The sequence below is a fragment of the Pezoporus wallicus genome, unplaced genomic scaffold, assembly GCF_028554395.1.
Source record: "Pezoporus wallicus isolate ANWC-B61680 ecotype Strahan unplaced genomic scaffold, APGP_CSIRO_Pwel_v1 contig_5958, whole genome shotgun sequence".
In the NCBI taxonomy this organism is placed as follows: domain Eukaryota; kingdom Metazoa; phylum Chordata; class Aves; order Psittaciformes; family Psittacidae; genus Pezoporus; species Pezoporus wallicus.
The window spans coordinates 2177977-2466334 of NW_026638491.1; the positions used below are offsets into that span (position 1 = coordinate 2177977).

General features: G+C 40.3%; 4 protein-coding genes across 12 annotated transcripts in view; 2 read left to right on the forward strand and 2 right to left on the reverse strand.

Annotated features, from left to right (window-relative positions):
- The first annotated feature begins 37507 nt into the window (after positions 1–37507).
- Positions 37508–39020, forward strand: CUNH11orf91 (chromosome unknown C11orf91 homolog). The gene is made up of 2 exons (XM_057411020.1): positions 37508–37896; positions 38878–39020. Exons 1-2 carry the CDS (start codon positions 37533–37535, stop codon positions 38946–38948), a joined length of 435 nt encoding a protein of 144 aa, XP_057267003.1. The 5' UTR covers positions 37508–37532; the 3' UTR covers positions 38949–39020.
- Positions 39021–53484: 14464 nt separating this feature from the next.
- KIAA1549L (KIAA1549 like) lies at positions 53485–178190 on the reverse strand. 4 transcript variants are annotated; one of them, XM_057410954.1, is made up of 21 exons: positions 177792–178190; positions 120609–120956; positions 117174–117782; positions 115663–115775; positions 113983–114202; positions 112845–112978; positions 111431–111593; positions 107892–107951; positions 106137–106288; positions 104483–104654; positions 102299–102462; positions 96469–96659; positions 92791–92918; positions 81978–82156; positions 80114–80331; positions 74283–74412; positions 68629–68976; positions 63778–63875; positions 61828–61973; positions 59310–59461; positions 53485–54529 (listed from the first exon to the last, which is right to left on the reverse strand). In XM_057410954.1, exons 1-21 carry the CDS (start codon positions 177970–177972, stop codon positions 54248–54250), a joined length of 4188 nt encoding a protein of 1395 aa, XP_057266937.1. In that variant the 5' UTR covers positions 177973–178190; the 3' UTR covers positions 53485–54247. The 4 variants fall into 4 exon arrangements, with proteins under 4 accessions (XP_057266937.1, XP_057266938.1, XP_057266940.1 ...); XM_057410955.1 differs by having other exon boundaries at positions 120624–120956; positions 177792–178189; XM_057410957.1 differs by having other exon boundaries at positions 117174–117317; positions 120624–120956; positions 177792–178186.
- A 5051-nt stretch (positions 178191–183241) lies between these two features.
- Positions 183242–284916, reverse strand: HIPK3 (homeodomain interacting protein kinase 3). Of its 4 annotated transcripts, none has more exons than XM_057410960.1 (16): positions 284256–284916; positions 232356–233436; positions 205117–205240; positions 201525–201644; positions 200386–200472; positions 199356–199540; positions 198429–198588; positions 197935–198058; positions 195175–195296; positions 194890–195014; positions 194620–194781; positions 193661–193957; positions 192626–192766; positions 189342–189577; positions 188934–189061; positions 183242–187288 (listed from the first exon to the last, which is right to left on the reverse strand). In XM_057410960.1, exons 2-16 carry the CDS (start codon positions 233432–233434, stop codon positions 186812–186814), a joined length of 3567 nt encoding a protein of 1188 aa, XP_057266943.1. In that variant the 5' UTR covers positions 233435–233436; positions 284256–284916; the 3' UTR covers positions 183242–186811. The 4 variants fall into 4 exon arrangements, with proteins under 4 accessions (XP_057266943.1, XP_057266945.1, XP_057266942.1 ...); XM_057410962.1 differs by lacking the exon at positions 284256–284916 and adding an exon at positions 248456–248722 and having other exon boundaries at positions 192626–192697; XM_057410959.1 differs by lacking the exon at positions 284256–284916 and adding an exon at positions 248456–248721.
- Positions 284917–285106: 190 nt separating this feature from the next.
- The window catches only part of CSTF3 (cleavage stimulation factor subunit 3), a 49756-nt gene continuing 46504 nt past the window's right edge, over positions 285107–288358 (forward strand). Inside the window, exons 1-2 of one of the 3 annotated variants that reach the window (XM_057410963.1) lie at positions 285725–285752; positions 287294–287372. In XM_057410963.1, coding sequence (XP_057266946.1) covers positions 287334–287372 — 39 coding nt within the window. In that variant the 5' untranslated portion in view covers positions 285725–285752; positions 287294–287333. Of the gene's footprint in view, positions 285324–285724; positions 285753–287293; positions 287373–288358 lie in introns of those variants that run through there. The other 2 variants (XM_057410964.1, XM_057410965.1) reach the window with 2 other exon arrangements.

The following is a 288358-nucleotide window of genomic DNA, read 5'->3' on the forward strand; positions in this document are numbered from 1 at the left end:
GAGGTTTGGTACTACCCAGATGATACCACTAGTCAATAATTAATCTGAGTGAAATAAACCATATTTTTCCACAATCTTGAGATGGAAGAAATATCGTAGGATAAAAGTCTTATCTGTGGGGATTCTTTATACTCTTGCACTGAGCAGTCACTATATGTTTTACTTCATATAAAAGAGATTTTATCCACCCCCTCTGCTCTGCTTTTATTTCCAACTTTACTCATGCAATTGCTCCCTGACCTCCTATGATTGCAATCGGTGCCATAAAACAGTATACTAAAGAACTTCTACAAGGAATCTACTGCCAAGGGCAACAACAACAGATAACTATCAACACTACAAGTGAAACTAATCACATTAACCCTCATAATTACTACTGACACTGTGTACAGCTGTGAGCCAAACCAATCACGGGGGCACCTGCAATGGCATTGTCACAGCAGGCCAGAGCTGGGGAGGCAAGGAGGAGCAAGTAGGAAGTCACTTCACTGGAAAGTCACTTCACATAAAATACTGTCTCATGAGTGATGTTCATATAAACTGAAGGAAAAGCAAATTCTCAGCATAAGTCCCAAGACCTCTAGACCCAGTCAATAAGGGAAGAGTCAGCCCAGCCTGGCTACGCAGGGTCAATAAACAGCACTAAGCTCTTTTTCTATATCATCAATATGAATCTTGCCCAAAAATGTTGTGTCTGACATGGAAGCCTACATTTCATCACTTCCAGCAGAAGCTGAGAGATACCCTGTCTAGATGTGCACCATCTTGAGCCTAGACACAACTGAATAAAGCACATTTCCAGAGCAGTTATTCTTTTCTGCAATCAAGATACTGATTTGTGAAATATCATTGTGTCTTGCAGAACATATTTTCCATGGGCTAAAGCTTCTCAGGAAGATTAGCATGGCATAAAGTAGAATTACAGGGTAGATCTGCATCAGCATTTAATTTGGATGAAGAACAGACATTTGAAACAAGCCTCCTGATGGACTCCACTCACAGCACTCCAGCTTGCTTAAGTGAGCCACTTCAGAGCACAAACTCCTGTCAGTGAAAATAAATTGGGAAATGCACCCCAGCATGAATCAGCACTCAGACCAGAGCCAGCTTGAAGTAAAGCCACCAAAAAAAGGTATAGTGCAGCGGCTGTATCCTTAGTACAGTTTTATTCTACATCTGGGTCCACACAAGTATCTACACACCTGACTACTTTTAATTAAATACGGGATCAGACTCAGCTTTGAGACAGAGGTTTCAGCCTTCCTAAGTAACAGCACCCACAGGATGTTTGCAAGTGAACAGTACTAGCCTTCAATAGCACAGCAGTGACAATTATCTCCTTAAAGACAAAAGTGACTCCTGAAGGTCAGAGAGCCCTTTGTTAATTAGTATGAAAAGGAATGCTGTTGTGCAGTCTCTGTTACATTTACAATGAGACCAAATGAAGATTTTCACCATCACAAATCTCAGCATGGCAACTCTCACAAGAACAACTTTCACAGGACATACACGAACACAGAATCAGAGCAGTAACATAGGTTTCAAGCCTTCCATACTAAGGATTGCGGTATAGTCTTGTTGCTATTGCCTTCTGCAGGTTTTCATTTAGGTAAACTCAGAAATTCTAAAAATCACCTGTGAAGAAACCATGTAAGACATTCACTTGAACAAAAGGTCCCCTTCAGGTCAGTATTCCAATGAATTTTATGTCATTTTAGAACTTCTTTATAATGTCATGAAAAGTGCACCAGTGGGTAGAAGAATGAACAAGGAAGGAATGGATTCTGCAGAATTAATCCTTTTATAATCTTGGCATAGTGGTCATAATAATATCTTAAGCTTATTATAATGCATATTCTTGTTATACATTTAAAATGCTCATTTACTGAAGAAAGCAGCTATTTCAGTTGAGATTTTGTAGAAATCATAATTTTATGCATACATTAGAATGAAGAGTTCCTACAAAAGACCATTCCGTGGGTTATTATTTTCAGCATTCAAATCATCCCTACAGGAGATGGCTGGGACTGGAGGACACAAACCTATCTGGAAGACGATGGTAAGAAGAGACACCCAAACATGCAGTCAGAACAGAGGCGAATTATCAGTAGCAAGCTGTAAAGGCAGAGGGTGCAACTCAGGAACTGACAAAGATGAGATAAAACATTAGATGTTTTGAACAAGGATGGAAGAATGCAAACATACTTTGGCAGGGCAGCAAAGGGTCTATTTTCAGCCTGCTTTTGCCATGCTGGAAGTTTCCATGATGGAGAAGAAAATAGCACTGTAGCAGAAAGTGTCTGTGACCTCCTCGACAAACCTGACCTCTGCTAGAGAATGCGCCAGTGTGATGAGGGAAATGAAGAATCTTAATGAGGTAAGATGAAAGCTGGCCATCTTCACGCAGCAGACTCCTCTCAAGAGATCAGCTAGAAAGCAGCATTCGCTGTATTTTGCAACTATATTTTAATTCATCCTGGTTTATCTTTTAAAGACAAAGCAAGAATATTCAGATAGTAACAATCTATTCATAAGCTTCTTTCTTCCCCTCTGAAGACTTAAAATGGACAAACGGACAAATCCTGGTACAGTTCTGGGGCAGAGGGGTCTGCAGAGCCTGTGCAAAGGACTGGGGACAGGGGGATGGTCACCAGTTCTGGCTTGCAGGAGGAAGACAGATTAACAGATGGCTCAGAAAAGCACCTTGACAATCTGAGACACAATCATGTCCCTCAGACCCATTTTTGCGCTACAGAGAGCTCCTGGCAATCTTGTGACTCCATTTCTACATAACCTGGAGAACTGGGTTACACTGTGCTATTGCAAGATCCCCCACCTTTCCCACTCGTCTCACAACACAGATCCAAATGTAAAGCTTATGTCTATAGTACTATATTAAACAGGCCTGCTCTCTGCCCCTCAAGGCATATGGCTCAGCGTCATCTGCATTCATCCATGTGTGTTGGTTTTATCCACAAAACAGGTCTCATCCATCCAGCTATGGGCAGCTGCCCCTCAGCATTCACACAATTCTCCAGATCATCTGTTCACACTGAGTGGGAGTTGCAAAGAGCTTACAAGATTGAGCCAAAGAGCATATAAGCATTTAAACATTGTAGCTGATCATGTGCCAGTTCTCAAATCTGTTCTCTAGCCCTGTTTAATTAATTGATATAGACGGGGTGATAGAAACCACATGGCATGGACGTAAGTCTCCTCTCAAAAAAAATAACCAAAAAATTCCCACATGACAGATTGTCCCACATGGCTTGAGGGTGAACACAGACAGACATATTGTTAACATTATCATCTCTTTCTCTTTTACATATTGTTTCCTTTTTCTATGTCTCTTTCATAGACAGGGAAGCAAATCTAAAAATAAAGCCCTTTTTTCCTTGAAGAAAGTTACTTGCTGGTAGCCCTTTTTCATCTACTTCCTTTGTTCCCAGTCAGCTGCTCTTCTAACACAACCAGATACGATAAAAGAAAGCTAAAGACGGAGGATAAAACTTTGGTTTTTTGAGAAAGCATCTTCCATAGAAAAGCTACAAAAATTATTAGATTTCAGATGTCCCCTGCAGCTGAAAGTTGGAGATGCTTGTTCTGAGCAATTGCTGCTTTTTAGGTCATAGAATCATAGAATCATAGAATAGTTAGGGCTGGAAAGGACCTTAAGATCATCCAGTTCCAACCCTCCTGCCATGGGCAGGGACACCTCACGCTAAATCATATCACCCTCGTCCAACCTGGTCTTGAACACTGCCAGGGATGGAGCATTCACAACCTCCCTGGGCAACCTATTCCAGTGCCTCACCACCCTAACAGGAAAGAATTTCCTCCTGATATCCAATCTAAACTTCTCCTGATATCCAATCTAAACTTCCCCTGTTTAAGTTTTAACCCGTTACCCCTTGTCCTGTCACTACAGTCCCTAATGAAGAGTCCCTCCCCAGCATCCCTATAGGCCCCCTTCACATACTGGAAGGCTGCTATGAGGTCTCCAAGCAGCCTTCTCTTCTCCAGGCTGAACAGTCTTTGAATAGAACATTTTAACAGCAGAAAGGAATTTGTACTTTGAAATAATACAGGTTTTCTGAAAACCCTCTGACATAATTTTTTTGAATTTCTGTTTTTCATTTTATAGCTTTTCTGTGTTTCCTTCCTCTATGGCACACCACCTGCAAATAAATCAGTGAAATTGCCCAAGCTTCATTTAATCATATACTACTAGGAGAATCTAATTCAGTCATGCTTCTGGAAGAAACAAAGTTCTTTTCAGTGTAATAGTAATACATAATGTCATTCGTAGCATCATTTGGCAACAACATTTTTACTTTTATAAAAGATATGAAAAAGCTCATGGCCAATTATTCTTTACTGAATATATGTTATTATAATATAATGCAATACAGTAACAATATGATGTTACAGTGTAGTAAAAAGTTCTTGGCATGAATCTGTATTATTTGAGTTTATTGCATAATTAGCTCAATCCTACTGACAATGACACTGATGAATGCCTTGGCATTGGTTTCACTGGAAACCTCAACATACCTGATAGTTGACTAATAAACACAAGTATTTTCATACACAGACCATTTCTGATCAGTGACAGTAAAATTATTATAACGTGTCTTTTGTTTATGCTACCTACATATGTAATCAAAAAATATTTTCAAAATGCTGGGATTTATGTCTCAGAAATTTGAGGATTGCCGTGGTTTAAACCCAGTCAGGTAATTCGTTCGCTCACTTCCCCCCTTTCTTGCCCTCCCCCTGCTCCCAGAGGGACAGAGAGGAGAATCGAAAAGAATGCAACTCCCACGGGTTGAGATAAGAACAGTTTAGTAACTAAGGTATAACACAAAACACTACTGCTACCACCAATGATAATAATGATAAAGGAAATAACAAGGGAAGAGAATACAACACCTCAGCACCAGCCGACCGATAACTTGCCCCCCTCAGCCCGACCAAGCACCGACCAGTACCTCCTCCAACCCTGCAGTCTCCCAGCCCTTCCGGCTCACTCCCAGTTACATCCTGGCCATGACGTGCTTTGGTATGGAATACCTCTTTGGTCAGTTTGGGTCTGGTGTCCTGTCTCTGCTTCCTCCCGGCTTCCCCTCCTCCCTGGCATAGCATGAGGCTCACAAAGTCCTTGGCCAAACCAAAACATCGCTATCAGCTCTGTTCCCAGGCCGAAAGTCAAAACACTGCACTGCACCAGCTACCAAGAAGGATAAACATGACTGCTACTGCTGAACCCAGGACAGGATGCTTTAAATAGATTTATAGAAATAGTATGTTGACCATCTCAAAGCTTTTCCATTGAAGAATGTTGCAAATGGATATAGATATGCAGAGAGAAGTCTTAAAAGATGGTACTCAGAAAGTGAGGTAAATACATCTAACATGAAACTGGTTAAAAAGCAAATACAAAGGAATTACACTAAGCAGCAAAACAGATTTAAATGTTCACATTTTTATAAATCATCTAAGGATTGCTCTTTATTTTATTTATGATGAAAGTGTTTAACGGACAGAATAAACACAGACGGATGTGGGGCACACTCTCAACCCTGGCCCAGTGCCATTGGCTCTGGAGGTGAGGTTAACAGCAGCCCCCTGAACCTGTTGGTTTGTTTGGGTTTTTTTTTTTCAGTAGAGTGAGGATTTTCATGTAATTTCCAACTTGACCATGTGAAAAATACTAAGCATCACTTCCCCTTCCTAAGCGTCATTTACTGGCTTACGCATTTCTGGTTTAGGCTCCTGTGTGATCATTTTCTTATTAATAAGAGTCTTTTTATAGAATCACAGAATCATTTAGGTTGGAAAAGACCTTTAGGACCATCAAGTTCAACCATTTTTGCTCCTTGTTATTCTATCAAAGAAACAGATGATTTAAAAAATACCCAAATCATATTGGTTTAGCTGAAAGCACAAAAGACTGATAATTCAGCAGCACTAAATTGATACTATTGAGCCCAGAAGCTGACATAACATGTCCTGTAGTGCAGGGGTAACAAACCAGCAGAAGATAGCTCTGCTTACAGCATTATTCCACCCCCGAGCAATCTTCTGGCTCTGGCGCTCAGGGAGTTGAGTGAGTTTGATCAAACAGTGATGATTCTCCCATGCCATCATATTCTGTAGGACACCTTTGTAAGAGAAGCTACCTAGTTTTGGAGCATTTCTTTTTCCTTCTTCACTTTTTGCACATTGAACCTACTCTGAAGTACAGCAAATAGCACATGAACCTTAACTTCATCTCTGTTATATCAGAAAGATATTTTTATACAGCACAAGAATGGCAAAAGCAAGAGTGCTGTAGCCAGGCATGAACTGGAGTAGTCCTGATTCCCTTCCAAATTGCACAGAGGTTAGTAAGCCCAGTACTTCAATAGGAGAGACACACTTGATCCTCCTAGCTACCTCTTACAGGCTCACCAGAGGTACAAGGAGCAATTCAACCTTTATATTTAACACTTGAACTTCTTCTTCAGCAAATTTAGTAGTATGCTCTGGTGCTAGATATTTTCATTTCAAGAAATGACTGTTAATAAAATGCCATATCTTACCCTTTTATAAAACGTGGTTCAAAGCTGGAAACTTACAGTGTAAGCCAGCAGTGAAGTTCCCAGTCCTCTCTACTTTTGAAAACTAATCACTTTGCTGCTTCTTTATAAGCCAAAATTTGCTTATGTACATGTTCATAAAGAATACCAAATATTAAATGTTGAAATCTTAGAATTTACCACCAAAACCATTCTGCCTAACAGGGTGCCAAAACATTTCACTTTGATGCTTCTAAATTTTGTTGAAGACTTACCAGGCATAGACAGCATTGTAACACTCAGCGGGATGAATCCAGAGCCTTGAAACATGCTTAAGATCAAAAAAAAAAGAAAAAGTTCTGTACCTTCTGGATTCTCCCAGTTAGATGCCAGCAGAATCCCTACTACAGGCAACAAGTAGATGCCATACAACATAATACAGTCCCACAATACAAAGACACAATGACTACAATACATTTGCAGGAGATGGCCAGAGCATCCTGGACAATCAGAAGTTTTAGGCAGATACTTAGCTTCTCAGGATCTCAGGGCCAGTGACACCACCTCCTGCCAACAAAAGGAGGAAAATTCTTCACTCTGTGAGCTACTCCTCATCCACTGTCCCAGCAGGTTCCCAGTAATGAAAACATTTTTCACAAATTTTATTGTCCTCAGCTCTGTAGAGTCACAGACAGCTCTAGGAAACAGTAGAGGTGCTCTCTACTGCATGAACTGGATTTATTACTGAGTTCCAATTACAGGACCAAAACCCTACCCACTTACCTGTAGCTGTCATCGCATGAAATCTGAGGATAATTGAATTGAACAGATGTGTACATCAAGGCAGAATCTGACCTGCCAAATCTCTATTATTAATGATGTTATCCCCTGCATAAAACTCAAATTGACTTTCAGACTCTGGCTGAAATCTGTATGTCTGCCCATTAAAGAAATAAAATCTTTTTCATTTAATGCTGTCCAAATTTTGAATTGGAATAAATAAGGAAAAAATATATAGCCACCAAATTCTTATTTTGTGTCACCAAACACAAGGACACACCTAGCAAATCTGGGAAGAGAGGAGAAATATCAACTAGGCCTGGGCACACAATGTGAGCAAGCACTGTTAAGGAAAAGATTTTCAGCAGTCTTTGTAGGAGCCGTTATTCAAAGACAGCATTAGCACACAAAAATCAGAAGTGGGTATTTTGAATATTCTGTTTTTTTTCACAATTAAAGATGTTTTCTTATCTAGACAGTTGTCGTGGTTTAAACCCAGTCAGGTAACTCGTTCACTCACACACCCCCCCCTTCTTTCCCTCCCCCTACTCCCGGAGGGACAGAGAGGTGAATCGAAAAGAATGCAACTCCCATGGGTTGAGATAAGAACAGTTTAGTAACTAAGGTATAACACAGATCACTACTGCTACCACCAATGATAATAATGATAAAGGAAATAACAAAGGAAGAGATTACAACACCTCAGCACCAGCCGACCGATAACTCGCCCCCCAAGCCCGAGCAAGCTCCGACCGATACCTCCTCCAACCCTGCAGTCTCCCAGCCCTTCCGGCTCACTCCCAGTTACATCCTGGCCATGACGTGCTGTGGTATGGAATACCTCTTTGGTCAGTTTGGGTCAGGTGTCCTGTCTCTGCTTCCTCCTGGCTTCCCCTCCTCCCTGGCAGAGCATGAGGCTCACAAAGTCCTTGGCCAAACCAAAACATCGCTATCAGCTCTGTTCCCAAGCCGAAAGTCAAAACACTGCACTGCACCAGCTACTGAGGAGGGGAAACATGACTGCTACTGCTGAACCCAGGACAACAGTAAATGTTTAAATCACATTTTCAGTGCTAGAAATAAAACACTGATTATTCTTCTCAGAACTAGCAATTTAAACAATTTCTAGCAGAAATGTTACTCTATCATAAAGCGCATGCCTCTCAAATCATGCTTTGCTCAACACTTGTGAAACAATTACTGATGAACAGTTACAGGACCCAGGGCCATGCTTGCTCCAGATATTCCTTGCTGCAGCAGGACAACATGCCAAAGACTACCATGCTCCCAAGGTGACCCACTACAACCAAGTAGGCACCAGAGACCTGGAGGAGAGGAGATGGTGCAGGCCATGCTGCATGGTCCTGTGCACCAGTTATCCCGAGTAGCCACAGGTAGAAACAAACTCAGGTACCCATGCAACCCAAAACCCTAAAAAGCAGTTAACAGAAAGAGTCCAAAGAATCTTTCTTCAACTTAGGGGGCCTATAAGGATGGTGGGGAGGGACTCTTCATTAGGGACTGTAGTGATAGGACAAGGGGTAATGGGTTAAAACTTAAACAGGGGAAGTTTAGATTGGATATAAGGAGGAAGTTCTTTACTGTTAGGGTGGTGAGGCACTGGAATGGGTTGCCCAAGGAAGTTGTGAATGCTCCATCCCTGGCGGTGTTCAAGGCCAGGTTGGACAGAGCCTTGGGTGACATGGTTTAGTGTGAGGTGTCCCTGCCCATGGCAGGAGGGTTGGAACTGGATGATCTTAATGTCCAACCCCAACTATTCTATGATTCTATAACATGGCAGTGGGGTGTTCTCAGTATCTCTCATTCATTACAAATTTGTCAGTCTCCTGCAATTGCCACTAATGACAATCACTGTTACATCTGTTGTCTGCATAATTGAAAGTACACCAGGGATTCAAATCCCAAAAGAGACATGATCTGTGTCTCCCATCTATATACTGAAAATTACACCCTTCTATTTTAACTCCATGTTTCATATTCTCACAATTTGAAGACCTAGGAAGCAGCTGGTAAAGAACTGCATACTACAAAATTTGAAGAAAATCTGCACAAGGAAAATTTGCAAATATTAAATCCATCTCATCCTTTTTGATTCCCAACAATCTCAAAGATTGTTGACAACAGACAAACAGGAAAATAAAAAAAAAAATAACCATAGAAAAGATTTGCTCAGTACAGAGGTCTTTCATTTGGTTGAATGATTGAATTTCATCTGAAAAGCCCTTACACAAAATATTTCTCTATGATTAATAAGTAATTACCATGCATTGTTATCAACCTAGAATGTGTTATTGTGCAGGGTACAGATCTACTAAGCACACAGATAATGGACTGAAGTCCTTCTTTACACTGATTTTACATGAATTATTAGTCCAAGTTCCCTTAAATTAAATTTGTCATTCCTAGCATTGTGTTTCTTTTCTTCCTTTAAATGTCTTAACTGGAGAAAATAGAGAGAAAAGAAACCATCTTAAAGACTAAAAATCAAATTCAGATGAATTTTTTTTTGGTTGTTTTGTTCTAACAAATTAGTCACAGTGGAACTACAGTGTCAGGGACATTTGAATAGGAAAAAAGAGCTTCTAGCCTAGCTAGTATAACCTCCAATTCCTTAATTGTTAAGAAACATTTAGTTGCATTAAAATATACTATCCTTACCTGTTGCTTTATTTTTCTCAATAATGCTCCTTCTTATACTGCGCATTTTCATGAAAAAAAACATCTTCTTGGAGACCTTCAAATGTGGGGTTTTATAGTGCTGAAGTGGAACACCAAGATCTGGGGTCTACAGTTCACCTCCTGCAGTCCAGAAACTGCATTCTGCTGGCAAAATGCTTACTTCTAATTTTTCACTTTTAAGCAACAACTATTTAAATTGTTAATGGTATTTTTCTCTGGTGCTTAAACTTAACTTATTTTTATTCTCTTGTGCCTAAACGGAACTACTTTTATTCTTGAGAAAGGTGGAATTAGAAATGGTTGGATTTACTTTGTAAAAACCTTGCCTTTTAGTGTCAAATCATTAGTAAATCCAGAGCCAAATTACAAATTATCATTTTAATAGACGTCTTCCATAGTTCATCTTAGACCGAATGATTGCGGCAGCCAAAGCAACTAAGACCAGAAAATCAGTCCTTCAGTCATCTGTAAGGGAATTAAAAATGCTTTACTTGAGCTGCTCACCTTTCTGAGTTTGACTGGCTAGCATTTCCTTACATTTTGTTTTCTTTCAATAATTTATGTATTCCTGAGAACACCAAAAATATCAGGGCCTGTGATCAAGTCAAATCATGTCACACTCAATAAATCATGATTCAGAATTCTTGCCAATTCCTGAAATATCTTTAGTGTTTAATTTGCAATTTAAAGTTAACATCCAAAGAGAAACAATTGAAAAGGAGTGCTACTAAGAAAAGTATCAACCCCCTGAAGACAGAGATTTATTAATGTAACTTACAACAATTCTAAAACAAATCTTCAAAGTTAGATATGTAAATAATACACAGAAATGTGGGTTTCTGGAAAAGGAGAAAAATAACTTTCAAAGCAAAGCAGAGATAAAGGAGCGTTGATGTAGAGCAGACATCTGCCTGTGCAACAGTGGTATATAACTTTTAAGTAATATATATAAACTGTGTAAATGCACTTTAATTATGAGCATTTTAGAGGAGACTTTTCCCATAGTTGAATCAGCTGTCATTATGTGTTAGCATAATATTTTACAGAATTTTTAAATGGATGCTTAAATGTGGACACACAATGTGTTTTGTCACACTCAAATACATAAAATAAACCACAGAAAAATACAATTGTTTTTATGATGTTCTAAGTAAGTAAAGCAGCATGTTCTTTCTTGAATTTACCCAAAACCTGCTGTGACCATATCTACCTCAGTTATATAAATGCAATTCGCTTCCTCTTTGAAGGGCAATATAAGAAAAGAAAAATCTATCAAATTTTAAAATTCAGGAACAAATCGTACCCCACTTGCTCACACAGTATGTTAGTTTACTATTTTGTTTCTTTCTCTGGAAGAAATTTATTCCTTGGCACCACATAACACAGTTAGGCCCTCGACCTATTTTGAGAACACTCAAACAGTCACGGTCTCAGTTCACTTTAGGTAGTGCTCTGTTGAGCTCCATTGCTAATTAGAAATGCTTCTAGTTAAAACAATGCAACTGCAGAGGCATAAGGATGGACTAAGTGAAATCAGATGGAGCCACCCTCTCCAAATCTCTCCGTCCTGCTAAACTGGAATAGAAATCATATAAAAATTAGATTCTTTTGTGAGATATTTGCTCCTTTCTGCTCGCCACAGTCATTGCTTTTAGGAGACCATTTTTCTGTCATTTCAATAGTTCTTCAAAGCACAAATGTAAATGCTGAGCTGAGGGAGTTAAACATGCCATTCAGATCATACAAAACCTCATCAACCTGGTTTGTCACAGACCATATACACTGGACTGTTATTTCCACATTATTATATGTACCACTCCACACACTTTGCCCAAGGCTGGCTAAAAGAGTTATGCCTTCTTCAGAAGGCACTAGCTGGTGTCGCCAGTGCGAGGCAGAGGATGAGAGTTTTGCACACAGCCACCAGTTTCAGCAAATAGCCACAACATTATTCCACATACAGCTATTGAGAAATTCCAGCATCCCTTATCTCACATGCATATTAGCTTACTGCAGCCCCCCACCTTACAGGATACACCTCCGGAGGAAGATTCCCATGACTAACCTCTTCCCTGAGTAAAACTACACATTGGGATGAGACCTTGTTTGAACAGTGCTCAAATTAGAATATTTTTCCTGAACAGCAGAATGGAGAAAACTTATTGCTCACCGCCCCTGCATACACCAACTTGAACACACAGTGTACCCATAGCACAACTGACACCTAGGGCAAACCATCAACCCAGTGCTATAGTCACTGCCAAAAAGACAAGTAGCAGGAAAAATAATTCCTTGGCCAGAAGTAGGAACATTTCCTGTCTTTGACAAGGTGGGAGAGTAGTGATCAGCTCGCTGGCAGGCAGTATATATATGGTGTAAATGATTCAAATAGAAAAGAGGGGGAGAAAAAAGAAAAGTCATCTGTAAACAATTTTAATGCATCTGTGGCTAAGTCTCAAGTAAATGGGATGTTCTGCTTTCTGATGGTACTTAATTAGTATGCTCTGTTCAGTACATAGCGAACAGAGTCCCCAGTCAGCAATGCCTCCAAAACAAATTAAAAGGAGCATAATAAATCTTGCTTTTCTCCAGACATACAAATCTCTCTCTAGACCTGTGTACAAATATATATATATATATATATATATGCACATGTAGGGAGAGAGAGAAAATAATAAAGTTACAGGAGGAAAACATAGCAACTGCCTTCATGTTCATTTCTCATCTTTCTGAAAAATTAGCTTTGTAGGGCTGTAGAGCTGATGACAGCCTACATGAGGACAGAGCTTGATGAATAATTTAGTCCCAGTAAATTTTAGATATAGCTCACAACTTCAGCATCTTGCAGATCAGTTAACTGTACTTGTATGCCTGAGAAAAAAGCAGCAAACCATATCCCAAGTCACAAAAAAGATTGAACACACATCCATGAAAAATATAAATGTGTTAATATATCTATTTTCTCATGTTAATAATTTGATAACAATAACAATTCATTTCACCATTAAAGATAAACATTCTACCTACTAGTGTCTGGGGGAGCGGGGATTGTATTTGACTCTAGTGAGAGCAGGCTGTAACCCCGGAGTGTTTTCTCACAAGTCACCAATGCAATCACCAGAGGTTTAGGCTCCTCAGTGTTGGTACCCTTGTGCTTTTCAAAATGGCCACATTGTAAAGGATGGTGCACACCCAGTAAGGGAGAAAAAAATAATGCTGTATTAAGGCAGATTAATTTAAAAAAGCAATGGGAGACTTAAAGTGATAAACAGCCTATGCTGATAAAAATTCATATGCATTTCAAGAGCACTCCTAAAGGAACTGAGTAGGTGCTGCAACAAATTATTATCTAATATAATTAAACACAAACCCCAGCAATAGTAAAATAGCATTAAGGAGCAGGTTTTCATTGCAGTTGCAGTGGCAAATTGCAAGCAAAGATCCCATTAGAGGTAATGGGAGCTGAAATTATAATCCACTGTGCAGTGTCAAAACTAATGTCTCTGTGGTTGTGGCTTAAACTGGCAGAGTTAAGGCAGCAACCTTATTTATAATTCTCCCCATCATGTGCAGACAGCAGACCTCACAATGCCCCTCTTCCCTTTCTCCCTCCCAAACATGTTTTTAAGAAATCCACATTTGAACAGGAGGGAAGGAGGATCAGGCGTGCTATGTATAATTGTACATTTCCTTTGCTTTTGTTGCTTTAAATCAAGCCTTTACTTTTTTTAGCATGATTAATGGTTAGAGCAAAGGGCTACCACTGAGAGCTCTGATGCTTTTCACTTTGTAACCATGGGTAAATCACCTTTGGACTGCCGTAGCCAGGCTGTTAGCAAGGTGAAGAAAGCTGCTCTTCCTGTCTAAAATCACCCTTCAGCTCTTACAAGAACAAATTGCACCAGCCTGTGGCAAGTGCAAATCACTGGGATGGCCGGTAGTAGTATTTGTTAAATGAAATACTCCCTGGGAAGGCATTTCATACCCCCCAGGCTCTTGTCACCTGCTGATAACAGGTTTTACTTGGTCATTTAAGCTCTTTCAGAGAATGGTCAGCTTTAAACAGACTAGATGCCCACATACAAATGCTGCAGCCAAGTTCCAACCTAAACCTGTGGGCTTGGGCTGTCTCCCATCTTTGAAATAGACCTGATGATTCTAAAGTGCTGGAATGAAAACAATTCAAGTATGGAATCTGTACAAATGTGTGTAGGGGTTTTATTCATTTTCATAACCTGTGTGTTGGGATAACATGTTTACATTACTCCTGGAAAAGAACGTTACCTATGCTGAGAGTGGAGATGGGCTTTCACACCAACATGTGGTTGATGGGATGGACTATGCTCTCTACAAGCCTGTGAATGACACCAAAGTGAGGGGAGTTGGAGGGCAGGGCTACCCTTCAGAGGGAACTCAACAAGCTGGAAGCAAGACCATCAAAAAGTTCATTAAGTCCCCAAAAGACAGATGTAAAGCCCGAACGTGGAATGGACTAACCCTGTGAATCTCTAGACTAGCTGGGCAGCAGCTCTGCAGAAAATAACCTTGGAGTCCTGATGGATGGGTCACTGAACCCCAGGATTAATTTTTGTATCATTCTGCCTTCCAGCAAGCTCACAGCAGAGCCATTTTATACACATCATGCCCTATTTGCCCTTCACCATCCAAATGTGGCAGGGAATTAATCCCAGTTTATGTCAAGAAAAACACACAGACATCTGCAAACTGGAGTCTGGTTCACTGGCACCAACCACCCAGTGAATCAGTGGTAAAAGCAGAATTAAAACGCAAGAATTACTGGCTCCCAGTTCCACCAATTATCTATTCAACCATAAGGATTTTACATGAAAACCTCGTCTTGCCTTGGCCCACTTTCATGATGTGTTTTAACAGCACTGAGCACAACAGCTTTCTGTCCTACGACTGATAATTCTGGGCATTACTGAAATGCAGATTACGGTAATTATTAATAATGTTCTAGGGTATGATAAATTGTGTGGAATATACAAAATTATACTGGTGCAGAGCAGTGAGCTGTAAGACTCATGAAAGAGTATGTGTAATAAAGTAATAATTGTCACACAAGTGATAACCAGCAGGACAAAGTTTTTTGGACTGGCTTTTCCATGTATGTTTGTACAGTACTGGGCACTATCCATAATCAGGCCTGCTACATACTATTATGGTAGAAAAAAATTAAAATAACAAAGAAAGAAGACAGTAATACAAACTTTGAGACATACAGAGATCTTGTCTTCCATACAGAGAAGGAAAAAAGGTGGTGAAAAATAGGGGGAAAGGTTAATTCAGTAAGGGAGAAGTTTTGTTACACCTACACCTCTTCCTCCTTTCTGGCCATCATACTGAAAAATTTAATAACTGAGTAATCAGAATGAAAATCCCTGAATCAATATTCAATATAACATTGGTTTTCAATGCAAGGCATTTCTGGATTTGGCACACTGTTCAAACCACTTTTATACTCCCCCTATCACAAACTAACTGTAAACACAAGTATCAATGTGACTAAGACAATGAAAGGTTTTGAAGGTATTGCCCTGGCCTCAGCCATTCTGTCATTTCTAAAATTTCACAGACTGACCTTCTTGTCCTGCAGATTCAAACTCAAAAAACAGACACATGGAACCTGGCTCATTTCCAGAGAGAATACTAGGAATCCACCAAACCTGTTAAACCCCTGTACTGAAAGGGTCAAGTACAAAGTCATGTTTTAATTGAGGTTTGAACCCTCCTGGAAAGAAAGATTTTCAGATTAATTGAAAAACCCCGACGTTTCACGTGTACTAAGTCAAAGTCTATAAATACCACCCTCAAAAGGTGAGAGAATTCACTGATCTTTTCCAAGACACCGGGGGCACTTATTCCACTTTCTGCATTGCCTCTGCCACTGCCTGTTAATTGTTTGATTGTTCTCTGCTCTTTCCTTTTGAAACACCTGTTGTTACATTCTATTTTTAGCATTATAACACACAAATATGAATTACAAATGCAATAGTACAAAGAAAATCTGATGGCATGAGATGAAGAAAAAAACACAGTTTAATAGATAATATTTAATATCTTTCACAAAATGCAAGGTTCAAATCACAAAGTCATAGAACCATAGAATAGTTAGGGTTGGAAAGGACCTGAAGATCATCTAGTTCCAACCCCCCTGCCATGGGCAGGGACACCTCACACTAAACCATGAGACTCAAGGCTCTGTCCAACTTGGCTTTGAATATCTCCAGGGATGGAGCATTCACAACTTCCTTGGGCAACCCATTCCAGTGCCTCACCACCCCCCCAGTAAAGAACTTCCTTATGTCTAATCTAAACTTCCCCTTTTTAAGTTTGAACCTGTTACCCCTTGTCCTATCACTACAGTCCTTAATGAAGAGTCCTTCTGCTTTGAGGTCTCCATGCAGCCTTCTCATCTCCATGCTGAACAGCCCCAACTTTCTCAGCCTGTCCTGCTGCCAGTAAAGTAAACGGCAGAACGAGGCATTTCATCCCACTTTCTGGTATAGCTACACCCACCACTGTACTTCTGAAATGAGTGAGAAATCCAGGTAATAAAACAGTATAAATCATCTGATCCTTTGGTTTTCTAGATGGCACCTGCTAGAGCAGGTATAATAATTACTGATTACAGGGGCCTAAGTGTCTATGATTGCATGACAGCAAGAATAACTCTCAATTCATAGAGACAACTGAAAAGAAAATGTATTTCAGCTCTTGACTCTACTTTTAGCATTTCTAAAGTATTATTCACCATAGTATCAGTGAAAACATTAGATTATAAAACTGAGATTCTTCCTAGACAACCATTAATCCCCTGGGTCATTTATACACAGGATATTTATCTTACATCCTTTAGGGTATGCAAACAATATGGGCTCCAATTTCCATATTCAGATATAGCTTTTAATAAGTAGGAGAGCAGTATATGCTCAGAAAAACCATTAATCACTTGGGTCTTTAAAATGAAGAGCACTTTAATAGCAATGACTTCGAACAGCTAATATCATGGAAACATGATAATAATTGACTTAAATAACTAATTTTGGCACCAAATAAAATTGTTTCATCTTTTAATTCAGCAGATATTTGCTTCAGAATTAATAATTTAATATTTCTATTTAAAAGAAACAACCCATATAAATTGTACATCATTGGTATTGCAACAGGCCACTCTACTAAATTTATTTTTCAACAAATACTTATTTCATTATTTTTTTTTTAAGAATTCACTTATTTTTAGATAGCTCTACAGTCATTAAGTGGGTGATGGTAATTCTGTGCTCTGGAATTTTAGTAACACATAATATTAAATGCCTTGAAATGTTTGCATATCTGAGAGGAAATAAAGCAGGATCTTTAAATACAAGTTAAAAATTTATTTGATTCTTACACATTATATTCTTGAACATGGTATTATAGTTAGCAATAACAACACAGTGGTCCTACTCTGACATCAAAGTTAAGGCATGCTCGGCTCTGCACAAACACATGGACCACAAGAACTGCCAACGTGAACAGACAAATTAGCAAATGGAGAAGGAAATATCTTCTATAACCTTAACAAAGCCTGAAGCAGACTTGAGCCTGTTAAAGATGACCAGGCACCATTGCACGTTAGATTTTTACCACTGCAATCCAATTAAACTGCACACCAGCACTAGTCCATCAGGCAAATACAAACCACATTAGTAGTTCTATGCCCTAAAATTGCAAGCACTTCCATGCAGTAATTATCTGTTATAGCAGCTACTGTGAACTCTGTATGAAAAAATGCACGCTTGGTAAACCTCCACCAAGAAGGGATCGCACTTACAATTTATCAGCATTTCCACTATCTAGAACAAAAAATTTCTGAGGGTATGTGCCCTTCTTCACCCTACATCACTCATGCTTAGTCTAATGAAAATAAACCTGACAGCAGCAACCAACACATCTCTAACACAGCTCAGTGTCCACCTTCCATATTTTATTATTTTAAAAGCATCGAGAAGCAGAGAGAAAAACAAGAACACCAGTAAAACTCACTGTTCTTAGCATCACCAAAGCAAAGACAGACAAGCAGTCAGACAATAAATATTAAACACTCAAAAGAGTTCCTTCTAAAAATGAAACTGTCAGCATTGACTATAAGTGTTTGTTTATTATTGATCTCTTGGGACCTGCAGTTGTCAAGAGGTACTAGAGATTGCAAACTCTTTTGTTTTAGAAATCAGGCACTGAGAATTTTGATAGCAAAAGACAGGGGAAACAATTTATCTCTTAAAAAAAATAACCTCAATTTTATAGCTCTCCTTTCATCAGAGCTTCATTTGAAGTTTTCAGTCTCTCCTATATTAAAAGAAGAGTTCTAATCCATCAAGAAACAATCACAGTGGGAGGTATCTTATAAATTAATACATAAACTTGAGGCCACCTCTTACAGTGTAAGAGTATAATCTAGAAATAATTTATGGAAACCCTGATTAAAAAAGACCAGGGAAAAACCCCAGTAAGTTCTCACAAGCGGAGAATAACTTAAACATCAGAACAAGAAATGCTGGTTAAAAAGACTGTAATCATGAAAAATCTAGTTACAGTCTCAAGCCTAGACAGAAGATACTCAAGTTGGCTTGCAAATCTTTCACTCAAGTATCTTCATTAGTGTTCACAAAATCAGATCTTCCAAATTATTTTTTTCAAGTTTTTGCTGTAGAATTTCAACCAATTGCATTAAATAAATCATAGGATTAAGTTTTCAGGCTATGTCTCATCAGTTGGGAAGAGAAGCAATTCCACCACCTTGGATGCATCTACACTGCAAACTGGGCCATGACAGTTTGGCCCAGTCACTGGACCTCCCAGCTGAGAGCCAGTTTGTCTACTGAGCGTTTCAAACCCCACGCAGGACTTTCAAAAGCCAGTGACGCACTATTCTGACGTTATTATCGTGCATCATACATGGAAAACTGGAACGGAAAATTCGGTAGCAGTGTAACCTCATGATTCCAGCACAGCTCATAAACCTTACTGTGCTGAGACAGAGTCAGGTTTTTTAAGAGCTTCCTTGGCACCCAAAAGCTCTCCAGGGAAAGATAAACTTTGCCAAAGAGACCAGGACTGCACTGCTGGACAGAAACAAAAACTGCAGGGAGATGTGCTGGGTTAAGCTCTGTGCTTACCAAAGCCTTCCACTATGAATCACAGACACTCCCTGTGCAAGGGGTGAATCATGCTGTAAAGCAGGCTGGAAAAGGAAAATGGGTCCCCCCCTCACAACAACAGACTAGCAGCCCCCTTCTGAATATGAGCTGGTAAATAAAGGCATGCATCCGCCTTAAATCCAAGGAGATCTTCACAAAATGCAAATGGAGTGGACTCAGATGCCAGTGAGTCTGTAGAAATGCTGTTTGGGAAGACAGTCGGGCTAAGAAAGGTTGCAGATCATTCCCAACCCTTGGCCAGCAGTTCAGCCCCCAGTGCTACAGATGGACCCACTACCAGACGTGCAGGAACTCTGTAACCCTGGAGGTCACAGACTAGGAAAGCACACAAAAGGCATCTGTGGTCCATAGCACAGTGGATATAATACTCTTCAGGATGTCAATTGCAGCTCAGTTCTCCACAGAAGGAAATGAGGCCTGCTTGAAGGAAAGGAGGATCTTCGATGACAATGGCTGTATTCTGTATTTTGACGTACATGATTTCCATTCAGCTGGAACAACAGTGTGTGCAAAGGCTGCAGTAGAGTAAAAAGGAGAATATGCAGCAGAGGGAAGGAATTTAGTCTCAGATTTTTTCATCTTTTTCTGCAGATTCACAGACAAGTGTTTTTCAGACAGGAAGCAGTAGTTGATGTCATCCCATCCTTTGCTTTTGATTCCTTTAAGTTCCTATTAGGTTAAATTCTGATTTAGCAATTTGATGTACTGTGAAATGACTACAGATTCCAGCTGTAGCCAGGCAAGCAGCCAAGGTAACCTCATGGTGAGAGGAATGGGTCTTGGCTCTGCTCTTGAACATGTAACACATTTTAACAATTGATTTTCAATGAAATATGCTTATGTCACATCAAACCAGAGGAGTATCATGCTTCCTCCATACTTTGTGCTGCTGAATTCAATTGCCTCATTTGATCCTAATTACAGTAAAAAACATACAAACAGCTCCTCACATGAATAATACTCAAAAAAAGGTAACTGCTTAAATTTCATCTAGGAAAAACCTGGGAGTTAGCGCAAACCCTATAAACTGACTGCAATGCATATGAAGCAACAAAGAGACAGAAACTTGAATTGGTTATAACTGAAGATTTACAGTCATCTCTAAGCACAGTATACCCAAGCACAACAGAAGTAAAGTTTTGTTGTGAAAAAAAAAACACATAAGTGCAGTAAAACTGGTCCAAGAAGCCCAAAACAGCCGAAGAGTGCGTATGAGAAAACAGAGTCCCTGCTCAACTCTAAATGTTCAGGAGCATCTCATAATAAAGCAGAAAAATAAACTCCCTATCTGAATCAAAATTCCCATATTGCAAGGCAATTCCTATCATACCTTACTGCTGTTTTGAAACATCAAGATTACTTCTTTCTTATCCTGGACAGCAATTTCTCATCAAGCCTCTGCCTGAAGGAACAGATCAAGAAAATGGACAGGGCCATCTCCCCATCCACATACCTTCAAAACACAAAGCTCTTACTGCTTCTTCAGCTTTCCTTTAATGTTTTCAAACATGTATGTGACTTCCTGTGGACTGGACATTTCCAGAAAGGAAAACACAACATTAACTACATAATTTCTTTTTTTCCTGGGAAACTTCATTATAACTGCTAAATTCTGTCACAGGAGAAGCAACAAGCTTAAAATACCTTTCCCTGTAAAATATCTAATTATAACTACAAAAATAACCAACTTGTTTGCTTTGATCTCCATAATAACTGTAAATTCTAAGTATTGCATTAATCATATATTCAAGCACCATAAGCAATTGTGTTTATCATTTTTCAATTGCCAAATCAATTGTCATAGTCACTTTAACAAAATATTTCTAACAAGAAGCTTTGGGTATTTTAGCCTAAAATGACACAGAAAGTTCAGATGAGTAATTATGAACCAGGATAAATTGTGACTGCACTACATATTTATTAAATTTTGCAGAAGTATTAAGGCAATAGTTACTGGAATACAGTATCACATGAAGTTCATATATACTGACAAAACACATTAAAATAATTTATTAGCCATAGAACACAGAACAATGAAGGTCAAAGAAATAATGTTCACTTTGATTCATCTTAATATGAATAAAACCTTGAATAATGACACCCTTTGTTTGGAATTTCTTGCCTCCTGCTTTGTATCATGCTTCTAGTATCACTTAGGAATCATACTATCGAATAATTCAAAGGTAAATTTTAGATGCTACATAAGAGATTTGATAAAACATCACAAAATATATTTCTTTCTAATGACACCATTTATATAAATAATATTACAAGTTTTTTTAAATTAGGCATATTTTTCTGCAATGCTGAAACCAAAAAATACATTGTCTTAAAAATAATAAGAAAGTATCTATCCCCAGCTGCATATCTACCTTAACTTCATCAATGAAGTATAAAATGAAAACAAATGTCACATGGTGAAAGACACACTGACTTCTAATACCAATCATTACTAACTTAAAATATGTTAAGTAGCTTTTAAAACTGATTTTATTAGACATTTCATATAAAATGTGGGTTTTATAGCATTTTCGAGCAAGTTTTTTCCCCCTAGAAAAAAGCTATTCTAGAAAAGTATTTCTTTTTAAAGAGTCCAAATACATAACGATTCAGAAAATTTCACCATGTTCACACTAAGTGAAAATCTATGCATAAAAAGTCTGACCTAACCCTAATTACTGCCAATAAAAATATTATCCTTCAAAAGATCCATTAACAGAACATTTGGACTATCTAAGTTGTTTTTCAATTCTATTTTTTAACAAAGTGGCAAAGGACTACCGATATTGCCTAACTTGTTTGCACAGCTGTCATCACTAGAAATGATAAAGTTGTTTCTTGTCACAGAATGTACTCACAGAACTGAGTGGGAAGAAACCACCAGCGGCTACCTAGTCCAACTGCCTGTTCAGAGCAGGGTGCACAGAGGAATGAGTGTATGGGTCAGATCAAACCTTTCCTCCATCCAATACTTAATACAGAAGATTAAACAACAGACTTATGTGCACTACATGTTGTGTAGCACTGTATGAAAGCAAAAAAATTCTATTTGCCAATTAGATGCATCCAGCAGAGATTCTGAGCATTATTTGATTAATGTTTTCTCCATTCTTACAAACTGCAGTGCTGGTAACAACCATGAACTAATTGACTATCCGTCTTTTGAAGCCCAGACATCCCTTCCCACACTCCACAGCAGTAATGAACATGTGTTGATCTGTATTACTTCTATTCAGAAAGGGAAAAACAACATGAGACTGGGGCAAGGCTGACACAACAGGGATGTTATGACTGAAGTATCATTATTCTCTTGCCCTAATTCAGGAGACAGATTACTACTTAAGGTCAAATGACTTGGATTTCCACAGTAACTGTTGAAAGCAAGAAGTTTCTCTCTGCAGCACTTTCCTATCCTTTCCCAGTAAAGCATGGTAATTCAGTACATCAATGTTAATGTCATGATCAGCAATTTAACCAAATTTCTTATCAACAATTACCTATTCTCTCCTATTAGCAAAACCCACAGTCAATATTTTGTGCAATATTCAGCATATATATATATATATACACACACACACAAGTGGAGTTAGGTCTGGCCAGGTGTGCAGAAATACAGCTTCCAACAAATTAATTTGAGTTAATCTAGACAGAGATGTTTCACTATTTCCTGGAGCACTCATAGCAGCTGCAGGATGCAGCAGCACAGCAGCCCTAAGCAGCCTATATTAAACGTTAAATAGCTGATATTTGCAAAGCCAGCTAGGAAAATGGAAACTCATTTTGCATTTATGTTAAAGGTGTTTTGCATCCAGGTATTTTTCTTCCTTCTGCACATTTTGCATTCATAAAGTTGCTGCTTACAGGCTTCAAGTAAGACTCTCCCCTCTTCTTTGTTGCAAAGTTATCAAGGGCCTCTTTGTTCTCACATTGTGTGGTTCATTAAAAAGGGAGAACTTTCATTTTCCTTGTAATGGAAGTTGTGCCCTCAGAAAACACACATATTCCTGAAACAACCCCATGTGGAATCTGTTGATATCAGATACATATTCCCCTCAGATACATTCTCACACTGAAAGAGAAATAGCTTTTCATAAAAGAAACTAAAAGGACTTGAAGAGTAATGCAAAACACAATAAAATAATTTATTCTAGCTGTGCATTTTTAAAGTATCTATCTATCTAAAATATCTATCCTAGTTTCCTAAAATGTTTATGTTAAAAAACACTTTAAAAATACACAGCAGATTTCTTTAGGGATTTTATCAGATTTCATTTTTAACTGATTTGCCAGAAGTGTATATTTTAATAGAAAAAATCCTGCTTCACTAAACATTAATATCAGGTAGCAGACAAGATCCTCCACTCTAGTACTCCTGTTGCACCTGAAAAGTATTCACTGGGGAAAACTACTTGGCTCAGCTGTTAGACAAATTAATCTCTGCCCTCACAGCCCCATCATCTCGATCTTTATTGAGTGAGCTGTGTGTAAAATGCATTTGCATTTCAGTGACATGCATTTTTAAGTGCATGCTGATGCTGCACATGCTTGCCTGGACACACCACCTACATTTACCTTCAGCATGTTAAAATTGGAACCTATCCATTATCCAATTCTCAGTACTCAATAACTCCCATTTCTGAAGTTTCTTACCCGTCTGTGAACCTTTATCTAAGAAGCAGGCTGAAGTGCCAGGCTATGCTAATAAGGAGGGAGTTCCTAGTGAATCCTTGCCTGGTTTAATCCTTATTTTCAGATGACTTCTTCTGCAACATATACTAATTAATTCATTTCCACATTTACTTCCCAAACTCTATTCCATTAATGAGTGAACCTCCACTGGGACTTCTCTCTCTGTCTCTGTGGGCTTCTTTATTATGTACCCACTCCTTTTCAGGACGCCAAAATTCCTGCCACCCAACACAGCAGCTGGATTTTCAGACACATTACAACTTTTAACCTGTTCTGCTACTGACAACAAGACAACATAAGCTTCACTTTCACCTTTTCAACATCTCATCAACATTTAGTATCCTGCCCCCAAATTTCCACCAGCTTGCTCTTTACAGCAGCAGTTGCCCCCTGTAAGGCTTTCCCATACTGTACACTGAACTCACTCAAATTCCACCTTGCTCAAGCTTCTCTTCAAATTCCACCTTCTCATTCAAAATCTTACTTTGGTATTAGTAATGGTAAAATATGAAATGTTATTTTACCTACTTGCAACCCCTACTTAGAATACTTTCTTATTTCAGCTCAAATATAAATTGGGGAATAGGATCTAAAATGGCACTTGAGTAATTTCATGATTATATCAAATATGTTTTCTCTAAGCTTTAGGTCAGGGTTTTTTTCTGCTAGGTTATTCATGCCTTGTCTGATCCCTCACTTTTTTGGTAATATTCTTCACCAGCAAAATCAAGCAAGATATTTCTCAATCGTCTTTCCTGTAGTGCATTATTATTATTATTCCATTATTATTTTTTCATGGAACTAAAGCACACGTGGATGACATTTGTGCATATTAATTCTTGGATACCATTAACTCAATGTATTTCTGGATACCTGTGTTCAAAGCCACGTTGCTGCACAGAGCAGAAGAGAATTTCAGTTAATTGGGAACCAGCTAGAATGAGATACTTAACAGCTGCACGACCTAAGCAGGAACCTTAAATCAGAGCTAGGATTATCGACTGTCACTGTTGTAATATTCAAGAGAGACATCTGCTGGCAATAAAAGAAAAGAACACCCATCATGAACTATATGAAAGCATTACACATTTAATTATGCAGATACATACTTATCCATGAAAATTAACTATTCAGGGGTAATTAGAAATACCCAATCTGCTGAAATCATATATTTACTTTCATTACACCATTTTCCAGATGCACTGTTTCATTTATGATGCATTTTATCTGCTTATGTTGGATATGATTTCCTACATTACACTGCTCCACTAATGCCATACCATTGATGCAGCTTAATACAAGAGGTATTTATTTACTAAAAGAATCATACAGCTGGTGTAAAGTTTGAATATGTGCTCTGAGTGCAAGGTATTTTATAGTTAGGAGGCCTGTAATCTTAACAAATCAATGACAGGATGCCAGGAACTAATTAATATGTATCCATTACCAGCAAATGGTCAAGCTTTGATGCTACATTAACTAATGTCATCCCCAGCAATGACATGAAAACCAGAGGAGTATGACCATCATCAGCACAGCACTGGTGAAATGGGACTCCAGCCCACCTTCCAGCAATGAAGCTAGTTCACTGTCATTGGGCCACAGGTTATTTTCAGACAACTCTCATGTGGGCTATAAAGGAAAAATCCTCCTGAGCCAGTCTTTAAAAGACACTTAGCCACAGCCTTAGTTTGGCTTAGCCTGTGTTTCAGTATTCATATTCTGAACTTTGTCAAGAGCCAAGGAGGAAAATTTACCACAGGTGTCAAAACATTTACAACCATCCAGCAGAGGATATTTCAAAGGAAAAGTGAGGTGCAGAGCTAGCCATTGCTAACGCAGTACTGCCGATGCAGCTGCTTCGTATTTTATTCCACCTACTTTTTACATTTTCCAGCCTTCTCTTCCCAGCTATGAAACTACTTCTTTCAGCTCTGCTAAAGGAAGCAGCCCATTGTTTCACCACCCCGCAGCACAATAGGAAAATGTATCTGTTAGCATCAGTCATGCTGTTCCCTCTCCAGAATTTATCCTTGGTCTTAAGAAGACACTTGTGACCAGACTTTCCATTTTCTTTTGGAATACACCAGATTGCATATAAATACCTTATTAAGCAAAACAAAACCACCACACCCAGGAGGGGTACGTATGCTCCTAACACTACACCTATTCACATGGTCCTCCTCCTTGTGCCCTTTCCCCTTGTATTTCTTCATCTTGGTCATTTTCACAGGCAATTGCCTCCTTTGTTATTTTTGTGACTGTCTTCACTGTATTTGCCCTCCCACTACCCTCAAACATGTCTTTTTCTGCATTCTTGCTAAAATTTACATCTTAAAGTCAGAAAACAGCAGCAGTGCCCCAGGATTAATTTCAAGCCCATCTTTCATTGCATTAGGACATTGAACTATTGTTCCAATAAGTCAGTTGAAGATATGGGAAAAGAGTTTTCCAAGAGGCAGGGAAAATGGACAGTAACAGACCTGCCTAAACAGTAAGTCCTAGAAAGAATACTAATGCTTCAGGGAAAATATATTTTAACCAAATTTAAAATAAGGGGGAAAAGGGGGGAGGGGAAAAGGGGGGAGGAGAAAAGGGAGGGAAATCCCCGACCATTTCCCTTTAGGAGATTTAAACTGTTTTCTAATTTTTTTAGCAATTTCAGCTACATAATAAAAAAAATACTTCTATGTATATAACTGCAAGATAACTGCAGGATTCCCTCTAGGCTCCCTTTCTAATTCATTCTTCTTATCCTAAACAGAACAGTTATACTTCTTGTCATCTCTCTCCCAGGTGAGGAGAAGCTTTAACTCCTAATTGGCTCCACACTTAATTTCCATAGCTTTACTCCAGTTCTTTCAATCCATCATGATCCACATCATCATCATAGCTACAGGAACCAGGCTTATATAAAAGTTGTTTGTTGGAAGTGACCTATTTGTCCTGGGTTCAGCAGTAGCAGTCATTTTTCTCCTTCTTGGTAGCTGGAGCAGTGCAGTGTTTTGACTTTCAGCCTGGGAACAGAGCTGATAACACCGATGTTTTGGTTTGACCAAGGACTTTGTGAGCCTCATGCTTTGCCAGGGAGGAGGGGAAGCCGGGAGGGGGCGGAGACAGAACACCTGACCCAACCTGACCAAAGAGGTATTCCATACCACAGCACGTCGTGCCCAGGATGTAAGAGAGAGTTACCCGGAAGGGCTGGTAGACAATGGGGTTGGAGGAGGTATGGGTTGGTACTTGGTCAGGCTGGGGGGACGAGTTATTGGTTGGCTGGTGCTGAGGTGTTGTATTCTCTTCCCTTGTTATTTCCTTTATCATTATTATTATTGGTGGTAGCAGTAGTGATTTGTGTTATACCTTAGTTACTAAACTGTTCTTATCTCAACCTGTGGGGGTTGCATTCTTTTCGATTCTCCTCTCTGTCCCTCCAGGAGTAGGAGGAGGGCAAGAAGGGGGGAAGCGAGTGAATGAGTTGTCTGGCTGGGTTTAAACCATGACACTATTTTACATTACAACACGGTATCCACCAGAATTAGTATTTCTGAGAGAAATGCTTGTCACTTCACATAATTTGTATTTTTGAGTATGTCAATGCCCAGAGGCACAGGTATTGTCTGAAACACCCTAACCTCAAACATGGATTACAATCTGCCCACTACTGAGGGACTGAAGCTTCAATCAAACATGTAGGTGGTTCTCCGGGAGCTAATGATTAAGGTTGTCTTGCATCTGCTCTTATGAACAGCGGTACTTGGCAATCTCTTCAAATTCTCATGCTTATCTATCAGAATTGCTTTGACATGATGATGGATGGGCACTCCTTTAAAAACAAAACCAAACCAACTTAGTTATTGATTTAGCATACTCTGCTTTCTCCTCCAGATTCATGATACACAGGGTTACGTTCTCTGCTGAATAATTTGTTTTTTTCAGCATGAACTATAGAAAGAATTACACAGAAGGAACTGCCAAAAGCACTGCTGCAGCAACAAGCTAGCCATAAAGTTATCTTCCAGTAGAAGGAATGAGGTCACAGCAGCTGAAGATGGAACTGCACAGAATCCATTTAAACTATGAGATATTATCAGCATAGTCCATAAGTCTTCCAAATACTTAAACTGATGGATCTTGAAAAGAAAAAAAAAGCAAAAAAAAAAACAAAGAAGTTCAACAACAAACCATGGTCATCCCGAAAGCCTAAGACGCAGCTAAACCATACAGTCATGATTTTTCCTGAGAAAAGTAATGGCCTAACCATAAGTGTACTTAAGATTTGATCTGTTTAAAGCAAAAGAGGAAAGTTAAATAATCAATTAACATACACCAGAAACAGATTTATTGTATGCACACACAAAAAAGAAATCAGCCTTAAGCAGCTTCAAAGAAAACACTCCCTGGATCACAATTTCTGTCCAACAATGCATGGCGCTAGTAATCGGGAGCAAAGGCATATTCGGCTGAAATACTTGAATGACATCTTTGCTCTGAATCAGCTATGCTGTATGATGAAAATGCCTCTTAATGAAACCCAATGTACCATTATAATACAGTTTCACCGCAATAGTATTTTTATGTTTGGTATGAGCCAGTCTCCATTATTCTAAGTAGTTAACGTAAGTAGTGCAGATTGTATTCGCTGATATGATTTCACATTTCTTGACAGGATGGGCTGCAGCTCTGAAGAATATTATTAGCAAGTTGGAGACAACTCACATTCCAATGCTGCTACAATTAGAAACCATCTACATCTCCCAACTACTGCAATTCTAATTCTGAGGATAACTGGAGCCTCTCTTTTACAGTAACTATTGGCAAGTATGAATGAAAGCTCACTTTACATGCCAATAATATTTACACAGTTCTGAAAAAATAATCTCACTCAATGGTAACCCTTAAAGACATAACAGGCTTACAGCACAGTGCTTAGCACCTAAGTGTAGTGTATACTAATAAAGAACAAATCTTACAGATACATAAAAAAGCTTTCTCTGTTAATACCTGTTTAACTTAGGAGCATATGCAAATTCACAGTAAAATCTGTCTGAATTTTAAAGGCTTTGCATAAAATTGTAAGCGGCGAGGAGAAGCAGACAGGCCAACCCAATATGGGTGATAAGCAACTTCTACTTTATTTGTGACGCAGTTCACACATATATAGGAGTGGTATTCAGCCACTCCTTCTTGGCACAACAGCATTGGTTAGCCCCTCACAGCTTCCTCCACATTCTCCTCCCAGGTCCGGTCTCCGGCCACCTGTGGGGGCCACCCCCCACCTTGCTTGCACAGTCCTCCAGAACTCTATGGTTCTGCTCTTAGAGTCATTCTGCAACATAAAATCTCCAAATAAATTTTGAGATCTATAGACATCATCATCATCTGAAAATGCAGAGATTTATGACAGTGTTGACTCCCAACATACAAAGAAAAACATTTGAGTGACGTGTAGATTCTCTTCCAACTTTCTGCATTTCACAACAGGAAAAAAATGAAATATGCAACCCATTGAAGTACTATTAAATGAACCTTATTATTGTCAAGCCTATTAGAGTTTATTAAGCTGAGATGAAATGGTTCTGCAATAGGAATTTTAGAAGTGTTTGGAGTATGGCATATGAACAGCCAGGAACAAGGTACAAGACTGCCTTCAGGACTAGTCACGAGTTCTAGTATTTTAAAGCTGGCATGGATCAGGCTCTCTTTAATTTTTATGTGGTGAACTGTGCCTTTTCTGTGTAACCTTATCTGCTGTGATGACAATTTTATGTATGTGTGAGGTAGCACCAAATCCATATTTCTTATCTAATGCTCAGTAGAATTCATCTTTCCCACTCCACAGGAGGTCTCATTACTTCTTTTACATTGACATGTACAATCCTAAAACAATATGATTTCCAGAAAAGAGCCAGACTATATATTCCAAACATTTTTAAAATGAGGTCATCCTAGATATATACTTGGTATCAAGAAGTAGGGTTTGACAAAGATTCATGTTTAAAGAAAAAGCACCCATCATTATCTCAGACACAAACACAGCTAATCAAAGCTGAATTAGCAAGCAGACATTACTCTGCTCTCTTAAAATTATCTCATTCCTTCTCCATCACCCTACACATACTCATACACAAGATACAAAGCATAAAACCAGGCAACTTTGAATGACCCCTTCAGAGAGCCTGCAGTTTCACGATGGTTTTATTACACTTATGCACCCTTCACCAACTTGTCTTGTCAAAATGTATCATCTAAACCACTTCTGCAGCCACTGGATCCCCATTCCTGACACTGCATAGAAGAACACGACAAAACGGCAAAGAGGAGAAAACCCTCAAAATATACAAGGCTCTCTCAGTTACCAGACTTGAACGCCTTTAGCCAAGCAACCTTTAACCAAGTCTTTGAGACAACTTCTGTCGTCTTGTTTCTTACTTCTTTTTGTGTTCTTAGAATAAGGCAGGTGTTTTGAACTCAGTAGCACAGAAATCATCAGAGATGCAGACAGTCATGGTCTCTCTGTCAAAATCTACAACTTCTGCGATCGAACACACCGTAAATATGTGGGAAACAAACATCAACAAACACCAACACTGAAAAATAGTTTTAAAAATATTATAAAATAAAAAAAATATTTTACAGCAAAACAGCATATCTTCTTCTGATCCTAAAGACTGGCAGAGACTTACTCAAAAAGAAAACTTAAAGTTCATTTCTTACACAGCTAGTGTTTTTTGCATTTCTGCTAATCAGTCCCAATTTCTATTTCAGGCACTAAGTCTCTGGCTAATTTTGTATTTCAATTGTAACTCATCTCTTCCAAACTTTTTAATTAGCACTTCTTTCAAGTTTTATAATTGTTAATTAGTTGCTCAGTGCTAATTTCAAGTTTACTGGCATAGTGCTTTGAGACTTTATAAATAGCTTTCTGCATACTGGTTTGTATTGTTGTGAAGTGACAAATCTAGCAGACTAGACATATGCATCAGGGAAGGGAGTGGAACACTTCTGAAATCAATTTCATTAATAAATCCTACAGATTATAAACTGAAACTAGTATGAACTCCGTAAAAAGAACTATATTCATAGCAAATAATATAGATTAATTTATAGTGGTGGGTTGACCTTGGCTGACTGCCTGGTGACCACCAAGCTGCTCTATCACTTCCCATCCTCAGCTGGACAGGGGAGAAAAAATATGACAAAAGGCTTATGGGCTGAGATAAGACGTGGAGAGATCACTTGCCAATTACCATGAGGGGCAAAACAGCCTTGACTTGAGAAAAAGAATTTAATTTATTGCCAATCTAAGTCAGAGTAGGATAACAAGAAATAAAACCAACTCTTGAAACATTTCCCCCCAACCCTCCCTTCTTCCCTGGCTCTTCTTCACTCCCAGTTTCTCTACCTCCTCCTCCCAGAGGCGCACAGTGGGAGGAACAGGGGCTGTGGTCAGTCCATCATGCATTGTCTCTGCCAATCCTTCCTCCTCGTACTCTTCACCTGCTCCAGCATGGGGTACCACCCACAGCAGACAGTCCTCCACAAACGTCTCCAGCATGGGTCCTTCCTGCAGGCTGTGGCTCTTCATGAACTGCTCTAACATGGGTTCCTTCTTCCATGGGGTGCAGTCCTTCAGGAACAGACTGCTCCAGCGTGGGTCCTCTGCAGAGTCACAAGTACTGCCAGCAAACCTGCTCCAGCATGGGCTCCTCTTTCCACAGGTCCTGCCAGGAGCCTGCTCAGCACAGGCTTCTTGGGGGCAGGGGGGGGGGGGGGGGGGTCACAGCCTCCTCCCCCTGCTCCACCACGGACCTCCCCAAGCTGCAGGTGGAGATCCACTTTACTATGGGCCTCCATGGGCTGCAGGCAGAGATCTGCTCCACTGTGGACTTCCATGGGGTGTAGGGGCAGAGCCTGCCTCATACCGTCTGCACCACGGGCTGCAGGGGAATCTGTGCTCTGCTGCCTGGAGCACCTCCTCCTTCACTGACCTTGGGGTCTGCAGAGCTGTTTCTCTTGCATATTCTCATTCCTTAACTCCCAGATGCTGTTGAGCTGCAGTTTTTAACCTTTCTTAAATACGGTACCATGGAGGCAATGCCACTGTCAGTGCCACTGTTAGGCTCAGCCTTGTCTAGCGGTCAGTCCAACTTGGAGCCATCTTGCCTTGGCTCTATCAGACACAGGGGAAGCTTCTAGCAGTTTCTCTCAGAAGCCACCCCTGTAGCTCCCCTGCTACCAAAACCTTGCCATGCAAACCCAATACATTTATTCAAATTATTACAGTTTATATCAATACGCTGTGGTAGTAGCCACACATCTAAATCAGGATTGGGCTGAACCCCACGAACATCCTTTCAAATAAGAGAAAAGAGACCTTATTGAAGGAACTCCAAACATAAAGAAATAGAAGTGACAAATATAGAAAATAGTTCACAAATATATTATGAACTCATAAATCTTCTACTTACCATTAAGAAAGAGCACAATAAACAGCACAAATGCGAGAAACAACATGTGTAAGAAGCAGAAGCAAACAAGAGGAACAGAAGAGTCACAGCTCACTGCCTGCAAAGCCATGTATCTGAAGTACAGCCTGGCAGCTCCTGTATAGATTTTTAGAAGCTCTTCCCCTGGACAGGAGAAAATTTTTCATGGAGAATCTAAGTGATGGGCAATAAAGGCTACTGGATACTGAAAGTGGGAAGCTGATACATTATTGGACAAGTCAGGAAAACCAAGATAATGAAATCAACTAGAAAGGGCAGGAAAAAGACTACTAAACTAAAAAGAGATGGCAGAATATCCATTTTGGAAGACCAACAGAACTCTCAACTGAATGCACAAAATGTGATTTATTACTATCAGATTTGAAATAACCCATTACATGGTAAACCCAACTTTCTGACATAATTTTTCAGGGTGTCTCAGGGATGAAAATCTGTTTGTTTGGGTCTTCTTTTTTAAATGCCATACAAAAGTCATTGTAGGAGTGGAAGAGCTGTAGCTTTGCTGACTTTTACAGATTCTTAAAGCAGTCTATGTGAAAACAAGAATTCACACACATGCATACTCAAGACTCACAAGTACCAATATTTAAACCACGTGCATTGCCAGCAGCTGTAACTTTTCAAACTGAATATCAAGCCAATGGAAGACACTCTCCTGGGTATCTTTGAATATAAGTATGGATGAATATGCATACAAAGCGCAAAATTCAAGTCTATATAGGTTAGATGGTAACAGAAGCATTCAACAGCAGAGTTCACCATTCATGACATTTGAAATGCTAATACTGACGCTGACACTGCAGACTGCATTGCCTGCTGGCGCTCACATAAGGACGTGTTAGCTGCCCTCAGATTTCACAACTTCTGACTATCCACAACTTCCCGCAACAGAAAAGCCTTTCCAAAAGATTTTAAATACTGTAGAGGAGTGATGGCTGGAATACTGCAAGTCCAGTCTTTGTTGGAAGACTTTCTTCTCCAAAATTAACATTTTCATAAGCACTTCAAGTCTCAACACTTAAATACACATAGATGAATGTGCTAAATGTACCAAGTTACAACACGCTATCAATTGCATGTATATTACTCCCTCTATTGGGTCAAACCTGTAATTGCTGGCCTACAAAGCACATCATGAATGTTTTTTGTCTCAGATCTCTGATATTATGGTCAGTTCAGCTACACAAAATTTCTGCCTATACGATGTATTCATTTGCATAACCCAGGACTAAAGGATCCCAACTTTGGAAATAAATTTTGAATGTCAAAGATGAAGGCACATGTCTGACCAGTGTATATCACTGTATAGATGTGGCAAATGAACATGTCTTTCTTAGAAGCAGAGTTTTTCTCACGTCTCACAGCATGACATCTTTTCTCCAACTTGCCCAACTAGCTTTCCTACCTGGCAGACAGAATTAGTTTCTTTCCCTTCTCTGTCTCTTCCCATATGTCTCACCTGCCCGCAGGAGGCAGCACCAAAATGCAATCCTGCTTTATCATGTACTAGCTTGTGCTTTAAGTAGGACCTGCATGGACATGTGAAAAGGACCTTATTCCTGCAGCCAAAGTAGAAAATAATATACTTGTAAGATCTTTAGTCAAGCAAAATGACAGTACTTCCTCCCACGAGACAAGTCCTATTGTAACTCATATAACCAACTCTTAAGCCCTGAAGATGTCTAACAACAAGAACATAGCTACTATTCTACTACAAAATTTATACAAACCCTTTCACTACTTAATATGATCTTTGGGATTATTTTAATAGTAACTCATCATCTCAAGATGCCTGTAAAATTAAAAAAATAAGCCCTAAAATAGTTTGACCGCACTCCCCTCAAGAAAGGTTAGACTGTAGCTCTGGAATGTCATAATCTTAATTTAAAAATACCACTACCAAGAGCTTTATCCGCTTCACATTAAAGAGGCTATCACTAATTATACATTAAGTGAAGGAGAAAATTTTCACAGTTCTGAGAACTGGAAATCTCTGAAACCTACAGGTATAACCTAGGTATGTAGGTTATAGATCTCTGAAACCTACAGGTATGTAGATTGGTCAGATTATAATGTAGGTATAAAGACCTACATTATAATCTGACCAACTCTGTTGCTGCAGCCTCTTTGCAGTGCCAGTCATCTTTATATAATCTCTGTATCTCTAACTTGTGATTCTTGCAGCAACCTTTTCTGTGCTCAGCACGTATGTACCTGCATGACTAATGCAAGCAGAAAGACAAGGCAGCACTTGGAACATGATGCACGAACTCCACCAGATGGCACTTAAAGACAACATGACCAGCTTCTTCTGCATTAAAAATTTACATTCTGCATTACTATTTACATTAAAAAATGCATTCTGCATTAAAAAGTGCATCTGGTTCTAAGACAAAGAAACCTTCAGGTTCATTATTTTACCACCTAGCATATAAACCCATGCATTGCTGTGATTCACTAGTCCACACAGAAATGTTTATAAACTGTGTATTTGACTGATATCAAATGATGAAAGACAAATGCTAGAAAAATGTTATAAGTACCTGTGAAATGACAACACTTATATTATGCTCTCTCCTTCAAAAAATTTCCTCTCTGGTGACTTTTTTTTCTTGTTTAGCCTTTTTCAGCTGAAAACCTCAATTATCTCTGTTCAGAACAAGTTACCTTTCTCTTTTCACTAAGATTGATATCGAGAAACTGAGAACTGCTGCAGTGGATCAGGGCCAAGACCAAACTTGCTATCTCTCAGCATCCTATCCCTGCTAGTTGTCATACATGACCAAAACTTCACAATATACATACATGTGCTAATGAATAACCACATTTCATCTCTCCCAATGAAAGTACCTATACTGGCTTTAACTCTGAAAAATGGCATTAATAGCCTCATCAAAATGCTTATCAATAGGCTATCATTCTTTTCCATGCAAACATCCTTAAACTTGTAAGTTATAGAAATCCTCGTGCATTGCACCATGTACCAAAACATTATTGTGAGTTATCTGTAGGCCACTTTAGGACAGTATGAAACATGCCACCACCAAAGAACAAATAACAGCTAAGACTGTTAATGCTACTTCACTAAAAATATATTTATCAGTCTTAAGTTCTACTTCATAAACCAAACACTTTTACTAAAGATCTAATCTCTATTTATCAGTTCTTTTGAAATAATTATTTTTAATTCTTTTTTCTCAGTTCTTTTGAAAGCAGGTGCTTTTCCTTATCACTCTCTACATAAGGAATACACTACACAAATTTCAGATTGGGCTTTAAAGTAATGAGAACCTTACTGGTTTCCTAATACCTCTTCTCTTCCATGTGCACATATAATTACACACACCTTGATATACTTACATTTTGTTTTTTCTCTACTAAATACTAAATAACAATACTTTACCTAATCTTCTTTAATAGTTAAGAGGTGAGCAACCAAGGGTGTGCTTGACAGTGCAACAGCAAGATAGTACTTACTCTACTGTGGTGACAAAAAAGATGAAGAGAAAAAAGTCCAAATTCAGTTATTCAAAATATTGTTAATTTAAAAGTATGCCAATATTACCCAAATGGCAAAGTGAAACATACAATAAAAGGGAAGCTAACTTAGAACGTAATAAAATAACACATCCCTGGCAGTGTTCAAGGTTATGTTGGATGGTGCTTGGAGCAACCTAGTCTAATGGAAGTTGTCGCTGCCCATGGCAGAGGATTGGGACTGGATGAGCTTTAAGGTCCCTCCCAGTCCAAACCATTCCGTGATTCTATGGAAGACTGACTGAATCTGATTCAAATAAAACTGTGATATGTCTATTTCTTTTGTATGTTCACAGATAAATAGAAACTTATTTTAGTAAAGATAAGCAGAAGCACTTGGCGTTCTGCTGGTTTCAAAAGTAAAGTTCCCTGCAAATTTTGCATGAACACTGTTTTGCTTTCAAAAGTGAGCCACAAAGACCTAGTTAAGGAAGGGTTATTGACTCGTACTATACATTCCCAAATTATCATGGAAACAAAAGAACACTGTGCTGTGTCCACCTAATGCTTGGATTCTCTCCTCTCACTGTCACGTAGAATCAACTGTAGTCGGTTCTACATGGTTCTGGTCTAATCTAATATAAACTGGGGGGAAAATAATAAATGTTATTAGCAGACTTCCCATCTGATCACTCCTTATTTGAAATATACCTGCTCTATTCACAAAATATGCAACCTGTACCATACCGGTACTGGAATTTCAATAATGTAAGCACACAGCACAAAACACAGCTGGTTTTGACTCTTAAGTCAGAGCACACTCCCTCAATGGTGCACATGAAAATAAAATACCAAATGACTCCTGACACTATCTTTCTGCTCCTACCACTTTTGCAGGGCATGGACTGTCACTCTTGTGACTACTAGTGTCTGTAGACCTGCTAAATTTCAAAACATTCATATTAGTATTGGCTCACAACACAGCACACCATACCCAAAATCCACAAAGTCCACTTCTAGAAAAAGGTAATACCAAAAGTCTCATTATAGTCAAGGGAAAGCTTTAAAAACTGAATTTAATCCAGACCACATAGTCCCCTAGGGGCTGTGTTTTGTTGAAGACGGCTCATGCCTGCATTAGTAGCGGAGTAGGCTCCTCACCTTCTTCTAAGTGATTTTACCTCCACAGCCCCTGCTGATGCAAGGAATAGTAACGGACTAAGGAAAGAGTTAAGAGTTTTCTTCAGACTATGCATTGTCTTAACTTAGAATAGGGAACAGGTATGTTCCTGTTCTTGACAGTTAAAACTGTAACTCATAATAGAATAGCTATCCAAAACACACTGTTTAATATCAGGGACCCTTTTCCCTCAAGAAGACGAATGTCTGACAAGAACCTGTTTTAGCTAGTCTCTATGAGGCTTGAGGCTGCCAGCTGGGGAAACTGGGCAGCCGCCGGGCGAGATCGAAGAGCCGCGGCAAGGAACGGGTACCCTCTGTCATGGAGGGGCCCGCGCCCAACGCCGCCGACTCGCGGCCGGCGGGTCTCCAGGACAACCGCCGTTGGATGCCGGAGACTGGCGGCCGGCGCCATGACCAAGCAGCGGCCGCGGGGCCCACTCTATTTCCCGCAGTTCCACGACCACACAGAGCCCATCCGACCCCCAGCCGACGGCGGCTGCATGCAGACTTATTTCGCGGCCATGGGCGGGCAGCGACAGCCCCCGCCGGCCGCAACTGGGACGCCCCGCTGGGCTGCGGCACTGGCGCCTATCGCCTACGAGCCGCTGCGGTTCTTCTGCCCGGCGCCGGCTGCGGAGGAGGGCAGGGGCGGGTCCGCGACGCGGCGCCCCGGAGAGCAGGAGCGGCTGGAGGACGAGGTCACCGAGCTGGGCATCCGCCTCAAGGAGCTGGATCTGCTGGCTATCGTCGGCGAGGGCTTCGACGCCCAGCAGTGTGCGTGTCCCCGGGCCATGGCTCCCTTTGCTCCTTTACAGAAGGGCTCCAACGGGCCGAACACCGCCCGGCCCCCGAGGCGGCAGGTTCCTCCAACAGTAACCGAAGGGCAGGGGCAGTCCCAGATGCCTCTGCACCCACAGCGAAGTGCCTGTAGGGTTAGTGTGAGGAGATCCAGACTTGGGGGCCCTGCACCTACCTGGGTCACGGCCACAACGGTCTGGGGTAGCACGTCGGGTGCAGGAGGCAAAACTGGCGTCATCTACTGTGGTCGCTGGTCATGGACAACTGGCTGAGGGCACAAATTAAAGGAGGGACAAGAACTACGGATGTGGTTACTTATGCACAATGGACAAACCCCCTAGTGTCATTAAAAAAAACGTTAAGTCGTTAAGTGTTAACAAAACAATTCAGATGCCACTCAAATCAGAGGGAGTATATACATGCACTAATGAGATGCTGTGGTTGTAAATCAACATTGATGTAAAGGCCACTGGTAAGCACAGATAGTTTTTCCTGAAGGAAATACAGGAAATAACACAGTTCAGCAGGTTCTGATTACTGAGGGTTTCCAATAGGGAACTGTAAAGATATGGTGCTTATCATTTCCTTCAAGGCTGTAAGCCAGGAAGCTTTTGGGAGCGCAAAGGTTACAAGAACACACAAGAAATGTCCATCAGATATTTACATTCAAAGCAATATCTCAAAGGAATTCTGATAGGTAGTTTGTATATATTTACTTTTCAGAACAGGAAATCAATATTTTCCTTTGTTATACAGCAATACATACCTCCCTGCCCCCCTCCCCCCATTTTAATACCTATTATTTTCAATACATGTGAGAAACTTCAGTTTTCAGATATTTGCTAGCCAAGAAATTGTAAGGAATACTGCTAGTTTGCTTAACCCATTATTTGATTTTCTGAAAAGTAAAGTATTAATGACAGAATTAATGACAAATTATGTTTTGTTCCTGTTTAGATAAACTTCTGAAGGCACAGAGAGAAGAAAAGATAGAACTCATAAAAGCAAAGCAGAAGCTGAAGAAATAGCCTCCACCGCGATGATTATTTCAGCTGGATATTCTAGCACTGTATCACCACAGAGTATTTTACTGGATCTTCAATATTATTTTTCTATTTATTATATGCTGTTCTCCTACAAAATTAAAAAATACAGTATATTTTCCTACTGAGCTTTTTTGTGTATTATTTGTCTGGTACTAGCTACTGACAACATTACTACGTATCTCAACATTTTTTCTCCAGTTACTGTAGACAAATTGGATGGATAGTATTTTCTTCAAAAACACTCAGAAATTAACACTTGTGATGTCAAGATTTGTAGCAGTGCATTGATGATATGCAAGATAAATGTAGCAGGGAAACACAGTAATTCCCATACAAAATACAGGTTGGTAGTATTTTAATTCTAAGTACATATCCTAGTTTCATCTATTATTATTACTGTTATTTCAATTGCTCAACTGTTCTTATCTCAACCCAGAAGTTTTCTGATTCTCCTCCCCATCCCTCCAGGGGGTTGAGGGGCCAGCAGCTGCATGGTATTTAATTGCTGGCTGGGGTTAAACCATGACAGTCCTTTTTGGAGCCCAATGTGAGGCACAAAGGTTAAACAGCTATTTAAGAGTACCATGCAGAGATCTGCCCCAAGGCTGGATAGTTATGAATGGCAGGGTTTCAGGGGTATATGGGCAAGTATTTAGAGCAGTGGGCACTTCCAGTGCTTTGGAATTCTTCCCCTGACAAGTGCAGAATCTGGAAAAACTAGTAAAATGTTTGGAAGAAGTATCCTGTCACCCTGGCAATTACAGAGAGGCACGAGTCACTGCAACATGCTGGGACCTGGACCATGCCTACCGAGCCCTGCTCAACGCTATGCAGTGCCCTCAAGGGGAAAAGAAGGTATCTGGATCTGATGGCAAAGCAACACTTGAAGCCCAGTGACAGGCACCACAGCTGAACCAGAAAACCAACCCGTACCTGTATCAGCCACCCCTATACACAAGAAGAAATGGACAAGCAAGACATCTTGTTTGGTGAAGGAGGATGAAGCAAGGCCATTACAAGAACAGAAGGAAGAGGCAGAACCAGAACAAGATGTAACCACTTGATCCCTGTCCCTGACTGAGCTTTGGCAATATCACACAGACTGAGACTCCCTGATTCACATCCAGAAGCTGATTTATCAACCAGAGACGCAAGGACTGATCAGCAGGACCCCCTCAACCTTTAATGGTCTCATATGGCCAGTGCAAAAGTCAGCTGGAGAATGGAGACTATGATGGCCTGAATAAGGTCACACCACCACTGGGTGCTGCTGTACCAGACATGCTAGAACTTCAGTACTAACTGGAGTCAAAGGCAGCCAAGCGGTATGCCACAATTGACATTGCTAATGCACTTTTCTAAGTACCTTTGGCAGTAGAGTGCAGGCCACATTTCGCTTTCACTTCCAGAGGCATTCACTTGGAATCAGTTGCTCCAGGGGTGGAAACACAGCCCTACCATCTGCCATGGACTTATCCAGACTGCACTGGAATAGGGTGAAGTCTGCAACACCTGCAATACATTGATGACATCACGGTGTGGGGTGTTACAGCAGAAGAAGTTTTTGAGAAAGGAAGGAAAATAATCCAAATCTTTCTGAGGGCCATAAAACAGAGTAGAGTCAAGGGACCTGAACAGGAGATTCAGTACTTAGTTGCTGGTTGGGGTTAAACCATGACCGTACATTAAATAAGTGCAACTGAGAATAAATATGTGTGATTAAAACTTCTATGCCTCTAAGCAAGCTTTAGAAAACTACTTTGATGTTATCATAACAGCATACCACAAAATTATAGAAGTTAAGGCTTTAGTTAGTTTTTAACAGAATAGTTGCGTACCACCAACTTTCAACTAACATTTTACAGTTATTTTAGAACAAATAGTGCTTAGGCTAAAGCCTGTGTCTGTTTTTAGAGTGACAACATCTTTATGTTTGGAAGACACATCCTTTCCTGAGAAAATATGGACAGGCACAGCAATGACAGACTGAAGATCTGGAGAACAACTGCCATTAAAAAAAAATAACACCATATATATATATATGGCATCACGAATAACCTAACAAAGTAGTAAACAGGCTCATCAGACTGATAGAAAACCCACAAAAAAAATTACTTTTGCCTGTTTTGTTTCAAGAGCAGTAGATGGCAGCATGAAATAATAATTACCAGCCCTGAAGCTTTCATATTTTGTCAAGCAGGGCTTTTTTTTTCTAGAAGAGCAATATTTTAATCTGTTGGGTTTTTTGTTGTTTTCCTTTTTTTTTTTTAAAAAAAAAAAAGCAAAAAACCAAACCATTCAAGTTGCTCGACTGTGACGCATTTTAGCAATATGATATCAAAATTTTATTTTGCATTACTGCGTATTACAGCATTCACTCTTTTGCTATCTTAATCTTTCCAGACAGATTTTGATCTACCCTACACAGAGTTTATATTAAAAAAATATCTAGCCTATTGTCAATCAACTAACTATAATAATCACATTTTATCCAAGCAGCTAGGAGATCTTAAACAGAATCTTACTGTCTGCAATTGCCCCTGTCAGGCAGGTGTCTCTGCCAATATGGCGAGTCTCGGTTTCACCTGCTAGTCAATATGCTCTTTAATGACACAGAACCTGAGCAGAGATGGGGCAGTGTGGTAAGGCCAGGTTTTGTCCACATCCCAGTATGCCTCAGGTAGGGCAAGGTGAGGGACCGTGCAGGAAGAGACAGGACCACCTGTACAACAGGCCCATGGAGGGTCTCACCAAGGCAGCCCTCAAACCAGGAAGTCCCCTCACAGGCACTCCTGAAGCACAGACCAGGCCTGGGTGGAAGCTGGGGCCTGAGGTGAGGTGCGTCTCCTGGGCCTGTGGGGCAGACAGTCCATGTGGTAGAGCCTGGTCCAGCTGGCCCAGGGCCCTGTCAGCTGCCTGCCAGTTGAAAGTACGCAGGTCAACAGTGAGCTTTCCCTTTTGCACTCCAAATCCATCATATGCTACAATACAAACACCCTCCCTCTTCAGCTTGCTTAAGTCTTCAAGCCCACCTTGGCACCATTTAATTGCTGCTTAGTTCTTTAAAGCCTAATTAATGATACTGTGCTTCTGGCACAACAGTTCATTTTTCAGTCCTTGGCATCCTTATAAGCTGTTTTACTACAGACAGCACAGTACAAGTGTGCCAGCTTCTGAAGTGGGCTTCTTAAATGAAATATTTTTACACCTGATCATCAGATTTCTCTCTCTCTTTTCAAACATAACGTGGAGACCAAGGCAGGGAATATACAAAAGGTAAATCTAGGTGACTAAAGAACCAAATTATTACCCAAATAACTTGGAAATTTGGGCCTCAGTGGTTTACAGCTCCCTCTGCAGAATGAAGATAAGAAGTCATTCAAACAGTTTTGAGGCTAAACCTGTGGAACTGATACTGAAACGGTTAATTACTATGAAAATAGGATCTGTAGTAGTACCTAAATACACAAGACAAACTCAGACATGAAATAAAATGGCCAATATACAGCAGCCTTTAAAGGCCTCACACAGAAGAGCTTTTAGACCACGTTAGATAACAGGGCAGCGATTCATTTTCCGAAATCTCCAGAATAATTTCACTCCTAAACCCCTCCAAGTTTTCCATGGTTATTGCAAAGGCCTACAAGGATTCCCCATTACCTATGAACACTGCTTTCTGTCTGTTACTTTACCTCACCTTTTATCCACTCTTTCTCTTTGCATCCATGTGGGGAAGTGAAGGCAATAAGATTTGCATGAAAAAGAGTTCAGGAATGAGCTCTGAGGACTTGGTGCTTTGACAAGCCCTGAGGCAATGAGCTGGGGCCTTGAAGGCCAGACAATGTGGGGGCTGTGAGAGGGTCTGCAACACTGTGATTGGACTATTTACCTGGAGAGCTTCACAGTGGCCAATGAGATTGAACGTTGTATGTATGTGCAGGTTGGGAAAGTACCAAAAAGGGGATAAAAAGGGTTTGGTGATAATAAAGGAGGATTTGAGTCTGCATCACCTTGAGTCCCTGTCGTGATATGCCACACATCCAGCTCTCTCATTAGCCATTATTCACTGCGGATTTCTTGGCTTGAGCAGAGCTACTTTTCCCAACATACAGTTTAAGGGTTTTTCTCCATCTGTTCTTCAGTTTGTCATATGCCCTTTATCTTAAAGCAACACTTCATGTTTAATTACTGGGTGGTAATGTAAGTAATAACACCTGGAAAAAAATCACTGTTTGTCCTTTCAATCGGAAAATACTAAATATTTCAATGGAAAATACTAACACATGAATTTGGCTAGAGAGTAATAAGCTTATATTAATAATTTGGACATACAACCAGTTAATAGTACATATGTCAATTCTAATTGTCCATAAACATTTTATTTACCTTTAATTTTCTCCTCTGTTTCCACCTGATCTTGTTACATCCAGTAGTTTGCTCTCATCTCTGTAGGCTTATGGGTTAATCTCAAAACTGATCTATTTGCGTCCTTTGTAAAAATTAAACATATATTAAACAAAATAGAATGAACATTACCGCCTTTTTTTTTAATTCAGTTTTTTTTGGTTGTTTTTTTTTTTTTTTACTTTTTTCTGTTCTTTTAGACTGGTTAGGGAAGCTAAACCTGACATTTAGATGCTGGCATAGCTCAGATCTCTTTCATATAGCTGCCTTGTGACTCAACTAATCTACCCATATTGCATTAGAGAAAGAAACATTATGCTATGATTTTGATTCTTGGGCAGAGATCTCAAAACATTAGTAGGTTGCTCCCATTTCCAATTCTTAACAAAGAAGCCTTCTCAAAAAGCAGAGTGCCACATCTCAGCCAACCTGAGGCCTGAGAATGAGCTGTCTTGCTGAAAGAGCCAAGTCTACACCTACAGTGATATTTGTGCTCCCCAAGGAGTGCCAACAGGTCTTTCACTTCTGAAACTTGAAGCGGTCTTGGCTGCTTTGTGATGGGGAAAATTAGATACAAAGCCATTTTAAAACACATTTTAAAGCATTTAAGTTTTGGAGTATTTTATATCAAACGTGGCTCCATCAAATTGCAGACTGCTTTATTTTAGAGTTTGCCACATTAAAACTTTCCAAAAAGATACTCATCCTTATTACAATGGATTATTTGAATGTAAATTAATCTTCGAGTAAAGCTGCCTTAATTAGCTCAGTGACCTTTTTCAGAGGAAACCCAAAAATGCCAGGCTATCATAAAATGATTTTTCTGTTTTCAGCAGCAAATGCTGCATGATAGATCCACCTGTCCTGGAAATTCAGAGCTAATATCTCAACATAAATTAGGGAAATCAGGAGCAGCACTCAGCTCTAGGAAATTTGTCCTCGTTTGTTTGGGAGGTGGTGTTTCTTAAGATCACCAACATCTAGATACTGAATCAAAGAGGTGCTAATCAGGAAGCAGTCAATAAGTGGTGCATTTGGCCTTTCTAAGGAAATGTATAATTAGTAATAACACTAGTCAGTTGTTCAATGTTACAAGCTGAAAACATACATTTTGCAAAATAGGCTGAGATTTTGATAAATCTTGAGAAAAGTGAGAACAACCCCATGAGGCAATTTAAGCACTCACTGACAAATATATATATATATATATATATATATATATATATATATATAAACCTGTATCTTACATAATACTATATGTCCAGAACCTTAGTAGCGATATGTACACTAGGAAGTTCATTTATCCTCTATTTTGAGAAGATACATTCCTGCCTCTTTTTTTTCTCTGAAACTACAAAGAGAGGAAGGGTTAGATGTGTTCCTTGTAGTAAAATGAACTTTTTATTCCAAATTTCTTGCATCACAAATGACACAAAAGCAGTACAGTCAAAAGCACATACCTGCGATTTATTTTTTCTTTTCATTTCACTTCGGACTGACAGGAGAAAATTTAGGTGTGGGTAAATACTGATAAAACCCACAGTAACTGACTGAATCTTAGGGGAAGGAATAGAGGACATTAAGGTGAGAATAGAGAGTCACAAAAAAACCACAGGATCACAAGATGCCCTCAAAACCTACAGGCTTGCTGGTTACTGTCCTGCTTACCTCTGTAAGGTAGGGAAACACCTTTCTTCAGAGGGAATACCACCACTGAAATGCATGGTTTTAACCTGTGGACTTTTTAAAATTTCTTTCCTGTCCTCTGCCAGGTTCTGCCTCTAGGGCATAAGCAGCAGGACCCCTACACAGCCCAGGAGCCTGGCAGCTGCAAGAGAAAAGCATGCTCCTGCTATAAAGCATCTGATCTAAAGAAAGGGACACAGCAGGAACAACCAATAAGTAGCAATATAAATTTTAAGACATATTTTATTTAATGTGCAAAATCGCCAAGAAAAAACATTTATAACTTTAACTAAGCTATAGCCACTAACATGAAAAACTATTCTATGTATTTGTAAGCTTCCTTTCAAGAATCACCCTACGGTTCAGAGTAAAACCAGGCATTTGGTAATGACCCAGCACATTCTAAATGCATCCTTTTCAGTGACATATAAAATTCTACCATTGGTATGATTTTACATTTGTAATTGCCAAAGGAACCAGTTCTTGGAGATTTCCCTTCTGATTGCATAGTATAAAATTTTAATGAATTATTTTCTTCCTCTTTCAGTTTACTCTATAGACTCAGCTCTACAAATCACTCTCAGTTTTGCAGCTCTGTCTTCAGAAAACTAATTTTCCCATTTAAAGCTGAAATACTTATAAATTTTGAGCAATTTTCACAGACACAGCCATTACAGTTTAGTTGAATCAAGCTGTGAAAAACAACGATAACATGGATATTCGTAATCATGCAGAGCTAGTCCCTTCCATAATTCAAAGACAAGAAAAGTTCATTTCATCAGAAAGTGACATCTGTTGCATGGGAAGTGAGACAATTTATTGATATAACATCTCCATAAAAAAGTGTAGAAGCTGTTAATGGAAAGGCTTCCTGGAACATACTGAAATAGTATCAGGAGGTGATTTTTTTTTTCTTGTAAATTCACATATATTTAAATGATACCAGAGAAACAGGTAATTTATAGTCTTGAACAATTACCAAGCTCCATGAAATAATAAATAGTGCTTCATACTAATGTATCCACTTGCACTCTGGGGTTTCAGAGTTTCTAATGTCACCAGTTAGTTTAGCCTCTCACCAGGGGTGTGAGGAAAGTAAGTCCCTTCACCTTGCTTTAGGAATAGGGACACTTAGGCATACTCAGATTAAGCACCTTGCATAGGACCACTCCAAAATTCTGAGAAGGACCACCCGACTTATTATCTCCCACTTTGCAGGTACCCATAACCAGATAGCATCCTTCATCTCTTTGCCCTTGTAATAGCTAATGCACTGAGGGAATACTGTATTGGTCCTTCTCTACTTGAAGTGAGCAGGTGTTTTGCCAACAGCTTGAGTGGAAGACATTATCTGTATTCGTGTTTTGCCTTAATACTAATATGACGTCTGTAAGTATCACAAAGCAGAATGTTGACCAAAGCCACATGTTACCATAGCTAATTCCCATCACATACGTTGGTTACTACTTCTGTTGCATCAGTATTATATCAGCAGGCCAAAGAGTGCACCGCTTTGTGTACACCAATGTAAAAGTCATACTCAGAATGCTCAGCAATAGCAAGAATGACATTAAATGAAAATAAAAAGTCAGCATAGGAATATCTGTGCTGTACACGTTCCTTCTTACAAGATGCAAAGGACTGCCCAGAACAGACCCTTTGTTTTGTCTCAGCTGTTTCTTCTGGGTTGCTAAATCCTAAACCAAAATTCAAGCCACAGAAATACTGGTTCTATCTTATTTTCCAAAATTTTTGGCTTTACTGTCATTTTTTCTCTATCGACTATGACCTTGAATACACTTTGAAGAACCCAACACCAACATGAAATGAAAACAGCCTTCCCAGTCCCTCTGTCATCAAAAGAAATATTAAAATTAATTTGGTGGAGGGTAAAATGCTCTCTCTTCCCCCACCCCACCCCCCACCCCCATTTGCAATGTGGAAAGTAGTAAAGACAAGAACAAAGAATAAACCTCAAGTTTACTTATATCCAGATCTCCCGTGTTTAGAACTCTGAAATAAAATACGCTGTTGTTGTTGCTATTTTTGCACTAACAAATGAAGAAAGCAAAAGCTAACCAAATACATAAAACTGATTCTAAGCAATTAACTTCAAGACTTTTTGACCTGCAACAGTAGTAATTTCATAATTAGTGTCCATCCACAGCTGAAATAGAAGGTTTACCACCTATTCTTCTACTACAGTCACTTGCATTTTAGATCCTGGTGAATCCCTGGCACAGGCTGCTGCATTCTGGCATCATATTTGAAGGTATCTATTAGTTAACTTTGCTGGTGATGCAGGACCTAAAAGCCACTGATTCCTTACGAAAAGCCAGAGTTAAGGACCCACATATTTCTGGTTTAATATTTGAAAATACTATTAATTTACACAGGCACTCTTTAAAAGGTCCCACTGGAGGCTGCAAAAGTCTGCTCCTTGCCAACTATCCAAGATTTTAACTGATGCCAGTGTGTGTTACACTGTTTAGGCACTGGTTTACAGAGCATAGAAACATCTTTATCTGCAGTGAGGAGTGACACACTTTGGAAGAAAAAAATCACCTCTTCCCTAAATATTGTACTCAGTGGAATCAACTTTCTGTATGATTTACAGTCCTTTTGACCCATTATTATATGTAAATGTGTATTTAGAAAGTTAAAAAATTACTTATAGAATGTAATATAGTTTCAAGCTACTCCTTGGGAATGAATTGAGCATGGTAATTCATGAGAAGCCAGGCACTTCTTAACACAAGAATTATATTTAAAAAATGAAAAAAATTAAAACCAAATTATTGAAACATATATTCATGGTATTTGTAATTATTTTCAAGACATTTGCTATACATGTGACCACCAAACCTATTTCTCATCTTTCATGAGCCTCATACAGAAAAAACCTTTGAGAACTAACTCTTTGTTTGCCTCTGTACTTCTTAAGGAACCTGAAATGGATGAAGACAAATAAAAGGACCAAAGAACGAGTTTCCAAAAAATACTTTTGGACATATATACACATAAATATGAGTATGATACCATATTCCTATTGAAAATCCTTATGGATTTTCAACAGGAGCATGGTCTCAAGATAATTTGAAAAAGATTAAATATTACGTGATTTTGGGGCATCTCAGCAGTTTTAAAGATCAGGACCTAAACTGCCTTTTAGCCACATCACTTTGGTGGCTATAGTTTTTATGGTCTCTTGGTACTAAGGGCCACCCAAAGGGCAGATGTGTTACATAGAGCAGTCTGCCCACCTCAGAGCCCCCTTGAAATCTCCATCTCATCTCCCATGTCTAGTAAACAGCCCAGAATTTTCATGAATAACAGGAATCACCAGATGCCATTTTTTGGATGGCTTTTCAGTCACTGGGCACAGTAAAGCATTTTTTATCAATGCAGTTATTCTCAATATATTTGGTGCTATTAACCAGGTTTGCCTTCATACTTGGCCATCTTGAAACTTCCTTTGGAAGAACAGTATGCAATTCATTTACTGGCCTATATAAATCTCATTTCCACAGTTGAGTTTCACATTATTTATTTACAAGAGAAGGGCAAGAGTTAAAAAAACATTTTAAATGAGTACTCTTATCCTTATTTTGCATGACTACCCTTTTAAATGGAAAAAAGCAACTTCTAAGTATTTTGATAAGAAAAAAAAAAATCTTAGTCCTGGAGTTATGTCCAAAAAATTAACCTGTGAAGACAAAGTCTAGCACAGAAAATACAAATTACCACTTGACATATAGCACTGGTAAAAAGTCCACAGTGCTATACATAAATAACATTATAGTAAACAAACTTGAGGTAATTAATTTCTCTTTGAACACACACTGCTTTGTAAAAATTGCTTAGCAGACCACCAATGCATCTGGACCAATGTATTAGGTGCAGTGAACAGAGAATTAGGCGGAAGTATCTAATTATCTACTTGTATTCCACCTACTGTATACCTATTTTCAAAATTATGTCTGTCTTACTCAGAACACCGATGTGCTTGAGCCTTTTGTGGAGGGGCAGTAAGTGGTGAGTGGAAAGATCTGCTCCATCAGCCACATCAGCATACTGAGCACAGTAGGCTGCTGTGCTCTCACCAGTGAACAGTCCTGATCTTAGCAGACTGACCTTTCCTTTTTTCACAAAGCCTGGAAAAAAAAAAGGCTAATGGTGTTAATATACTAACATACTGTATGATCATGCCTTCCCCCCCCCCCCCCCAGTGATGTAATAAAATATATATTAGATGCCATACAATTTGTTTTATTATAAGAGATTGTTTTGAGTAACTGGAAACTACTCATGTTGATTATGCCACACTCATGTGGAGCTGCACAGAGAATGCACATGGCTTACGCAAAGGAGTGGAAGCATGAATGGATACACTCTCTTGCGATAGAGCTGACTCTTAATTTACACATATCAGTCACTGACAATGAGAGGAATGTACTGTGCCAAGAAGAGCTGCCAAACACAACCATTTTCTAGTAGGCATGAGTTAACATGCCGTAGAAGATCATAGAATCATAGAATGGTTTGGGTGATCCATGGCTTCCAGACTAGCAAGGTACTCTTGACCTCTTAATATTCTTCCTATTATCTCGCACTTGTTCTTTTCCCATTTCATATTGGTCAGGTGTGGGAAGCCACAGAGATTTAGTTATGTATTGGAAATGCAAGGTCAGGACCGTGACTGATATACAGTTTCCTTGGACACCGTACTTGGAGCTGCTCAGACGTGTACAGGATGAACAAGGTCAGCAAAATGAAGTGACTCCCACTAGCTCAGAAAACTTACTGCTTTTAAGCTCTTTCAGACTTTTAGAAGCTGGCAGTTAGCTCTTACATTTGCAATGCAGGACTAAAAAACTACATTAAAAGGTAATTAATTCTTTAACAGTCAAGATGTCTTAAAATATATAGTTAGCTTTGTATGTATCATCCCTTAAACAAGACAGTCTGCCAATAAATCCAGTGTTGCTTTTTCTACTTGCTTCACATCTTTATCTTACATTTCTTACCTCTCACCTTTTCAAAGTTAGCCTGAAAAAGAAATGACCATTACTTACGATAAATTCCCCTTTTCAGTATATGAGATTTACATGCACTTATATGAAGTTCTATCTGTAATATTTTCAGATACAAATATTCACATTTCTAGACCAACTGCTAGAGCTTCCCTCAAATCCAGATAACATGCTTTTCTCAAAAAAAAAGACTGTTCAAGAGTAGCCTCTTATCCTCTATAAAGTTACTGATGTTCATAAATGTCGCACATAATATACGTACTGACAGGGGTCATTACACACATATCAAGAAGTAGTTTTACATGCATTTCATTTGCAGATGTTTCTACTGATGAATTACAGATCTGAAGATAAATAGTGGTCAGAACATCAGAATTTCTGTAGACAGAAAACAGCATTTTCACCGAAACATTTAACATAAATTTTAAAGAACACTAGGGTATTTACTAGAAAAACCTTAATAGTCTAAGTTTTTATCAGTAAAAATGGCATAAATATATGTCCATGAGGTTGTAACTTTAACCAAGGATACTTCCTTCTTTAAAATCAGTATTGAAAAACTATATTGTAACTGTAGCCATACAAAATGTTTATTATATTACAAATTATTTATACACTATATTTTCACTTTATCATTGCTTTGTGCTCAAACAGTATAAATATTACACCATGATTTTTCTTTCCAAGGAATGTCCTTACTGTCTTGATATAATCTTACTTTTTACTAAAAAACCAAAATAAAAATACAGAAACATATTACAAACAGGATAAAAAGCCATGAGGAATGTAAGATGTCTTTGTGAATAAAGTGCACAACAATGGTTTCAGAGTGATGATTCAGGGAATATTCAGTGGACTGCACATCATCAATAACAATACCAAATAAATTAATTCTGAAAGGCGAACAGGTCTTCCCTGGTAGTATGAAGAGTACTTTGTTTAACTTTACTGAAATGGTTTTCTTTCTAGAAGGCTACTTAAATGTTTGTTTGTTTTTTTTTTTATTTTTGTATGTGTTCACTTTGTTTGTATGCAGGCATTCAAAGCCTGTACGTCTATGTAATATCCAAATTTTAATTTTCAATATGGCAAGATACATACTCCGTTGTTTAAGATATATTCACATATTTTTTGATAGGACTACTAAATTGCTTAAATTTTAGAATAGCTGCAGATTTACAAACAGAGCTAAGTGTTCCAAAGATGCTGTATAATCTGGTGTGTCCTACCTCCTGTGACTCTTTTGGAAATACATCGTAACATCACCCTTCCCAGCTATATGGCTTCAGCACTCTCATCCACGTGATTGCTGCTGCTTCCATACTTGCAGCTTTAGGATAACTGTAAAACTAGAGTCCGAGATACCGAGTTACAGATATTTATTTCACAGCCCATTTTCTTCCTGTTGCATAGAAGGGCATATCTACTTGCAAAATTTCACTGGGCTAAACAGAAGAATAATTGAAAAACTGAGATAATAAAGCAGATGCAAAATGTGGCTGGCATGATTTAGTGTAGATTTCACTAAGTTAGGTTAATAAAGTTATGAACCAGCTTAGGCTAAATAAGAGGAGCCACTCTGCACTCTTCACTTATGCAGTCAGAATAAGTGCTTACTGCACTTATATTATAGTGATTTTAGTGACTGCAAGATAAGCAGAATATTGTTCAAGGGATTCTAGTGAAACTCATATGTATGGATGAATCCTGACAAAGAAACTCAACCTTGTTCTCAGTGAGTTGAGTTGCCACTGCAGCCAAACAGAGTTAGTCTTTTTATGGCACACTGAGTTTAGCCCAGTATTTTTAACTTGTTATTTTAAAGTGTGATACTCTTAGGCAGCTATTAATTCAACACAATTTGGATATATTGTATTACACTGATGAGTATTATTTAGCTGACAGGTAACTGAGACAGCAGTCTGCCTCTACTAACCATATTTATATGAAAGATTGAGTTTCTTTGGTTGTTTTGTATCCAAGTCATACAAATGTCTATTTGTGTACTCCAGACATAGCATGTTTATACTGATCATTAATATTAATAGGGCTTTTTTCTTTTTTTTTTCTTTTTTCTTTTTTTTTTTTGCACTTGTTTTATGGAAATTTTCTGACTGTTACAGATTAGTCATATAAATATACAGCACATATATACATAGAAATTACAAAAATACATTTTATTTATATCTGATTTTTAAATAATAAAAATGAAATTTCACATTTGTTGAAAGATTAGCTAGCATACCAAAAGCTTCTGCAATATTTAAGGTATTAGAGCAGAAGATATCTGTATATTCTAGAATAACTATGTATCACAATCTCAGTTAGGGTTTACAATATAATTATCTGGGGGAAAAAATAGTTCTGCTTTAAAAGTTTGTGCTTCATCAAATTCATCTTCTGTCCCCTATTCTAGTCCCCTCTCATTTTACTGATGGCCAAAAAGCTAAACCAAGTTCCCTTTCTCACTTCAGTAAAGACCAAAGAAACTCAGGGAAATGAAATGATCAGGCAACATAGCATAAGCAATTGAGGAGAACTAACTAACTTACTGAAATGAAGGACATTACCTTTAACTCCAGCTGACATCATACATGCCTAACACAACAAATATTGCAGCAACTTCAGTACCCGAAGCTGATTGCTGAGGGAACAAAAAACAACTGTGATCTCCAACAAGTTTGTACAACTGCAAAAGATGAACTACTGTCCCATTCAACTAGTTTGATTTTCTTTTGGGATTGTATTCATACAACAGTGCAGTTTAACAATCAGTGACCTTTATCTTGCACAATATAAATTCAGCATAATTTCTGGAGATGCTTGCTTTTACACAGAACACTACTATTTTTGTTAATCCATGTAACTGCTTACTTATTTACACATTAATATAATAATTAAGTCCTCTACATTCAGAACTTTCTAGGTGTGCATTCACTGTTCCAGTGTAATCAAAAAACTCAACTGCAGCTTCAGGTAGCACTTTCTGGCATCGCTTTAGTAGATAACATTGTTTAAGAAAGAGAAAAAAGCACTGTGTTAAACAGAGGTTTTCTTGTCCAGAGAGGTGTATTCATTATTACAGGTTGAAAAGAATTGTGCAAAGGTCCCAGGTTTACCAGCTTCACATGCATTCAGAGTGAAAAGCTTGAATTTAGAGCAAACACAAATAACCCTTCTTCATTTATCTGGAAGCTTCTAGCACCAATATCCTTTGTTTGCTCTTCGTGCATTGTATTCTTTCACAATGAGAAAAGTCTCCTCCATAACTCATCAGTAGCATGTAGGGACAAGGTAGCCACCGATTATCAAATTATCATTCACCTTCTTCACAGTCTTCTCTCCTTTCACCTCTTTGTACTGTTAATAGGATGAGGAGAATGGGGGCTATTTCCTTTGTTTGCTCTTCGTGCATTGTATTCTTTCACAATGAGAAAAGTCTCCTCCATAACTCATCAGTAGCATCTAGGGACAAGGTAGCCACCGATTATCAAATTATCATTCACCTTCTTCACAGTCTTCTTTCCTTTCACCTCTTTGTACTGTTAATAGGATGAGGAGAATAGGGGCTATTTACAGGATATTTATTTGTATTATTTACTAACCTCAAATTCTTTTGGTTTGAATGCAATCTCTAGAATGAAAAGACTGAATGACTGCATTGTTGAAATCAGCATCCCTTATACAATGTCCTGCAGCAAACAACAAACATGCCCCCTTCTGCACCTACTATGGCCTTTAGCTAACCACATTCTACTGTATTCTCTTCTTGAATCAAGGTTTTGACATGCAGAAGTTATTTTCGGCAGCTCTACCTTGGGCCTGCAAATGAAACACTGCGTGGCACAGACATGTTCAGCAGCATCTCTAATGATGATGGGTCATAATACAAGGAGCTGTGTGACAAACTACTGCATATGATCACTCTTATCCATATTAAACAGTTATACCTGGCAGCATTTCCTTAGCTGGCAAGCAGAATTATATGTCTTCAGAGTCCTGTTGCTGTACTTTAAGTAATTTCATAGTATTGACATTCCAGACAGAGAAAAATGCCCTCACCTTGGCACAATTCACAGCAAATTTGTAACTGAAAATTAAGAGTTGCTTTTTAGGCTACTCCAGGTTGCATGATACAAATACTATGCACAAAAGATATTAGACCTGAAACTCAAACATATCTGTTTGCTTCTTGGCCAGCTTAGCAACTTCTTCTCTTATTGCCTTTACAAGGGCAGCTGTAGAAATGTTGGTGAGAGGAGCATCAGACGGGTCATTTTCCGTCAGGCTCTGCTGGGAAGCTGCAGTGGATGGCAAAGGAGCTTGCTCCAGGCTGGGATGCATGCTTGCTTGCTGACTGTACTGCCGAGGCAGTCGGGAAGGAGAGTTATGTTGGTAGCGCGGCCTCGGATAAGCCTCAATGTATCCAGGAAGTGGAACCTGTAGAGTATTTAATTACACAAAATTATACAGAACAATTGATCCATAGTGCCACCTGCCAGGTAACACAACCCTCCCTGGGGCAGAATAAGGTGGAATAGATAGGACCATATGAAGAGAACATAAACCTCATAATCCTAAGCACACATTTACAACTGTCTATGTTGGTACGTGCCATTCATGCACACATGTCAATGTACTGGGCACTCGGCTCCCCAGACTGCGGCAGCAAAAACACCTATCAGGGAAAACACTGCATGTCCTAATATACCATCACTGCAAAAAGTCAAAGGAAGAAGACTTTTCCAAAAGTGTGGTCTCTGCTTACTATTCCACCTAAACAGTTCAATTATTTGAAACAGGCAGCAACACTATATTGCAGGACATCAAAAAGCTTAGAACAGAAGAGTTCACTGACTTGCAGCCACCACCTAATCTAAGTTAGCCAAGTCACCAGACTTACCGCTCCTAACAAGAACACACTACATAAGCTTAGGTACACCAGCCTGGAAACTCAACAGGGAAAAAGAGGTTTGGAATCTCAGAAGTGTCAGGATCTCTGGCCACATTCCATGGGGGATTCACTGTTTTACCCTGTTGTGACTTCACTGAATTCAGCCCAATGTTACACTGGCTAAAATTAAAAGAATAACTTAGGCTGTTTAGTTACTGTGAGATATTAAATTTTCCTCACAAATCCATGAAACACGATACCAGTCTTTACTGTCCTCAGAAGTTTTTAATGCATCGAATAAAAATAGCATTTATGTTTTGCAAAAGTCTATAAAACAGGAATCTACAGCCCTTCATTTTGAGGAAGGCTTTATGTTGTTACAGAAAGCAACCTATAACCTGTTCCTAGGACAAGATAATTTCTCCTTGAGAAAAAGCTTGCCAGCTAATCACTCTAGTCCTTGCCAACAACAAGTAAGGAAAGTTGGGTGATGCTGTTCTGTGAACTGAGTCACTCAGAAAATTACACTTATCTACACTATACTCAGAATATGACACTTAGAATCATAGAATAGTTAAGGTTGGAAAGGACCTTAAGATCATCTAGTTCCAATCCCCCTGCCATGGGCAGGGAAGCCTCATCACCCTCACAGTAAAGAACTTCTTCCTTATGTCTGACCTGAACTTCTCCTGTTTTAGTTTAAACCCATTACCCCTTGTCCTGTTACCACAGTCCCTACAGAAGAGTCCATCCCCAGCATCCTTGTAGGATCCCTTCAGATACTAGAAGGCTGCTATGAGGTCTCCACGCAGCCTTCTCTTCTCCAGGCTGAACAGCCCCAACTTTCTCAGCCTGTCTTCATCCAGGAGGTGCTTCAGTCCCCTGATCATCCTCATGTCCCTCTTCTGGACTTGCTCCAACAGCTCTGTGTCCTTCTTATATTGAGGACACCATAACTATACACAGCACTCCAGGTGGGATCTCAAGAGAGCAGAGTCTCACGAGAGGGGCAGGATCACCTCCTTTGACCTGCTGGTCACACTTCTTTTGATGCAGCCCAGTACACGGTTGGCTTTCTGGGCTGTGAGCGCACACTGAAGCCAGCTCATGTTAAGTTTCTCATCAACCAACACTCCCAAGTCCTTCTCCACAGGGCTGCTCTGAATTGCTTCTCCCAACCTGTGCCTGGGATTGCCCTGACCCAGGTGTAGGACCTTGCATTTAGCCTGGTTGAATTTCATGAGGTTGGCAGTGTCTCCCCTCACAAGTGTGCTGAGGTCCCTCTGGAAGGCATCCCTTCCCCCCAGCATATCAACAAAAGCACATAACTTAAGTGTTGTCAGCAAACTTGCTGAGGGTGCACTAAATCCCACTGTCCATGTCGCCGACAAAGATGTTGAACAGGATTGGTCCCAACACCAACACCTGAGGGACACCACTCGTTACCCATCTCAAGTTAGACATTGAGATGTTGACCACAACTCTCTATGTGCAGCCATTCAGCCAATTTTTATCCACCCAGTGGTACATTGGTCAAATTCACGTCTCTCCAGTTTAGAGACCGTTCATTAACTTGTAAGTTAATAGATGAGGTTTTGCAATGTTTAATGACTAAAAAATTAACTTTGTAATTCTTTTTGCTTTAAATTTGCCTTAACATATTCGACTTCCCAAATGCATTAAAGTCTGGCATAAGCATATAATACAGGCAGCCAGACTGGTGTCTCAGCTAATTTCTGTGTGTCAGTCAAGTTGAGGTGTAAGGTCCATCACCAGGGCTAAGGCTGTGCTGGAATTCTGCAGAAGCTGGCTGAAATGTCAAGATGGGGAACATCTCCCAGTTGTACATACCTTCTGGGGAGCACAGGACTGCAGAATGACAGCTTTGGAATTCTGCTTAAACCCCATATTGGCTCTGGCCCCATAAGAGTTTAACTCCTTGAGTGCTTTTGAAAATTGCCACTTCAGGCATCTAAGAACCTGTTAAAGCCTGACCACTAAGATTCACTCATGCTCCTTATGACCTCCGATAGCCTTCAAGTGACGAAGAGAATGTCAAACACAGTCAGAATAATGTTGATAAGACAAACACAGGAAGCAGGCATGATAGAAAAGTGATCATTAAATGCAGTTGCCTCTTCAGTTTACAAGATTATTCAAGACATTTTAGTAGTACAACGTGAACAGGCCACTAGAGGCCACCAGGTTACTACTTTCACTAAGCATCTAGCAATTTGGAAAATAACTGCATTGTTGGATACAGTTACCCTCTCCCACAAGACATGGTGCTTCAATACTTACCATTTAACTGAGAAAATAATACACTACAGTAAACTGAGCTTATAAGATAATTCTTTATTGTGCAATCTCTGTTTCCTGTGTTGTCTGTTTACAGCCCAGCTAGCGGAAATGCATGCAAAGAATTTCATTTTTCACCCTATGGATATTAAGCCACTGTTCTTACAAACAGTCAAGAAAATCTTGCAAGCATGATCAAGCTATACTCTAGAGGCTCAGAAACCAGAAATCATCCAGAAACTCAAAGCCTCAATATTACTTTAGATCTTTATTTTTTGCAATTTTATTCAGGCTTCTGATTGTATTGTGTTGCTAACACTATTACTAGTTCCTCTAGTAATGATTTTCAAATAAAGACAATTTCTTGACAGATTTGCAGTCATTGGGAAGTGCAGATTCATCGTGGAAACTGCAGTATTTTTTTTGTTATTCCTGCAAAGTCACAGGAGGGATGAAAATCTGAGCACCAAGTTGGTAAAGCTCTGTAATAGGTAAATGAAGTTAAAAGGAACATTTGTTTCCTTTGAATTCTGTATTGCCACAGTTATTTTTCAGGCAGCTTCTCACATCCTTCTCCATTCTTCTATGTATGGTCCACTGGCACTAACTGCTATTCCCATCTCTTTCCCTGGAAACAAGGAAACCCACAACAGGGTTACACCCTTCTCTTTCCAGAGAAGGACGCTTGCTTTCCAGTTTCAGCCTCCACTTTAGACACACAATACCTGACTTTTTTCATGGGACTGCAGCCAAGGAGTAGAGGTACAAAAGGGAAAAGAACTGAAGATAAGTGAAATCCTTTTCCTGATTTGTTTGGGGGATGGAGGGGTTAGGTGGTTCTTAAAGTTTAAATGATTGCTCAGATACAACAGCTCTCCTGGATTTAAAATGTCAGTAAGGTAAAAACAAAACAAACAAAAAAAACAACCCCAAAACAACAACAAAGAAAATAAGGTAGTTTTCACTGCTTTTAAAGGGCAGCTCTGGGGAGGGAATCTGTACCACAGCATCACAAGCCTCCCAGTGTCAGGGGCACAGCAGCAGATGCACACAGCTTACAGATGAGTCTCTTTTTCCAACAGTTCAGCGTACAGATTCAGGCATGCATCTGACAGCTAAACCAAATTCTTTTCCTCACAGGCATTAGGAGCAGTAATAAAGATTTGCCAACAAGTAGCCACCCCTAAAAGCATTTATATGTCTCGCTTAGCTGCTCAAAGCCAACTTAGACTGTAACTACCATGACTAGAATATTCTGTCGATTATATGCACAAGGAAATAGAATCTATCTCCCAGTTTGTTTAGCTGAATTGGTTCTGCATAAATACCAGATGTGAGCCTAAGCAGCAGAACTGATCTTTTTTTCTTTTCCATAGTGGAAAAAAGCCCTACATTTTAGAAATTGTTTCAAACATCATGAACTGTTGCAATTCATTTTAGGATGTTTCAACTTTATTTCTTTGAAATGTAGGTATAGTCTGAGCTAAAAATTACATCTTTCTTAGACTAGGATTGTGCAACCAATGATTTACTTTATGATCTGTCACTCCAGCCTGGCAGGAGGACTTGAAGCACTGTGCAGCAGGGAGAGCTGCAGCAGTGCTGGGAGCTAGGATTCAGGAGCTGGGCTGTCTTGAGAGAAGCCTCCAGAAGGGAAATATGCTCCCCAGCTTCCAAACAGCACAAGGCCACCTTGAGAGGCAGCATCATTTAATCCTGCCTTGTGCCTATCCAATTATTTAACTTCTGTCTTAGGAAAGAAAAACGGTACCTAACTCACCAACTTTAAGTGTGTGCCAGTCCCTAACCTAGTGAATGTTTATACTCTCTAAAGACCCTGCTTTCAGTTCATGGGATGGACAGCTAAGTATCTATGCCCTCTCTCACAGCTTTTCATTACTAGTGATTATTCCCATTCAAGGAAGAATTATCTGTTTCAGATTCTTTGCTGATCACTTAGTATTGCTTAAATCCCCTCCTGTGCAAATCACAGAAAACATATGCAGTTAGACTAGCAGGGATGCTTACTGAGTCTGCCCACTGCCCTGGTAATTCATTCTCTCCAGCATAGGGCATCCAGGCTTGGTTCCTGTATGCGGTGGGTGGCGTTGGGATAAAATAGCCTGTGAAGCCAGGTCGGTTTCCTGCTGGTATGGCAAACACTGCTGGTACGGTATTTCCTATTAAAAAAGAGAGTAGATACAATTAATAGCTGCCATTTTCAGTTTTGAATTAGAAGATAGTGCTTATAATGTAACTCATTGGTGACTGTGAGAATGTGACTACCATAGGCTGGATTTAAGGTGCTCACCATTTGCCTAGAACACCTCTATCATGCTGGGAAATACTGGAGAAGGCAAGATTTGCAGCTGTCTATAAATAATACACAGCATTCAGATAAAGAAATGAGGATTTAGTCCTTGATCCTTGTAACAGCTGATCTTCACCAAAACTTTGAATCATTAGGAAAAAGGGGGGGGAGGTTCCGCTTATATTTGCTTCTTTGTATTTAACTTTTAGCTGTTGTCACTATGGGTTTCAGGGTAATGCACCTTTCTCTTCACAGTTTACATAGTCTGTCTTCATGTGTCTAGGCAGAATTAAACTGTTAGAATTAAACTGTCTTAATATCTCTAGGCACAAGACCTATAAAAATTAGTGATACATTTAAAGGGTTGTAATCTCAACAACCCCCTCATAAAACTTCCATGCTTCCATAAAAAATACCGAGGTTGCACCTGCTCAATTCCTTTCCTAGGAGCAGTGTACAACTGCAATAAATAATGCAGTTACGACTTGATTTAAATATTTTTAAGGAAACTTGTTGACACCAGATCAGTTTTATCACAGAACAATTGCCTCCAGAGCAGAAACATATCATCCATTTTAACATGGCCTCAAAAAAAAAAAAAAGGAAAAAAAAGAAGAAAAAAACAACAACAACAACAACAACAACAACAACAACAAAAAATGGGAAGAAACCATGAGTGATTTTTTCATCCAAAATATAGACTAAAAACTTGTATGTTATGCTTTACATTTACACAGCGTTTTCTACTGTCAGGGACTAAGTCCTAGCTTTCATTCTGACACTGGGTTGTGGTGCCTTTTCTCCTATGTCAGAAGAATGCTGGAGTCACTGAGCCCTCAGAGAAATAGTCACCATCCTGTTGCTATGGAGAGGTGGGATTCATGATGTATGCCTGCATGGCAGGTAGCCATGGGTATCTCACAGGACCTCTAGACCAATTTCCTCAGGCCATTTGGTTTGGAAGGAGGTGGATTAAGAGAAGAGGTGTGGGCAATCCTTGTTCTTCCCAGGTCATAAACAGCAGAAGGGTTGCTAATTTAAATGAGTTAGCAAGGCTAGAAATAAGTATTCTTCAGACATGTACAGAGAAGAAAGTGCTGCTTCTGTAGATGGCACGTAGCTTCTACACCAAAACACTCTTAATTTCACCACAGCAAAATAAGCCACTATTCAAAATAAACAATTAGCTGATGTAACACCGTATTCCAAATTCTTACTGCAACATCGTTATCGTAGAGCTGATATTGACGGGCTGCATGAGAGTGACATGAGGCCGTTTCATGCCAAATCAGCACCTGCAGCAATGTTTCTTCATATATTGAGGCAATACAAATTTATTTTCCTACCAGAACATTAGAAATACATGTGTTACAGTTTCCTCGCAACTCTCATCTTTCCGTATACTGCAGCTTTTTGCAGCAGATAGCATCTATCATATATGAAATTTTCCTCCAACTACCCCCAGAATTATTCTGGCAAACTCCTCAATGTACACAAAAATCACTTTGTCTCTTCTGAAACGCAGCCGTTCTGCAGTGGTAGCACAGCACGCCTGTTTTTAACACATAACAATAAAATGTCCACATTGCTGGAAATTATAAAAAAATATATCACAGAGTACATTACTTGAGACATGAAGAGCAGGCTTTGGTAGATGGCATATTTTGTAGCTAGAAACGCTTTAAAATGAAAGGCTGAGCATCTGCTCTTTTCAGATTCACATGCACCATTTGCAGAAGGTATGACAGTAAGTGAAAGCAGAACAGATCCTTCAAACCTGCTATATTTAATTAATTGACAACAGATTTGCATATCCACATTAGTGTTCTCAGTAGAAGATGTTGAATACAATGCAGGTAATTATTACTTCTGAGAAAGCTAAGAAAGATTTTTTTTTTCTAGCAGATTAAAAGAGCCATGTCAAATAAACCTACTAATGTAAAGACTTTGAACCAACAGAATCAGGTTTTTTTAATCTTGTAAGGTCTTCTCTATAGCTCTTTGAGAAAGCATATTCCACCAAAGAAAAGCTATTTCAAGTATTTTCTCAGCTAAGTGTCATCCAGATACCATCAAAAGAGCGTATTAGCTTAAACTTATTAATATTAAATCACCTAATACAGTTTTTCTCCAAATAACCATCTATGTTTGCTGTATCCCGTATATTCATTTATATGCAAAATAAATTATAAGGCTCTCAAAGCTGCAAGTCGTATGTCTGCATCATTTTTTCACCTGAGTGAAAAGCTGACTGATCAAGTGGGCCAACAGACAATGGAGCTCTTGAGCCTGGTGCAAAAGATGCCTGATCGTGATGCTGGGCCTGATCTGCCCCACTGGACTCAGGTATTCTCACTTTGCTGCCAATATCTGATGTAGACCTGTGCATTAAGAAAAAAAAAAATAGAAACTTTTGTCATTGTGACTGACAGATGAGATTCATGGCCACATGCATGCCTACCAGCTACAGCTGATGACAAGCCAGCTAGGAATGAGCTATCTGGTTTTGCTCTGGCATGACAGAAGTTTGAAGAACAACTAGAGAACAGTACGCCTGGAGAGGTCTGAGAACAGCTTCTTTAGCTTGGTCACTACTTTGCCAAAGCATGTTATTGCCATCTCACAGAGCCCTTGCTTGCTGCTTCAAATGCTTGTGACATGCAACACAAAACCCAAAACTTCACCAGAGTTTATCAACCCCAGACTGCAGACACTACCATATTACTAGAAGTATATATGACATGGTATCATATGGTAGGAGACTACTATGCCAAGTAATGTTAACTGGACTTGGGAAGTACTAACATCATTTGAAATGGTGTGTCCCAGCTGCTTCAGAACTAAAACGTAATTGATGAACAAGAATGTCAGCAGACAGTGTCTATGTCCTGAATATTTGCATCCAGTTCTGGTGTCATTAGCAGCCAGTAAGGAAAGTCTCCTCTGGCCTTGGTGCTCTACAGTGATGCTCAGCAGGCCTGCTGTGCCTCCAACTGCAGCTGGCATCAGGCAGCACCTAATAGCACAGCACTGGAAGCTAAACGAGTTAATGCACCACAGAAGTGGGACAATTCCTGAAAAAGCATTTATAGAGTGCCTTGGTGTGAGGAAGAAGCAAAATGTATGAACTGAGCTAAGGCAATCCGGCTTTTGCAAGGGTTTGGCTTCAGAAATGCAGGTATGAAATATCTGAAAGCTAGGCAGAAATCCCAGATCCAGGGTACTCAGAAACATCTTGCAATTCCTCCATAGCATGTTGCAAGTCCTTACAATTGAGACAAGCAGGGAAAATGACAGTGCTAGTTATCTATCTTACTGCTGCAATATACTGCACCATTATGTGAGTTGAGGCAAAGCATGTTTTAAAAGAAACTGGAGCCTGGATTTCCTAATTTTATTGAAAATGATTGGCTAATAGAAGACAAAATTCATTGTTATTGCTCTCCTCTTCATACTGAAATGAAACAAAACCAACTGTACCCTGGGCTGCATCAGAAGGAGTGTGACCAGCAGGTCAAAGGAGGTGATCCTGCCCCTCTACTCTGCTCCCTTGAGATCTCACTTGGAGTGTTGTGTACAGTTCTGGTGTCCTCAACATAAAAAGGACATGGAACTGTTGCAACAAGTCCAGAGGAAGGCCAGGAGGGAGCACCTCCTGTATGAAGACAGGCTGAGAAAGTTGGGGGTGTTCAGCCTGGAGAAGAGAAGGCTGCATGGAGACCTCCTAGCAGCCTTCCAGTATCTGAAGGGGGCCTATAGGGATGCTGGGGAGGGACTGTTAATTAGGGACTGTAGTGATAGGACAATGGGTGATGGATTCTAACTTAAACAGGGGAAGTTTAGACTGAATATAAAGAGGAAGCTTTTTACTGTGAGGGTGATGAGGCACTGGAATTGGTTGCCCAAGGAAGCTGTGAATGCTCCATCCCTGGCGGTGTTCAAGGCCAGGTTGGACAGAGCCTTGGGTGACATGGTTTAGTGTGAGGTGTCCCTGCCCATGTTAGGGGGGTTGGAACTAGATGATCTTAAGGTCCTTTCCAACCCTAACTATTCTGTGATTCTATGTTTCAAATTTCATTAATGTGTTTTGTTAAGTGGCTTGTAAGTGCCCCTTCAGGGTTTGCCCCAGTTTGTATTACAGTGGGATTTAGAGTTCATACCTATGATAAAACAACAGATAAATACCTCCTGAGAGATGCAACAGCCACAGGACCTGTTCTGGGAGGGACAGGTGGCGGAGGAGAACCCATTACCATCTCAGGAAGCTGGGAAAATCTGTAAGCCTGTACAGGAGAGAAGTAAATATTTTCTGAAACACCAAATTAAAAACCAAAAGCGAGTCAGAAATTAAGTACCTGCTTCACATGCTGGCCAACGGGAAGTTAACTTTTTGTGGCATCAATAATAATTGCATTTTATTTTAGAAATTACAGTGCTTGGTTGATTTTCAGATGTGGGAGTAAATGTGAACAAATGAGTTCAGAGCCCAGATGAAGCCTAATTAAAATAAAGCATATTAAACACTGTCTCTGTGACATTTGTAACCTTGCTGGCAAAACAGATCTGTTATGATTATGTGAGCATTTTCACTTCCTCCAGAAAGAAAGTTTTTAAAGATTCAGAAAGCATTCTCAGAGCAGCATCAAGAGAAGTAAAGCTGCCTGTGAGCAATGCATATTACAGCCTCTTCCTTTCAGACTTGCAGAGAGGAAAAGAAAATTCTTCACAAAAAAAAAAAACACAAAAACCAACCAAGCTTTGTAACATTCTAAAGCAATAACAAAGGTCTCAAACAGTACAGCAATTCAGAAGAACACAGGGCCAACCCACTAAGCCACAACATTAAGCATCTTGCCCATGGTAATTCTGTATTTCGTCACTAATACATGTGAAGGATGAGTAATCGCGTGAAAGAAACACACAACATCCGAGAATTGAGATGTAGGACAAAATTTTACCTTCTAAATTATTTGTACTGCTGTAGATTAGAGGTCATAACTTTGATAAAAATACTTAAAGACAGAGGGATGATATTTCTCTAGCACTTTGTTGACACATTTCTTCAACACATTGCAGTTTTGGGCTGTTCTGCAGTTTTGTTGTTTTTACTGATGATGCTTCTGAGCAATGCACAGGATTAAAAATAAGATCAGAGCAATAGCAAATAACAAATGGTGGGGAGGCTGCCCGGTATCAAGACATCAAGACAAAAAATAGAGTCCAAAGTCTAATGGTGGTTCTTTAGATCTGTAAAGAGGTATGTATGTGGTTTAGTCAGTGAAGCTCCCTCCACAAAGAGCAGAGACAGCTAGAAACACGTTACCGTACCATGAGTCACTACCTCCTGCCTGTAGAAAGAGCCTACACCATTTACATGATTAGCTCAGACTTAACACCTACATTTAGGTTTGAATTTGGCAATATAAGTCCCACACTAAATATCAAAAAAACACTATCTTTCAGTACTCATCTTAAATCTTACACATTTAGACAGAGTTCCAATAACTTCCTCCTCAAATTGATGCAAAACTGGGTTAACACACAGGAAGAGTAACTTAATCGAATACTAACTTTCTGATGTCAGTATCTCTAAGGGAAAAGCAGTACAGATAAGTGTCTTTCTCCTGCCTCTCACTGAACCCCTATTATAGCAGGGCAGAGATGCTCAAAGGCATGTCTATGAAGGCATGTAATTTTTTCCTTTCATGCCACAATGTCTCCTAATATTTACTTCCAGCATGTTACAATGGTATTCAAAGTATTTCTGTATCTAGGTGGAAAAAAAAAAAATAATAAGGCAATGGTACATTCCATAGCCAGAGGTTGGAAATACTGATTTTTAATGAAAGAATTGTATAGAAAAAAGAAATACTGATTTTGCATCAAAGAAAACCTCAATTAGATTTCTCCTAATAGTGCTGGACAGTGACTTTTCTGCATCTGCAAAGCTGGCAGGGCTCTTGCAGGCTGAAGCAAACACTTCCTCTGGCTCCACAAGCCTTTCATCCCACATCTTGCTCTCAGCATGCATTTGAGAACATGAAAGTAAGTATGAAATTAATTCTCCCCCTACTGCTGTTTGAAAGGAGCAGCATGTGAGCTAATGTTTCAAAGTGGTTGGCGACTGACTAAGACGGTGGATAAAGACACAGAGGTAGATTTGGGGGTTCTCCTGTGTATTAGTGGATGTGCTTTGGCAAATGGGTGTCAAAAGAGACATTTTAAAGGATCACAGAGAAGAGTTCACAGAGAGCAGAAACATGCTGTGACTTGCACTGAAAATCTGGGGGGAAAAAAAGAAAATCAGATCACTTATTTTACTGTATACATAGGTGATGAACAATTTTGAGTGACAGGCAATATTCTGCTCATGGCTACATGAGCATGAATAAGCCTATGCATGGGCAGATGGAATCCTGTTAAGGGGAAAATTCCTGTTCAGAAATCTGCTACACCATGCTAAGGAACAGTGCATCCAGGGGGACAGCAGCCAGCCCTCTTTGTGCTGACCTTCCACAGACACCAAGACGGATACGAGAGGATATCCAACAACATTGCTAGAATTTCTCCAAGAATCGGGTCATTGGTGTTCTCCTGCATGCAACACATTAGTGAAAAAAAATGTTCACAGGCTAAATTAAACCAAAGATTTACTACAGATGCCTATTACAGGTTTGGATGAGCAATTAGTTTACAGGCTAACTGCTGTGATTATAAAAATAAAGTCACTTCACTGAAATTTGTACACTTGTAACCAGCAAAAAATAAAATAAAAAAAAAACAAACAAACAATAAAACAAAAAGAAAAACAGCTGATTTCACAGGAAATTTGCCTAATTTTATTCTTCCGAATGAGTTTATCCTTAAAAAAAAAGTTCATCACTTTTTTTTCACAAAAACAACAAAACACAACCAACCAACAACAACAAAACCAAATAAAAAATAAAACCAGCCAAACAAAAAATGAAAAAGAGAAACATCCTGCATTGATTCCAAACTCTATTTTGTTGGAAATAAGGACTTGTATAATAACAAAGGATATAACAATCATGGGCAGAAGTAATCACATGTGAGATTCAGGACAGACTACACAGGTACCAGACTCAGACTGGAACTGACTTTTAAGAAAGGGCAAAAATAAATAATTGTAAGTTTGGACAGGTAACATCCTGCCCCACATAACAACATGCCAGTGCTCAACTACCTCTCATTTCCAAAGGTGCTGGAGGCTGCTGCTCATACCACAGCTCACCAAGCAGACACCTTTCCCATGTGCCAGCCACCTCACCTCCAGCACTGCCTGTGGCAACACCTTCCCCACGGCTGCTCAGCGGAGGTGTTCCAGGCAGGCAAATGGCTGCTTAAGTGCAAAGAATGACAATTCTTCCATGTTTTTCCTACCTACGGGCCACTTCCCACACACATCTCAGCTGGGTATTTTCAATTCCAGCCCTTTGTCACCATTTGAGAGCAAGCCAGTACATGGTGTGGTTAAAGTACAGCTCGCGTTTGTGAAACTGATACACAGCATGCTATAAATTAACAGCCTTTATCCAAAGTCCAGCAGCTCATGCCTGTCCACATCTGTGGCCATTGACTATCTGCAGGTAATTTTTAACACTATCTTCAGAACACCAGAAATATAAGGAAATGCTTAAAGGTGCTAAACACAATGGCGACTTAGAAGAGTAATTATTTGTATCTGAAGTCTTAGAAAGCAACCAGTGATGCATTCACCAAAAAAATATGCCTATTGCATTAAAAGAAAAAAATCCTCAACAACTTTTTGCCATATAATAAATTTTATTTCATTTTAGAAAGATTCTCTGAAGTGTCAAAGTAATTTGACTAGCCATTAGCTGCCTCTTAAGTCTGTAATCGAATTCTAACCACAAAATATGATTATATGCTCTATGAAGTTCATCGGACCAATTTCAAAGTGCCAGAAACAACCTTTAGCAAGATTTAAACAGCCCCAGCCTGAATCTTTGCAGGAAGTGCCATTGGCTTTCAAATATGTTCAGAATAGCAGAGAAACAGCATCCTTTAATGTTGGTGGGGTTTTTTATTGTCTTGTAAGGAAGTCAATATTAATAGTTATTTTGAACTGAGGTCATTATTCTGCATTAGTAAGGGACTCAGTTTGAAATGCATTCTTTAAAAAAAATTAATTTCTGACAAAAAAAAAGCCTTAAAATGAGCAACTTTTCACGCTGCTATTGATATATGGGCTATTTCTCATTGGAAAGCAATCATCTCTTGTTCAGATTTGTACCTGACACATAAGAAGGAAAATATGTTGTTGAGTTTCACAATACTGTGTGTGGGAATTTAGAGGTAGGTGCACCCATACCAAGGGTGAGCATAATGCTACTGCAACTGCTATATTTATACCTACAAAATTCCATTAATAATTTGCACCCATGGATTTAAGTTCTTAATTCCTTTATTAATCTGTGACGTAAGGACATGTTAGCCACAATTGGAGGCTAGAAAATGAAGGGTAAAGAGTGACTTACATAAGGTTAACCAAGAAACCTGTGGAATTAAACCATCTAGGGTCACAGGTCAATAGCTATAATGCAAGATTGACAGTAACAGCCCACATTTCAGGTCACTCCGATTACTGCTCTTGGTTCACTCTCTTGCTCTTCAGTGATGGACCTTGTCCAGAAGCATTGGGTGTTGTGTGCCTACACAGTTTTTCTACAAAACCAGACTGCTTCCTAATATGCATTCATTGAAGAAGAGGAGACATGCAGGCATGTTTTTGATCTGCTGAACAGCCTGGATCTTAGTGCAGGCTGTTTTTTCAAGCACAATTTAGACAAGATAACCTTGCTACTAAAATAGATACTGAGTATTCCTGCAAGAGACAGGTATGGGTAAAAATACATACACACACCCCCCTACCCACACTTATTTAACATAAGCACAGCTTTACATCTGGTTTTAAGCATGGAAACAGGGATACTTCTTTTAAAAATGTGTCTCAGAGCAGCATATTACAGTATACTAAAGAGAAGTTTCACTTACTGGTCTTGGTAAACTGTACTGATACACTTCTGGTCTGTATGTAGGTACCCACTGTACCCCTGCTCTAGGCCGGGTCATGGTACCAGGAGCACTGGTCACAACCTCAGAGTAGGGCAAGTGTGGTGCAGAGCTGTAAGCCTCCTGCCTGCTCTGTCCTCCATGGCCCGCAGAGGCCAGGCTGAAAGCCTCTTCCAGGAGCATGTGCATCTGCTGCCGAACCTCGTCGATGGAGGGCTGAGAACTTAAAGTCGAGGTCTCTGAGTGGCCCTTGGCCTGACGGGACCTGGCGTAGCCCCGAGGCTCATTGACACAGTCGACATTAGTTTCTTCTATAATTTCAGGCTCAGTCTGTTGGATGAAATAAAAGCACATATACTTAAAAAGCTTTACAAGATAGTAATTGTGCTGCTCAACACAAAACAATCTCAAGCACAGATGTAATGTATACAAAGTCAGGAGCTGTGGCAATGTAGACACATGACAAGTATTGCAAAGGAGTTACACACTGCAAGGGAGTATAATAGCCTTTTATAGCCCACATTGTTTGCTGCAAAAACTATCAGGGACACTTTGTAGCAGATTAAATTGTCAATGATTCACATCTTAAAAGCAATTAAAAATAATGTTTACATTCTTTTCTTAATTGATAGTATCAATGGGAGCACAACTGTGCCAGGAGGAGCATGGCTCTCTATATCGTACCACAACTACAAAGGACCCTTTACAAGGGACCACTTGCTACAGCTACAGAGACTGAAACTCTATTTCCATTCTCACACATTAAGATTTCAGGAGAATTAAAGTTTTGGTCTTTTCCTGAACTTTATAACTGAGTGAAGACCGCTAACAATGATGCCACAAACGAGGTCCTCTCCCCTGCAGAATGCTGACCCAGCTTGGTCATTAAGATGTAATCAGAGTAACTGCACAAAAATCTATCTAAACCTAATGTAGGAACATGTGTGTGAAGCATCCAGGTAGTACTTGGGCAGCTTAACTTGAACGGTTACTTTTTGGGTAATTCCTTTTGTACAGATAAATGCAAACATAAATCACCCCCTGGATTTTTTTGTGTAATTCCAAGACAGAAACACATCATACTGTAAGAACTTGACAGTAAATCCCTAATTTAATCTATATTCTGTAAGATTGGGTTTACAGCCTCTAGTTTTAAAAAACACATTTTAAACAGGCAACCTGAAAAAAAGGAACCAATTCTTTATAACTCTTTAAATATCAGTAAAATGCATTTAAGATGATAGGATAACTGGCATGAAGAACAGGATACATACCTCCTATATAGCATGTGGTTAGAATTGTGTTAGCATTTTAAATAGCCACAAATAAATGAATGCAACAGGATATTCTTATTAAAAATTCCAGCACTATCCTAATAATGTATCTGACCGCTCTGTAGATCCTAGTGTGGCATACTTTTTTTTCCCCATGTAATAGGGCTTTTCTACACCTGACTAGATAAGCAACTGTACCCCTAACCTTCTACAAGTTATGTATGGTCATATGCACTATAGGACAGTCATAGTAGATATTTCTTCATTTGCCGTAGAAAATATCAAGTTGACTTTCTTCTTCTGTTATCAGCCATTCAAAAAGTTACATGTTAGCCTAAAACCCGATAATTTAAATAAAATAGCTTAGCTGTTACAAGCATAGTTATATTTTGTACTTAATGAAAATATAGCAATAAGGAAAACTATTACAGTAATTAATTATTTGCATATTAGAATTCAACTGTCATTTATATGATTATAGTTACATAGTATATTATACAAATTCAAAACCACAACTCAACTCCAGGCTTCCTAAGCAGTATAAAATAAGACTCTGGGAGGAGCAATATAACTGCAACAAGTTGTCTCAAACTGAAAAACTTTGTAGGAAATCTTCAGCTAAATAGTTTCCCTTAATTTTCTTCCTGTGTTTTGATTCCATTGTTATTTGTGGTGTTACAGTAAATAAAAATCGGGTAAATTTTAGAAGCCTGACTATAAAATGCAATAGTAGTTTCTATGTGTGCAACCAAGAGTCTCTGAAATCATATTGTCCCAGCTGGATGATTAATAACCATGGTTCTTCTATTCCATCATATCTATAAAAATGTCAGTGAATGAAATCCCACAAGAGACCTGCTAGTATCCAATGCTGAAATTAATCAGGTTCTCTACTACAACCCCTTGGTGAAGCCATTAGGCTTCTATAGTGTCTAAAATATCTCTTATGAATAAAGAATGCATATAAGCAGTCAACATTAAGTCAACCTTGATTTATCTGTATAAAAGTTGTCATGAAGACTTTGGAGGAGACTGGTGATCATTACTTTTCCTCAAGTTTTAAAATTTGTTTCAATTCATCCTGACACTTTCTGATGTATGTCTTTTGCTTTCCTATCAATTGAAACATGCAAGTATCATAAATAGATGCCATTGTACGTTCACATTACCATTATAAAAATTCAGATATTGTTCATACACAGTTATTGTTTAAAACAAGGAAATGGAATTACATGAAGAAGGAAGAGAAAATCCTGTACAGAGACAGACTTTGTACACTTCTGGCATAACTCTACTGCAGCAAGTATATCAGTAAAATTCTTCATGTGGACATTAATCCATTGAAGCTTTTGAGTTGCATTAATTTAGCTATGTCGATAAAATTATGCCAGTAAATTCTTTTGCAGATTGATCTGAGATACATATAAGGCTATTTTTTTCCTATGACACCAAAACCAGCCTAAATATTTTCTGCCATAGTGCAAAGCTCATTAGCAGTCTAGAGGTTCTAGATTTTCTTTTTATAGCACTTGCTCTACCCACAATTTTCTGTGAATGTGTTGGAAGTAATGAACGTGTTGATAAAGTCTCCTTAGTCTGTTTTCTAGGTGAAGATGATGATAGTAAACCCTGTTAGCATTATTTAAAATGGAGAGATAGGTACTGTTCAGTAATAATCTATTTATAAAGACGCTTTAAAGGCAAATAATAAAGTCAGAGTCAGAACAAACAGCATGTAACTATTGACCTGTGTGGTTTTTAGCTCTAGAAACAGAACTATGATTCAGAGCAATAGCACAAAAATCATTATAGGGAATGAAATATTAGAACCATAATTGAAGTACTAGAAATCTTTTCTGTAAGGGAAACAAAAAATACATAAATAAAAAAACCATAGTGTGGAATGGCAGATTTCTGAGCTCTTACTTCCCTCTCCTATTTAAAGAGCAAAGCAAAATCATGCAGATCATAGACTGTCATGATTTGGGTGCGCACATGAGTCTAGCAGTTCTTCAGGAGTTTTCTGAAAGGATCTGGGGTTTCTTAGTCTCCTTAAAATAAAATAAACCATTTTTCATTGTTGAGAAGATAAACCTCAACACATTACCTGGGCATCCTGGTTACAACAAACTTCTCTCCCACAAACAAAAAAACCCCAAACTCAACAACAATGAAACAAGCAAATGGAAAATGCAACAATTTGTTAATCTGTAAAAGTACCTCATTACTTGGTTCATGAACTTAATTATTTGGAACTGCTTCTAAAACAAGTATGGCTATTCTTTGGCAGGACTTCCTGCTAAGTAACTTACTGGGAGGAAAAGGTTAGCAGGAGTCTGAGTGGTCTGGAACCTTTAGAATGACAAAGTGGATGTCAAAAAACACTACCAGGTGTTACTAGATGAAAAGGAAAGGACAGAGGATTCAGCATAAAACCCAGCACTTTTTCAGAGTCCTTTCCCACCCATTTTCAGACGTCAGATTTCCAGAGGTGTTTAGTTGCACCATTGGTGAGATCCCTATGAATTCCGTGCATAAATATGGATAGGAGCTTGCCTGTGGGTATCCAGGGAGACTAAGCCTGTCAGACACTAGGCACAGCTTGAGGAGCCTCAGACAGGACTGAGGGAAACCAGCCCACACTGCAAGTGGAGGCTTGGGAACTAAATTTTAACATCCTCTCCCATTTCCCCCAGGCATTTTTCTACTTTCAGATGAGAAGTACATTCAGAATTAGAAGAGGTGCGCTGCAGTGAATCTGCAGCACATCAGGCAAATGGAATTTTATGTAAATGACCAGTAAAAACACTGTGCCACGGACAGCTCACCCAAGCGCAACAACAGAAACAGGTGAAAGCAAACTAGTGTGTGGTGCGCACAGAGCTCAGAGTTTATCATGACTTTTAGAGTACTTCAGAATCTGCACAAGCTCATTAATCTACTGTCAAGGATTTAAACAAATTTCCCTTAAGATATACTTCATCGAGAATATATATAATATATTTAATGACATTTAAAAAACCTTCTGATAACTATTTATGGCATACTAATTTTGAACTAATAACTTGAGGCCATGCCTGCTCCTAGAATGTTTTCAACTTTAACTTCAGAAAAATATCACCTGCGAAAAAACAGCTTTTATTAGCATATTAAAAAATTCCCTTGCTGTCTTGAAACATGATTTTCAGGATACCAAGGGAAGAAGGCTGGCTTGAAGATGTTTTTATCTAAGAAAGCTTGAAAAATAAAGGAAATATTGTGAGGAAATCTTTTTGCAAAATGTAAAGCCTATTTCAACAGGTTATACCTTTCTTTTTCCAGGCTAGTGTTGTATTCTGGTGCTTCAAAGCAGTGCACCAGTTATCTCACCCACATGGCACAACAGGACTCATGCAATCTGATGGGAAGCATCCACATGCAGGAAATAATTTAAGGAATATGACACCAACAACGAGCCATGAAGAATTCTGTAAAAGATTTAAACTTCCCTTGGCACATATCTGGAGGCTGGCACATTCCTTCACCTTGCTAAAAATGCATCCCTGACAGCCGAGAGAGAGTTGACAAAATGCTTGTTTAGAGGATGAACTTCCTTATTTTCCAGACTGGTTTAGACCTTTTTTAGGGACTGATCTTCAGGGATTGCTAAGCTATAACTTTTTGTATACATGACAAAGGACTAAAAAATTCTACATTACCCCAGTGCAGGGGCTATTTTTATCCTCATTCTGGGCGCACACAGTGTCAGCCTGCACCCACTGTGTGTTGACACTGCATGAGACAACTCGTCTGCCTTGTGCTGGCTGTGTGAGTTCCTTGGACCATAAACCCGCATCTCCTCTGGCTGGTTTTGACAGTTATCTATGCAAAACTCTCCACATTCTGACACAGGAAGAGGACACTATCTTTTTCTAGGGGATTTCCACAAAACACTGACATCTGGATTTCAGTGAAATTCCCAGAAGTTGGCTGTTCAAGAGAGCAGCACCAGGGCTACAGAACAAACAGGAGATTTTAATTGCAATGAAAAAAAAAACCAAAGGCCCAGTATTATGTCAGTGGATTAGTTCTTAAGAGAACTATCTAAATTCAAAATTCAACATTTTGGCAAACAGTGAGTTTCAGGGCAAATGTTTTGTTTGCATTTCAGACTGCAAAATGATGTACAGCCCTAAAGTTTATGAGAGAGCCTGTGCTTTGAGTATCCTGAGTTTTTTTTCAGGATGTTGAGTGCACACAAAGTACTGTAATGTTAAGCTCCCAGCGCCACTCTGGCTTGTAGTTTACCAATAGTTACCTGGTTTTAGGAGTAACTTAAGACCTTGCTGAGAAAATTTCACTACATATATCTGATAAACTCACGTCATATCCACTGTTACGGATTCCCCGCCTAGGTCTTTCTCGAGTCACAAGAAGATCCATCTCAGTTTCTCCTGGGCTAGGGCTGTTCAAAGACTGCCTGCTTCTGTATACAGAGTTCTTCAGTGGTTGCCTAGAAAATGTGAAACAAGAAAACAGTAAAATGAAAACAAAAAAGAGACAGGCAGCAGTTTTCAATAGTTACCTTTATTCTAAAATGATGGGGTTTATAAAAATGCCACTTAATAATAGGATATTCTATCTATGTACATGTAAGTGATAGAAATCAGTAATATTTTTCAAGAGATTGTTAATTTTGTTTACTCTTAAAAAAAAAAATAAAGCCACATAAAAGACATGAACATCGTATGTGGAAGTTTTTCAGATTAAGTGAAAAAGGAAATCTTCCTTTCAGGAAGATATGAGAACACTTTTGACCTCAGGTGATATGATTCAAATTCATAAAAAAATAAATAGGTGCTATTATAAAAAAATAATAGGGCCATCCACATACTCAGCTGAAGAGCAGGGATTCTGGTTGCTGATCCCGAGGAACAAGCAAGGAGCAGAATAACACTCCACTGAAACAAACACCCAGGAAAGTGAACAGGAAGAGACAGGAGTGGGAGGGAACTGCTTGCAAGATGCTGTTTTAAATAGCCAGTTTGGTAACTGGCCACAACTTTATCAGAGAGCTGTACTCCCTGGGATTAAACTGCTTCCAGCTGTGAACCACTGGCAAAGGCATCCCTAGGTGTTGAGCCTTCATCACTGTGTGCTCAGAAGCAAGGGGAAGCAAATGTAATAGAAAAACAGCCTATAGCTCAATATCCCAGATAGCCTGTAATCTTTCCAGTGCAACCATTTCTTCCCTTGCTGGTTCTACAAAACCAAATATAGCATTCCTCTGTAAGACATATATCCCTGCACAAACACTTCAGAAGCAGTTGCCAAATTGTGATATGGGAACTTGATGTTTCACCAAGCTGCGTCTTTTAAGAAGGCTACATCTAAACCAGAAAGTTTTAAGAAATGTTGCTCTTATAGCGTATCTGGTCATTACTCCCTTTCTTGCATAACCCGGGGAAGCGCTCCTCCTCCCCTTGTAGATCAATAACTGATCAAATAATGGCACACCAGCTTCATTTATTAACACAGTAATCACTCTGTTGTTATATAAAGTTATCTTTGCCTAGTCATGCTATTTTTCTGTTTTGTGCAGTTATTATCTTCAAAATATTAAAAGTAGATATACGCTGGGATATATTGTCTCTTCCTCTGGCACTTGAAGACAGCAACTCTTAACTAACCCTCACAGACTGACTGGAAACATACACTTATTCCTTATTTTCTCAAGGTTGCCTTGAGTAGCTGGTGCTACCCAAGTAGTGGTGTTGTAGTAATATTGTGCGTCAACATTACTTTAGTCAGTTACTCATGACACTACAGCAAGGGAGGTTTTCAAAGGCACAGCATAGTAGCCTTTCAGCCATGACTGATAAATCTGTGGGAATCACAGAAGATTCAAAAGGGGCTATTGAAGGTAGAAGGTTTGGGTGGGTTTTCCAACATTCTCTTATGCTTGCCAGGTAGCTTGAAAGAAAATGTAATCTCATGCTAAGATTTGATTGAAGGGCAAAAAATGCTTGCATTAAAGTTAGGTGAGCCTGCGGCTGAGAGCCCTATTTGAGTTAATAAGTGGTGTAAAAATAAGATCTCTGGAGTGAAATGGTTTTGGGACTGCCAGAATAATTACAAAGAAAGAGATCTACTACAATATTTCAGCTATTGGAAAAATTCTGTAATAATTACAAAGAAAGAGATCTACTACAATATTTCGGCTATTGGAAAAATTCTGTAAGTGACATAAGAGGAAACCACATTAAGTAGACTGTGCCATTGAACAATTACTAAGACTTCATGGTTTAACATCTTAAGAACTATCAGTGAAATGGAAAGACAACACAGTCTAAGTTAATTCACTGATAAGAAACAATTCTTCAGGTATTACAGATATGCTTAGCAGAATTTTTTGCCTTGACAGATTAGAGCAGCAGAAACTGGTTTGCAGAAATGCAGAAAGACAGACATCTCCATGACCAGACAGGATAAAACACAGGACAAAAAAATATCAGTTTTACACTTCTGATTAAACTAAGTTTTCAGGCACATACTTAATTTTAATGCAACTTTCAAAAACTTCTGTGTGACCTAAAAGTCACTCAAATCTTTACGCACATGTTTGAAAGTCCTAAACGCACTGCCAAAGCAGAAGGAAAGCAGAGGTTTTGGAATAAATTTCCCCTATAAAAATATTATTGTGTAAAATGCCTTATCTTGTTTCTTCTAAGACTATGTGGTCAGTATTACCAGAAACACAAGGAGCTACGTTATGCTAAGGCTAATCAGATCTGACAACTTTTATGTTCCTACATTAAAGGTCTCTAGAATTTCATGCATGTTTTACAATAGATCCATAAATACTTAGTTGATGCAGTTGTGATATATTTTCTAAGGGATTCAAGTATACAGCTCTCTAATATATGCAGACACTTGACCTGATTTAAAACTATTAAAGAAATTCTCAGAATAGTTCATATCATGAGAAGGCTCTTAAAAATTGCCTCGAGATTACCAATTAGCTCATTTAAGAGAGTTTTATTAATGAGAAAGGAGGTATGAATGCTAACAACTGGCATTCAAAAAGGGTTAGTAAGTGCCTTCTGGGAACAACCAGAACATTTCAAAACAGAAATTTTATGGTACAGAAGACTCCCAAGGTACTAAGGGCACAAAGCTGTTCTTGAACCAATCAAATTATTTAGTAGCAATGTCTTGAAAATCACTTTTAAATATAATTTTAAACAAATCCAAAATGTAAAGGTGATCTTGAGTAATGTAATCAAAGGCACCTTCATTTTCTGATGTGTTTTGGAAATGCTGTAGTAATGTGATTTAAGTTAGTGGAATATATGCAAAACAGAAAAAAGTATAATAGACCTTCTCTCTAGAAACTATGAATTTTTTTCAGGTTTTAATTGCTGTAATGTATAAACAATGATTGAAAGCAGAAAAAGTCAGAGATCAAATCTTTTCAATTTTATGCTAGCACAGATTGTTTTAAAAGCACTTTTATTTTGTTACAAAAATATAATTTTATTGATTCATAAACCCACATTGCCTTGCAGTATTATTCAAGGTTTTCCTCCAGCAGTGTGCTGGTTTAGCCACCTTATTTTTAGTTAGAAAAATGAAGACAATAATGCTGTTATACCATATCAAGTTCAGTTCCAAGTCTTAGTATAGGAATTTTAGCTAGACTTTGGAACTGATTTGTTTGCAAACATCTGCAACATCTGTGAAGTTCATTATATGCTTTGTGTCTTTACAGAAAGAGCATCAGAAATTATTCTTCTCTCTTCCTATGTAGGGACAGAGACTGTATATTTAACAAGTAAATCTGGCAGTCAGTCTTTTATGGTTCAGCTACACAGTGCAATCCTTCCTGCACAGCAGTATACCTGCCTTCAAGCAGTTTATATTCTGCCAGTGATTACTATCTCAAACAGTCTGTGACAGGTTTACACAACACATTGGAAAGCATGCAGAAAAAATGTATTCCGGGACCTTTCAGTACATTGGCACATGAACAAGCAAACATCAGTATACTGAACAAAAAGCAGATGGCTAGCATTAAAGCTTCATGTGTCATGTTTCCTACATGACATGTGATGCATAATAAACACTCGAAGTAACACAAGCCTTCACTATGTGTGCAGCACACGGTCATGCCAATGTTTCTACTGTTCCATCTTTACCTTGTGGACAGACCATGCAGACAGAGCAGGACTTTTGTGTTCTGAGGGATCAGTATTTTACTTTTCAGTGCATTTGGAGCAGTTTATTCCTCCCACACTGGAAAAGTGCATAAGGAAATGATGCCTCAAACTCTCCAGCAAGGACATAACATACAGTTAAGCCAGCATCTTTTTTCTTCATTGACCAGCAAAACCCTGGGAAATGGCCCATCAAGGTCAGTATCCCACAGTCATTTAACTCTTAGACCTGTTGAAGGTCATCTGGTCACAGCTTTCGTCCATATTCTGAGCCAAAACTGCTTTTATATTTCCTATTACAGTCTTTTTCATCTCTGTGCCCCAAGGGTAACTGCTCAAGTTGCACTGTGTGTAAAGACTGTGTCACCACCAATGCTTTGACTGCAGTCGTGATTTGTGCTCATAGGAAAAACTTGGTCTGAACTTCCCAGGAGATGAGATGCAAGAATATGCCTCCAGGCATGAGGACCATTTCCAGAGGAAATGTAATTCAGTATCCCTTTTTCTCTCATGGGTGTCATGGTTTAAACTCTGTCAGCCACGCAGTCTCACTTTCTCACTCCCCCCCTTCTTCCCTCCCCCCTGCTCCTGGAGGGACTGGGAGGAGAATCGAAAGAATGCAACTCCCACAGGTTGAGATAAGAACAGTCCAGTAACTAAGGTATAACAGAAATCACTGCTGCTACCACCGATAATAATAAGGGAAATAACAAGGGAAGAGAATACAATACCACCCACTGACCGATAATTCCCATCCCGACCGAGCAGTGATCTTGCCCTTCCAGGTAACTCTCAGCTTACATCCTGGGCATGACGTGCTGTGGTATGGAATACGTCTTTGGTCAGTTTGGGTCAGGTGTCCTGTCTGCTTCCTCCCAGCTTCCCCTCCTCCCTGGCAGAGCATGAGACTCACAAAGTCCTTGGTCAGAGTAAACATTACTGAGCAGCAACTAAAAACATCGGTGTTATCAGCTCTGTTCCCAGGCTGAAAGTCAAAACACAGCACTGCACCAGCTACTAAGAAGGAGAAAAAATGACTGCTACTGCTGAACCCAGGACAATGGATCAGCTGCTACTGGCTCCACAAGAACCATAGCCCTCATAGCCCTCATTGTTCAATGGCAAACACTCTCCTATAATCCTTCACACCTCCACCACCCCTAAGTAAGAGGAATCTGCACACTGTGCCACTCCTGGGGTAGGACTAGTATGATCCCCTCTTTTCAATGTGCCAACTTGTGTTTCAGAAAGCACCAGCAGCAGAGCACGTCCACCTACAAGCTCAGACAGAACCAGGATGTGCACTCCCCCCTCATATCTAAAATTGAGAGATGAATGCTACTGATGTGCCATCCTCAAAAGACAGTGAAGTGTTAATCAGACATTAGTACTGTTATACAATATGTCAGTTTCACATCACAGATAAGCAAATTATGAATTTCTCTGTAAAAGGCACAGGAAGATCACCAGCTACAGGTATAAACACAACTTTATATACAGGTATAAACACAGACATCATCCCTGCAGGACATACTGAAATACAGGGATAACATACTGGTTGTGTTCTTGTATGCCTACTGCAATATATTCAGATAAAAATAATGACAAAATAACACCACCACTGAACTTTGCGAAAGAGCAAATTCAGATGCTAACTTCCTGGCTTCAGTTCACTCTCAGTATTACCAAGAACATGCCTACCACTTTTTCTTTTTACCTGACTTGGAAAATGACTCCCAAGAACTTGCTACAGCCCCTTCCCTTTTTTTTTTTTTTTTTTGTCTTTCCATTTCTTTCTTTTTAAACACATTGCAGCTTTACCAGATGACATATTTTCATAAATAATCATGGGTTATATGAATTTTCTTCATAGAGTGGGAGGGGCCAGCTGAGCACACAACAAACGGTTGGCTCATCAAGAGCAAACCCTTTGATTCCCTACAACCTCTGGACATCAACTTTTCTCCCAGACAAAGAACTACATATAAAAAGACTCACCTGTTCTTTGGCTCAGCAAACGGGGATGAGACATCTGCATCTGGACCCAAAATGTGGTCAAGCTCTTTCTGGTTTTTTTCATACATCCTTTTTCTGTCTGTCAGCCCCTTGTTATTATCAACCTGTGGGAAATCATAGTACCCCTTCCTCTTGGCTTTCAAGCGCAGTTTGTTGCGGTAATGTTCTATATCAGACTTCTGCTTCAAAGCCTTGTTCACCTAAAAGGCAAAAAGATGTTGAAAGCATGGTGCTGGGCTGGCTACTTCCAAACAGCGCTGTCGGAGCATGTTTGATGCGCTGCATGTGTCATTTTACAGAGCGCATTTTGCACCACACCGTGCCATCTGCAAGCAGTGAGGAACTGCAAGTGAACAGAGTTCCTGCATTTTTATGCCTTGGCAGATGGTTAAATAATTTTAGCCTAAAAAATATGTACCATTACAACAGTGACTCAGATACACCCACTGAAGAAAAACACTGATGATGTTAGCCAATTGTTGTGACCCAACACAGTGCATGCTTTTGGGCATCACAGGGAGGACTCACCAATGAGAACTCTTCCAAGATCCCATAAGTAGAGAGAGATATTGCCCTTGACTACACAAAACCTTAAGTAAGTCATCACTGGTGGCTGGGGAAGAATTCCTGTGAAATATCATCGTGTGTTCCTTTTATTTATATACTTCCTTACAAATCTGTTATGGGCCCCTTATTTAAGGACAAGATCCTTAAATAAACTGATGTTTGGTCTGACCCAGTACAGGTCAGGTCCCATGATGCTCCTAAGTACTGAGAAAATTTCCCTCCTGCTTCAAATTGCCAGTTACATGGAAATGAGCTGTTTACTTGGGCTCTGTGCTTCCAGAGTCTTCTCACAAATTTCAAATGTATGCACAAGAGAGCACACAGCACCAAATGTGCCATCCTGCTGACTTACAGAAAATAGATGCTGAAATCTAAACAAACCTTTCTCCGAGTTTGGAAACCATGGAGCACATCAGGGCTTAAAATACAAGTATGAAATAGAGCACAACAGACTGCTCTAATCCAGGCCCACATGGGAAGCCTGATGACACTGTCTTTTACTGTGTCTTTGGCAGCAGCCCTCCTTGTTGCTTTTAAACAGCATCAGGCAGTTTCTGGCTGATCTTTAAATGACCATTCCAGTGTCTTTAACAAACAAGTGTCTTACAAACAAGACACCACTCTGGTTTGTCCCCACTGTGTTCAACAACTATATCAAAGCCTCAGTCCTCTGTAAATGAACCAGTCTTGATTAAATCTACATAAAAACATGAATAATCAAACTCCAACAAGTGTTGAAGCCAAACCATGGTTTTTGGCCAGCACCTGGATCAGATGCTTGTGCCATCCCATTTTGTTCCCAGGAAACAACTGCATCCCTCTGTGCACAGGCTGGAGTGCAGACTGAGCAAAGCCATGGTGCTGCTGAATCCATTCTTGCTCTGAATGGGATGCATTGCTCAGTACAGAAAGATCAGCTTGGTACCCAGATGATCTATATACATTTCCATGCTCAGCCACAGAATTCGTGAAGACAAAGATCTTATTCTGCTCTTGGCCTTCATTACTCATTTTGTTAAAAATAATACAATAGCAAAGAAGGATATTGGGAAGGTAGAAGTATAGCTAATTGGCTCTTCCAAGGTTGCATGCATTCATAGGTGCATTGTGAAAGAGCAGATCTAAAATACACAGATCTCTGAGCCTGCAATGTTAATGGGACTTTATATAGAATCAGGGTGGAAAGCTTTTACCGGTCCTCAAGTCTAACAGCCTTCAGATTGTTTCACCCATGGATGTAGCCAAGGAAACAGCTGGAGACATTATCTGAAGCCCTTACCTCTCCATTAATGATGGCAGATTCCTGGCTCCTCTCTGATGCAGCATGAACCGCAGGTAGAGCCACAGGTTTGATTGCTATCAGCTGCACCGATCCCGAAGAGGTGTCAAAGGGGTCGATGGCAGATTTGGCAACGTTATCAAAGAGAATGCCTCCTTCCTCTTCGTCACTTATGGGCACTAAAGCACATCAAACTTATTCAGTATAAAGACACAGATATTTTTACTGCATGTTCATAGTAAAATTCAGCAAGCACAGGCTTTAGATTAATGATGTGCTCAGTACACTTGAGGGGCAGACCTGGGAGACCTTTACACTGGAAAAACTCCCATTAAATTACCAACAACGTTATTTATTTAAAGTATTACCTGTCACTCCCCCAAAAAAGGCTGATTTCTAATTTGCACTCTTAAGATGGAAGAAAATGAGAAAAAGAATGACACAGAAAAATGTATGAAAATGACAATGAAAGTCAAATTACATCTTTTGCTAGGTTTCACATGGAAGCACATGCACACAAGTCTCCACATGCCAAGGCATCAGTAGTTACACCTGATCAAACACAAGAGTGCAGCTTTTTTGTGTCTTATATTGCAAGAGCATGGTCAACTCTCAAAATCTGAAAAATAAACCTACAGATTTTAGTAAAAGTCATAAATGCTAAAAGTGGTATCTGTTAAAATGAACACATCACTGGTGCGTATTAAAACATGCTTAAGAACCTGAAGGTGTAGAAGTTTATGTTGGCTTACTGCTTTGCAAAGCAGTACCTCAGGTGGCTATAAAGTTAAACCATTAAAATTTATTAAGAGACAGGAGAAGGCTTCTGAAAAAAATCTTGAAAATTAAATGGTATGGCAAAGCATCTTCAGTTTTACATTTCTACCTAAATGGATAACTCACACACAACTGGGCCCTTTCTCCTCCATATTTTGTTTGTAAGCCTGCATCGCCTTGTCAGCTGTTGAATCTTAAACCTTTTTATCCTCATTTTGAAATAGAAGAATGACTCTAAAGCACAAGCACATATTCTACAAAGAAATCCTTGCAAACATTTTTGAATGATTATGCTGTTAGAGGGAAGAATTTTTGCTCCATCTCCTAACTGACAGGAGCAGAGATCCTTTGCTAAAGAGCAAAGTGGTCTGTTCTAAATTTATTTCCTCTGAAAATACACTCCGGTTTAATATTTAATCAGTGCACAAATTATAATGGACTTGTATAAACTCAGCAGTTTAGACAGCCAGTTACGTTGGTAAGAAAATATTTGACAGTGTGCAACACAAAATATGAAGCCCCTGAGTAAGCTCATTAACTTTCTATAATGAAATGGCTATACTCAGCATGGGCTGGAGCTGACGCCACTTGAGTGCTTGAGAAATACATGGGTTAAATCACTCTGTCATTAAACATTGTCCCTCTGGCTCCACAGAACTATCCAAATACAACAGAGTCTTTAGTGGGTCTGAAATCCCTTCGTGCCTCCTGGTGCTGTTCAAACTCTCAATTTGTATAGGCTCACAAACCTGGCTCAGTGAAATTAACTGCTGGACTCCCCCTGATGACCATGCTGCCAAAGATCAGCAAAAGCAGACAAATGAAGAGATGCCTGCCTGTCACAGACCACACGTGAACAGGAAGGCTTTTACACTACAATGAGTATAAAAGTGAAGCATGGACATTCTTCCCTGGAGGCATTTTGAATCAGTTCAGTTCTCATGTAAGTCACCAAATGCAGTTCTGAAACATGGGTCTTGTCTGTAATTCGCTGCTGAAACTTCCATGCTACCTTAACAAGGTACCTCTGCTGTGACACAGTCATCTCTAAGAGAGAAAAAGTTTGTCTAAATTGTGTTCTTCACCAACAAAGATTGTGTCTCATAATAATTACAGCTTAGGTGAGCCTGGATAGTATCTCCTCAGTGATCCAAGTACCAAGAAGTTGTGGAATCTCTTCTTGGTTGCCTGTCTCTGCATTTGCCTGAGCAAGGCATACCCGAAATCCCTGGCTACGCATCAACTTCCAAAACATGATTCTTTCCCAGCACTCTCTGTGTACCCTATTTCAAGCAGAATGCACCAAGAAGCGCCAGTGTGTTTCCTCCCCAGTGTTCCAGGACTGCACTTGCCAAGACCTCAGCAGTGATCTCCAGGTACCTACAAAGAGCATGAGTAGCTACAGAAGTGTGGGTTGTCTCCTCAGGCCTCATTTCAGGATCAGAAACCAAGTTTTGCTTAATTAAGCAGGTTTCCTCTGGTTCAAAGACTCATTAAAGAAAAGAAAAATCAAGACTAAAGAGAATCAGGAGAGATGACAGCTACTTCTGATACGCTAACACCAAAGGGTGGTATGCTAACACCAAAGGGCATTCTCAGTATCAGCCCCCTCGCTGGTCTCCTATATCTACTGCACTGCTATTGGCATGAAAATAATAGCCAAATGAACCAAAAATTGCAAGTATATTCCACCCTAACTTAGCATTTGTTCACTAATTGGCATGTATAATATAAAAGAAGGGTTTTTTTTTCCACTGCCCTTTTTTGCACTGATGAGTGATAGAAAGTCTGTGATCTTCAGTTACTGGCAAGTGAACCATAAGCAAGTAGGATGGGAATTTTAATATTTCTTCCATCTCTTTCCTTGATAATTTTCAGCAAGCATTTATAACATAAGTGAACCACAGCAATTTGGAAACCAAAGGGAGCCCAGTGAAAAGTGGGAGCCCTCGAGTGTTTGTTGCTGTTGCTTCTCCCCGCCCCAGGCCTGTCCTCCAGGCAAACCCCTCAGTGGGCAAGCAGCTGGCAGGCACAGGAAGCTTCAGAAAACTGCACAGGTATTCTTTACAGTCATTCACAATAAGCACATAACAACATAGATTTCGTAGAATCACAGGTTAAGACTGAAAGCACCTTAAGATCATTTAGTTCCACCCCACCTGCCACAGGCAGAGACACAATGCTGTTAGTTTCTGTCTTTAAATGAATGCATACCAGCATTATTATGGATTCATTGTTCTACTCTTGCTTGCATTGTCTACATGCACAGAAGAAGCAAGAAGTTGAGCAGCAGAAAAGCGGGAAAAAAAGCCTTAATCACCTACTTAACAGTATTTTCCCATGTCTGAAACATCTTATGCCAGATATATCATGCCACATGATGCATCGAGAGTGAATTACACTTCAAAAGCTTCCTGTGACTGAAGTATATGAAGATCTATCCAAAGTAGTCATTTCTTCAGATTGATTACTAGTGAAGATCAATGTGGCACTGGATTTTTGAAGAGCAGGACCATCACTTTATCTCCACATCACTGCGGCAACCAGTATACAAGATTTGTTAAAGATACTTCAGGAATGCTAGCCTCAGATTCGGATGCAGCTCTGCGCTACCGCCAGCAAGGGATGCCAGCAGGTGGTGCCACTGATCCTCCAACCAGCTGAAAAGGAGCTGTGGAACTGTGTCTGAGCAGTCAAGGACCAGTTAGACAGGCGAAATATATATATTTTTTTTATCTAGTTATTAATTTATAAAAAATAAATGTACTTTTATCAGCCTAAGATTTCAATATGAAGGCCATCCAGGATTTTGTCTCTTCTCTCTTTCCCTCCACCTCATCTTTCATCCCTCTCTCCCAAATCAAAATATGTTGGGAGAAAAACCAAACTGAAATACTTACCTGTAAAAAAGAAAACAGTAAGGAAATTTAAATTACCTGTGGATCAGGTAACCTTACAGCAAAATACTTGATGTGCTGTCCTGCTCAGAAGCAACAATCAGACCAACTTTGGAAGTCTTCAGAAAAAGAATGACACCTCTGATGACCTCAGATGGTCTTAAGGTCCTTTCCAACCCTATCCATTTCATGATTCTATCAATAAAGAAAAACATAGAAAGCCAAGATCTGGGAAACACTCTCAAGCAGGTAAATGTGCTTTGCCTTTTCTTAGGTCATTAAATGAGCAGCACTAAAAATTTTCAAAGATTTATTTTGTACAAAGGGAATAGAACTACTGTAACCATACATACAGTGGATACATACAGCAAACTGTCACAGATCTAAAAGCATAGCTCCTTAGGAAAGAGTCGAAGTATCAGTATTTCAAACGGAAACCCTGACTCTTGAGTGTAAATTAATAATGTGGAAATAATTTTCATTTTAGAGAAAAACTATATCACAAAATATTAAATTTTTTCTACATTATCTGAATCATTCCCTTTGTTAGCTAACTATCTCCAGAAAGGTATGAGCAAGAGCACTTAGCAATAAAGAAATTAATGCTTCTGATGGTGTTTGTAAGACTGTTAAGTAAAATACAAGTGTCCTAACATCAGTATCTGAACCTATTCAGGACTGAAATACCTCTCTACAGGATGCTGCAGTGTTATCAGAAAACACTTGTATACACATGCACCCACCCCCCCTTTCCAAAATATACCCAACCATGAGACACTGCTTGTCTTTCATGAACAGCACAAATCTTATATTTTCAGTGAAACAGATAGCTTAGAGACGTAGCTTCTAATTACAGGAAGCTGTTCATGATTCCTCCTGGATATTATTTTCTCATATGCAAAATCTGCTAAAAGCCAGGCCACATGCCTGAGGTGCTGCAGTCCTGGTTTTGCCTGGGATTCTGAAACAGGGATTACCCAACAACTTCATCCGAGATCTCTAAACCAGTATTTGCATTTTTTTAATGAAACTGTATACATGGGATGTCTACTCTTCTACTAGCTGCTTGTTTCATTCACTTGCTGTGAATGCTTCTTGTCCATATAAGCAGAAGCAAGGATATCTCTTTCTGTGGTTGTATCTTCTCCTTCAACTACATCTGCCTCATCTATTAAAATATCAACGCAATCCAAAAAGAGACACTGTATTTCATGATGTTTGTAGAGAATCTATCAACCCCTTTTCTTGACTGACACTCCTGTAATGCCATCTTAGTCATGTTCAATACCTTTTAAAAATTATTTAACTCACAAAGATGATGACACAAAGAAGACAGGGAATTCATGAGAACCTACAACAGAATCCACTTCTTTAAGTAGTAAAGTAGCTCTTTATGAGTTTTAAAAAGCTTTGTAGAAATAGTTTCCTATTTGCACAATAAAGCCATACATTTGTCTTCTTCAACGATGACATTAGTGAAATATCACAGCCATCCAGACTACCACTGGATCGGATGGCATGAACATCTACACACACCCTTCATGCTGTTGCTTGGATGAAAACTGCTGTCAGACTCAATTAGTGTCAGACCAGAGCTCCTCTGAAGTGGAAGGCAGACCTGAATTAAGAAACAATTGTGCAACCTGCAGATCGCAGTTCCTTCAGAGGTCTGCTGCAACAGGTACCTTAGCAACACAGGATAAAGTATTTTCTTGCCATGAGAAATGCAATTAAAGACTGGCTTAAAAAAAAATAGAAAGCAAGCTGGGTTAGCCATGCTGACCTAAAAGAGTCCAAACGGGAAGTATTTCTCACTTATTCTATGCAAGTTCAACCATGCCTGTGAATACAGCACCAGAGTGGCTGCACAGACAGCTTGGAAGTGCTGGGTTGCTCCCAGTCTCTGGGAAAAGAGGTGGTGGGGCACTGACACTTTTTGCTTTGGTAGGAGTGTGAAGAGGCTCAGAAGTTCATAGAACAGATTCCAACACTTGGCTGCCTCTCGCAAACCGAAACCAAGCGAAAAAAGTAGAAAATGGTACTGGCTACATGTGAAAGAACAAAGAGTCCACTGTCAGCAGCACAATGCTACCAGGGTGACTGTGCTCTCTATATCTAACACAAGCACATGAAAAACAGACAGTGGAAGAAATGGAAAGAGTATGGAGAAGTATCAGGCTATGTCACACAAGCTGAATTTTTTTTTTTAAATAAAGAATCAGTGTTAAAGCTCAAGGAGAACAGTAACCAGTGCCACATACAAGGGATTGCAGCTGAACAAGTGGATTTTGTTCAAATTTTTAGCAAATGAGGCTAATACTTCAGAATGAGTAAATGAATGACGAAAAGAACAGACTCCTGCCTATGCCATAAATTCTTCCTAGCACTTTGATTTCTCATCCTTTCAGAGGCACAGGCATCATGAAAGGCACTCATCTCACTTCAAACCTGCACATATGCTCCAGTGCAGTTTTCTGGGCTTCTTCCTTACTGGAGTGAAAGGTGAGTATCTCCAGAGCAGAGAGATCCTGTCCCAATTAGCTGTGACCCTCTGGAATCACTAGAAAGCCTACTTGGTTAGGTTAGATTAAGAAGCCAATTTTAAAGGACCAAAATTTGGCAAGACAAAGCCCTTTCCTCTCTAACTTGCATTTCAACCACCCCACACAGAGAAGGCAGATGAAGGGTTCTGCATGTTTGCTGGGATACACAGGATCTCCCAGCTAACTCTGTGTCAAAGCATACTGCTACATTGCTGCTCCTAGATTCAATTGCTGTTGCCATATTTCATTTCAGTTTGAGTCACTACAGACAGCTACTCAGAAATTCAGAAAAGCTGGCTTCAAGGCTGAGCTGCCACATCAGCCAGCATGAAAACTGGTGGCCCACACTTCCGTAGAATAAAGGAAGCTGTGTATCCTGGCATGGCAGACTTAGATTCCAAAATCCCTTTGATTTTTGCTAAGCCAATAATACAGCCAACTTTTCCACCCTAGCACCTTGTTCCTGCAGACACCTGATTTTCAGATACCCCTACAAAGACCAGAAGGAAAAGAGAATTTAAAAAATAAATAACAGCCTCTGCCTGGACAGAGAAAATGATAGCCTTAGAGACTGATGTTTTATAAAGGAGTGAAGCCCTTGACTGAACGACTTCTGAAAAGTTACGTCTGTTTTCAAAGACAAAGACCACATGCTTGGAAGAGGAGTATTCCAACTGGGATTCCTAGGGGGAGGAAAGGAAGGTTTCTTACACACGGAAGTTTGACAAGATGCTGCTTGTGCATCTCCACCTGTAACGTCTGTGCATCCTTTCCTGATGATGAGGTTCAAGCACTAAGCTGGGCTCAGCTATGTGAGTTTGCAGTTCAAAAGGTATGGAGTCATTTGCTTCATTGAGAACTGTTACCAAACTAAAGCTTTCATTTTTCTCAAAACAAACAAGCAATCATGCCCTCCCAAAGATGCTAATGGGAAAGCTGAAAAACCAAACATTTAAATATTGGGAAAACAACAAATATATTTTTCACTGGCTTCATTTTATGAGGATCTAGTGAAAGGAAACGTTTTACTGTAGGTTGCTATAGTTCTTTAAATACAAGTGGGTTCAGTCATTTGCTTCTTCCTGAATGATGTCTGGCCTGATAAAATAATAGGTGAAAGTGTTAATATCCTGTTGTTCTCTTCCACATTCTCTTACAAACCCTTCTCGGAAATTGCCAGTACCTCCATGGGCTGCTTCATTCATCTCACAGTCCTCTAACATGCACAATTGGGCACTTGTAAAAGAAGGTTTGAATTTTTGTTTCTAAGTGCCCAAAGTATCTCATCAACTTTTAGAAAGGAAACGTTCTATTAAAATACTAGTAAGTGTTTTGCAAGGAAAACAAAAGGAAAGAAAGGAAATTATCCTACCAAAGTTCATCACTGTTTAATACAAATAGCTATTTTATTCATGTTTTCCATAGAAATAAGGCTTAGTTGAAGAGTACTCCTGATCCTCCAAAACATCAGGTCCTTAAGCAAAGACTATCAGTCTATGCTGGTTTCACATTGTTCGCTCTCAGCCCTGACACACTCTGTTTGAAGTCCATTTTGATAAATTCCATATAGTTTATGTACTGAGGTAACATCCAGTGCTGTCATTTTTCCATGTAACTAAATGTCAGCAAGAAATAGAATCTAAAATTGGTTTGTAACTATGGCAACTAATGAGCCATTCTAACTTGGAGTCCCCAAATCAAACATGTGACCACCAAGGGATTCATCCCAGTTTTAAGATGCTGCTTTTCAGGGAAGAAAATATGCTGCTGCTTTTGCTGACATGCGCATTAGAGGAATCAGCCTACAATCAGGCTAGAGAGCTGGAGCAAATTCAGGCAAACAACTGGGAGAGAAGCAGCTCTCTTCTTAAAACAGCCAACACATTCTATTGAATCTATTGATCCAGCTACTCAATGGATGAATAATGGATAATCCAGCTAATCTAACGGATAAAGATAAAAGAACAAAATACCAGAGATGACAACAGTGTTTTTAATCATAGCAGTAGGGAACAAAGTGTCAGCTCTGTGATTTCAAGGAATAGGTGTCTAAATTTTTAAGTTTTTAATTTCAACTTCAACAGGCATTTAGGATCACAGGACTCGTAAATCAAAAACACATCTGCACATGCAGATAAGAATAAACACGGGGCCAGCTCCATAATTCTGGTAAGGGGGAGGCCCTTTCATCTCCCATGAACACATATTCCTTATCACAAGCTGTTCTGAAAAGTTTGCATCAGGAAACTCTCCTAAACGTGTCTTAAGAGATATGCCTGTAGCTAAAATGTCCTTTACCAGGTTACAGCTCTTTACCAGGGAACAATGTATTTCTTCTCCTTCATTTCTGTGCCTGGAAGCTACCAGGTGACCATTTGTAGGGTTGTGGCAGTCAAGTGAAGGAAGTTCCTCTAGAAGGAGCTGACATCCCTACAGGAGGGCTTTGCAGACAAGCTAGTTTATGCACAGGTTCCTTTAAAGCCAGACCAGTCAGACAGAAACAGCCTGTCTATCTGTTTCACATTTTTTATATATGAATATAGTAGCATGTATTACTACTACAGTGGGCAAACACTGCTTTTCCTTTCTGCCACAGAACGTCAAGGTCTTGGTGCCAGCATGCAGTGGGAATACATTATAAGAATCCACAGTATGAATGGAGTATACACTGAAGGTATTTTCACTATGGCACTAGAAGTATACTAAGTCTTAGTCCCATACTAAGTAACATCATTATTCAGGCTTTTTTTGAGAAGACAGAAAAGAGGAGGTAAAATAAACATGTAAGTAAAACAGTTGTTAAGTTTCCAGCACAATTTGAAAAGTGTGTAGTTACACACTTTGTGTAGTTGAAGCTAAAATTATAATGAATTTAAAATTTAAAATGATGGATCAGTATTCCCTTATGCTACATTGAATGGTTTCTTTAAATAGCATGTGTATGTTCTAGAAACATATTACAGTCCAGATCAGAAGAAAAGATGTTAGATGTTAGTCAATTCTTTACCAAAGGAGTGGGAAGTTCTTACCAATTTTCTTTGAAGATCTAAAACCTAATAAAATTAAAAAGAAAAAAATACCTCACTTCATTATTTTGCCTACACGTATAAACATCAGCTGACACTGGCTTTGAAAATTGGCTTTCCTGAGTAGGGAAGAAAAAAAAACACAGCATAAATTATAGCTTTTAATTGTGTAAATTATAAATGTTGCTGACTCGTAAATTAAGCTGCATTTGAAAGAGTGAAAAAATAATTATGAACCTTGAAACTCTGAACCATGAAATATTGTTATGCTGTCTATGAAAGAAAAAGACCTCTTTGAGAAAGACCTATTATTGCAGGCCTGGTGTAATCAGTAAAGCGACAGGTGTGACAGAAGAAAGCAGTACGGGTGACAAACACATAACAAAAGAAAATTAACAATTTCGCTTCCCTGTGTGATTTTGCAAAACAGAGCACTACAGTTACATCAGTTATATGGTCCCCACAAGATGCAGTGCTCTATGGTTCATGAATGGAAAAAAAGAGGACACCTAAAAATGCAGTACGATTTTGCTGTCCAGAAGAGAGGCCACCTCTGGTGCTCTATATATGTCCCTGTATTGCACTGTATTCCTGCTAAAGCAGCAAAGCCTTTGCATGGCATAATGATCATCAAGAGATGACATAGTGTGATACCAGGGTTGCCGTCAGAATGCTCAGGTGATTTTCTGGAGAAAGAAGACAGTTACACTAAGATTTTCTCTTTAACCAAGTCCTTCTGTCCACATTTACATTTTAACAATTTAATTATGCACTTGTGGTCATGACAGAAGCTGATGAGACCCCATCCAATTTAATTCCCTCCCTTTACAGAGAAGTGATCAATTGGTTCAGCCACAGTGTTTCCCATTCATATGGCAAATATGGAAGCAAAGCTGTAACTCAATAAGCAGAGAGACAGACAAAAGAAAAGCAAGGAAAAAAAGGGATTGAATTAAACTCTCATCAGATGTTCCTGATACATCTCAAGTTATAAGGTCACCATCATCAACCAAGGAATTGTGAAAAACATCCGGTGTGACATCCTAGGTGCATCAGGAAAAGCTGACAGTAAGTCTTAATAACAAAAAAGTTATGACAAGAAAGATAAGAGATGGAAAGTTAAAGCACTGGCTGTCTTACACTTTCTCAAATTAATTTTTACCTTATTAATTCATCTTCATCAGATCTGGGCCAGCTTAGCAACATCAGTAATGGAAATTATTATCTTAAGGCTCTACACAGAATAAAAAGCTTTAAACCTTGTCTGCCTACTAAGCAGCATCACATCTTCATTAGTTTACTGGCATTTAAAGAAGATAAAAAAAAAAACTAAAGACATCTTGCAAAGGCCCACACAAAGAGTAGGCACCATAGTGTTGATGTGAGTTTGAGAAACAGAGCAGTAAGGGGGAATTAAAAACACCAAACAAACAAACAAAACAACAGCTACACACAGAAAATGCCCAAGTAATGCTGAAGGTATAGTGAGATGGTTTCAGCACAGCCAGTGCCTGCATGGGTACGGCTCCAGGGGCAGCCACAAGCAGCTCTCATCAGGAACACTTCTCACCATTTCTTTTCCTTCCTTCCTCTTTTGCCACTTTCTGCGGTGCCATTACTTTCTGGAGGGAGCTCCGATCGGAGCTGGGCTTCCCCGACACGTTGCTGACGATGGAGCCATTCTGACTCGGCGACCGACTGCAAGTAACCATAGCAACAAGGGAGGATGTGAGTTCTTCCTTATAAACCTCATCTCAAGGTTATTTCATTTGCACACAGTTTGCATCATTGAGTTTTCAAGCCTGATTTCGTACCAAAAGGAGACAGAATATAAACTGCACACAGAAACAGTGAAGGCAGGAACAGAGAACAGGACTTCTCTATTAGCTCAGGGTTGATGGGTATCTTAGTGGCATCAAATGCAGCCACATCTCATGCACAACCTCCACAATGACAGAAGTGGCACTGCAGAGGACAAAAAAATCCTGTTATCAATTCAGTGCCATTTACACAGCTAAAATAAATCAGACCTTTGTTTATGTATATACAGCTAAACTAACCCCTCCATTATTTAGCCTGCATTTACACTCAACTTGTTTTGTCAGTCACAATGTAAAATTCAGTCACTCGCTTTACACATACACACACAATGTGATAAGAAAATTCTCCTTTTTTTGTTGTTTTGCACACAACCTGGTTTAACCAGCACTATTACTTGCTGGAACTACTAAGAAAATGCTTGTTTTGCTCAGCCATTGCATATTCTTGCCTTCAAACTGGTCCCTGCACAGGGCGAGCAGGGAGGACAGAGTAGAACTGCTGCAAGTGTTTAGCCCCAACCAAGAGCAAGAACAGGAATGAACAGTGTAACTGGACTGCACTGGGAGCAATCTCTCGGAAGTTCTTTTCTTTCTGGGGGAGCGCATTACTCAAATTGTAATGCACAAGTTGGGAAAAGCAGGCCAAAGTAGAAAATGTTAGATTTGGTGCCACTCCACATCAGAACAGAGCATCACATTGTTTCTACATGTAAAACTTGCCACAGTGGGAACGAAAACTGTCTACAGGACCTATACCCATGCACCCATCTACCATCTAGCATTGTCATGGCTATCCATGACAGGATAATGTAAATAGGTTGTATCAGAGAAAAAGAATGGACTTAGGCACAAGGACTTTCATTTACAGAGAAAAAAATCTAATCAAGTTCTATTGCTGTCACAATGGCTTTATATCCAGAATATGGTACTAAAGCAAAACAACTGTAAAAACCATCCTATAAATTATTGCCAAGACTACATTGCCAGCTTGAAACATTCATTTACCTCAGGTTCTGACTGCCCTGTCTGGTGTAGGTAGAGAGCTTTTACTATGGTCAGAACAGAAAAAGACAAGTATGAGAAAAGTAATATGTAGGGACTCTCTTTTGAAGATAGGCTAGCTGGAAATATATATATAATTTGAGTAGCTCTTCACAGCTACTGGGCTTTAGGAGAGCTCAGTATGCAACCCAGCTCAGTCAAGTCCAGCCCAGCCTGACGATTTTCTTGTGAAATTCTACTGAGGATAAATACTCCTGAAAAGTAACATTTCTCCCTTTTAAACCTGTCTGCCACTGCTAATGAATAATCCCAGCCTGTAAAAACAATTCATCCAGGATAGACCAACACCTGAAGAAAATCTTCTCCACTGGGGAACAAGGAAAAGCAGTGAGCATGGATAGCTTGCAGAATGATTTCTGCTGCCACCAATCTAAATATTCATGCTTTTTAAGTGGCCATGGTATTATTAACTGTGAAGTTTCCTTCAGTGGTAATATCAGAGAAGATATTCTGATCAGTTACCAGCCACTCCATGGCAGTCTGATTTAGATTGACCTTTGCTGGCTGCAAAATAGCCTGGATGAAAGAGCAAATACATAAAAGTCAAGAAATATTTCTTCATCTTCAGAAAGCATTAAATTCCATCTCCAGAAACCTCTCCTGCGAATGAAAAAAGGTTTGACTTCTGCATGTTCTCACTTAGTCAAGTTATCATTCTGAAGGAGGCAAAACTAACTTAGTTATTTGCTTAGAAAGGCACCAAGGTTCAACACATCTTAGAACGAGAATAACTTTCCTTTGAATTCCCAGATCAAGTTTGCTTATCAATGTTTGTTTAAAACTGCAGATTAAGTAGAGAGGAATTTCTGTGCTCATTCAAAGGACTGAGTGTTTAATCACTTTTGTCAGAGGATTAATTAATAGGGCTGGTTTACATTTTTTGTGTATGTTTCCACATGACTTTGGAAGCACTTCAAAACACATTAAAGAACAGTTCCAGTTCCTGCAAAGGCTTAATCTGTGGTGGTCCAGCATCAGCAACCACAGGCAGTGTCATTGTTATCTCACATTTGTAATTTCATCAGAGGACAAAAGACTGCAAAAGGGACAAGAGCTGCTTGGTGCACACATCCTATATAACCTGACTCTCACAGTTCGAGTATTTATGGTGTGAACAGCACGTCATTGGCATTCAAGTGCAGACTAACAGTTCACAACCAAACCCAGTGAAGAAACCACAGGAACCAGGGGAGTCTTCTGCTATCTCCTCTATTGGTCCTCCCTGCAGTCAGCAATCTCCATGTTCCAGGTGATTTACTATGCAACCACAGAAGCATGCCAAACCAGACACCAGCTCAGGATCCCTGTTTCCCTTTTTCTTCAGGAAAACCTCAGCTTATGACCAATGCCAGTGAACTAGACAATAACTGTTACCTCTATTCAGGCTGTTTACCTAACAGTTTGATTTTCTTCTCTTCCGCTCAGTATCATTCTTCAGCAATAAAAAGTTGATGATCCTCCACTTACTTTCAGGGAGAGCAGATCAAGGAAAATGTTGATTTGAACCGTGCAAACCAACTAGGATAAAGGGATAACCTGCTTTCCTTGCCTGAGATGGCGGAGACAAGAAACAATGACATTCAGCTATTCTGATGATGACTGAGGCTAGACAAGAGATAAAACCTCCTAAGGGGAAAGGTAGTGAAGAACAGATTGCTTGAGGAAGCTGTGGTCATCCCACCACTTTAAAAAAAGGTAGATCAAGTTGAGTTAGGAGTGTATTTGACCCCTCAGGGGAGAAGAGGAAGAACCAGACAGCTTCCTGGGGACCTTGAATCTGTGAATCTACAACCCTGTAGACTTAATATGAATAAACTGCAAACCTGGGACAGTTTACCCTATACACTGAAGTTCTCTGGTCTGTTCTTACATTGTCAAAAGTTTTGTATGGCTGTAGATGCTTTGGATCTAGAGGTCTCACAATTTAGTGGATGTTCGGGGTTTTCCCTTCTGCTAATGAAGACATTAGGTGCAATTCTGGAGTGACAGTCTGTTAGTAAAGCTACAGCAAGTTACACTGGCTAAGGTCCTGTCTTTTGGTTCATCTGAGAAACAATTGGTTTTCATGCTCCATATCCCATGTTTTCTTTGGGTTCATCTCTTACACAACACAAGCATGCATACACGACCCACTTCCCGTTTACCTACTCTATGCATGTACAGTCCCTGAAGACTTCACTTTATTTCAACCTGCACTTTGCAGCAAACTTACACATCCAGCACAGACCAGTGTTATGCCAAGAATTTATCATGGAGGAACCATCTGCCACACACAGAGCCTGGGAGCTAAACCTTGCAGGTTTTTCCTAAGCAGCCAGCAGCATGTACCCTATCCCACCCCTCTGAGGAAACATGCCAGTCCATACCTTTTCCTTGTTTCATTGGATTTGGCAGTTTTGATAGTACTCCCATCCTGAGTAATTTCTCTCTCTTGGGAGGCAGGAGCATCTCTAACTGGAAGCGGGAGTACAACAGTCTCCTGAGTTACAGGTAAAACCTCATCTTCAGCTCCTTGCTGACCTAAGTGTTGCTTGGCATAATCAAAGCCTTGGACAGGCTGCAAAAAAAGTGGGAGAAAAAAAAAAGAAATTTGCAGCATGCATCATACATTAATATAAAATTTCCACTTAAGTTTGAAATTTTCCACTACCCTTTAACTTCTTTTATTACATAAGGTATAAATATGTAGATTGACATTGGAGTGCCCAACAACAAAGCCATTTTCTGATGAGATCTCCATTCCACATATTTTAAACATGATTAGTGAGCATGAAATTGATCTTGGCTAGCCTTTCGTACCCTGCTGCAACATCTGCAGAAGACAATGGAAGAATGAGCACACAGAAGAAAAAACTAGAAGCGAGACAAATAAGACCATACCAAAACCAGAAAACTTTCTCTGACAAAAACCTTGTGTTTTCAAAGGGGGTGGGAGTAGTTTATTCCAAATCAAGACTGAGTAAAAAAGGCACACATCAAAGCTTCATGGGCAACATTTTCCAGAAAAGGATCTTTTTTTCAGATCAGTGAAATTCTATTTCCCCTGGCGGCCAGTTGCCTGCTGGGAAGGTTGTTATTGACTTCACGTGTTTCTCTCGGGAAGTGGCATTTGCAAAAGCCTTGCCTCTCCTCTCCTGAAGCCTGTCCGGGCTTTTCCTGCTGCCTTTGCAAGGAACAAGCAGAACTGCACAAAAAACAACCACCACCCACCAATCTGCATTTTCTATTGGAAAAAAAAAAGAAGGAAAGCCAGCATGAAAGATAAATTACTCTAATTCCCGACCATCTCTGGATAAAATATGTAACACCAAAATGTTCTTGCTATACTAAATTGAATTAATTTACCATAACCTAGAAGGCTGCTCTTCCTGAAGTACAAAAACCATTGACAGAATGCTTAAAAAGCACCACAGAACACTTCAGAAGTGAGCAATGGTGATTTTAACCCTCAAGCATACTTTGGGAAACGCAACAGGATTGAATAGTCAGTAACTGAATTGTCTCTCTCAGGTTTCCGTCATGTTGTCATTGAATATTTTACTTCTGAAAGAAAATCAGCTGGATAAAAAAAATTTGCTGATAGAACAGAAAAAGAATAAACTCTGAAAAAAACCTCATCTTCTTTTGTTCTATCCCCTACAAAATCTGGACTCTAGCTATAAATACACATACATTTCATAGATGCTCTCATAGGTTCATCTCATAGGTGCTCTCTGTCTTCTATTTTTTAAAACAAAACAAAACATGCTCTTTGCTTATGGGCATCTTCATCACTTTCCCAGTCTCCTGTTTGAACTGAGGCTGACAGTTTCTAATGTGCTCACACACTTCAGTATTCCTCTGGTAAGTATCTCTGGTGCATTAAGTAGATGCTAGCTGAGGTAATGCTGATTTGAGAGAACAGACATCTACCCACATTACCATGATGGAACTGGCAACGTATCAGAGAAATGTCAATTCCACATCACCAACTCATGGAAAGTCATAATAATCTCACCCCAGACAGGGCCTTCTGCTTGCCCTCCTCTGAAAGCAAGGTATCACACAAGCAGCCACCAAACTACCTACCAAGGGAGGAAATGAAGAAATGGAAGGAAGTGAAGAAAGGGGAAGCAGAAGCTACGTGAAGGACAGCTAGGAAGAACTACTGCACAACATCCTAGGTAGTGGTATTTTAATCAAAGTTAAATAAAAAGAAGATAATGTTTTTTAACCTCATTATCTCAAGTCTTAGTCAAGTCCCTCCTAGATATTCTGCAAAAAAGGTAAGAAAAGAGAAAAGCTGATCAAATCAGACTTTTTCCCTCCTTTGAAAGAGAAGTTTTAACTTACCCTTAGTATCATAAAAACAAAAAAACAAAACAAAGGAACAGAAAACCAAACAACCCCCTCAAACAGAAACAAACCAGAAGCAGCAGAACATGAGAATTACTACAGAACTCTGCAGAGTCCCAGCTCGGATCTGACAAGGGAAGAAAATGAAGGATTAGTTTAATCTGAGTTCTACTTACCGCCATGTCTAGTAATAAATTGCAATAAAGGAAGAGCTGAAAAAGCCATCCTCATCAGCAGACATATTGCGTTAAATGAAATTCGATCTTGGAACCCTGCTTTGTAAAAGCCCCCAGGAGCAGATGGCTTTACCACCCATGAAGGGAGCTGGCAAGACTAAATCTTGAAGCACTGCAAAAGTAGATGTCCAATACAGCCAAAGTGCTGAGAAAGACCCAAGGACTGGGATTTGAATATTGCTTTTGAAATAACAAATGAATTATGAGACCGTTAAATTACATTGCCTGGCAAAGGGCAGACTGAACATAGGAAGTGGTTGTTTCTGGGGCTTTTTTCCTTGTAATGATGATGAAAAAGAGACTGTTATTAAAGGAGTCCCTCCTTTCTTCCTTTCTACATGTATACCCATGTACACAGACAGTTTCTTTCATCTTTTTTTTTGCATGCCCTTTGTCAAATTGATAGTGATTATTTTCTCAAGGCCTGCAGCATTTGCTTTGGCTTGCAGGTCTTAGACTGCAGATCGTATCTCTGTTTACCTGCAAGCTTATTCCTTCATACTCTAAAAGAAAGGAAAGGTGATAAATCAGATTACAGCCCTTTAAAAAGTCATGCTGTGAATTAGAAAGCAAGGGAGGTAAAAGCTAACATCTATCCAAAACCTCAAAGTAAAAATAGTTGCTTAAAATAAAAACAGCATTGAAAGAACATTAAAATAAACTCCCATCAGAATTTCACCAATTTGAATTTATACTTCTTTTCATTTTACAACTGGAGAGACAATTGAAAAAGATGGTAACAGTCCTTTTTCCCTGCAGCTTAGTACAGATGACCCTGACTGCTAAGGCAATGCAGAACAGCAACACAATTCCTAAGAAAGATACTATAAACTACACTGCATATGAGAGGTCATTTTTTAAACTTCACTTACGTAGCCTTCAGTTAAAGAAGTCATTCCTTAATTACCAGGCCAGGCAGTAATCCTGCTGTTACGTTACATCACCCCACAGCTACAGAAGGATATGTAGCATTCAGTGCTTTATCACCCCTCCATTCTGTGCTCCTGGAGAGATGTGGCAGGCAGCTCTGCTCTGTGAGGACCTGCAGCAATGAACAAGCAGCTCTGCTCTGCTAGTCCCCGTGGGACAGGACTTTTGGAAGCTGAACACCTAAAATGGCACCGCTGAAAACAAAACCAGCTGAAATCCAAGGCTGTGAGGATTCTGTAATATTCTCTTTTCCTCTCTATAAAGTTCGCTGGATATTCAAAAGGCATCAAAAAATTGCTCCAGTGATTCAACAGCAAATCTCAGACACACAGAAACAAAACATTAAAGCTTCTGCCTAAACTAAAAATCACTCTACTGTGACTCCACTTACAGAACAGATTCAATATTAATCAAGCAGTCTCAAGTACTTTTCTAAGCCATGAAATATTATATATTCATTTTAAATGTGAGGTAGATATGTGCTCATCAGCTATTTGTATTGCCGAACTGCATGAAATGTAGCAATTACAGTTCAAGTAATCACCACTATTCCTGATATCCCTAAAGCTGGGATTAAAAATAAAACTGAAATTGTTATTTTCAAAATTACCTTATTTCATTATCTTCTCCAGATATATGTTTTAGCCTTATTTTAAATAAAGATGCTGAAATCAGGAATGAGAAAACCAGTCCACTCCCTGTCCCCCTGCAGAATTTATTTTCTACAGTCCATGTACCAGCATATACTCTGAACTAGACCTGGCTGAACCTTTTTGATGGAGCCATCATTGTGAAATTAAATGGAACACAATTCAGCTTTCACTTTGAAATGCATCACTTTTCATATAAATGACTTAAATTAAATTTCACGGAGCCTCAAAATATACCAAGAAGGGGAACTGCACTCTGGGAGCAGACCTCCTGCACTCCACCTGCAACTGTAAGCAAGTCTGGAGGAAAATCTCCTGGAAGCAGCACAGTGTGGCTGCTGGGGGCTCGGCACCAACTAGTTTGCTCTGCAGATCTAACTCCCGTCTGATAGCATTGACTGAGGATGCGAATGTAACCTGACTGAATAGGTTTTAACCTGAACGTGTTATCTTACAGCCTGATTAAATCAAATTTTTCAGGAAGAGTTAAAATTCAATCTTCTCTTTCTTTTTGGAATGGCAGCTTCAGATTAAATATTAAAATATTTTCAATTTTTTTCTGTGCTGTAGCTTCAACCAGCAGTGTTTGCTTTTTTTAATTTAGCAACTTGCTTCAGCTGTAAAGCATCCCATAATGATGGCCAGCTCAAAACAATGTACAAATTCCATTTCATTTTGTTCTTTTAGCTAGGACTAAAATTACATATAAGAAGAATCAAGTGGTGCATAGTATTTGCAATGGCCCCTAATAAAGCCTGATTTGCATTTTAGAGATTTCAGTGGGATGTTACATGATATTACTGCAGTGTTATTAATTTTTGTTTGTGATATTGTTTGTTTCACTTCTGCAGATCTAGTCCTTAACACTAGTTTGATAACACTACAATGAACATACTGGAACCAAAATGGAAACGTCTTTTTCGCCTCATTTTTCATACAAATGTCTTTTTCAAACTGGCACCAGCTGCGCCTATCTGCAACTAATCTAAGATGAGAAGACCTGTCATATGCATCATGCCTTCCTTCAGCTCTCCCTCCAATCTACATTTTTCAGCAGAAGCAACAGAGATGAAATTGTTGAATCCTGCTGTCTGTAGCATTCAGAAACCAAAGACGAAAATTATCATTTCAATCCCATGCCAATGGAGAAGAATAAAGGCAGCTAAAAGGGTGAAGGAACCATATGACCTACAACAGGGTCTGTAGGCTAAAAACTCCTCACTTTGGGTGCCTGTGTTTAAAAGCCATTTAAATAGCAGCATGGAGAAGGCAGACCTTTTTCCACTACAGAAACAAATCAGTATTCTGTGATATTTTTCTGTTAAAAGATAATCAAACTAGAAACACATTTGATTTGGTCCAAAACCAAGCAAACAAACAAGCAAACAAGAAACAAAAATACCTCCAAAACAAAACCCCTGTAATCAATATGGGTTAGTAACTTTAAAGCAAATATAATTGTTTGTACCCAACCAGCAACATCCACAAATAACTTAGAAAGTTCAAAACATCTAAAAGAAAAAATGACAGTGGGAGAAATTTTCTGAAAAACAAATGCAAAGAATGTCCATTGGATTAGCAGTTGAGTGGAGAGCTTCTGGTTAGAATCAGGTCTGAACTGCTGTCGAAGTCCAGAGCTTCAGCCACTGCCACCTGCAGCAGGTGGGAGCTGCTCAGGAGATGGGCTGGAGAATGAGGTCCCATGGGAGATGTGCTGCTGAGGAGGCCTAGGCTATTTTATGAAGGAAGCATGTGCCTTGAATAAAGCCTACTCAGTCCTAACGGCTCAGTGCCTTACATCACCGTTTAACGGCTACTCTGTCACTGCTACCAACAAGGGACAAGCTGTGATGGAAGTTGATGAGCCCTGAGGAAAACAGAAGGATAATTGCTGTGACCGATGGTATCAAGGACAGAGAAATGCAAAGATCCAACCTTGCGAGTAACAACTTTTTCAGTTCCAAACCTCCTTCAGCTATCAGAGAAACACAGTTAAAGCCTCAGAAAGCAAATTAACATCTTGTATCTAAAGACCCATCACTCACTTTTGCTCTCTGAGGCAGGTTCATCATGGTGTCTGGTTTAAAGTCGTTCTTGTTCTTTCTGCACAGAACTGCTGTGATGATGATGATGATAACTGTAACCACAGCAATGGGAGCCAGCACTGCTGCAATGATCCACAGGTTGTTTGGGGGATTCTTCACCACAGCTATGGAAAATTGCAAACCAACATTGGTAACTTCCACTGCACAAACACAAGGTTTAAATTGCTTTTAACACAGACTTCAACTGTCTTCATATAATGATTAGTATAGAAAGATTGTTAGTAGTCTAACTATGCTTTTTTATTCCTTGAGGAAAAGAAAAAAAAAAAAGAATTAATCAGCAGCACTATGTAATTCCCAAATCCCTGGACTCTATTCTCTTATTTAGTTATAAGTTAGTTATATGCAAAAGTCACCATCAACTCCCAAGTCAAGTTAGATTCCACATTAGATACGGTTAATTTACAGAGTAAACAAAAAAAGGTGCAAGTAATACATCCTTAATTTTTTTCCAAACACAAAACCTGCTCATAGTAAGGTAGCATGTGTGTTAAAATTGTAGACATGGAGTCCATATCTGGTGTCAAAGACTTCCTGGCTCAGTAAGGGTAAACTGGCAGAGCTTTTTCAAAACCAGTGAAGCTAAGCACGCTAATAGTTATTATTGATATCAACAGAACAATAAGAAAATACTTCTCTTGTGCTCTAGAAATGCTTTATCACAGTTAAGGTTGAAAAGAATCCATCATTTCTGAAGGAGGGGAAATAATGAGGTCGGAAAGAGCTGCTTGCAGATATATTAATAACGGTACCAGGAAAAGGGTACATTCCAGAAATGTAGTGATGCTAAAATATTTTAGATTCCATTACATCAGAATAAAGTCTCTTGTTATGAACTTTTAAGAACCTTTAACTTGTAAACACAGAAGAGATCCTCCTATGACAAATCCCTGATACTCTCATTTAATTTCTTTCTGGAAAAACACCAGATAACTATATGATGCTGAAATTTGTTTTAGTGAAATATTTAGTGGGCTTCACCATGCTATCTCTATTTAATTTACTACGCTGCTAGTTGCTCGCGTGGATAGGCAATTGTGAGAATACCAGCGTAAAGCAGCATTTCCCATTTTCCAGGGGACTAGTGATTTCAAATGTCATTGAGCTTATTAGCTGTCAGAAGCACTCAGCTGCTTTTAGGATCTGACTTCAACTGCATAACATCTTGTTCAGTAGCAGCTATGAAAGCCAGCTGAAAGTTTGTCTGAAGCTTGGGCTCATTTTCTTTGTAGATCTACAACTTTCTGCAAAGCCAATGTAGTTTGTTGGGTGATGCAGGAGTAGCACTGCAAGGTACACACCTCGTGCACAGTGTAACAGTAACCACACAGTTAAAAGACTGTCCAAAAAAAAAGGTTGAAGCCCTTCAAGGTTGAAAATATTAAAAAGAAAATGTTATAGAAGCCCTAACACTTGTGCCTACAGCCACTCAGTAACTGATGCAAGTCTTAAGAGAGAAATTTGAAAACACTTAATTTTTCAGGAGTGGATTACTTTATTGGCCACATTATTCTGAATGATACTACCGTATCTTGAATTTGAAACCTGCCTATATATGAATAGTTCTGTTCAGCTTCACTTTCCTGATTTGTGTCTAGAGATCTGTAACACCCACATGGTGCACTTATCAAATTTCTTGGTGAAACTGATCACTTGAAAAAAAAACCAAATCCCTTTGAGACAGAAATAACCTACATCATTTTGAACAAGGCAGAAAGAAAGGACATATTGATAGCCCCCACATTTTACTTTGGGCCAAATTATTTGAAAAATGCTTTTAGCCCCAGCAGTCATTAGCCTGTACTGTCATGGTTTTGTTAGTATCAGAATTAGTTCTGACTTTGCAGTTCCATGAAGTTGTTCAGTTCACAGGACCGTATGTGTGTATGAGTTGTACGGTAGAGTTTACAATCATCAGCTAAATAACAGTTGGTATATAGCTTTGATTTGCTAAGATAGATTAGTCTTGCTCAGGAAGAGCAGCTGCTCAGAAAGTTGCAGCTGAAATTTCTCTGTGTGACCAGTGGAGGCTCCCTACACATACCCTGGTGTTCTTATGAATTAAAAATAAATAAAAAGAAGAAATAAAGGACCAAACCAGAGAATGTTTAAAAGAATTCTTACGATCAGCTTGAACTTGAATAACATAACCCAGTGTCAAGGCCATGCGCTGGGAGTCAACAGTACTCAGAATTTTGGCAGCTGCGGTCCCCAGCAAAGGTTTCCCATTGTATAAAGTGTAGTATGTCAGCTCAGCTGGTTCCTTAGGCCCTGGAATACGTTGGATTTTTACCATCTGTCAGGGGAAAAAAAAAAAAAAAGGAAAAGAAGAAAAAGAAATGAGATGGAAATAGAAATAGACTGTGTGTGTACTCTACCACTGCAAAACCTGTCAGGAGCTACTTGAAGGCAGTGCACACAGGGAACTGCTTCAAGACCCCATGTAAGCATAAGATACATACAAATATTCTCACAGGATCAGAGCTTCTCCCCTTCATAGCCAGGGTATTAAGATTAGTGAGGTCAAACTTGCCAACTTCAACATTTTTAAACATAATTCTAAAGTAAAACCCTGCACTAAGAAAGGCCTGCAGCAAAAAGAAAGAAAGGATCAAATGGCTGGACATTACAGTCCTCTGTGAAGAGGGAATTCTTAAAACCTGTCCTAATATTGAAAATTACACTTCACTGCCATATTGGAGTAGAAAAATTCCCTTACATTCTATTTCTATACTTGTTATTTTTCATGCCAGGCTGACACTAAAGAGAACGATGCTTTTTTTCATTTTATTCTGTAGGACTTTTACATTACATCTCTACCTGTCCTGAGAGTAGAGGAAGTATCAAACACCTCTAATGATGAGAGGAAAAAGGAGTTTTGTGATTCCTCTCCACCATGTTACAGACTAAAATAAGTCATGTTTTCATGGAAAATTTTACAAAGGTTCACACTTTTGGCAAGTAAAAACATGTCCCTTCTTCAAATTGTTTCAGTGGGAAAGCACACAGTCGTGGGTAAACTAGAAAAGTAGTCATTTGGGGTTTTATCTCACAGCAAGCAATTCTTGAAAAACATCATGTAATTAAAAAAAAACAAAGGCAATAACTTGGTATGCATGTTTTGAAGACATATCCTCCTTGAATCCCCCACAACTAGCATCAGTCGCTAAATCGGTGTGAAAAAGTATGAATCATTTAAACATAGTGAATGGGAAATTTTGCTAAATAAGAGAAAGATAATTAATAAATTAGGACTGGAATCTATGCTTCATAATGTGATCTGTGGCCACATGATTTGATGACTAACCCTGCAAAAAGACTGCTTCATACTTTCTTTTTTTTTTTTCAGCAAAAACAAAGTTCTAGCTTTATTAGCTTCCTTTTACATGAAAGGTAGACCTGGGAAACTTGTTTATGAACAAAAGCCTGGAACTCTTCATTATGCTGAATACGAGACTTTATGCTAAAATATTTACTTTGTACCAATCCTCAGAGCAAGCACAAAGAAAATATTTATTAACACTGATCATTATTAATTAATGATAATTTCAACAAGATGGGAAGCATGCAAATATGGGTGACTGCAGAAGAAGAAACCCAATAGTAATGCCAAGAATTTTGCACTCTCTGCTTTGATGTTCATGAGAAAAGACAAGAAACCTCAATCCAGTTAAATTTGATTTTTCCCCTACAAATTGATGCAGGACATATGCAAACAAAGACCTTCAGCTTTTTTTTTCTGCACATATCTAGGAACTACCAATGTCGTATTGCCAACCTGCACGGTGTAACTGCCCACAGTAGTGGCACGTCTGAAACGTCTTCCTTGCTGATGGGACATCATAAACAGAGGAGCCAAACGCTGCTCCATCAGTCGTGCAAAGCTCTGATTGTTCAGTCCCAGCAGTGCCATATCAACCCCTTGAATAACTGCAGGAACAGAGGAAAATCACGTCAGCACATCTTTCATGGACCAAAGAAGTAACATGTGGTCTGCAGGACAGTTTGAGACAGGGATATACTAGCCAGAAGAAAAATAGCTGGACACTGTTACAGCCCCTCAGTAATTCCTGATGGGGATATAATGTGCTTCTGTTTCAACCCCCGCACTGTTCTTCTCAAATAATGTCAACAATTTCAGAGAATAAAATCCTCCAAAAACTGTTTTCAGCCTTCAGTTTACCAAAATGGCTCCAGGAAGCACCTAATCTATGATCTTCAATGTAAAAAGTAGTTAAAACCTGTTTGAGAGCTGCCTGGTTTTATGCTTATTGCTAGATTCTCCTGCTAACTAAACACAGTTTTTTATCCAGCACTTTTGAAGACTGAAGTTGGGATTTTGTGCAACTCAGTTAGAAACAAAATGTGTATTTGAGAGCACTGAAAGCCAAATAAACATCTCCTGAGTAGAAACAAATGGAAAATTTACACCAAGTTCAAAAAAGTGACAAGGCATGCTAATTTAATTCATACATATGTATGACTTTTTTAGTATTTCTTAAAAAATCTTTTGGGACCACCATGATTTTTTTTAAAGCAGTGTTTCCATTATAATATCAATAATAGTCCATTGCAGTAAGCACCCAAGAAATGGAGTATTGGGTTCATGGAGTCCAAATGGGGAGGAGCCGTACCGTTAAAAATACCGTACCAAATAAAATAGCTGTACCAAATAAAGCCGTCACCTCTGAAGGGAGCTTCAGAGAATCATCATCTCTGAATAAACTTTTTTTTTAATCTCAAAATTATGAATAGATATAACTGGTACCAAATCACACCGGCTTTTGGAACCACAGTGTAGAATTTAATCTGGTTTGTGTCACGATCCTTTTTCTTGCTCTCCTGAGCACTAAACAATTCCAGGTACAGACACACCAATTAGAAAGGCTTTGGTATCTATTCACTCACAGATGCCTAGAGGAAAGGGTCTCTTTCTTGCCCACTTCTCACTTCTAAAGTCAAAACAGTTGTAAGAATATGATACTAGTGAAATGACTGTGATAAAACAAGTATTGTGAATCCTAATAGCATTCTCTGCACCTTTACCATTAACAAAAAATTACGCGCTTAATGCTTCAGTGAAAGATGCAAAAATTCCTGGACCCAGACAGTCAGCAAATTGTAACACATTTCCTCAGTTTAACAGATCACCTTTCTCCCTGGGTTATGTCTACAAGCCTCTTGATTTCAGATTTAAATCAAGGGCCCAGGAAAAACAAAAATCCTCAAACAAACAAACAAAAAACCTATCTGTGCTTGAAAACTCTGAGAAAATAATGCTGCTCTCAGAAGTGCTTAAACTAAAGTGGCATAAATTCTGAGATGGGTGTTGGACACAGAAGTCTCTGTTCAAGATGTTGTAATGCCTCAGGGTAAGTGCAAATGCCTTTGCCCGGTTGAATGCAGCATGTAGGTTCAGTGGGCAGCCACTTATTTCTGTGTAAAATTACGGCACCAATGTGTTCATATAAATGAGCACTAAAAATTATTGTTATCTGAAGTGTGTGGAGGAGAGAAGGAGATTAAAAATTACCTGTTATCACCCAGTAGTCTCTAGTTGACTCTGAGACATCGAGGTTTGGATACTCCAAAGCTTTAAAAGTAAAAGTTGAAATTATGTTACAATAGTCCAACATCCTACACATTATATGTCCCAAAAGTGGTTAACCAGACAGTGATAAATAAAACTGAACTATGGCCCAGAAGGAGATATAGAGGCATAATATTCAGGATTACAATTTCTCTTGTCTGAAAAGGACACAAAATGTAAGCAAACAGTGGAGTACAAAGTAGAACATCTTATGCTGCCAAATCATTGGCTTGTACGTTGTCTGGGGCAAAGTCCAAGATTGCCCATTACCAAAAATAATAGGTAATATGCAAGTGTTTAAGTTATACACAGTTCTGCTGCTTTCTTTCTATGAGTAATCCCCTGGGGAGAACAAGATGAGAATTTATGATGATTCTGTGATTCAATCCTCACTTAACCCAGACCACAATTTTAACCTAAAATAGTATTAAAATAAACCAGGGTCACATTCCACCAATCACAGGTTGTAGTTCCACAGGAATGTTGTGAGACTAAAGAAACTGTGAACACCCCTTGGAGTGTGATACTCTTACCCTCACTCTGCACCACGGAAGGTACTAATACCATACGTGTTTGTGTCTGCCAGAAACTGATGCTTGCTGTTTTGATGCCTTTTGTTAGTTTTTCAATTTCCCAAGTGTGCTAGGATGAAAAGTTCAACATGCTTCTAATTCATTATACAGCTCAGCATTTTTTCAATAGATTTATGCAATGCAGAAAGCACGAACACTTGGAACTTAATACAGAAAATATCCCTGCTTTCAGGTTGAAACACTGCTATTGAGTTACCTTGATTTTTAAATTCCAAAGTGGCTTGCAATTATAACCATTCTCAAGGGTCTAATTATGCACAGTGAGCGCTTTTGAGGAGGGATTTCACAGCATGCCCTAAGCTGTGCATTTCCATGACAGACTGCGAAGGCTCTGGAGGAGCTGACGTAGTCTGCTGGTAAATAACACGCTTTGAGTCAGACACAGTATTTGTTTGATAAACTGAAACAACTACACTGCCACATGAATGAGCATCAAACACTTTTAAAAGTAAAACATTTTCACAACACATGCTATCAGTCTGAAACCGTAAACACTATGTGGCATTAAGTCCATGAGTTTGCAGTATTTGCTGCACTGGCAATAAAACCAACCATTAGTTGTTAAAGGAGCTGATCACTTTATCAGGTCACTTCACCATGTGCAGGGATGTCGTGGTTTAAGCCCAGCCAGTAACACAGAGCCACACAGCTGCTCGCTCACTCCCCTCCTCTCTGGCTCCCAGAGGGATGGGGAGGAGAATCAAAAGAATGTAACTCCCACAGGTTGAGACAAGAACAGCCCAGTAACTAAGGTATAACACAAACCACTGCTGTTGCCACCAATAATAATAATGATAAGGGGAATAACAAGGGAAGAGAATACAACCGCTCACCACACGCCAACCGATACCCACCCTGACCAGGGCAGTGATCTAGCCCTTCTGGGTAACTGCCCCCAGTTTACATAGTGAGCATGACGTGCTGTGGTATGGAATACCTCTTTAGTTAGTTTGGGTCAGGGGCTCTGTCTTTGCTTCCTCCTGGCTTCTTGTGCCCCTCCTCACTGGCAGAGCATGAGACTGAAAAAGTCCTTGAATGAAGTAAACATTACTTAGCAACAACTAAAAACATTGGCGTGTTATCAGCACTGTTCTCAGACTAAAGCTAAAACACAGCACCGCACCAGCTACTAAGAAGGAGAAAAATGACTGCTGCTGCAGGACAGGCAATCAACAGAGAACTGCAACACCACATGGGACCCTTACAGCGTAACAAATGGCTTTCACAGCTCCTGACTACCAAGCCATTTGCCTGCATTGCCTTTGTGAGAAGCACCATAACCCTTTTCCTATGCAACAGGCCTCTTTTGGAAGGCAAACACTTGAATTGAGAGCAGTCATCATCAAGAAATCAACAGCCTCTCCTTGCTCTTGGAAAGACTTGATGAAAACACTTAGCCTGGAAAGTCTGATTCCAAAGTGCACCAATGCAGTGCAAGAATTCATCACTGGGCAGTTTCACCAACTGTTTGCATAGATCTGATTTAGATGAGCAATGCTTCAAGAATGATATACACTCATTCTTTTCCAAGGATTTACGCAATCACCAGAGCTAGCTGTGATTCCACCACAGAGTGAGCACCTACCCCACAGACAGCTCATTGTGCAAGTAACCGATGAAGAATTGCACAAGATAGATAACACTGCTTTGGGGCTGTTTGCAAATAAAATGGACTGACACAAAGGGTAACTTGTATTTTCCCCAGAGCTCACTTTCCAGCAGCCTGGTTCTGCTTTTTCTTAGAATCAGAAAATAAGCAAACACCTTAATAATTTCACCTAAAGCTATGAATCTGCTCAGTTCAGTGTTCTGACCATAAAGACATGCCTGGCTCTACCCTTATGTTTCCAATTATTGCAATACTTGCGAAATGAAAAATTACAAACTATTCCATTACCAGTTTAACCTTATCAGTGAGTCTGATAGCTACCAGAAGCTTAACCAGATCTTTATTGGTATTTGAACACAGTATTTCAAATTTCATAAGCATCCTGTGCAGATTTACACACAGTGAGATCAGCTGAAATCCATACTTCCTTAGTCATAGTCCATTACCATGCACTGACACACCCTGCATGTCCCTGTCTCCTCTCATATCCAGTGAATGTTGATGTCCTCCAGTGAAGAGATAACGTCTCTGCAGTGAGCTTCATTTCACACGCTAAATTATACAGAAATCCTTATAATCAACTATGTTGTCTCTTTATTTACCTGAGAGCGTTAGCATGCAGAGCCAGAGAGCATCTATGCCATACAGGCTGTATAGACACACGATTTTCTCCAGCTCTGATTCTCCATAACATTTGAAATGCAAGGAAATTACTGATCCTGAAGTGCTTAGACCACATTTTAAACTGAACTGAGGACAAAGTTCAGCAAATACACCAACAGCTTTTTAAACTGAGAAGCCTAAGATGGAGCTCACCCACTAACCAAACACATCCCGAGTGTGGTACACAGTCCTACCACTGGAGCAAGCTCAGGGGCTGAGGTGAGTATTCCACCAAAGCAAAGGGCTATGCTGAAGATGAACTTCATACACTGTGCTAAGTCTCTGAGAAATGGAGAACTGAGAACATTCTGTGGTTTGTTTTCTACAATGTTTTATTTTGTTTGGAACCTGGCACATACAATTTTTTTAAATTAATGGCAGCATATATATATGTGTTCCTTAATTATCTGCCCGTGTTTCCAGCAACCAAAGTAAGCACTGAACCCAAACCCTATCACCACCTAATCCTCCCCCCATCTTCTTTTTTTTTCTTTTTAATAACTTAAAAGCAGTCATCTAAATCACCTACAACCTGTGAGCTTGACAGCAAAGCTTATAGTGCGTGCAAAGCAAAAACCTAATCTTAAGGAGCTATGTGCTGGGAAGTGCATACTTACACTCTGCAATGGTGAGAGGTGGGTAAGTTAGGTAGAAACCCACCAGCTCAGCCGACAGCTGATTAAGAAGGTCGCTAGAAATAGTGCCATTTAGAGTTGTGCTTTGATTGCTCACTACGTAAAACAGAGTGACAGCTTGGGAGACATTGGAGGTGTTCAAAATCTGAAACAGAGGTAAAGAAATAATGTGTAGCCATGTTTCAGCTTACTTAAAACAAACAAACAAACAAACAAAACAAACCCTCACAAAATAAAGAAAACAACAAACCAATCCAGTGCAAAAAACTGGGGAAATGTTAACTTGAACAATGGATTAGGTACAGCTCACTCAACATGACTCTGTAAAACTTAACTTATATGATACTTTAATTCCTATTTCAGCCCATGCAGAGCTACAGGAGGACAGCAGAAGGCAGAAACGGCAGTCAGGACTTGCTTCCAAGACCACCACCCTATCACTTCCTAAGCTGGCAATACTCACAAAACCCACACCACTGCCTTCTTCTAGGGCTGTTTCCAAAACTGCCTGGGTGCTTTGTGAGATCTGCCACTTCTGCCATGAGTAGATCAGAGACCATGAAGTGCCACTCAACATCATGGCTCCAGCTACTGAAAAGCTCAATAACCACTTTACCTACTACAGAGCATTACCTCTTACCGTGCTCTTTTCTGCCTCTGAGCTACTCCAGTTTGAACACAAGCTTACAAGAAACTGTACCAAAGTAACTAAGCAGAGTTCTGATGACCGATGTTCTTCCTCTGGTAAGCTCTGTGCAAACTATTCTGGGGAGCACAAGTACATACACAGAGTTTTATTATAATTCAAATATGTATCATAACATCCAGAGGATATTTTCTGTGCCATACTTCAGGATTAAAGAGCATAAGAATGTCGGACTGCTATACATATAAAGGTATGCAAAACTCAGGCCCTTCATAGTGAATTTGGGTCTGCAAGTATGGAACTGGAACGCACACCAAAAATAAAAGAAGAAAGAAATATATTCCATTAGTTCAGATCTTGCAAAAGGCTACAAAAAAGCTACACGTCACTATCTTTATACCTGAACAGCCTCACTGAAAGCAACTAACATGTCAGAATAACATAACCAGTAAAAATACAAATTTTGAAGAATATGTTAATATATATTTATTTTTATTTGAATTTCACTTACATTATTTAACTGCAAACAGTAAAATTCAAATTCATGAAAATAAAAGTAACAGGCTTCTATAAATCATACATTTATATACTTTTCTACAATACATAAAACAATCTTAGTTCACATGAAAACATAAACTTATTTCCATAGCGGCTGTCAAAGGCATTATGATGAAACACAAGCGTACACATAGCAAAGTACAACCCCAGAGAGTCTGACACCAGGCACTGGCAAAGCACACAAAGCTGTACCTGAACTGTTAAGTTGTTGCTGGTGTTTAAGACCTTTCTTTCAGCGTCCTGAAACGCCCTCTGTAACCGTTGCTCCATGGTCTGAACAAATTTGCATGACTGTATATTGTCTGTTTGACCCACAAACTGCAGCTCTAGAAAAGGAACATTTTAGCATGAGGCCAAAATATTTTCAGTTGTGTAACTCCTGCAATGCCTGACAGCAAAATGATCACTTTAGAAATTAAGCAGATGAAAATAATGCCACACAAGATCAGTTTATGACATTCACGCACTGTACTAAACTACCTGGAACAAAACATAAGAATTGAAATATTAGAGCTGATCCTGTCCACAGACAAATGGAGATTGTTTCTGCAGTGATATATAATATGGTATAACCAGTTCACGGTACATATACTTACTCAGAGCTAGGCAGTAAGTGGAATCATTCAGAAACACAAGTTATACTCTTAAACCTTGCAGGTCATTTACTCTTGCAAGACAGAATCAATCATAATATTGATTCTCATGCTGTTTGTGCTAAGGAAATGTACTTATCTGGGTAACTGCAATAAGTATGTGCATGTAAGCATATAAGCAGACACATAAGAAATCTTTTTACAACTGAATGTGTTGTTTTACAGCACACTGCCCTCTCATAGCTTACATCGTTCTGCTGCATGGCAACTGCTCTCTCTACAGCATGGAGGGGTTAAACAGCAATTGTGGTTCAGACCGCTGGGACCTTGGCCAAATCCAACAAGTTCAGCCAGAACAATATGTATATATATCATAGAGACATGCTTCTCATCTGATCATCCTCAAAAGAAACACACAGGTTAATTGACAGGTTGTGCAGTTAAGTCCATTTAATCAAAAGCCAACTCTTCGTCAAGATACTGGTATGACAGCCCTAACGCCCTGCCATTTCACAGCAGGTGACAACAGAATGTCAAAAGACGTGACAGCAGCGCCACAAAGGACAGACATGAGCACACAGGCCATCCTGTTTGTGCTGGGAACATCAACATGTGAACCCAAAGAGAGCTTGTCCTGCTGCTGTGTTGCTGCAGGGGCTGAGGCAGGACGGTAAAGGAAAGGAGGAGAATTGTCCCTGTGCACTGAACAATTAACACACACACAGCCTTTGTCTCACCTGTCTTCAGCTGGAAGTGGTAGGCTGGAAAGGGCTTCCAGGGCAAGGCCAGGGCCACCACAGACTGCAGATGTGGCACATGCTGCTTCATGTCTGCTGTGGCATTGCTAACACCGTATGCAAGAAGCCTTTCAATGACAGCTGCTGGCATAAAAACCAGTCTCCCCTGGGTAACGTAGTAACCAACTGTTAGGTTATTTGCTTGCTCCAGGATTTCAACCTAAAACACACAGGGAAAGATGTTTTTTCTATTTTGTCTGCAGTTCAACCACTATTTGATGGGACTTCTCGTCCTTTATACAGTTCCCTTGCAGGTTTTTTTATGCTGTAATCCCCAATAAACCCCATAGGATCAATTAGTGTCATATCAGACACGGCATTAGCAGACCTGCTCAGAGAGCTTTAGACCCAGCCCATACAGCATGTGCTCTGAACTGAAGTGGTGCAGAATAGCTGGTTAGAATAGCTGACATATCTAAGCTGGAGCTTTGTTCATGTGTAGACATGGGGACGTTGTACTTATGAATGTAAAAACACAGAGAACTTCCGGCTCCTACTTCACACCTGAAGTTCACTGACGCTGCATGTGTCTGTCACTGCAGATTTGGAGACAGATTTTTGAAAGACACATTTCCAATATTTGATTCTTCAACCTCAACTGTTTCTTCTATACTGTTCTCCTATATTGTCCCAGATGGTTACACTATCACCTACATAAGTAGAAATGACCACCCACAGGAATGAATATGCTTTAAAATAGGAATTTTACCTCAAAATTCTGCATTTTCCCTAAAGTTTAAGTCATGGAGCTGGTCCACCACACTAATTTTCAGCTGGTTTCCTCTGTTAGGAAAAGACAGCTTCTCTCAGGTTTATAAGAAGGTGAGGGACTAAACCTGACAGGTTTTGCTGCTGCTGAGACTAAGGAATACACAGTTCCCAAGCCAACATCACCCAAACTTGCAGCAATAGAGCATGGGGATAACAGTCAATCTGATGCCCTCTATTTTGAGCAAAATCACTTTTTTTCTTTCCCATCGGCTCAGTGAGTATAACAGTCTTGGTCTCAGCACAAAGCCCTGCCTAAGTGCACAAGAATCTGTGTTGCAGAGCAGAGTGCTCCAGCAATGCACTTAAGCCTGCTCCTTCACACAGCAATTCAGAGGCTCATGCAGTTTAGCTGCAAAGTGACGGACATATCTTCCTCAGTTATTTTCCATAAAACGTGCTAGCTCCCAGCTCAGGATTTTCATCCCTGAGGAACTGCATTTATCAAGTACTGTGTTGTCAAACTAGGGAGTGGACTGACAGCAGTGACACCCTATTTAGCAGCCCTGCTCTAGCAACTGATCCAGGCCAAACAGAGCAGCACTAGTCGCGAGCTGCAAGGGGGAGGAGGAAACTGCTGTCAGTAGTCATTTCCCACAGCATATCAAAAAGAAATATGTGTTTCTCCATTCTACTTCATCAGATAAAGTGAAAAAAGCTTTGGAGCAGTCCTTACATTTTGACAGCCCAGAGTGGGTGCCACCTGTGCCTTCTTGGCATGGGAAAACCTCAGTGCTCCCCTCTAAGAAGCTTCTTGAATACAGAGACACCGCTGGAGCTGCAGCCAGGTAGGATTCTCTTGGAGGGAGAGCTGTTTCAGTGAGATCAAGCAGGCAAGCCAAGCATGTTTACCTGAGCGCTGACATTTTGGTTGAAAGCTTGTCTCAGCGCTTGGTTGAGTCCTCTTCTCACACTCTCTTTGAAGGAATTGCTGATCAGCATCTTCCTTGTGTTCAGAAACAGAACTGTGGAACAACAAAAGCCACATGTTGGCTTGAGACATTACCAGGCTATTGCCTGCTTTTTAGATTGTTTTATGTTGGGCCCTAGATGGATAGAGATCACCAAAGCAGCTAGGATTTGCAGCAGCTCCAAAGGCAACAAGAACTGCAGGGTCTTGGCAGTGTCCCTGACTTCCCTGTTCATCCCATGGCAACAGCCCACTGTTTCCAGAGTGAGGTCTAACAAATGCAGTATCTTCAGAAACAACAGTAAATGTTTGCCATGCTGCCTTTCAGAGTGAAGTATGATGGCACTCAACTGCCCACGGACAGACTGCTGCAGCATTCCCAGGGGACTGAGCTGGTGCTGCACAGGCAGATCTGCATAAAGAATTCATGCTTCATACCTTCACGGCTGCAGTTAAATAAGCAAAGAGATTTGTTACTCCACTGCTACAAGTATTTTCGATTTAGGAAGTGTCTGTACACTTTATTTATTAACATTATCATCAGGTTTTTCTTTCTCTTTTATAATTTGCAGAGAGAGTTTTATAGCTATACTTAAGTACCTTCAGTCATACACTGTATACAAGCTACTTCTATCTTTAGAAATAGTTGATGCTATCATCATGCTACTGATGTAGACATTTAGCAGCTAAAAAACACGTTAGGTCCGAAAGCTGCTTATTCCATTGTCCCCAGTATCATTCAGGTCTATACAAGCTCATAAACCTTTATGTAGCTCTTCTTCTTTGCCAAAATCTCCAAGACATGCATCTTCTGGTGCTGTGCTGTGTTACCATAAGGAGTCCACCAGAAGACTGGGCAAGGGACCTCTCCAGACCCCTTTAGTTTAGAGTTCTTATAGCTAAGGAAAAGCTGTCAGTGAAAAAAACAGCTAGAGCCAGAAACGGTACTGTTTACAGAGAGAGCTTGAATTCCTCCTATTTTGAAGCATACAACTCAACGTTAAACATTACTTTTAAGTTAATCTTTATTGATAGAATTAGGCGTTCATCTAAAACCAGAATTACATGCTTATATGTGAACAGGGCCAAAGACTGAAGCAGGTTATTGCACTATTTTCTTCAGTGAGACAGACTCCTTACTGCAGAGACCAAACCATCATGTCCTATGGGCTTGTCCCTCCACACTGCTAGATCTCTGCAGTGACCCACTGAAATTCAGAGCACCTGATCTAACTACTTCATTTGATGTTCATTGTAAAATCCAAGATAAAGCCAATGCCATTCCTATCTAGCAGCCCTGCTCTTTTGATCTGGCTTGTCAGTGCAGCAGCCCCATCCCCAGATTAACTAGTAATACCCCCACACTCTTTGACACTTCAGTGCCTTTCCCACTTGTCACTAGTTGCCCTAATAGACAAGTGAGCAACCCCAGGAAATTCAGTGACCCCCGTACCTGTTTTCACCATAACGTTCCAGGAGAGCCGGCACTCGAAGGGGGGAGCTGCTGTCATGTTAGCAAACGCGAGGGCTGTGCTTTCAGGAGAAGCAGAGGTGTTTCCCACAGGAGTAGGGGGAAGCCTAGTTGTTTTCGCTGATGCTGTAATAGATGTCAAAGCTGCTGTAATTGTCAGTGGATATGGGGTTGGCATTTTGGTGATTTCTGAGCTCGGGAACTTCTGGGTGTCAGTTACTGTTTCTATCTGCCTTGGTACATGTGCTGTGGGTGCAAGTGTGGGAGCTATGACCGTGCTGCTTTTAGGGGTTATGATCATAGCTGTCAGGTCCACAGGTGAGGCAGTTGTGTTCCTTGTTGCCAAAGGAAAATCTGTATGTGTTCCTACTGAGCTTAGATGCGATGTCAATTTTGTGGCAGTGTTATTTTTTGTAAGTGTCAACATCAGTGTGCTTAAAGCCATCACAGATGGCAAGGGTGTGTTTTCAGTGCCTAGAGAAAAGAAGGAAGAAGTTGGCACTGGTGAAGCTGGAGATGATTTTCTTGTTAGTGGTTTTGCTTCTGAAGTTCCTACTGTAGGTATTGCACCAGAAGATACTCCAGATAACACTGTAATGACAGAATGGGTAGAGTTGGTTGTTGACAAAAAAGAAGTTAGTTGTGTCGGTGATGCATGGACAGAAGTTATGATGACTGACGGCAGAGCACTGGTGGTAGGGGTTTGCAATGGGAAGCCCTCGGTAGCTTTATTAGATATATTACTGGGAACTAAACTATTTCTTGCAGCACTTGTGTCCCATTCCTGCACGCTAAATCTAGCTGGAATTTTATCAGCCATAACCAAATAACCAGAGGACTCTAATTGGTTGTCTGCCAACTCTGGCAAACTTCCAGAGCTGATATCTTCTTCTGTAATAAAACTATGCAAGAGAACTGAGCTAGAACGCTTAGTTGCAGGTGACGGGGACTCAGTTGGCAGTGTGCTGTGGATGGCACTGCTTTCATTGCTGGCTGAAAGAGTCAAGTTGTCGATGAGCTGAAAAGCCAACATTGGTGGTGTGTCTAAGTGTTTTGTCAGTAAAGCAGTTTTTCCAGCATCAGTTGTTTGCGACTCTAGAAAGTTAGGGAAAGTCCCTGTATCATTAACAGATGGCATGTGTAAACTGAGAGGTGCTTCATAGTGCATACCGATACGAACATCTTCAACAGTGAAGAAATTAGCAGTGTTTCCAGTTGTGCTTCCATGCCTTTTTTGAAGGCGGTCAGGCACTGTCAAAGTGGTAGCAAGGGTTGAATACTGAACAGGAAAGGATTTCACCGCAAATGCATCTACATAAAACTCTGAAAAACTATTTGACTTAGTCCCAGCAAAGGGTGAATCTGAAGTATCTTGTTGAGAGTTTGCATATATATAGTTTGCTGAAGGTGTGGAGAAGAGGGATTGCTTATTTGTATTAATTTTCTTTTGCAGACTTGAAACTGCTGAGTATGGTGCATGGTACTCAGTTTCCAGTGGAGAAGCACTTGAAGGAACTTGTCTTATTGCTGTTTTGACTGAAGTTTTTACCAAAGGAATACGAATGTCAGCTGAAGATAGCAATGCTGTATTGGTCCACATAGAAGCTGAAGCTGCAGCTTCAGGAGAGCTGACAAGATCTGAATTGCTTTCAGAATCTGTGTTCAAAGTCCCAGAAAAGCCTGAACTGTGGCTGTCCATAACTGTTGTCATGGTAACCAGTGATGGCATCATATCCCATGCTGGAGGCACAACAGCAGCGAGTGGCTTTCTATCAACTGAACGTGAAGTCTGATCAGAGGTAAAATGATTTAAAGCTATTGGATGTGAATATTCTGCACGTGGGGTCATAACAGTGGGTACTGTCATATTTCTGTCTTCATTTGCAGTTAGAGACAGACTTTCTGCATCTCCAGGTGAAAGATGTGCAGTCACAAAGATATTAGCAGCAGATGTATTTGTGATAGCAGGTTCAGAATTTGAAAGGCTTGTAGTGTAATTAATTAACAGCACTGCAGATAGACTAGGACTAGTCAGGGCTGTTTCCAAAACAGTGCCTAGTATCTTTGATCCTTTAGGGAGTTTACTGGTTTGGATATCTGGAGAAACTTTGGAAATCTGAGATTCATAAGGCAGAACACTATAGCCAGTAAAGTTCATGGACATCTTTGCTGTCACCTGTCTTCTGAAAGGCCTTTGAGATGTTCTTACCACAGGAAAGCCATCAAAAGTTGGGAGACCATTTGCAGAAGCAGTTGGCAGGCGCAGGCCATTTGCTTCATAAGTTGCATCAGTCATGTCTTCTGCAAAAGTCTGATTCAGAGCCACCACTGAGTGCTGTGAGGGAAAAGTCAGAGGGATTTGCAAAGTATCCTCATCAACTGCTGACAAGCTAGGACTGTTTGTGCGTGCTGTCCAAGTAAAGATGCCATTTGTCTTGGTTAGCAAGGGAGACCTTGTCCTGGTTGAAGATGAATGTGTTGCATTTCTAAAAAGAAAGTCTATTTCACTTCTAAATGACCGCACTGGCAGCACTGCATGGCCAGCATGATTTGCATCTGGAATAAGTGATTTCAGCAGTGAAAGGGAAGATGTGCTCTCTGTTGAGCTGGAGACACCAGCCAGGCTCTCAGAAGCTGATGACACGGAAGGTGTACTGGTAAAACCTGTCCTGCCATTAGTCAGTGCTGTGGAAGACTGAGGATGACTCGTTAGATGTGGAACACCCACAGAATGGTAGAGTGATGTAGTAACCTCCACTTTATTCTGAAAAACTGATGATGACAGAGGACTGATATCACTAGTTCTGTCAGCCAACACTGCCTTAAATGGCTGGCTGTTTGATTTTACTCCAGTAGAAGATATATTATATATACTCTCATCTGGAAACCGTGACAGGCTTCTGGAAGTGAGTGATGGGGAAGACTGATATGTTTTTGACACTGGAATATCAGAGTATACAGACAAAAAAGAGGTCCTTTCCGAAGGAGACCTTTTTCCCACTATTTTTGTGAAATACACTGTTGTTGCTCCAAAGAGGTTGAAAGGCATGGCACCCATAAACAACTCTGGACTCTTTCTGTGATTCACCACACTGGAATGTACTACAGTGACTGTGCTTAGAGGACTAGTTCTGCTTTCACTAACCTGTGATCTGGCTGAATCTGTGTTGAAGAAAACTTCAGGATCTGCAGACAAAGGCACTTGGATGGGAAGGACAGCTGGCTTAGAAAAGTTAATGGTATGAGGTGACTGAATGACCAGTGAGGAGAATGATGGTGATGAAACAGCAGCAAACATGTCTGATCCTGCTGTGCTTTCTTTTGAAATGGAGGGTGGTTCTAATGGTGTTAGCTGAAATGGCACAGTGGTACTCAAATGTGTCTCTGATGGTGTAGTGGACAAAGTGGCAAACATACCAAGTTGAGGCAAACCTGATACATCAGCTGCTTCATCTGCATCTTGAGGTGATGACCTCAGGGGTGACTCAGCCGAAACTTCAGCGGGTTCCTGGGATGCACTGTTTCCACTGCCTTGATAAAGGGTGGGCAACAGATAAGTTTGATCCACAGTCCTGGTACGTGTGCCAGTCAGTGTTGTTTTTATCATCTGGAGCAAGTTTGCATTCTCCAAAGTCTGTCCCATAGAAATATCAGCTACCGAGGAAGCCTTAGCTTCTGTGGAAGGCCGTGTTGGTGATAGTATAGCTCTCCAATTAGGAAAAGATCCTGTAGAAGGAGCAACGATAATATGCTGTTGCCTGGTACCTGTAAAATAATAAGTAAAATAAGTATATTCTTTCCCAAAAAGAAGAGGAGTTGTTGCTTTGTAGCAACAGATCACAACACAAAATGCATTATATGTAGTAAAACCAGTGAACTTCTCTTGTCAACAAAGGGCATAAAGATTCAAAGAAAGTTAAAAAAAAAAAGAAGCACAAAACCCCATGAAAGGTACTATTTGACAGATTATAAACCCCTCAGCTCACATCGCCAGACAGAAGAATAAGGAAAGCTTCCTAGACCATATTATTTCAAAATACTACTTATAAGTGGGATGGTTTAACATACTAAAAGTCACCTTCTTAAGCTTTGGACTATTTTTGAGGTTATCATCAGTGACCCAGTACCAAAATATTATGTGAGAAGATGGCTTTAGAAGCAGTGTAGAAACAGTATAGATTTTAACAACCACTGACTTGGCATGCAGTCTGCCATGGGAATAGAGTCAGCATTGGCTGTGTTCCTGTAGGACACATCTGGAGGTGCTCATCTTGCCAGTTCTAATAATGCATGCAATTATAGACACAAAAGGAAGAAAATAAACCAGGGATGAACATGAGGAAAGGGGGGCAAGATCCAAAACAAATTAGGAAATTAAAGTCCTTTTTGGATATGTGCAGATGTATAACGCATCATTTCAAACACCGGGTCACGTTCAACACCATAATGTTCCTAGGCTTTGCTTTCTTAAAGTGATTACAGTTATTCTAAAATTGTAGCATGGGAAATCTCACATTCTTACTAATTTAAAGACTAAGATTCACTCAAGAGTAAAATTTAAGGGACTCTTTTTCCCTCCCCCTGGCCAAGATAATCCATCAAAACTCAGTCCTGGCACTTGCTACCACGCCAAGCTGTGTCCCCTTGCATTGTTAAACACAGGGACAGCACAGAGCTAGTCCCTGCCCTCCAACTGCAGTGCATCTGCATCAGGCACAGAGGATGCCAACCTCCTCCATGCCATTATGAATAATTCCAGTGTAATGACAATGAAGAGTAAGCAGGGGCAGACCTTTGAGATACATGGTTATAAAATGGGCTGAACAACAGTTCCAGTTAACAATGAACCCGAGGGTCAGAGCCAACAGCACCAGAGGCGACCAGACCTCACAAACAGGAGCCGGCAGCAGAACACCACATAGCACAAGAGAGGAAAGTGTGTCGCGCTGCACCTATTTAGAGACAAGTTTCTTTCTGGTGATGCCCCTGTGCCACACCACCCATCATCCATATGTGCAGGCCAAAGCAGATGATTAGACCAACTCCTTCAGGCTTCTGTGTGCCTTCAACAGGATCATGCTGGAATTATGTTCAGCATAGCATTTTCCCTCCACCAAAAAAAAAACAAGAAACAAACAAAAATAAACCCCACCAAAAATCCCCCCAAAAAACACAGATCTTTCCTTTCTTTAAGAGCTTTATTAAGCCACGATGAAGAACGGCCAGTATGATCTTTCCTCCACTGAAATGCAAGAAATAATGTAGAATCCAGAAGCAATTCGGTTTAGAGGAGCAGCTCTAGTATGGGTAAAAGAACAGAGCTCTGCCCTCCTAGCAACCAAAAAGTCCCCATACCTTTCACCTAACACAGGCTAACTTGCACACTAGCATTTTGGGGATAAGCAAAGGTAGGCAGACACAGGGCTACTTACAACAATGAGATATAAGCAGACTAAAGGGAATCCCAATCAGCCTTTATGAAGCTGCACCAGAAGGTCAGACTGGACAGGAGGCTGCGGAGTCCAGGGAACCTGACCCGCCAGGAAAGGTTTGCAGCACAAAATGCTTTTGGACCAGCAGCACCGTGGCTGCTGATGTGTCGCTGGGGTACCGGAGACTAAATGACTGTTTTATGATATTCTATGTGTTCTGCCATATGTTGGGAGGCACACTGTGATTCAGACTACGTTTTGGTTGCCTTTCCTTCCCTGCTACAGTCAGGCAGCTCTTCAACAGAAGGTAGGAAAGATGGAGACATGTATTCTGCTTAACTAGAACGAATGCAAACATATGCTTGATATTAAGAACTAGACGATGTACCTTGCAAAATCAGGCCTTAAGCAGCCTGAAGTTTAAGTTTCTGTGAAGTCATCATTACCCAATCTGTTACACCTCAAACTGCCTTGTTTCACTTCTTAACTGAAAGGCTGTACTGAAAAGTGAATGCAAAGCCTTCACATGGGATTTCTTCTAGCACCTAGCGAATGCAAGTCCTCAAGGGGAATTAATCAAGTCAATGTTTTCTTGCTTTCTAAACCAGCAAAATCTGTCAACAGCAATCACACACAGTCTGCACCATTCCTCATCTATTTCTTCACACTTTGGTTTAATGAGAATGATTACAAGCAAAGAGACAATATAAACGTGAAAACATTGGATTGATGTTACCACATTTTGACAAAAATTAAAGGAAAGCTCAAAAAATGCAAAGAAGATAAAACACTGAAAAAAATGTCCTCAAGCCACTGCTTAATTCTAGTCCTTCTGCTCTACTTCCTTCCATTCTATACCAACTAGAAATTTTGTGGTTTTGTCCATTAATGAAGTAAAGCTCTTGAGTTACTGAAGGTTAAAATATATACAGATATATATACACAAGATGTTCTGCAACCAATATACAGTGCTGGCATTCCACTGCAGCAAATTGTCTTTGATTCCACATTTATGAAAAGATACTATCAGTATCTATTTCAAACTTCTGTCATAAATTCAATATCCTGGATGAAGCATGCATGCACAACTGGATGCAGCATGCAAAAGGCAAAATTATCTTCCCATGGAGTTTAAACTGAAGTACATACACTTTGGCTGAGAACTGGTAGGGTGATATCAACAGGTCCTTTTCAAACACTGCAAACCAAGACTGTATATGGAAAAAGAGTGGTCATTGGAAGATATTTTCACTTCTGCATCTATCAACAGGTGAACACACCTGATGAAAGAAGAAGACAATTCAAATCAAGAAGGTCGCAATGAGAAGTCTACCTCACATGCATTGTGTGCTGGGCCATTGCTCATACATGCATTGTATGTGCACCTTCCCTTCTTTCACAGTAGCTGATTCTCATGCCTCAGGATCACCTGTTATTCTTTCATACTTCAGGCTATCTACTAACTGCCATCTCCAACAATCCTAAAACCCATTTAGCAGTAACCTCATGCTAAATACATGCATTTTTGGCAGTGACCAACCCACAGCTACTGCAGCAGGCATAGATGGTGGAGAGCTGGAGAGCCGTAGAATGGTTTGAACACTGCCAGGGATGGGGCAGCCACAGCTTCCTGGGCAACCTATGCCAGCGCCTCACCACACTCCCCCTCATAGGGAAGAACTTTTTCCTGATGTCTAATCTAAATCTCCCTTCTCCCAGTTTAAAGCCATTCCCCCTTGTCCTGTCACTGCTTGGTTTTACAAAAATTTCCTTGGGATTGCACTTTTCCAAAAGAGCAATGGTAAATAAATCTGCAAAATAAATCCTGGTCTATGACCCCCTTAATATCACCTTCCTTGCACCAATTCTGGGAAAAGTTTACAGCAACTCAATAGACTGATTCTTATATTTGCTTCAGTTGTAACTTTTCCCAAATTAAATATTGGCCTTCTAAACCAAAATTCTGACCTGGAGTGTTAAAACACAGATACCCTTAATCTCCTTACCACCACCTGAGGTTGTTCACATCCTAGCCCCTATTTACCTGTAGTAGTCAATAGCTACAACAACCAGTCATTATAAACAAGCACCACCTCCTGTCAAAAAAAAAAAAAAAAATGCCCTCTTCTCAGTGATTTTAGAAAACAGTATCTGAAAACTGCTATTAATTTATTTTTGACAACCGCAAATAATACTTTGTCCCCATACTACTAGTATTCTGTTTAAACAAAACAGTATTCAGTGTGAAAAACTGAATGAGACGATACCATACTGCACAAAGATTTGTTCTCAGTAAAAGTATGGACTTTATAAGAAATAAGAGAACAAAGTTTGGACACAATACTCAGTCATAGCAATTGTACAGGCATATTTTTGCTCGTGTGAAAAATCAAAGCAGAAAATCTCTTCTGTAGGAGTGTTGGTGCACCTTCTGCTCTTTCACAGACAGAATTCCCCTTTGGTACCAAGGGAAATGCACCAGCAGCAAAGCTTTCCATCAAGGGCAAGCTTTTAGGTATGAAATGAAAATATCAGGCTGCAATGAAAACTTACGTCTCTCCTGCTTCCAACATGTCCTGCCTTCATTGCTTGCTCAGCCCCAGTGTGAGCTGGCAGAGATCTGGGGAAGCAGAGCGGAGCTAAGCCTGCAAATGCTTCCCGGCTGTCAGCAGTATTGCTTCAGGAGCCCACAGACTGGTGTGACTTCTACCAAGTGCCAGCCTTGCCTGCAGGTGAAACATGTCTCCTCCACCACGAGGCAGCTCTGCCAGGATGCTTTAATCGCACCCAGCAAGCAGGGACAGAGGTGAGGAGAAGAGTAAGAGGCAAGATATGAGCTAGGGTGAAACAAGATGGTCCTGGGCTTGAGGAAACCATTCTGCCACCCACAATTCCAGCTGCATCATCTGCACATTGTATTCCCAGAGCAGATGTTCAGGCCAATCATTAGGAAAGAGGAGCATGGCAGAGGAGGATTTCATGACCGTGCTGTGCTGCAGGATGATTGCACATCATCATAGAGAAAGCAGAACATGCTACAGGAGCCCTTGTCCTTGCTCCTGTACCATTTCTGCTTGAGTTTATCACATTATTCACAGAATTTAAGTGACTGACACATACAAAGTTATTTTTTATTTTAATTTTTGTTTTTATTCAGCAACACTTTCAGGATCAATGCTTTGTGAGCCCGAAAGTCTGCTTTAGAACACTGGTTCTGTTTACCTGTAAACACACATTTATACAAGCTTTTGTAAAGGAATTGTGTTTATTCAGGGAAGTTTTTATAGACACTGCTAGCACCAGCATAAATGATTTCATGAACAACGTAGCAAAAAAATTCAAGGTCATCTGGGAACATGCAATAGAACATTTGTCAGGTCTCATGCTTTTGTCTTGAGTATTACAATATTTGAGCTTTTTTATAGGAAAGAAAAAGAAAAAACAGAACAAAAATTCCCTTAAGTGAAATGGACATGAAAATTCCGATTTCTTGTGGCCATGGGATAAAAGAAAGCTAAAACACTTTTAAATCCCATGACTTTAAAGCAAATCACATTTTTGAAGAACTGACTTCTTAATTATTTTTTTTTCCAGAGCCAGAACAGACTGTACCGGTGGTAACAAATCCTGAATGAACATGCAAAGAGTGTTGGGTCACAACTCTAATCTGCTTTGGGAGTTAGGCAACAAAGTGCAAGACATGTGGGCTCAGTTTTTCCATCAGCAGTTACAAGTCAACAATAGGACAGCTTTCTTACTATGCACAACAAAAATGTATTTTCTTCATTACAAGCTACTCCTTAAATAAAGCTTTCAGAGTTTAAATTCCCCATGCAAAATCAAATACAAGAGAAGACTGAAGAGAACCCCTGCTAAATGAATATATGTATTTTTTAAAGAACACTAGTGCTTTCAAAAGGTTGAGCGGTGCACCAGATTACCTAATAAAATATATTGTGACATGCTGGTTGTGTAATTGTGAATGTTCCCCTGAGCCAAAAAAGCTTTCTGCTCACCAAACCAAGCACATCTTCAAGAGAAACATTTCTGCACATAACATTTGAGGCTGTAACCCAAGAGTGGAGAAAACCCCCTGGATTACACTCTGCCAGCACTAGGACAGGGACTCAACGTAATGCAGCAGTGGCAGCTTCTGCCACCCTGGCTGGAATTCCAGGTTGGGGGCATGAGCATCTTCAGCCCCTGCTCCTGTTAGCCAAGTGCTTATTCAGTGTTACTCCAAGTACTGTTCACTGACAGACAGGCAAACCTAGGAGGAGACAGCACTTGGATTACTGCATGTGGCTGCCCCATCCCTGGCAGTGCTCAAGGCCAGGTTGCACAGGGCTTGGAGCAGCCTGGTCTTGTGGAAGGTGTCCCTGCCTGTGGCAGGTGGTTGGAACTAGATGAGTTTAAAGGTCCCTTGCAACCCAAACCAGTCTGTGGTTTTATGAGTCTATGTTATACACCAAAAGAGTTTCAGAGAATAAAATGAAATCCAAGAAATGCTGATCACTACAGCATTGACTCTACTTGATATGTATATGTACTAAAGGCATCAGCTGTGAAAGGCTATATTATGGGGCTGTAGCAAAGCAGCATGCAACCCTAAAACTTCTTAGTTTCAACTTATTCCATCCATTTTTCCTATTCTCTAAATTGGAAAGACATCAATTTGATAGGTGGACCACTCAACAGATAAAGAACTGGCTGGATGGCTACATGCGAAGAGTTGTGGTCAATGGCTCAATGTCCAGCTGGAGACCAGTAACGAGTGGTGTCCCTCAGGGATCGGTGTTGGGACCGGTCTTGTTCAACATTTTTGTCGCTGACCTGGACAGTGGGATTGAGTGTGCCCTCAGCAAGTTTGCCGATGACACCAAGCTGTGCGGTTCGGTTGATAACGCTGGAGGGAAGGAATGCCATCCAGAGGGACCTGGACACGCTTGTGAGGGGGGCTGATGCCAACCTCATGAAGTTTAACCGTGCCAAGTGCAAGGTCCTACACCTGGGCCGGAGCAATCCCAGGCACAGCTACAGGTTGGGCAGAGAAGAGATTCAGGGCAGCCCTGCAGAGAAGGACTTGGGGGTGCTGGTCGATGAGAAAATGAACACGAGCTGGCTTCAGTGTGCACTCGCAGCCCAGAAAGCCAACTGTATCCTGGGCTGCATCAAAAGAAGCGTGACCAGCAGGTCGAAGGAGGTGATCCTGCCCCTCTACTCTGCTCTCGTGAGACCTCACCTGGAGTATTGTGTGCAGTTCTGGTGTCCTCAACATAAAAAGGACACGGAACTGTTGGAACAAGTCCAGAGGAGGGCCACAAGGATGATCAGGGGACTGGAGCACCTCCCATATGAAGACAGGCGGAGAAAGCTGGGGCTGTTCAGCCTGGAGAAGGGAAGGCTGCGTGGAGACCTCATAGGGGGCCTGTAAGGATGCTGGGGAGGGACTCTTCATTAGGGACTGTAGTGATAGGACAAGGGGTAAGGGGTTCAAACTTAAATAGGGGAAGTTTAGACTGAATATAAGGAGGAAGCTTTTTACTGTGAGGGTGGTGAGGCACCAGAATGGGTTGCCCAAGGAAGTTTTGAATACTCCATCCCTGGCGGTGTTCAAGGCCAGGTTGGACAGAGCCTTGGGTGACATGGTTTAGTGTGAGGTGTCCCTGCCTGTGGCAGGGGGATTGGAGCTAAATGATCTTAAGGTCCTTTCCAACCCTAACTGTTCCATGATTCTATGATTTCAGAGCTTTAAAATTACAGTTATTAGATAGAGCACACATGAAAGGGCCAAGGTGGGGGGAGGACCAGCTCTCTGTGTTTTCCAGTGACTATTTCAGGGCAAGACATGTAGGGCAGACAGGGAGGCTCTGCCCTGGGCACTGCCATGCTTGCCACAGAGGACATGGAGGCAGACCCTCTTTTGGGTCTATCCCAGCAAGATAACCAGAAGTTGATCCTCCCAAAGACATGGTCTCAGAGGTAACACATATACAGGATCAGCCCAAGAACAGAGGTTTCCACAAAGTCTTTTTTGCTACTTTCAAGCTCTTTTCACTGCCTGTGGCCTCTGACTGTAATGAAAGATAAAGAGGTGAAGACCAGGAAAGGAATGTAGGCCATGCACAGAAGCATCCTGCTTTCCCTGTCTTCACAGCACTCAGTACTGTCCCACTGATGACGCTTTTCAAGTATGAAAGTAAAAAGCAGTATGTTATCTATTTTTAGATTAGAAAAATAATCTGGTCACACTGAGGAGTGCCTGCAAAACACACTAAAGTAAATAACATGCCTTTAAAAAAAAACCACAATGAATCAAAACAATAATCAAGTCCAAATTCTATTCTCTCTTTTGAGACTTGCATCAAATCAGCAGTGTTCATCCATCCTGGTTTATCTACAATGCAAACTCTGAATTTAAAAAAGCAGTGTCTATTACTTGGCACAAGGTTATGTTAGGAATGCACAAAAGTTAAATCAGTGAACGTATAGGATCCACTAACAAGAAAAGCTAACGAATAAATATTGAACTGCAGCACATCCTTCTCTGGAGGGGACTCCTCTTTATGTTAATGAATGAGACTAAAAAAATAAGATCTCGCTGAGAAGGAGTCCACATAAAATAGATGGTTTTTTTCTTAGACTAGGAAAACTCATTTCTTGAGCAGGCTTGACAGCACTGAAGGTAAGGGACAGCAGGGCTGCTTTTAGGCTTTGGGGTTTTTCCCTCTCTCTCGCCACTTAGAAAAGGGCAAAAAACGGAAAGTGTTACACATATCATCCTAATTTGTTATTTCTTATATAATGACTTTTCAGAAACTATCAATTTAAAGGCAATTTTTTTTTTTTTTTTTAAAGTCTTTTTTTTTAGTTTGATATTGCCCTTTGATTCCTGCCTTGCACAAATATCTGTCTCAGGAGGAAAGAAATCACTTTCCTATGAAGGAAACTGTCAGGTTTCAGGGAGTTATCAGAGAGCTTCCTGAGGTCAAGTAGGGATAACGGAGCAGTAAGTAAATTCTTCTGAACAACAAACCAACCTGCAACTTTGCTATAACCTACAGTGGATATTCGACATGAAGTGCAATAGAAGTTGCAATTAAAAATCACATCTTAATAAACTATGCATATCAACTGAGTAATTAATTCTTAAGCACCTTGCCTGCTCTACAGTAGATGAGGACTTGGCTCAGGCTAGAAACTATCTTGCAACTGTTTAAAAATTATTTCCATTTTCTATGACTTTCCCTGTGCTTTCCACAGGTCATTAGCCTTTATTTTTAGGATCTTTTCTTTGCTGCATAAAAGTGGCAATACCTCAAGTTTATAGCAGTATGTTGCCTCATTTCACTTTCTCACCTCCAGGAAATTGCTGCAAACAGTTGTCTGATGGGACACCCTTACTTTCAGTAATAAAAAAATCAGCCACCCCCATTGACAGAGCACAAAAGACTAAAAGCACAAAGGGAGAGCTCAGTCCCTGGTAGTACGAAGATTAAATAACTGCCCAGTCAAGTCTAACTTTTCAGTCATGAATTAAAATCCAGAAGAAGTGTTATACAAATGCAAATATGACATCTGAAAAAGAAACAGTAACATTGGCAGACTGTAGGGTTTGACTGCAAAAGCAGTGGACCCTTCTGCATCATTCAGGATGCCCCATTCCTCACACAGAGCTCGGTACTGTGCAGGCTGTACCCCTACACTACTCACGTTCAGATACCAGTTATATATTTTTCAGTGGCTCAGTATTTAATTTACAGGCATCAACATACAAGTACAAGCAGCAAATGTAGCAAACCCAAAGCTCACAAAGACCCAAACATAGGGATAAAGCAGGTAGATGTACTTACAGACTGTAGCCCTCTTCTTGCATTGGCTGCCTAAACATAAAAAATGCTAGTACTAACCAGTGATGTGGCATTCAAAAGTTGACCCTTTTCTGTAAGATAAAGGTATAGGCATTTTCTGTCAAGTACTTGGACAACAACATAGAAATACAGAATAGTTTGGGTTGGAAAGAAATTTATGATCATCTACTTGCAACTCCCTGCCATGCGCCGGGACTCCTCCCACTAGACCATGTTGCCCAAGGCCCCATCCAACCTGTCCTTGAACACTGCCAGGGATGGGGCAGCCACAGCTTCTCTGGACAACCTGTGCCAGTGCCTCACCAGCCTCACAGAGAAGAATTTCTTCCTTATATCTAACCTGAATCTCCCCTGTGTACATCTGAAGCCATTACCCCTTGTCCTATCACCACAGTCCCTGATGAAATGACATTTCCCCTGTGAAATGACAAATGACAGGAGTCCTAAAAATATAAATCCTACAAAAAAAGCAGGATCTGTGCTACAGGCATAGTAATTTTCTGTAACAGTCGAAGTGCATTTTAACTATAAAAGGAGTAAATAGTTAACAATTACCAAAGCGAGCAGCTGGCTTCTCAAAAAAAAAAGATGCACTGCCTGGAACAGAGGGCATTACTAGAAAGAAAAGATGCTGCTATTTCCAGATGGTGCCTTAACAGCATTGCACAAGTTGGTGGACCTTCTAATTCAAATCTCCTGTAGAAAGGCTTGGGGCTCGTGGCAGAAGATGATTAAAGTGTTCCATCTGAAAAGTTTAAGATAAGATATATTTCCTGTTCCATAGAGTGTGGTTTGCTCGGCTGTCTTCTGTGCTTTAGTTCATGGAACTCGCATGCTCCATCACATTGCATCTTATAGAATAGTAAAAATGGCTCTGGTAGGAAAGCAACTGATAATGCTTCTCCCTCGGATCCCCAACTGAAATCTGTCTTTTTAACTTCTAATTCAACTTAGAACTAAACCCTGAAAAGCCTGGCTCTGTGACCCACTTTGGGTACTGCCACAATACTTCTTGTCATTTGATTGCTGTTCTTTTTGCAAAAGTTTCATCAGATTTTGTCCTCTAAAATTCCTGCAAGCTATTTCCCAAAACAGCCCCCTACCTAACCAGACTCTAATTTCTTTCCAGCCACTCAGTTAATCTTTACAGACATGTGTGGTCACTTTTAACAAAGAGAGAAAGATAATGCCCTACTCAGACAGGCTTTTCCTTTGCACATTGAAACATGAAAACATTTTGCATTTATGTAAGTATAACTGACTATCTGGACTTAAAAGCTCTCAGGCTAACCAGGATTTTAAAGGCACTGCTGCTACGCTGTTAAACACATGCATTTAAGAAGGTTTTCCATTAACCTGCTCTATGCTGGTATTGCTGTTGAAAAGAGGTAATTCAAATAAGATAGGGTAACTGGGGAAAAGGTATGTGAAGAGGAAAGGCATGAAGCAAGAAGGTGCTAAGACTGCCAGATCATGCAGTTATTCATCTCTTAGCAATTAAGAGATTTTCCAGTGTCAGCGTTAAGATCCAAGTGCCTGATGCTACCAAAAAGAAATCCTGACATCTGAGGCTTTGCTCCAGGTAAGATCAGAAGCATAAGGTGAATGCTTCCCATAACCTTCCTGACAGGTTAGATAGATCTTGATAGATCAGGGCAGTGCTTAAGCAAATTCCTTAAGTCAGATTTATGCCACTTCCAGGTACTTTTTCAACACACACTTTTCCTCACTGTCGAGATTTACTGGCCTGGATGCCAGGAAAAGGGGGAAAGCATGCACACAAACACTCACAGAAGTGACATGTCACACTCATAAGAAATAATTTTCATTCAGTGACCGCTGCTCTTCTTTCATAGATCAGGTCTCTGTTAAATATGGATGGTCAATAAACTAAAATTGTGAGTAAAGACAGTGTGTCTGCTGAACACATGAAACAAAGAGGCTCGTGACACTTGCACAAGCGGGAAAAAGTCTGTAAATTATCCCTTCAAATATTCATTTAACTCAAATACATGTACCGTGGGATTTTTAAAATTCTTTCCGTGAATGGTACTTCTTTGCCACCTTCTACTCCAGCATCTGCCCTTCTCTGGAAGCCCCAAGAGGAACACCAGCACAAGGTGTGGGACCTATACTGCCCACCAACAGCTCTCTCCCTACATTTGCAGCTCTGTCTGCTTTCCTGCCCTTTTGCAATGCTCCAAGAGTCCCATGTAGTAGCCTGGGTCAGCTGCAGAATAAAGGCAAGCCAGCACAGAGTTAATACAGAATTCCAGCTTCATTGGCCAAAAGTTAGCCAAGGAGAAAGTCTTTTTTGCACAATGCCAAACACGCTACCTTGAAAGCACAAAGAAAAGTATCTGGGGAATATTAGAAATAAAAATAAAACTTGAGACAAGTTCTGGCTCCACAACTATCTACGCCTAGCACCAGTTCAGACACAAGCAGCAGCAACGGATCATCAAGGAGTGCTCAAAATGCTCCTTTACACCTGTGTAAAGGTGCAGGACAAAGTGAACACTACTCTCAAGGCCGTCTGTCAACCTGCTGGACACTCCTCTGGCCCCACAAAGAGAAGAACATGTGAGAGCCCCCCTACCTTGGTGTCTGGTCTCTCAGGTGCTATTTTGAATAGCACCTTTAAACAGAAGGCAAATGCTTTATTTGCAGCAGAGTGCAGAAGTGAGATTGTAAATTCTGTTCACAGCCTAAAGGTTTGTCTTGTTGACTTTCACATTAATTTCTTTTACATGGTTTTACTAAAACTAATTTGAATCTTAACAAAGACTAATAATTCACTTCATTCTTCACTGACTACTGCCTTTTCATTAACAGGTGATACTTAAAATAGTACAAGGGATGTATCCAGAATTCCAACTAAAAACTAAACGATAACAATTTTCTGCACAAAACAAAGATCTGTCATCTCAGAAATTGTAATTTCAGAGTGATAAATATGCCTCAGTCACATTTACTTGCTGCACAGCACCAGGCACCATGCTTCTCATCCAAAAAGCTTCTCTTACTGAAGCAATTATTTAAAACTCTCCCTAGACATACTAAAACACTGACGATAACAAAAATAAATGTTGACAACAGAAGATGGTGTATTACGTCACAACAGCATCAATCACAGCATCTCCATTGTAACTATCACTGTGAGGCTGCATCTCTATGAAATAAGAGTGTTTGCTGGCAGTGCAAAGTTTAGCTTTGTTTATGAGAACTATTTCAACTGAAATATGGCCTGCTTTTATCTTACTTTTTTTATTTAATTACATGAATAAATTCCAACCTACTGTAAGCATAGAAAATCTAATCCCCGCTTTCCTGAACCTACTGTTATCATCTGCATTTTTTTAAAGTAAGCATAAAGCTCATCTAGACTCTAGTCGCTTAATACCATTGTGTCACAGAGGGGTTTGAAAGTGCTAGCATTATATCTTGATTCCTGTTTTAAAGCCCATCCTTTCTACAAGCTGTACAAATTGGCCTTGATGCAAATAAGAATAAATATTTCTCTTTTGATCAAACAGCATTTTGGACTTCTTTTGCAGAGCTGCAAACAGCTGCAAGAGCAGGAGGGCAAGGATGTATCAGACTCACTGCAACCATACATGCTTCAGCAATTCACTGCATCTCAAATCCAGCGATCGAATGGCAGGATGTGCTCTTGAAAATTTGTGGGGTTATTTTTTAAACCACATAAAAATATCCCAGAAATCATCAAGCATTTCTACTTATTTTATTATTTCTACCATTACTTTTTCATTTACTATTATTGTCACCAGCTTTTCCAGGGACTGAAGGCTAATGAGAAATGGAAAATCTGAATGAGACCTCTGAGAAGTCACCCAGAAGTACATCCAGTCAGGCCAGGTGTAAAAGCAATAGACAATAGCATAGGGACACTACTGCAGGCAAGTTATATGTTCTGGATTCCAATGAGAAATATATTAAGTATTATTTATTTATTTAAAGCTTCTGGTGGAGCTTTTTTTCCCCTGCAAGCTATTGTGCTAATCACCTTCATTCCCCAGGCACCGCCATCATATTGAAAGAGGTATGTTGAGAATCAGTAACAAAGTATACTATTTTAAATTTTATTTTGATATTCAGTAAATGCAGTATGTAGAAAATGTACTGAGTATGTTACAGACAGCAGATTAAAATGGGAGACTGCACCTCTGCTCAGACCAACTCAGGAAATCTAATTTACCATAAGCAACATAATGAGTACAGTGTAATTATGATAACTGGCAACATCAAAGTCTTTGAAATCTCCTGGCACTATGATATGAAAAAAGAAATCTTTAGGAACTATTTAATTGTAGATGCACATTAGTCATGCTGTCACACTGCACCTGGTATCACACAACAAGCCCAGAGGTATGCATTTCAGTTATTCAAGAGACAGCAGAGCAAGCTGAGTGAAAACAGCATTTGGAAGGCAACAAATATAATTCAGTGGGTCCCCTCAGTGTGGTGAATGGATCTAAGATTAAAAATAAATCGGTATATTCAGTCTTCTGTACAAGGTCAAGCATTTTGCGCTGATTCAAGTTCTGAGCCAATCTGCACTTCAGACCACGTTTGCTGTGGGAATTTAGAAGAACAGTCACTGGTGGTTTAACTTCAACTTTCCCCACAATCCAGTAAAACTAGTCCTTGCTGGCATACGGTTCCTTCAGGAAGCTGTGGTCAAAGACAAATAAATGCTGGGATAAAGCTCTCACCCATGCTGAGAATAACATTGCTCACACCATTTAGACAAATACCCTGAAGATATAATACTGTTCCCTTAGAAGAATGAACAGAGGAGGAACAGGTGTTGAGTGATCAGTGACCAGCTGCTTGGCTACCAGCTAGTTTACAATTCAACAAGCCATTTCCTTAGAAAAATAAAAAAAGAAATAACACCTACCACCTCATTTGCAAGTAGATAATTGATAATGTTTCTTTCTATATTTTATTATATAATGAATTATATATGTAATTGCCTAGGTAAACTGAAATACAGCAACTGCTGCAAAATATAGGTGAGTCACATTCGCTTAGAAAGGACATGCTGAGCACAAACACATAGATCTGTGCCCTGTTTTCCATGAATACATTTATCCCCTCCTTGGAAAGGTTATACAAAAGCATTACAGAACTCTGCACTCAACCAGCCTTCCCACCACGTTTCCAATGCACAGAGGGACCAGCCTGGAATGACAGTGTTGTGTGACATGTCAAATTGAAACTGCCTGAAGCCTGCCAAGTCAGCAATATTACTTATGGCAGCACTCACAGACTTTGTGGACTGAATTCCAAACTCAGTCACCAAAACAGCAACCTAGTTTCCTGAGCTGCTTACCCCTAGTAACATCCACACAGTGGGTTACACAGTGGCCTGGGGATACTCAGCATTTGAAAGATAAGCTGTATCTACAAAGATAGCCAAATGCAGAATTCCTGTGCAAAATTAAGACCCCAGTGTATGTGCTTCAGCTATTTAGCCTAAAGTATATTTGTTGCTGAGCATAGGCACTTTAATTTTTACAAAAATAAAAATGTAAACAGAGGAACCCAGAATTAAGAATATTGCATTCCTGTGGGATTTCTTCTCACCATCCCTTTACAGTGAGGTCAGTAAACAGTAATTTGAAATTTTATGCATGTACATAACATTAAAGATTTATAGAGTAGCTTGGTCTCCAGCTTCTGAAATACATAAATACATTACCACAATATAAAAGACTCTCAGAGATTTATCATAGTTCTAGGGGCTTTGGTTTTTCCTTCTCCCACCAGTTTCACAAAGCCCAGATGAAGAGCTGCAAATCCCAGTTACTTATCAAGGGGACTGAGCCCCCCTGGTACTTCAGAGGGAGAGTGCAGCCAAACTCAAGGAAAACAATACCATGCCATGGTTAAAGGCCAGGCAAGAAATACAGGTGCTGCAGAAAAGGACTGAGAAGACAATAGTGGGAAGACAATGAGAAGTGTGCTGATGGCAAATGCAAACTGCCTGGGAGGGCTTCTGGCAGAGTAAGACCACTAAAAGAAAGAACAACCTAGAAAGCTTTGCTAATTATTTCAGACTACTTCAGCTCACTTAAGTCAATCTTGGCATCTTGAAATCTGGATCACTGATTTTGAAAGTGCAAAAAGATCAATTATGTATATATACATCATATATTCCTCAAAAGAGGCTCAGTTTGCAAGCTACTCATCAGCTGGAGTGCCTGAAAATAATTTTATAAACATCTAATAAGTACTTGGCATTTATGCTGCCAGGCACACAGCATGAGTGTCATGCAGTCTGGACACCTGCCCTCCTCATCTGCCCTTTCAAAACCAAGACTATTAAATTAAAAATACATTTTTAAAAATCAAAATTTATGTATTGTGCTAGGCATTTCAAGGCTGGAGAGTTTTCGCCTCGAAAAGAAAAGCAAGCCCTGAGTACATTGCTACTTTGAGTAGATAACCGAGTATTTTTGTGAAAGATGAAATAACACCTATTTGTAGAAAGAAATATACTGGCTTTCCAAGCATATGTTGGTCTAAATGGTGCTAGAATGAAAATAAGGGCAGAAAACATAAGGTTATGATTACAAAGCAGCTGAAGACAATGGGGAGGAATTTGTTTTATACAGTTCCATTAAATGCAGATTTGAATCATTTAATCTATTGAAGCATTTTAACATGAAAAAAACAACTCACAAGGAGATATTTCTAATAATAAAATATTAGAAATTTTCATTTTTAAATAAAACATTTTTCTTTTAGAAATGCTTCCAGAGTAAGTAATCTGAAGGTAAATAATATGAAAATTAGTCAAATATTTTGTTGCCTGTCAATCAAAAATACTTGTGAGAGGACTGATTAACTTCCTCAACATCTCTGGTTTGAGTTAGTCTGAAGCAAAATATGTTTGTTTAGTTTGGCCAGAGTAAAACCAGAAGAAACCAGGACTCCTCCAAGTCACTGATTAGCCTTTTAGCTGTCTTACAAAATGTTCTGTAATTGTCAGATAAAGACAATTAAAATAACCCATCCCAAGTGGAGAACCATATTTTGCTGTAACTAGTATTTATTGGAAAGGTTGAATATTAGACTATCATTGCTGCAAGCAATTATCTGTAGCATCAGGAATATGGACAAGAAGCACCAGCTAGACCTTCAGCCACACTTTCAGAATGTTCTAGGTTAAAAACACTCAACATTTTGAATCAAAGCTTTAATTCTGCCCTTGTCTCTGACCCCAGCACTTCCCTTGTGGTCCACAGACCTGCACAGCAACATCTCCAGGAAGACTTCTCACTTCTGTCCTCAGCCAAAGGGATGCAGGGCTTCCCTAAAGCCTGGCCCTTAAAGCACTCTTACACCTCATGAAGTAGGTTTGATTTTCCAGAATATGTGTCTCCCACAGCGAGGGAAGATGAGGGCCTGTGAGTGGTGTCTCAAGTCAGTCCACAGAGCCAGCAAGAAGAAACCACACTGTGCCCTATGCAAATTTTAACTGCAGGGCCAGGTGCTAAACATGGTAGTGAATTTGCAACAGTGATAGGAAAAAGTACTAAATATCCTTTTATGGTGACAGCTTCTAGCAAACCATATCCAAATCACCAAACTGGTATAAATGGAGTTTATAGGCAGCTTGTTGACAACTAAATAGACTCACAGAAGGGCAATTATACGTTTCTATATATAATCTCTCTGACTTGGATGCTCATTTCAGATACAATTTATTAAAAAACCCACAAACTATCAGAACAGATGTGTTTGTACACCGGGAATAAAAGCAGATCCTTCTTAGAAACGGGTTGGGCTGCAAGAAAACAAACATTTTCTTCTGACATTAACAGAACAAAGTCACTGAATTTCCAATGAGACTAAGAACTACCTTTCCTGCACACAGAGGAGCAAAATTTTACAAAGTATTCACCCAGAACCAATTCCCAGTGGCTGCTCATTAAAATATCACAGCATTAAAAGACAGGGCATAAAATACACATTTTCCCAAACTCTTCAAATGCCAGCAGATGAAGAAATGCCTCTTGGTATATCACTCAAGAGTTACACCTAGAAGACAAACAGGACAGGTTTTCTTTTCAAATTGCTGAGCCCATACATGTTTGCATCATCCTCGTTCTTTAGTTTGAATTTGGTGACTGTGCCGTGTTCAGCAGTCATATGGATAAGCTCGCTGACCTTGCAGCAGGGGAAGGGGGATAATATTGCTGCTTCTCTATTCTAGCACGTGCTTCAATTTTTTTCTATTTTAACAAGATAACTATTTTACCCAGACCCTTAGGGAAAAACAAAATAGTATCTTCTCTGTATGGCAAAGAAAGTCCTCCCTGCCTGGACAGTCTTTGAAATGTTCCCATGAAAAACACAGGAGAGACCCAATGCATGCACCTTTACACAGCACTGCATCCCTCTACTAACCACCTCTGTAAATTCTGCCTGGCAGAGTTTGTGCTGGGTTTCTGTGGTGTGCTCTCATTCGGCTGTTCTCCAGTGCAGACTTTGATTAATGTTAAATCCCACACTAGGTCATAAAAGTGAAGTCACTGCCAGATGATTTGCATGGCTGTGTACAGAAATGTTTGGTATTCTTTTCCTCTGTCCCTAGCTAAGCAATCCAGCCTCCTCACAGCATCTGCTTCACACTGTGATGACCATTTTTCTCCTGCTAGTTCATGCTGAAAAACAAATTTCTCCTCTAGGACAGATACTTTTCCAGCCTGAAATGCTACATATGTTCTCAAAGTACCAGCAGAAGCCCTTTAGTGAGCTGACAGGTTGGCCAAAATCTATGAGTCCAACACCTCCAGCAGTCATAAAACTGCCTGGAGAGGCCTGAAGCAAAAAAAGGGAGGAGAATCAGGTCACATCCATAAAACCAATCATAGAATCATTTGGGTTGGAAGGGGCCTTTAAAGGTCATCTAGTCCAACCCCCTGCAATGAGCATGGACACTCTCATCATGCTCAGAGCCCTGTCCAACCTGACCTTTAATGTCTCCAGGGATGGGGTATCTACCACCTCTCTGAGCAACCTATGCCAGTACTTACCTCTATTTCAGATCTGGTCTATACAACCTGCTGTCTTCAATCTAGTGGAAAGCTCAGCCTTTAGTAAAAAAAAAAAAAAAAAGGTTATTTCTTTTGGAGGCAAGTGTAGAGTGTAGCACCAGGTAACTACACAGGGAGGAGTTTCTTTTCAGAGCAGACAGCCATGGACAACATTGCTGTACCCCTGATCCAAGCATTTGCAGAGCACAGCACCAGCTTCTCCTGATTAATAATAGCCTTACCGTCAGCTACTCAGTGGTAAGCATTTATAACAAGGAAGCTAATTATGGGAGTGGTCAAAAAGGAGAGAAATCATCCTCAGGGGGCAACTGACCTTCTTGCCTTGATGAAGATTATTAATAGGTTTAGTAGATTATTATTAAAAATATTTTCTATATGAGGGATTTTCTTTCTAATTCAAAGTCCCAGGACACAAGAAAACACAATTTTTTCCCATTAGTTAATAACCATCACTCTATTTTTCAAACTGGATGATAGAAATATGCATTAAAGAATTCATTTATGCTCACATCTCACAGATGTCATCACAGAATATCCCACAGCAAAGTCCTATAGAACAAGTACACCAAAATGACACGAAAGGGAACTTTAAGAGTCAGAAGCCCAATTTTTCTCTGACACAAGACAATTTGCATTTCAAACCTCCAGGCACTTAGAAGGTCAAGTACATTTATGTTTATCACTTCCCGTCCCCTGTTTACTCACTGAAAGATAGGTGTTGCTTTCGTTGATCAAAAAGGAAAGCAATACACTAAATGCATACTGTATTTTCTTCTAAATGACAGTACCATTTTTTGTGACTTACTTAAGAGGAACATATAATGCAACATTTCTTGCATGTATCATTACTATGAATCCACAGACAATTGCAGATTGAGAGGTCCTGAGAAAAACACCTCAAATTCCTCAAAAAAAAAGGAAGAAGAGTAAAGCATATGACAAATTAAAAACGCCAAAAGTGATTAAAATTTTGTTGTTTCTTTTCAATTCAGCAGGCATAACGCATGCCAGTTCATTATGCAGAAGTAGGCTTGCTTCCCCATTATCATTAATACATCTGCATGATTCCACGGCAAATTAAAAGTAATTAAAAAAATTATCTGCCACTTGTATTGACAAAACAATACAAGAAAGTAGCAAATACTTTAGAGACTGTTTTTCTAGAGGGAAGTAGCTTCATCTGGACACACTGATTGGCTGTTGTGCATATGCAAAAGCCTAAGCACATTCCTCTGTGAAGCACAAATACATGTTCACAATGTTTTACTTCCCCCCACACACACCTTAAAATCTGCAAAAATTTAAGGACAAAGTAATCCATAGAACTCTGATGTGAAGTGGTTGCACAAATCTGAACTGTGAGAATCACAAGACCATCCTTTCTGCATCTTTCCCCTAGTATCAGTTCATCAGTGCAATTCATCAAACCATTGCATTTTACGTTTTTTTTACAATGCCAGGTAGAGTTTTCACTACACTACCAGTTCAAATAAATAATAGGAAATTGAGTCTTTTCTATGCTTAGATAAAAGACCTAGTGATGCTCTCATGTCATTAGTTCCAAAACTAGTAGCATCACCCACATTTTAGGCAGACAACCCGAAGTCCTTAGTCATGGCATTAAATAAACCTTGGTATAGAGGTGGTGTATTTAATGCTTGATTAACTAAATATGCAAAACCATGTTTTATTCTTTCAGTTATCGTTTCTTTACCTTTTTAATTCGTAGTTATATCCATATATAAATACTTCAGAAATAACACCTGAGATGCGATGGTGATTTAGCTTGCAGGACAACCATGTGTTCTTTCTTATTCCTTAACTGAAAGTCATACAGAACAGGTCTCAAAATCTCTGTGATGGTAAAAATCTTAGAATTCACCCTTATTCCTCTCCCTTCAGAAGAGCCACAAGAGACATGGATCACATCAGTTCTTTGCATGGACTCCAGCCCACTCCTCCAGCCTGACTTTCAGGAGCCTGAAGAAACCAGAGCTTCATCTCTCAGCGGCTGGGTCTCATGTTTCCATTTAATGGTTGGAGAGAGAAAGAAAAGATCATAAAGGGCTTTCTGAGCAGAACAAAGAAACTGAAGATCCGTGGGGTTAATAGGGGCTAGTTGCCCCTTTCCACCGAACACAGAGGTCAAACACTCCCAAGTGGTGGTGACTCCCAAGACACCACCTCTCCACAATAGCTTTGCAGAATGCAAAGGCTGTTCACTTTTTTGTTTTAATCATCATCTTTGTACCATGTATTTGCCATATTTGCTGTGTGCACCAGTTTTTAGTCATGAGTTCTTGTTTCACGTTTATCACCGAGGATATTGTCCCTAACAAAATTGTCTCATCCATTCCCTCAGATAAAAAACTTTAAAGAGAGTTTTCACATTGATACAGTGTTAACCAAGGTACAGGGGGGTTGTACAAGGGGGTTAGAGGAATCTGCTTGCTTAAACAAAAGTATTGTCTGTACCTATCATGCTTACGAAGGGAAACAAAGGCACTAACCATTGATAAGGAAAAGCAGACACCTGGTTCTATTGACAAGGAAAAGCAGAGGCCTGATTCTACTGATAAGCAGCTATTGATAAGGAAAAGCAAACGCCTGAAGGGGACGGTTTATGGCTGGGACACCGACCAAACCCTAAGGCCATATGTGAAGACTAAAAGGTGAAAAGTTCAAGAAGAGGAAGACTCATTTATTTCATCTTGCAGATCCCCACCCACAGGAGGAAGACTCAGTTACTTCATCTTGAGACCCCTGCCCATGACCAGAGGGGGCACTGCGCAGGCACAAAGAACCTTCTAACTTATTATAATACAAAGCGGGGATAGGACATGAATATGTATAGGCGTGTTGTGCAACCTTATGAATATATATAACTTTAGAAAATAAATGTAGAGGGAAACAACACTGAAGCACGCATGACTTTGAGGAATTATCCCCGTGCGTCTCAGCGCTGAATAAAAAGCATACCTGCTTTACAACTTTAACGAGTTGTGGGGTCAATCCACGCATCAACATCAGGATTCAGGTACAGGAAAATTAATGCCAAACTTTCTCAACACCTCACTGCCTTTGGATATAAACCTGAAATCCCAGAAATTTTTCCAAGTATATCACACTTGGGATTTCAGAGTCCAAAACAGATACTAATTACTTAATCTTCTATATTCTGTCTTTTGAGGGAAGCAAATACATTCTGATAGAAAAAAACATAAATAGGATGGTAATTGACATATCTGTAAGCATGTGGTATCAGGAAACTAAAAGGAGCCAGTTTGTACCTAGTCAGACATTTTTCACATGCTGACAAAGCAATCTGCCTCTTTCTCTTCTTTGGTAACAGCCTCAAAGATATGTTAACACATACCTGGCTAAGTTTAACTCTGAGCACCTGTATTCTTGTATTTCACTTTGAAAGCTGCTGCTTTTCTGTCAGATTTGAAAGATGAAAAAAGGCTTATTCACCTAAAACATGCAATTTTGCCAACTCCGCAGGTTATTCAGAGTAGAACATCTCATCTCCTCCTACAAACCTTGTCCTGTTTATCTCTAGAATATCCCACTAACAGTAGTGCCATAAGAAGGCGAGATGAAAAAGTTCAAAGCTCATTACATGGAAAAAATACGAATCTTGAATTCACTTTTCAGCTGCTGATCTCTGCAATGTGATCTTTTCTCATCCATCTCCATCAGAGGTTTTATATATGTGGTATGTACCAAAGCATAAGCAAAACATATACAAATACTAAATCTTAATAAGCCAAAGACACAGAGGGTAGTACTTAAGTCACTTAGTTTATCCAAATCTGTATAGACAGCAAGGCCAAAGACTTTTCACACTGGGTCTGTAAACCAGAAAACATCAAGGTCCTATTGCAAATAATCCTAGGGTTTGTATTCCTTTAAAAAAGTCTTGAAATTGTCAGGATGGAGAACAATCTGCTCTACCACTGTTTCCAGTGGAGCTGGTGCTAGATGGGAAGGTGCAATCATTTGTGCTGAATTAGAAAAAAATCAGCTTTTGATTGCAAGGGGTTAAAAATAGCTGAATCAAGTCATTACAAAATCATTAGGATTTTTATATTCCTTTGTTCCTGTTGAATGCAACAAATACCTCATTTAGCAGAAATATTCATGGTTAAGACATGATTTCTCTGCATTAGAAAATGAGACAAACAGCATTTTCCTAACAAACGCTTTTAATTTACAGAAGGGGTTCTGATGTGCCTCTGATTATCTGTATTTCCGGCTTGCCCCTAGTTACAGAGAGATCAGTGCCTTTCTAAAGGAGACTGACTTGATACCCATGCTCCATTCTTTATGCCATTCAGCATTAAATCAGGAGGCACGATATTTATCCTTGTTTTCAAAATGTTCAAGCAATGCTTTGATTTAAATAACACTACAAAGTGTTTATCACACAAGTTTGCTTATAATGCAAGCCAACAGCATGTTTGGTACCTTTAAATAAAAGGCAGAGTTACCTCTGATTCACACACTGAAACCAAGAGCATTAGGAACAGAGTCAGTGCTGCTGTAGTAATCCTTTACACTAAGGCAAATTGGTCAGATTTGTTATAAATCAAAGTACACCCACTGAGGTTACGGTCACCTCATGCCAAGGAAAGATCTGGAAATATCTGTCCACTTTCATATTGTTTCATAATCACTGAGGGAAGTACATACTTTTAATGGAGGCAAGCCCATAATGTTCTCCAGCAATTATTTAGTATCCAGTGATTTTGTTAATTGTGATCAGCTGATTGGGAAGTGTTCTTTTTAACAGAGGATTTGTGATTTCTCTTTGGAATAGATTTAAATGCTTCAAGCTCAACTAAAGCTCCACCAACATCAGCTACAGGTTCGGGGTGTCACATGGACTCATAACTACACTGCTAGCTCTTATAACCTATGTCCAAAGACTCAACGTGCACCATCACTCACCTCCACAGGGAGGGCTCTCCCCTCGACCAGCTCCCGACCCCAGGGAGAGCTCCGGCTGCAGGAGCTCTGCTCCGAGGGGCAGCGGCTCAGAATGGCTGCCCTGAGGGCTCCCTCACACCCCAGGCCAGTCTGACCTGTGACCAACTATGTGGTGACTTACACCATGGGCTCAGGACCCGCTTCCTGCCCCCGCATTGCCAGCGCCACCGTGTGGAAGGGACAAGAGCTGCATGTAGAGCACGAGAGACAGACCAGAGTGTGGGTTTAAACCTGTCTCAGAGGGAAGCAGATATTTTCATGAAATATATAGACATAATGCAGAAAAATATAAAACTGTGAAAATGTTGATCATAGAAATATAAGCTAAATCAGGATGTGAAGAGACAGCATTTCCTCTAAAAACGAGGCTGTAAGATAAAGATTTTCAGAGCAGTAGCTTGGGTTGCACTTTAACAGTCAGAGCAAGCAGATATTCACCTGCATGTAACCAGCTGAAAAAGCATGTGCTGCAATTATATTCCACTTAGAAATGCACTTTTTAATGGGTGCCTTAGAAACTCGCTTACCTGCATCCAAGTCACAGAATGCTTCAGTACTGCAATAGCCTCTGAAAACACACAACCTTGCCACGTTGTTGTATCAGCTATTATAAACCCAAGACTCATAAATCAAAATTCTGATATATTTTCTACAAATTACAGTCTTTAATTAAGCACAGATCATAATTCAGTTATTCTGGAGGGTTTCTATTTACCAGAATGGCCCTGATGATTAGCTAGCACAGCAAACATTTCCATGCAGTTCTCTGAAGAACAGCTCACAGTAATAAATAAGGCACAAAATAAACATATCTTGTAGGAAATTCACTCACATCACACACAGTTTTAGAGCTGCTATTAGAAATCCATCACAAACAGTTAAAGCTCCCATCAGCCAAACAGAATCTGCCCAAAGCACCTGGAAGTTGTAGGTGGCTATAGGAAATCTATCGTGATGGGATTAACAACCTGGGTCTTTCTGTCAGATTTGCTGCTCAGAACATTTGTAAATTGGGTCTTCCTATATTGAACCTCACTGGTTTTTAACCAAAGGGTATAGAAACTGCAACGCACAGAGATCAGGAAATCTGTGTTTAGTTGGACCCTTGATGCAGTGACTGAGGCAACAGTATTTATTCCTCTAAATAATAAAAAAAACCAATAATTTAGTATTGGAAGACATAGAAGGACTTCACAAAACAATACTATGTATGGTAGTAGATGAATTTTGTGTTTATCTATTCAATGGAGGAAAAAAACATCTAAAGCAATAGAAGACATTAAAGACAAAAAGGTGTGCTAACACACTTCACTATTTCCCATAAGCACAGATTAACAAAAACATAGCTGGTGAGTGGGAAGTTGCCTAACAGGCAATGGCAGGCAAGTTGGCAGATGTTTCACTAAAGCTACATCAGCGATTCTACAATTAAAAGATTAGATATTGGTTACATTTTGACAGTATTTCCCAAAGGCCTAACAGCTCCTTTTCTGTCCCTAGGCTAGTACATAATAATCATTCAGTCAGAACATCTGCAGTATGTGGTGCACTGGCATGTATCCACAGTGGGATGGAGAAACCTGTGTAGTCATACCTCAGAAAATGCCTCTGTAAGACCAAAGTAAATTGTGAAAGCAGTCATGAGTTAGGAGCAATAAAGTGGTCATTCTGACACTAAACACTAATTTTTCTAACCTCTTTACATAATCAAAATGACTATTACACGCAACAAATTCAGAAGAAGCCCTAGGTAACACCTTCTCTGGCACTATAATAATGTAGCTTTCTCATCATAAGCTGGTGGCAGGAGACCTGAGTTTTTTTTGTCTGGAGCAGTGAATTTGTCAGACTATCCAAACAGAAATGTATCAGCAACTCCATGTTTTTCTTTACAGCCCAGATTTCTTACAGCTGTCTCTTCAGCTTCCTTTCCATTACATTCAAATAATATATATATATTTTTTTTTTTTACTTTGTTGTTTCTCCACAAACAAAATCTTTATTCTTCTCCTGTTGTGAACTCCTTGCAGGACTGATTTCATGGGCTGTGCCTATAAAACTCAGATGTGCTTTCCAGATAACTTCTGAGTTAGCTTTCAGAAGATGCACTGCTTCTGTCAGTTCATAAGGTATGTGAACAGCTAGCCTAGGAGACAGTACTTCAGATGGTAAACAATTTTTATTAAAGCTAACTCTCCCAGCCCCCAAAAGCAGTAGACAGGACACAGTAACATTTTTTCCTACCTAGACAAAGCTCAGGACTCAGTAAGTGCTTTGCATGGACACACTCAATGTTTGCACTGACTCGACACACTGAGCTTGATGGCACTGGAAACAAATACAAGTATGTTTAAAATTAAGTACAGAATTAGGCCAAAAATGTAACAGCTAAGCTATTCCATAGTACAATGAGTATTTAAATAGAACAAAAAGCCTATGCTAAGATAACAGCAGGCTATTCTCATAGTCTGGTTTAATGGGATTACTAAACACAATTCAGCTTCATTGTGGAGGTCCAAGTTTTGTACATTTTTCCTGTCCCGTTTCCAGGACTGGATTTTATAAATTTTGCATACAGCATTTGCAACACAGAATTTCTTGCCATAAATTATGTGCCATATTGTTCCATATCTCATTTAAATACACCAGATTTTCTTGCAATTAATTCTATTTATAACAAAATCTGAAAACATTTGACATACTACAGTTTAAATGTACGTATACTAACAGGAAAGGATTCTCAATAGATGTTATGAGTGATGTCAAATGATCCAACTAGGATTTCCTTTGTCAGTAAGCATTTTCCAGTAGTTTCTACTAGATCCCCTACAATGTTCTGATAGCAACTGATACTGCATCAGACTGCAAGATCTACAGAACATTTCACAAAAACAAACAAACTGGAAATCAGTTACCACTTCTTGCATACCCTGGAGAAGGAGTTTTGAGGTTCTGTACTGATTAATCCCCAGAAGACTCCAACTCACATACAGCTGCAGTTAAAAAAGATTTTCCACCACTAGGGAAGGGCAGACGAGTACAATTAAGGATTTCTAAAGCTTTAAGTAAGCTATAAATTGTGTGTCCTTCAACTCCACTCCCAACTAAACAATCAGCAAATATTGTGGAAAAGTAATTTTCTTAGCAAAAACGTAATTTTTGAGTTGAGTGAAACAAGTTCCATCAGTCATTTCAGAGAACTTTTTTTTTTAAGCCTATTGGAAGTTTCAGTGTTTCTCCCCACAATCATGTTAGCTGAATTTTCCTGCTACTAGCAGTTCATCTAAGAACACACTGTTTTGAAACAAGTAAATAACAAGTGACAGGTGTGACTCAGCCAGCTCAAACTAAAACTGAACCTCTACAGTAGCTATCAACAGACCGAGATGGAAAATGGGAGAAAGCAGAGTTACAGTGATGGTCTTAAGAGTCCTAGGGATATGGACACAGTCAGCAGATTGACTGATACCGTCACGTCTAATTCACAGGAGGACCTTAGCAGCAAAGAAATATGTTTGCAAGAGATAGAGAATGACAGGGCTATGTCAGGATTGTTGCACTGTGCCCGACTGCAGCATAATCAGCTCTGGACAGTTATAAACCCATCAGCTGTCACTGGCAAATAGCTGGATTTTATTCCCAATGTGAAATTGGAACCTTTCAGGTGTATGCCATGAAAACCCCTGATGAATCTTCAGTATTAATGGAGCTTACTGTATTATGTTATCCTTTCAAAATAAGTCTATCTGGAGAAATTCTTGGTGCAGCTTGCGAAGGACATCCTGATTAGGCTCCAGTATTGCACGTGCATGATCAGTATCATCTCATGTTTTCTCTGTTGTCTACTGGAGTTCTGATAATTTGTGTAACTTTGTTCCTGTATTCCAAATGACCCACTACTTCCATTGATTTAAGAATTGCAACACATGTTTTATCTTCTCAAAGAGCACCTGCCTCCTGAGAAAAGACAAAACTAGAAGCAAGGTACCAGAGGAAGATTACTCCAGTGCCCATGGAGCAGGGAGGCCTGTAAGTCGCAAAACCGTTGATATCACTTGACATCCTAAGGACAACAGCAGGAAAGAAAAAGACTGGGGAGCTGGGAAAAATGACAATGAAAATGCAGACCATCAATCGGGTCAAGTGTGCCATGTCAGTAAAGGCAGGACCACTGCTCTGCAGCAGAGAGTTAAGTTACCTCCAGTTGGAACGGTTCCAGGGAGATACCCCCCAAAAGGGGAAGGACCCCCTGCCTTCTCACACAGAGGAGGATGGCCCGAGACAGCCCCTGCCCTGTAGCTGTTGCGCAGAGGTAGGAGACCAAAAAGACGACGAGGGTTGGAAGCGAGTTCCAGTTTGGTGTCATGGGAAACCCTCCCCCCTTCCTGCCCTGCTTCCCCAGGTGTCCCTCCCTAATAGGTTTGTGGCCCTGGATCTTGAAGGAGAGGTAGGTGAGAATGTGGTGCAAGGCCAGCCTACAAGGCCACATAGGAAAAGGCGGTCGACTTTGCACCTCAAGACTGCCTCTGTTAAGAAAGAAAGAAGAGTCATTGTAGTAGGGGATTCCCTTCTGAGAGGAACAGAGGGCCCGATATGCAGAGTTGACCCTCATCACAGGGAAGTGTGTAATCTGCCTGGAGCCCGGATCAGGGATATCACCAGGGCGCTCCCCAACCTGGTGCACCCGACAGACTACTACCCGCTGCTGGTCTTCCAGACAGGTGAGGGGGAAGCTGCTTCCCGCAGTCTGAGGGGGATGAAGAGAGACTACAGGGCCTTGGGGCAGATGGTGAAAGTCTGGGGCTCAAGTGATCTTCTCCTCACTCCTTCCCATGATGTGGGAAGGAATGGGAAGATTCAGTTCATAAACGATTGGCTTTGAGACTGGTGCTGCAGGCAGGGCTTTGGATTCTTTGATAATGGCTGGTTTTATAGGGCACCAGTCTGGACAATGACAAGTGGGAAACGTTTGTCTCACAGAGGCAAAAGGATGCTGGGGCACAAATTAGCAGGGCTCATTTGGAGAGCTTTAAACTAGATTCGAAGAGGGATGGGGTTGTAGCTGGGCTTGCCCCAGTGGGGCAGCACTCCAGAACTGATGAAGACTGGGAGGCCTCCTATAATCCTAGGGTGAAATCGGTGTGCTCAGCTCGCTCCCTGGAATGTCTGTACACCAATGCGCGCAGCATGGGAAATAAGCAGGAGGAGCTGGAAACCTGTGTTAAGTCAGGAGACTATGATCTGGTGGCAATTACAGAGACGTGGTGGGACAGCTCACATGACTGGAATATAGTCATGGAAGGCTATGTCCTTTTCAGGAAAGACAGGCCAGCCAGGCGGGGTGGTGGGGTTGCTCTTTATGTATGGGAGCAACTACAATGCACCGAGTTCTGTCCAGGGACAGATGACGAGCGAGTTGAGAGTCTGTGGGTGAGAATTAAGGGGCAGGCTGGCAGGGGGGATACTGTTGTGGGTGTCTGTTACAGGCCACCAGATCAGGGTGAGGAAGTTGACAAGGCCTTCTACAGGCAGCTGAGAGCGGCCTCACAGTCACAGGCCGTGGTCGTCGTGGGGGATTTTAACTTCCCTGATGTTTGCTGGAAGGACCACTCGGCAACCCAGCCGCAGTCCAGGAGGTTCCTCCAGTGTATGGATGATAACTTCCTCCTGCAAATGGTGGACGAGCCAACCAGGAGAGGAGCGCTGCTGGATCTCATCCTCACTAACAAGGAGGATCTGGTCGAAGCAGTAAGGGTTGAGGGCTGCCTTGGTTGCAGCGACCACGAGATGGTGGAATTCAGGATCTTGTGTGGTAGGACCAATAGAATAGCAAGTAGAATTGCAACCCTGGACTTTATCAGGGCAAACTTTGGCCTTTTCAAGCAATTGCTAGGGGAAATCCCATGGGCAAAGCTGTTTGAAGGTAAAGGGGCCCAAGATAGTTGGTTGGCATTCAGGGATTGCTTTTTCCGAGCTCAAGATCGGAGCATCCCGACACGTAGGAAGTCAAGGAAGAGGGCCAGGAGACCTGCGTGGCTAAATAGGGAATTGTTGGGTATCCTCAAGTGGAAGAAGAGAGTTTACAGGTCATGGAAGGAGTGGCTGGCCACTTGGGAGGAATATAAGGCTGCTGCTAGAGGATGTAGGAAGGCAGCTAGGATGACTAAGGCCTCCTTAGAATTAAACCTGGCGAGAAGGGTCAAGGACAGCAAAAAGAGCTTTTTCAAATACATGGCAGATAAAACTAACACCAGAGGCAATGTAGGCCCACTGATGAACGGGATGGGTGCCCTGGTGACAGAAGATACAGAGATGGCAGAGTTACTGAATGCCTTCTTTGTCTCTGTCTACTGTGCTGCAGGCAGTCCTGAAGAGCCCTGTACCCCTGAGACCTTAGATGAAGTCAGGTCAACGGAGCGGTTTGCCTTAGTCGATGAGGAATGGGTTAGAGACCAGTTGAGCAATCTGGACATCCATAAATCCATGGGTCCAGATGGGATGCACCCGCGGGTGCTGAGGGAACTGGCGGAAGTCATTGCTAGACCACTCTCCATCATCTTTACCAAGTCTTGGGAAACGGGAGAGGTGCCTGAGGACTGGAGGAAAGCAAATGTCACTCCAGTCTCCAAAAAGGGCAAGAAGGAGGACCCGGGTAACTATAGACCGGTCAGCCTCACCTCCATCCCTGGGAAAGTGATGGAACACCTTATCCTTGGTGCCATCTTAAGGCATATCAAGGATAAGAGGGTTATGAGGGGCAGTCAACATGGCTTCACCAAGGGGAAATCATGTTTGACCAATCTCTTAGCCTTTTATGAGGAAATAACACGGTGGATGGATGATGGCAGAGCGGTGGATGTGGTCTACCTTGACTTCAGCAAAGCATTTGACACAGTCTCCCACAGCATCCTCACGGCTAAATTGAGGAAGTGTGGACTGGATGATCAGGTAGTGAGGTGGACTGCGAACTGGCTGAAGGAGAGAAGCCAGAGAGTTGTAGTCCATGGGGCGGAGTCTAGTTGGAGGCCTGTAACTAGTGGAGTGCCTCAAGGGTCAGTACTGGGACCGGTATTATTTAATATATTCATCAATGATTTAGATGAGGGAATTGAGTGTACTATCAGCAAGTTTGCTGATGACACTAAGCTGGGAGGAGTGGCTGACACGCCAGAAGGCTGTGCTGCCATCCAGCGAGACCTGGACAGGCTGGAGAGTTGGGCAGGGAATAACTGGATGAAATATAACAAGGGAAAGTGTAGAGTCCTGCATCTGGGCAGGAACAACCCCAGCTTCCAGTATAGGTTGGGGAACGACCTGTTAGAGAGCAGTGTAGGGGAGAGGGACCTGGGGGTCCTAGTGGACGACAGGATGACCATGAGCCAACACTGTGCCCTTGTGGCCAAGAAGGCCAATGGCATCCTGGGGTGTATTAGAAGGAGGGTGGTTAGTAGGTCGAGAGAGGTCCTCCTTCCCCTCTACTCTGCCCTGGTGAGACCCCATCTGGAATATTGTGTCCAGTTCTGGGCCCCTCAGTTCAAGAAGGACAGGGAGCTGCTGGAGAGAGTCCAGCGAAGGGCAACGAAGATGATTAAGGGAGTGGAGCATATCCCTTATGAGGAAAGACTGAGGGAGCTGGGTCTCTATAGTTTGGAGAAGAGGAGACTGAGGGGTGACCTTATTAGTGTCTATAAATATATAAAGGGGGAGTGTCACGAGGATGGAGCCAGGCTCTACTCAGTGGCAAACAATGATAGGACAAGGGGTAATGGGTACAAACTGGAACACAAGAGGTTCCACTTAAACTTGAGAAGAAACTTCTTCTCAGTGAGGGTGACAGAGCACTGGAACAGGCTGCCCAGGGAGGTTGTGGAGTCTCCTTCCCTGGAGACATTCAAAACTCGCCTGGACACATTCCTGTGTAACATTATCTAGGTGTTCCTGCTCCGGCAGGGGGATTGGACTAGATGATCTTTCGAGGTCCCTTCCAATCTCTAGCATACTGTGTACTGTGTGTGTACCTCAGCAGGCATAAGCACCTGCGGCACTGACAAATCATGGAAGATATCACTTGCTACTGCCACTGAAAATAATGGGTTCAGGAAGCTGCAATACACCAAAAACCTCAAACCCCAAAAAATCACAGATGCTTTAGCTCCTGAGAAGATCACTGACATTAGCAATACAATTCTGCATTGTATTTAAGCCCAAAACTTTGAAGACCTTTCAGAGTGCAAGCCTGGAAGCAGCTGTAGGCTGAATCCTGTGAGCAGCAACACAAAAAGCCTGAGCTGTGCAGAGCCAATTTACTGCAAAGAGTTTTGCTTCAAGGCAGCAATAACTTCTACCTTCCTCTGCTCCATTTTGCTGATAGTTTTTATGTGCTACTGGATCACTCTATGTAATGACCCATGCTGAAATCATTAGGAAACAGTTCAGGTTTTTCTATATTAATGACTGACACAATAAACTGTGCCTTATTTAACCACTCAATTGTCAGAGCTTATAAGTGCAACTTCTCAGAGCTGCCTTTATTTTTCACTACCTTTATTTCTAATGGCCTTAGCCAAATCACATGGAGATACTTCCTCAGTGTGAACTAGAAATTTACTTAATTATTCTGTGGAATAATTCTGGCACACATATGGATGGTGAAAATAATGCTAAAAGGCAAAATTTTACCTCCATGTACCTGCATAGGATGCAATGCAACTTGATATAAACCACTAGGAATGGTATTGAAGGGCTGAATTTAAATGCATCCACTCATTATTTTTAGAGTTGTTCTAATAAAGTGCTACTTTCTTTGGCTAATCACGTGTAACAGCTGAGTCTGTAATAATATAGCCTCAGAACTCTGTTTCACTCTTAGCAGTCCCAATAGCATACCTTCAACTTGCTCCTCATTCAAAATACCCATCAGGGAACCTTGCGTTTCAAGCTCAGATCCTGTACTCTTCCTTTTGTCCACACGTGTGACGAAGGGTGCTGGTGGCAGGACGGGGTCAAGCACTCACAGGAACCACACTAGTGACAATAAAAAGTGTTATCCTTTCCAGAATGAAACAGAAGAAAGAGCCAACAGCTGCCAGGGCTGTGTTAGGCAGTGCACTGCTGGTAGGTCGAGGTAGGTGATTCTTCTCCTCTGTGGTACCTGATGGGAGAGTGAAGAAGATAGAGCCAGACTCTTCCAGTGGTGCCCAACAAGAGGCTATGGGCACTAACTGAAATACAGGAAATTCCTTTAAACATAAGACAAGACCTTTTTTACTGTCAAGGTGGTCAAAGAGCTTGCTCAAGAGGCAAACTACTAGATGTTCAGGTGCCTATTTATACACTGAGCAGGAAGACAGTTGGCCTCAGGGAGTCATGAAAATGGAATAAACCTTTGGGAAAAGGCATGCTCTCCATTTGGCCACAGGCTGATGTCCCTGCCCATGCCACCCAGCAAAAGTCACCACCAGAATGGTGTGCCACAAAACTCCTGGCACAGCTGGAGCAACCCATAAACAGATAGGTTAAATATAATTTTGCCAACAATTGCACGAGCTGCTATGAAGGGATTCTTGTGTTTGCGGCAATCCTGCAACTTGAAGTTTCATATACTGTGTCATTTCATTTTGCAGGTGACTTCCAATTCTGCAAAGGCTTTTAGGTGTGTTGTTATAAATTTAAGTCTCGAATAAGCTGACCTGCTTAATTAGGATGCCTATAGCATTCAATGAAAAAATGTAGTGCTTCGGAGGGGGGGGGTCCTGCCAAAGGACCCCAATTTCTCACAGCTAAACCAGAGACATCTAAACTCGAATTGCAATTTATAATGCTCTTAAAAAACCACTTCTGCATAATTTGGCCAGATCTATAAAACCCAGAGTTCCATTCATTTAGTGGAAACCTTGCTTTTTTATTTTCCTGATATCTTCCTGGAAATTCTTCAGTCACAGGTCTACACAAAATGGCCATCTCAAGTCTACACAAAATGCTGGACTTGGCTTTGCTGCAGAGCAGCACCTGTGGTGCTGGTGCATTGGTTGAAGAAGGTGGAACATTGACTTGTGTAGCACAGGGGCTAGCTCCTGGCAGAGGAAGAAGAAAGGAGTAGGTGGTCCATATGCTTCTGAACAATCTTTACTTCAATTCTTTCTTCCTGGCAGATGCAACCTTCGGCAAAAGCTTCTGTTATTAATGTGCTAACTGCTTTTTCCACCAGTCTCTTGCTAGCTACTGTTTTCCCAAGCCTTTTTGCAGCTATTTCTTCACTACTGCTTTCTTCCAAGCAGGACAGCAGAAGCCATGGCTACTATGTCTGAAAAGAGGTCTTGGTATCTCACAGGATGCTCATGGCTGCTGAGACCATCACTGGTTGATTGCATGATGAAGTTTCTCCTTCCTGAAAGGGTTTTGTAAATAATTGCCTAAGACTCTGTGCAATGTTGGAGCACAGAGTTACAGTGCAGGTTTGTTATCTTTGGCAATGAGAATGAAATAGGAAAGAGTACTACTCATTTCTGGTTTAGTGCCTTTTGAAAAAAGAAGTGTTAAAAGCTCATTATTAGTATAGTGAAGGGCTCCTCTGAAGTCACATACACAGCATTAAATGTGCCACTGTCCTTGGTTCTGCATGGGGAAGACCTGGAATAAATGCAAGGACTTCATAGGTTGTCTTCAATCACTATTTACGTTACTACTATTCATTCTTTGAAGCCCTTGAGAGGGGATAGTTGTTTGGGAGGGAAAGGTAATGGACCAGATCTATCCTGATAGACACAGAGTTATTATGAAGGTGCTTAGGTCTGAGAGTAACCACAGGTCTCTGCACATCCCGTGGAACAAACCCTCATACTTTATTCCCTTACTATGGTTCCAGTTCTGTATCTGTAGGGAAACTGGAAGGATAACACCTTAGAGAAAGTCATACGGAACAGATGAGGCTGGCAGGCACCTCTGGAGGTCACCGAGTTCAGCACCACCCACTAAAGCAGGGCCAACCAGAGCATGTTACTCAGAACCATGAACAGTCGGGCTTTAAACATCTCCAAGGATGGAGACTCCATGGCTTCCATGGGCAAGGTTGGAGTGTTTGACCACCCTTACAGTAAAACAGGTTCTTCTGCCAAAGAGATGCTCTGACACAATGAAAAAGCTGAGGTTGTAAACTATTCTTTCACAGTAAGATACTGTGAAATTAAACAAAGAATGATCTGTTTTCTATAGAACTCTTCAATGACCCTCTAGGAATCCACAGAATGCTCTCTGGTGAGATGTAGGGTTTTTGAAAGAAGTTTAGTTTCTGTAAAACTCAATGATTTCACCTTTCTAAAATTGCACAGGCCTATTCTCTGAAGGTTCGTTATCCCCAAAATCCCAGCCAAGAGCAGTGTTCATCTACTGGTCATGCCAAACCTCAAAACTAACTGAAATAATGCCTATGTAATGTCTGCAAATTGCACACTGCTCTACAGCCTGTCCTGCAGCTGAACAGATGCTCTGGTCAGTGCTGCAAACATTGCAGGTGATGAACTAGGCATTTGCAAAGTAGACATGAAGCTAAATACTACTTAATCTTTACTGCATATTAACAGGCTTTCAAAAATGGCTGATGCAAGCTTTTGATGCACCAGGATGTTTGATAGGTTAGGGGCAGCCAAAACCGCAGCTGCATTTGTGATGCTAACTCTAGTTATTCATGCTACAAAACCACAGGAGGAACATTTTCCAAGCAGGGAAGGAGAGAGTTTCTGTTCTTCTGTTTATTGCACCAGTGGCTGAGTCATCACATCCTCAATAAATATTCTGTAATTAGAGTTGTTCATTTTAACAATACTAAATAGCTCCAGAGAAATAGCTGTAAATATTTATCACCATTTCAAGACTGAAATACTGCTGCCACACTGCATCCTGCCAGGTAACCTCCTTGGCAGCTCATTTAAAGGGGAATGAAAATTTCCCTCTAAAAGGAGACATAACACTGTGAAGCCCTCTTATTTTTAAAGCATCATGAATCATAACCAGTTGAAGACTTAAAATGAAGGAAAGGCAATAAATACCCCACTGTTGATGCACTGGACTAGGATATGCAAGTTCAACTCCCAGATCTTGTCTACAGCTTTGATCTTGACACAGTCAATGTGGTAGGCATCATTTATGGGTAGTCCTGCAGCTGAGGTTGCTTAATTCTCTCCATAATGCCTTGTTTTCACTTCCTTCTATGTTTGCTAAACTGGAATATTCAAGAGGAGGTTTTATACATAGCTGATTCTTTAATCAGACTTGGAGATACAGGGATGTGGGTTTTCAATAGAACCGAGCATGCTTTTTTAAGAAAACAAAATTAGGGAGGAAATTTGCTATTTTGTCCTCTCAAAAACTACCACAGCTCTTTCTTTGCGAAATGTAAGTATACAGATGTTTTCAAACGGAGGTGTGAAATACAGAAATGGAGCTATCTTACTGTAGGAAAGTGTCATTTACTGTCCTTATAACTATACAGCCAAATCTACTCCTTACAAGCCTCTGAAAAAGTGACAGTTCACTCATTCTAAAGACTTGCTAGAATTTAGCAGCATTGTCAAAACTCCCACTTCTCAACACATATTCAAAATTGTGCCTTAGATTTCTCAAGCTAGACACTCAGAAGAAGAGAAGCCTCAGATCTGATTGCAATTATTTACAATTGCATCAAGAATGAACTCTTCTGTGTTCACACTTTACACTGAAAAGCACAAAGCCTATCTCGGCTGCCTTGTCCCAGGAGACCTTTCCCTTTCTGCAGTTCATTTTCCACAGCAGAAAACATTTTCCAAATGCTACAACTGAGGTAGTGGTGTCACAGATAACAAACCCCCAGACTATAACCCACAGATAACAACCACTCCTTTCACCACCTTGTTGCAGTCCCCGTGCTTGATCTGGTTTTTACTGAAATAGATAAAAGCTTTCAAGGGTTTAAAAAATAAATAAAAAAGATACTATGAAATTAAAGACCTTGCTCTAAGCATTCAAAAGGCAACGTTAGCCTATCTATTTCCAGATTTCTGCATCCTCTTTGCAGCACCATTCCTATCCCAGTGCTGTTACTCTGGTCATACACTAATAAAACAACAGCAACAACAGCTTCCTCCTGCTGCCAAATGCTTCTCAAGGCACAGTATTGTACATTAAGGTAATGGCATTTTTTCTTTCCAAATATATCACCGTATGAATCACATAAGGCTAAAATTATTAGTACAGTTGTAATGCATTAATACATCACTTTGCATTTTACAACCCTACTGGTCAGTCCACAATAAGTTCCATAGGAAATACACATAATAAGCAATCTACTAAATAAATAAACCTATTTTAAACTATTAACTATAGAGTGAGCCTTATTTACTTCTACACTTCAAAAAAATACTAATTTCACATTACATAAATGTAATTTCTAGGAGACAGGAAATGAAAACCTGTAAGACAGATCCAGTTAAATGATTTTACTCCACAATTTGAAATGCTCTCTGATGAAATTATGAAAGCAAGGGGAAAAGTGAGTTATCCAAACAACTATTAAAACCTCCTTACTTTGGCTATTAGTGCAGTTTAGTGTGAACTGTATATTATACTGGTTACATTTGCAACTTAAAATCCAGTCACCTCACCACTTAATTATCAACATACCTAGTTTAACAATAGTTCATCTATTGTATTTCCATAACAGGGAACCTTCTAAATATGTAGACGACAGTACTTAATGTAAACCACAATGTATCATTGTAGTGCTAGGACCAAACTCAAGTGCTGTCAACAGCAATTAAACAGGAACAGTAACATGAAGGCTTCTCCTATTTGGATCAGCAATTATTTAGCAGTTTTCAGTAAATTAATAACAAATGAATTCTGCTTGTGATGTAGAAACTGTCTACGCTGGGCACACTTCAGCTGGTGAGAGGTTGCATGGAAGGTGTTTCCCATGCCTCATCCCACCTTCTTGCTCCATCCACTGAGCCCACCCAGACACTGCCATGAGAAACAAGCTGCCTGAGAGGCTCAAAGCAGCCAGTGCAAAAACAGGCACCAGATGTTAAGACAAAAAATGACCAGGTGTGTATCAAGTCCAGATTTCCTAATGCGATAAACAATTAAAAATAGCAACAACATCAATGTACACCTAGAGGCATTATTGCAAACTACTCATATAAATGACACTAATAGCACAGTGAGTACACTGAAGGTAAGAAAAATCAACACTGCAGCAAAATCACTGAGAGGTTTCATAGCTGTATTTAGAAATGAATTCATTGCAGATGCAAAATGTTTAACGATTTGTGCTACATTATGCATGATTTTCCATTTTGATATGAATATGCCCCTATTACACTGCACTTCCAGTCCAAATATCTGCCATGGTCATTTGATATAATTGTTTTTCTCTAATTTCATTAAATTATTTTCAGTGCTATAAGTAACAAAATGCTCACTCCATCCCACTGCTGACTGACAGACACTGCTCAGTATATCTTGTTCACTATAAAGATTTCAACTATCCTCATGCAGTTTAAAATCTCTGAAAGCTCTAATCAAGCAGAATTGAGTACATTTCCTGAGGGTAAGTAGCAGCCTACCTTCATGTCATATTTTACAATAACTATTCAGAATTCAGGAGCCTCCCAAGATTTAAGAACGCTGAAAAAAATAAAAGAGGCTGCAGAATAAATTTGAAGAGGTTTGATTAAAAAATTACTAGCTTGGCAGAACAGAAGGCATTTTTAGAGAGCCTTCCTGTACTATCACTCCTTTATGTTTGCACAATAATATCTGGAAAACAACCCAAAGCCACTAAGTTTAGTTCCCATGATCTCAATCATGTAATGCAATTTTAACATTTATGGAAAAGATTAATTAAAAAAGTGTCCCATGTAATTCCTTTAAATAAGTTGGCTGTAATTGCAGCTAGGAAACATGGAAGGCAAACATTTTCTCACTTGCAAATGCTGTCATCGCCAAAGAAATCATCACTGGGGAAAAGAAGTAAAAACCAGCTTTGTGGTGCCAGAAGTAAGATGTTCACATTTTATTCCTAACATCTGAATTAGGGAATACATTAGCAGGATGGCACAAAATGGCCATAGAGTCATTTGGGAATTTGAGCAGAGTAGAAGAGGAAAGTTATTCCAGGTAAACTCAAAGCAGTGGAGAAGGCTTTATACCAGCAGCCACTGCCTGAACAGGGTACAGATGCATAAACAAGCTGCTGGGGAAGGACTAGCTTTCAGTCTGGTATTTGTATGTACAGCAGTTAGTGGTAAGAAGCCCAAGTTTAGAGAGAAATAGAGTAAATCATTACAAATAATGTAGTCAGTAATGATTTGCTACTCACTACCATGATCGCTTCTATGAATGACAATTCATGATTCAAAAATATCCCCCTCCTTTCAGGGTGACGAATTTGAATACATTTCTTCCTCATAAAGCCAAGGCCATCACCCAGGGATGATGATGGTAATGGAGTGTCATGGTTTAAACCCAGTCAGGCAACTTGTTCACTCACTCCCCCCCTTCTTTCCCTCCCCCTACTCCTGGAGGGATGGAGAGGAGAATCGAAAAGAATGCAACTCCCACGGGTTGAGATAAAAACTGTTTAGTAACTAAGGTATAACACAAATCACTACTGCTACCACCAATGATAATAATGATAAAGGAAATAACAAGGGAAGAGAATACATCACCTCACCACCAGCCAACCGATAACTCGCCCCCCCCCAGCCCGACCAAGCACCAACCCATACCTCCTCCAACCCTGAAGACTCCTAGCTCTTCTGGGTAACTCTCCATTACATCCTGAGCATGATGTCCTGTGGTATGGAATAGCTCTTTGGTCAGTTTGGGTCAGGTGTCCTGTCTCTGCTTCCTCCCGGCTTCCCCTCCTCCCTAGCAGAGCATGAGGCTCACAAAGTCCTTGGCCAAACCAAAACATCATTGTTATCAGCTCTGTTCCCGAGCTGAAAGTCAAACCACAGCACTGCACCAGCTACCAAGAAGGAGAAAAATGACTGCTACTGTTGAACCCAGGACATTATCCACCCCTTAATCCATACCATTCACGTCATGCTCAGATCCCACATTTTCAATATACCATCACTCTTATCTAAGTGCATGGACCAGTAGCTATAAAGCTGCTGTGTCCATCTGGTCCATGATGCCAGGCTCCATCACTTGTAACAGTCTTTCAGAGCAGGAGAGACTGTGTGCAGTGTTCACACTTGTGAATAACCTGGGCAATAGTGTCCATTGTTAAGTCCACCCCTTGATCATGAGTCCATCTCCATGTTGCATCTCTGCTCTGATGGCCTGAAGTGCCATGGGCCCACCAGGCTCAAAATAATTCACTGTCGCCTTCAGCAGTTTCTGCAGCTTGTTGCTGGGGACTCCATACAGCTGCCTTCCCTCTCCGATGCTTCCAAAGCACTGGAGGGGCCCAGTGGACTAGATACTTGCCCATACTGTCCCACATGCCCTGCCACTCATGACTGTCCAGCCTTGGGGAAAATCTCCTGGTCCTCCTATATCGTCATCTAACCCCAGACAAGACCCAAACCTGACTCTGCTTAACTTTTGAGATCAGACAAAATGGCTGTGGGTAGAACACAGCCTGTGTGTGTGTGCCAACATGCTGATCCCCATCACAATCAGCAGGCAGGTCCCAAGGATACCCAAAGGCCATTCAAAACCTTCAGAACTCTCAAACGATGCTGCTGTGCTTGTCACTGGGGCTGGTGCTGCTGCTGTGCTTGCCGGCTCTCCCACCGCCGGCTTCTCTTTTCCTGAGTCCAGCTCTTCCTCCTCTGCCTTGCTGGGAAATGCTGCGTGGTCTCCTGCATCCTCCTGGGGCTCGGCGGGCGGCTGCCGGGGGATGCTCTCGGCTGTCGCGGGGCTGGGCTCCTCCGCGGGGCTCGGCTCCTCCGCGGGGCTCGGCTCCTCCGCCGCCTTCTCCCGCTGCTCGGCAGCCGCCTCCTTCCTCTCCTCGCCCTCCCCGACCTCCTCCACCGGCAGCCGTCCCCTCGCGGCCTCCGGCCCCGCTCCCGCCGCCGCCGGTTGCTCCCCGGGGCCGCTCTCCCGGGCCGCTTCGGCTTCCGCCGGCTCCCGGGGCCGCTCCCCCTCGGCTCCCCGCGGCCTCACGAAGATGGAGGCGAGGACGAGGGCCAGGCCGGTGAAGAGCAGCCGGACGGCCAGGTACAAGTCCACGGCCACGTCCGTCCCGCCCTGCTGCTGGAGCCCGCCCGTATTACAAGTCATTGCCATAAAGCACAGTGAGACAAGAACCTTAGCCCAAGCCCCACACTTGATAAACACTAACACAGCAAATACCGGCTCTAAGTAAGTTACAACATTCTGAAGCTGTGAGATCAACAAGAACAACTCTGAGAGCCAATAAATCAGCATTGTGACCAGTGACTATTAATCCGGTCAGATCTGTTGTTATCTCAACCCCTCGTGCCCCACATTGGGCGCCAAAAAATAACTGTCGTGGTTTAAACCAAACCAGACAACTTGTTCACTCACTTCCCAACCCCCCCCCCCCCCCCCCTTCTTTCCCTCCCCCTACTCCTGGAGGGACGGAGAGGAGAATCGAAAAGAATGCAACTCCCACGGGTTGAGATAAGAACAGTTTAGTAACTAAGGTATAACACAAATCACTACTGCTACCACCAATGATAATAATGATAAAGGAAATAACAAGGGAATAGAATACACCACCTCACCACCAGCCGACCGATAACTTGCCCCCCACAGCCCGACCAAGCACTGACTGATACCTCCAACCCTGCAGTCCCAGCCCTTCCAGCTAACTCCCAGTTACCTCCTGGGCATGACGTGCTGTGGTATGGAATACCTCTTTGGTCAGTTTGGGTCAGGTGTCCTGTCTCTGCTTCCTCCCGGCTTCCCCTCCTCCCTGGCAGAGGAGCATGAGGCTCACAAATTCCTTGGCCAGACCAAAACATCCTTGTTATCAGCTCTGTTCCCAGGCCGAAAGTCAAAACACAGCACTGCACCAGCTACCAGAAGGAGAAAAATGACTGCTACTGCTGAACCCAGGACATGGAGACATACACAGAGTTGAGCAGATGGGATAAACAGAAGTGCTCATCTATCTCCTCTAACAAATGTGACACTGTTCCCAGCTTCCTGTCACATTCATTCCTAATGCAGTGTGTGTGGAGGAAAAAAAAAGGGAAGGAAGACAAAGCCTGGAAAAGTGAAGAAGCAGTATGAGGTTAAATAACCTAGTAACATGAAGAAACTCTACAGACAGTTCAATTTAATATCCCAAATCACTGTCTTGTAGAGGTGTAACCCTTTTGGCATCTACTAGCCAACCTGGGAGAACACCCTTGTTTCTCATGGCAGGGTAAAAAGCAAATGTACATCCACTTACAGACAGCAAAGAGGGAACGCTGCTCCATGCCCAGCTGCTGCACTGTCACCTGCAGTTACAGTCACAATCTCGGTACAGCCAACCTGTGTGAAGCAGTGTGGGTGGCTCTGAAGTCAAATGCAAATCACGAGTGAATACAAATTTGAGGAAATAAAGACAAGGAAAGAGCTAGTTTTCATTTCTTTCATGTATTCTGAAACTGCAGTGATTGTTAATGCATTAACATATAAATCATGGAGCTGGGCGCCTTATATTAGATCAAACATTCACAAAAACAGCAACTTTAAAGCTGTTGCCTTCAGATAAACATATGCTGGCCTTACAGAAGCATAGGAAAAAAAGGAGGAACACAGAGAAAAACATATATTTGCATACAATATATTTACATACAAATACATGCTATTACTTAATATGCCAGTCTATCATAGCTACCAAAACTTTCATTGCCATACAAAAGAGCAAGAGATACACACGGGAACAAGAGCAGGGCATTTGTGCACCATCTTGAGAGCTATAGATCAGAGATAGAGGAGTAAGCAGCAGTCTTTGCTCACAGGCAGTACTGAATAATACAAGCATATTGTATCAATTCTGCTGAACTACTGCAACATGAATATTGCTTTCTGCCAACTGTTTTCAATTCTTTACTATAAGCAACATGAAGGGCTGGTCCTTTTTGGTATTTAACACTGAAGGCAGTTATAGATCCTTTGAGGTGAACAAAAGCTACTAAAAAAACTAACCTGCAATACATAAGCTTGCAAACAGGCTCAGAGAAGCCAGCGCCTGCACGAGTGACAAAACAAACATGAAACTAATACAGGCTTGGGACAATTCATCACAAGTGCCTCAGGGGCAGATTTACAAATGATGCATGTAAGTGCCTCATAAAACTTGCAGGAGCTGCCAGCTATGAGAGCTGCATCACACCTACTCACTTGAGAAGCCACCAGCCCCTTGAAGAGGCAGTGCAATTTATGCACTTAAATTATTCCCATGATCTTGCAGGCTCCCACCTGCAACTGCAGGCACCTAGATGTCTTTGTGATTCTCACCAGACAATGCTTTGGTACGTACTGTCTCACTGAAAATTACTGAGCATTGCTGTCTGAAGTACCTATGGCACCTTTAAAACCAAGCCTTAGTGATCCTCAGGTACTTTTGAGTATTTTTTTTTCTTTGACAAAACGATGAAAAGGACAAATGTGAAAAGAAATAGGATATTGTAAAACCTCAGCTTATAGCCCATGAGAGCTTTGATGTAAATTTTAGTTGAATTATTATCATAGAAACATAGAATCACAGAATGGTTTAGGCTGGGTTGGAAAGGACCTTAAGGTCATCTAGTTCCAACCCCTCTGCCACATGTAGGGACACCTTCTACTAGAACCAGGTTGCTCAAAGTCCCCCGCTAATGGGTAGTATTACTCCCATACCTAAAACATCTAGCACTGGGACACAGGGAGTAATACTACATGCCGCTGCATCAGTTTGTCACATCAAAAGAATTACAGGGACATTGAAGCAAATTCAGAAAAGGAATGATTTCTTACTGGCACCCTCCCTTTTCTCTCCTGTAGCTGTGGGAGCACCTTCACAGGCCCTTACCCTGCTATAAGGCAGTGATGAACAGGTCTTAGTTTTGTTCCAGGAGGCAGAACCTGGGATGAGCCAGGGGGAGAAGCTTCTAAGAGCCTCACTTGCTATTTACTTTTAAGCATTTTCTGGAAACTGGAACATACTGCTATTTTTGTACCAAAGTTTATGTTAATTTCATCTTATTTTACCATAAAATCTTAAATCACACTTCATTGTAATGTAAATCACTGATCTGAAAACTACACAATAGGATATGTCCTCTTTTATAGAATCATGGAATCATAGAATAGTTAGGGTTGGAAAGGACCTTAAGATCATCTAGTTCCACCCCCCCTGGCATGGGCAGGTACACCTCACACTAAATCATGCCACCCAAGGCTCTGTCCAAACTGGCTTTTTCCTTCTGTCTCTAAAGAAAAGGCACTAGTGGTCTGCATCACCTCTTTAAGGGCTTAACCCATAAACTTGACACTAGTTAGCAATTTCTTAATAATCTCTTAGAGAAAACCAATCAAACAAAACCAAACAACTTATGTTCAGAAAGATGTTGAGAGTTTGACACTTGTCTGCAAGGCATCTTGGAAGACAGAATATAATCTTGTGCCTTCTCTAAAAATGTGCACTGAGGGGGTTTTGTAGATTTTTTTGTCAATAGCATTGTGGGAAGCTGCTGAAAAGTTTCAATTACTGCCACAGTGATAAATACAGGACCTAGAGCTGCAAGTGAGTACTCAGCAGGATAATGCACATGGATTAAATGAGGACTACTGTGTGTGTGCATGTGTTTATGTAAACAAGAGCATGTGCTGACAGGATTTTTGTTTCAAATAGGAAAAGCCTGGAGAAATAGGTCAGACCTTTTAAAAGCTAATTTGTACTTCTTGGTACCTTGTGTTGGGTGAATGAATCAAGTTGGAACTAGATGAGCTTTAAGGTCCCTTCCAATCCAAACCATTCTGTGATTCTATGACTGAGAAGGATGGCAAAATCCATTGCTTTAGGTTTTTGTTTCCCTAGGAAAGCAAGCAAAATATTAGAAGATGCTAGTTCATGCTCCTTGTGCATTACCTTCCAAATTGTGTTGAAAACTGATGCATTTACAGAATCCCATACAAGTCAATAATACCTTTGTTAAGGATTTCTGACAGCACCATCACTCAGTGAACTGACTAGAGGAAAATAATCATGTATTAGGTAGGCTCTGTAATGCACCACTGGTGATTTGGGTATACCAAACTTCAGGGTCAGGGCTCCCATCCCTTCACCGTGGGTTTTGTGCCAACAACTAAGCAGCAGCGTCCAAATGTAACCCAAGTACAAAACACTACATTTGTTTTGGTCACATTAAAGTCAGAAGGAGCTATTAAAAGAGTTGTAGCAGATGACTGGGTCCCTAAGCATCACAGGCAATAAATTCACATGGCAGTTTTGCTTCATAACTTAAGTCCTACTTGTTCTTTGTCTATTCTAATTACTCCCTGATATGGAATTAATGTAGAAATCAAATTAAATGCTCAGGAAAGTGTACGGATCAGCTGGCCTGAAAAAAAAAAAAAACAAAAAAAACAAAACCACTATTAAAACCAGATAGGTAAATAAGCCAATTTAGAAATGCACAATGTGTTTCTGCCTGTGTGAAGGTACAAACACAAAGCCAAAATGGAGACTCATGACGCCAAGAGCAAAGCAGCCTCTCTGGGTCTTATGGAGGTGTTTGGTAATACTGTGCTACTGGCCAGGTTTTGGTGGCCTTCAGAGAGCATCCCTCTTTGAAGATGATGCTGAGGAGAAATACATTCAGATTTACATTGCTTCTTTTCTGCTAAACCTCCCCAAAAAATGCTATTACACTGAGATGGCTAACACAATGAACTTGTAGCAAGGATATAGCACTGGGACTGCACAGATTGTCTAAACTAAGTCAACCTAAGTTAACTTAAAGTGGAGATGAGAAATTGTTGGTTTACTTGGTTTACACTGAGATTAACTCAGCAAAAGCAACTGTGGGTAGAGAAATAAGTCCCAGTAAAATTGATAGGGGCCTCCTTTCTTCTTGAATTTACAGTGAGAGAATAGCCCATGATAATTGTTTCACAATAAATACATGAAGAAAAAAATCGCTTTCAAAACAGCAAGATCTATGAATGTATTACTAACTCAGCATTGGTGATGCTCCTACAATTTGTGACATTTCAGCAGCAAAATGCGCAAAAACATGGTTTTTAAAAGCCTGAGTTCATTGAATGTAAATACTGCTGTCAATGCAGCAAACACACATGCTATTTAAGGTAAATTAATTTTTAAAGCTGATTATATAAAAAAGCATATATAATTCTGTCTCTTAGAATCTCTGTAATCAGGAGCCACGCAACAAAACCCAAGCAGACAAGAACAGCAGTGTAACTAATGCTTTCCAAAGACTTGCACACTCCAGTAAAGACCATGAAGTATTTGACACGTTCCAATGCAGTACCTGAGGGACAGCAAGCAGGCAGTCAATATAGAAAACTGTACAGAAGCCCTACAAAACTAAATGCATAGACCACGTGGCACAACTTCCATAAGGAAACATGGCAGAAGAGCTGAAAATCTCCAGACAAATCACCAAATCTGCTCACTCACAGACAAATCACTCACTGCTCACTCACACTGTCTGTTAGTACCACATAAAAACAGGTAGAGAACTGCAGGTTTAAACTAGAGGTGGTAGAAAAAATGAGATGCTCCCCTGCAAATTCTGCTTATGTTAATCTCTTTTATTCCAAAATACTGGAAGAATATTTACTATTTCTTCAAGAAGCTGAAGAACTCCCCTGGTTCCACAGCTGAGAGAATACAAACCCCCAACAAGTGCTGTGAGCCACACGAGACACTTGTTTGAGTGACTTCATCGTCACTCTTCTTGAATATTACTGTGTTTTCTCTAGCAAAGACAGCATAATCAGTAAGCTCAAAAATTCTCTTAAGAACAAGTTTTACAACACAGTGGGATATGTACACGTTGGCAAATTCTTAAAATTAATCTCTGTTATACACCATTGACAAAAACATTGCAGAAACCTCATCTAAATGCCACTCTATCAACACTGTTGGTATATATTTTAAGAACAAAAAATCAAGTCATGCATAAAAATCCATTTAATCTGTTTCCCCAATCTCATTGCCACCTCAGTTACAAGAATCCACTTGTATTAAATACAAAGCAAATAAAGTACATTCTTTTCTCCAAAGCGAGGTTATGTTTCCCCTTTAGACATAGAAATTATCAAAGGTGCAGTAAAAATAATAGTTTCGCTAAGGAGACTGTAGCATGAGCTGCAATGGCAACCCTTCAATTATTTACAGGAATAAATGCTAATATTTACATTGAGAGGCATACTAATACAAAAAAAGCGTTATAAGTGTTACTCCAATGAGAATAAGTCTTATTTCATACAGGAATGATGTAATAAAGGAGTGTTACTTTTCACTATGTAATTGCTATCATGGTGGGTTTTTTTAACTTTTAATATGTTTAAACAGCACAGAAGAGAAAGAATGACATTCTGATATTAAAAAGACTATCAAAGAGGAAGGTGCTCTGCAATGAATAAATCTTTGCAGAATTACACATCCCGTGCCTAAAAGGCAAACCCATGCTGTTTCTACCAGGATATGCTGGAACACCCAGATACACGCCTGGATACTGAAAAGGTAGAATTTGCTGCTCACAGCAGCTTTCACACATATAAATTGACTTACTGTTTTGAGAAGCTGACAGTGGATGATGTGAGGTAAGAAGCATGCATTTTTTAAATTTAATTACTCCTAAATTATTTTTCTACAAAAGCAAAGGCACCAAGAGAGACCAAACTTTTTAAGAGAAGCATGAATCAATATACTTCGTTGTCTTCACTCTCAACAAAGCATGAGTGAGAAGATTTGAAATACACATAGCACTGTATTTTTCTTTTCCTTCTAGAAAGAAAAGTCAGCAATATCAAAACAACAATGAGATGCCACTCTGAACTGAAGTTCCTGATATTCCTGAAAATGTCATATCCACACAGAGTAGAAGTACAGCTGTCTCAGTATTACACCAGTTCAACTAATGCAGATAACTCGGTTTTCTGGCTAACAATTATATCTACTGAAACAACTACCATTTATTTAAGGGGGAAAACAATTCTAAGAAGGCACAGATAACTCAAATATCACACTACAGTTATTTAGCTTCCAGATTATTCCTTACTGTGTTTTATTTACATTGTCCTGAAAGGCTCAGCAGATGAGCAGTACAACTTGTTAATTTCAGTTTGTTTAAACATGCACATATTATAATTTATATTTTTTTAGTGCTAATTATTCATATTATTGTGTTTGTCCATGCAGGGACGTAGGAAACACCACCCTGAACCGAACAGGATCCATCTGGTCTCCATCAGTCAGTGCAGCCGGGTACTACCACGGAGTGAAGCAGACCTACATTTTGGGGGTTCCTAAAGATCCCATTTTGTGGCAGCGAGTGCTACAGCTACAGGGAGTGTAAAGCAGCATTGACTGGTTCTGAATTAGACTTTTTTTTCCTTTTTTTCTCAATTGCTGATTGTCCCCTTATTCCTAGTGCTAGGAGACAAAGCAAACACAGAATAGTATTTATCTTTGTTCTATAATATTGTGGCATTTAAACAGGGTAAATGGAAACTGTCAAGCAGACATTTTGATATTGCTGGCAATGATGGACTAGATTAGCAAAGAAAGGATTTGACTAATGATGAACAAAAAGAATATGGTATAATTAATGCCCAGGAACAATTTTTTATGGATCACTTTGATTTTATATTTCTATCAGACTACAAATTTGATCTAATATTCTTAGATTTCAATGAAGCATTTGACTTTATATCTCACATTTTGATTAATAAAATATAAAGTGAATATGGTGCATATGTAATAGATTTTAAATGATCAAATTGAGCAGCAATGCTTCTAATGACTCCCACAGGGACTGATTCTCAGCCTATTACTGAACATTTCTCTCAGTAACCTGGAGGAAGTCAAAACTCTCTGATAAAAGTTCTGAGATGACAACTGGAAAGGTGATGAACAATGAAGCTGGCAGGCAGATGCAGTCAAGTATCAGATCATATATCTGGGAATAAAGACTACCAACCAAGTTCATGGGATAAGCGTGTCTGTGTAGGGGAGTAGTGATGAAGGGTTATGTTGCTGAGCAGACTTCAACTTCCACAGGTAGGAGAAGCTTCAGGCATTGTCAATCTTGCTTCTCTTGATTATACCAAAGTCTGCTAAGTAGGCTTACTCTAAAAAAATAAATCTTGGAAGCAGAGGTGAATAATCAGATCAATGGGAAGTCCTACAGGAATAGTCTTAATTCACTTCTTACATATGGGGAGATCAGCACTACAACAAAAAATTATATCTGACACTGATGCTAATGATTGCTCCTGATGAACCAGAAATACCAGACCAGCTCTGGAAGCTGTAGTTCTAGAGAGACATCAGACTGGAAAAATTTCAAACAGGACCCACAAGAATGATGAAAGATATAGAAAATATGTCTTTGAGCCGTCTGAGAACTCCAAGTAAAAGGCATGACTTGATCACAGTGTAAGAGCATGTAAGCATGGAAAAGTGATTTTGGAGCTCCTCAGTCTGGTAAACAGGGTGGCTAGAAAACACAACGGGACAGTTCTGAAACTATATATATTTCCAAACATGATAGTAATGCCCATCAGCAATAATTGTGGTGAGCTGCCCAGCCCTTGAAAAAAAATAACCCAGATTGCATAGTCTTTAAAGGGTTACCCAGAGCTGCCACACTTGTATCAGTCACTAAAACAAAGAGAAATCTTACAGAGCACCTTAGGCAGAAGACAAATTTGACATCAGTGTGAGCTAAATGCCTAGAAATCTTTTGCCGACACAATTTTTTTCATGTACTGTACTCTTTATGGCTCATCACTGCCCTCTCCAACTTGCACTATTTTTTCAGATGACCAGAGGAAATGTTGCACATGCTCGGGAACAACCCAACCTGGTCAACAGGATTGTTTTATATGGCTTCTCAGTAAAACATAAAGGTGTTTCAGAGCTCTTGGTAAAAAACCTTTTGGAAATAACTCAATAATTTCATATTAGTTATGTAGCAGGACTTCATAAACTATTCACAGGTATTTCATTAGCCAAAGAAAATAAAAGGTAGGTATAGAAAATAATACTTTTCTTAATAACAGTGGAGCCACAAACAGAAACCTACAAAATGTCTAGTCAACACTCCTCCTTATTTGCCTAGCAAACAAACACTGTCTTTAGCCAATTTAGAACCTAAAATCTAATTCTCTAATAAGTCAAATTCTCATTTTTCAATAGCAATGAATTTTGGATGTCAAACCTTGCACAGGGGAATATATTGATAAATTCAGCAGGTTGCAGTTTTGAAAACATCTCTGTTACTAACCACTACAAGCAAAAGGTGGGCAATTTCAAGTGTGTTTATGGACAACCAGTCAACAGTGGACAGTTTTTTCAAGTCTACTTTTATGTGAGTATCTAATTCAGCAGCTACACTCAGTATGAAGAAAAAAATAGGCTTTGAGACTTTCAGAGTTAGTGAACATCAAGAAATTTAGACAAACCAAGCTGAGAATACTGAACTACCATAACCACGAAGCCCGAATCTGTCTTGAAGTCGTTCAGCCAATATGTTTTACCACAAGATTAGAAGAGCATTTTTAAAATAATTGTGTCATGGAAGGCCAGACTAAAATATGCTAAATAAAACCAAATTATCAGTTCTAAGGATTTCTTAAAATGACCCCTAAATTTCAGTTTAAAGACCTCACACTGAAAACATAATACAAAGATGGAAAACTATGAGAATCCATTCCTTTTCTTAAATAGCTATGACCCCTATAAAAATCTAGTTTTTCATCACTGATACATTCATCCACCAAAGCTATTCATCAGATTAAAAGACAACTACACGAAGAAAGGACTAGGTAAGTCTGTAACAGTTCCTTCTAAATCAGCTTTTCAGAACTTCAGCGATGAACAACATCACATAATCTGAATCATTTTTATTATTTTCAAAACAAAAAACAGCTACTTGGTAACAAACTGTTCCCACAGATAAACTTCCACTTTTCAACTCTTTTCTTGCCATTTCTACATCAGTTGCCAGCATACTTTGCTGGCCTCAATTACTTCATTGTTTAAGAAATACCAAGGAAAACTAATACATCTTTGTTTTTCATTCCTGTGGAATCTTTTTTACATTTTAATTTCCATGCATTTAAACATTTAGCCTTTCTTTTGACTTGCTAACAGCTGTCTCTCAGCATTGTGAAGTTACATATATTTCTGTAAGAATGTCTTTTTGTACCCTAGCTAGTAAATATTTGAGGTTTAATTTACAAAATCCATACCTCTCAAAGACAGGGCAACAATTCATTTAAAGACTTTTTACATATTTTCAGATATAGATACTGCAGTGAGAGCATCATATTGATAAAGAGGCGAGTGATGCAGGATAGTTCTGCTTCTTTTTTATTACCTGGTATACAGATGGATTTTAATTTATATTGTCTTGCTTCAGGAATTTTTTATCACCAGCCATCTGCATGAGCACTTAGGAAAACACATGATCAGTAGGTATATTGTCTACAAAGACGTTTCTAGAGAGCACTGCATTCAACACAAGGGCTTTTCAGTTGTAATAAAGAAAACGCGTAGATGTGAAGGCAATTCAGGAGAAATTTCAAAAGAAGAGCTATTGTTGCTTCCCCAGCTGATGCATCAGACCTCATGATAGTACCTGAAAACTGGAGAATACGCCCAGAACACCTACGAATCATCTGAGGTACTTCCCTTAAAAGACCAACACTGGTGTACTGCTAACAGGCGATAAAACAATAGACAAGGTACTGTAGATGTTTCAAATTTACAGCAATGTGTAGTGGAGAATATGTAGAAACAGGCACTGTCCTCTAAGCCTCGATTTTTATTTTTAACATCTTCAAATGGTCTTTTCATTTTTCCTTCCTCCATTCTGCTCCCAGAATCCAGAAAGACATTTTTCCTGATTAAACCTCAAGATCAAATAGAAATATTGTCTGTTACATCTTGCTATACACACTGTATATCTCTTATACCCGCAGCAGTAATTGTTATTTAAATATTAATAACATAATAATTTCTTTTCTCCCAAAATGGACCCATAGTACTTATATCTTCAGGCTATTCATTTTCTGCAATAACTCCTCCTTTTAAAAGGGAGTCATCAAACTGAGTCACTTTGAAGGTGTTTGTCTGAATGGCGGGTAAAGGGTAATTTAGCCCAGAAAGCAGGACCCCACAGCCTCAGAGGAGGCTGCAGAGAGAGCAGATGTATCACCCCAGCTACAGCAGTGGAAGCTTCTCCTCTCTGGTTCTGTTTAGAGCTGTGCTTTTGCCTTCCTAAGGGCAGCCTCTGAACAAGCACCTCTGGCACTCAGGCAGGATTAGCACTACCTGCTCTGCTCTGTCCCAGTCTATTTTACCTAGATTTTTTTTTCCATTCCTGTTTCTTTTGGCAGAAAAACTGAACACCTTCAGCTCAAGTATATAAGTGTTATTTCCTTGATTTTTAAAAAATCATTTCTAGTTTTTTCTTCACACATCTGACCCTTAAAATTCAAGAGGCAATCTCAGGCACAAAACCCAACTGTGCCAAGAACACTACGACTACTCCAGCAGCAAACTGCTCTGTGTGAGATGTACAGGAACTGTTTTTCCTGTATCCTGCACTAGGAATGTTTTTCGTGGGGTGTTTTAACTGAGAAATGCCATGTGTTCAAAGACCACCCGCGCTACTCCACCTTGCTAGTAGGAAGGCAGCGTCTTACCCATGGCCCTGAGGGCTAGCAGTAAAATGCAGATCAGTTCAGCCAGTGCAGTAGTTTCTTCCTTGGACCCAGCAGAAGGGAGTTAAAACACTAAATAACCACTTAAATGCTGATTATTTTTTAACGAAATGTTGACATGTTTGGACACTGAAGCGTGAATTCATATGCATATATGACCAGCATTTACTTTAGCAGAAACAACCATTCCCACATGACTGAGAAAATGCCATAAATAGAAAATGACTCCTGGTCCTCTTTGTCTTGTTCATCACCCTGACCTCAAGCAAGTGTCAGAGATTTCAGAAAACAGTGCAGTGAGGGTTAGGAGGGTGCAACATATCATAACATACTGGATGACTGAACGTGTCTGAAAGTAAGGTTTAGAAGTTCTTCTCTAACCACAGGTCTCGAACTGCAAGTCAGCATTCCTTACAGGCAAAACACGGGCACCCTTCAACCTCATCTGAGATACCAGGTACTTATCTTAATCTACAGAGAACAGTTTCATCAAAGTTGTTTCAATATACATGAGTTAAAATTATGATGAATACTTTAATAAAGTAGATGAATACATCGGGTAATGTGGAGAATAACTCGGATAGATACAGGAATGTAGTGGAAGAAGGTAACTCATGATTGTGGATCTATACCAAGCATACCCATCAAATGCTCAACTACTCCCAGGGAAGCACCTTTCTGCATGCTCCTAGTAGCCTAATCTTTCAGCCCATGCTGGAGTTTCCTGGTTTGTTTGAACTTTTCACTATTCTTTAACAAAATATCTGAGCTATCTGCACGTATTTGGTTCTGTTGAGATCATCAGAGAGACAATTAAAAGAGCAACACAACCTGTCTGAAACTGTTGATTTCCTAAAATGCTGGACTGGTAATTCCGGAAAGTAACCACAGGAGGTGTTTTTTTCTACGTCTTCACCAATTTCCTCGAGGCGGAGCTGGATGCTCACAGTCCTTGCCTCCGCAGCAGCTCCTTCAGCAATGAGAACACCAACTCTTACACATCCGGATGTGGCAATTCTGGCAGTTTTTATGGAGTTCCAGGAGCTGAGAGGCACTGGATCAGTGCTCAGGTAGCTGTCATCCATCAAGAGCCATGGCTCGCAGGAGGTGAGACTGGCAGCGTAGCAGCTGGCACGGAGCACTCTCTGAGTTGTTCAGTCACAGCTTCAGCTGCCAGAACCAGCCACTGCGCTGGAGGTGTCCTTATCATTCTAGAAATGGCTGGTAATTAAGGTGAGATCTCACTGTGCTAATGTTCAGCCAAGGCAGGAAGAAATGGACCTTTCCCTGGCAACTTTATCATTCAAGCAGGCTACATAAACAAGCAAAATGGATGATGGAAAATATAAAAGGTCTATTTTAACATTTCTTAACATTTTCTCTCCCGTGCACCCCTCTGATCAGCTAATTAAAGGTCATGGACCACACAACTGGGAGCAACATGCCTTCTCCTCCACTTTTCTTAAACAATAGTGCCATGTGTATTTACCAGATGAGAGATGGTCCCCCGAGACCAGATCAGCTTTCAATAGCTGCCTTTCAAAGTTTCACCCATTTCAGAATCTGCTTCTCTCTCCTTCTCCCAAGGAAAATGGTTGCCCATGGTTCATGCCTCTGGTTCACAAGGGGGTTTCCTCTGGCTGGAGCATATTCCCCCATTCATTTTCTGGGTCATTACTTTTCCTCTTTCTTGACAGATATATTAATTTTGAGAGGTTTTTTTCACACTTATTGTTCTGTAATCCATCAGAAATCACAGTTATGTGCTTCTGATTATGGTGGGAAATGTAGTTTTATTTTCAATCTGAATTCAAGCAGTGGTCCTGGGGATGATGTATCACAGAAATGAATGCTTAACTCTGTGTGTCAGTGAGCAAGTTTGTATGTATCCAGCTAAAGAAGCATAAAATACTTCTAAAATTAAAAATAAAGCTTCTCATCTGCTGCTTGAAACCTAATCACTCTCGATGGTGAAATTGTCCTGAGCCCTCAGCAAACCTGAGGTCTGGCTCTGAGCCTCTGACACAGAGATAACCAATCTCCTTTTCCCAAAGCCTCATAGCACATCATCTCATCCCGTCAGGGTCTCTTTTCAGGGAGATCTTGTTCCTTTGCATTGAATTTTTTTGTAGTCAAAGGAAATACTGCAAGCAGAGCTATTCAAAATCATCTCAGGGATCAGGAAACTTGAGAGTTGTCTTCTGAAGCACTGGCATCACACTAAAATGTCTCTCTTTACCCTCTGTACCCGAGTTTCCTGCTTCACCCTCACACAGAGTGATGCCATGTGTTGCACATAAATCCAACGGAAGAACCAAGCGTTCATCTGTGTTTACATATGCACAGGCATAATCTTCCCATAGATGAAAATACTCTCCAGTAGAGAAAGCTGCAGCAAAAATGGTGCACAACAAATGCTCTTCCCAGTGTTTAATGCATCATATAACTCCACTTGGACTTCATGGCAGTAGAGCTGCTATGTGAACTACGTACTTTACAGTAATAATCACAGACACCAGTAACAGCACATTTGCTTAACAGAAATCCAGGAGTAAGCATAGCCTGCCCTATGTAAACATATAGAAAATAACCTTCTTAGACATAACTAATACTACTGATTGCCTTTACTATGTGTTTTGCTCACAACTTCAATGGCAGACAGCATTTCCTGTGCTCTGTCTCACTGGAATACAGATCTGTTCAGGTTGATTCAATGCATGCACCTTAGCAATTGTAATTATTGATGAACATTGCATAGGACTAATAAAGTCTTACTTGCAACTTCAGCTGTCATGCTCAAAGCTGTAAAGTACACCAGGTTATGTTAAGCACCTTAACATGGCTACCTGATGGTTTGAAATTCTCAAGTAAATGACTACTGGTGACACCACTTCCCACTGTGTATGTTATGCAGGCTATTGGCTTAGCACTGTTGTAAATTTTCATCTCATTTTTTTATAGCTGTAGGCTGTTCGACACCTACAAATATGTTTTTTAACTCTCAGATTTCCTCACTTCCAAGTAAGATAACGGCTGTGTCATAAAAACCACAGACCACAAAAGAAGAAACACAAAATGCTTTTCATTCTACTCCTGAACCCAGTGATCAGGTGTGAAGTGTCTTGTTGCATTGTCAGAAACACCTCAGCTTTTAGAATTCAGCTCTGTGAGGCTGGCAACCTCTGAATGAAGACACAGCTCATAATTCAGACATAGCACCAGAGTTCATGTGAAATCCAAGCTGAATTAACAAGCACAGGTAAAAAAATCTGCCATTCCTCCAATCACAGGTCAATTTACCTTACAGAGATCAATCAAACCACAGTATTGACATGTTCAGAACAAGTCATGAAGTAAGAGGCCCTGTTCCACCAACCTACAACCTGCAAACAAGGAACCTGATGACATTATAAAACTGACACCAATTGCTTATGATTACTGTACATTTGTGTTAACAGCTTCAAAACGTGGATCCACACCTCTGCTCTTTTCTTAAATCCATGGGATTAATCTATCCATATACCAATTCTAACCTCTTTCAGTTATTTTAGCATAGCCTTAGAATTATATTTGGCATCTCTATCTGGCACATACAATAACTACTAGCAACAGTAACTGCTTCTGCATTGAGGTCACCGGGTGTATCGACTGCTGTGAGAAGTCGGGAGAGTGCAGAACACTTCCTGACTCAGAAAGTCAAGGGAAATGGGGAAAATATAACCCAGAAATTGTCGGAGCTCTCAGCTGCATTCGCGCTGTAGCGCTCGGATTTCAGCAGAGCCTGCCCTCTCCTAACCCCTCCTCACCTTCCCCTCCTCCCCGCCACACACTTACGGAAGCGCTAGAAACGGTCCTTTGGTTTAACAAAAGCTTCTGCCCGTCCCTCTTTCTCCGCAAGGAACGAGACCTAATCCAACCAGCCTGTCCCATAGGAAAAGCTGTTATTTGCGCGTGAGCCAGGAAGGCCAGGGAGATGATTGCCGCGCAGGCTGCCTACAGGAAAAGGCAGAAAACCTGAGCATCCCCTCTTCACAGCTGAACGGGTAAAGAAGGATGCAGGAGACAATGAGGAAGAGCCCGGCTTCACACACACACACAAACACACGCACCCCCTCCTGCAGTGTTACACGGCGCTGGGTAGATTTCGCCGTTTCGCTCCCTCGCCTTTGGAAGCCGGGCTCCGGCAGACGGGAGTCCCTCTGCCCCTGCAGAGGCGAGCCTCCCGCAGTCTGGCCCTTCCCTCTCCGCGGGCAGGGCGGTGGCAGCGCCCGGCTCCCCTCCGCCGTACTCACTGCTCCTTACCCGGCTGTGCACGGGCGCTCGGCAGCACGGCGGCGATCACCCCCAGCAGCACGACGGCCGCAGCCAGGCCCGCTCGGCCTCCCTCCGGTGGGACGCGGCGGGGCAGCGCGGTGCCGGGCGCTCCGCCGCGTCCCGTGGGGCGCCCCCAGCTCCGCCGGCCGCCCGCCGCCCGCTGACACATCCCCGCGCCTCGCACGGCCCCACCGTGGCTCAGCGGGCAGCGTTGCCCATGGCAGCGCCGGGCTCTAGAGCAGCGGCTGCGCAGGGAGGCGGCCGAGCAATGGCGGGGGGCACCGCATGCTGCCGGTGGCTCTGCCCGGGGCCCCTCAGCGGCGCCGCGGCCCCTCAAGCTCCGGCTCGGGAGGTAGCTTCATCGACAAAGGGCTCACGTCGCCGTCAGTCCCGGCCCCGCTCCCCGCCCTCCGAGCGCGGGGAGGCGGGGAGCGGAGGCGGCGCTGCCGGGGCCGCGGGGACCCCCTGCACCGCCCAGCGGGGAGTCCGACGCCCGGCCCCGCTGAGCCGCGGCCACCCCGCAGCTTTGGGCAGGGCAGCGGGAACAGGTCGGGCAGGGGCAGGGCAGGGCAGGGTGAGCAGGGCGCTGTCCAGCGCGGGCCTCAGCAGCCCGAGGACACGGGCCAAGGTGCTGCTGCTCTGCGTGGCTGCGAGGGCTCGCCGAGTGCCATACCCTGATCCCCACCACGCGTTACTGAGGCAACCATGCCCAGCATTGCCTTTTGGGTGTAAATGAAACTGCACCCACTCACAGTGCTCTTGCAAATACAAGTCCCTCTCTGCTCACCTTGGAAACCATTTCTTGCCAGCTGATGTACATGTGAGGCTCCAGGCTAGGACATGTCCAGAAGTGGCTCTCGTTGCCTGAAGTGTCAGGGAGCACCTCTTCCTGTGAGGCAGCCCAAGCTCTGTAAATGCAAGAACTGCTCTGAGGATAGAGCAGCTGGAGCCTACAGCAGGGGTTGACCGCGTTGGTAGCTACATCCTCAGCCACCCAGTGTATAAACACAGGAAAGGCTTCTGCCACCCGGCTCATGCATTCACTCCCCTGTCACTCCCTGCCGGCCCGTGATCATTCTCACTTCCAGGCTGAGAGGGGAGTTCCAAAGTACAGAGGCTTGCCTCTGTGAAGCTTAGATGTTTGCTACGAGACCAACTGGTGCATAAAATGTAGTGTGGATGCCAGAGCAGGTGAGCCCCTTGCACTGTTTCCTTGATTTGCTTTAGTTCCCGGACTATGTATGTGGGTAACAGAAGATGGTGGTGGAAGGAGGAGCAAAGTGAAGGTGGGCTCGGGGCAGAATGAGCTTCAGGAGCACGAGAGCTAATTCTGAAAGGGTACAGCATTGCCTACATGCAGGAAAGTGGCCTGCGTCTTTCAGCCTTTCCAGCAGGAAAGAAGTCATCTTTCTGATAAATTGTTAGAAGCCAGGTTTGAGATGCAGCAAGCTTCAGCATCAGCTCACCCCAGTCTGGCATCCTGCTACCCAGTGACTTGCAGCATCCCCCAAGTCATGATGACCCATAATTATGTATTTTTCCAACTGGTTCAGCAGACTCCAACTGTCACCAATACAATTACTCAGCCACTGATATGTCCCATTTGTGCCATTTTACTCACTTTTCCCCCAAATTACTAATTCACTGTATGCAAAATTAGCTTCCACATGATGACTGCTAATGATTATCCACAGAGAAAAGATGGCAGTTGTATGATCATTACAGTAAAACGGATAGAACACTGCTCACTCCGGTTTATTTAGGGGCAAGGTATTTAGTGCAGAGCCCTCTGGTGGTACCGCTGGTTACCTTCAGGGAGCCCCGTGTAAACCTATTTCATCATTTTCATATTTTTCTAGGTTTTGTCATAACACAATTGTCATAGAATCACAGAATCAATTAGGTCCGAAAAGACCCTTAAGATCATCAAATCCAACTATTACCCCAGCACTTCCAAGTGCACCACTAAACTGTGTCACTGAGGGCCTCATCTACAAGGTTTCTGAACATTTCCAGGGATGGTGATTCCACTGCTTCCCTTGGCAGCCTGTTCCAACGCCTGATCACCCTTTTGGGGAAGAAATTGTTCATAATACCCAATGTAAACCTCTCCTGGTGCAGCTTGAGGCCATTACCTCTTGTCCTATCACCTGTTACTTGGGAGAAGAGACCAATTCCCACCTCACTCCATCCTCCTTTCATGTAGAGAGCAGTAACGTCCCCCCTGAGCCTTCTCCAAGATGAACACCCCGTTCCTTCAGCTGTTCTTCATCAGACTTCTGCTCCAGACCCTTCACCAGCTTTGGTGCCTTTCTCTAAGCCAGCTCCAGCACCTCAATGTCTTGTAGTGAAAGGCTGAGAACTGAACACAGGACTCGAGGTGCAGTCTCACCAGTGCCCAGTACAGGCACTTGATCACTGCCCTGGCCCTGCTGGCCACACTATTCTCATACAAGCCAGGACACTGCTCACCTTCCTTGGCTGCCTGGGCACAAGCTGGTTCATGTTCAGCTCAATCAGCATGTTCAGTTCATGTTCAGCTCAATCAGCATGTTCAGTTCATGTTCAGTCAATCAGCAGCCCCAAGTCCCTTTCAATGAGCTGCTTTCCAGCCACTCTTCCCCAAGCCTGGAGCGGTGCATGGGTTGTTGTGGCCCAAGGGCAGGAGCCGGCACTGAGCTTTATTGAACCTCATAAAACTGGCCTTGGCCCATTGGCCCAGCCTGTGCAGATTCCTCTGCAGAGCCTTCCTACCCTCCAGCAGTCCTGCAAACTTAGGGAGGGCGCACTCGGTCCCATCGCCCAGGTCACCAGTGATGATACTGAACAGTGCATCTGTCCTGGCCAGCAGAGAGGACTTCGCTTGCTTTGCTCCCTGCCGAGAGGACGCTACCCCAGAGCCCCTTCCCGATGACGGCAGGCTGAGCTCACCTCACCCTTGCCGGGCCCTCCTAGCTGCTAGCGGCCGGGTCGCTGCCAACTCCGGGGCCGTGGCTCTGGTCCTTCAGGAGCCAACTCCAGCCCTGGACGCTGCGTTTTCCGTACGCTGCGGAGCTACTCACACCTCAGCAAACCTCGGTCCGTGGGGCCTTGGTGGAAATGGTGAGTAAAAACCTAGACCCCACACTGCTTTCCCGCAGTAGAGCTGCCACAACCATTCTGAGTCTTGCCTTCACGACGGAACCTATAAATGAGTCTCACACATAGATGAGGAGGGACTAGAAGTGGCAATGCACATCTAATCACCATCCCTAGAAGCATTCAAAACCCTTGTAGACGGCCTTAGTGATATGGTTTAGTGGAAGACATGGCAGTGATGGGGAATGGTTAGACTGGATGATCTTAAAGGTCTTTTTCAACCTGGTTGATTCTGTGATGCTCTGTGAAGCAGCAGCAGGCCATGGTCTGACCGTTAGCATTTCTTATTTTGATGAATAAACAGGCCAAGTTTATAAACACAGATAGAAGCACAGAACAGAGTGCAGTTTCCGAGCACCCCTAGCAACAGGGTGTAGATGCTTCTAACCTGCTACTTCAGGATTTAAGGACAAGAATGCATTCAGATGTGTATTTCAGCCTCTCAAAATGAAGTTTCATCATTCTAACAAAGAATACTCAGTGCTGCTCCCCAAGACAGGGTCAGCTAAAGTTATACAAATCTGCTTAGAGCATGTACCCACTCTTCCCAAGATAAAATGAACCTTCTTACAGGTAAAAGGTAGGAAGGTATCATTAACACTGAATACTACCAAACCTTATCCATGATTTCATGCACCTTCCTGCAGTCATTTCAGTCACTGTGTCATTCCATGTGGGAAGAGGTAGGAAGGGCTACAGCATTTCTCTGGGGCTGCCCAGAGCTTTGCACCACGCAAGACATGCACACTAAACATTACATATCTAATTTCCCTATGGGGAAGTCTGAGCTCTCAAAGCAGGGAGCAGTAGTATTGCACAGCCCCAGCAAATCCTTGATTCACGCTGCCTCAATTCATGGCAGGAGCTGAACACAAGCTGTGACGATTAACATGAATAACTGTGATTGTCAGAACTGGGCTGCTTTGTGAGGGACACCAAACAGCAGCTTCTGCTGCCTCACAGAGACTGGTTATCTCTCCAGCTGAAAGCCTAAGCTGATTCATTGAGAAAAGAGAGCATCATCCTGAACCTGTTTGTCCTGCTGCACATCTGCAGCACATGACAGCCCCATTGACTCCGAAAGCTTTTCCTTGAATGAGTCTGCTATCATAACTGCAGTATAAATTTGTCTTTCATATTTCATGACAGGAAAAATATTCACCAAAGTTTAAACCAGTGTTTAGTCATCCTACAGGCAGCTGAGACAAGATTACTTACAATTGTCTGTTTTAGTCCTTCCTTACACAGGATGGGAAAGAGCATAGGGGACATTCAGACATTGTTACTAACAGGGAGAACAGAAAGGACTTCATAGGCAACATATTCCCTCACCAAAGCCAGAGTGTACGGTACATCAAGCGTACTTTGCAATGGCCTGTTTGCTAGGGGAAGTGCGGGATATAGATACCAACATCAACATACATTTAAAACCCAACGATACATGAGACTGAGAAAAATGAAAAGGAAGCTGCTCCCATAGCTACAAAGGTGCCTGTAGAATGTGGACAGATGTGTTTTCATGCAGCCTAAGGTCCAGTGCTTCAGGAAAAGCTGTGCAGACAGCATGACCAACCTGCATTGCTGAGCAAGCAGCTGCGAAAGATCAGCATCTGCAGCACCTCATATTCAGCAAAATAAAGCTTTTTGTCTATTCTAAAGTATTCACATATCAAAAGTACATTCCCCACTGTGATTACATTTTACATTTCATTTATGAAAGCACCTTATATACGATGTGAAGCACAGAAACCACGCAATGTCAGAAATATGCGTACCCAACAGCCTGCTCCATGACAGCTTCCAAACCACTAGATTTCAGTAAACACTCTAAACCCATGGCAGAACAAGCACATTTGGCCAGGAACGCAGCACCAGCAAACGTGCCTTCCACAGACATCTAGTCCATACCAGGCCATGTGGGGACACTCACTGCCCACGACCATCTGTGGCACTGGGGCACCTTCCTGCTGGCCACGTAGCAGTTGCCACAGGGTTGGTATGACCTTTGGCAGCAGTGATGTGTCTGCTGGTATCTACACCAGACAACCTTTTTCTAAGGGTAAAAGTGGGACATCCAGGACAAAGAACCTTCAAGGTTTGTCTATGCTGTAGGCAGAATCTCAAGCTCCTCCTAAACAAGCCTTGAAAGTTAATAAAATTTAAGCTTTCTGAAAGAAGAGCAGCTTAGTCAGTTGATTAGATCAGAATTTGAGAGCCCTCCCTGCAAATTTTCATTATTTTTACCTTAATCCATCAAAGAATGACATGACACAGCAAAGAATGAAAGCCACCAAAAGTCATCTGCTGCAATATATATTTTAATTCAAAGTGAATCTTGACAGTAATACACCATAAATTCTTATTTTGACACTCACCAAAATAGTCACCTGGAAAACCCGCTTTTTGTGACAAAGTACAGAAGGCTTGGTCACATTTAAATCACTGAGAACTAGAAAGAAATACTATCGCAAACTGTAAGAGACATTACATCCATAAAAAATTTTCCCAGTCCTCATATTGTAATATTGCACAGTGCAATTGCTACATGGCAAACTAGTGTAGCATAGAAACCCAAAGCAAAAAAAAAGCCACAAGTCTACAAATTGTTAAACAGTAACAGTTCAAACTTATTAATCAAGTCTCTAGCACTGGGTATTTCTAGAACAAGTCTTCCTACAGCTTGCAGTGTGTGATTTAACTTTTACTTAACACAAACCGAGTTAATTAGCAGTAAAAAGAGAAACTGTAAAAATTAAAACAAAAAAAAAGTTAATACAGTAGCATATCTGACCAATAAAACACCCTGAAGTTAAAAACCGAACACAAGAAATTCATATAAATCTTGCAAATTAAAGTAATATGCAATTCCAGAGTCATGCAGTGTTTTATTTAAAAAAGGCATTAGAAGGGTAAGGTGTAGAACTGCTTCCCAGAGGATGGCTTTTTTCCACAGAAAAGGCCCTCACCCTGAAAGCTGCTTCAGTTTTCTGTTCTGCAGACGGGCCTTGACCCTTGCAGAGTGACAGGGGTCTGTGCTCTCAGAGTGTACTGCAGGGTGGGGTAAGTCACCCCCATACGCTGAATTTAAGCTGTGATGGGATCCCAAATAGCTCCTTCTTTGAAACGCAGACATTTCTAAAATGACAATACCTCAGAAGAGCAGCAGATGGAATTTGGGGCACATTTACAGCAACTTTGTCCTGCGCACACAAGGATTCTGTTGTGATATACAGATAATTGTGTCAACTTAACAATCACGTTAGCTAAAAACCTTAAGCACAGTAAAAAGAACGTACAGCAAATACATCAGACCAATGAAAATCCCCATGGCCCCAGAAAAAAAAATGCAGTCTTTTTTTTTTGTCTTTTTTTTTTTTTTTGTAATCACAATACAAAATCCATTTACTCCATTTGCATTGGTGCTTCTTGGTGTGTCCACTGCCTGCAATGGAGCGAGCACCAAAATCACACCGCTTCCCAACACAAGGGAGTGAACAGAAAACTACCTGCTGGACCACACAGCACAGGTTTGAAGTGGTAAGGTGGACATCCATTTCGAGCATTTTCTTGACTCCCTATATTTAGGCTTTCTATATGTGTTGATATAATTCCAAATTCATCAGGATATTCCTAGTTGCTAATGTATACTTTATATACACACACTTGTACAAAATGCATAGACTTGATTACTAAAAACGCTGAAACTTTTGGGAAAAGTTAGGCTTCTTGATTTTCAGTGTGATTAAAAATGTACTGCTGGTATTTTAATTATTTTTTATGATCTAATACTGTTGTATTTTAGTTATTACTTAAAAAATAAATCAAATGTAGGCACATTTATTTCATTCAGACATTCATTAAATAAAACACTGCTTGCATTAGTGGAGTAAAGAAAAAGATTACCAGTTATTAGCTTATTGACAGAGTTAAACTCAAATGCTTTTCACTCTTATTCCAGTCAACATCGCAAGGATTGTATTCCAGATTTTGTTTAAAAAAAAAGTTAAGTCAAGCCTGCAAGATGCAGCTTCTGAAGTGTCTACACAATGCCAATATGAAAACATAAAAAAATTAAGTTACATCAATACATCCACTTATATGCAGTGATGAGCTCAAAGTTAATGGAGATAAAATACTGATGCAAATAACACACCCCAAAAAAACATATGCAATCATCTTCCATCATTTACAGGATAGTAGTTACGACACTTCAAACATGAAAACAAAATAAACTAAAAAACAAAACCCAAACCCCAGCTTCTATTTCATGTAATTAGACTTGTACAGAAATTAGAAGGCTAAGAAAGAACTAGTTAATCACCTAATTTCACAGCTATCTGAAGTGGCAATCATTATATAGCAGCTTATCTATGATACATTCAAGATAAATGATACAATTTATTACTTGCCCATAAGTTAAAACACAGCCTCAGCTTAATACCTTCTGTAAATCCCATCTCTACACTACAGGATACTTGAGGTCTATGAAAAAGTAGCTACCTTTTATAGGAAATGGATGATTAAGTCTTTGGTGCTGCAAAAGCAACTTCATTTGAACAAAACAAATTAAAAAAAAAAAAAGAAAAAAAAAAAGGGAAAAGACACACTTCCTAAGGAAAAAAGTAATGCAAAAAGCATGTAAGTGACGTCCCTGAAGGAATGTATTAAATAAGCAAACACCCGCAGCAGGCTAAAACAAATACCATCATGTCAAAAGACTAAAATCTCTCCCATGCATAAATGAAAGATTGCACACAAAGAACTCACATCTTTTCAAGCTTCAATAGTAAATATTCTGCTACTAGTTATTAAATACTGCATGGTTTGCTCAAGCTAAGATGAAATCCCATCATGGATCAATGAGCACTTGGCTTTTCCTTTCCTTAGCTAGTCAGTCATGCCTACTGCACCTCTAAATGATTTATTATATCCAATTAGACAAACACTTGTAAAATAAACTACTTGGGCTGTATTGCAGTTCCATTTACCAGTATGAAATACTGTGTTGTGTGTCACTACTCAATAGCTACTGAATCAACTTTTCTTAAGAACTATTAAAGGCTTGTCTTGAAGCTAGATCATTCGGGGGGGGGGGGGGGGGGGGCAATAAAAAGACAGCAAAATTCAGCTACAGCAAAACATGCTGCCTTCTTAGGAAGGAAAACACACCCAATACTAAAATCAGACCACACAAAACCCAAAGAATGAGCATTACGCTACCAAAAAATCAGCAGATCTGAATTTTTAAGTGCTGCAGTCCTCAACATTTCTACGTAAGTAATAACAATAACAACCTCAAATATTTAAGGCACTATGTGTGGGAACAGTTTACAATGCAGCTGAGATTATTAGGACAACAACATTTAAGAGCAATGTTTAGGCTTTTTTTTTTTTCACCCATGCAAAAGACACATGCAATGTGAAAAACAGCTCAACTCTTAGATAAGTGACTTGACATTTAAACACCAAGATACGCAATACAAACAAGTTACTTCTACACTGTACTGCTGACACATGTGCATCTGTTGCTCTGGTTCTGTACACTGAATGGCTTCCCAAATGTAGACGTGTCTTGCACTAGTTAGAAGGCAATTTTATAAAAAATAGCAGGAGCAAAACAGGTTTCTGCTCCCGTAAGTCACCTGTCTAAAGTTACTATATAAGAAGATAACATGACCAACGACAAGTTATACCAAATGTGCAAAACACATTAAAAGTGAGTTTTTTTAAAGCTCAGAGTTGTTTAAATTGCACCCAAGTCTACATGATTTAAAAAAAAAATTCCTGTTGTGCCATGGCTAATATTTAATAAATACCATGTTTCTTCTTAAATCAAACTTCCACATCATTGAGCTTCCTCAACAGAGTTCTCACATAAAAGGATACTGGCTGAGTTTTGTTGGACTCAGTGGAAATCCTGTGTAAGCAGGTGATGCTGCAATGTATGAATGCGGTGGGAAAACTGGTTTGTACTGAGTCTGATGAATGGTTGGGGAAGGTAAGAGACGGGGATTTATACCAAGTGGAACCTGTTGTATTATACCACTAGGATGAGTTATGTTGTACGTTGGGTGTTGTAACAAGGGTCTTGAGGTACATGGCGAGGCAAGGAGGTGGGCAACGGGTGCAGCAGTACTAAGGGGTGCTGGCGACAGGTATGGGAGAAGAGCAGGCTGTCCTCCAAGCTGGGGACCTCCAGAGAGGGGAGCATGCACGGCAGCGTGGTTCGGACTTCCCTGAGGAAGGGAGAACGCGTGGCCGGCAACACTGGCCGGGACGTAAGCCTGCTGCCTCCAATGACCGTAGTTCCCGTTCCACTCCTGCAGCCCAGATCCAAAGTGCTGAACCTGTCCACACATAGAAATGAGCAAGTGTTAATGTTTCTAAGTATAAAGAAAGTTTGAAAAAACTGAAGAATGCACTAAAACTAATTAACTTAAAATAAAGAAAAAAATAGAGACAGGAATAATTAAATGCTTAAACAAACAAAAATAAAATTTATTAGCTATTTAGATAGTAGCACAGACGAAATCTGACAATAAGAGATGGTGAACAGAACACAAGTTATTGTAATGCTCTTGCAAAAAAAAAAAAAAAAAAGAAGGAGAAGAAAAAAGGATAAAATGCCATGCTGGGCTGTTTTAACAGAAATACCATGTATCACATGAGCAAGGTGCTTATTCCACTCTACTCAGCACTGGCTTGGCATCAATTGGAAGTGCTGCATTCAGTTTGGGCACCATAATGAGGCACAAAGAGGACAAATAGGAGAGAAATTTTAGAGGAGAGCAGAAAAAATAATAAACGGATTGAAAACATCTGAGACAACTAGGCAAACAGAAGTCTAGGGCTGTGATCACAGGAAGATGTGACAATCGGTAACAGTTACAAAGAGAAAGCCTAAAAATCAATTACTTCCTTTAAATGCTGCAGACTTCAAACTACACAGGGCATCTACCAAAGAAGGAAGGATCAGCATAAATTTCTGTAATTAAAATAACATTCTACACTTTCTGCCAAGAGGCTAAGGAGCTGCTGTCACTGAAGAGATTAAAAGTTAATACTATGCTGATCACATTAAGGTTTGCTTAAAATTAATTAAACAAATCCTTCTGCATTATCATGCAAAAGGGGAGATCAAGTCACCCACCCAAATGTTTCTTTCAGTCTAAACTATTCAAGTTATTATTGGTAAATCCTCTTATCTCCCTATAGCATGCTTGTTTTTAGTATTTAACTTACAATTTCATATTCACAGTTACTCTGCAAGGCTTTGACAAGGCTTATATTAAATGCACCTCCAGATACCTAAACAAAAGCTCGGTGCAGCTACAGTTCAAAACTAATTAAATAAAAGCGACTTCAACTTCAGTTCTCAGCCATAGCAGACACATTTATTATGTTGTTGGGAAATGATAAAAGTAGCTTTCAAATTAATTTGGCTGTCTTCCAACACTGGATTGAACTACAATCACAACCTCTCTCTCCCCGCCAACCCCCCTCCACAGCTTCACTACCTGGAAGTAAAGGTAAGAACCAGTTGGGTTAGCTAAGCTCTATCCTATCTCTGGATACTCAAACTACAAGCATTCTCATGCACACTATTAATAGAACAAGAGTGAACAGAGCTGCAGTTTTTAAACGTGTACTATTGGGCATTTTAATATTTGTACGTAGGAGAAAAAAATATTAAAGTATTTTTCACTTTGTCTCATGCTTTGATTTTATATAGGCATTGCTAATTTTCCCAGTATTGCTTTTCTATCATTTTAAAAAATAAAGTCAGCTGCTTTAAGAAAATGACCAAAAGTGAAAGATACTTATGACTTGCCCAGTAAGTTGAAATCCATTTTTCAAGATTTGAACAGTTCTGTAATCAAGGTGTTGAAAACCTGCAGTTGCCATTGACAGCAATTGAAATTGTAAGCAGTCAGCACGTTTGGATCCTCAAGACAGAAAAAGTACTTCTTAGAAGTGAGTAAGTATACATACCTGACTGAAGTTCACCTGTTGCTGATGGAACGCTGATGCCAGTTTTTGCTGACGGTTTCCTACAATAGAAGAATGGTTTATCCTTCCCAGGACAGATCGACCCTTTTTCAGTGGCTGGCATGGAGCATCTTCCAAGATATAAAATGAACAATGTTACAGTTTTGTTGTCACTATTGTTTTTTAACAAAAGTTAGAGAAAGTTTCGTTTGCTTCAGCATACAGGGAGAAATAATAAAATAATACGCTAATTAAAGTCAAAACCCAACACAATTTAGCAGTGTTTATTACAGATTACCAGACAGATGAATAGGTCAAAATCTCCACATATACGGCTATTGAATAAATGTTCAAATTTCTATTCTTATTTACTGGTCTAGAAAGAAAAAAAACACACCTGGACTAACTTACCTGTATTCACCATCTGTTCATCAAGGTGTAACCTGTTTTGAAGTCTCACTGGTGGTACCACTACTGTGCAAACAGCTGACTGGCTTTCAGGCTTAACAGATACTCTCGCGTCTTTATTTTTATTGGTATTAGCTATGAAGCCATTTTCCACAAATGGGCTGTCATGTCCTGAAGAGTCTGAAGTTGGGGAACCATCTACCGTATCACATCCGCTCTCTTGTTCGTCATCTGACATACTGTCCAGAAATCAAAGTATTGCATTGAAACGACACATTTTTATAACACAGATGCATTTTACAAAATTATTGCAGGAAACGTACAGAAATGAAGCTACTGCAAGGTGGATAAAAAAGGTCATATTTTAATTATACAAGCATGGATATTCAGATGGCAGTTCAACATTTGAGCTATACCACCCAAGGTTTATAGGAAGGAGATAACTTCTACATATTTAGGTGCATAACCCAACTTGTACCCACTTTGTAAATTATTTCTTAAATAAACCACTGAATTCTACGTTTTTAGGAAAAATAAAAGGTTGAAGAAGATAATTTCATTTCTTTCTGAATCAAAACATAATTTTTTATGTCTCCTGATGGTTATTACACTAGCAAATGAGAACATACTGATCTAATTTCCTTCTAGAAACCAGCCACATCACAGAGTCTGTGAAAAGCTGTCCCTAGGGCCCTTGAGAGTCAGGAAGAGAGATAACATGCTGAGGAAGCAATCTGCATGGCGAAAGGCAGCCCCCTCTCATCTGCAGATCAACCACCAGCAGCCACGCTAGACCATATCTACTGAAAAATGATGTCTTTCTGAAGCTCCTCCAAAGAGCACCGCCTGGCACGATTGACAGATTCTTTGTCACGGGTTTAGCTGAAGGAGACAAACAACCCTCTCTATCTACACAGCGTCTATGACAGCACCTGTGGTCTTTGGAATCCATCCTGGTCAAGTGGTGCAAACTCACTCAACTCCACCACTGCTTTTACCAAGGCAGCTACAAGACAAAGAGGTGAAGAAACCAACTCATAATAACAGCCTTTGCTAACATTTAATGAAGCTCCATGCTTCTATTAGAAGAAGAAAGGGCTGAGAAGAAGTTAAATGTCAGCTGCTGGAAGTGAAACCAAAGTTCCATCAGTGGAACCAGAACCAAACACATATTAGGTAACAAGTAGTAAACAACCTGGTAAAGAAAACTAATTTACAATGAGGTATACTTCCAGAAAATATATTAATCTCACTTATGTATTATTACACAAGTAAAAGGGTACATCACGGATGCATCTCTATCAACAACAAAAAAGCAAATTAACTAGTTCTCATCTGGGATTGTGCCAGGTATGGATTATATAGAAAGCAAGAGAATGGAGCTAACATGAACAGTATGTGCTAATGAATAAATAAGTGTAGATCGTAACAAAATTCCTGGTTAAAATTTAACCATCTGAACAGAAATTCTTCAAATGCTTCTAGTTATTTTCTTGTTTTACAGTCAGAAATGACAAATGCTTGAAAATAGGACCAGGGATATATATCTGGTTTAGTTTACCTAGAGAACTCTGGCAACTTTTAATTTCAATATCTTCAAAGTTCCAGAAATCACAGAAATTTGTTTGGGATTATCTTCTACATCAAGCCACCATGCCAAAATGAAAAATCTATCCACATGCTCTATTACTATACTTCTGTTATTGGAGCTAGCTGGATGAGTTGGATCAGTTTAGTAACCTTACAGAAAGCTAATCCACCCCTAAACCTGTGCCTGGATTAAGCATAACACAATGCTGCATCTTGAGTAAACAAAACCTTTCCTTAGTCCTAGCACTCATCAGACTATACATGCTGTCTCCTCTGAATACACCTTCCAAGCCCTCGAGAACAACCTACCACACCTTTCAGTGTATTCAGTGTCCAATAACTGCAGAGATTTGTTCACCCAAGATTTCAGGCCTTACAAAACATCAAATAGATTCCAAAGTGGTTCATGCACAAGTTGGTTGGTTGTTTTTATTCTGAGGGGAGAAGATTGTGTTTATATAAACAGAATCACTGCTATATGTAAATTATCCATTAAAAGCATCATTAACTCAGGCTGTCCAAAATTTCAAACACATAAATCTGCCTGTACAGACTAGCAATTCCATTCCCTCACCAACACATGCTGTGATAAAAATCTTCAGTTAAACAAACTGGTTTTCCATTAAGACTCCAATCTTACTCATTTTGCAAAATGAAACTGCTCCGAATTTGAATCACTCTCTTCCATACAGTAAGCTATTCTACAGAAAATGGGAAGTGAACTGAAGAATAAAAATGAAAGAACTCGTCAAGCACCTACAGGTTGCTTGAAGAAAATCAATTGTATCCCTAGCTCACAGTATTTCTGTGTGATATTGGGTAAATCATATTAAACCAAACCTTTTGTCAATACCAGCAACTACAGATATCAAGTATTTCTTGGTCCGCAAACTCATACCTAGGAATCTGATTTGTAGAAGTGCCACAAGTAGCTACAATTAAAATTTCAGCATATTAGCACCAGAAGGACAGGGACTAAAATGAGACGGAAACCCATCTGCAGGTGCCAGAACGTCCCAAGTCAGTAGCAACTTCTGACTGAGTCACGGGTTAAGAGTATCACACAGAGAGATGCTTTAATGTCAAGCTCTCAGGTACTGTAGAAAAAAATGCCATAAAATAGTTCAGATTCAAGTTGAATGTTTCTCTAAGAGTGAATTTTGAATAATGTACAAAAATGAAGGCTTAAGCTAGATGTCAGATATTTTAAAGCTGCTCATACGAGCAATGTTCACATAAGTGATGCTTAGGGCTGACAGAAGAAAAAAAAGGCATCAACGTCATTAAAGATTACAAGATACACAACGGGACAACAAGAGGGTGTGAAAATGAAAGATGTTCTGCTAACTTCAAATCTGTCACCATCCCACTTTGGCTTACTTAATTTTGCAACCATAGAAGATTTTTGTTCTAAAGGAAGCTGCATGCAAGATGTTTATATTTTCTGTATAAACATCATTCATTCAGTACTCTGAAAAGTTCCAATGTAGCAAGACAGATCTGTTAGGAACAATACAAGCACAGTCTACTCTGTTCAACTGTAGGCCAACAGATTAATTTTTAAATACATCATTCAGCCTCACCAGATGGCAATGTAACAAAAAGCACTTGCTTTTTTTTTTTTTTCTACTTTTAGTATAAGCTGAGTCTGCTTTATATTGGGACCTTTGTTCATTGAAAGGGGCACAATGTTTTACCTGTTGGTTCTCTTGCAAGGAGATGGACTAGACTGCTCGGAGGAGCTGGTACTCAGAGTGCTGTCAGGACTGCTGAGAGAACACACGCGATCAATGTTGAGGGTGCTCTGGCAGGCTTCGCAGTCGAGTCTGCCTTTACACCTACCACACAAAAAGAAAGTGAGCACACATCCCACTTCTCGTTTGTTCTTTCCAATGCCATTGACTTAGGTGTAATTATGGAATAAAAAGGGTCCAGCTAGTAGAAAAGATCCCTGAAATGTAAATTAATATCCAATTCCTTTTGTCTTTTACATCCAAAACAGATTTTAAACCTTTTTATTGTTCTTTTGAAATTCCAGGCTAATCATGCATTTTTTGAAACCTACTAAATGAACAAATTTTTCACTGAACCAATACTAACACAAATACATTAAAGCTTTTACAACTTGCTTCAAAGCAAGTTCAGTGCTCTGAAACATTTGAAAAAGTTTAGGTTTAAAATACATGTTCTTCCACTTCAGAATCATTACAAGCAAAAATAAAGTCAAACAAACATTAAATTTTTAAGCCCTCATTGAAAATGAGGCATGCTCCTTTGATAACTTTGTGGAAGAAAACCCTTTTGGAAGACCACACTCAGCATCTGCTTTTACATCCAAATGCACACCTTTTCAAGCTGCTAGACAAGTATTTATTACTCATATATATGTAATATTATCTACTGCATGCTACTGCTAGAATGCCACCATTGATTATACAAAGCCGTAAGACTAACCTTCAACAAATAAATTGGGTATGACAGTATTAAGATGAAAAAGCATGCTAGGCCTGAAAGTATTCTGGTTTGAAAATGCCTAACATGCACAGATTAAAGATGCAGACTTCTAAAAGAATATTTCCTTTTCAAATAATATACTGCTACAGAGTTACCTGCTTAGTGAAATTTGATTGGCTGTGCACTGTCTTTTTTGAGTGCAGTCATTAAATGCAGTACCTATGCTAAGACAGTTATATTTAAAGAGCACCTTAACAAAGGTACACATCGATTCTTACTCTGACAGTGAATGCGTTCGTCCTATGTCATCGTCATCTGTGTCACTGCTGATGGTGATCACACTGACTGCTGGGCTGGGGGAGCTGGCAATGAAGATAGCCTGGCGCTGTTTGGTTGCACGTGGTGAATCAGGATCCAGCCTGACCAATGCTTCACAACAGTTACTTTCCTGTCTTTCTGAGTTAAGATTGTCCTGTGCTTCTATACAGTTTATTCTCTTTATAGCCTTCAGGTTAAGTATCTTTGGAGCTATAAAGGCTGAATTTTGGATATTGGTATTCTGTAACACATTGCTCCTGTGAAGAAAACACACCATTTGACATTTAGTGACTCTGTAGCAACAGACCTGAAAACTGCCAGATTTCCTGCAGAGATTCTCCCTGAAAACAAAAGCAAGGATTTCATCTAGAGGCTACCAGCTTAATACAAGACTGCTGATACTGTCCTTTGTTACCCATGCTTTCCTCTTTACTAAGCATCCCCCACCTTTGCAAATACTCTGTATAGCAGTGGGACATATTTTCTTTAGCAAGCAGCTGAAGAATTTTTGGCTACCAGTAAAAGAAAAACTATTCTTAAGATGATTTTAAGGTATACTGCAACCCTGGTACCTCTTTTTTATTTTCAGTTGTCTAAACCTGATATATCTTCATCCCCACAGGCTTAGGAATATCTCATCACAGCTACTTCATTATATTCTTACACCTTCCCAAAGGCTATGAAGACAACTTTGCACATGCTATTTAAGAGGAGATAAAACTTATTATTTCAAGTTTTTTTCCACTTAATCTGTATTATCAAACAACATTGAAAACACTGGGCAGAAAGGACAAATTTTCCCAAGAGACTGTTCAAGTAAAACTGCCACTAACAAACATGTCACCATTACAGGCTATTCTCCTGTCTACTGAACAGCAATGGCAGCACCATCTTTGAATGTTAGAAACATTCTACCAACCTGTTCTGACAGAGTCTGTTCCTCTTGGTAGCTGCAGGCTGAGGCCAGACAACGTGTGCAATGCCCACACTAATCGGCTGAGGGGCAGACAAGGTTATCTGATGTGTTAGAAGAGGCTGCGGTATCACTGAACTGTAATGGGTGCCCTGGGTAATCACCTTCCTGAAGAGAAGCAAAGGAAGTTTGATATTGCAACTCATTTGCATCAGCATCCATAGATCTTGTTAAATCAAAGCCATTAAGGTGTCGCACACAAATATGTGGGCTTACCCCCAGTCTCCAAGCCTCTGTGGGCCAGCCACAGGATCAGAGGCCAGAGTTGTAGCAGGAGCTGCCACCGGTGCTACTTGCTGCCACGCAGGAACCAGTATTTGCTGGGTCTGATTCAACCAAGTCTGCAGGAAGCAGAGAATATTTCATGACATAGGGAACGACTGAATTTACATTAGCTGCTTGTAGCTCCTCACAAAACAGAAAAGGGGCTGCAACAGAAACTGACAGGGCAAAAGTATTTGCTAACTGATAGTAAGATTTTTACTTTGAAAGCAAGCCAACCTGAGAAAGGAATCCTGCTTGAATCTGGAGTGGCTGAATTGCATGGGCTTGGGTCACCAACGGAACTGCGTTATCCACCCTCAGGGAGAAACTGGTGGGTTTACTATGGTTTGTAGGAATTCCTGTCAGAGAGAAAAACACATATCCCAGCTTTCAGAAGAACATCAGTCTTGCATACATTTTCTGAGCAAAATGCAAACCTAAAGGATAATTTTATAACCTATTTTTAATGTGTTTACAATCTGATTCCATAGTTAAGACTTTTGAGCCAAATAAGTCAACACCTAAAAGATTTGTGTGCCATTACGTACCTGCACAAGCCTTTGATGCTGTAATTGGCATCATTTGATGCTGCCAATAGCTATTTGTTTGGAAACATACAAGACATTGGAATGATTTTGGCAGAAAGTTCTGCAGAGCTAAATGTTTACTCTTGATCAAGAGGTTACATTAAAAGCATTGGAAAGGAAGCAGAAAGTAAGCAGAACTGAATTTCAAAGCTTCTCACAAGTGACTTTTGCACATTCCATGCTCTTCCAGCTAGCTGAAATCCATTTCTCTCTGCTTTTATAGCTAGCAATGCCATGCATTAGATGCCCCTATTTGTTACTACCCCTTCTGTGGGAAACAATGTCAACCTTTCTGTGCATACCATCAAATATTTGCAGTAGAATCCATAAACCTATTCCTCTCCTCATCAAAATAATGCAAATCATAGCACTGTTAGAATATTACCACAACAGCATAATAGGAAATAGATGCATTTCATGCTTTGTATATATTTCATTATTGCCACAGGAAAGTAACAGATGTATAGGAACGCTGCAATTTTTGACATAATAATGTTAAACAAAATGAAAGAGGAAATTTTTCCACAGATACTACAACAGAATAGTTATGCTAGAAAAGAAAATACTGTCCGGGCAAATATACTGATTTCACATCTTCTAAGTGCACTTCATCTCTTGTCTTTTAGTCAAAGACTTAGCAATGGGTGTTTGGAGGTAACTACTAAAGAACTATTAAACTAAAGGTTGAAAGTGTTTTGGTTTTGTTTTATATCTTTACAATAAAGAATGAACAAAAATCTTCATCTGATGCAATTCTCTCAAGTTGTAACACAATACTAAGTTATGACAATGCAGTCCACAGCTTTTAATTTTGAAACACGGCTGATTAATATTTTCCACACAGCCCTCTAAAAGAGCAAAATCTTCACTCTGCCAGAAGTAGTGAGCTTTAGCATTTCAGATATTCAACAGCATCCGTGCCAGCAACTCAACACCTGTGTGATGGACACAACATATTCCCTTCATTCAAGCTGCAGCAGAATTTAAATTTGGAAGTTTATTGCCATACTAAGAATACAGTATATAGATCACAGATAAAAGTATTTCTTTGTACTGTTTCCTTTTCCATAATCACTTTATTCATCTGGGCATAATGAAAACAGTAGAGTTTTTAAAGTATGCACTATGTCATTGTCTCAATCATGTCGACAATTTAAATAAGAAATCATTTAGCCACACTAAGTGCTCAGCAAGAAATATGTCTGGAGCTATGCATTTAGTTCATACAGCCCCTGACACCGCACAGTGACCACTTGGAGCTTTCACGAGTTTCTGAAACCCAAGACAGATGCAGCAGGCACAAATAACATTACTGAGAAAGTATGCTTTATCTTTCTTTATCTAAAAAGATAAAGAGACTTCCTGGGCTCTAAGTTTAGGTTGAAAGTGTTCTGGCATTTTGTTTGGTTTTGTTTGTTGTCGATCCCCCTTATAAAAAGACAAAACAAGTGTTGCTTGATACATTCTGAGACATACATGAAGTTTTAAAGATTCCTCAAAAAAACTAAGACCTATGTTTGCATTATACAAATGCATTTGTTTAGGGAAACAGAGGGCAACTGCATTACCACGTGTCCTTCCAAAGATGCCTATGCTTATTTGGATGTTTTCTACACTGGAGAAATACATTTGTGCTAGCATTTCCACCTCACAGTCTTTCAAATGGTTCTAAGAATCGAATTCTCAGCCAATTATTTCTTACAATAAATACAAAATTGTATGCTTAAATCAATTTTACCCTTTGTAATACGGGATAGTTCAGCCAATTTGCCCTTTCCTCCTCACAGCACAATGCAAGGACAATTCTCAAAGATTCAGTGATGTGTTTTTCAGACATGAGAAGCCTGTGGCAGCTGTATCAAGCTGTCCCAGTTCATCATAACCATAGGACAGTAAACATGACACTGTTTACACTGGGCACCTATGCCCTTAAAAGAAGTCCCAAGTTTCCTGATGTTTTCTTAAACATTCATAGTCCAATAAAAACTCCCAACTTTATTGTCCAGATTTGCCACAAGTGTTATAAAAAAAAACAACACTGACATTCACTTTATTTTTCTTGTTTCCTCTCAAATTTTATTTCAGAATACCCTCCTTTTTTGCTTCGGCTTTTACACTGTGTTCCTCTATTTTACCCAGGATATGTATATACACACATATGTATGTGTGTGGGGTACATGAAGATGGGCTCTGGATTGCTTAACTAATTTTCTGCAGAGGCTGATTTGCTCTTTCTTTCAGAAAGGTGCAGTGTATCTGGACTTGACTTACCTGCTATTTTTTTTTAATTAATAAAATTAAATTATTTTAAATATATAGCTTAAGGATATAATAGAAAACTCAAATACTGCTAACAGACAGATAGTGATGCTTGTATTTTAGGAACTGTAAGAATTACAGTTAAACATACCTTGAATAGCTGGAGGACATATAATCAATGCCTGTTGGAAAACATCACTGCAACCAAACTGAGCAGCGCCTGCCTGCAGCGGTATCCCTTGTTGCAAAACTGAATGAGTAGATGCAGTTAATTCCTATGGGAACAGATGCAGTACAGGCAACATCGTAACTGTGAATCGAAATCTCTCACATACTTGTCCCACCAGCTTATATAATAAACAAATAAAACAACTTCCACAAATTAAAGATTTCGGACATTTTACAGGAAGTAATGCCGTTTGACCACGGGAGGGCACTGCAGTACAGCACTGCTTTGCTATGGCCGTTTGTTACTGACTTTTGAAACATAATTCTAAACGGTTTAAGAAAACACAAGGAAAAACCGAGAGTACAGTATTTTGTCAATTAACAGATACACTTGTTTTTAAAGTATGAAATTAAGCAGAGAAACTGCCTTAACCGAATTTATAACTATAAAAAATAGAAATAAATAAGTGCTTTTACCTGACTTCTCAGTGGACCAATTTTGGTAAAGCTCGCAGTCAGGTTAGCTGCACTGCCTGAGGCAACTGGTCTCATAAGTGATGTTTTATTGCGATTACTTAAATCATACAAATTTGATCTCCATTTGCAAATATCCATGATGTGAAAACAGGACTTCACTCTATCAAAACAAAAAAAATAAGTTGCTTAAATTAGCATTTCCTGTTGTTAAATGTATAGAACAATTCCCTGGAACAATGCAGGGGAGATAAAATTTCAAAGCCCACATTTCCCATCAGACACAGAAGCAGGGAAAAAAATTATTATGATGTTCATGTAAAGCCTTTGTAATGCATATTTTAAAATCAGGGAAAAATATTGCTGTTTCCTGCTCCTTGCATCTAACACCATTTTTTTAACAACTGTGTACAAGCAGGAAGGAGAGTAAAATTAAAATGGATGGAAAGCTCTTTCCTTCAGTGAAATGCCTGAACTTCAGGAAATCCAAACTGAAATGCACAAGTCCGTAACGGCAAGAAAACTTTCAATATATTCAACATGAACCCATGCACAGAAGGTGGTATCCAAGGCATTCACCTCAAGAGGAAGTCTGTAACCCTAGCTCTCACTGACTGACAGAAACTAACGCTCTTCACATTGCCAAAAATCAAGCCCAGGTTTCTGCAGTATTGGAACTGGAACAACCAGGCATAAAAATGATAATTCACAGATCTATTGCTCTGAATGTTACTTGTCAGAAAAAAAAAACGTTATTCTAACAGTTTCCTTGACCAAGTAGATGTCTTTAACACTGCAAGCACTTGAAAGAATTCTCTAAGATGCTACAAAAATGACAAAAGATTTTTCACTCTTGACAGCAGAGGAAACAACACTGTACATGTGAATCACTTCAACAGAGATTTAGAGTAATTTTTGTGTGTTACATACTGGTTGCTATGAGGAAAATCAAGGAGGTGCTTCATGGTAACAAAAGAATGGTTCAGGGTCTCAGCTGGAGTGATTCTTAAATCAGCGTCGATAAGCAACATTTTCTTCAACAGACTGACAAACTCCCTCCTATCTGCCTTCTCTGCCAACAGGTCACTTCCTTCCAAGTCCATCACCATGTTCACCTGGTATTGAACAAAGCAATCAGAGAGAAGACTCAACTCCTGTTATTGCTTTCTGCTGTAGAACACTAATATTCAGTGATTTTATCACGTGGGGCATTGTGCGTTTGCCAGCTCATCCCAGTGCGGTTGGCTTGGAACTGATGACTTTTTTTTTGCACACACACCACTCCCCTTTCACTCTCTGAAGCTAAAAAACCCTGAAGGCTTTATTCCAGTCTGGGACTTAGAAGTTATGGAGTAAGATTTGGGATAAAGACCTTTATATGATCTAACTTAAACTACACACGTAATCTTCAAAAAAATCAAATTCAAACATGTATTAATGCTAATCTTGCAAAAAAGGTTTTATTCTCTTTTCAGGATATGGAAGAGAATGAAAAATCTACTTTTGTTATTGACTACATAGTTAAGAAGCTAAAGAAAAGTGAAGAACCAATTGTTTGCTTAAAAATAAGACCGATTATACTGAGAATTATATTGTTAAGATGGCAGAACTAAACTGGAAATTCTATATTTAAGATAACAGACTCCATATGTGTTCTTTTTTTATCCAGTATGGCAGATAAGCAGAACAGAAAGTACACATTATACATGAAATTAAAGAGTTACCCCACCACAAGGACAAGCAGCAATGTTTAAACGCAAGCAATGACAAGTAAGATCTTTATAAACAGCCCAAAGGGCTGACACAGACATTTTCCTCAGAGCAACATATACAGAGAAGAACAGATACAACTGATGCACAACAATATTCTAAAAGCTGTTTATTTCAAAACTAAGAAAGATGTTTTCAAGTCACCATTCACTCCCACCCTTTGGCAAAGGAAGAATGCTTTCATACTCACGTGCACTATATCATCCAAACTGTTGAAAATATACTTTCTGGCCTCTTTAGACTTCATACCTGTCTCTGCCTCGTGCTCTTCCAATGTCTCAAAATAGAAAAGGAAAGCAGAGTTTAGAAGTTGACAACAAAGGTCACTTGTAACTACAAAGTAACTTTAAGTGTTGACCTAAAACATGTTGTTTTGGCTGGGTTTTTTAGTTAATATTTCAGTTGTGTGTTTGGATGCTGCTTTGCTGACTACTTCCATTTTCTAAATCAAAATAAAAAACTTACTAAACTTCAGGTCTGACTGACCACAGTACTGGACTGCAATAGATTGTTTGTAAATCACACAGGAAGTGCTGAAAGCCTGGCAGAGCTGTTTAACAACTCTCTTGTGAGCTTATATTTATTCATCACAAGTTTCCTATTACTTGTATTTTACCCATTTCCTAAAACTCAGACCTTTAACTCCAAACAGCAGCAATACATCACTGTAAAAAAAGAAATAAACTAAAAACCAGGCAGACTCTGTTCAGTTTCTCTTTGCTTTCTTTTTCTTGTTATTTTTATACTTCTTTACATACACACAGTTGGTATTATTTTAAATACTGAATGTGAAAACAAGAGTGAATGTAACCACCCATCAGTGATGCTGCTCAGAGAGAAGCAAGGTGTGCAGACCACCAAAGTACATATTTTGTATTTCATCTGCTTTCATAGTACTGCAGCTTTCAACCAGCAAGGACTGTTTTAGCAGATCGGAAGGAAACAAGCTGCACACAGTCATGTTGTTTCTTCACCTCCTTTTTCTCCCAGGAATTGCTGATCCTGGAGCTGGTTTTGAATGAATCTTGCCGAAGCACTTTAGGCGCCTCAGAGACAAATTCTTAAAAGAGAAGTGAAAAGTAGTAACTGGGTAAGAGGCAAAAAAAATCAAAACAAAGGTCATTTAGCACCTCTGGAGGGAGGAAACATGGGCATGAGCTTAGGGTGCTGATTTTGGGAAATGGGAAAAATGGAAGAGATACAGAGCAAGGACTGACAAAACACACAGGAGATACAGAAGTGAGCGACAGTATTCAAGTGAATCTTGGTCTCTCTGGTTTCTCTGTTCACAAAATAATATGCAGTTTTCTACTACCTTATACTGTTTACCTTTAATCTCCAACTAGAATATGGTGCATCCGTTTCTCTACAGAAGAATCTTGTGGTTTTCGTCCCCATGTTCAACAACTGCTCTCCTGGCAAACCTTGAGTCTGTGAAATGTAACGAATCTGAGACAGAAAGAAAGAGAAAAAAGGGAAATAATTTCTCTCCGATGTTCAAAATCTGATCCAGTTAAAAACTTGTCATTTCATTTAAAAATTGGCAAAATTAACCATCCTCAGAGCGCCATGTTTGGACAACTACATCTCACATAGAAATCTAATACTGGAATAAAGATTGGCAATAATGGAAAACGGAGCTTGTTGCAGGTCAGGATGGAGGGAGTAAGAATTCCAGAAGTCAGGGCTGAAGGGCTTTGGGCATGCTCTTGTGCCACACGCCTTCACAGAGGGGCTGCTGGCGTGGGCCAGCCCCTGGAAAAGGTGGAGCAGGGAGCGATAAGAGAGAAAGGAAGAAAGGAAAAAAAATCAGGAGACAGCGGTAAAATACACAAAATCAGAAACTGGGGATAAGAAGATGAATTCAATGGAAGACAGAGGATTTAAGAGCTAGGAGCACCTGGGAGGAGCAAAACTCACTGGCAGTAGAGAGAAAAGGTACATACAAGGCTTCTACCAAAGAAGAGACAGAACAAAGTGGGATGGAACTAAATGCAATGCTGTCAACTTTTGGAATTTGGCATCCTCCATAAATCCCTACACAGAATCATAGAATCAGTTAGGTTGGAAAAGACCTTTAAGATCATCAAGTCCAACATTTCCTCAGCACTGCCAAGTGCACCACTAAACCATGTCACTGAGGGCCGCATCTATATGGGTTTTGAACACTTCCAGGGATGGGGACTCCACCACTTCCCTGGGCAGCCTGTTCCAATGCCTGACCACCCTTTTGGGGAAGAAATTTTTCCTAGTATCCAGTCTAAACCTCCCCTGGTGCAACTTGAGGCTGTTACCTCTTGTTCATCAGGGAGTAAAGATAATCCCGCTCTGACCAGCAATGTTTCTAGTTCATTTAGCTGTTCTCTAAGCAAATAAAGGCAATAAATGCCTTAGAAATTAAAGGCAAAATAGATGATGCATTAAGTCAAAAATTTGCAGTTAAGCACCTATGCCTGTTTTTAATGAGTATTAAAGACACAGCCATTTCCCACTGAGAAGTACAGCTGGTACTGCTTATAATCACAAATAATAACTAAGAGCTTCCTTTCAAGAGCTAGCACATTAGTTGCCATGTACCAGAAAGACAGAGGGAAATGCACTACAAAGCCCTTGCCTGTCTGTTTACCCTGTGACATGCACCACATAGCAGGAGGAAAGGAATTCCCTTGGGAGTCATCTTCTACAAATGCTATACTCATGTACACTGAGGAAACCCCTGAATCAGACTTATTTGAAGCAAATCTTGAAGACTTGCTTGAGCACAATGATGAACCTGACTAAAGTAAGGTAATTCCTATTGATGCAGGTTACAGCTCCTCTTCCAGAAGGACTTCTCAAATAAGAGGATCAGGCAAGTTGCTAAATGAGTTATTAACTGATGCTTCCAGCAAACCTGAATGCTATGTTTGTCTTTAACTAGACAACTTTTAAAGCCAGTATTCACTTGTACAGCAAACAGAAAATCTACAGGCATGAAGATTAACCTTAATTCATGCAGTCATTTGCATCTTGGGAGGTGGCTGCCACTGGTGACAGCCAGTACCTAGAGGCTGAGCCATGCTGGCCCTGGGCTTATGATGGCAAGAAACAAGTGACAGAAATACAGTGTCCTAAGGACCTGCCTTGCTCCAGATGCACAGAAAAGCCAGCCAGCACTATGAAGTATGGACAGTGTACACCATACTTGACTGCCTTCATCTGCCTGGGCTTTCTGCATAACAAGCTGGCTGCAGCGCTGCGGGGGAAAGGAGGTCTTGTCTCTACAAATGAGACTCTGTATCACTCTGAAAAAAGATCCTCATAATCATGAGACTGAGCTTTATGCTGTTACTGCTCTCTGCGCAAGAGCCAGAGGCTCACAGCCATGTAAGCCTGTTGGCACAAATTAATTAACAGTCTGAGCTGCTGCCATTATGACAAATGACAAGTTAATTTGAGGAAAGAATCAGGACACAGGCTTTTCAACCATTCAGACCCCTACTTCATCACAAGCAACTGAAGACTCAGTCCAAAGCTTTGTTTCACATCCACAAGCAGCATCTGTCTACATGTGTGATCATGATCAGAAGACCATGAAGTGGGCTTGCAAGTCCTTCCTTTCCCACAGCAGCATCCCTTTTAACAGCTAGTTACAGCAGTACAGGGATCAGAAGTGGATGCAATCCCAGAAATCACATGTTCTGGACCCCTCCCTTTGTTTTTTTGAACTTGAAAGTCCAGATCTTCTCCTGCGGTTTCTTTCAAAACTAGATGCAAATAAATTTGCCAAGTTCTTGGAAATTTCTGGGACAGCATTACAGATTCCATCCAAAAACACTTTTTCCTTAAAGAGCATAGTTGTTTCCTCTTTCATTCTCCATTTTAACAGCAATACGCTGCACAAAGATCTTCTAAACACATCAAAGCATCAGCCCATAGCTTACTTCTGCGAAACACTGAATTATGTGTAAATGAAGTAAACTGAAATATGAAGTGTTACCAAAATCGATAGATCCACTCACAGTGATTTTAACAAATTAATTTTTAGAAAAGTAGCCTGATCTGTAAGCACAGGGAGCCAAAAGCTCACTCCTTACATGAGGATCAGGATTTAAATAACCTGAAGAACACACTGGAGGAACCGCCCTTGAACCAAGGATGTAACAGTTACTAAAAAGCCAACTGTTATACTTAGGGCTCCTTCACTGTCAAAGTTCCAAACCAGTTCGGGATAGTCAGAACGCTGATTATGCTTCTTCCAAATGACCACATTATGCTAGAAAATTAAAGACCTCTCTCTCTGAAGTGTTCTAAATAGAAAAGTGCTCTACAACTTTCTTTCTTTAAGTCATCTCACTAAGGCCAATGGTGTCAATAGCTGAAAATTCCAACAAAACAAATGGCACAGCTTCAAGCTTTGCAATTGCATAAAAACAGTATTGTTGTGAAGGTTGATTCTTGTTCCTCATAAAGTACAGGCTCTCAAATCTTTGAGCTATGTTGGATTTCCAGAAAGCATCCGAAAGTATTCAGAAGACAACTAATCCTGACATGCAAACAGGCATTCAATAGTCAGCCCCTTAGCAAGTAAAAGAGAGATTATAATGCAATGATGGTGGCCACAAGCTTTGGTTTGCATCAGGAAATGCAGCTCCAATACTAACATTTACTTTGAAAGACAGGAAAAACAAAAAAAAAAAAAAAAGAAAAAAAAAGAAAAATTGCAATTTAATTCAGAAATCAGCATTACACAGCTCTGTCTAGAAGCAGGATTTATGTTTCTAGGACAATCAATAAAGACTAAACTAAAAGCACTGAACAGACTTGAAGAAATACTATTTCATAGGGGATATTACAAACATTTGAAATCCTGACTGCATTGATCTGAAATTCTTTAGTTACTGAAAGTGTGCACATGCTTATGAAATATATATTTTACTACCTGGTCATATTCCAGTGCTCCTGGGTACAGTGGCCATCCAAGAAACAGCTCTGCAATCACACACCCTAATGACCACATGTCTATGGCTTCACAAAACGGCAATCCCAGTATGATCTCTGGTGCTCTGCAAATAAACATGGTTACTGAATTTCTTCCTTGGGGAAAAACAGTAATTCAGCAATCCAACATGACAAAGAAAAACTCAAAACAGAGAACAGAAGATAAACCTGAAAATTATTCAAAATTAAACAAATACATAAATTTCAAAATTATTTGAAAACACAGGCTAATTATTTCAGTAAAGTCACAGCATCAGTAATTGAATTTTTTTTTTTATCCATGGCAAAACTTTACAGCTCCAAGATGTTGGTTTTTTTTTTCCTACAAGTTTCAGTTTCCTACATACATTAAATTATTGATATGCCTGAAAACCAGCACGGCACTGATCCAACACTTTTGCCTTTCCTTCAGTATGTCCTTAACAATTCATCCACTCAATGTTACATGCCTGTAACTCTGTTCTAAACACAAATACAGGCATTTATCTCAAAAAACAAACAAACAACAAGATTTATCTGAAAATCCACTGGTACACTTCCCAACTAGACAGTACACTTAAAGCTTTTTAAAATATCAATTTAATTACATAACTGCAAATCCCTTAATGCACTCAAATCAGTTCAATGTGATCAATCTTTGAATCACATACATGAAAACACTGCACTTGCTAAAGAGACCAGGTCTTATTTTTCACCTGAAACAGATATGAATTATTTAACCAACAGCATCTGAGTTTATTTCCGTACTCAAAAACCAGGAAAAAATGGCATTGGCACAGCTGCTAAAGGAGCTTTTAACATCACTGTTCACATGGAACACAACTCAAGTATGTCACAGATACCCATTTTAATTGCATTTGTGCTTTTTAAACCTTTCATCCCAGTTCATTCACTCTACCAACAAATGTGAAAAGAATTAAAATATATCTTCATGCTAATAAAGAAAGATATGTGGAGACGTAAAGTATTATTTCAAGCAACACACTATGAAGTGATTTACTTTTAAAACAGACTACCTGTTAGCTTAACATGTCGTACAACAGTGGGAAGGTGGTTAAAACTATCAGGGTTAATTGCCCTTACAACTGGTGGGGAAAATCACCGTTTCTCACCCATATAACAGCTTAACAATCTTAGGCTCCAGCACAAGCTTGTGTGTCACACTGACCTTCCACATACAAAACAATTTCCAACCGCAATGAATTCCTACATATTCTCATTTATCTTCTCCTCTGACATTTACTCTTATCAAAATAGTCTTTCATTCACCAACTTGTAAAAGATTTGGAACAGATTCTTATTTTCATGCTACATTGGGACAGAGAAGCTACTTTGTGGCTATACAGCAGATGAAGAGCTGAAACATCATCATTCCTTTTCACATGGAGTAGCTGGCAGACGCTGCACAAGGACATACTCCAAGCTCCAAGGCTGCACGTTCATCAACAGTGATTTGATTACAATAAACTTCTGGGGATCAACCATATGTATTTTTGACACTGCAGTAAGTGTTAGCTAGGTTCACTATCCAAAAAATAAATTTAATATATCTAGATGCCACAAGACTAGGAATAGCAGTAAGCAATGTCTGCCCTCAGCCACCGGCTGGGTGGCAGCCTGTGCATGGTTGTTACAGATCTCTGCTAAAATATGCTTCCTTTTGTTGTATTATGTTACAACCCTGAATACTTAATGAATATACACACAGCCTATGGATATAGGGGCTTTAACAAATGCTTCTGCTAAAATAAGCTCTTTAAAACTTCTTACATTTACTCAACAGTTAATATGCGCACCCTATAAAAATAGCCACAGTCAGTCTGTCGCTCGTATCTTTTGAGGGATCGGATTGCAAATTAAAGAAGGATAAGGGCAGATATGATGACCAAAAAAAAAAAGATAACATCTACTGCATTTCAAACTACAGTCATCTGCTAGTTTTTCATGGGTACCAAGTGGTTCTGCAATACCAGTAAAAGCACTAAAGAAAAGGGATGTATTTAAAGAGAGGCAAGAACAGTGCTCCTCACTTCTCAGCACCTGACCTAGCACCCAGAAAGAGGGAAAGGAAGTGTTTTCTCTAGTTCAAAACAGTAAAACCAGCAGCTTCCCAGAACTGATGATTTTATGAAAAGTTCTGTGGAATGCATGAGTAATTTCTCAACTCTGCTCCCACTGGAGGTCCTGTAACACACACACAACACCCCCTTACAGATCAAGGAAGTGAGATTAAAAAGTCTGAGCAGTTTTTATTTCTATTTCTCTTCTGGCAGTATGAAATAAATCTATTGTCTCCCACATGCCACTGTTTTATTTACTGACCACCAGGTTGCCACCCTCCAGATGAGTGAAGAGTATATAACTAGCCTTCCTTCCCTCCCGTCTCCCACTATTTTCCACACATCCATGTGATCTCTTTCCAAGACCACCTGTACCAACTTCCACGCCAGAAGCTGAAGGCAACAGTGCTTCTATGAGGAGCACAGAGCTCCTTCCCAAGTGCAATTGCCTATTCCAAAGATGCTAGATACTAGGAATGCTTGTATATCCTTGGCAGCGCTAACTCTTCATTACAGGTTTGGCAGCAAAATTCTTTCCAAGCAGGCATATAAGCCTTATCAAGCCATTTTAACTTTGCAATTTCAAACATCCTGAATAACAACTTTAGTACTGGCTCTCCATAAGTTTGGACTTCTATAAATTTATACAGTTGAAGGTAAATGGAGACATTTCTAATATGAGCATGCAACACCAAATTTATACTCTTCTCTCATAAGCCAAAAGTTACTACCCCTATTTACCACTGTTCATTGCAACAATGCCTAATAATTATCTGCTCTGGATAAAACACACCATCATCACTGTAACAACTACTAATGCAAAGAAGTCATCAAAAGGGTAGGTCAAAGTCATCCCATGGATCAAGAGAACTCATGTGAACAAACCCAATTTTCAAGAGTTAATCAAATTACAAACCTGAGAGTAACACTTTGGCGCCCCACACTCCCATTACCAGTATAATGCCAGCATACACTTTGTGAATGGAATAACCAGATACGGGTTCTGAGATGTCTAATTCTTTTTCTAAAGAAAGGAGGGCTAAGAAATGGATCAGACGTAGTGAATGAGAGTTAATGAGAGATGGTAACAAGCATTCTAATGGGTATTGCCATGTACCATTCATTTTCTTCAACTACCAGTCTTTATCATGAACTTGGAGGAGTGCAACCTTTTCAAGAGACCTGCAAGAAAGACTCTAGGCTAGAGGTAGCAATAGTCAGAAAAAACCCACAGGCAAGTACACTTCAGTAACCTGCAGGATGCAGTGGGAATGAACCATGTAATGGCAATATCTGTGGATGATGAAGGATACAAAGAACAGTTGGCTCTCTAGTGCATTTGTGATGGACTTCAGAAGGAATTTCAAATATGCAATCAGATCAACACAGTGACAGTAGATCATACATGGTGTATAGTAAACCACAGTGAAAGTAAACATACATTTTTCATTAATTACTTACCCATAAGAAAAAAAAAAAAAACAACCAAAAAAAACCCCAACAACACTCTAGACAACTTTACAGATTATTCATTAAAAGTATCTTACAATTGGGAGCAAAAATAAATAGGACATCAGTATTTATTTTTAAAGGAGAAAGACATACCAAAGATTATTATGTCTTATATAGAACTAATGATATTCCCTCACCTTGAATAGTGTGTGTTCACTTTTGAATTCTGTGTTCAGTTTTGGTCACCCCCATCTGAAAAAGGATACATCAAATAGAAAAGACGCAGAGAAGGACAATATAAATTAAAGACTTGAAGAGACTTGGGTACAAGAAACCCTGGTTAGAACTATAAAGCTTCAGGAAAGAATGAATGATCAGTAACATTACTCAAACTTGCCATCGAACATTACTCTGCCCTTATAAAATAAGGGCAGAGAAGCAGCCACATGTTCCTAATGCCCTGCTTCACTACTGAAGACCAATGAACCCCCCACCCTTTTTGAGATTAAAGACTGATGGAACTATAAAAGCTGGGGTTTTTAAAGCCAGAATACATTTAGCCTTTGAATCATGAATCACTGCTAAGATAAAAAAAAAAAAAAATGAATAAGAGTACTTAAGAATGGACTGACAGAAAAAACATCCAGATTAAACAGCAAAGTTGATATCAATGTACAATAAAAGCAGCCACTGTGTAGAGCTCAAAGCAACTTGCATCAGAAGACACTGAAGCGCGACCTGCTGCTATAGTAAATTTTCTAAAGCAACAAACCAGCAGAATAGATAGATCACTGACCTGGTAACATACGTGTATCTCATTTCCTACATATTAAAATCACTACCGCTGCACAAAGATAGGAGCTACTCAAGTATGTCCCATGAGTCAAACTAAAGAGTCTTTACAATCGTCTTCATGATCAAAATAACTTTTATTCTTAATGCCATTTTGTTAGAATTACGTCACTAAAATTTATAAAGTCTTTTAAAAAGTCATGTTACAGGCAAGATGTTCGCTCACGTGATTTTTTAGAAACACTTTCATAGCAGAGCTGTCTCTTGCTTTTAAGCCCATTGAGATTTTAAAATACAGACTGGTAGTGCCATGTGTTAATGCACATTTGGTCTTTGAAACACAGGTATGGTACGCCAGACAACAAGCTTAACCCCTGTCCTTTTGAAAGGACTGATGCTGTAAATCTACAATGCAAAATTGTATTACAGATTTACATTCAGAAGCCTGGCTTTTCTTTTACAGTTTTCTATTGTTCTTTTAACTCTGCTATGATTGATTAGGCATTAGGAAGTACATAACTAGCAAACTCTGATTTTTTTTTTTTTGGTGGGTTTATTTGGTTGGTTTGTTTTCTTTTGAATTCTAAGAATATTTAAACTGAAAGCAAAACGTAAGTGCTCAGAAACAGACTCTGGAAGCGTTAGTAAAGCTGTACAGATGCATCTGTGTCTTTGAGGTAGCAAGGAAGAACCAAAACCACCGCTCTGTAATTTTGGGCCGTTGCGATATATCACAAAACACAGGGAGAACAAATACATTTGAGATGATATGAGAAGTTATCCCCTCATTCATAATTTCATTCCTCCTCTGAAGGAGTCTGGAGCACTACCAGATTCTCATATGGTAAGTGACAGTGAGGACGGGAGGGAACAAGTCACCAGATCTCCTGTGAACTTCCAGGGCCACGGTATCACTGCAGTGGTGTCCACAGAGCTGAGCAGAAGGAATTCTCATTTCCCGGTAGAAAACACTTCATTTTAGCATAACAAACATTTCACAGAACTCCCCAACATTCAAGGGCTAGAAAAGACCCACCTAACATCAGAGCCTTCCATTGTTAGGTGTAAGGTACAACCAACATGCAGCTGCCAGTTTAACTTTGAACTGTGATCTGACCTTGAGGAGACAGTATGTTAAAACTTTACCTAGAGAGAGGCCCAAATATGTAACTACTTATAAAAAGAAGCAATCACTGGGGGGGGGGGGGGGGGAAAAAAAAGTTATCTAGAACATAGTGCTCACAACTGAAGGTAGAGGAAAAACAAAGACAAGAACTCAAACCAGACAAAACCCAAATAAATCCTAGGTAATTCTGTCAAATAATATGAAATTACAAGCAATTATCATATTATGAGATCATCATAGCACTCTTTCTTAATACTGAGAAAGAGTTTTGTCTGATTGTCTGAACAAGTCATGACAAATTTTAACCTAATACCCCTTCTTTTACCACTTACCAGAAGTACTAAAGATAATAATCTAGGTGTTCCTTTTTTGTTTTTTTTTAGCTGAGAATAATAAAGTGACTTCAATAGATTCTTTTCCACTTTTATCTCTCTCTCTATTGAAATGAGGTGTTGTTATTAAAACCAGATGATGTTCATACTTCTGCCTTTCCATGACTGCATTTCTCCTCAGAAAGACTGCAGCTTACCAAGTGATTTATTTATGTATTTGATATACTAAGCATTTTTTTAATTACTTGAAAATTAAGCAAAGTAGATTCTTCCTGGCCATATGGCCTGTAGCAGGCCCCCACTGTAATGCCCCCTGTCCCTGCCCTCCCTCTAATCCTGACCCACAAGCTCTCAGTTGGCTCCTCATCCATCTCCCAGCGGAGCTTCATGCACTTCAGCTTGATGCACTGACATGGATGGCAACAACTCCTCCTCATATCCCTCTGCTTCTCCTTCCTGAAGGAACTTCCTATCCTTCCATTTTATTTGCTTGTAGCATCCTCATCAAAAAATAGCAAGACCTTGTAAATCAGTTTTGTGTGCAAGCTTCTGCTGCTTTCATGCTGATGATGACACCTACATCTGGACTGAGGATACAATGTCATGTGGTCCTAAGGAAGCATCCTTTGGTGGATTAGGCTGCTTGCTTCCTTAGGACTACGAAGGGACCCTGAGCAGACACAAGGCAAGGGAAATAGCTATCAGTTTCTGATATGACAGATTAGCATGAGGATCTCATATTTACATGGACTCTCACTTTTGCATAGGTCAGGGAAAATACCAGAGAACACAAGGATATGGATGTTACATCAAAGATCATGCAAGTCATAATAAATTATTAATCAGCTATAAAAAAAAACAAAACAAACAAAAAAATACCAACCACACACACAAAACCAAAGGAAAGTCAACCCTGAAGACACGAAGGAAAATTCCTTTCATTCTGCAGCAACACTTGCAAAAGGGTTTGCCATCCAACACAGGGCAAAGGCTCACCTGCCTGCTGCAGGTCTGCAGCTCAGCCCCAAGAGGCTAAGAAACCACACAACAACTGGAAATCTTATTTTGAACATAAGCTGTTGCACAGCAGTTCTTGAGGCAGGCATGCCGCAAGAGAAAGGAATGTGCCATGCAGACACCTGAGAGGGTAGCAACATCTGCTACATCCTCATCCACTGCAAAAGGTATTTATGGGGTTTTACTGCTGATGGAAGCCCACCTGGATGATGCAAAGTGATAGTTTCATGAAATTTTGCAACTCAGACTGGTAAGTTTTTACTTAAAATTATAGGGTTACAGAAAGCTCATCAAAAATCAACACAAGTATTCCCCAAGAGGCAGAGCGATGTCCTGTTATTCACCCCTCAGGCCCTCAGATCATTCTGCATTCGTATAAACTAGTATGTTCATCTTATTTACCTTCTGAATTATGTCCTACATAACACTGGAATGAGACTTTCACAGTCTATTATGGAATAAGACTTTCACAGTCTACCATCCTGACCTGTAGACTGAAGGTTGCTGCCCAAAACATACCCCTGCTCTCAAAGAAAGAAATTGTCAGAAGAAGAAAAACAAAGAAAGAAAAAAGAACTTGTAAATTTAGACAAGTGTCAGCATTTTTGTTACAGAGAATTTATGGAATGATACAGGATTATAAAAACCATTGTTATTGACAAATCAAGACTCAAACTGACAACATGACATCAGGATAAATGGAGACGGTAGGCTGGTTGAAGTTATTTTAAAAGACAAATAAGCAAAAGACTTGTAGGTGAAATGAACACTTAAAACTTTGGATATACCCCTTTAGTACCTATGCCAGCTGCTAAGTTAAAAAAAAAAGATAAAATAGAAACATCACAAGAAAGCTATGACAGAAAACCTACCGAGTAGCAACTGAGGCAGGTGGGGTAACATACATGAAATTAAATCTGTGTTCTCAAGGTTACACTAGTAGAGACATTTTGGTGAATATTTTAAAACACATCTAGGTTCTAAATCTCCTGCTAGATTCATACCCAACAGATACACATTTTATTGGAATATTCCATACAACAAGAAAAACACCCTCAACATCCAACAACCTTAACTTTAGTTGGTATGCTGCTGTAGCCCTTTAAGTGAGCTGATTGGCTGACTTCAGGAGTTCCTCCCATACAAATTTCTATGATTAGACCTCTGGTGTAAACAGACACCACCAGAAGCAGTCACATCACTACCAGGCTTTACTGATCCTGCTCACATAACCATGGGAAGTGCTGAAGAGCCTACTTACCCTTTGGGGCACTGTGGAAAGTCATCTGCCAGCGTTCTAGCAAAACTAAGAAGCTGCATTAGAAAATGTAAAAGGTTACTTATTTCCCCCCTGCTGAATTAAACCTACAGACTGCTAGCAAGGAAAATTACACAGGTTATTTTTGTAGGTTAGACTGCAAGACTTCAGCCTTCCAGTGCTGCTTGCCACTGCACTGAGGAAAGAATTGATATGCAACAGTCCCTTCATGTGTTTCACCTCAGCTTCGAAACCCGCCAGGACCAGACTGTAGGGTTTTTCCTTTTTGTTTTTTTTTTTTTTAGATACTTCTTCCACTTTGCTTTTCTCCTATTTTTTCCTTCCCTGACATCCCATTTTAATTTACTTGTCCTTTCTTGTGTAAAGGAGAGCCTCTCTATTCTTAGAAGAGTTTCAGATCCTAAAATAAACTGCTTAACTCTGTATCTATTACATCCAGATTGATGTCATATCAGACCCAGACAACATGCTGCAACAGGAATGTGACTACAGCAAAGCAGCCCAGCATTCCTGCAAGCTCTGCTTTGCAAACATCTTTAAAGTAACATTACATACAAAAATGTAACACACACTGCCTAAACACTAAAACACAGCATAGGGCTTGGCTTTTCCACTTGTTTTTCTTACTATATAAATGTTGGTATAATTTTAAAGCCATTTTTGCCCAATATCCAGTACTAAAATCCAGACCTTCTACCACCACACTGAAGAGCAGCAAATAAGGGTAACCAGACTAAACTGGGATTTCTTTTTAATCAAGCAGAATGTTAATCATTTTGCTGTCAGAACAAATAAAAGTTAAAAACAGGGAGGGCAGTAACAAGAAGAAAGATAATAATGGAGTCTAGATACTAAGTGGATAATAATGGGAGCCTTTCATCTGAGTAAACCCTTTGAGTCCAGTCCAGGACACTAATAATTGCAAACAGCTCATTATTTATGGCTAAAAACTTCAGCCTGTTCCCAGTGTAGACAGACATATTATTAAAGGCACACTTGTTGGCAATACTAGCAGAAACAACAAGGATCAAATAGACAGGGATCTTCCTTTCATTTACACATGCTCATATCAGCTGTAGCACACTGCCTGTTCAGCTGGGGCTCTTTAGGAAGTTTTGTCTCCAAGAGAAAAAGGAAAGGTAAGCTACCTTTGCTGCCTGCTCTTCTCAATGTACAGAGAACTTCAGAGACTCTTCTCAATCTCACAGAACTTCAAAAGCCCCTGGCAGGACAAGACACTGTGCTGGCAACGCACAAGGAGCAAAAAATGCTTCCTGCACTTCACAAAGTAACAGTAGTAGTTATTTCAAGAACACAACCATCCTTTTGTTTGAACTATTACAAATGCATTAATATAAAAACAATAAAGATTATGAAACACTCTCAAATATGTCCTAAACTGAGAACTGACATGCGTACAACATCAAATCCATAATGCATCTAGGCACCATACTGTGTCAGGGAGTTTCAATTTAGAAATGACTTGCACCAAAATATAAGACCAAAACATGCCAACTAAAAATTCATTGAAATGCCAACAACTAACAGAAATTGCAAAAATAAAACTACTGGGAAATCGATTTTACAAGAGATTGTAACCTGCGGCCAAACCCTGAACACTGCCCTAAAGAATAATGTATTATGGAGAGTCTACACAGTAGTGTTCACTGGGAACTCCTGCTCTTTGAAAAGGTAGAAGCGGAAGTCCAGTTAACAAAGCTCCAAAAAAGGTACTTGCAACTTATTAGACATACACAGAATTCACACTTGTGTTTCCAGCATATTTGAATTTTTCAAGGAAAAAGTCCTCAAATCAAAGCATTGCCTTTTCTAGGCCCTAAAGACTAAGCTTTTAGCTTATGCTGCCATCGGCACAAACTGATAGGACAAACTTTCAAAGGCCAGCCCTGCATTATGTCACTGCTTTTGAGGAAGGCTCCCAACACTGGCTGTGGTCTGCCTTCACCAACAGGGTTCATTTTTCCTTTTGAGTCAAACTAATTTAATTTTTTACGCTGTATTTCTTCACTTTTAGTAAGAAGTGCATCTAAAGCCAGAAGTGGAACCTGTGTGTGCTGAAACTGGGAAGGGGAAACAAGTCTCTTCTTGAAAGATATTTTCACTAGTGCTCACTACTGCTCTGTTTCAGCAACTTCCTATATGTGCTATCTGCAAAGTGAACAGTCCCTACCCACCCACACAGATGCTTCTATGGGTAGGGGAAATCTCTGCACTTTTTGTCCATAACCATTAAGTTCCTGTAGTTCTTTCCAGTCGCTGACATCACTCACAGGTTATGAGTGAAATCAGAAAGGATCATTTCCACCAGCTCAGTTGGATTTCTGCATAACATGAATTTCCTCAAAGCCTGCCTGAATGGTTTCCTTGTGAAACCTTGATTTTAAATTTGACAGCAATAGTCAACTTTTTATTGACTATACATGAATAAGAAATTATATTATCCATTAATAGGGTAGCATAAACTATCAAAATCAGAGCAATACACTTAAAGAAATCCTTGGCAATAATCCCACTGCCAACACAAACCTATATACTGGTTTGGAATTACCTAGGAAGAATTGCTGTCAACCAGCCTTGAAAAGTCTCTATAAACAACATACACGTTAATGATGCTGCTGGGATGCAAGCAGCAAAATTATCCATTATCAAACAATTGCCAAGATGTCGGAATGCTTGAAGACTTAGAAATAAACTCTTGAGAATAGCTGGAAACAAGAACAGCATTGAATCTACATTAAGAGACTTAGAGGCTAGTAACATAGCCTTATGAGGAAAAGAGTCCATTAGAGCATAATGATAAATAAGAATACTTTCATCCGTCATTTCGGAACTAGAAGACAGTGACAAACTATCTTTTAATTATCATTTTCTAGCCCTGATGCTGCAAATGCCCTTGAGCAAATCAGCTTGTACTATGGTTCAAGATCAGAGGTTCTTTTTGAAAACATCAATGACTAAAAATAACCAACTGGAAAAGACAAAACCCAGCAATAAAACATGATAAATAATAAATAAATAAGTGATAATAAAACAGGTTTACAGGACTCATAAAACTATAGCTGTGAAGGTTTCTCAAAGATGCCTGTCCTGTTTCTAAATATTTTTTATTATTTTAAACATGGCAAAACAAGACTGTCGTGGTTTAAACCCAGTCAGGTAATTCGTTCGCTCACTTCCCCCCCCTTTCTTGCCCTCCCCCTGCTCTCGGAGGGACGGAGAGGAGAATCGGAAAGAATGCAACTCCCACGGGTTGAGATAACAGTTTAGTAACTAAGGTATAACGCAGATCACTACTGCTACCATCAATGATAATAATGATAAAGGAAATAACAAGGGAAGAGAATACAACACCTCAGCACCAGCCAACCGATAACTTGCCCCCCCTCAGCCCGACCAAGCACCGACCGATACCTCCTCCAACCCTGCAGTCTCACAGCCCTTCCGGCTAACTCCCAGTTACATCCTGGGCATGACGTGCTGTGGTATGGAATACCTCTTTGGTCAGTTTGGGTCAGGTGTCCTGTCTCTGCTTCCTCCTGGCTTCCCCTCCTCCCTGGCATAGCATGAGGCTCACAAAGTCCTTGGCCAAACCAAAACATCGCTATCAGCTCTGTTCCCAGGCCGAAAGTCAAAACACTGCACTGCACCAGCTACCAAGAAGGAGAAAAATGACTGCTATTGCTGAACCCAGGACAAAGACTCACTATCAATTGCACACCCATGATTGTAGTTAAAGTTCACATTTGAACTGTGGCAGATGACTGGTTGCCACTCTCTTGCTCCCGTTATCTTTCCAATGTCAAAGCAGCATGGTAAGCTATTAGGAACACCAACCAACCCAGCAAGCATCACCAGATTTTATCTACTAAGACCAGGTGCTGAAGTCTTACGTTGGAAAGGTTTAAGGACTCTATAGCAGCATCTTTTCATAAAGAAGGGCATGGCATCTTAACAAGGCACACTATTAACAGCTCTACCAACTTCAAGATAGCTATTGAAAATAGGTTTTGTTCTACAGAATAAGCACATACCTCACTGTGTTGTGTATTTCTCATCCCCCACTGGTGCCAGTATACCCACTAAAATGAGAGACAAGTGAAATCGCAGGGTTTCTTTGTTTCACTGTTCAGCAGAGGGGAAAAAAAAAAAAAGTATGCTAAAAATCTATGAATGGAAAGACTGAAGTTTCAACAGGAGTTACTGAAGTAAGCAATCATGCATTTAACTGGCTAGGTTATTCCTTCTAGTTGATCGGAACTGTTGTGTAACTGTCAAACCACTGCCCATACCCCAGAAGGGAAAGAGGATGTGATCTCAGTTGTACCCAGGTGAAAACTGACCCCTGGGGACACCTACTTACTTCTAAGGCAGGTAAAACAGAGCACTGGCTTCAAACTTCTCCAAATCACCGGTATGTCTCAGTACAAGCTTGCTATGATTTTAAAAAATTATGTATAACTGTCATGCCATTTGGTATTTTCTAAATAGTAAACTGAAACAGGAAAGAGCTAGTTGACAAAGTCAGTGATTACATGTACCACCACAGCTTCAGATGAATACATCCCACCCACAGGCAATGCATGTACCACCCCTTCAACAGGGAGTTATTGCTGTGTCATAATCATGTCAAAAAAAGAAATAACAAAAATATCGAGGCAATGTTTACAAGTTTTGTGATTACTTTAAACCTAATTATTTAGCTAGAACACATGACTCGTATTTCCCTATGAAAGGCTCTCTACTTAACTGGATTAACATGCTATTGATAGCTAAATTCCACTGCGAGAGGCTACTGTCAAGTCATCATTTCCAGAACAAACCTATAAGCTATTTCCTTTATCTGTGACTATTACAAGCTCATCATGAATTTGCTCCCAAAGTGCTCTAAAAAAAAAAAAAAAAAGAAAAAAACAACCAAATAGCCAAAAACCCAACCCAAAAAAAACCTGCTGCAAAGAACATTCAAGAGATGCATGACACAGGATTACCTGTTCTAATAAAATTAGACCATACATCAGTCACAGGTTGGAAGGCTAGAGTACATTTTGCAGCCAACCAAGAAATTAACACCTAATTTTTAATATTAGTGGGGTATTTTTAGTTTAAAGAAGATTCGATTTTGATACTGTGAAAAATCAATGATTGGCTAGAACTCAACTCCCAGCCATTTCCGAGGGAAACCAAATACAGCTCTGCATTCTCAAGCAAGCATTTCTCAGGTAAACATTTGGTTTTGCTCTCAAAAGGAGATCTCACAGATATGTACACTCACCTTCTCCACCCTCTTCTTAACATACATGTAATATGGAAGAGATGCATTAATATACAGAGAAGCTAGCTAGGAGAGAACAGAAGTGACCTCCCTCAAAACAACAGCTCTTGCACACACACACGCTCAGGGTGGTACTGCTGGAAAGCCTGCCCTGCCCTGCACTGCTCCCCTTTGCAGAGCCTTCCCTTGTCCTTCCATTTCTGTAGGAGATGCAGAGCAAGGAAGAGGAACCCCTGACCCCTACATTCTCATGCAATCACCAAGAGCCATGTCAACAGCAAGGCAAGAGCCCTCACATTTTTATCTCATTCCCATTTGTAGCTAAAATCAGAAAGAGGCAAACTCAAAGTGGAATCATAGCTGGTTCTTAGTGTGCTTCACACAACACATTTTAAAGTTTAGTGACAGTAACAGGAACAACAACAACAAAAAACCAAAACAAACCAAAACTAAACAAAAAAAAAAAACGAACAACCAATCCACGAAAACTACAGTTTCTGGGAATTTTGAAGCCTAACTTCCTTCCTCCTCTTTCAGTAACACTGTTTCCTGGTGTTAGTAACACTGGGTGGGAGACAGAGCACAGGCCTTCCTAATGAAGGGCCCCAAAATGTCCTTAGGAAGGCAAAGGGGAATAACCAAAAAGGCTAAAGTACACTAGGAACACAATCCAAAGAAAACATTTGTGTTAGGGACAGGACAGGCTAATGTGCTCCCTGCAGACAAAGAGCTCCAAAAACAAGTCATAGTTCCCTCATTCCCTACCAGCAAACAGTACTCTCCTACTGCACGTGAACAGAGCTGCTTGGAAAATTTCATGACACAATTTACCCTGTTTTCCTGGGCTCTCTCCTGGCTCAGCAACATTGGCAGCCAACGATCACAGTTCAAAGCACTGGTCACTCATGCAATAAAATTGCCTGTTGTACCACAGAGCAGGTCCTTATCAGGAACTCTTCATACAACAAATACAAAATCTATTTCATAAAGGAGAACTGCATCTTGGAGCTCCACTGCTGGATTTGGCCTTGCCAAAAGTATATGTCATAACGAAAACCTGCCTCTAATGCACTACACTAAAGGTCCAACCAACAGAAGCTAAAAAGCCAGCAGGTAGGAGAACATACTAGGAACTATCAATATAAATGTACTTCTTTGCTCCTTTGTCTTTTCTTAGGCTTTCACTGTCAGTCACTGTCAGAGACTGGACACTGACTGTATTTTTGATCATTCACAGTTGGTTTTACACTCTTCAGAAGGCTGTTAGATGCTTACACCTGTATTCTGCAGGCCTCTGCCTCATCCTGCCTTTTACAGAATGGGTTATGTTTGATACAGGAGAAATAATGAGATTAAGCAAAGGAAGAATTCTCTTTTACAAAGAAAATAATATTGCACTGACACCTAGACCTACTTGAAATACATTGGTTGTTTCACTGGAATATGTGTTTAATAAATATTTGTATAAAATGTATAAAAAACAGTACCCCAAGCATGCACTTGTTTCTTGTGCAAATTCCACAAATCAGATTTCAAAGCATGACAAAAAATTTTCATATTTTTCTTAGGTAAGTCACATGTGAGTCTAATGAAGAAAAAAAGACTGCGGCTAATGGTGAAAAAATAAAACACTAGAAATGAAATGTACGAAAATTAAAGCATTTTCTTTAAAATCCAGTTTAATTTAAAAGTTAAGCTTCATGAAGAATACAAAGAGACTCGTTAACCACATCACAGGTTAATACCCAGAGAAACGGGTATTAATCCCTTTCAGCTACCAGCTCTCTAGTAATATACAACAGTTTATTCAAAGAAAAAAGGCTGTAAATAGAGTAACTGACAACAGATTTAGGAAGAAGACAACAAAAAGATATTTTGACTTGCAAAAGAAAACATTATTAATCGCACATTGCTTTCAGCGACTCTCTTTGCGTTCCTACCTCTTTTGTACACTGAGAATTCTCCTGTGCCACGTTGCCTTGAGACAGCAAGGAGCATGGGAAGGGTGCAGTTGTGTAAGATGTTATTAAGGCAGCAAAGCTGGCTACTTAACTGAAGATACTTAAATACTCTAAATAATTACACTGATTAGCCAGTAATTCTCAGAGCAGCATGCTGCCGACCTACCTGCAGTGTAGTAGGGGTTGCTCAAACACACCACCCTCCCCATGTGCATTCCACATTAGGTATCCATGCCCCAAGGGCTGGCAGTGAGACACTGGGCCTTGTGTGTCCACCATGTTCACCACTTATCACTATTCCTGACACACCCACAGGCTTCCAAGTGATGGAAATATTCCCCAAACACAGAACTAATATGGCATATCAATAAGGTAAATATGTCCCCTCAAAAATAATTAATTTACAGGCATGAAGTACTTATCCTTCAGAGAGAAACAGCAGGAACTTGAACTCCTAAGGATACCTAGCAGTACTGATACCCTAAAAAAGTTTGGCACAAAATAACATAAATATACACACACACACACAATACTTGACTTTTTGACTTGCGAATACACATTAGCCTTTTGCTTTCACCTCAAACCTGCAAGACAGTTGTTTGACAAAACATTAAATTTGTCTGACAAGAAAGAGTTCTTTCTGAAGACACAGCCCCAGAAAGCACAATGGCAAGGCAAAAATGCTTGAAAATGTCTTTCTAAACTTCTGAAGCAAAGGTGAAATCAAAGCACAGCAGAAAGGGGAAACAAGCTATGGCATCTGATTTTATGTATGCTAAAGACTCACGAGCAATGCAATTCATGAACAACCAAGACTGAGGGATGCAGGCGTGTAACGCGGGGTGGGGGTGGGGCTGTGCAAATAATACATACAACCATATAGAGCAGCCTTTCATATCATTTAAGCAACTCAAAATGAACACACTAGCTTTCTAAAAGGTACATGTGTCATTACATAGCTCCAACTGGTGTGCAGCAGCCCCACTGCTGCAGAAGGGCACTGGGTGCAGCTGGGGGCCCAGTCCCACACCAGCTTCTCATAGCAGCCCCTCCCCTGCTTCCTCCTCCTCCTCCAGCATTGCAATGGTTCCTGTTCACTTCTGTGCCAAGCACAGGCACTTGGCTCTTAAGGATTCATCCTGAACATGCCCGATGAGCTATCCCATGGCATACATTGGAGCATCCAAACTGCAGGAACACTGTCCCTTCCCAGCACTCACCCTGCAGTGACTCAAAATGCCCTCCCCAAAGCATCAGCCTGGCATCCACGATCGGAAATGTCTGGAAATCCAACACAAGCACCACACACAAACTAGGGAATTACAGGTCTCCAAAGCCAGGAGGAGGAACAGCACTAATTAAAGTAATTAACTTCTAGTAGAAGTTTAATTCTGTCCATAAAGGAAGGGCTGAGGTTACTGTTCTGCATTTGGTATTCCTAATTCATACAACACTCTCTTTGGTGAAATGGTTAAAGTTGATGCAGGTTATTTATCCTGGAGGAATATGACCTATATACTCTGGTTAAGTAAATAATTTAAAGGGTATGACACCAGCATTATTCCATACAACCCCACAAGAGTCAGCCAGTGGTCTCATGTAAGCCCAATCCTCTGTACACACAGAATGAAAATACTTAAGGTAAAAAATAGCCACAAAACAGGAATCTGCACGCAGGCATGACCACCATCCAACACAGCACATCTGCACCAAATACCAAGACCAAGTTTTGGAGCTTCTCTTCTGATTTTACAGCAGATAGCTCTACGTTAGAACAGGGAGGGAGTAGAAAGTCATTTAGTATCACTTGTACATGGGCTAATAATGATGCCACAGACAGACCCTTTTCTTTATATTTCTTTCTCCTATGTAAACATTTAATAATCACAGCCAATGTAACCTCAGAACAGCAGAGGTGAAGCAAAATAAAATTAGCACTTGCTATGTTTAGGCAACGGTAGAGCTGTTCTTTCAGGAAGACAAGTGCCTGGCTACAAGCTACCTATCCCAAAGGGTGTGTGCCACCATGCTGTGAGCAACCACCCTGTGGGACAGCAATTCAGAGGGCAGGGTGGAGTACGCAGGCACTAACACCACCAATTCCCAATTATCCCTCCATGTAATACTGTACAGAGTTGCAGGTTTTTTCCTTTGTTAAATACCTGTCAGTTCCCTAACTTTGTTGGTAGGTTTTTAACAGCTAAACAACTGCTGCCTGTATTAAAAGCTATGTTAAGCAGGAAAATTACACAGACCAAGAGAACTTCTTTAAGTTGAGGGCGGCAGAGCACTGGAACAGGCTGCCCAGGAAGGCTCTGAAGTTTCCCTCTCTGGAGACATTCAGGACCTGCCTGGACACATTCCTGTATAACCTGCTCTAGATGGCTCTGCCCTGGCAGGGGGATGGACCAGTTGATCTCCAGAGGTCCCTTCCAACACTAACTATTCTATGATTCTGGAAGTGGTGCTGGTCATGAAAAAACAGGCCTCCATCAACCCTGTCAGAGTAGAGACTCTGACAGCCCATCTACTGGCAAGGCAGAGACCCCAGAAAAGAAACAGCAAGAAAGAAACTTCAGTAGTAGTTACGCACTTGACTTGTCAGCATCTCTCTACAGAAATTGCTCAGCATACTCAGACAGACAGCAAATTCAACTACAGAGCCTTCCCAGCTACTTCCCATCTACAGGAAAACTTTTAAGAATACTTTCTTAGTGGAAGCTGTTGAAGTAATTCAAGGCTAGAATAAAACCAAAGAGCCGTCAGAAGCCATACAGTATAATCTACAAATCACACCCTTTTGCTTTCCTAGGGCTCTTATTACCAAAAATGCTGAGACCCTCTGCTCCACTTCTAGCTACTCTTCCAGAGAGGTAAAGCATCCAAATTTGACTGCATCTCCACCAACATTGTGTCCAGTGTGATTATCTCATGATGGCAATAGCAAGTACCTCAGTGCACGGACACCATCCTGCAATCTGCTGTGCTACTGCTAGAACTGGAAGAGCAGCCAGAGGTCCCTCCTGCCCTGCTGTCACCCACCAGTAGCAGCCAACAGAGAATCAGAGAATTCATTTATTCATTCATTCATTCATTCATTCATTCATTCATTCATTCATTCATCAGGTTCTAGAGAACCCCAAAACCTAAGGTATAACCTTTGGATTTACCACAAGACGAAGCTCAAGACACTTTACTGAACTCAAACTTGGTTACAAATACTTTAAATGAACCTCAGAAATCACTCTTTGGGTGAGCGGGGGTCAGGGGTAGGTGGAAATGCTGGCAGAAACATTAAGGTGTTAAAAACACTCTTAATAAAATACACATAGACAAATAGCATATTTTATATAAAGCAATACACACTGGATCTTGAGCTAAAACAGTACGGTATGGCAAGAAGTGAAAGATCCATTATCAGGAGTGACAAAATTAACAGCTCCAAAATGCAAACAGTGGGGTTCAGAAAAACGCACTTGGCACAACATCCAGTCCCAACAACACTCTTGACATCAAGACCTTGTTGGCAATTATCACTAAGTGCTACTACCAATTTGTAACCTACAGCATTACCCTAACAACACAAACCAATTTCAAAAATTACAAAGGTTTTCAGCTGATAAAACTACAGTAATATGCATTTCAAGCTCCATATGTTGTTAGATTTATATAAAAGCCTTGTACATAATCAGTGTAATGCATGCAGGTTTTCAAAGAGCTGATGAAATGCACATATCCAAAAGTTATCAGCAAGTATGCTTCATTGAGAGACAGTAGTAAAAATAATGAAAAAAATAGTCTAATTCAATTCCTGAAATCAATTTTTGACAATTAAAAACCATTTTAAATTCACATCACTTTTGAACCTGCAAAATCAAAAAAAAATATTGTTTTATGGTTTTATATACACACAAACTGAATACTGATTATCAGTATCACCTCATCCCTCTTCTGTGGGGTCTTAGTATCACCAGTGTATGCTTCTGCCCACTGCCAACAGCAAGCACATGGGACAGAAGGCCATAGCATTGCCCTATCTCCCACATTCTTTGCACTGACATCTGCAGGGAGATTCAGGGTTTTAATAAATGCTTCATAGGAATAAAAATGATTTTACTTTTCACCTCACCGGCACAACCTCATCTGCATAAACACCCACTTACTTACCCACAAGTACTACTGCTTTACATAACATTAGGCCTGTCCTTTAATCAACCGTTGCTGTCCAAGATTTTCAAGCACAGTAACACATTGTTAAGGTAACATCATAGTTTCAAAATGTAACTGCTTCAAAATATTAATTGTGAACTGCTTTTGGCTTGCTTTCCCCAGCCCTCTGATTCAATTTCACTTCTTCTAAAGTATTTTATTAATAGTCCAAACAAAAATTCCTCCAAACTATTAGCTAGCCCTGTAGGATCAAGGACTTTCAAACATACAGTATAAACATTTGACAACATGGCCATTTCAGGCAACTTATTTTCACACAAATATTAATTTTACTTAATTACATCCCAAAGACTTATTTTCATGTCAGACACCTCTGCCACTTGCCAATTAATGCCAGAATTCATGGTACTTAGCTGCCAGCTGGGTTTAAACCACACATGCAGAAGACTTCTTCCCCCATACATATGCTCCATCACCTTCGCCCATGCTAGATGCTGTGATACTGTGAGCTGGTGCAGAAGGTGGCCTTCACCCACAAAACAGCCCTCCTTCAAAGACAAAGGATGGCAGATGGAGACAAGGCCTGATGCTTAGGCTTTGCTTTCAACCACAGTGATTGAGATCTAGTACTAGCTGCTCTTTCAATAGAAATACACAGCCGTATTTTCAAACCAGGCACAGTGGGAGCAGTTAGACACAATATTTACAAACACAGCATTGTAGCTGCCACTGATACCCTCTGCAATCACCTGATATACCCACACTCATGTCTGTCCTGATGTATGATGAACAGATCTTTGTGACATAAGCACCAGTGCAATGAAAAAAAGGATCACATTTCAGTACATCTATTTTAATGCATGAAAAAATAAAGGCTGCCTCCCAAACCCTTAGCCTTGACAAACTTAGGTTTATCATTCGACCTCAAAAAAAAACCAACAGAAATACAGCAAGAACCAAGAGGTCTTTTACCTTCAAGGTTATGAAAGCATTTCCCTTTTGTTCAAACTGAAACAACCTAAAGACCAAGAGAACCATTTTCTGAACTCTGATTTGAGTTGTTGCTCCTACACAACTCACAAAAAAACGCACAAAACCCAAAAACCCCCAATGCCAAAATACCACAAACCCACACCAGTACCAAAATAACAACTCTTATTTTTTGCTTCTATGAATAGAGACTAAAAAGGCATAAGATATCATATTATGCTGACTAAAAAGTAATAGAAAATTGAAACTACATTTGTTATCAAGAGCTATATAAAGTTATGATGAGCTAAGGTTGGCATTCCTGGAGGATACTTAGAAAGGTTTTGGTTAGTTCCTAAAATGGTAATGGTAAAATAGAGCTTTAAAATGGGAAGTCAGTTAAACAATTAATGAGCATTGCGCAAAAAATGCAAACAAAATCTTGCCAAACAAATATAGCAATTTGTTCAGACACAAGCCACAAAAGCTTATCTTGACTTTACGGTCTCTTTGCTCAGATAAGAGAATAAACCAGCAATCACAGCCCTGCAATTTTAAAGGGGAGGAAAATACTGTGAAGTGTCCCAATTCACTTGTAATAGCAAATCCTTGCAGTATCAGGACTCCTGACAGTAACCATGCTCACAAGTCTGGCAGCTGACTTTGAACATGCTGACCTTGAGCAAGCAAACGACCTTAGTAGCGAGTACTTCTGGCTTATTTCATTGCAGCAGCAAAACTGCCTCACCATCTATAGTAGTCTAGAGTCTCTGGCCACCACCCCTAACTATTTTAAGATATCCCAGTACACTTCAGTGATGCACAGTTCAAAGTGATAGAATAACATCTGCTAGCATGTTGAAGTGCAAGTTGTTTACAGAGGCATTTTTAGCTTGTTCACATACTGCGCTTCCCTGACGGACAGGAACTCAATTTATTAACAGGGCTCTGCTTCTCATTTTCACATCTAAACCCCAAATTTCTAAGAAATAAAAATTTAAAAAAAAAAGGAATTTTAGGCATTGTGAAAGGAAGAAAAGAAGACAACGCACTCTAGATAGAGCCTATTTAGAAACTTAAAAGTATGTGACAGCAATGGGTGGACTTGAAAAAGCAGCTGCTTCCTGATGTGTCAATTTTGCACTTCTCCCTTGGTCTTCCTTATAAAGAGAATTTATATTATTATATTTAAAATGTATTTAAGTTGTATGTTGATCTGATGGTAGAAGAAAATAATCAGTAAGTTACTCCAATGCAGCAGATGTGCTACTGAGTCATAATAACCCATACTGCTGACAATCCTAACCTACAAGAAGAAAACATTCAGTTTAACAAAACCATTCTAGGGAGGCACTGTCAGCCTGTTCTCTCTGGGGTCCCTGGAGTGACAAGGACTACATCTAATCAAGTTACAGGCCAGTGCAAAACCAAGCCTCTCCAGAAATTTACAGCCACAAGAATTTTTTTCTGATTTTGAAGGAATGTGTATTAGAAGGAGAACAACAGATCCCATAAATTTCATAAAAATCAGTGGAAGTTGGTGGTGGTTTATTCTGAAAGTAAGTGTGAAGCTGAAAAAGTCATAAATAAAAAGCTGTCCTAGTGCAACAGCCACAGAGCACACATGTAGCCCTTGCTGCAGCCCAGTGCAAGGGCAGCAGTTAAGCCACACAACTCAACTGCTTTATTCCTTTTGCGAATCACTTTAAAGCAGAAGAGCTCACACAGGACCAAATCACTCTTCTGAGCTGCAGCAGAACTGACTGGGTGAGTGAAAGCCATGTCAGCACTATAGGACACCATGATTGTCACTCTTCCTCCATCCTCTCTGATCCTTCATGGGAGAGAAGGGTGAGAGGAGAAGAGGGGGAAAAGCCTGCTCTCGTCCAACAGGAATATATCCAACAATTTTTCCACCTCTCGGAGCTCTGCCGCAACAGTAGTGACATTTGGCATTTAGTCTGGAACAACTCTGTTGATTAGTGACTACCCTTAGTTGGAAGACTGGAGGGAGGATATCACTGTCCGATTCAGGAACAAGTTGACTCCACTGAGCACATCTATTCACATCATCTGCTTTTCCTTTTGGGCACACTGCTGAATAACTAGGATTGTATTCTACTGCTGTCACCAGTAGGGCTGGGAAATGGTTTTCTGCCACAAGCATCCCTTAATAACCATACAGCTTCCATTCAGCCAGCATCACTCAAGTTGTCCATCATTCTATCACAGGTTCAGCTGGTGCCCCATTTTATATGGACATTAACTACATTGCTTGCTGACCATTCCATTTTCCCCAGTGAATGTGGCTATGCTGAACAGCAGTTTGCAGACAGACCACTGGATGCCAAGAAGAGCATCCTTCCATCAGGAAACTGATTGCTTGTTCTCAAAACATGTTTTCAGGAAGATTTCCAGCTGTGCTCTAACAGCAGCATAACCTGACACAGTCTGATGAAGCAGATGTTTCCTTTGGAAACAGGAGGCAAAAGACAGGAAACGTAACCAGTGGGGCAGTGACTGCTCAACTCCCTGTGCATAAGGAACACGCAGTAAAGTCACACACTCACTCCTACATCTGCAATGGCTAATGTTAAGCACATGATTTTAGAGGGACTTTGTGAACGACAAATTTTGTAAGGTTTACTTAAGTGTCATTTTCAAAATCCTGTCTTTAAAAAAGAAAACCCCAAATCAAAATTAACAGGAAGGTGATTCCCCTTGAAAAACTCCTCCCAACCATCAGCAAACCCTAGAAATAATGAAGCTTTGCCCACATGATAGCTCTCCCTTAGTGATCTACGCTCAACATGCAATGCCAACGTGTCAATGTATCTTATGAGCTCAGCTGGTGTTACAGCCAAGCAACAAGTAGGAGAAGGATCAGGGAAGAGGCTTCATTACCAAACCCTGCCATATAGCTGTTACCATTACACAGACCTGTGCACCTGTTAAGTACAATTTCACCCACTCTGAACAATGGCTGAATGCTACAGTGATGTGCAGAAGACATCTCTGTCCTCAGGGTACTAGCTAGTGAGTAACACAGAACTCCTTAACCGCTGGCATTGTGCACAGCTATTGCAAAAAGGGGAAATTATACATGTTTCAAAGGAAGTTTCTCCCCCAGACACACTCCGGGGGGGAGTACCAGGAGAAAGAAGGTCTGCTGCGAAACCAGACCTAAAGAGTTATCTCCAAACACAAAATGCAGAGAAGGCTATTGCTTCTCATGGCAGCAGAAAGGAAAGCAACTTGACTCCCAAGGCAGAAAGGCAGGACTGCCTTGACCACTTCCAATCACTCAACTCTTGCTGGAGGTTACTGCTTCTTGGAGCCTGCCATTTGGAACCCCTCTGTTGACACCTGCTTCTCTAAATACATCTAACCTTACAAGAGAGGCATAGCAAAGGAAAATTACTCCCAGAGGGAAACACCATGCCCTGAGAAAACTTTCTGCCTCACCAGATGAGCACAAGACACCAGACTTAGAAATAAACATGTTGATTCCCTTCCTTTGCAACCTGCATCATGCTTAGGTAAAGGGATGGTTTGGTTTTGGAGGCATCACTCCCCTTGTTGAGATTTGGGGTACAGCTGACCAAAAGGACAGCAACATACTTATCATACCATTCCCATATATGACAAAGCTTGAGCATCTACACTGTAAGGGTTTTCTCTTCTTTCCAAAATGTATACACTGCTTAGTTATTTACCTACTTAGATCATTCATAAAAGGTCAACAGTTTTAACGTGAGGCCAGCAGTGAAGAAGAGGCTTCAAATACCCAATCCCTCTAGCCCACAGCTATTAAAATCCCAACCAGCATAAAATCGGCATGTAAGCACAGACACTGTCTTTTAAGGAGAGAGCATTCAGAATAACATTTCATCTTTAAAACAAACATAATCTGAGACTCAAGACATGTATTGTGGTTGGTATTTATTCATATTCATACTCTAACTTCTAGCAATATGCAAGTCAGAAGTTTCCAAAAAAGTAATGAAATGTCAAAAAGATTTTTATACTCATTTTAACCATTCTTGTACTATCACTTTGCTTCACAAAGCTGAAACAGGAAAATATCAGATCATTATCACTGCATCTACTTTGTCTCCATTTTTCTGCTTCTCTACACCTTTTCAAAATCCAATTACTTTCATTTTTTTCCACCATCTCTCTTCATGTAAAAGTACTCTAATATCTCCAGTAGCCATCAGTAGGCCACCTCTTCTTCTGCTACAGACTCAGGTAAGTAAGGCAGCCCATTATCCACTCACCTGGCTGAATTACCTTCCCTCCCTTAATTCCTAATCCTCTTAATACTTATTTCCCAATTCATTGCTCACTTCCTCTTACTGATATAAAATATTGGTGCTACCATTCAAAAACCCCATAGTAACATTGGCTTTTGTGGTCTTCTCCATTCTCATTATATTTAGCTCATGATAGTCCCATGAACAAGAAAAAAAAAAGGGGGGGGGGGGGGGCGCGTTGGAGGGAGAGGGTAAAAAACAAACAACAAATGAACAACAACAAACCACTGTTTATTCACTTTAGTGATACTTCTTTATGGATTTCTCTTGAGCATCCAACGTAACACCTCTGTAGACACTGCTGGGCATATGCCTTCCATAGAGAAAGTGCAGATTTTATTCTTGAAAATGACAGTGGCATAAGCTGTCAGAGAGCACAGTTCCTCCCTTTTCTCCAGGCCACATCCCTCCCTCTTGCTGCTGGCACCAGCATGGGCAGATGCAAGAGGGCAGAAGGTGGAACTGGCACTGGCACCACACGGTTGAGAAGCTGCATCCCGATGTTGCGGACACATAGTATTGCACCCTCCCAGCCTATGCTGTTGTTTAAGGGCTTTTCAGTCCATCCTTTTCAAGGACCTCGGATCCTAAAATAGTAATTTTAAAACAAAATGTTTCCTCTTAATAACTTTTCCTTTAAATTCTTAGGCCTGGCTAAGTGCTTTTGTGTATCAGAAAAAGCCAGGTTCACACCATACTTACGTACAAATTATCCATATAAATGTCTAAATATTGCATTGTGCCTGTTACTTGGTGAAATCAAATCTCATGCATGGTCATCTCTGACCATGCCAAGATCCCAGCCAAGAGGGGTTACAGATATGGCTCACAACAATAGACAAACAGCTCTGCACAGAAACAGTTTGCAAAGCCTGTGCAGAAGAATACACGTGGGATCATGCTGATAAAAGAGGTGCTCTATGGAATAAGCATTTTCTAAAAAATGCCTCTAGTTTGAATTCTAATTGGATTAATTCAGCTTGAAGCTTTAAATGAAAATCTATTTATACAAATGTTCTCCTGCTAAATAACCTACACAAGCACACAGCCCCACTGTGCTTAAAGGGAAATTAAAATAATAATAAATAGATTTCAATGTCCCAACCACTGCCTGTTTTTTGTAAAGGGTTTGTTTCAACATGCCATAGTCAAACAAGTCAAACCTGCACTATCACTCCCACACTTTTCTAATACAAAAAACATTTAAGTACAGTTATATTTCATAAGTAGCTGTTTATCTGATTGACAAGAAGGCACAACCTCTTGCAAAATAAATTCCATCCTCTGAAGTCCCTTCTCATTCCTCTTTAATGCTTTTCTCCTCACATTTCCCTGGCATCATCTATTTTGAGTCCTTCTGAATCAAATTCATATTTTTTGGTCTTATTTACACTAGTCAGGTGCTTCCAAAGCAATAAAATCTGAAAAACTGCATGCCATGCTGCAGAAGAGTTAATTTGAATCACACCACCAATAGAGAACTCTGCATCTACATTTTCTTCAAATTACTCATTGCCCTAGTTTACCAGCTTTTTACTGAACTGGCAGACAGGCAAGACACAGGACATACTATTGCCATCGATGCAAAGCAGAACTGAAAGAGGTCTTCATTCAAGACAAGTGTGGCTTATAAAGAAATCAAAAGGACCTCCAAAGATGCTAAATACTAATAGCTTTTTAACACCACAATGATTGGATAACTATACAAAGAAAGGACTGGAAAACAAACAAAAAAAAATAAAAATCAAAACTATGCACCCATTTCTAGGTCAATGTAGAATGCAACCAAGTACCAGAAATCACTTTAGATGTTCACCTGGTATCACTGTAAATATTTAAGTATCCTATTGCTCACTAACTCCAGAGGTTCACTGAAGTTCACAGCTGCTGAAGGCACTCAGTCAGAAAGGAGTTTGTAAGAACTAGGCAAAATATTTACAAGTGCTGGAGAAAAACAGAGACATTTACATAATCTTTGGCAACAGGACAGAAAACATGGCACTTCTAGTACACTGTCCAGCTGCTTAGAGAGAAAAATCATCACATCAGGGAGTCAGGAAAGGCATCAAAGGCACCCCAATCAAGCAACTGAAAGCTAATTTTTTTTTTCTATTTTTCTTTTAAAATATCTCATCAGAGATCTCAAAATAACAGTAGAGTGACGGCTTCAGAGTGCAACCCAAAGCATACTTCTAGGAAAAAACACCACCATAAAAGCATTAAGAGCAAGTATTCACATTTAAAATGTTAACCAAGCATTTACACTTAGCATGACCTAAACCTTCTTAGATGGTCCTTATGTTTTGCAAGTTATTATTAGTTATCTGGAAGAGTAATTATTTAAGCCATTAACTTTAATAAATGCAAAAACTTTATTCCATTAAAAGCTAAAAACAAATGAAAAGACACCTACCTGTAGTACCGAGATTGTAAATAGGTCGAACAAATAGTCTTTGATACGTGGCTGGCAGATCCAAAGTCTATTACTTTAACCCGGTAAGGCTGTCGAACAGGATCCACCAACATAATGTTCTCTGGTTTGAGGTCAGCATGGATTAAACCCAGACTTTTTAGTTTTTTCAGTGCAGTAGCCACCTGTTGCAGAATAGGCCTTATTACTTTCAGTTGCAGAGGGCTGAATTTGTTTTGTTTCAGGAAGTCATATAAATTCTGTTCCAACATCTCAAAAACCAGACAAGTATGGTTACGATGCTGAAAGCATTCATAGGCTCTCACAAAGTTAAACTCATCAGCATTTTCAGTACTTAGTCTCGCTAATATGCTCACTTCTATTTGTCCTTGGCGTGCATACGAAGGATGATTCTTCAAGATTTTGATTGCCACAATCTCATTTGTACCCCTTTTCCAGCACTTCACAACTTGTCCAAAGGTCCCTCGCCCAAGAAAATCAAGGACTTCGTAAGTGTTTTTCACAGAGCACAGTACCTCATGCTGTACTAACTGGTAATCTCCGTCTCCACTTGTACCACTTGGTTTTGAAGCTGCAGCCGTTGTTACGACCGTTACTGGGTTTCCCACATTGGTTTGCAACATTGCAGGCAGGATGGACAGTTCATCAACAATCTGCATCGTGCCGTTTTGATTATCCAACTCTTCGCTCTTACGCTTCAATCCACATCGCTGGAGCCCTTCCAGGGTATCTGCCCCAGTCCGAGGTGCCTCTAACTGAGTTTGCTGTGCCCACGCCACTAACACTTTTGTAGCACCTGCAATATTTGTTAAAGCAACAGCATTTGACGTCAACAAAAAGTTCTGTCCTCGAGGTCTGTCAAATGGATTTTTAGTCTGAAAGAATGTACTAACCCTGTGGGGAGAAATTCCAAAGTTTTTACCATTCACACAGATTTGTGGGTAGGTTCCTTCGTGGTACACGCAACTGCTTGGTTCTAGTTTGAGTTTCTTCACACTACAAAAGGCACTTGACTGGGTTTGATAAACATATGGTGGATAGACCAAGACTTGTGAGGCCATACCTACAGAAGGAAAGAAAAAGCAAGTGAGAATCCTGCATTTACATTTCCAAGCAGCTTCCTCTTCTAAAAAGATCAGGACATGAGTACATTTTCGAAATGAACTAGCCTAAAGTTACTTCAAGTTTAGTTTCTTACAGTCCACAGCAACGTCCCCACGCCTTCCCAGTGCACACAAGGGCTGCGGCAGCAGGAGGTCACTGCACTAGTTGCTGTTGGTGGTTGATCAGGATGTGACTGAGATAGTCTGCAGCAGACCACTAGCTGTCATTTTTAAACGGGGGAACTACCTTTGTGCTATTAAAAACTCAGCTTTCACTTAAAAAAAAAATACATAAAAACATTCAGTAGCAAAAGTTAATTCAAATATTTATTAACAATGATCTAAAATAACTGAAAAGCTCTTAACTGTGAGCCAAAGCTACCTGTTCCACAAGGTATCAGACCTACTCATTGTAAGCACCATCAGGCTTCTGAGAACAAACGACAACTGTCAAAGCTCAAAGAATTTCACCGTGATGAAAGAGAAAACAATCAAAGTGTGCGTCAGAGCCCAAAATATCTTACAGAGGCATGTGTATGTTCACATAAACAACTGCAACTTTACTGTACATTGTAATTTACCTGGAATCTAATCCATTCACAGAAAACAAGCAGCCTCCCCAAATTATACAGCATCCCATTGCATTAGTTTGTGTATCAGTTTTCACAAGAGGAACCAGCCTGCTCGTCTGGGAAGCCCCTGAGCACAGCAGCCCCACTGTGCACAGGATTAGTCCCCAAATTTGTCCCCAGCTCAGGACACCAGCTCTACGGAAAGCAGAGCCATGCTCCTCACTGTACCTCCCCCCTTTCCCAGGCATGAAGAAGAGTCTGGTCCTAGCAGAGCATCAGAGGGAGGACAATGACAGCAGTAGCTGGCCTGCATGCAGGACAAGGAATCTCAATTCCCCCTTAAATTGCATAGACGTCACTCTCTCAGATCCTGCACCTTCCAGCTCTTGTCTCTGCACTCACCCTACTGTGTCCACTTCCAGAGCTGTCTAACACCAGCCTTAAGCTTTAATGTCACAGAATGCTAAACCCTAAGAAAAATACACTGAATGGCAAATGACTACAAGTTTCCAGGGAAGTTTTGGCTTATACAAGTCTGGTCAGCTCTAAAAAACAAGTTCAATACCAGTAATACTTTAATTAAATCACTTTCTCATACCAAGCACATGAAGATTCTGGCAATGGGTATTTAAATTGCAGATGAGTCCCATAAAATTTGAGCCAGACACTGCAATGACTGATCAAATGAAAACTAACCGAACACACGGCATGATTATTCTGAAGCTGTGATTTGATTTATGCAAATTAACATTTTAGCATCTTAAGAGCAATTAAAATCATCATACCATCATCTCATAATGGTTTTTGCCCCAGCAGTAGAAAAAATTCAAAGCCCTTTCCTTTCCAAAGCTGTTTGTCTGCCCAGAGCCAGCCAATGTAGTGAGCTGGAAAAGGCCGGCAGCCACCCAGCTTTATGGGCTGCCACTGGCCCTCTGCTCCACACCAAGGGTTTAAGACTAGCTCTCAAGGTGACTACTTTGAAAAAGCAGTGATAAACCTACACTGCAGTTAAGGAGGTTTTCTGAAGACAGGACAACAACCCAGTGGCAGAGAAAACCGGGGAATGATGCTCCTCCAACACAGCCAGAAGACCACTCAAACCCTTACCTGAGCCTGCTGGGATCACTGGTCTTCAAAAACATGCAAGACTTCTATAGCTCATGTTATTCGAATCACTCCAGAAGGACTGGAAGCACACAGACCCAGCTTTATCATTAATTTCATTTGGATGAGAAAAAAATAGGCTATCATCTTTTGGGGTTTGCATGCTAGGCTTCACTCCATGACCCTGAACTCTGACCACAGGAACAGCTCTGTTCTCAGATAAGAAGTGTTCATTGAGTTATTATAAGAACATTTTTAGCAACCCCAAGGAAAAAAAAAAGGGGGGGGGAGGGGGAAGGCACTAAATAAAAGGGATTACATACCCTGAGAGAAGAACCTTTCATGCAAACATGAACAAAAAAAAAAAGCCAAATTTTACTCCAGAAAAGTAAAAATGGCCTTGGAGCTCTTGTAGAAGCATCTGATTTCTCAACTTCCCCTTTACACCCCTTATTTTGTCTTTTTTTTAGATATACACTTCAAGACACAATCTCATTTAGAGAAGCAAGAGTATCTTCACATAACCAAGGAATAAGGTGTTCCTGTGAAACAGGCACATTAAAATCCTGCAGCATCCTACACTTGAGAGTTCTTAAAGACCTCTGCCATGCACTCATAAGCAGTGCTCAGGACTTTTCAGACAGTACATTCTTTACTACACATTAGAATATATGCAACGAAAATACCCCAGAACAACATATAACTCTCCAATACAACCGACTGCTGGAGGTCTTCACTTTGAGAAGTTTATTAACATAACTGATTTCCCCCCACACCCAGACAGCAGGGGAGGGGGGGGGAGGGAGGGCTTTTGTGTTGGTCTGTTGGGGATTTTTTTTGGTGGTTGTGGGTGGTGGGGTTTTAGTGGTGGCAGGTTTTGGCTAGGGTTTTGTATGTTTGCAGGGTTTGGGGGTTTTCTTACTATTTTGTGGGATTCAGGTTACAATATAATCCTATAGACAGCTACACTGGAAAGCGTAAAGAGCTGCTGCTAAAGAGCTGCTGCTGCAGGAGGTCTGGTTGTTGGTTTGTTCTGGGGTTTGTTTTTTAAGCAGGTCTTCTGATAGAAGAAAATATAAACTGCACATTGTCACCTATCACAGGATGGATCTTTCATTCTCCCCCTCCCTCACAAATCATTTCCCTAAGCTTATATATCTTTCTGCATGGTTCTTACTGAGACTACCACTGTTGCCTCATACAGACCTAGCCCACACTGTATCAACACTAACAAGTCCAGCAGCACAGTAAGAGGGATGTGTAGAGCAAAGCAACTAATGCTAAAGACAAACCTGTGCCGTTTCAGTGAGGGTACTTGAGCTTGAACACCCATGAGCATCTGCTGCAACCTTACAGTTAAATTTAAAATACATCCAAATGTACACCCACCTCTCCAGGATGCAAACCAGAGCAGAACACGCAAATCCACCAGAAGATGGGCTGAAAAGCAATGCCCAGGTGACAGTCTCCAGCTACTACAGCAGCTTCAGGCCTGATTCAGTTTTAGTCTCAGAACAGTGTGTCCATTCCCTCTACACACATTTCTGAAGCCCTCTTGTCCTTCTCCAAGTGCAAGATGACCACAATAACTACTCCAGCACAGTGACTGCTCCCAGCTGAAGTAGGCTCCAGATTTCTCCAGCTTGCTTTGCTCCAGTACTGAGACTGCTGCATCACAACTCCTGTGCAACCTCCCTGCTAGTGAATACTGCAGGGGATCTGGAAAAGAAAGTCTGTCCTGAGACACCTACCAACTACATTATTGCCTCTAGATAGGCTTTCTTCAAAGGAAACGTGTCTTGTTAGCTCTCAAGTTTGAAACAGAGAGAACTGGGAGCTCTACACTTGGCTTATTAGACATTAAGCTATACAAAATGTGTGTACTTTGATCACAGGTAAGACAATTCTGGAATTCTGTGCTTCTCAAGAAAATTTGAACAAAGTAATGAAGTAAACATATTTTAAATAAGTAAATTCATTTTTTGTTCATTTAAAGGAATAAATAAATATGTTTTCACAAAGCAATAACAATGAACAGGAGGTGCTTCACAGTTTGCATCCCCCCACCCTGGTCAAGCTTCTCTGCAGAAGCAGAGAAACAAGCAGACACTGCTCAGAGAAATGAAGCACTTCTGGCAACATCTCTGTAACGTTCACCTAACTGTCACCATGTTCTTTACTAGATTCTTAACACTACGTCTCCAGCCTTTTCAAGCAGTTCTAGGCAAATTCAGAACATGACCAACTTGGCAGACTAACAACATGGAGAAGCACAGGCTGTTCCAGGTCTGACCACCATTAATAATTAACTATAAATTCACATTTCCTCACGACAGAGTTGGGGGGGGGGGAGGTAGCAAAGTAATTAGCTAGTAAAACCACTGCAGCAGAGCTGCAGAGAAATTGCCAGGACACCCTTCATTCTTCTGCAAAATAAACAGCCCCTTTTAACCACCCCCAAAAGCACAATCACCATGTTGCTGCTGTTGCAGTAAAACCCCCAGCGGGTAAAGCCTAGCCAGGAGCAGCCACCTAATACTATAGTTACAGTTTAACTCAAGAGAACTTGTTTTCCAACTTCTTTCAAGCCTCCATCAGTGAGAGCTAGTTCCAGGACACTCACACCCTTCCCACAGTGCAGTTTGGCATCATGGGAGGCTTTCTGAAAGCTCAGTAACTTCCAGCAAATGCACAATTTGAGCAGTAGCACTTATGAAGTGTTTTGCTTACATTATGCATCACTTTGAAAGCACTGAGATACCAGCAGTCATTTTTCCCAGGTAAAAAAAAAAACACAACAGAAAACTATACTTTTTATATTAGGTGCTGCTCAACTTCTCAAGTTACTTAACAAATACGAAGCAGTTATTCACCCTCTCTTTCCTCCCAGAAAACTTATTACTGGTAGTAGCAGCACCTCTCTGTTACTGTTTGTTTTGGATACGGAGCCGTACAAGCTGTCCTGATGGGCGCACTTTCACACCCATGAACTGTTCGCCCTGAGGAACTCCCTTACTCAACCTGTACGATTCATAACAAAGCACGGGCAATTGAGGTTTCATGCAGTTTACCAAGGAAAACATATCCATGGCAAGTATAAAGGGTAAAGAGATACAAGTTCAGGGAATGTGCCCCCACCAGCTACCTCGAAACCAGACCTCTGACCTATGGAAGGGAGGGAGTGGAGCAAAGGAGAAAGCACCAATGTGGTTCAAGCAACACATGCCATAGGATTTGTTTCCTCACATGACCACGGAGGCAATTCTGGACATGAACTTCATAGGCACACACACACTCCATCACCAAGAACAGCAAGATGCAGAGGCATTTTTGCAGAGGCAGCTCTGATGCCAGCTCGCCAAAGCAACCAGCACCCAATTCTAGGCATAGCAAACAGAAGAGTTCACTGACAAAAACCATAATTATGGTCTTTGATTAACACACAGAAGGTATTTCAGAGCTCAGGAATCCTGGCCCAGCATACATCAACAAAATCAAGCTAAGCCACTGGCAGCCTTCACCTGATGTGGAAACCTCAGTCCTGTGTAAATCACGGGTGAAGGCTGAGGCTGGAAGGCCAGAAGTTGGTTCCAAGCTTTGAGTGAGTCTTGGTAGGAAGCAAAAGACAATATGATCCAATTTTGCAGCTGAAAAACACAGTTACTACCCACCTAAGAAAACTGTTACAGGGCTGCCTTTAGATTTGGACAACATCAGAGGCAGTTTTAATCAGGCACTGCAAACGTTACACTGATACCAGAAACTGAAAACACAAGTTAATTTTGAAGTGTGATGCAAACTCATCAAACACAGCATTGTCTCAATACTTGGAAACAGAACTGACCCCATACACTGAACACAAACATATATTACATGAAGTATCACAGTGAACTCCTAGGGCTAGACGCTGTCGTATCTACCAGTAGCAGTGCTGAATAATACAATCACTATATTCATATTTACCACAAACATCAAAAGCTACATCTTGTGATGCCAGTATGACTGCAATCACAGTTAAAAAGACAAACGGAATAATACTTCAAGCATTTGTTTTTTTTCTGCTGGGCAAGAAGCCGTTACGCAACTGGAAAGAAAGCACAAGCATCGCAGTATCGGGCACCAGCCCCCAGTGAGAGCATGCTCTCCAAATCAGAATGTGCCTCCATCAACACAAATGGCGCATGTCAACCAGCCAGGGCTTCACCAGCCAAATCTCTTCTTTTAAGAGACTAATTCTTTTTGAACCCCAAAACAGCAGGCACACCAAAATAACGGTGTTTAGGAGAGCCCGCACCTTCAGGTTCTGCACCAAAGCACAGAACTTAAGGATTTATTCAAACTACTGCTACCGCCTGTTGCTCTTCCGTGTAGCAAGACGGATCACAGCAAGTAGAGAAGTACGACAAAGCCACGCTTACTGTGTTTCCAAATGATTTTGCCACCTTTCATAAAGTAGAAATAAAATCTGGTAGAGGGGTTTAGCTCAAATTGCCTGTTGGCAAACCACCTCTTTAAACACACAAACAACAACAAAAACACAAACACCCAACCACAACTTCCTATATAAATATGTATGCAATTTTGCCTTCTTATTTTCAGCCACTTTACTTTGATTTCATTGCTTAATTTTGCATTCTTAGTCTGCTGGGTAGAATTAGAAGAGGACCAACCCAGCTAAGAAGTTCATTCAGAAGTTTCATTTTAGAATGGCTCTAGACAATATTGAATTCAGCCCCTATAATACAAATCTAGATGGCTGTTTAACTCATTGCTACTTCACCTTCGCAGCATGGCTGGCATGCCAGAACATCTGTATGCCCATTTTGAAAAAAACTACTTTCACAAAGTTGTTTCTTCATCAAGTCCTCTAAACTACTCAAGGTGAAGGGAGGTTCATTCAACATTATCCTTCTCCCTCTTATTACAAAAGATTTTCAGCTGGACCAAGCACGCATTAGTACAACACTACAAAACTGCTGTTCCCCACAGGACTTGCAAATGAAGTTCTCAACAGCAGACACACAAGTAGCCTGTCGACCTTATCAAGTCTGGCATGTGATGTAAAAATTCACAAATCAAGGTCCACTGTACCAAAAGAGCACAGTTCAGGAAGTGTGCAAAGCTATTTCCTACACACTGAGAACCACCCAGCAGCAGGTAACATTTCAGCTACAACTCTCCCCAAATACATGAAAAATCATAATCACTCCTTCAATAGGATCAGCATGAACTTGCGTTCCAAGCTGCCAAGACAGCATGCCTAGATCACATTCAACTCCTTCCACAACCAAAACATTACAGTAAATAAGAACTTCAGCTTTTCTTTGGCTTGTTTTAATTCTTTTACACTTAAATCAGAGTGAAGACATCTGATCTGACACATTTTCTTTAATTTATCTTTTCCTGCTAGTTTCCAGGTCAGACACTTCAGCTACACCGGGTAACAGCTTTTAAACATACACTGACTGAGGTGTACACACACATACAATGTATACGTTTGAAGGGGGTTTTCACACAGAAGGGTATGAAAGGGTTTATACACACACAGAATGAAAACTCTTCAGAGTCCTAATCAGCTTTTTAGAACACAAATCCCTTACTTAAAACTGCGTTTTAAATATTCTTCTGTTCTATAATATGCTGTGAGCAACAACATCATGGAGACAGCATTGGTTGCTTACTGAAAGCAGCTGTATAAACTAGACATGGCATATGCAGAGCAATAAAGAACAGAGGGAAAAATAGGTGTTTACCACTTCTGTCACATTTCTAAAGACATGCAGGAAGGGGAGTTTCCTACTGACAAAGAAATCAGTGTATTACAAATGCATATTCTCTCACAGAAGGCTCAGCCTTCTGCCTCCTAACGAATCAGTAACTGTTAATAATCCATATTATAATATTATAGAATCATAGAATCGTTAGGGTTGGAAAGGACCTTAATATCATCTAGTTCCAACTCCCTGCCGTGGGCAGGGACACTCTACGCTAAATCACATCACCCAAGGCCTCGTCCAACCTGGCCTTGAACACTGCCAGGGAACCACCAGGGCAAGAAGTTTCTCCCTCTCTCCTGTGCAGGGGAACTTAATGATTTAGCTATACAGAAAGCAAGCAAAAAAGAAAGGCAAGACCACAGGCAGCATACGCCCCCACTCACTAGAGCATGATGCTGATAAATGTGTCAGTTTTTCCTGTTGTGCTCTCTTACATATTTAACAATCTTTCCATTTGTAGCATAAGTAAATATTCACTCGTTTTAATATTTGAAGCAACGTTTAGATATCTCATCAACTAAGTTTTGAAAATACATTTAGTCTCAAGGAGCACTTGCTGCGAAGAGCTCCCAATATATTTCTTGAGGAAAACACCCACCATGTCCTTGTGCAGGGCTCAGAGCTGACACAGTCAAAGGGAGAATTTAGCCCAAAGCATCGTTTCAAAAGCCATAAAGAAAAGGTATTAAAAAAAAAAACCTTCAGAATCTCATGAAAGCAACACATTCCTAATAGGCTGAGTATCAGTTAATTTCTTGACTCACAAAACTTGATATTAATAGATAAGGAAAGAGGAGACCAAGAGCTTTTTAATTCTCTTTGGAACAAAGCCTGTTCCTTCCAGAAGGCTTCACAAGTAAGGACCCAAACACCAAAATTCCCATATGAAACAGATACAAATGCTGAAAATAAAGATCTTGTGAGGAAGTCCTCTACCCCTATAAATAGTTTAAAGCTTCAAAAACAAGCTGTGGAAAAAAACTTCTCAACTAGAAGAGACTGTAGATAAGCAAGCTGCTCGGAAAAAAAAAAAAGGGAAGAAAACACAGAATAATTGAAAAGGGTAGGAAGTAACAGATGACCAAACTTTCTAGGAAAACACAGGATGGAAGAAGTTTACAAAGCAATGATGCATGAGGTACTTTTCAGTCAAAAAGGCAGAAAAACATCTTACAAGAAACAAATAAAAAGCCTTCTGGAAATTGTGCAAGTTCCACAAATTGTTGTGTATCAACACAGGCAAAACCTGCACCATGTGGAAGAGGGGAACAAAAAGAGTATATTTTACTCAAGCCAGTGGAACCAGGTAAAGGTTAACACCAGATTTTGTGAACACTGACAAAGAAGCAAAACAGTGCAGTAAGCAATGGAGACCATGCAAACATGAGAATAAATATAGGTTTATATCAAAGTATGAAAAAGGAAATAGCTTACATAAATTACTGCAGTTTCAGTTAAATTGTGCATACAGATAATTTTTATGAATACCTGATGCTAGTGGTTACTGATACCTTCCAGAGAAAGCTGAAATCACCAGCTAAAACCCAAAGTTTCTGTAAAAAAAAAAAAAAAAAAAAAAAAAAAAAAAAAGGCTTTGTACTGATTGTCAGTACTGACGTTTTGTTTTCTCTCTGTGTTTTTGCATTTACATGACAGTCTTCTCATTCAGAGCTGGCGCCTATGCTGGCTCCTCCCTGTGGGCAGGCACTTGTTCCAGTGTGTACCAGTCAGATCAGAGAAAGGTTCAGATGGCAGTTCATAGAATGATAGAATCACAGACTGGTTTGGATTGGAAGGGACCTTAAAGTTCATCCAGTTCCAACCCCCTGCCACGGGCAGAGGCACCTTCCACTAGACCAGGTTGCTCCAAGCCACATCCACATCCAAAGACCCAAGGGAGGGGGCCTGGAGGGATTTGGTCACACTAATAAAAGCAGCAAACATCTTGCAATGAAGACACTCCAACAACCCTACACAAAGGACAGCTGCACCAGTTACTGCAATCCCAGCTGAAGTTGTCCTACTGGCAGTTTTTTCTGCACAGAGAACAGCTTTTTTATCTGGCTTCATCAGGCTTCAAGACAAGGTGAGCACAAGATGAGGAGACACCTTCTAACCAAGAACGAAGTAAAATTAAAGTAAAACTCCTAAAATAACCCAAAGCAGGTTCTCTCAGGTACTGGATACCACTTGCCCCAAAGCAAGGCAACAGCCAAGCTTCAGCTTTGAGATAAAAATCTGTCTCACCCAGCAATTTAAATTCCTACCAAGCTTGCGCCTTGGAAGTGAAGCATCCCTGTCACATAAAACCAGCTGCAGGACACCACAGTGTCCACACCTGAAGGAGCAGAGCCTCCAGTACAGAAAAGGGCAAGAAATTATCGTCAGTGGATTAGAGAGTGGTTGTATGGGAAGTGGCTGTGAGCACCTCTGACTGCAGCCACATCTTCCTGTTCCAAGGATGATGTTATTGGGACCCTAGATAGATATTAGGACCCGAGCTCGTGTCCCTACATTTTCCACCACTTATTCTGAACAGGCAGTTACTGCAGAGCCATACATACTCAGCAAGGGATGTTTATACAAATGTGAAGGGATTTTTGTTTGACAATAGCTGACTTGACAAGCATTAAATCACATTTAATTTCTAACATGCTTTTAAAAGCACTAAAATAGTTTTCTAGAACTGTTATATTATTTTACCAAGAATGGAGTCACACAAGTGTAACACTACAGATTTTAAAAATAGGTTTTTTTAAAGGGAGTATTACAACACGCAATAGCAATTATCTTTACATAAGGATCCAATTATTCTTTTAGTATTTAGATAGTTGCTGTAGCTTTGATAATACTAAAAATATATGAAAATATTTCTTGTATCTGTTTTGTCTTTAGGTATTTCACTGGGTCTTGTCTTATTGCTGTGTTGTGGAACGTGAACTTAACATTTTTCCAGGATTCATCCTTCATCCAACTGTTGTAGGGCACAGCAGAGATGAAGAAAAGGCCATACTTCCAAAAAGGAACATTTCCTACTTTTTTTCTGAAAATACAAGGTGAAAAAAGACTGTACGAAAAGTTTACTGAATGATGGGGCTATTACACATGAAAAGTTAACAACAGAGATATTTTGAACTTAAAACTGATTCCAAGTCACTGAGTAAGAAAAAAAAAAAGGGGGAAAAAAAAACACAAAACAAACCAGAACTAAAAAACTTGATTTGCTTAAAAACCACATCAGTTATTTGGCTCTCCTTCTATTTCCAAGCAAAATTGCTAAGCATGAGATTAACCCCACTTTGTCAGAAAACTAACCACTCTGAAAATTAAAGTGGAATATCAAGACACTGTATGAAAAAAAGGGACATCATGCAAAAAATATTACAAACCTGTACAAAAATTATCCCCAAACTGCACTTAAAACCAAGACTCAAACCACTTCTTGCCATCTTTCCAACATTCACTACATCGAAATAAAACAACCGAAGAATTAAGGCGGGGGGGAGGGAGGACAATGGCACCTACCCTGTATGAAATACTACACTATCAGCTAAAGCCACAGATTATAACCCGCTTTCACAATTACATGTTGTTCCTCTGCTCATCTGTCACTCAAAAGTTAGCGCCTCTGAGGAGAAAGAGAGCTTCAATTTCTCTAGAAATCTCAAGAGCTTCTGTCTCTTTTATATTCCAAATGGTCTACGGAGGGAGGGCAGGGAGGCCAAGAACACGTAACAGGATTTTCCAGGCTTTGTGCTTCATTACAGGTTATTTCAGGTTAAATAGAGGGTGTTCACTGCCTACAGAAGTCAAAGATAACTCATACCATAGCATATAGAAAGGCGCTTTAAATGCAGTTAAATCATCATTCAAGGTGCACTGCACACTCATCAGCTATGTCCAACAGTGCTCATCCTTGCCAGTTCTTTCATATTTGGTTTTACACACAATCCACCCAGAGTTCTGAAACAGTTTCAGATGCTTAGAGATCCATCTCATTCTTCACCCAAAGAATAAGCTTTTCTTCCAAGACCTGGGTTGAAAGCAATACATTATTTTCCACTCCGTCTCAGATTTTCAGTCAAGATATCTGAAGAAAAACAGTATTTCAGTGACTTAGGAACAGAAACATTAACTTAGTGAAAGGTCCTCGCCACTGAGCTCAGCTCTCACTACCCTTATTTTCAAAGACAAGAAAATGTAATAGGCCCAGCTGAAAATAAGTATTTGACTAGCTATGAGTTTACATAACCCATCTACTGGAGCGCCACAGTTCCAGCAAAGTGCTAAGGATGTTTTCTTCATCAAATTAATCCTAATTAATCAAATTTCCTTCTGAAATTCTCCTCTAACTGAGATACTGTAAAATCATCAGCTAATTGAAGAAACTCAGAAAACACAGAAAGGTACCAATGAGCTTTCTTGACATATGAAAGAGGGATACTGTTTCACAAAACAGCAACGTGTAACTGAGGAGAGCTGGTATCACCATGAGCGCATCCTACTCCCACATTTCTTCCTTCCTTGGTTGAGGGACACCAGTTGATTCCCAGGCCTGCTCTCTACCCAACTCACACTGCTGTTAGGCGACAGAGCAGTCTACCTCAGCTGTAATGCTTCTGCAGATGGAACGAGATCATCACATATTCAGTGAGAGTAAGGCTTGTCCAATAAAGGGATTTCAAAAAGCATGGATGGTCTCTGCTTTTTCCACAAAGTTCCATGCAGAAAACAAAACTGCCTATAGTAACTATTCTCCATGTGCCCAGCAGTTGTGTGCTACAACACCTCACAGGCCTCACACTGCAACATCAAGATTCAGCTCAACTAAAAGAAGTTTTCCTCCTGTATTTAACATTCCTCTGAAACAGACATTCGGCCTCACACAACAAAGCTCTTCCCCTTACTAATGCTTTTACTCCCCTACATACATACATGCAAAGAAAGCCAACTACAAAATTCCTGCTTCAAAATGCAATGCTTTGTCAAAAGGATCTTTGCTGCTATAATCAACATACCAGCAGGATGGAAGATGCAAGAAAGAGAATATATGCTGTTAACGAGAAAACCATTCTAAAACCAGGAAGAGTGCAATCCCTTGAAATAGCACAGAGAGGTGCATCCCTAAACATACAAGCTTGGAGAAGCACAGCCTGACATTCCTACACATTTAGGTTGGGATTATCACAAGAATTAAGCGTAGTTAATTCTGTTTTAACCAGGAGCTGATAAGCCAATGCTGCCTCTGGAAGTGCTGCTCAGCGTCCCATCCCCTTGAACAGACATGATCAAGCTGACAGATACTTTTCAAAAAAGTACCTCCAAAACAATATTTGTTTTGAAGCAAGTGCTTAAGTGGAAGCACACAGCAAGAGAAGCAGCACATACACCTTCTAATATTTCTAGCAGTTGTATCTGCTGCAGGATGAGTTGAAAGCTCACTCTTCCTCCCCACACCCTGCCTTTGTCTCTGGCATCTCATTATGCAGGAGACAGTCTCATTTCCCTGTTTCTGTAGGTAGTTATTTGAAAGACAGGAGGGAGGAAACATGCAAATACAAAAAACCTGAAACAGAACAAAAAACACACATCCCAGCAGAGACCCCAGGTCAGGAGCAGCTTTCCAGGAAATTTTTCAATGCAACTTTATTCCAGCTGATAAAATCTCTCTGAATACAGAGAGTTCTCAAGGCCAGAGAGGAGCACACCACCACCACCATCAAAATTAAGAGAATCTAGCCAAATGCAGCTATGAGAAAAACAATTCACAAGCGCAACTGATGCCAGCCCCTGAGCAAGCAGGAGAACTCGCACTACAATGAAAGTCCCTGGCAATAAACACACTCAATGCGAACTCTACTGAATTCCTGTTTTCCATGATGATAAACACCATCTCACCGAGTGCTACCATAAATGGCTCGCGGCAGCGCAAATAAAGCAGCCGCCACTGTTCTATCAGGATCAGTTTTCCCCCTGTAAGTCCATGCTAACGCTTTGCTCTATTTATTTGCGCTCTCACCATGCTGCTCCGTAATACAGCCCTGACCTATTTTCCAGGTGCTTAACTAATCTCTTTGCTGGCTGCCACGCTTATTAGATAGCTACTGCGTGAATCTTAAACTTTGTTTATAGCAACCTTTAGCCAATTTACTCTGTTATGGCATTATTATGTCACAAAGTCAGTCCTCACAGCCCAACCAAGCTTTTCTACTTCCCGTAAAACCAATCACAGCAGAAACTTTTTGCAAATGATGTAATGGGACGTAATACCAATGGGAAAAAAAATAACTAGAAAAATATGCATTGTAATTAACAACTGCAGCTCTACTCAATGTAATTGTCTCTCATGTCAATTTCACGTTTTCCCACACTTTAAAGATACAAAAAAAACTGAAATAGACACGGTTGTACACAAGCAGATACAAAAACATCACAGAGCCACATAATTACTGGGAAGGCAAGCCTGGGAATCTCAAAACAACTTACAAAGTTAACAAAAAAGGAAACCATAGCCTGGCTTGGCACCAAGTCAGACGCACAGCTCGTAACAAAAGTATAGCCTCAAAAGAAAGATATTTATATATACGTAAGCACAGAGCACTGATGGTTGAGGGCTTAACGTAAACTAAAATTTAAAATGAAAACCACCATTTCCTACAGCGTTAGACACACGCAAACGCATCTGCCAGTTTTATAATTGATCCCACGATGAATCGAGAACCAACACAAACCCAGCACAATCCCTGCTGCAATCACTATGTTAAAACCACCAGCAACAATACCACCCCGCCTGTTTTTACACAGCTAGTTTTTGGGAACTGACCAAATTTTGAAGCGTCAACTTCCTTTCCAGTTGTGTTTATTTACATCGACCCGGCAGCACCGTTCGCTCCCCGCCCGATCCCAGCCACCGCCAAGCGAGGAGAAGCGGCTCCCGCGGGGCTCTGCTCGGGGCTCAGGCCGAGGAACGCCGGCTGGGTGTCGCCGGGGTACGAGGAGCCACCGCCGCACCCGGGCACCGCCCCGGGACCCCCAGCGCAGCGCGGGGAAGCACCCGCCGCCAGCCTGAGAGCACTGTACAAGAGGGAGGGGGCCGCGGAGAGCCCGGGAGGGGAGCAGCGCATAGCCAGGATCTACCCGGCCCCGCCACCACCTCGCGGCCGGTAACGGACGAGGCGGGCGGCCACGCCTTTCCCCCACCGAGCGGCGGCGGCGGCCTCGCCGGGCACCCAGGCAGCGCTCGGGGCGGGAGCTTCCCTGCGCCGCGGACGGAGGAACTTCGCGGGCGCGGCGGAGCAGGCGCCGTCGAGGGCGACGGGAAGAGGAAGGGGAAACGGTACTGCCCGCTCCCCGCCGCGGGGCTCCGACAAGGGCAGCGGTGCACCGTGCCTGCCGCACCCAGGGCAGGGGGGTAAGGGCTTGCCCCGGCCCTCCGCCCCGCAGCCCCCCTTGGGAAAGAGGCGAACGGTGCCAGCGGAGGCAGCGCCGCTCGCCGGGGACGGCCCCGCTCCTCGCCCGGCTCTCACCTTCACGGAGCGGGCCGCGCTGGCGTCCGATCTGGAGCTGCCGCCGCCACCCTGGACATGTCCGGGAGCGCCACAGTGAAGCGCCGCTCCGCCGGGCTCAGCGCCTCACCCCCGCCGCTCCTGCCGCCGCCGACTTGGCCGCTGCCATCTTGTCCTGGCGGCTGGGAGGGAAGCGCCCCAGCTCAGCCCGCTCGGCAGCCCGGGCCTCCGCCTCATCTTCCCGGGGAGGGACCCAGCCCGCCCCCGGCCGCCGCCTCCTATGCCTCCTCCCGCCTCCGCGTCTGCCCTGCCTGCGCCGGCCTAGCGGCGCCTGCCGCCCATCGCCACAGAGCGGCGGGGCCTCTGCGGAGGGGGCCTGCGGACTCCGGCGTACCCCGGCCCCGCGCCCAACCTGCGGGGCCTTCCCGCCGCCCGCCCAGCGCCTCAGCGGCAGCGCCCCCACCCGGCCCCGCCGGAGCCGCTCGAGCGCTCTATCAGTCCCTCAGCGCATAGGCAGAGCTGCCCCGCCCGTCATGGCAACCCCGAGCCGGGCGTCTGCAGGTGCGTGGCCGTCACCCCACGCAAGCTGCAGGTTAGCGGCGAGGCTGAGGCAGGACCCTCTGCGTACGCCGGGGAAACCGGCGAGGGCAACTTGAGATGCCCCCACCGCGAACTCGCCTCTACCCACCCCAGTCCATCACTACCTGGAGGAAGGCAATTCCTCCAGGAATGACTGAGCTCCTCAAGGAGCACCCACAAACCCCCGTGGTCCTCCAATGCCCGCACTCACTCCTAATTGCCAAACACAAAATGGTGAGCGATTCGTCCCCATCTCCTTGGCTACCGGCTCCTGTAACATCATTCACAGACCTCTGGGATGAGGAATGCATCACAGAAAAGACCCAGCTCTCAAAAACTGGAGTTTAGAAGATGGCAATATGCGAATGAACACGTCAACTCCAGACTTGTTTAAGTTAGGGTTCCTGCATTATAAGATGAAGTGAGTCCCCTTCCCAGCCCTGAAAGTGAAGCACCAACCTTCTAGGTCCAGCCTGCCATCTTTCCCTGCTGAGCAGCCCCTGGCACCACAGCCAGACACCGTCAGACACACCACTGGCTACAGAAGTAACAGGACACAGCAAACGTAATGACCATGTTGTGTCCCACAGTACAGTCCATCAGAGGCTCTGCCTTGCTCAGCTCTTGCCAAAACAACAGGATGCACCCTCACATGTCCCTAATGTTACACATCACTTAAATATTAGTGGTTGCTTGTAGAACTAGTCAACTTCTGCAAACAGCATTCTTGACCCTAAATAGTATTCAGCTGATGTGGGGAGAAAAAGGAATTGCTGTTGGCCTATAAAGTAGTGAGCCCCAAGATAAATCCTTGGCTACAACTGGTCATCACATGCTTCTCCACCTCTTGCCAAAAATAACCAAGAATTTCTTTATTTACTTGCACAACTCTGTGTACTCCCCTATTTTTCTTGCACTCCCTGTTCCAGGAGTCAGATTTGAAGTCAGAATTTGAATTAATTAATTGGAGAAGACAGAGTTATTGTACCAAAGTACTAAAACCTAACACTGGAGTTACTACCATCACGTCACCAATATGCAGTCTTGTAAGTAATGAGACATATAATTTAGGGGTGGAGAAAAATAGGTGGGTGTCAGTGTTAGTAAATTACAGCTCTCAAGAACCGCTCATCACATCTTTTGCTTACTAATTTTACAGATATTAATCAAGCTTCTCTTCACACATCTCCCCCAAAAAATAACGTCCTCTGGAATTACTCAGATATGTGTTTTATTAACCTATAATCTATTTCAAAAGACTTGAAATGTTGATAAACATTCTTGCTGTAACCATACAAACTCCAAAATGACTTCACCAACCAAAGAATTAAATATCTGCTGATTCAGCCTGTGACAGTATTCCATCCACAGATATAAACTGGCATACGTGTCACCCCAAATTAGACACTTGGGATCTAAGAAATATCCCCAAATCCTCCTCCTCAGCTACTACCTAGTCTTGACGTATTTTTTACAGCTGTTTTTTAACAACTATTTCTAGTTCTCTTATTTTTCACCATGCAAGTTTTTGATAACCAAATTGACCCAAATATGGTAAACATGAATGACATTGATCCTCTAAAAATAGACAAAATTGTGAATCCAATGCTCCGCTGATATGCCTGAATGATTTTCACCAACTTTCACAAATAGATTTCAGGTTTAGAAAATAAGGGATAAACTTCTCCCATTACACTGGTCTCTCTCTCTGGAATTTTGAGTTGGTCATGTTTGCTACATAACAGAGCCTCCTAAAATATCTCACCACCATCAGGCTGGTCCTCATATTCCAGTTTTTGCTAATCAGATGAAGCCAGACTTCCCCTCAGCCTACAATGGGAACATCACCAGCATGTAATCAAACTCTCAAATCTCTTTGAAACTCCTCCAATTGCTTGGAGGACACAGTGTTTGTCCTCACTTGGATGCTGTTTCAATTCAAGTCTTCCCTGTGCTAGGTGCAAGTCTCATTGTACTAAGGGGTCCGCCTGGCATAAAAGGGCCAGTAGCGCTACAGCAAGCTGAAGTGCCAAACCTCCTCTGGCACTTGACTGCTTGTAAGGCTTCCTTTGGGCACAGAAGAGTTTTTAACTACCCACGACATGCTGTAAGGCAACATTAGATGCATCAGCAAATTTTAAACACTGATGAACATTTCTTCAGAGGTTAAACATGACTGCCTGAGAAGCCCTTGCATGATTTTTTTTGTCAGCTGAAAAACAGTGAACACATTCTTGCCCTGATTTTCTCTTGGCAGGTATTTTGTGCTGACAGGAAGCCGAGGGGTTAATATGGAAACTCCTGTTACACCTGTAAGTAGTGTGGACTACTGATACCACTTGGAGGGGAGTGTTTGGTTTCAAAGTACTTAAGTAACTCTGTGAAAGGAGGCCCATGTCATTTATATTCATTTATAAACTTCAGCACTGAAACACCACACCTCTCCACAGGCCTCTGTTTCACCTTGTTCTTGTACCTTTACAGAGGATTAAGCAATTGTTAGGTGTGAGTGCTCAAAGTGGAAAGAAGAAACAGAAGTTAAAGAAGAAGGTATTTCCAATTGATATAATCAAAATATGCAGCAAAAAAAAGAGATGATCTGAGGACAAACGCAGTCTGAGAACTTCTGGCAGCACAACTACCAATGACATTCTGTGCTATTTTTGTTATCAAAATCCCAAGCGTAGACACAGACAGAAAATGCTTTGGCTAGAACAATTTGTTTTACTCATCAAACTGCTATAAGCTGTATCATCAAAACACTTTTTACGGCCAGTATGAGTTGTTTATATCAGGTTATGAGTTGTTTAGATCAGCTGAGCTCTTAACTCTTGAACAAACTTGAGTCCTGAACAAGGCTGCGCTATTAGAGCTACCCAGAAGTGCCAAACAACAAAGATAAGGGCCGGGAGAAGGTGAGACTGTAGGGCTGTAATTCCATCCACCAGGCCCCTCACCTGGTCGCTAATAACACAGGGTGCAACTGCATGAAACAGCAAGCCATGCTCAAAGTCCACCCCTCTGAAAAGGGGAAGAACTGCTTTCTTATGATTTCCTTGATCTGCTCTCCACATTTCCAGTTGAATTCTCCCACTCAGAACCCTCCATTTAGCAGATTCAACTCACCTAGCAAAACAGGGGAAGGCAGAGTTTTTCCTTGTCAGCTAGTAGGTAGGGCTGTGCAGACTTCATTTTAGCTTTCTGGGGAGAAATTACGAAATCTAAACAGCTCAGAAGCATGCTGGTTGGCAACACACTGTTGTGGCCAGTGAACGTATCCGGGCTGTAATCACCTAACCTGCAGAGTATGAACAGCAAGCACTGATCCACAGAAGGGGGCTGAAATAGGGGACAGTTCCACTTCAATTTCTCTTTTTCTTAAGCTTTCTCTTTTCTTAACCTTTTCTTAACCATAGTCTTTAGTCTTTCCCACAGTATTTAGCAGTATCTGTCAAGCAGTGAATTAATTTGTGGTAGGACTTCAAATTATGGTATTACTATACTGTTTTTTGCATTGGCTGAAATATTTTATGCTTGCCATATTTATACTCCCAAAACACAGAGAAGACTGGACAGAGTTAACTATGGTTTTTATCCTCTCAATTCCTTATCTAAAGTATTTTTTAAACTGATGTAACTGTCACTGAAGTATGACTTGTATTATGAGACAAAGCATTGAGCGTGATGCATTTGGATTAAAACCTTTCAAGATCCAAATTTCTGCTGAAACCTGTAAAGGGATCAGAGTTACATTGATAAAAAGTGCTTTTGTAAAACATAAACATTCAAATTTACACTTTCCACTGATTACCATCATATTCATACCTAGTTCAAAGTTCCCCAGATGCCCTCCCCATGGATTTGTTTGCTAGACATATGAGAAATCCAACCTTCTGTTGCTGGGCATAAATGGAAGATTACTTTCAAATTTAAAGCAAACATACACTTTGCTCTTTCTGCAACAAGTGGAAGGTCAGTTGAGAAGCACTATGTTTCTTCAATTAAAAAACACGAGTTTCTCTATGCAGTTCACATTATTTAAGTACTTTTCAAAAATAAGCACAGATATTCAACCATATATTTCAGCTTTTATTTTCCACTTCATTGTTTGGGTTGTTTGGTTGGGGTTTTTTTGCATCAAAATACTACTTACTTTACTAAAGCAGGTTTAATAAAAGACTAAAAGAAAAGGCAGGGGGGTATTTTGTTTCTTGCTTGCTGTTTAATTTGCAAGTTAAATGAACAGCCTGGATCCTCTATAAGATTTAAAAACTGCAAAGGACAGAAGACACCTCCATGGGCTGGTGGCGCTTTCTGGGGCTTTGTTCAAGGGCCATGCTCATGCCGATGTTCATTTTCATGAAGGCATCACCATTCCCTGAGGATCTCCTAAGATACACATGAAGGTCAATCCACTTCTATGGCTCTTCCAAAGGTGAAAACCAGACTGAAAACATTCTTCAGTTGCCTGTCTTTATGCTTGTTTTTCCCTCAACCCTTAAAACCTAGTTCTAAGGAACCTCACACAGCATTCTGACATTGCCAATTCAAATTCTACCAATTGGTAACTCTTAGGAAATTAACTTGTCTTGCATACAAAGATAATAACATGGTGACTAAAATGGTTAGTCTTCGGAAAACTGGAAGGAATCTTTACAATATTTTTTATTATGATGTAGATAAAAGCTGGCTGACTTGAGATGAGCTGCCTCTTAGATGGCTTTCCTGAAGAAAAATGGTGAGCAGCCAATCTTGTGCAAGGACTTACAGCTTTCCAAAAAAAACCCAAACTGTTAAGTACTCACCAAATTAAAAAATAAAAAATCAGCCTTGATTTGTTATGTCTTCATTGAAAAAAGAAACTGCAGGAAACCTCTGATGTTGGGTCTGATGCAACCCAATAGAAGCGGATTATAAGAGTTGGTGCTGAGGACCAGTATCAAGGTCTGGAAAAATATCAAGGGTTTATCTTGAAATTATATAAATAATTACTACTTCATCTTAGGATTTACAGATTTATTTTTTTTTTATAAAAATATGTTTGTTTTCAACCTTACTGTTCTTTTAAGTGCCACGTTTTTGAAACAACCAGCTGGGACCGCTCCATTTAAAAACAATGTCACCCTGCCACTTGTTACAGATTATATTGTTCAGAGATACTGTGAAACACTTATTTCTCTGCTTGTGCTCATATTACATCAATAGGTGTAGATTTGACAGATGTCTTAAGGTATACTAAATTCTTGTTCATATTTACAGATGACCATAAATAGTTAAGAGTAATACAGTATTCTACAGGGTAGTTTAAACATCTTTCCTGGACCATGTGAACTATAATGTACATGGTATTTTATTTTTCCATCTCTATTTTCCTTTTCAGTCTGTTTTTGTGTCTTTGTAGGAGCCATAGAACTATCATAGGATCACAGACTGCTTTGGGTTGGAAGAGACCTTAAAGCTCATCCAGTTCCAATCCACTGCCATGAGCAGGGACACCCTCCACTACCAGGTTGCTCCAGGCCCTGTCCAACCTGGCCTTAACACTGCCAGGGATGGGGCAACCACAGCTTCTCTGGGCAACCTGTGCTAGGGCCTCACCACCCTCACAGGGAAGAACTTCGTCCTAATATCCAACCTAAATCTCCACTCTGTCAGCTTAAAGCCATTTTCCCGTGTCCTGTCACTGCAGGCTCTTGTCAAAAGACCCTCTCCAGATTTCTTGTAGGCCCCCTTTACATACTGGAAGACTATTACAAGGTCTCCCATGAGCCTTCTCTTCTCCAGGCTGAACAAGCCTGATCAAAATAATTCCTCATGCATACACCTTAGGAGATCCACAAGGAAAGGGTAATCTTCATGAAATGTGTCATGATAATGTAAATTTGTAGTTTGAAGCTGTAAATTTTCTTTTAAGAGTCTTGCTATTTTCATGTAGCCTTTCCGGTGTTTTCACATAAGAATATTTAATAGTCACATTTTTTATTCTCTCTCTCCAGCAGGAAAATAATTTGAAGTGATTGTTAGGATTAACAAATGTCAAATGTGTACAAGAATCCACTGTGTTTGAGTGTCTGAGGCACTTGGCAAGGACAAATACAATATTTTACCATATCAGAATACTCCACAACAAAACTGTGAGAATCTGATATAATCTGAGAAAAATAACATCCAAGGCCATCAATGAAAAGTAAGAATTGTAACACAGAATCACACTGACAGATTCCGAAATAAAAAAGAAAATGCAGCTTTTAATTGCTGGCTATAAAAGCTATGCTTCATTTTGGAGCATAGTAAAAATAAAGTTACCAAATCATTGATATCAAAACGTTGGGGGAAAGTATTTTTACTTAAGATAAAAAGTTAAGACAATATTGAAATGTTGTTTGTATGGAGGAGAAAACCAACTTTTCAAAATAGAAAAAAAAAAACAACCTGAAACTTACTTAAAACTAATAAACCAATTATATAGTGTTAATTTGTAAAATCGTTAATAGAAAATATTGTGCTTTCTACTATTGTTTTGAAATGAGCATCATTTCTGCACCCTACACTTGAGAATATTCATAGGGTACCATCCACTAACATTACCAATCATTTCAGGTTTACAGTTGAGTAATCACTTCTTTTTTTAGGGACTGATACATTGCAAGATCAAGGTCTGCAGAGAGATGAACACCACAAATGTTCCAGCTGACCTCACTTCCCAAAATGCATCATTCCAACAAATAAATATCATTAAACATAAGCAGGCAGTCAAATTACAGAATTAAAACATAATCCTGCATTACTCAAGTGAGTAGCTGCTTATTAATAGGTCCACTGACTCCAGGAACACTATTTACTTGAATAAAGATTCCTAGGGTTGTGCTTTTGGGACACATTCCAAAGCCTTTTAAAGTAAATAATCTGATTAGTTAACTCCTAGTTTGGGCTGATGATTTATCATGGCAAAGAGAAGTTTTATCTTGATGACAAATCCATCACTGCCCCACACAAACCCCAGCAGACAGGTGTGCAGCCTAGTTTAACTCTGGCAGGCAGTGAATTGCATCCAAGCTTATTTCAGAATTAAATGGAAGACCACCTCATTACCTGGGTCCTTCCAACTTCACAGTCAGAGCACTTGAGGACTGAGCCAGGGCTTTGCTATCAGCAGCTAGAGTCTGACCACATTAAAACCTAACCAAACCAAACAACCCTTTTGTTGCACTGATGAAAGGTCCTGCTACTAATCTTGTCTGTGGCACAAATCCTTCCTGAGAAGCAGTGTTACCCAAGTCAATTTGCACACGGCTTGCAAATGTTCACCTACAGCCTCCGTTAATAGCTTAATACATCAGGAACTCACCCATCTGTTTTCCTACTTTCTAAAAGTAGGTATCTTAAAGTCTTCCTTATTTCCCTCCCCATGAGACATCATTAATGAAATATCAGTTAAAAATATCTTCTAAAGATTGAAATTACCACATTAGAGACTCTCCTGCTAGAATGAACAACAGAACAAGCACGTTTTAATTACCTGGGTTATGAAACCAGATCAAACCATTATATGGAAAAAATCCAAAACATTTCTTTCTAAGTTCTAAGAACTTATTTTCCTATAAATGTGTTCATACTGAGATACAAATATTCTGAAGAAATTTCCCAAATGTTAAAAAACTAACTTGTGCTTATTTTGTCTTAGTTTTCTGTTCCAAACCACTAACAGCCCAAACCTGTTCCAAAGGAAAACCTGGTGTTCAGCAGCAGTTTAATGAATTGTTTTGACCCAGTGAAATACACCACGTCCACTCCTAGTAATGAAACACTTGGCAGAAGGTATCGCATCACAAGAACAATAGCTCCAGCCAGTCATTATGGTCCACCAAATACTGTAACCTCTAAGCAATCTCTCTTCAAACAATGGAGGGGAAGATAAGGTAACATTTCCACTTAGCTAACTGCATATGCAGTAGATGGTGGCCATGCATTAGCTTCTAAATTTTAAAGTTTATAAACATTTTAATCATAGGAAAAGGTTTATAAATATTTTCATTTGCCTTTTTTAAGCATACTGCTGTTATGAAGACTTAAAGCTCATGTTATTTTCTTAGATTACAAAGACTTTTGATTAAATAACAAATATTTTAGTGTAAAATACATAAAATATTGCCACAGCATCAGTTTTTGAAGACAGTGTGTCTACCCATGTAACATCTTAATTAGATCTGGGGTGAAGGCAGACAGGAAATGGGTTGTTTTTTCTGGCTTCATGGTCCTTTGATATAATTACCACTCTGTTATTGGAACAGAGAATACAACCCTACACATATATGATTTCATGTTTAAAAGAAGGTGACAAGCAGAAATTGAAAGGGAAATGGCAAATCTATGTATAAATAAAAACATGGTCATAGGCATCATGTCATGTTCAGCACTAAAATGAACAGTGATGAGATACAACAGGTGAGAAAATGAAGTGACAGAGACTGCAAAGCATCACACGTGATTGCTACACCAGGAAGTCTGAGCCTTGCTGGCTCACAATGAGATTTTACTGAATATGTACATGCTAAATTTTAACGTTATCTTCAGAGTTTTGCAAAAGCAGTGAAACAATCTTGCTGTAGATTCTCTTGGAGGAGACTACAAGTAATGGAAAAATCGCCATCAGGACACAGAGGCCCAAGGAAAGGCCCACAGTATCAGTCTCAGCTGCTATTTAAATGAGACAGAAGGTCTCAAGTAAATAGAGAATTGGAGATCCTTCTACAAAGATGTTGTTTGTGCCAACACTGTACTTGTGACTTAGAAAACGCAATTCCTACAGTTCTAATATGTGCACTGAACCTCAGGACCATTTTCAGTTTTTTTTCTTTTTAAACATAGACTGCATCTCTCAGAATAAGGTAATGAACTGGCATGTATTACCTAAATAGCGCATCCACCAGTGATTGATGTACTTCATGCATGTTGTGCCATATTTTAAAAAGGAAAAGGTGTACAGCTATTCTAGACAAATACAATTTAAGAAGTGTAAATTAATTTATCCTTTTCCTTCCTCAACAACCACCTTTGAGACTTACTTATTTTTCTATATGCATTTTATAAAATATTTTAAAAATAAAGAGCTGGCTACTCTCAGATTTCAATTAAAAATATGCTTTGTTACTCAGTTGAATTTATGATTCCATGTCATAAATTTTAAACACTAGAGTTCTTACTCTGGGTAATACCTCAAAATGTCCTAAAAGTGCATCCTAGAAGTGCAGATAGCTGAGGAAATATACCACCTATCACTCATGTTTCACAAAAACACCTAAAAGCAGCTCAAGATCATGGATAAAAGGGCAAGTGTTAGGGCACAGACTGAAATATCCCAAAATTAAGGCATGAAAAGAGCAGAAAAAAAAAGCAGTATTTACTACTGCTATAGGTGTGGACTTTTCAACAAATCTGTCTATAGAGTAAAAGCAATGCCATTTAATTCACTGGTTTAAGGTATTTCTTTTTGAGCCCTAAGTATTTAGTGTAGATGTGTGTGACCAGTTTTTATTCACTCGTTTCTCATTTATACTAAAGTGGAGATTACAAAACAAGGCAAGGACATGCACACGTATTGGGAAGCGGCACCCTAGACCATGGAAATGAAGTTATTACTTGGAGAGAAATCCTGACGGCTTCCCCATGCAACTGAGGTCCCAGGTGGACAGAAGGTCTGTGTTCAGCAGTCTCCATGGCAACAGCAGCCAGCATTGCACACAGGGTACCAGATCCTACACTACAACCAACATGCAGAAAAGCAGTCCTGGTATTAGCTTCACTTTCCTCCCTATACCTCATGCAGTTTCCTTTTATACCTAGATTTCTTCTTTGTATTTGTTAATCACACAATATGAACATTATCACCACCAGTGGTATTAGCTATTAATCATAATACATTCAGGAACAGGCCAGGAGGATCAGCATCATAAGGGCTGAGCCCTGATCTTCTACCATCTCACTGCAGAAAGGAAAGGAAGCTAATGGACAGTTACACACAACACAAGCAACACCAGATAAATGAATTCCTGGTGCAAACCCATTATGGTCAGGAAAATTATTTCTAGGATTAATATGGCTCCAGATGATTATTGATTACTGAAGAAAATCTGCACACTGAATATTTTATTTATCAAGTTCCTTATGCATACAGCTATTAAGATCAATGCTGGAATAATAGTAACAGTTAAGTTTTCATTCAAGTATCTACAGGTCTTTGTTATAACTACTACATAAAAGTCAATCAAAATCACATAATGCTTAAATTACTAACAGGAGTTAGTGGAAATACACAGAATATTGGTATTAATTTTGATAGACATAGAAACAGTAATATTAGCAGAGTAGCCCAAATTATGGGACAGAATTTCATGGTCAGGAGTCACCTAAAATAGAAACAAAAATGACGGCTTCTGAATTAAATATTACAGAGTTTGCTAGCTAAGTATCAGACAAGAGACAACAGATGGATTCTACAGAAAAAGGGGGTATACAAGGAAAGAGGAGACAATGTTGGCCAGCACTATAGGCAGAGTCATAGCAGTCCACCAGCTGCCTGCCTGCCTGCCTCAGGAGCCCTTACTTCCCGAAGGAAAAAAGTTTGCCAGTGCCAGCATTATCCGTTATTGTTGGGCTGCCAATATTTTGCCTCTCATGAAAGACAAAAATGTGTATACCATGTGAAGACCAAGAATACGGTATCAGCCTCACTGGAATCTTCAAAAAGCACATCACCAACATGAGTGGGGTCAAAATCTTACTGAGGTATTTCCCCATTTCTCCAAGTACCAATTACATGTGTACCAACATACCCTCAAAAGCCAGTACTTGGAGACCAAAATCATACTGAGAAAAGTATAAAAAAAGCCACCAAAAGAAAACCCTGGATTGTTAGGGTGGTTGCATTCATCATTACATGCCACATAGGGAAATCAGCTTTTTGTACCCCAGAATGATGACAGCTATTTGCATGTGAAATTCAAAAGCAATATAAATATTTTTGGTTTAACACATGAAACGTAACTATCAGTCATCAAACATTCTTTACCATTTAAATGCATTTCTTTAGCAGACACAAATTCATGTATTATTCTAGAAGCTAATAACTGCTTCACAGCAGGGTGTGAGTAGCTCTTCACTTATTTTTTATTAAACAGTTGTATCTGTTACATGTGTAAAAGATTGCTTTAGCTGCTTACATGGGCTTTTAAGCCAGAAAAGCATTCCACTCAGCAGACGATACTGAAAAGCACAAGTTTAATTCAATAATTGCTTCTTTATCACATTTCAATTCCAAGCTCAAAATATTACTTTTAATTAAAACTATAACTAGGAAATTGCCTAGTTATCTAGTTCTTTAACAGTGGTGTTCTTAGTATAAGGCACTTTAAACTACTTTAACCACTGTCTGTAGCCTTTGCACTAAGCCATGAGCTGGTTAACTTGTGTCCCTTAATAGACTTGCTTTATATACAGAGGAAAACAGCAGCTCAGAGCTGTATTTCTGATCAGTGATGGAGTATCTTGATTGCAGCAACCTGGTCATTTCCCCTTTTCAATTCAATAAGTGTGTCTTTCACCAGAAGCATCAGAAATGTCTCCTGATCTAGCAGACACAATTCTGTCATTTCCAGCATCATTTGCATTTACATTATTTACAATGATTTTGCACTCGCTTTTGTACCTTATTACCCTCACTAAATGACTGTGGAATCAAACTTACTTCTTAAAACACCTTCAGTGATACTCTTGTCTGAATAATACTTTTTAGAGTATAATTTTTAAAGCTGGATGATTATTAGACAAACTGTAATGAACTTGTGAGGCTTCCAAAGTGATTTATTTTTAATACCTCTTTCTATCCATTTAATTTAAATCTTAATTTGGAATTAGTTTATATGAGAAAGTGAAATCTATTTTTCACTCGAATCCTAAATGAATATTAGCTCAGAGAACTATTTTATCTGAGCTAGCTAGCATATATTTTACCATTAGAAGTAATCTGTGGCAGGGAATATATCTAATGTTGCTTTAAAAGGATTAATTTTAGTCCACAAAAAACTCACAGCTTCCTATTTCCACAAATCACAATGAGAAGTCTGCTTTGTTTTTTCTCCAGACAATTTTACATATTTTTGTCTCTCTATAGTTCTTCTCTGTATACTGGTGTCCTGGGTTCAGCAGTAGCAGTCATGTTTCTCCTCCTTGGTAGCTGGTGCAGTGCAGTGTTTTGACTTTCGGCTCGGGAACAGAGCTGATAGAGATGTTTTGGTTTGGCCAAGGACTTTGTGAGCCTCATGCTCTGCCAGGGAGGAGGGGAAGCCGGGAGGAAGCAGAGACAGGACACCTGACCCAAACTGACCAAAGAGGTATTCCATACCACAGCACGTCATGCCCAGGATGTAACTGGGAGTTAGCCGGAAGGGCTGGGAGACTGCAGGGTTGGAGGAGGTATCGGTCGGAGCTTGGTCGGGCTTGGGGGGCGAGTTATCGGTCAGCGGGTGGTGAGGTGTTGTATTCTGTTCCCTTGTTATTTCCTTTATCATTATTATCATTGGTGGTAGCAGTAGTGATTTGTGTTATACCTTAGTTACTAAACTGTTCTTATCTGAACCCGTGGGAGTTGCATTCTTTTGATTCTCCTCTCCGTCCCTCCGAGAGCAGGGGGAGGGCAAGAAAGGGGGGGAAGTGAGCGAACGAATTACCTGACTGGGTTTAAACCTCGACAACTGGTCTTGCTTAGTTGATGCTCATGGGTTCCTAGCAATGAGGTAGTTAACACATCCCCTAAAATGTTTGCTTTGGCATCTGTAGAAAGATTCTTCTACCTAAGACACATCAAGACAGCCCTCAGAAATAATTGAGCTGAAGTATATTGGCAGAAAAACGTGATTTAAATGCAACAGTTTGATTACATTGCAACATGTTACCATTATTTATGACAGATATTTACAAAATTGCACTTTCGTGAATCCTGTCAACCTAGTTGAATCAGTCTTTTTCTAAACCAGGTTTAATCAGTATTTCCCAGAAAAGACTGCTAAATACTGCAAAACTTTCTGAACCTAATCTAGGTGCTAATCAAAATAAAACCTCTCTGAATATTTTATTCTATAAGACAACCTTACAAATATAATCCCATCCCTGGTATCAGGAATGTGCAGGTACTGCAAATTGTGTGGTTTGGTTTATGGTTTTGTTTAAAAACAAAAACAAAATTAAAAAAAAAAAAAGAAGCTGTTTCCTCATTCATTGAGAGGCACCCCCCTATTATTAAAGCTCTTGAAATGAGTTTGCCTCATGAGGCCAACTGGTACATCCCATCCCACAGCACAGAGTACTGACTGACAGTGCCTCAATACCAGTTTCTGACCAAGCAGTGGCTCAGGAAAACTGTAATTGCTGCCAATCTTGTACTCATCATGTTGCTTAATTATCTGAAATGGTTCTTGGCAGGCTGGGAATGACACCCACCAATGACGGGGGGGAGCTGCACCCCACCATCATCTAGAAGACTGTCAGAAAAGGAAGATACGCATGGCTCAGAGCTTAAGCTCATCTTTCTCCTCCTAGCATCAAGCTGGCGGGTATTAATTGTACCATTTTGCCAAAGACTTCTCAATGTTTTTCAAATTCTCCCCTTCAGTCATGGAATGGGAGGCATATGGTGACAGATTTTGCAGTCACCTGCAGAATTTCCTCTCACTGACACCATTTCAGTGCAGAGCTAAACCACCCACAGATGTGTTCACAGGAGTCGTGGTGCTGTCTTATGCCCTGATGTCCAACAACACAGCAGGACTGAAAACCAGCCAAGGAAACAAAGAGAAACAATGGGAAAAGTGTGCTTTTTTGGTTTTATTTTTTTTAATTTCCTCAATCAGAAAAAGCTTTATAGCAAATTTATGTTCCAGTTAAGGAAACTCATAATGGATTGTAGTGGTCTGTCAGGAAGTACAAAGTCAGCTGTACTAACAGCAAAGTTTTGATTTTCTTTGAATGAGATTGAACTTTACAGTTAGCCAATGTTGTAGAAGTTTAACAATGTTAATCACATTTAATTTACTATTTTTTTAAATCCTATATCAAGAACATACTTCTCCTGGGCTGCATGATTATTTTTCCATTTCCAGAGCTGTCCTCCTGCACGCTCAAAAGGTGTGTCTACACACTCAAAAGGAGGTCCTCCACCTCCTTGTGTGCCATAATTCTGATCAATGCTGGGAACTGAGGTTTCTGAAGCACAGTTTCGTGCCTCCAGCACAGAGGCGTGCCAGGGCACACGCTGTACTCCAAACCTGCCTGGCTGCTGAAATGGTTCCCAAGGGGGCTGTCAGACAGAAGTAAACTGGGATAGTTCTCATCTTTCACAGACACCAACCTGGCTCCTGCATCAGCTTAAGGAATGGGAAGGCTATGAAGGCACTATTTAATCATCTGCATTCCCCACTTGTCTCTTCCAACTAGCATTCTGGTCTCTCTCTTCTTATAGGTTTTAGAAACAACTACAATATTCAGTTGATTTTCTATTAAAAAGCCTTGTATTCTAAGAGTTAAATTTCTATTATAATTTGCTTTTGAAGATCATAGAATCACAGGCTGGTTTAGGTTGGAAGGGACCTTAAAGCTCATCTAGTTCCACCCCTCTGCCCTGGGCTGGGACACCTTTCACCAGACCAGATCATATTAGATGATCATCTGATCTGGTCAGATCAGCTGATCAATCATAGATGAAGATAAGTTTTCTAGGACATTCAAGGTGAAATAGAATTCTGGACATAATACTTCCTTCTAGAAGATGCAATACTTAGAGGACTACTGAAAAAGTATTTGCCATAAATTCTAACTAACAAATTGTTCTGCAGAAGGAGTACTAAAAAGAGGGACACTGTTCTTCAAGATTTTGTGCTCATGAAGCCTTGCCCTGACATGTACAAAAGCATTGTATAACCATATAAAATCCCAGCACTGATGAAACTCTGATTACCACCCACTGAAATGCCCAATTCCTCCCATGCCTTCTTGCATATCCCCAGTTGACTGAGCCATTTAGCTTTCTTCCTGAGGTGCCTGTCTTGTACTTTCTGTGCCTCTTGAGGGCCAGGGAGAAGAATTTTTATTCCTCATAAGAATTTTTATTTCTCCTCTGTCCTTTCCTTTCTTATTCCTAAAGAATGGCATATTCCAATAAAAAAGGTTTGAGAGTGTGAGATAAGAAACACTGATTAGTGAAACAACTTCAACACAAGCACTTTGAATTTTTCAAGTTTACACTATACGTTATCAAAAAAAGTCTAGAGTACAGCAAGTACCTGTTATTTTTTTACTGATGGTGCTACAAGAACTCATTTTACAGAAATAAAACCACAGTTTCACTGTGTTAATGAAAAAGGAGAAAAATATTAAAGGTTGGCCAGAAATATCAACAACATATGCTTTTTATGAAAAGCATACTGCAGGAACCATTTCCTCTCCATTAATAAGCATTTACTCATCCTTATTAGCAGATACAGATGGCCATTTGTCCTGTAGCTTAACATTGAAGGCCAAATTAAAAAGACTTAATACATCTTTTGCTGAACAAAACAGAAATTACCTTTACGAGAAGTTTATTCTTAAAAAGACACTTAAAAGAATGCCAAAACTGATTTGAATTTACTCCAGATGTTACTCTGCTTATTATTTGGATTGGTGTGAGTTAATTCAGTGGCACTTCATTTTGACACAAAAAAGGTATGATGCCAAACTGAAATCCGAGTAATAAACTTTGACAGAAAGGAGACATTAACAGGAGCAACCAATGAAAAATAAACTATAGATCTAAGCAATGGCTAATCAAACCTAAGAGGATTTACCTAATTAATCCTGTGTTGCACAGCTATCCAGATTGCTTTTCCATCCAATCCATATTGTAACTACTCATTACTTACTCTTAGCTTTCCAGAAACAAGTGGCATATCACATAACAAGCTAAACAGTATTACCTATTTCTGAACTGGTTTACTGCACTACTGTGTAAGCAGTTGGCTAACATGCTGCAAAAATAGTTCCAGAGCTCCAAACTGTTTGAAATTAGTTTCCTTTTTCAATCGCAATCCAAATGGTAACAGTAAACGTCAATTATTTGGAGAGCATCATTTGCCTTGAGAAGGGAACCTCTTTTTAAAGGAAATAGTGGAAAAAAGGACTTTATGTCTGCATACTTCATGCTTGGTTTTGAGCTCATCAAAGAAAAACGTACAAGCTAACAAGAAGTGTATTGTCAAAGAAACCCAAATGGTTACAATTTAAAGGCTGCTCTAATTGATGAATTTAAACTATGCGACAAAGAAGCTTCAGAATGTGGCAGGTGTGTGTCATGTATAGTTTTACTGTCTAAGTAAAGCAAACATATGAAGAGATTAAAAAAATAGATTAAGTGTTTTATAAGCTACTGCTAGCCTACACTAGCCAGCTGAAGGCTTTAAATAATTTAATCCCTTCAGCAACTGCCAGTCCCAACTGCAATACTGAAACAAGGTCTGAATTCAGTTTGAAACCCAACAGGTGCAGTCTAATACTGCTTCCTTAATTCAGCTACTGATCTATGTTTATGCTTGTAACGGACAGCATATTCTTAAATTCACCATGGCATTAATTAAATTAGTCTAAGTGCCTCTTGTTTTAACCCATCTTCTACTATCAAATTTACCTCAGACAGTACTCTTTCCCCTCCCCTCTAGAAATGCTCCCCATGCCAGATGGAAGAGAAAGAGTTTTCAAAAAGCTTTTAAAATAGATTTTTCTTTATATAAAAATACAAAATAAACCAGGGAAACTGAACAATATAAAACATGCAATACTAGTTTAATTACCTTGAATTTTAATATTTGGAAGTGGAAGGAGGTATATAAAATTCATGACAAGCAAAGTCTCTAATCACCACTTGTACTCCGTCTTTTCTTTGGATAATCCAGGCAATTTAAATTGCACATGATACAAAGAAGCTATTTCTCTTTTTTATATGCTGATTATTTTTACCAACATTTGCTAGTAGCACAAAGTAATGCATATTGCCAAAGTAACAATTCACCAGAAAAGAAGTCAAAAAGCAGCACTACTATAAAGTTCCCACCTACAGTAACAGGCATGGGGTTTCTCTTCCCTTCTTTTTCAAGTTAGGCATAGTTTAACAAAGCACAGGGAAATGCTGCTTCATATCCTGCTTCCCACAGAAATTTAAAGGCTAACCTATATTTTTCTCCAATCACAGGGCAAAAGAAAAGGAAACTTCTCACCACCTTGCTGCTTTCACTCTGCCAACAAAGCTGGAAGATCAGACAATTCAAGGCATGACTTCCTTTCCCTTTCTTGCAGCCTGAGGCATGCTCATACTTGGGATGGATGCAGTTTCCTCTCTCCAGCAATTAAGCATGATGTTTGGCACATGCAAGAGAGAGGATAGAATTACCTTTTAAAGCAACCTTAATTCTAAATTTTTGCACCCTCAAGTAGCAAGGCAATGGAGTGACGAAGCCAGCACAGAAATCTGATCATAATTCAATGCCACTCCATCATTCAGCCTCCAATACGCCGTGCAACTGACGTGCAAGCTTATGAAAATGAATAAATGTACACTACACCAAAATACTTTCTTAAATTCCAAGCTGCTCAAGATATTAATACTTAGCTTAAAAATGCAAAGACGGTCATTCTATGAAAAAAAAACCAAACAATTTGTGACTACAACAGGAAGTGAACTCTGGTGCACAAGTACAGACTTGAATTCCAAATAATTCTGTCAGTATCTGTATGAGCAATACTCTTAAGTATATTAAAAGTATCTCCGAAATCAGATAGAACACTTATTTCCACAGTTCTGTATATACAGGATGCAACCTTTAATTATTAAACAACTATTTTTTTGATGATGTGAAGTAATACAGGCATCATCTCTTCTCTCTTACAAAAGTGTATTGAATTGTACATTTTTCTTTCATAATTCATCTTAATGCTGATGTAATACAGTTTTAGTAACATTTACAGTGCATTCTCTGATCACACTTGCACCTCAAAGCATTAAATAAATAAAATTTTGGAGCACAGAGCAACCCAAAGCAAATTCAGAGCTAGTGATACGGTTCTACTACTTAGTTTATACAAACCCGAAGTTCAAACTTCAGGTTCAAAACCGTCTATGCCAGGAGTATGACTTCTGAAGGAAGGAAAAGTTGTGAAGGGAGGAAATTTATAAAAGACATTGTAGGAATGCAGAGACAGTGATAATATCTGTGTTCTATTTACAAAGTCCAGTTTTAATCCAGAATCCCTATAACTTACAGTATTTAGGGTATATAATTTTATTCCTGTAAAAATGTATTTACAGGAACAATTTTAGTCACGTGAACAATCACTGCCTGAGAATTCCCAGTGTAATCTTCTGGAATTAAGAGTTTGCAGAATCATACCTTCAGTAAGTATTTAATAAACATGACGCTAATTAATGCTCAAATTAAAAAAAAAAACAAAACAACAACAAAAAAACCCAACCCTAAACTCATGGCATTGCAGTGGTAAAATACTGTACTGCTCTATGAAATCTGGGGAAAAGCTAGTGCTTTTATGAAGTCATCCACTCTGAGGGATACAGTTATTGGAGAAGGTTGTGTGAATGCTATAGACCTAGAAACTAAAGCAGGTAGCCATCCATCCAAAAGATATCCAAATAATAACAAATGGTGGGTTAGTTTAAATTCGAGTGTGTTTTTAAAGTTCACTTCTTTGTTCCCTTTTCTGAAACAGTTGCACAACAGCACTCCCACCCCCACCTCACCCCCACTAAACTCAACTTATAACGTATTTTTTTAAGAACAGCAAGATTTAGGAAAACAAAACAAGGCAAAAAACAGCTGTTGTGAAACTTAGCAGAGATTCCTAAGACCTGCCATTTCTGATGAGAAAGCACTGAAGCCTTCCCCTTCTGTTTTGTAGAAATTTACATGGAAGAGAGAGTCATCTGGGTCCTCTTGTCCATCCCCATTCTGGCAACATTTGTCCCCTGGTTTACACATATAGCAGGAGAAATTAATACACCTTTTCTTGCCTACATGTTGCGTGAAGGATACATGATGCTCCTTGTAGCTCTTACACCAGCCTGGCCTCCCATCAAAAGCAGCATTCCAAATCCATTTTTCTTTCTGTTAAGCTATTCTGCTTTATTTTGTTGTTGGTTTATCTGCAGAAGAGTCCTGACCAAGACAGAAAACAATACTACTTGCAAGAGGCAAGCAACACCCCAAGAGACAGAGCCTTGGAAGGCATGAGAAAAGTCAAAGGAATATAAGTTTACACTAGTGGGAAGGCCCAGACCACTGCTGCTCTGTATCTCTCTTGGATCCATTAGTCAGCATTTTGGACTAAAAATTTCTATGGGAACAGACAAGGCTTTTCTAGAGATTCCCAATTTCATGACAGTTTTTTGCCACAAACCAAAGGGTGGCTCCAAATTGGCAAATAATGTTTGCAGCATCTTTTCTTTTTTTTTCTTCCAAACTTGCAAATGTTGCAAACACACACTTGTGTATTTTAGTAGATGGAATTTTGGAAAGAGAAGTACACTGTAGAGAAATCCAGCCCTGCCCTGTTTGTGCCAAAGTGAACTTGATCACTAGTTCTTTGAAGTGAATAGTGAAGTCTCAAGTGACCCTTATGTAAGAAGAGTACTTATTATACAGGTTAATTAATAGCCTTGTTTTATGGACACTGGAAATAAGATTAGTAACTCACTTCCTATTCTGTTTGGGTTCTATCATATGCCCTGCCACCTCAGCATATCTGTCTTCATCTAGTCAAGTAAATGATAGGACTAACATTTGTCACCTGCAGCTTCTTTTTCCAACCCCTCCAGAGGAAGAAAAATTCATGTTAAAAGAATACCCCTTGCAATTGCAAGAGAAAATGTTCAGCTTTCTGTTAGTTCTTCATTACTGTGAGAATTAAGTCCAACGGCAAACAGCAGCCCTCTGTTGTCAAGTGACTGTAAGAGATACTTAGTGATACTCAGAATGTTAGTAGTCTATATTCAGAACTTCATTACTGCAACAAAAGGTATTACACACCAAACATTAACCTAGGCTATGCAACTTTGTATGTTAGCGTGGCTCTGGAGTCTGAAACTCCTAGTTGCCATTAATAAACGCATGATGCAGCACACCCAGGATGTGTATTGGCTCACTACACTTTCTTCAGGAATGAAGCATCATTGATTATGTGAGCTAATGCTCCCCACAAGAGCCCTAACAGCTTCCTCTCACCATGACACAGCTCACCAGACAGTTGCTACATATATAATTTTCAGCAGCTGACTAGTGTAGCACTCACTCTGTATGAACACGTGTGACCACTGTGAACATCTCCTGGGACCCATCACATAGTGGCCACGTGGCTCCTGTGAGTGCTCTGCCCTCAGTGCAGCCAAGCCCATCGACCACACAGCAAGCGTGAGCCAGAGTAAGGAAAACTTCAAATTTAAAATGCAGTTTCATAAGTATCCTTACTATTACTAGTACCCAGGACTATTATTCCCCCCTCTCCCATTTTTCCCTCAAGAACATTTTCTAATTTTTCCTCTTCAGCATTTGCACTCAATTCTATTTCAAGTTGTGCATGTAATTATCTTCTACTTTGGGGGCATTAAAAGATTCTGAATCATCCCACCTTCTGGGAGATTAGTAAATCCAGTGATTACCAACAAAAAATGTTGCTGAATGCCTATTGTCCATGTTAATTATTCAATTAAAAATATGCTTGAGCCATCAGCAGGACACTTCTATTTCATGGCTGAATAGAAGAAAACCAAAAATCTTTCAAAATTGCTCCAAAGCAATTATTTAAAACTTGTTTTTCAGAGCTAATCTTCCTCCTGTACCTACATGCTGGCACAATAAAACCTGTGTATCAAGTCAATGGCTGTAGCAACCCATGCAGAATAATTCAATAGATACAGAGACTTGTCTTGGCCACTCCACTAAAATAAAGCCCTCGCTTGTATCCAGGTTTTTTACCTTTCTGCATTTTGTGTCTGCCTAACCTTTCTAGATGCAAGGATGCTGCCACGTGTCAGTAACCTGACACTCTTCTGGGTTTGGTATTTTAAACATAGATTTATGACCACAAAGAGAATTTTTAGCCAAATCAAGCTTAGGCCCATCAGTAATTCAGAGTCTTCGGACTGATTTCTCCTCTTTCTATCCCTTCTATGCTTCCTTTATTTTTCTCACATTTTCTAATCATGATTTGTAATTCAGAGTGCCTATATGCCATCTTGTTGTCTGGCTACAGTTTGAAATGAGTTAACCAAGCTGGGGAGGAAACCCAGTAGCAGGTGGAAGAGCAGCCTGGGCCTCAGCCCTTTTCTAACAGGTACTTACACCACAGCCAAAGCATTCACTGAAATATGCTTCCTTCGAGGTCTTTCAAGCTGGTCTTAAATACACATATGCCCTCATACTGCATACAGCAAAATAAGCAACTTCAAAACTCCCTGAAGTCCTGCTAATAAAAACCTGGGTGCATTTCAAAGGAACGTTTCATTTTTGGGATCTGTTTGTAGCACCTGTGGAACAAGTGTTAGGCAACAGACAGTAGTTTGCCAAAACAAGTAATTTTGAAATTAGCTAACCCAACAAGGACCAATACATGAAGATCTCGCAGTACCTGTCTGAGGTTGCCATTATCGGAACATTTAGCTGCTATAAGGATGCTCTAGAACACAGGTTTTGAGCAGAAAATACACCTGGAGGTATACCTGCATTAGGCAACAACTTGCGAGGCTTGCCTGCCTTTTATATTTCAGAGGGATTTTCAAGGTAACTTTTTTAAGAAGCCACCATAGAATAGAATCTACACATACCCTGCTTCAAGGTAGGATAGGAGCAAACACTTCTTTTCCAAGATATGGCATATGCAGGAAGCCTGTCAGTGCCTTGTAATTCCAGTTACAGTCTCTGCTTATCCTAGTAGCAAGAGCAACATGGATGTTAACATACAAAACAGGCTCTGGGCAATGGAGCAGATAAATGGTGGTCAGCTGTGCATGATGCAAATGAATGGGTCAGGAATTATTACTAAAGGGGCCTGTCATACATATTTGTATACATATTTTTATACATAAGTATATAAACATACACACAGACTTTAAAATATGAAACAAATGGATATATAAGCTTCAGACTTTCTATTTTCAGGTGCATTAACATCTGCTGTACAGACACAAAAAGCCAAAAAGGTTAGACAAACAACTATTTGCAAATTATGACTTAATATAAGAGAACTGTGTCTGTTGCCTGTCTCTAGGGTCTGCTCTTTCATTTGGGGCTAACTGTAAAGGTTTCTGCTTCCTATCTGTCTCTAGCCAAATGTAAAAGCTGTGGCTCCAGCAGACCCCTTCAACTATCACAACTGCACTTGTTTAGAACAACATAATCATATCCTTTACTGGGTCACTCTGCACTTTCACATACTGAGCACTGACAGAACACTAGTGCTTCATGGACAAATTTCTCCATGTCAAACAGAGAAATGGTTCCTCCCAGTCCAAGTTGAGAATGATTCTGCTCTGCTTCAGTGTCAGGCTTTGCTGGTGAGAAGACTACCATTTGGTAAAGCCACCCACCACCCAGCAGCTTTGAGCAGGCTCAGGTAGGCTGATGAGCAGCGTTTCTATTCTCTCCTAACCAAAGCAGAGCACAGAAAAGTAACATAAACCCTAAATTTTTAAAAGACCTTTAAGCATTCTTTTTACGTTACTATTTCTATCCCCTTTTGCTTTTCTCAGTTGCTTCAAAACAAAACAAACCCCAAAAGGCAATTCTGGATGCAGAGCCCCTGTGTATGTGGATGCCTGACACACCCTGGTAACTTGTTTTTACAGGAGTTGCACAGTAGTCCTTGTGTTGCCTCAGTAACAACTCCTACACTAGGACACTTGAGGAAACCAGGGCACAATTTAATGAGTACCATGGCACGTACTCTGTAGTCCTAAAGCTACTTCAGCAGTGTCTGGGAGGAGGCTGTTTACTGCTTACCTTGACATTTACAAATTTACGACGAGAATATGAAGTAGACTGTCATCCATGACACGTGCAAATCCCAGTGCTGTGCAGAGCAACATGACACAGTTACTGGCACAAATTATACTGAGAAATTACCAGAGTATGTGTATTGGGTTTGGAGCTTTTTTCCTAAATATCTTCTGCCTTTTTTTTTTTAATACCACCGTCTGAATGCAATTTATTAAATTACATGTTCTGTAAGAAAGAAAAGAAAAAAAAAAAAAAAGAAGAAAGAAATAAAGGGGAAAAAAAAAAGAAAGAAAGGGGAAAAAAAGAAAAAGAAAAAGAAAAAAAAAAAGAAAAAGAAAAAGGAAAAGGAAAAGGAAAAGGAAAAGAAAAAGAAAAAGAAAAAGGAAAAGAAAAAGAAAAAGCCTTTTGAGAGAATAGGGAAGATCCACAAGGAAAATATCCCAGCTCAGTATCCACTAGACTGGTGAAGTTTTACAGTTCCCAAACCACATTCTAGATTTCATACGCTGGCTTGCTAAGGGAGCTTGCCTATATAGTACAGAAAAACTGGTGAGCCACAAGCACACCACTGGTAGCAAAAGCAGCAGTGAAAAAAGCAGCTCAGATGCTTTATGAATATCAGAGATGGATGTACCAGGATTCTCAGAAGCTGGTAGGGAAAGTTTCAGTAAGCAAGTAAACAAGCTAGTATGTCTTCTCCTGGTTTGCCTTTTTGCTCTTTGTAATTGGAACCTCCTTTATAAAGCCTGTTTTCATCTCTTCCCTACTCTATCAGTCTCGAGGTGCCATACCACTCTGGACTAAATGCCTTTTCATGTTTTTCCTCTCTTTTTGGTTTGGTTTAATGTTTGTTTTGTTTTGTTTTTCACTCTTCTGGTCAGAAAACAGGCAGAGGACACAGACCACAGCCAATTCAATAATGATCTTATGATAATTTTTTTCCAGTTCCTGAAAGGATTTAAAGGGTCAATAGGCGTCAAATATACAATTTGCACTGGAACAACTCTTCACAGTTTTATAGTAATTGTTAGGGACAACAAGACAGTATTCATGCAATTATGGGACAAATGCAACAGTCTACAGGATCTGGCAGACTTGTTATACAGAAACCAGCATTGCACTCAGAAAATGTCTGCCTCAAATTTTGCAGCCAAATCTCTGGAAATCACAAACGATTCTTTAAAGCAACCCACTAGTAAGCTCTTTGTGAGTTTTACACCTAAATTATCTAGGATCAGAATTTAATAAAAGACAAGGACCATCTAAGGAGAAGAAATAAGGATCCAAGAGTCAATGTGAAATCACAGCCACTCTCCAGGTGGCATGTTTGGACTTCTTCATCCTCCAGTAATGGTGACATCAGGTCTGGTTGTTGTTTATTGTATACTATTTTTCAAATTGCACTCCAGTTTTAAGCATTCATTTCTCTTTAGAGATGGATTTTACTGCAAATTTCAGTGCTAGTTTAAGTGTGCCTATATGAAAAAAAGGAATCCCTTCTATGCAGAGAAATAAGCTTTGGCACATTGAGGATTTTAGCTTTGTATATTACTTTTTTAAAATTTATTTATTTACAAAATTGGATAAAGAGATAACAAAGAAGGGCTATTACTCTTTCCTTACTGTATCCTCCCTCAAGCTGTTGGTATCTGCTTTAGCCTATGGCAGCTTTAATTCTCACACAATTTGACACTGCATTCTAAACATTATTTCAGACATTGTTTTCATATGTGCTCTTTTTCAATACAAAACAAACTCCATTAGTCCCTAAAAAGAACTACACAGAAGGCCAACTAATGTGATCTCCTCTTTACCCCTAGTTAAAAAACCTGGACAATTCCTAAAAAGGATGTTATTTACAAGCACTGATCACAGAGAAGTAACACAAACCTTTCTCTGAATTTTATCATTTTACAAATGCCTGAAGTATTCCCTACCTTTTTATTCCCAGAATATAATGGAGAAATGTATTAATTCAAAATCTTTCTAAAATGCAAAATAAATTACTTTAACTGAGTCCTATATATTCAGATAATCCTTAGGAATAATATTTTTTCTGAATTGACAAAAATAAAAGGTAAAATAGTTTCTCTCAAAATAGTTGCCTGTGTTTCATTCCTGTTTCTTGGAGTTTTTCAGTCATTTGTTGTTCACTGTCTCTCAGACATTTTACTGCAATAGAAGGCAATATTACCAGACAGCCCAGAGACAACATGCTATATCACCTTAGAAGTACATAGCTTATGTCCCACATTTAGCAACAGTTCAGTTTGTTTTCTAGAACCCTGTGCAAAGTAAGCAAAATAACCAAAATATGAGAAAAATATGTAAGCAATACCCTGAGTATACAGAAACAGCAGCATTAGCCCAAATAGCTCCTAAGCCCTGTCTGAACTAAGATGTATTTCAACATTATAAAATACTTTAAATAGAAAAAAAAAAAAATCAAAAATCTGTATTTGCAGGTTCAGGACTGAAATTGCCTTTTCACCCAGACACCTTATCTGGGTTTTATAAATGCTTTTATGTTGTTACTGTCATGTGCTATATATCCTCTTTTTTAATGTGAGTTAAATAGAAAAATCAAAACAAATGAAATACATCTAGGAAAGAAAAACCGCGGTTGTTTCCTCAATTTTATATATGCATGTAGATAGACTTAAAGGCATTCTAAAAGATATATAGACATTTAAAATGCATTTAATCTAACTAGTTAGTTCTCTTAGTTCTGTTTGAGTATTAAGAGACAGCTGCTTTAACTTACCAGTTTAAAGGAGAGGAATAAAAGAAGCCCTAACAGTTTTTAATCCATAGGATTCTTCTGAGGTCTTTAAAAGATGAGTAAATATGGTTTCAAGTCCTATCATGATTGTAAGGCTCATTTACCACTCTATTTGAAACAGTGGCATTTCTCTTCATTCCCTCTTGGTATTAACTTACATTTCTAATAATGTTCTCACTTTTCCAGTGCATACAACAGTGTTTTTTTCCTACAGACTTGAATATTTTCATAAAATATAAGATACATGATTTGGTAGATGGCTTAGGCATGGTTCTTTAACACTGGTAACTAGTATAGAGAGCTAGCTTCTATACCAAAAATGCAGTAAAAGATCATGAATTCTCAAAGCAAACCTGAAAAGGAGATTAGCAAAAGGAAGGGATAGGATTCATTATGAGAACCAGCAGATAACTAACAAAAGTATATTGTAAAAATGAGTTATGCAGCAAAAGAAGAAACAAAAAGAAAAGTGGGAGGACAAAGATACTAATGAAAAAAGCACATTGAGCTAGATAGCATACACAATGCACTAACTCTTCTAAGTAATCTTACACAACCAGCCAAACCTGCTGTCTTTCACCTTTTCTAAACACAATTGCATCTTTTGATGAGCAAATAACTTAGGAGACACTATTATGTGCCATCCTTCATCACAGACTCACACTGTCATCAGTTAGCTTATGGTACTCCCTGAGCATTTGTCTTCAGTGTATTAACCAAAAAGTTATCACATGCTTTTCAGCAAGACTTGTGTACCTCTCCATAAAACCATGCTACTGTTGACAGTCTCCATGCTGCTGCCATGTCCTCAATCTTACCAGCACATAGGCAAATAGAGCTGTCTGGCTCTGTATACTGAAACGCACAGGACCTCAACATACTATGTTATTTCTTGCTTACACCCAAAAGAAATTAAGGGGTAACTTCTCTGTTCATCTCAAGGATCACAGGCTAAAGGAAGCACCTGAAAATAATTTCTTAGTAGTAACAAAGTTAATGTAGGGGTATTCTAGCTAAATGACATCAAAACAGATTCTGTTCTCCCTCATTACTAGATAAAGACCTGCTGTTCTTTCGGCATGCAAGGAAATAGCAACGGGAGTTTCAGAGGCTGTTCTGGAGTCAAAGTCCACAAAAGTATTAGAAGCAACTTTGTCAGACTGCATCAACACAAACCCAGGGCCTGAACTGGTTCTGTTCTGACATACCAGTGATTCTTACATAGCTTCCATTTCAACTTGGGAACATGAACACATACTGCAGAAAGCACATTTTGATATTTAACCCACAGAAGGTCCAGAGCATTTCATATGCATGTGACAAAGTCCTCAGGTACTTCTAGCATCCAAACAAGAGCCCAAAGGCATGTTTATAGCATTCTGTGAAAACAATTAGTGCTGAATCGTTTCAGATCTGCTGGCAGTAAGTTTTTAACTGGGAAAGCTACAGTTGTTGCAATGGGTGCTTGGATTTACAAGGTAATTAGCATTGACAATATTCCCAAACCTTCTGTGATGCCTGAGTGGATGGCATTCCCAACCTGTGCTGGGATACTTACATCCTCAGTGCACATAATCTCTAATGAATTACAGGAATAAAAAGGAAAGTCGTGGAAGCCATTCATTTGCTATCAAATTTGCACTGAAATTCTGGTTTTCATACTTGGAATCATAGAACAGTTTGGGTTGGAAGGGCCCAAATGCATACTTCTGATAAACAGCAGCTCTCATGTTGTTGCCTTCTATTGCAGTAAAACGTCTGAGAGACAGTGAACAAAACCAGAACAAACTACCACAAGAGAAGTGGTAACAGAAAGACTGAATAATGAGAAATAAAGGGAGACCATTTTTGGTCAAGGAACAAATAAATATAAGAAACCCATGGCATGCTCATTTTTGTGTTAAATCAGCACAGGATCATTATGGTTTTGGGTAATTTTACATATACACATATGCAACTAAAATTATAGTAATATATCATAAGTGCTTCATGGCCTGTCTTGTAGCTCACCATCGAGGGTTTTAACTGCTTTGCTGTGTAGTGACAGCAACTCACAAACAGCATGTGATAATGTATACCATAACCAGGGAGGAATTTTCTCCAGGAATTGTACCAAGTCAGTCTTCGGATAGTTACTACTTAGAACAAAAGCTAACATACAAGCATAACATTCCCTTTTCTGCCTCATTGCCCTCCCTGTCCTAATAAAATGAAATTACTGTTTCAAAGTAAACACTCATCTGTGTATTATTATTTTTAGAATGTCAAAATAACACAAACAGTAACAAATGCCTCAATGTAACATGAAATGAACTGTAATGTAAGATTTAAGTACAATCAACATGTAATTAGAGCTGCCTAGACAAGGCAATACTTTTCAGGTGGTTGACCTGAACAGTGTTTTTTCTTTTATTTAGGATGAGACATTTCCTTTAACTGAGATTTCAAAGTTCAGTGTTATGCTATTGCAGAAATAAAAAAATCAAAGCAAATTCTGCTATAGCATGTGGTGGTTGACTGAGGCTGAAATGCAGTATCTTCACTGCTAACTGCAAGCTTGCCTAAGAAACAGAATGTAAAAGCACCTCCTTAGCTTTGTGTCCCTATTAATTTACTAAAAAGTAGCACACACTAACACTTGGATTCACTGTTTTACCAGAGAACAGAGCTCTGTTAACATGAAGCCAAACTTCTTCTTGAAAAGGACCCTGGCATTGTCAGTTGAAGTGCATATTTAACTGTCTGCTTGCCTGATCTGACCACCATGGTACCCTGATGCTTTATAGATAAATATGAAAACATAATCCTTAATTCAAAGAGCACACAATCTACCAAGGTAAATTTACACAGGGATAAAATCAAAGGGAGCTGTTATTTCAAGTGCAGCATGCAGAACTGAATTTGGACTAGGTAACATCACCAGTATGGAAGATCTGCAGAGGGTCAGACACATTAGTTATTTCTTCAAAATAAACCTCGATAACCATAAACTCTGACAACAGTGCATTAGAGACAGAAGCATAAGCTAAACTGGGAAACACAGGGCAGTCACAATTGTTTCTGAAGTTGAACCAAGGCAAGGAATATTTTGTGGATCAAGCTGTAGACTGTGAATGTGGAAGGAGGGGATAATTTCTGTTCCAGCACCAGGAGGGTACTGGCATTTCCAAGATTTACATCAAGCCTGCCTAAAATAAGGAGATTTAAATAACCCTTAACTTTGGTTCCTTTCACATCTCTTCTAGGTTTCTGAGAATTTGCAATGTATTTGGATCACACAAACAAGCTTTGTTTTGCAATAAAAGGAAACAAACTTAGAAAGGCTGATTAATTCTTACATACACTCTTGTTTCCTGGAGCTGAGCTTTCAAGTAAAATGTAAAATACTATAGTTGCATAGCAACCTCCCCACTCCCACTACAGGTGGACAGGGTGGCCAGTTCCACCTTTCCTGTTTCTCTAGGCTTCACAAACACAGCACCTGAATAGGTAGAATTTGTGTCAGCAGGGAAAACCTCCAAGTTTGTGAGCAACTTGTAATTAAGAAAACAAGAGTTATACCCAAAACAGGCTGAGGTGGAAACCTCTGATGTTCTGTGTTTATGTATTCCAGTATATTATCAAAACAAATAGCATCTAATGTCTTACAAACTTACTTTTACACCCGCATCTGATGACGACTGGATTATTCTGCCAAGGAGAAGGCATTTGAGTGCAAACAACATTATGCTTAGATAGTCACTTTTTATTTGCTGTTCAACATTTTTGGAAGCACTCTACTATTTTACCAGACAAACACAATTCACTGATCCTAAATGAGAAATAACTGCAATCAACACTTTTTAAAAGGCTTTATTTGTGTATTTACAACCAGACTAAGCATACGCTAGAAAACAACTGAGGCTGAATGCTGGTATGGAAAGCCATGCAACACCAACTACAAACAAGTATGCTCTGCCCCACCTCACTTTGCTCTCCTTTCTATTTGTTGGATTATGACTGCTATGCTAAATACTGGCAAGATCCCTCTTCGACTTTTAATCATCCTCTGATGCCTCTATTTTCCTTTCGTAGGCTTTTACTTTCTACCCTTTTATCATTACCTTTAAGCATTAATACCCTTAAAACTGAGATGCACATGACTGTTTCTAAAATAAGTTAATGTTAAAATACTTTAAAAATGATTCATCTTTGCAAGCTGTGACTCACAGCGGGATCCATAGAAAGCTACTCCTGATGTCAAATAGTACTGTGGCAGGAAAAAAATCCTGTAATCTAGACATAAAAATACCCGAAATTACTGCCATGCCATTTTCTCTGCTGGGCGGCTGCCGAGTACGTGCTGCTCGGCCTCTAGCCCCGCTTCCAGCCGAGCTGAAGTGGTGTTTGCCTGCCATCTCCCGGGTGAGTCAAAGCGCCGAGGACATCAGCGGTCACAAGCCTCATGAAGAGGCTTGTGAAGAACCCATGGCAGCCGTCATTAAACAGATTTCTAACTACTTCAGAAATACTCAAAAATTTGAGAACGCTGCAATTGGTGGTGAACTGTGCTGCTCTATTTTTATACATTACTTCATCTTTATCCTTCTAGCTGCCAGGCTTGTTCCAGACTTCACTTTAATCCAGTACACAAGCAAATAGCATTATCCATGTAGGGGTGGGTTTTTCTGGCTTGGTTTTTCATTTGTTCACGGGTGAGGGGCATGTGCTTGTATTTGTGGTTACGGGTTTTGGTGCTTGGTTGTTGGGTTGGTTTTTTTTTGGGGGGGGGGGTGTTATTTTTTTTAAACTCTGTTCTGCAATTTGAGTTTTTCAACATTTCTTCTATTTGCCTTCCGGGAAATTCTGCCCCGGCAGAACTGGAGGACGTTAGTGTCTCTCCAACTTTCAGACACATGGACACTGTTGCAGCCTGGGGGTAGGCACACAGGAATGCCATAGAAATGGCTGCTGGACACATGAGACTGTGCGCGTACTGGAGAACTGATCTGCGCACGTACTGTACATCCAAAGCATTCAGGATATGTTGGACTCTCTGTGTGCTGACTATAAATGGTACCTCCACGAAAATGTGTCCACAAATATTAAGAAAAAAAAACAACCAAAAATAACAAGTGTAAACCTGCCTCTGAGGATATCCAGCCATTGGCTTAAACAACTTTCAGCATTATTTCCACTGCTTAGCATTTCATCATTAAAATACAGTTTTGAACAGAGATCCAGCTTCATATTTCATTCCATTATGGTAAGTTTTCCAAAGAATCCACAAGATAATATAAACAAAGACTGATGAATAGTAGTACTAATCTACAACACAAGTAGTGTCATAGAATACGACTTATACTAGGAAAGAACACTGGAGTAAAAACAGAAAAAACTTTAGAAACAGCTTGTTTGGTCTAAGTGTGGATTATTTATACTTTTCTTGGAAAGGTGAAAAGGTGCTTACAAAAAATAAAGGAGGCAATACTGTGTTAAATAGCATTAAATGATAGCTAATTCAAGCAAAAAAATTGATGTTGAGGAAGCTAGAATTGAATCCGTAATTTTTACATCTCATTATGCCATTAAAATACGTAACTGCAACTATGCAGTCTGCTACAATTGTTTTCTACTGCTAACCCTCATTTTTCACTAATCCATTCACCTTTGTTATCTGTTTAAATACTAAACTTTTAAAGTACTTTCACTCCTTAAATAAACTAATTTTAAAACCTGACAAATTTCTCCATTTTTCTTCAAAAAAAAACCTTCCTTTCATTGCATTACACCCGGAACCTTTACCACTGCATGTCACCGACCCTGTTTTTAATTTCATAACAAACTATGATCATGAAGCCCAATTCACTGGCTAACAGGGGACACTGAATTTCATCCTTTGCTATTGGTGTCATAACCTATTTTTTTGTTCCTGTAACCTAGACACTCCTTATAACACATGACCCTCTCTGCACTTTCCATATCATAAACTTCTAGTGGAATGATAATCACCAAACACTGGTGTATGCCTACATGTCTTTCTGCCTACAGTAATCAAATGGGAAAGATGAAAACAGAAAGCATGAGTTAGGAACAGAGCAGATCTAGAAACAAATAAGACATCTTCTCCCAACTACTGATGATAAATAAGACCACTATTGGATCCAGTGACGTAGAAGCGGCAACAGATCCAATACCCAGGCTGCTTCATTTTGACATATTAAAGTCTTCCATATTCCAAACCCCACAGTGCATGTCTCAGTCCAGTGGAGTCTCATGTGATGAGCAAGTGGCTCACTGCACTCACCTCCTAGTTCAGTACCTGTAAATCACATATTTAGAGCAAAGAAAGGCTCTCTGTAGTGCTGTGCTGCACATGACCTGGTGATAAGAGTGAGAAAATGCCCAGAAAGAAACCTATTTCAGAGAATATTACTTGGGCAACAGATCTGATGCCACAGCTCCTACCAGTCACATACCCACACAAATAGCTTCATGCACTGACATTCCCATCAGCTGAAACGCCATTGCAGGATACCATTTTCAACTGAGCACTATTGCCTTCTCCTCACCACCCAAATCCCTCCAGCTGCTTCCTTCACTCTTCACTACAAGCTCCAGCAGTACCAGTGCAGAGCCCAAGAAAACAAACTCAGCAAAACTTGTCAGCTTGGGTTTTGCTTCCTTCCTAATCTCTGCCACTGATGCAACCAATTAGTGAGACACACATTCTAAAACAGTGGATGTCAAATGGGGAGCAAAACCAGTTTGGCAGAAAGATGAATTTAATTTTTAATTATGGCCTATGGGAATATAAATTCAGATTACCTTCTTGGTTTAGTCACAGAATTCCCATAATATTGTCATTTTAGAGGACAGATTATAGGTTCCATAGGGGTACACAAGCACTGCAAAACTCTCAGCTGAGGAAACAACAGAGCCCACAATTGCCCTAGCCAGTAGAAAGACATGTTTCAGGTCAACATGTCTTCACCCTACCTATGCTGAAATCCATCTCAGGGAAGTGACACAGCCTCCAATAATATTATGACAGAGTTGGGAGGACAACATCCAGCATACTCGTAGCTTGAGATTCAGCGCTAACACATAGCAATTAATAGGGCAGTTCAAATCTGCTGTAAATATTCTCTCCAGTATTGGGCACTGATAATAGTACCTGAGTGAATCCTTTTGCAAGCAGTTTCTGAATAATATTATAGAGTCGCACGCAAAAGGTTGCACAAAGCCTGCTATTTCATAACTAGTATTAAAAAATAATCTGCTGTGGCAACTAAAATCACTTGGAAGAAGGGTACATCAGCTCCATCTGATGACCACTGCCCCAACTCTGTTAAAGTAGCTTCCTTTCAGGTTTGTCCCACTTTATGGTTTGCCAAGATCTTGGCCTGGCAGCCCATAAGGTTTAACATCTATTTATTTTAAGAACTCATCTTCTTTGAGATTTTTTTTTTCCTAAGTGATACATTTTTTGTCTACTGTTTTTCCAAGCAGAAATATTTGAGTACCACTCTACCATAGGTATAGTAGTCTCCAACTCATGTTCCCGTTCAGGTTTGTTTTGAATTTCTGCAACACCCACAGAGCAGCATAGTCCACAATAGTTTGCTTGTTAACTCATAGCTTGCCATTAAGCTTCATGTCAATTACTAAACTAAGCATGAATCACTACAACATAGCACATATAAGCAATGTCCTGTTGCTTTGATATCACAAACCATCTGAAAATTAAAGTACAGCTTTCCAAAGTAGACAGGCCTGTAATCATGTCTTACTGCTCCCTCTACCTCAGGCTAGAAGCCTAGAGCTACTCCACTCCAGATGACACAGGTTCAGAAGGAATGAAAGGAACAGCCACATTCTAAAACAAGGTTTGACATATGCATAAGGAATTAGCAACTAAGTAGTCGTTGCAAGCTTTGCTGCTGCATCCCTATTATTTGCTCCTGTACTACCAAGAAAGGTCCAAATCAGCCTGCCAAGTGGGTCAACTAACATAAACTTCCAACGCTACTGAGCTCAAGCTAGTAGACTCTTATATAAGGCCCAAATTTAAGTTAGAGGTAAAACTTGGGTTAAGATAACACTGCTAGAGCTAAACTGTAAATTTAAGACAAAGTAACATTTTAAAGGTACTTTGAAATGTAACCTATCATTTACACACAGGCTTTGAAAGTAATACTGTCCCTTGAAAGATTCACACCAAAACAAACCCATTATCACAAAGTTGATAAAAAGTTCACACCTAACTACAAAACAAGACAAGCTCAAGTGATAAAGTACAATGTATCAATAAAAAAATTAAAATTTTATTTTCTGTACAGCAGTGCTCCTTTTAAATTTCTCCAGCTAACAGATTTAAGGCTATACGCTATTGCAGTTCATTCAGGCTCACACAGCAACACTTGGCAGAAAGGATACAGGCACTAGTTGTATTTACAGCACCTGGGGTTTTGCCCATGGCTTGTTCTATGTATGGAACTAAGAAATCAAGAACAACACTAGTTTAAGACACAGCACATTATTTTATTACATGGAGTGAGGGCCTATAGTAGGTAAGGAGCAGTAGGCATCATTTATTTTGCTCTTTACTAAGTCATTCTACTAGACAAACAAGATGTCATTGGTGCTGTCAAGATTCAAAACCACCTTTATCATTTTATGAAACTGAAGAAAGCAATCCCAAAGGCAGAAACAGCTAAAATAAGAATAAAAATATGCTTGAACAAAACCACTAAGAACTAGATCAAAATTCCAACCAGGCCCCTAAGAGAGCAAACACTCTGCACACCTAGAATAATATTCACATTATCTAGTCAGAAATTTTAGCAGCATTGCTTTAAGCAATTACTTATAAAGAATTTGTTCCTAATAGGAAATGGAAAAACATTACATCGATGAATTGGAAATTTTTGTTTGTTTTGATTTTTTTTTTTAAGAAATTGTAGTAACATCAAATGCTTTCAAAATAGAGTCTGTTGTGACATGGAAGAAACACCTCATAAAAAACAATGAAGTAGCCTTGTATCACAAAATCACTATTCTCACAGAAATCAAAGAACAGGACAGCTTATCTACCAACACAGACTGTTAAGCACGTTTTATTTCACCTCTGAAGAATAACAGACTCAAAATTCTTCAACACCAAAAGGAAAATGTTACTTCACAGGTGGGTCATATAAGCATTTACTATCTGCTCTCTTTCTGGGGAGGTTGAATTGTCAAGCTTTAGAAGAAAAGGTCCTCTTTCCACACATATTACTGGGGTGTAAGGAAGCGACTTGGAAGGCGAAGCAGAAAGTAACCTAAAGAGTGCTAGTATCAAGTTTTTTCAAGTATTTCTGCATAAATTACTGTATTATACAGTTTTAAGAACACTTACACTGCTGTTGTGAAGGCAGCTAAAACAGCTTTCACCTTGGTATTTGCCAAGCCTCCTTCAATGAATGCTTCACATAGTTTCTCTGCAGAGGCTGATTCAAAGCTTTTCCTCTCACGGAGAGACTGGCGATTACTTTGCAAATGAAGTTAAGTAGCTTTAGGGGGAGCTGCCTCCTGTGTCCTTGAGGTCTTTTGAGACTATGACCCCTTGGCTTGTCTTTTGAACTTGCCTCCTTGAATAACAAGAACTCTTGTGAGGTGGAAGGGACGGGTCTGCTGCTAGCAGACATTGCTGAAGTTACCTCACCAAGGGCACAGTGCCGGCTTGCTGCAAAGAAGTGACTGTTGAAGAGGCAACGCTTCGTTAACGAAATAGCCCATGACGAGCTGGCAGGACCAAGGCTAAAAATCACCAAAACTTTTTAGTTTCTGCCCACTGTCCTTCAGAGTTTCAACAACAACCGGTCCGCCAGTAAACCGGCCTGGGGGCAGAGCAAAGGGAGAAAATGCAGACACGGCAACCCTGCCCAGCGCCATGAACACAGCTACAGCGGCCCCCAGGGCCCTACCCGGGTGCCTTTCAGGGAACGCCCCGTTTGCGGCTTCAGGGCGGGCCCCAGGGCTTCCCTCTGCCCCTACGCGGCGACAGGCAGATAGAGCTGCCCCATGGCGGACAGGACCACCCTCCGCAACATGGGGAGAACGACTGGACCGCGCCGCAGCGCTCCCCACTCGCTACCGCAGCCTCTCTTAGCACAGCCACTTCCGCCCCAGAGCGGCGCGGCGGTAATGACGCGCTTCCCGCCGTTCTCCACACCCCGCCTTCCCGTGTCCCCCCCCCACCACCGCCTTGCTGACAGCCGGGCCGGAGGCGCCACGCCGCCATTTTATCGCTAAAGTGGCTGGGCTACGGTCCGCGGCCGTTGGCGCGACCGGTGGAGCGGGCCGCGGTAGCGGCGGCAGTGCCGGGCGCTTTTTAAAGGGGTTTTTAATCTGCTTGGGAGGGGGGGATTGTCTCTGTGCCCTGTTTTAAGACGCTATGTCCGCAGACGGAGCTGCCGGAGACCAGGTGAGCAAGAGGGTGAGGCTGTAGGCCTCTCCGTGAGGGTAGTACTGGGAGTTATGGGGACTGTAGCGGTGGCCCGGCCCGGGCTGCATTGTGTTGGCTGTGCTGTGCAGGCCGCGGCAGGGTCGAGGTTGTGTCGCAGCATGTGGAGCTGGCCGCCGCCCGGGGCTGCTGTTGATCCCGGGGAGGCCGCGGGCAGCACGGCCTTGCCTCTTCCCTACCCCTGTAAGTCCCGCCGGTCCCGTCGGTGGCGTGGTCGGCGAAGGGGTCCCCTCCCCCCACCGCACACACCCATGTTGAGGACCTCGACTTTATTCCGCCAGCCAAGGGTTCGCTGGGGGGAACGGGTACGCGGAGCCGTTCTCGGCGCGCGCCATCAGTTGAACCGGCAGTGCGCAGAAAGCTGTGTCGCGCTCGGTCTACGAGTTTCTGGTAAGCAGACTTGAATTCAGGTCGAGGTGGACAATAGGCACTCCAGTGAGCTTCGCTTTCCCGTTCTCGTTTATCCGCGGTCGTGGTGAACACGCACTCCAGAGGAAAACTGAAACTTGGATAAGCTGTTTATACTGGTACACCTGCAGTGTTTTGTGAAGTGAGCTTTTTCTGAACATAACATGTGGCTGTGAGCCTCTTTAACAGTACCTTTTCCTCCAAAATAAAGTATTATTTAAACACCTTTAAATTAGAACCAATAAAAGTAGTCTTATTTGGTAAAGCATCTTCTTTGCAGTACAACGTTCTTGCTCTTGGTGGAAAAATAACCACTTTTTCAGTTGAGTTAGGCTTGGTTTTTTTTTTAATATGTATAATAACTTGTTATTTTCTAGGCAGGTGAAGAGTGTTGTATGCCATCTTTTGAAATGTGGTATTACCATGAGCTGTCTCCTATTCACTGGCAGAATCTTTCTCAAAAGGTCTTTTTAATAGTTAGGCCTATTTTTAAAATCAGTATTAGTTGGAGGAGTGTGGATGGAAGCTCCTGACTTGAGGGTAAAGTGATTGATAACACTGTGGCCTTCTTTAGTGGCCAGGATGGCCTACAAAGAAGCTTAAAATTATGCTGATGATTTAGCGCTCCCTTAAGCTTTTCTTTGTAGAATGTTAGTCTTTTTACAAAACAGGTTATGTTTCTGTGTGCCTGGGGCTGTACTTAAAAAAGGTGGTGTGTAAACTCTGTAAGGTCACCGATTTGGGGAAGGGGAGTAGGGAAGTGCTAAATATGTAAAATACCTAGTTCCTGGCTCATTAGGAAAATATCCTATGAATTAAAAGCTTGTATATTTAAAGCTGGTCAGGTTACTAAGTATATCCGTAGTATGTTTAACTAAGGGGTTCTTCAGAATGGTTTATCCTCATCACAAGGGAGATAATATCAATGAAGTAAGAATATGCTACAGTAAAATGTTAATAATTCTGATGTGTAGTATGTTTCATCTTTAAGCTACCCACTCTGATATATTTTGAAAAAATACACTGATACTTCATTACATGATTGTAATACATTGCTATTTACCTTAAAACCTATGCTGATTCCTTTTCTTTTGCAAAGGAGACTTTAATATGCAAAATGTTGAATTTCCATATACAGAAGTAAAAGCTGTTCTGTAAAGTAACAGCTTTAACACCACAATGCCATATCACAGAGGGTTTTAGCATTCAGAAACTGCAAATCATTATTTGCAACCTGTGTAAACATAGGTTAACAAATGGCGTGGATTTGGTCGGGATTTTTTTTGCCTATATTAAGGTTCATTCTTTTTACCATTGTAATTACTGTTTTCACGTTGAGTCCACTTAACAAAAAACAACCAAACACCACCACCCCAAACAAAATATAGAAAACCCCACCCCCCAAAAAACAAAAAAAAATCCCAACAAAGCAACAAACAAACCGTGAAACAAGCAAAAAAACCCCAAGCAACTCTTTAGTTGGATTAAATAATTTTTCTTACTACTCCGTCTTCTTTATGAAGGCCTCTGGATTCTGGTGTCCTAGAAGTTTCTAATTTTGTTATGCTCAGTTATCCACTTCCATCATTTCCTTCAGTTTCAGTAACTTGTCTTCCACAGTTTCTTTTCTTACCCTGGCAGGATTCTGCTTCTTATTCCTAATGTTGAGGTAGACCACAGTTGCTATCAGTGTTTTTAACTATGAAGTTTTCTGCACCCTAGGCTACCACACGTCCAGTTGTGTAGAGAGGGAGGCGCACCTTAAGTAAGCGTTGATGCCAGTTCAACTATGTTCTTACAGAGCATGATGCACCTAAATTCACTGTGTCTCAGTGACAGAAGGAACAATAGAGAATTATGACTGGGACAGTTGTGCCCTGCTTCCTTCCCACCGTTGCGGCTGCTATATATTGTAATGTAGTGCTGTGTGAAGGTCTCTCTAACTTTGTGTGCTCAGTATTCTTACAGTTACAGATGCTTCTTTCTGTGGGAAGTTGAAGCTAAGCAGAGGTTAGGTTGCATCTGGCTTTCCTGGTTTGGGTTTTATCTGGTACTTCCATGACCAATTTCTGAGGTTTTGGGTGCCATTTTCACTGACAGTCACACAGATCAGTAGAAAGGTGTGACTGTTTAGTTAATTTGCATCTATGTTCTTAAGATGTACACATGAGAGTGCACAATGTTAAATATCTGACAAATCGGAATTGTTAGCTCTGACTCACTGGTACACAGGGGTGTCTACATCATGCTTCCCAGCTCATAGGGTTTTGGAGGGAACTTTTAAAAGCAGCTGTGTAACAAATTGCCATACTGGGTGCATCAAGCATGAAGTGCTGGTAGTGTGGGAAGGAAGAACAGAATGGAATGTTGGATGTAGGGAGGGTGGGAGAGTAAAGGTATTGTAAGGTTAAAGGTGCAGCTGGTCTTTAGTTGGCTGACCAGGTATAATACAACTGAAATGTGGCTTTACTGCCTTTAGGCTGAGCTTGGCTCCAGACATTTTTAGGCTGCTTTACTGTGTAGCTCAGGAGCCTAACCTATGTAGGTTGTCCCCTCCTTGCATCGTTATGGTAGAACAGAGAGGGGGC

What these genes read in the sequence shown, in the direction of transcription:
- CUNH11orf91 (XM_057411020.1), top strand. Translation starts at nt 37,533, where the DNA reads ATGACCAAGCAGCGGCCGCGGGGCCCACTCTATTTCCCGCAGTTCCAC. An exon ending in GGGCTTCGACGCCCAGCAGT is followed by an intron (nt 37,897 to 38,877) that starts GTGCGTGTCCCC and finishes GTTCCTGTTTAG; the next exon opens with ATAAACTTCTGAAGGCACAG.
- KIAA1549L (XM_057410954.1), bottom strand. Translation starts at nt 177,972, where the DNA reads ATGTGTCAGCGGGCGGCGGGCGGCCGGCGGAGCTGGGGGCGCCCCACG. An exon ending in AGTACAGTTTACCAAGACCA is followed by an intron (nt 63,876 to 68,628) that starts GTAAGTGAAACT and finishes TCTCCTGTACAG; the next exon opens with GCTTACAGATTTTCCCAGCT. An exon ending in CAGGGCAGTGGGCAGACTCA is followed by an intron (nt 54,530 to 59,309) that starts GTAAGCATCCCT and finishes AATACTCTACAG; the next exon opens with GTTCCACTTCCTGGATACAT.
- HIPK3 (XM_057410960.1), bottom strand. Translation starts at nt 233,434, where the DNA reads ATGGCCTCACAAGTCTTGGTCTATCCACCATATGTTTATCAAACCCAG. An exon ending in GATTTTCCTCATAGCAACCA is followed by an intron (nt 198,589 to 199,355) that starts GTATGTAACACA and finishes TTGTTTTGATAG; the next exon opens with AGTGAAGTCCTGTTTTCACA. An exon ending in CGAACGCATTCACTGTCAGA is followed by an intron (nt 192,767 to 193,660) that starts GTAAGAATCGAT and finishes TTTGTGTGGTAG; the next exon opens with GTGTAAAGGCAGACTCGACT.